The 288,358-nt window shown below is 42.5% G+C and overlaps 1 protein-coding gene and 1 long non-coding RNA gene across 5 annotated transcripts; one reads left to right on the top strand and one right to left on the bottom strand.

The window, feature by feature from the left end:
• Window positions 1-58,261: 58,261 nt before the first annotated feature.
• On the bottom strand, window positions 58,262-235,306 carry GLRA2 (glycine receptor alpha 2). Of its 3 annotated transcripts, XM_056559167.1 has the most exons (10): window positions 234,082-235,306; window positions 226,542-226,675; window positions 215,142-215,209; window positions 195,458-195,681; window positions 179,045-179,127; window positions 175,025-175,162; window positions 167,193-167,407; window positions 119,888-120,037; window positions 102,301-102,414; window positions 58,262-62,935 (listed from the first exon to the last, which is right to left on the bottom strand). In XM_056559167.1, exons 1-10 carry the CDS (start codon window positions 234,147-234,149, stop codon window positions 62,654-62,656), a joined length of 1,476 nt encoding a protein of 491 aa, XP_056415142.1. In that variant the 5' UTR covers window positions 234,150-235,306; the 3' UTR covers window positions 58,262-62,653. The 3 variants fall into 3 exon arrangements, with proteins under 3 accessions (XP_056415142.1, XP_056415140.1, XP_056415141.1); XM_056559165.1 differs by lacking the exon at window positions 102,301-102,414 and having other exon boundaries at window positions 234,082-235,218; XM_056559166.1 differs by lacking the exons at window positions 102,301-102,414; window positions 215,142-215,209 and having other exon boundaries at window positions 234,082-235,225.
• Window positions 110,156-170,575, top strand: LOC130356957 (uncharacterized). 2 transcript variants are annotated; one of them, XR_008889042.1, is made up of 5 exons: window positions 110,156-110,439; window positions 119,765-119,849; window positions 153,968-154,062; window positions 161,631-161,867; window positions 169,934-170,575. It is a non-coding gene; the product is annotated as an uncharacterized LOC130356957 (long non-coding RNA). The 2 variants fall into 2 exon arrangements; XR_008889043.1 differs by lacking the exon at window positions 161,631-161,867.
• Window positions 235,307-288,358: the final 53,052 nt, after the last annotated feature.

The following is a 288,358-nucleotide window of genomic DNA, read 5'->3' as shown; positions in this document are numbered from 1 at the left end:
TTTAAACTACTCACCATAACATGAGGATGTCCTTCTGTACATCTGTGACCTGATCTCCCAACACCATCTCTTACTTAATCTTAGATCCCCTTAAGACCTGTGCTTGTGCTCTTCCCTCATTCTCGCCTCACAACCTTCTTTAGGACTTCTCTTCTGCCTCCCCCATACACTGAAACTCGTTTTCTAAGCCTTTATCATATGTACAGTGCCCTGGAATTGAGGGTGCTTCATATATAAATAATAATACTAAAAGAAGTAGGTTTTAATAAAGAGCACAGTGAACAGGCTTCCACTCAATTGAACTCCATAAATCCAGAGTCCAGAGCTTTCCTTAGGCTGCTTTCACACTATAAAATTATCCGTTTTAAAGATCAGTTTAAATGTTCCGTTATAAAAAACCTAACAATCGTCTGTTAAAGGGCCGTTACAAAATCCCATACGGCCGTTAGAAAATCCCATTATAGTCTATGGGATTTTTACATTATCCGTTTTAACCCGTTCTAGTCAGTTATTCATAACGGACATTATTTTATGACGGAAGATTGTAACGAGAGAAATATTGCATGCACTATTTCTTCCGTTCATTCACCCATCACAAAATAACGTCCGTTATTAATAACGGGTTAAAACGGATAATGGAAAAATAAAGTACTTTTTTTTATAACGGAACATTGAACGGATCTTTAAAACGGATACATTTTATAGTGTGAAAGCAGCCTTATAAGCAGCTGTGTAATTCAGCTAGTGAATGACAAGTTATACAGCAGTTATTCAGAAGATGGGTTAAAGTTGTATTACCAATTGCTTCTCTTACTGACATATTCAGAGATTTCTATGTTTAGCCCCTTGTGTTTTTGCTTTGTGTCTCATCTGTTTCTCGGCTGCAAGTGCTTCGTACTGCATATCCTGTGGACATTGTGCTGTTCTTTGTTCTCAGCCTCAGGGAAAGTGAATTTGAATTGTTATATTTTTTAGGTTGGTGATCTTGCTATTTGTATATTGCTTCTCTCCTTTTCCTGAGGGATCTTGCAGTATTGCTACTTGAAAGAGTGTTTTTTCCCCAAAGTTCCTAATTCAGCCTCAGGAGTGGCTTTATGTTTTTTAAAAACAAGACTTGACAGTATTATTTGAATGCTGATGCGTAGTATATATTTATAGTCTGCGGACAGACAGCTGTTATATATTTAGGGTGCAGCAGAAAAGGGGTTTTCCATTAGTGATGTTTATTACAGGATAAGTGATAACTGTTAGAAATGGGGATTGGGATCCAAAGTCTAAAGATCTTTGGGGGTACATTACAGTGACAAAGATGGATACCAACCTTTGTAGGAGCTATAATGCTTTGTTCATACTGGTTGTCACTCTGGTTTCCTAAAATCATACAGAAGTAACAAATGAATAAGTCCCGGGGATCAAAAGGTGACCCCAGGAATTATAGACCTGTTAGTTTAACCTCCGTTGTATGTAAATTGTTTGAGGGTTTTGTAAGAGATGCTATTTTGGGGTATTTTGATCAAAATAAATGTATGACTCAATATCAGCATGGGATTATGAGGGATTGGTCCTGTCAAACTAACCTGATCAGCTTTTATGAGGAGGTGAGCTCCCGACTGGACCAGGGTGAATCGCTGGATGTCGTATATCTGGATTTTTCCAAAGTATTTGATACGGTGCCACATAAAAGATCGGTACATAAAATGAGAAGGATTGGGCTTGGGAAAATGTGTTAAAGTGGTTAAGTAACTGGCTCAGTGATAGGAAACGGGGTGGTTAGATGACCACGACAAGGAAATAATTCTACCACTGTACAAATCACTAGTCAGACTACACATAGAATACTGTGTACAGTACTGGGCACCAGTGTACAAGAAAGATATAGTGGAGCTGGAGAGGGTTCAAAGACTGGCAACCAGAGTAATACGGAGAATGGGAGGACTACAGTACCCAGAAAGATTATCAGAATTAGGGTTATTTCGTTTAGAAAAAAAGAAGGCTTAGGGGCGACCTAATAACTATGTATAAATATATCAGGGAACCATACAGAGATCTCTCCCATGATCTATTTATACCCAGGACTGTATTCATAACAAGGGGGCATCCTCTACGTCTTTCTATACTGTAAAGCAGTGAGACTATGGAATTTTCTGCCAGAGGAGGTGGTCATGGTTAACTCTGTAAAAATGTGCAAAAGGGATCTTGATGCATTTTTGGAGAGTAATAACATCGCTGGTTATGTATACCAGATTTATAGGGACAGAACGTTGATCCAGAGATTTATTCTGACTGCCATATTTGGAGTTGGGAAGGAATTTTTACCTCTAGTATGAGGGTTTTTTGCCTTCCTCTGCATCAACTCAGTAGGGACTCATTAGAGATATACAGTGGGGCAAAAAAGTATTTAGTCAGCCACCAATTGTGCAAGTTCTCCCACTTAACCCCTTAAGGACTCAGCCCATTTTCACCTTAAGGACCATGCCAATTTTATTTTTGCATTTTTGTTTTTTCCTCCTCGCCTTCTAAAATGCATAACTCTTATATTTCCATTCCCAGACCCATATGAGGGTTTGTTTTTTGCGTGACCAGTTGTACTTTGTAATACCATCACTCGTTTTACCCTAAAATGTATGGTAAACCCCCCCCCCAAAAAAAAAAAAAAATTTGTGTAAGGAAATGTAATCAAAAAGCATAATTTAGCAAATTTGGTGGGTTTTGTTTTCACGTTGTACACTTTGTGGTAAAAATTACATGTTTTCTTTATTCTCTGGGTCAATACGATAAAAATGATACACATGGTTACATACATTTCTATTATTGTACTGCTTGCCCTCTTTTGACCACCTCTAACATTCTTATTTTTCCGTATTTAGGGATGTGTGAGGGCTTTTTTTTTTTTTTCGCCATGATCTGTAGTTTGTTTTGGTACCAACGTTTGTGTATATGTGACTTTTCGATCGTTTTTTATAAAAAAAAAAATTTGCAGTTTGATGTGACAAAAAAGCTGAAAAAAAAAATAAATTTCTTTACGTTTATGCCGTACACTGTAGGGGATCATTAACATTATATTTTTATAGATCGGACATTTACGCACACAATGATACCAAATGTTTTTCATTTTTTACGCTTTTTTGTATTAATATGAGGAAATGGGCTGATTTAAAGGGCAACTGTCATCAAGTCTGGGCCATATAACCTACACACAGCCTCTGTACTGTGTGCAGATTGTGTATTGGGCTGGATTCACATCACATTTTCTCCCATACGGGAGTGCATACGGCAGGGGAGAGCTGAAACCCCGCTCTCCCGTATGTAATTCATTTCAATGAGCCGGCGGAGTGAAACGTTCGGTCCAGTCGGCTCATTTTTGCGCCGTATGTGCTTTTACAACCGGTACAGAGGCTGTGTGTAGGTTATATGGCCCAGATTTGATGACAGTTGCGCTTTAAAATTTTATTGGGGAGGAGCTTTTTCACATTTTTTTTTCAGTTTTTTTTTTAACATTTATTTTACACTGTTTTTAGTCCCCAAAGGGGACTATTTATAGCAATCATTAGATTGCTAATACTTTTCAGTGCTATGCATAGGGCATAGCACTGATCAGTATTATCGGCGATCTTCTGCTCTGGTCTGCTGGAAGACAGATCAGTGCAGAAGACCCCGGGAGACGGACGGAGGCAGGTGAGGGGACCTCCATCCGCCATCTTGGCTGATCTGATCCCCATTGCCTTGGCGATCAGATCAGCCATTATAAGTGCCGCACTGCCGCAGATGCCATGGTCTGTATTGATCACGACACCTGAGGAGTTACTGGCAGACATCAGCACGATCGCTGATGTCCGCCATGTACTGGTGGGTCCGCGACTGCTGACAGCTGCCTGGAATGAAGCGAGAGCAGCTCCTGCGCTCGTGTCACAGCCGCGCCATAAATGTACGGTACTGTGCGCGAAGTGATGCTATGCAACACCGTTAAATTTACGGCGCATGTCCTTAAAGGGGTTAAAAAGATGAGAGGCCTTTAATTTTCATCAAAGGTATACCTCAACTATGAGAGACATAATTAGAAAAAAAAAGTCCATAAAATCACATCTGTCTAATTTTTTAAGAATTTTTAAGAATTTATTAGCAAATTATGGTGGAAAATTAGTATTTGGTAACCTACAAACAAGCAAGATTTCTGTCTCTCACAGACCTGCAACTTCTTTAAGAGTCTTCTCTGTCCTCCACTTGTTGCCTGTATTAATGGCACCTGTTTGAACTTGTTATCAGTATAAAAGACACCTGTCCACAACCTCAAATAGTCACACTCCAAACTCCACTATGGCCAAGACCAAAGAGCTGTCGAAAGAACACTGGAAACAAACTGAATCTGCAATAGGCAAGCAGCTTGGTGTGAAGAAATCAACTGTGGGAGCAATTGTTAGAAAATGGAAGACACTGATAATCTCTCTCAATGTGGGGCTCCATGCAAGATCTCTCCCCGTGATGTCAAAATGATCACAAGAACGGTGAGCAAAAATCCCAGAACCACACGGGGGGCCTAGTGAATGACCTGAAGAGCGCTGGGACCAAAGTAACAAAGGCTACCATCAGTAACACACTACGCTGCCGGGGACTCAAATCATGCAGTGCCTGACGTGTCCCCTCCTCAAGCCAGTACATGTCCGGGCCCGTCTAAAGTTTGCTAGAAAGCATTTGGATGTTCCAGAAGAGTATTGGGAGAATGTCATATGGTCAGATGAAACTAAAGTAGAACTTTTTGGTAAAAACTCAACTCGTCAGGTTTATAGGAGATGGAATGCTGAGTTGCATCCAAAGAACACCATACCTACTGTGAAGCATGGGGGTGGAAACATCATGCTTTGGGGCTGTTTTTCTGCAAAGAGACCAGGACAACTGATCCATGTAAAGGTAAGAATGAATGGGGCCATGGATCATGAGATTTTGAGTTAAAACCTCCTTCCATCAGCAAGGACATTGAAGATTAAACGTGGCTGGGTCTTTGAGCAGGACCAACCCGGTGTGATGCGGGGTCACGGTGTGACCCCGTTTTAACAACGGGCGTAGGGCGTACAGGTACGCCCTACATCCTTAAGAGGTTAAGTAGGAGAACTTGCACAATTGGTGGCTCACTAAATATTTTTTGCCCCACTGTAGGTTGAACTTGGTGGACTCTGGTCCTTTTTCAACCTTATGAACTATGTTACTATGTAGATTTAGACTTCTGGACGACTTTTATAAAAAAAAAAAAAAAATATATATATATATATATATATATATATATATATAATAGAAAAAAATCTGCAGCACTACTCAGCTCAGTCCGTTTAGTGGTGCCAGCGCTCCAACCTGATCAGGGTTCCTCATAATATAGAAAATCCAACAAGCGCAGCACTTGAGTGCTGCGCTTGTTGGATTTTCTATATATATATATATATATATATATAATATATATATATATATATATCAGAAACAGACCTATACTGATAAATTACAAAGAATCAGATGCATTGTGCAACCATCATCCTGTGTATGAACAGAACATGAAATTGCAGTCCTAGAATTTTGTCATTCTTCTGAGACAATACAAAATTGTCTGTAGATTTCTTGTGCATCAGTTTTCCAGAATGCATTGCCTGGAAGACTGCTGACATGACGATTAGCTGACATGGCGGACGGAGGTTCCTCCATGGGTGTGGGAAAAAAAATGTGTCCAAGGGACTAAAATGGTACGCAATCTACTTTTCCCTCGTGAAAATCCACTTGTCCTGGTAGATAAAATAACTTCAACTAAACTAGTATGTAAATAAGGTCTTTATTAGTTTCTGCACTTTACTATTTTCCTCCTTGCCATATAATAACCATAACTATAATATAATTTTTCCATCTACAGACCCATATAAGGGCTTGTTTTTTGTGGGACCAATTGTACTTTGTAATGAAACTGTTACGCCGAGCGCTCCGGGTCCCTGCTCCTCCCCAGGGCGCTCGCGGCGTTCTCCTTTCTGCAGCGCCCCGGTCAGACCCGCTGACCGGGAGCGCTGCACTGACATTCACGATGGGGATGCGATTCGCATAGCGGGACGCGCCCGCTCGCGAATCGCATCCCAAGCCACTTACCCGTCCCGGTCCCCGGCTGTCATGTTCTGGTGCGCGCGGCTCCGCTCTCTAGGGCGCGCGCCAGTTCTCTAAGATTTAAAGGGCCAGTGCACCAGTGATTGGTGCCTGGCCCAATCAGTCTAATTAGCTTCCACCTGCTCCCTGTGTATATAACCTCACTTCCCCTTTCCTTCCTTGCCGGATCTTGTTGCCTTGTGCCAGAGAAAGCGTTTACTGTTGTCCAAAGCCTGTGTTTCCAGACCTTCTGCTATTGCTATTGACTACGAACCTTGCCGCCTGCCCCGACCTTCTGCTACGTCTGACCTTGCCTCTGCCTAGTCCTTCTGTCCCACGCCTTCTCAGCAGTCAGCGAGGTTGAGCCGTTGCCGGTGGATACGACCTGGTTGCTACCACCGCAGCAAGACCATCCCGCTTTGCGGCGGGCTCTGGTGAAAACCAGTAGCAACCTAGAACCGGTCCACCGACACGGTCCACGCCAATCCCTCGCTGACACGGAGGATCCACATCCAGCTAGCCGAATCCTAACAAACCTTTCATTTTTCCATAACTTATGCTCCGTGAGGTGAAATTGAAAAGAAAATGCAAATTTGGGGTATTTCTTTTTTTCGCCATTCACCTTGTGGTCAAACTTAGATACATTCGGTCAGTCTGATAACACCAATACCAAATTTGTTTAGTTTTTTACATGTTCTACTAATTAATTATTTTTTTTTTTTTTACTTTTTTATATATATATTAAAAAAAAAATCCTGACCCCTATAACATTTTTATTTTTTCGTATACTGGGCTGTATGAGGGCTAATTTTTTGGGCCGTTATCTGCTGTTTGTATCGGTACCATTTTGGTATTGACTTTTTGAACACTTTTTACTTCATTTTTTAGGTAAGGGATGCATTGTGTGTTAAGAAAGAGTTTGTGAGGTGAGCTTGATGCTGAGCTTTGCAGACGCTGAGAGGAATAATCACTGACTATTAGCCTCTGAAGGCCCCTCAAATCTACTTCAAACTGAACTGGTCCCTGAAAAATTCAGATTTTGAAATTTTCATAAAAAATTGGAAAATTGCTGGTAAACTTTGAAGCCCTCTAATGTCTTCAAAAAGTAAAAACGTCAACTTTATGATGCATACATAAAGTAGACATATTGTATATGTGAATCAATATATAATTTAGTTGTCATGTCCATGAGCTTCAAAGTTAGAAAAAATGCGAAAATGTTACATTTTTCATGAAATTTTTGAATTTTTCACCAAGAAATGAAGCAAGTATCGGCAAAAATTTGCCACTAACATAAAGTAGAATATGTCACAAAAAACAATCTCTGAATCAAATACAAAAGTAAAAGCATGCCAGAGTTATTAATGCTTAAAGTGACAGTGGTCAGATGTGCAAAAAATGCTCTTGTCCTTGAGGTCAAAATAGGCTTGGTCCTTAAAGGGGTTAAAAGCTGTGGCATGACGTCAATAAAGCACCTGTATTTGGATGTCTGGTTTGCAGCCCAATCTTGTGCAAGCACTTTCTGATGGTTTGTGTAGATACTGTTCGAAGCCCTAGGCCTGGCACGTGGCATCCATTTTTACTTGCAATACAAAATAGATCACTACTCGCCATTCTAATATGCCTCAGCGACCCACTTTCTGTTATTTAAGTTCGTTGTTGGGCTCACAACCACTTGGATATGCAACATTAAGCAGTGATGACATCTTGGCCTAAACCAAGGTCTCGTAGTCCAAGGATACTGGCGCAGATTTATCAAACTGTGTAAGAGAAAAATAGTGATTTTCCCACAGCGACCAATCAAAGCTCAGGTTTCACTTTACCAGAGCTCATTAGCTGAGCTGTGATTGGTCGCTGTGGGAAAATCACTCTATTTTTTCTCTCTCACACAGTTTGATAAATCTGGGTCACTGTCCCTCTCAGTTTGTGAAAAGTGGCAATAAATGTCACGTCAACAAACAGGAAGCATCACATAATCCTACTGTACTCATTTGATCCAATTTCTAAGATTTCATGGGCTGAAAATAATAGTTTTCATTCTGGCTTTTATACCAGTAAAGCCCCTCCTACATGCCAAAGATTGGAGCTAGGTGCTTGAAAATCTGATCATTTGGAGATTTTAGCGGCACCTGCTGCTTCCTCAGTTTGCATAACCTTACGGCTTGTCCTTAATGTTGCAGTTTCAATGTTGAGTGTATTATGTGCATTAAACGAGTTTTGCTCCTCTCTGGGCATTTTTAAAGATGTTTAGGAAAGGGGGTGTGGATAAGTAAAGTCAAAAGATGTTCCTTTTTTTTTTTTTATTTATCCAAAAAATATTTGTGTAAAGCCAAGCAAGAGGGGGCAAGATGTGTAAAAGGTATCGTTCATTCCTTACTGGGATGAATTTGGTTTTGTGATGTGTAAACTTAGCAATAATAATGAATCTTCAGTGTCTGGAATACGTGTACATAATAGATAAGTGAAGTGATTTATTTCTTATCACATTGGTAATAGGGGAAGTTTAGTAAATGCCAGCCATGTCTTTCAGAAATTCTGACCTTTTATGTGTTCCCTATAGCAAAAGCATTTAAGCAGTAGACTGCTATATAGATGGAAAGAAGTCCAGAGGATTGTGCTAACTGCTGTATAGACTAGAATGACCGTATTCCCTCTTTCACAATCTTGTATATGTCCATAAAGGAGAACTGACACGAGAACTATGTATAGCTCCTTCTAATGTGTGTTTTATCCCCAAAACGTGTTATCAAAGATGGAAGTAGCAGACCTTCCATGAGAAGAACCTCTAAGTCTGTGTTCTAGAAGCTTTACGGACATTATAAGAGCTATTCTTCTATAGTTTTACTTGTTCTGATTCTGATTGAGTGCCATAAGACTATATTCTCTTGATAACACTCAGACTTAATGCAGACTAGAAGGTTTTTCTGTTAATTTGTGTTTGAAAAGGGTATAATTTGATATTTTACACGTGCCATATTTTTGTCCACTCATAAGCTAAAGTTTGGCTCAGGGTGGTTACATCTCATTTACTATTCTACACTATGGAAGTTACATCGTTTCACACACAATAGATCTATCTAGTTTGCATTTCACCTACATAATTAAGTGGAGACATATGTCCTCTATTGCTGGTAGTCAGAAGAGTACACCTTGCAAGGGAGATGAACATGGCTGCAGCTATCCTGCAGATACTAGATTTAGGCTGGGTTTCCACAAAGGGTATATATATATATATATATAGTGCATTGCAATTTTCTGGCATCAAAAAGTGGCACAATTTTGTTTATTCTCCAATTTTCGCAAAAAATGTTGACTTTTTATCTTATTACACAGTTCTTGACACTTTTCAGAAAGTGGGTGTGGTTTAGCATAAAAGGGGCATGCCCTCCCACGCCTGCCACATATTCTAAAATGTGCCGTGAAGCTCTTTGTAATTTAGAGGCAGATTAGCTTAAAGGGGTACTCTGCCCCTAGACATCTTATCCCCTATCCGGAGGATAGGGAATAAGATGTCTGATCGTGGTGGTCCCGTTGCTGGGTAGCCCCACGATCTCGGCTGCAGCACCCTGCTGTCATCACTGCACAGAGCAAACTTGCTCTATGTGTAATGACGGCCGATACAGGGGCCGGAGCATTGTGACATCACAGCTCTGCCCCCTCATGACATCACGGCCCGCCCCCTCAATACTAGTCTATGGGGTGTTAAAATTGATCCCAGGACAACTTTAAAGCTTCAGTTACATCACAGAAACGGACACCAAATATCAGACCACACATAAAAGACATTTTAGGTGAACATTGCAGAAGTTAACCAAACCATTGATGACTCACATATGAAGATCCACCAAACGTAGCCCTTAAGATATACTCCATAAACTCCATACATGCCTGTATTCCTTACACATACATTATGATATACAGAAGTTTCAGAATAGAAATCAAATAGGAAGAATTCATTTCTCATTGGAATATCTTCATTATGACTCATCTCTGTAATGAGCTCTCACCACGCTTCACGAAGTCTAGTGACACCAAATACACTTGTGCTTTTTGATCAGGAAATTATCACGATACATGAGGAGACGGAACTCTGAAAAATAGACCCTAATTAGGCTGAATATGTATTTGTACATGTCATTCAAAAGTACATAATGTTCCTATTCTTTTGCTCTCTGCATATAGATTGAAAAAAAATCAAACATTACTGAAACCTGTGCTGATAATCCTACCTATTGGCACATATGAAGGAGATACTTGTATGTAGGAGGGAGAAAAATGTCTAATAAACTCCAGACACATCTTCATTTTTCTATCCAAGACATCCAGGTTAAATAGTCGGTTTTTATGACCCAATTTAAGGGAATGTTCACAGTTAGAGAGGTAGTCCAGTATCAAAAAAATGGATCATGGGGGTCTGACCACCCAGTGCCCCGGCTCTCTGCTTGAATGCAGTGTGTCAACCACGGCCAACACACCCCCCTCCATGCATTTCTATGGGAGATCCGGAGATTACCATACACTGTATCTCTGGCTCTTCCATGCATGGAGGGGGCATGTCGGCCACCACTTTCTATGTTGTCTGACACACCTCCATTCATGAGGACAGTGGGGTGCCGTATGGGAGATCACGGGGGATCTCAGCGGTCGGACCCCCTTTTTTTGATACTACATAACTCCTTTAATACAATGCAAATTGTGGTATGTGTTGGCTACCCAGTAAAGTGGAATGCCAATGTATACTAGAGTTTTTTCCCGCCGGATACATACATTTTAAAGCATGGTCTTTAGCATCTCTTCATACTGAGAACATTTTCTTGCTGAATTCCTCTGTGGATCTTTGAACTTCTGCCGGAAGCAGAAATCATCCGGAATCAGTGTTTATGTCCGCAACAATTTGCACAAAGAAATGCTGTTTGAATTCTCTGTATTGTGAATGGGGCCTAAAAGTGACTATGTTCAGCACATTTGGGACCCGCTGTTCTGGCTCCATAGGCAGCTATGTAAAAGCTCATGGCCCCTGACTGCACTCCTGCTCTTCCGAGACCGGTGTGCACCTGCAGAGCTGTTTTTGCCCAGATATGAGGTATGTCCTTACTCCAAATAAATGAACTTACAAATTTACAGTGACATTTTCTGCTGTTACTACTTGTGAAAATGTAAGATTTGGGGTAACCCCAACATTATAGTGTAAAAATATAATTTTTCCTTTTCACATCCCACTTTAATGAACATTTATCAAACACCTGTGGTGTGTTAAGGCTCACTGTTCCCCTTATTATGTTGAGGGGTGTAGTTTCCAAAATATGCCACCATAGGGGCTTCCTAAAAGCGACATGCGCCCCCCCCCCCCCCCCCCCATTTCAGCAAAATTTGCAAATGTGACTCCATCTCTTCTGAGCATTGAAGTGAGCCCGCAGTGCACTTGACGTCCACACATGGGGTATTTCCACACTCAGAAAAAATGGGGTTACAAGTTTTGGAGGGCATTTTCTCCTATTAACCCTTGTAAAAAATTAAAAATTTGGGGGAAAAACTGCATTTTAGTGAAGAAAAAAATAAAATAATTTACACATCCAAAGTCGTCAAACACCTGTGGGGTGTTAAGGCTCACTGTACCCCTTGTTACATTCCTTGAGGGGTAAAATAATTCAAAAAAACGCAAAGGAGTCATTTAATTAAAGTATAAAATATATGTAATTTTATTGATAAATATTAAAAACATGCAATTCATAAAAGATAGGGGGGAAAACTACAACCACTGGGGGAGGTTGAACAAAAAGGGGCGACACTACCTGCTTGTGCATCAATTCATAACAATAAATAATGTGTATGACAGGTAAACAAGTTTAAAGTGCATAATAGGGGCTTGCAGCAGCTTCCATAAGGTGCATTAACATGAATAAATACCAGCATACATACCAAAGTACAGATGTAAAAGTATAATGGCAAAACCAAGCAGGAGTGACTCCACCCCAACGATCATTTCGGTGATACCTTCGTCCTGGGGAATTTTACCCCTAACATAAAGTAGACTGTGTCACGAAAAAACTGTCTTGGAATCAGAATGAAAAGTAAAGGCATCCCAGAGTTATTAATGCTTAAAGTGACAGTGGTCAGATGTGCAAAACATTGCCGGGTCCTTAAGGTGAAAATGGTCTGGGTCCTTAAGGGGTTAAAGAATTTATTTGCAAATTATGGTGGAAAATAAGTATTTGGTCAATAACAAAAGTTAATCTCAATACTTTGTGATATTCCCATTGTTGGCAATGACAGAGGTCAAACGTTTTCTGTAAGTCTTCACAAGGTTTTCAAACACTGTTGCCGGTATTTTGGCCCATTTCTCCATGTAGATCTCCTCTAGAGCAGTAATGTTTTGGGGCTGTTGCTGGGAAACACGGACTTTCAACTCCCTCCAAAGGTTTTCTATGGGGTTGAGATCTGAATACTGGCTAGGCCACTCCAGAACCTTGAAATGCTTCTTACGAAGCCACTCCTTCATGGCCCGGGCGGTGTGTTTGGGATGATTGTCATGTTGAAAGACTCAGCCACGTTTCATCTTCAATGCCCTTGCTGATGGAAGGAGGTTTTCACTCAAAATCTCACAATACATGGCCCAATTCATTCTTTCCTTTACAATAATGAGTCGTTCTGGTCCCTTTCCAGAAAAAAAACAGCCCCAAAGCATTATGATTCCACTCCCATGTTTCACAGCAGGTATGGTGTTCTTTGGATGCAACTCAGCATTCTTAATCCTCCAAACACGACGAGTTGAGTTTTTACCAAAAAGCTCTACTTTAGTTTCATCTGACCATATTACATTCTCCCAATCCTCTTTTGGATCATCCAAATGCTCTCTAGCAAACTTCAGACGGGCCCGGACATGTACTAGCTTAAAGGGGTTATCCAGGAAAAAACTTTTTTTTATATATATCAACTGGCTCCAGAAAGTTAAACAGATTTGTAAATTACTTCTATTAAAAAATCTCTCAGTACTTATGTGCTTCTGAAGTTAAGGTTGTTCTTTTCTAAGTGCTCTCTGATGACACGTGTCTCGGGAACCACCCAGTTTAGAAGAGGTTTGCTATCGGGATTTGCTTCTAAACTGGGCGTTTCCCGAGACAGGTGTCATCAGAGAGAATTTAGACAGAAAAGAACAACCTTAACTTCAGAAGCTCATAAGTACTGAAAGGATAAATTTTTTTTAATTGAAGTAATTTACAAATCTGTTTAACTTTCTGGAGCCAGTTGATATATAAAAAAAAAAGTTTTTTCCTGGATAACCCCTTTAACCCCTTAAGGACCGGAGGTTTTTCCGTTTTTGCATTTTCGTTTTTTGCTCCTTGCCTTTAAAAAATCATAACTCTTTCAAATTTACACCTAAAAATCCATATGATGGCTTATTTTTTGCGCCACCAATTCTACTTTGTAATGACATCAGTCATTTTGCCCAAAAATCTATGGTGAAGCGGGAAAAAAAATCATTGTGCGACAAAATTGAAAAAAAACGCTGTTTTGTAACTTTTGGGGGCTTCCGTTTCTACGTAGTATATTTTTCGGTAAAAATGACACCTGATATGTATTCTGTAGGTCCATACGATTAAAATGATACCCTACTTATATAGGTTTGATTTTGTCGGACTTCTGGAAAAAATCATAACTACATGCAGGAAAATTAATACGTTTAAAATTGTCATCTTCTGACCCCTATAACTTTTTTATTTTTCCGTGTATGGGGCGGTATGAGGGCTCATTTTTTGCGCCGTGATCTGAAGTTTTTAACGGTACCATTTTTGCATTGATAGGACTTATTGATCACTTTTTATTCATTTTTAAATGATATAAAAAGTGACCAAAAATGCACTATTTTGGACTTTGGAATTTTTTTGCGCGCACGCCATTGACCGAGCGGTTTAATTAATGATATATTTTTATAATTCGGACATTTCCGCACGCGGTGATACCACATATGTTTATTTTTATTTTTATTTACACTGTGTTTTTTTTTTTATTGGAAAAGGGGGGTGATTCAAACTTTTAATAGGGGAGGAGTTAAATGATCTTTATTCACTTTTTTTTTTCACTTTTTTTTTTGCAGTGTTATAGGTCCCATAGGGACCTATAACACTGCACACACTGATCTTCTATGTTGATCACTGGTTTCTCATAAGAAACCAGTGATCAACGATTCTGCCGCATGACTGCTCATGCCTGGATCTCAGGCACTGAGCAGTCATTCGGCGATCGGACAGCGAGGAGGCAGGAAGGGGCCCTCCCGCTGTCCTGTCAGCTGTTCGGGATGCCGCGATTAGCCGCGGCTATCCCGAACAGCTCGACTGAGCTAGCCGGGAACTTTCACTTTCACTTTTAGCCGCGCGGCTCAGCTTTGAGCGCGCGGCTAACGGGTTAATAGCGCGCGGCGCCGCGATCGGCGCTGCGCGCTATTAGAGGCGGGTCCCGGCTTCACTATGACGCCGGGCCCGCCATGATATGACGCGGGGTTACTGTGTAACCCCGCGTTATATCGGAAGAGCAGGACCAAGGACGTACCGGTACGTCCTTGGTCCTTAAGGGGTTAAGCAGGGGGACACATCTGGCACTGCATAATTTGAGTCCCTGGTGGCGTAGTATGTTACTGATGGTAGCCTTTGTTAGTTTGGTCCCAGATCTCTGCAAGTCATTCATGTGTGGTTCTGGGATTTTTGCTCACCGTTCTTGTGATCATTTTGACACCACGGATTGAGATCTTGTGTGGAGCCCCAGATCGAGGGAGATTATCAGTGGTCTTGTATATCTTCCATTTTCAAATAATTGCTCCCACAGTTGATTTCTTCACACCAAGCTGCTTGTCTATTGCAGATTCAGTCTTCGCAGCCTGGTGCAGGTCTACAATTTTGTATCTAGTGTTCTTCGACAGCTCTTTGATCTTGGCCATAGAGGGGTTTGGAGTGTGACTATTTGAGGTTGTGGACAGGTGTCTTTTATACTGATAACAAATTAAAACAGGTGCCATTAATACAGGTAACAAGTGGAGGACAGAGGAAACTCTTAAAGAAGAAGTTACATGTCTGTTAGAGCCAGAAATCTTGCTTGTTTGTAGGTGACCAAATACTTATTTTCCCCCATAATTTGCAAATAAATTCTTTAGAAATCACAGTGTGATTTTATGGATTTTTTTTTCTCATTTTGTTTCTCATAGTTGAGTTATACCTATGATGAAAATTACAGGCCTCTCATCTTTTTAAGTGGGAGAACTTGCCAATTGGTGGCTGACTAAATACTTTTTTGCCCCACTGTATACGATGATAAATTTATTGGAATCTCTGGCACCTCGGCTAACATTTTTCCTGCAAGTTACCTTGCCCAGTGGAAGGTAGACATTAGTTTTGTACAGAGGACAACACTTGAGGCATGGGAAATAAAAATTCAAGTTTCAATGTATGAAAGGAGCTGCCAGGTTACAAAAAAAAAAAGTTTATATTGCTAATAGACCGTCCATCCATCTCTGGTCTCAAAACTTCTGTGTTTCCGGGACTGGGGATGTGACGTCACGCTACTAAACTCCATTCATGTCTATGGGAGGGGGCGTCACACCCCCTCCCATAGACATGAATGGATGGGGCATGTCGTGACATCACGTCTCCAGTCCCAAAAACACAGGTTTCCGAGACTGAAGAAGCAGCCCCTCATAGAATGCGGGTGCCACGTGGAGATCGCGGGCCCCCTGCGATCAGACATCTTATCCCCTATCCTTTGGATAAGGGATAAGATGTATTTGGCCGGAACACCCCTTTAACATGTAAGGTTACAAAGAGGGTCTCTTTCCTCTAGATTCCATTCTATGGAAGCTTTTCTTTCTTACTTTATCTGATTACATATACAGATTCCCATTGCTGATTATACACTGCTCAAAAAAATAAAAAGGGAACACTGAGATAACACATCCTAGATTTGAATGAATGAACTAATCGTATAAAATTCTTTCGTCTTTACATAGTTGAATGTGCTGACAACAAAATCACACAAAAATGATCATTGGAAATCGAATTTATCAACCCATGGAGGTATGGATATGGAGTCACACTCAAAATCAAAGTGGAAAACCACACTACAGGCTGATCCAACTTTGATGTATTGTCCTTATAACAAGTCAAAATGAGGCTCAGTAGTGTGTGTGGCCTCCACGTGCTCATGTGACCTCCCTACAACTCCTGGGCATGCTCCTGATGAGGTGGTGGATGGTCTCCCGAGGGATGTCCTCCCAGACCTGGACTAAAACATCCGACAACTCCTGGACAGTATCTGGTGCAACGTGGCGTTGGTGGATGGAGCGAGACATGATGTCCCAGATGTGCTCAATCGGATTAAGGTCTGGGGAATGGCTGGGCCAGTCCATAGCATCAATGACTTCCTCTTGCAGGAACTGCTGATACACTCCAGCCATATGAGGTCTATCATTGTCTTGCGTTAGGAGGAACCCAGGGCCAACTGCATCAGCATATGGTCTCACAAGGGGTCTGAGGATCTCATCTCGGTACCTAATGGCAGTCAGGCTACCCCTAGCAAGCACATGGAGGGCTATGCGGCCCAAAGAAATGCCACCCCAGACCCTTACTGACCCACCGCCAAACCGGTCATGCTGGAGGATGTTGCAAGCAGCAAAACATTCTCCACAGCGTCTCCAGACTCTGTCATGTCTGTCACATGTGCTCAGTGTGAACCTGCTTTCATCTGTGAAGAGCACAGGGCACCAGTGGCGAATTTGCCAATCTTGGTGTTCTCTAGCAAATGACAAACATCCTGCACGGTGTTGGGCTGTAAGCACAACCCCCACCTGTGGACGTCGGGCCCTCATTCCACCCTCATGGAGTCTGTTTCTGACCGTTTGAGTGGACACATGCACATTTGTGGTCTGCTGGAGGTCATTTTGCAGGGCTCTGGCAGTGCTTCTCCTGCTCTTCCTTGCACAAAGGTGGAGGTAGTGGTACTGCTGCTGGGTTGTTGCCCTCCTACGGCCTCCTCCACGTCTCCTGATGTACTGGCCTGTCTCCTGGTAGCGCCTCTATTATCTGAACACTATGCTAAAAGACACAGCAAACCTTCTTGCCACAGCTCGCATTGATGTGCCATCCTGGATGAGCTGCACTACCTGAGCCTCTTGTGTAGCCATCTCATGCTACCACTAGAATGAAAGTACTGCCAGCATTCAAAAGTGACCAAAACATCAGCCAGGAAGCATTGGAACTGAGAAGTGGTCTGTGATCACCACCTGCAGACTTTATTTGGGGGTGTCTTGCTATTTGCCTATAATTACCCCCTGTTGTCTGTTCCATTTGCACAACAGCATGTGAAATTGATTGTCAATCAATGTTGCTTCCTGATTGGACAGTGTGATTTCACAGAAGTGTGATTGACTTGGAGGTACATTGTGTTGTTTAAGTGTTCCCTTTATTTTTTCTTGAGCAGTGTATATCATTTATTATTTTCAGCTTTTTAAGGCAAGTTTTCTTTTTACATGGTAGCATATTGCACATTTTACATTCCTGACAACCACTCTAGCACATGAAAAATATTTCACAATATTTGGACTTCAGCATAGAAGTTTTATAGCATTTTTCTAACGTGAGCATCTGTTAAATCTATTTCGATATCTTATTTGTCTCATTTATTGATTTTCATGTTGCTATAGTTTTAATCCTATAGGTGACTTATGCCGTAAATCTGTAGAATGTAAGTTTTTTGAAGCCAGGTAACTGCACACCATTTCAGATTTCTTTTGGTAATAAGATGTTATGCAGATTACCTATTATCCCTGTTGCTTTAGGAAGAAAAATGTTATGAGAATTTTTTTTTATAACCAAACTCCCATTTTAGGTATAGCATTTTATATTTCCCTATTGACTTCCAGCTAACATCTGCCGTCTGTGTATATCCCAAATGGGGAATCATCCCACAGAGTATCATTAACTAGTTAACAAACAAGTACGTGTATAAATGTCCTTGTGCCATTAACAATGTATGGCACGGGCTCCCGACTACCGGGTGGCCCTCAGCTGATTCTTGTTGCTGAGGGTCGCCATTAATATCGGACATGTGGTGACCGCTACGGCCGGCTATTAACACTTTAGACCACCACTCTGAGGTAGCCGGAGGGCTTACCTCTCGTTCTTTGGCTGCTGCGGCTCCCACATTGATAGAGCCTGGCTGGACCAGGCTTTATCAATAGAGTGCAGAGCACACAGATCAATGTAGTTCTATGGAACTACATTGATCTATATGAGGAATTTAATGAGTCTAATAAAGTGTAAAAAAAAATTCATAAAAGTAAAAAAAAAAAACACCCATTAACCCCTTCCATATTAAAAGTTTAAATCACCCCCCTTTTCCAAACTCCATATAAAAAGTCAGAATTATGACTTACTGAATTTTTTTTGAGTCCACCATAACAGCCACCAGAGAGAGGGGACCTGGTGGGCTGAAAAAGGTGGATACAGTCCTAGGAGAGAGTCTCTTAGGACTGTATCCACCTTTTACAGCCCACAGGAGCACCTGAAAGCTGAACTAATTTATGCAGGCTAAAGTCAGCAACTTCCAAGCCGAGAAGTTCATGACGAATCAAATCACTGTAACTTCGCTCATCTCTAAAAAGTAATCTTGTTTTACGTGGGCTCCCCAACCCCAGGCGCTGGCGTATGTTGTTATAATTATCTGACCTGGGTACCAAAAAACTCCCTTCTTCCAGTTTGTATCCCTGAGCCACCAGTTTAGAGACCTTGACACCCTGGGAGACAGTTGAAATTTCTTTTCCAATGTGAATTGGGTTTTGTCCCAAGCCGCTAGAGTTTATGCTTGCAGCATTCTCAAATGGAATTGTGCCTATTGGACAGCTGGAATAGTGGATGTCATTGATCCCAACACTGACATAGCTTCCCTTACTGACACAGTCCTTTTTTTCTGGAATTTTGAAATTTTTTCCTGAAGGGAAACTATCTTTTCTTTCGGAAGGGTTGTGGACTTTTTTTTTTTACAGAGTCTATAATCATTCCCAGAAACTTCTTTCTGTGGTTGATCAGGTCAGATTTTTCTAGATTTATGATCCATCCTTGATTTTGTAAACAGCAAATTACTTGATGTTGATGAATTTTTAAGAGATCTGGAGAACTTGCTGAAATCAGGACATCGTCCAGATATGGAATTATAATAATATCTTTTAGTCTTAAGAAGGCAATTACTTCTACCATCAATCTGGGGGCTGATGCAATCCCGAATGGAAGGGCTACAAATTGGAAGGGAAGAATCTCCCCTTTGTGACAAACTGCAATTCTGATATACTTGTGGAAGTCCGCATGAATAGGCATATGGAATTATGTGTCCTTCAAATCCAACGTTATCATAAGAGCCCCTGATTAAATCATTGGGATTGCCATTTTTAGAGATTCCATCTTGATTTGTCTGTACACAATAAACTTGTTTAGAAACTTCAAGTTTATCATAGTACGGAAAGAGCCATTTGGTTTCGGGACTAGCAACAGGGAAGAATAGTGACCCTAGTTCCGACTATGGAACCTGATAAATGGCTTCCAACTGCAGCAGATTGTAAACACCTTCTAACATCCTGTTCTGAAGAAGAAGATAAGCCTAGTTTGAGACTAGAAATCGTGGAGGAGGGAGAGCAGAAAATTCTATCCTGTATCCCGAGTTTATTAAATTCAGGATCCAGGCATTTATAGTAATTTCCTTCCACTGGGGAAGAAAAAACTTTAGTCTCGCTTCTACCGGCCTCCCATCGTCATTGTTTTTTGGGGGGCTGGGAAGGGTTAAGGATAAATTATTTTCCTTTACCCACCTTGGGATAGCTCCATCTCCCAGATTTTCCATTACCTCTATAATTGGAAAACTTTTTTTCCAGATTTGGCCGCCATCCTGACTGTTTCCACTGAAGCATCTGCAAGAAAACCTGCTGCAAGTTTTAACATGGGAACAGATATCGAAAGATCTTCTCTTGGTGTCTTATTTTTATTGTGATTCTCTAATTGAGACAGCCACACATACAAAGCTCTAGCCACACTTGTGGCTGCAATATTAAGATTTAGAATTGCAAATGTGGCCTCCCAAGTTTTGCGCAAGAGCCCATCCATTTTACGATCCATAGGATCTCTTAATTGGGAAGAATCTTCAAATGGTAGAGACATTTTCTTTACTACTTTTGTAACCTGTACGTCTACTTTAGGAATCCCAGACCAGAGTTCCACCTCATTATCATCAAATGGATTTTAAATTCTTTAGGTATAACAAATCTTTTCTCCAGCTCCTGCCATTCATTAACAATAATGTTTTTAATATTTTCATGTATAGGAAAAACAATTATTTTCCTGGGTCTCAATCTACCAAACATTTAATCCTGTATAGTTCCTCCTCATGTAAACCCATAACGCCCCTAACTTCTTTAAAACGTACCTGTCATAGTGCAAAGAAAAAAGTGATATGTTACTCAGTACCTAATCCTGATCATGTACATATATTTTTGATGTGTATAGGACCTATATATCCAGAGCAAATAGCTCACTTACTTTGCTTTTCTTCTCTCTGGAGGGGGTGTGTCTGTCTGTCTGTGTATCTCACAGTGATGACTCATCTGCTCTGAGTTTCGGGAGTAAGCCTGGGCAGTCTGCAAATCACTGCACTGTACTCTGTAACCCTTTTCTACACTCACATCATTCATAGATCATACATACAGTACATACACACATTATTCATACATACAGTACATACACACATATAATACATACACATGCTGCCTCCGGACCCCAACCCCTTCCCCCGCTCCTCCTGACCCCAGATTCGCACAACCCCCAACAACCATCCACCCCACCTGCAGACCCCAAATTGCACCACCCGTTGCTCCTTCACCTCCTCACCAGCGACTGCCATGAAGATGCAGGTGATCAGGCGGAGGCAGCGATGCTCTCGGCCGTTGCTGCAGGCATTAGGAGCCTGCATGCCAGTGTGTGCTGGGGCAGCTTAGGGATCGTGGCTAGAGGGGAAGGGGGGCGGCATGTGACTAGCTTGCATTATGGGGTTTAGAGATCGTGGCTGAGGGGAGCTCCATCTCTTTGACTACTTGAATTACTCTGCACTGCCTGTGTGTCCACGCTCCCTGCTCTCGTTCACAGGCAGTACGTGCCCGCCCATACACTGTAGCTAATACCGCGGTGATCGCCTACACTGGATACCGGAATGCTTTACGGCTGGTATCCAGTATGTTGCAAAATCAAGACTAGTCTGTCTGGATAACAGACAGGCAACACCTAGTGACGGCTATTTTTAGGTTTAGCAACCAAAGCAACATTAACAGAATGATCAGAACTAGTGTTGCTCGCAAATATTCGCAATTCAAATATTATTCGCGAATATCGCATATTCGCGAATTCGCGAATTTCGCAAATATAGCGTTATATATTCGTAATTACGAATATTCATTTTTTTCTTTTTTTTTTTCCTCACAGTACACATCACAGTGATCACCCCTCTCTGCTTCCAGCTTGTGTGATGTAAAGAAGGCTGTAATACTACTGTGTGAGACTGGCGTGCGAAAATTCGCATATGCGAAAATTAGCATATGCAAATTTTCGTATATGCAAATATTCGCATATTCGAATTATTATATGCTAATTTTCACATATGTTAATTTTCGGATACACGAATTTTCGCATATGCGAAAATAAAACGAGCATATAACGAATATGCGAATATTCGCGAATATATGACGAATATTCGTCCATATATTCGCGAATATTCGCGAATTCGAATATGGCCTATGCCGCTCAACACTAATCAGAACTAGCAAAAACTGGAAATATATTAACAGCAGGAGGAGCATTCACAGATGACTGACTGCTTGAAGTAGGATTTAACTTAAAGCCTGCCAAAGATGCTTGTATTTCTTGGCAAATAAGTGATTGCATATCTTCAGAAATACACGGTTTCTCCTCTTGTACTACTTTAGATATACAAAGCTTGCAAAACAGTTTTTTATATGCATACGGTAATTTAGCAGAACACATCACACATTTTTGAACTTTCGTTTTGGAGTTTGGCAAAGGTTCCTTATCTCCCTAAAGAAAAAAAAGAAAAAAAGGAACCGCATATTAGAGGCTAAACTAGAGGAGAAGTCACAGTACCTGTAGAAACTAGCTGCTCCATAGGATTCACCTTGGAGGAAGCCTGCGAGTCCATGGTAGCCACAGCACAATCATAACAACACACTGAATTTCCTACGTTTATTCTAACAGGAATTCAAATTTTGGCGCCCTGTGATGTCACTTCCGCCCCGACGGCACCTCCGCGCAACCCGGAGCTTCTGGACGCCGACACATGCGCCCAGCTTCCCCCGGACCACAATCAGAGCTGCACACAGCAGAAACCGCCGGGGGAAACCAGAGACTGGGAGCCGACAGGAGACCGCAGCCCCCGGCAGATTAGCAGCAGACAGCCCACGCGAGCACGGGCCACCAGGCGGTGGATACATATAACGTACCCTAGTGTGAGGACATATAGCTCCAATGAAGCGCAGTAACCCACGCTACCCTGAGGCAGAGAAGACCACTTCTCCGAGACCAAAGGGGGATAAAGGATTAGGGAGCCCAAAAAGGGGACCACAACCCACCCCAGGGGGGAAAAAAACTTAAAACAAAAAAGAAATTCCCAGAGTCCATCAACAGACCTCTGTCCTGATTAGGTCCAAGGGGACCATTTCTCTGTGTGCTGTCATGGTGGACGAAGAATAAAAAATATGTAAACATAATAGAAATAAACATATGTGGTATCGCCATGTGCGTAAATGTCCAAACTATTATATAATGATAATTAGACCTCACAGTCAATGGCGTATACATAAAAAAATACCAAAGTTCTAAATTGTGTATTTTTGGTCACTTTGTATACACTAAAAAAATGTAACAAAACCAATCAAGAAGTACAATGAAAACCAAAATGGTACCAATAAAAACTACTGATCATGGTGCAAAAAATTAGCCCTCACACATCCCCGCATACGGAAAAATACAATGGAAGGGCTAGAGGGAAAATATGGACATTTCTTAGAATTGGCTAGTCAAAGCCCAGACCCTAATCCAGTTGAGAATCTGTGGCAGGTCTTTAAAAATGCTGGACACCAAAAAAAAAAAAAAAAAAAAGAGTGTATATAACTAGAGGGAATTGGAGCAGAACCCCCTTAAATGCTGACTTCGGTCATGTCATGCTGCACACAGTCCTGTCTTAGTAAGAAAGCAGTCAGAAAAGGTGTGTATGTATGTTTTGTTATGTATGTGTGTGCTATGCAAGTGTGTGAACCAACCCTCTTTACAGAATTCTAGATACACCCCTGATATGGCCAAAAGTTTAAGGACATATGACCATCATACCTACAGGAACTTGTTATACATCCCATTTCAAAACCATATGTATTAGTAAGCAATTAGGCCTTTTGTGGCTTTAACAGCCTTCCATCACCTAGAAAGGCTTTCAGTAAGATTTGGAGTGTGTCTGTGGACATTTTGTGCCCAAAGGTCATTTGTGAGGTTAAACACTGATATGAGGAGGTCTGCTGCTAATTAGTGTTGAGCGGCATAGGCCATATTCGAATTCGCGAATATATGGACGAATATTCGTCATATATTCGCGAATATTCGCATATGCGTAATATGCTCGCTTTATTTTCGCAATTGCGAAAAATTCGCGTATCCGAAAATTATCGTATGCGAAAATTAGCATAGACAAAACTTCGCATATACGAAAATTAGCATATAGAAATGTTCGCATATGCGAAAAATCGCACGCCTGTCTCACACAGTAGTATTATAGCCTTCTTTACACCACACAAGCTGGAAGCAGAGAGGGGTGATCACTGTGATGTGTACTGGGGAAAAAAAAAAAAAAAACGAATATTCGTAATTACGAATATATAGCGCTATATTCGCGAAATTCGCGAATTCGCAAATATGCGATATTCGCGAATAATATTCGAATTGCGAATATTCGAGAGCAACACTACTGCTGATGATGACAAGCTAAAGGGATGGGGATTATATTCAGGAGGCAGCTCTGTATTCATACAGGAGTAGGAACACAAGAGGCAGTGGCCCAGATCTTTGTAGGAAGTCACATATGAGAGGCCTGGATTTACCTTTGTCATGGGCGTGGACAGTAGAATGCAAGGATGTGAGACATCTAGTGGCCAAGACTGAAGAAATTGTTTTTTTTTTGGTGGGGGGCATCAGTTTTGGAAAATAAATTGATTTACAATTATTGTTGAAATAAAAAATGTTTCTGAAACTTGACTAAACTTGGACTATAAGCAATGGAGCTACATTTTTAGTCAGGTAAGTGATGATAGCACACAATTCTCAGAGCGATATTGCCTTCACACCATACTCTAGAATGTGACCCTAATTCACAAAACATAACAGAAATAAATGACTTTGAAAAATTATATAAAAAATGCTCTCTGACTTACACAAAAACAAGACTGCGCACAGCACATCAGAAAAATGAATAGCTTGTGAAATGCAGAAAAATAAGCTGCCTCCTCAAGGATATGTGCTGAATCCTTAAAGGGGTACTCAGTAGTGTTGCTCGCGAATATTCGCAAAGCAAATTTTATTCGCGAATATCGCATATTCGCGAATATTCGCGAATATAGCACTATATATTCGTACTTACGAATATTGTTTTTGTTTTTTTTGTTTTTTTTTCACAGTACACATCAGTGATCATCCCTCTCTCCTTCTAGCTTGTTTGGTTGAAAGAAGGCTCTAATAGTACTGTGTGAAACTGGCGTGCGAATTGTCGCATATGCGAAAATTAGCATATGCCAATTTTCGCATATGCGAAATTTCGGTTACATTAATCTTTATACAAATATTCGCATACACGATTTTTCGCGCATGCGAAAATAAAACGAGGGTATTACGAATATGCGAATATTCGCGAATATATGACGAATATTCGTCCATATATTCGTGAATATTCGCGAATTCGAATATGGCCTATGCTGCTCAACACTAGTACTCAGCCCCTAGACATCTTATCCCCTATCCAAAGGATAGATGCAGCACCCCAGACATCTGGTGCACAGAGCGAACTTCGTTCCCTTCCAGATGACTGGTGATGTGGCCCACCCCTGGGGACCTTCACGATCTCCTTGCTGCACCCAGCGTTCATTTAGAGCGTCGGGTGCAGCGCTGGAGGCTCGTGACGTCATGGTCACATTTTGTTCTTGACGTCATGGCCACGCCTCCACAATGCAAGTCCATGGGAGGGGGGCTCCCATACACTTGCATTGAGGAGGCGTGGCCATGATGTCAAGAGCAAGATGTGGCCGTGACGTCACGAGCCTCCAGCGCTGCACCCGACACTCTAAATGAATGCTGGGTGCAGCAAGGAGATCGTGGGGGTCCCCAGGGGCGGAACCCCTGCGATCAGACATTTTATCCCCTATCCTTTGAATTGGACACTATCCCTGAGCAGCCTGGGATTTGGGAATTTGAAAGAGGAAATCTTTGAATATTACATTTTTTCTTTATCCTAAAGCCAAACTGTACAGTAAAACGAAATAATGGCCAAATGTCCAAAGAGACTAAAAGCATACACATTTGTGATCTGGAACATTTGTTAGTATCAAAATAAATAAGAAATCTAATATTCATGAACAGAAATCAACTCAGAAACATATTCTTGTCTTTATTAATAGATATGTTTTGCCTGTCACAGACAATCTCCTTGAATTTATTAGCTGCATTAAGATCGGTTCTGTCAGATTTTATTAGAGCGCGGTAGGAAATTAAAAATGTACCCTGCTCTTTTAAAACATATTAATGGCATGTCTTGTCTCCTTGGAATATAGAAGCGGCTACATCATTGTGCATTAACATACATTATCAAAAAAAGAGGCCTATCCACTTACATGAAAAAGCAAAGCTGTGGAATACTCCTGTCAACTTACATTAGCAAATAACATTTAAATATGGCCCAAGCAGGCGGAATTAGCAAGGAGACATTAGGTTGCACTGATGGGAACATACACTTGTCAGCCATTTTAGAACTTGGCCCCTTTAACCTCCAATGTAACCCTCTACCAAGAACGTTTCTGTCACAAAGAGTTATCAGACTGCTTCGAGGTGCAGAATATTGCTCTGTTTGTACTGTATTAACAACGCATGTTAAATAACTAACCTGTCAATTTAGTTCTAATCAATGAGGACAAATGATGTTACAAACACTGTAATGCACTCAGTTTCTGCAGTGTTTGGTCACAGGGAAGTGTGCCATTATGCCATTAGCCATGAGGCTAGTGGGTTCAATAATAAAGGAGGGGGGGGGGGTTTATCAAGAAGAGATGGGGATCGACTAAAAAAAAAATTCATAGAGAGACAGAGATGCACATAGAAGCACTAGTAAGTGTATATATTACTCTGCTGCTTGATTGACAGCTTACAATGCTCAGTAATGTCCTCCATGTTGCTGCTGCTTATAGAGATGTAGGGGACCAGAATCTCCTCTTCTGAGTATGTGCAGTATATGTGAACCATCATTGCAAGAGCTATTCTAGAAGTTGATGCTGCAAATTTCAAGCACCTAGCTCCAATCTGTGACATGTAGGAGGGGCTGCGATGTTATAAAAGTCAGTACAGTATGATTTTGTGATTCCTTCGGTTTGGGACTGGCCAGTTATCGCCACTGGCAAAATACTTGAACCTGAGCAACCTTGGTTGATCACTCCAGTAGATCAGCACTGTTCAGCATTGCGTGTTCCAGTGGTTGGGAAACTAGGGGCACCGGCATGATATTACGGCACTAAGACCGCACAGAAATGCGCCATCTCATAGATGGCAATGCATTCCATGCGGACTCATTCTTTGTGCGGACACAGGAAATGGGAATTTCCATGCCGGAAACATCTGGCATGGAAATTCCACCGTGTGCACAGAGCAGCAGAATCTCATTGAATTCAACGGAACTCTGCTTCAGCGGAATCTCAGTGCCGGAATCCGGCATGGAAATTCTGATGTGTGAACATCGCCTTATTACAACAAGAGGCGCTAAGAGGATAATCTCTGCCTGGATGGTTAGTAGTGATCCATTATGTACTGTGAGTAAAAGTTGATGTCCCTTACCAAGCGTAGGGCATGGAACAGTGTCTACACAAACCATCAGAAGGTGCTTCCATGACATTGCTCTATGAGCCTGACATTTAGCTACAGGTGTGTTCCATTGCCCTTATGCCACCACTCTCCTAGTGCAAAGGAGGTTAGAATTGAGGTCAGATAGACAGATACTGATGATTCACACTTTTTTTCAGATGAAATGATAGCTGGAGATTGGTCTGGAGGCCCCATAAGCAATGCCATGAAGAAGCCTTCATGAGAGAATGTCACACTTGTCCTACTTGCGAAAATATGGTGTGGGCTGGAATATTGTACAGTAGCCGGGCCCCTCCAGTCTTTATTCAAGGCTTACTAACAGCTCGCAGTTACACTGGTTTGGTCGTGGAACCAGTGGTATGGCCACTTTTGTCCCAGGAGTTGATTTCTAACACAACATATCCAGGTCAACTATTTAATTCTCTACTATGAGCAGCCTGCGTGGCCAAAAACTGCTACTATGTCCTGCAGTGTCTCTGGACTTGTCTCCCATTGAGAACATCTGGAACGTCATTGGTTGACAATTGCAAATTGAGCTGCCAGCAGCGAATCTTGATGTTTTGCATGCCCAAGTGCATTAAAGGAGTATTCCGGCACGCATTTTTCTTATTTTATCCGATCCGGGCTGCAAAAAAAAGAAAACACACTTTCTCTTACCTGCCAACCCGCCCCAGGAGCTCCGGTACAGGTGTTCGGTCGCCGGGCTGTTTGCGTCCCACTTCCTGTTAGCCCGGAATGTCACACGGAGCTTCAGCCTATCACCAGCCTCAGCGATGTCCCGCCTCGGCTGGTGATAGGCTGAAGCTCCGTGTGACGTGCCGGGCTAACAGGAAGTAAGAAGCAAACAGCCCGGCGACCGAACACCTGTACCGGAGCTCCTGGGGTGCGTTGGCAGGTAAGAGAAAGTTTTTTTTTTTTTTTGCAGCCCGGACCGGATAAAATAAGAAAAGTGTGCTCCGGACTACTCCTTTAAGCATGGCAAAACATTCCTCAGACAACCATTACTAACCTCAATAATAGCATGTGAAGGCATGCAAGTTCATGTATTTTTGTGTGTCGTACTCATACTTGATACTGAATAAATCGAGTTGTTTCAAATATTTTTTTTTTTTTTTTTTTTTTAGCATTTCCATTTTATTAAATGTCTATCAGTCCTGTAATTTCCATAATCCTACAATTTTTCCTTCTGGGTGTTGCAATGTTGAGAAGTGTATTTTGTGTTTATTGTGTGAACATATTTTATATCCTATTACTGAACAGTTTTTTATATGAAGTGATGCTGAGGACTTACAGATGTGGTGGCCACCAACACACAGTGTACTACTCTGTGGTGTGCTATGGCATTGGTGTAGCATGCAATAGAATGTACTTACAGGAGCAGGGACTCCTGTTTCTCTCTAGACTCCCTGCTCTTGTACTTAGTGGGCGATAATGCATGCAATACTGTATGCTAATCTACTTCAGAAAAAAAATGCACCCATGTGACAGTGGTCTGAAGTCCATTGCCTCAGTGTATGTGTTGCAGTAACCTGTTTAGTACCATATACTATATATGCTAGTGTAAGGTATGTCAAAAACAGTCAGCCCCTAAAAATAAACTAATACATATTTACATACATGTCCATCTGTAATAATAGGAAAGTTAAATCCATGGCAATTCCACTAAATCATTATAGAAGAAGAGCGGAGAGGCTCCTGCGGAAAGTTTCACTACAATGACCCGGGCAACTCAAACTAACACCTGTACCCAAGGTGACTGAAAAGGGAGTACTAGACAAAAATAATTTTTGAGGCTCAAGGTCTTTGGATAAGGAACACACTTGTTGGTTAAGATATATGAAATATTTATTAATTAATTACTATCAACTGATAGTCCGGGATCACAGGGCCCTTGTACATCCACGGAATCAGAAGATTCATAAAAGATATAAAATTCATATGTATATTCATAAAAATAAAATTATATATATCTATAGATGTATAAGACCACTGAAAAGGGTAGCAGCTATTTCAAATCGGCACAGTATTGTATGTAAATAATGTCCATCAAAGTGCCAGTGCAGTCCTGAAAATATAAATATATATTTTCAGGACTGCACTGGCACGTTGATGGACATTATCTACATACAAATACTATCCAGAGTGCCGATTTGAAATAGCTGCTACCCTTTTCAGTGGTCTTATACAACTTATTAAAGTGAACAGGAGCTGAACCAAGCTGTAAGTGTTATTGGGGGCATCAGCTGTTAGCTTACTAGTATGAAAAGGTTGTTTTTGCTTTCTTTGTGCCACAGAAGATATTCCTTAGTGTTCTGGCTATACGCACGCTGATGTACTAAACGTTGACTGATGCCACACACCACATTACCAGGAGGATTATTACACTAAACTAATGTGTTGTTGACAGAAGATAAAGGGATTATAGGGGAATTAAAGGACTGTCAGATGTTTACACAGTGGTAAAGCTAGCAAGCAGACATAAAGCACCTTCATGGAACTTTGGGAAAGTCATACATCAAGGCTACTTTTATGCAGCCATACCTTACTATATACATCCAGAAAATAATAATAATAATAACTTAAAGAAGCATTAGGGTTTTTTCCCATTTAATGCACACTCACCACCAATATTACTGCAGTCTCATCTATTTCATCCCAGCTCAGTTGTATACTACAGTAACATGAAGAAAAGGAGACATCATACAGCTTTATCACATATAACATAATACAGTGTGAGTTAGGGGACACAATTCTGTCACTGATCTATCTAACTTGCTGCACTTACAGTAGGATGCAAAGTAACTGCAGCTATGAGACTCCCCCATCTCTGCCTCTACAAAGCCAGGATCATGTTGCTGACAAGAAGTCACATACCAGAAGGCCCATTCAATAACCAGAGATACAAAAGAAATAAGAAAGTCTTTAAGGACAACTGGCATATTTGATCTGATGAAGGGTAGGAGCACTGAAGCGCGTTGTATGCAATTGTGTTATATTCAATTTTATTTAATAAATAAAGAGCCAACTTGGAGAAATTAGTGGCAGTGCCATTCTTTACGATATGTATAACTCTGGCTGTATGTACAAAAACAAACCCCATACATGTGTTTATGGATAAGTGGCCGCTACTGCTCTATGAAAACACCTCCTCAGCACTGCTGTGCTCATACTATTTCCTATAAGTGTATGGTGTGTAAAAGAACAATGGCATGGATTTGTTAAAGTTTAGCATATTTAGTGTGGATACAGGGGGGAATGAGTCAATTACCAGAAACATATTAAATGGACGCCTTTACGCCTGTTGTGACTTATCGCATGTAAAAACATCTAATAACATGCATCTCATTTATTTCCTTTATTGCGTGCAAAAAAATTTGATTGTCTATTATTACACTAATAACATTTGGTAGAAACATTTCAAAGTTCAGGAGGTCCACTCTGCCGATAATTAATTACACCAGTGCAAGAATAACAGGTCGTACCACTACCGCAGATGATGACGTCATCGAGTAAAAGGTTGTATCGGTCAGGGCTCATTACTATTAAGGTCTGGATAGGACTGTGGCATTTTGTAATGAGGCAGCTACTATATATCTGACAAAGTAGTACCTGGGCTCGGGAGAGATGATCCTTTTGACACAAGGAGATTAAGATCCATCTTAATCATTAACAATGTTCTCATGAGAACATTGTGCAAAAAAGGGGGAAATTAAACCGCTGTTCTGTCGATATAGCCGGTATACCTTCTGTGACTTTCCATACTCTTATTCTCTTTGTTCCTGTCTGATATGTTTCCCGCTATAATTTTTTATGGCACAATAAGTGCCTTTCTGCAATATCCACTGCATGTGTTAAATTGTAGAATATTGATTTTTCCAAGTTATCTCTTTGCTAGTAAAATGAAGAATCAAAGAGCATGACATTAAGACAGACTGAAGAGTTGTGGTGCCCGGGGAGTTACATATGGCTAAGTTCTTTCCATTTGCAGATCAGTAACAAAGATTTTTTTTCCCTTGGTGCTTTAAGACCTACCTATGTGGCCCTTCAGTAGTCTCTTCAGTTGTCTACAGGCAGAACAATTTGTCATAAGATAGGACTCATAGTAGGACCTTGTATGGTAAGCAATTCATCCAGGATACCAGATGCAATGTATATGGTCAATTTTAATTTTTTTTTAACCTTTATGTAATGTTTTTTATTTTTTATTCAAAGTTGAGATCCCTGCTCTGCCCGGCAGTGAAAGTCCGGGCAGAGTAGGTTTAAGATGGCGACGGCAGTTACCGGCGGCAGACAGCGGAGGACCAGTGGCAGCAGAATGCAGGCAGCAGAGACAGAGGCAGCAGTAAAGATCTGGTAAGTGATCTTCACTGCTGCCTTGTAGTTTCACAACTTTGGCTATCTGGGCATGCTAAGAGTTGTAGTTTTGCAACATTTGGAGGGTTACAGTTTGGAGACTACTGTATACTACATCTCCAAGCATGAAAAGACTGTCCAGGGATGCTGGAGTTGTAGTTTTGCAACAACTGGAGGCACACTGTCTGTTTTCTAACTCAATGTTTCCCAACGCATTTGCCTCTAGCTGTTGCAAAACTACAACTCCCAGCACAGACCATGCATGCTGGGAGTTGTAGTTTTAAAACAGCTGGAGGTACACTGGTGCGGAAACACTGCGGTATTCTGTTACCTAACTTTGTTTTTCCAAACCAGTATGCCTCCAGCTGTTGCATAACTGCAACTTCCAGTATGCACAGTCTGTCATGTTGGGAGTTGTAGTTTTGCAACGGGTGGGTTGACATTTTTAATTTTTATTGAGGGGGGGCAGTGTAAGGGGGTGTATACGTAGTGTAGTGTTTTTAGGGTACATTCACACAGACGGGTTCACAGCGAGTTTCCTGCTTTAAGTTTGAGCTGCAGCAAATTTTTGGCCGCAGCTCAAACTCCCAGCAGGAAACTCGCTGTGAACCCCTGCCTGTGTGAATGTACCCTAAAAACACTACACTACGTATACACCCCCTTACACTGCCCACCCCTCAATAAAAACGGAGCCTCCAGCTGTTGCAAAATAACTCCCAGTATTGCTGGATGACCATTGACAGCCCATGCATGCTGGGAGTTTTGCAACAGCTGGAGGCATCCTATTTGGGGAACACTGCCATGTCCGTCCCTATGCAGTCAGTGGCTGTCCGGAAGTGCTGGGAGTTGTTGTTTTGCAACAGCTGGAGGCTCCATTTTGGAAACACTGCCGTACGATACGTTTTTCATTTTTATTGTGGGGGATAGTGTAAGGGGGTGTATATGTAGTGTTTTACCCTTTATTATGTGTTAGTGTAGTGTAGTATTTTTAGGGTACATTCGCACTCGTGGGGGTTTACAGTGAGTTTCCAGCAGCTCAAACTTGAAGCAGGAAACTTACTGTAAACCCGCATGTGTGAATGTACCTTCCAGCAAACTTCCAGCTGTTGCAAAACTACAACTCTCAGCATACACTGACAGACCATGCATGCTGGGAGTTGTACTTTTGCAACAGCTGGAGGCACACTGTTGGAAAACCTTCAGTTAGGTTGTTACCTAACTGAGCATGTACTGATCGCCGAAGGGAGATATAGTTATGCAACAGCTGGAGATATGCAACTACAACTCCCAGCATGCCGAGACCGCTGTTGGCTGTTTGGGCATACTTGGAGTTGTAGTTTTGCAAGATCTGAAGGGCCACAGTTTAGAGACCACTGCAGATTTTATTAGTACTATTTTGATTCAGATAAGAATTTTTGGTTGCATTTTATTTATTTTGTTCTGATATACGATGTCACCAAAGTTCAGAAATGTTGGCTTTTTTTGTGTGTTATTGCTAAAACTGACAAGTATTAACAGCAGCATTTCAGCAGTATATACTGCATATGGTCAACTGCAACACAACAACATTGTGTGTTTTACCAAATCCACATGCAAGTGTGTATTAGTAACGTAAGGCTAGGTTCATTACACAGTTTGTGCCTCCGAGGCACGAATACATTGAGACGTATCCAGTCTTAGACAGACACAGGTTACCATTCATTTCAATGGCCAGAGCTTAGTCTGCTAGTGACTACGTTCGGGTCATTTCCTGAGTGTCTTCAAATTTTGGCTCGGACTGAGAAACAAGCCAAAACTCAGATACTTGAATGTAGTCACTAGCTGCCCATTTTCTGGCCACTGAAATGAATGGAGCCTATGCCTGTCTGAGCAAAGATACGTCGGCATGTCATTTTGACTTTTTCCCGATGTATCCATGACTCGGAGGCACAAATTGTGGTGTCCACAAGGCCTAATTGTGTGGCCATTGGCATGATTTCATCCCTATGTGACAACCTCAGCATGAGATTTTGTCTAAAACAGAAATTAATTGATGCTCAATCTGCATAGAACGAATCTGAAGCTAAAAAGCACAAAATTCATTGTATCTTGCTTGACAACCAAGACATACAGAAGCTAGGAGGCTGAGTACTGTAAATATCTTGCTAACAAGATGCAAAACAGAATATATATAGAGATTCTGGTGATTCTTTCCCTTCCGAAAATGTATTTTTACAATATTTTACAGACCTTTACACAACTAGGCTACAGTTTCTTAAGCACAAAATCTCAGAATACCTTGGAGCAGTTTGTTTTCCAACATTACTGCTGACCCAGAGGGACATGCTTGATGCTTCTATAATGAAGTTTAGGTCAGTCCTAAAAGAATCAGTAATGCAGAAATCACCAGGTCTTGACTCCTGACAGGTTGTTCTTTGAGTTATTTCACAAATTTCGAGTTTTATTAGTTAAGGAACACTCTAGATGTTTCATATGGCACAGGATAAATACCCTTTTCAATGTCTGAGGCTACTATAACTTATATACCTAAGAAGGGAAAAGGCAATGTTATTGTCGCACATTATCCTATATCTTGTACGGACCTTTGGGCTAAACTGTTTACAAAGATCTTACAAAGGCTAGTTTTGAGCGAGCTTTCCAAAAGTGCTGCTTGCCAAACTTTCGGAACGTGTTCCGTTCACGGTGAACAAGTTCTGAGAAGCGCAATTTTACCCTTTTGTCACAGTAAACCAGCGAATACACTGGAAGGAGTTAATTAGCGCTGATGAACAGTGCTAATAAACTCGGCTGTATAATGTATGCAGTGAAGATAGTGATACTTACCATCTTGATGCTGGTCCAGGCCACTTCTTGTGAAGCCCTGCCTCTAGCAATCAGAAGGGGCAGAGCTACACAAGAAGAAGCCTGGACCAGCGACAAGATGATACTCTCTTCACTGTATACATGATACAGTCATACAGATGGCTGTATAATTTATACGCCCCTCCCCCCAAGGAGTTAACTGGCACTTAACTCCCTTCTTGCGGGCTGAATTGTACTTGCGGCTGTCAGCTGCGAGCACAGCTCAGCCCCGAACCTGGCAATGTTTGAATGATCAGCAATCCGCAAAACCCTGAAGTTCGAATCAAATCCAGATTCTGGGGGCTTGGCTTGCTTAACTCTAGTCTTTGCCGCATTGTGTGATTTTTTTTTTCCCCCATCTACAACTATGTAAGGCTAAGTTCACTCTACTGTCAGTGGCTCCATGTTGAGCAGTTTCACATGATGCAATATTCTTTTCATCAAAACAACAGACACCATGATAGAAGATGATGGATGATGAATTCCATCTGAGTTTCTTTGGTACTGGAAGCACTGATGCCAGTGTAAACAAATCCTAACATCTACAGTGTATCTTTAATTTTTACTTGCAGTAGTTATATAGTTAATACTGAAAATAGTCAGTATAAGTAAAAAATACTTAAACTAGTCACTATTTGCAAGAAATGTCTCTGACCTCATGGTATGAAGAATAATGTTTATTACAAAACCATGTCATGTATTGCAAAATAGCAATCAAATCAGCCATTATTTATTTAGTACCTTATATATTATAACCTTAATAATGTATTTCTGCATTTTCCATACATTGGGATACATGAAAAACAAAGTGATGAGTATGCTAATGTAAAATAATATCCCGAGCCAAATGGTTGTAATAGCGTTGTGGCCTGGCTGCTAATATACATAAAGCTCTGCTAAAATGACATTGTGAACCAATGGATAATCTTTTATTACAATGCCGGGGGGCTATCATTATTGTGAGAATGGTACACTCTCTTACAATATTTCCACAAGTAATTTATAATAGACTAGATTCATACAGATAATCATATGTCTGCAAAATGATTGTTGTTTCTATAAGGGCCCATGTATAAGGAGCCATGTGTATGACAGTACATGTCTTACTTGCCTATTTCTGAGATGTATGGCCCCATATGTTACTGTACTATGCATGTATGGAGCTATTCTGCACTAGCAGCCATGCTTCTGTAAGAGTATACCACCTTATATACTGCATGCAGAACTGCTTAGAATCTGTCTGAAAAACGTCCATGCTATAAGTGGGTACAATATGACGCTTAAGTGTGAGATCACCGTTTTGTAGCGGTTGTACTGACCTCTGGTGGGGGCATGAGCCCTAGGTCTGGAGACCAGAGACATATTGACATATTGCGCAACTTAACCCTTTTGTCACAGTAAACCAGCGAATCCACTGGAAGGAGTTAATTTGCGCTGCTGAACAGTGCTAATAAACTCGTGGAGGGGGGGGGGATATACATTATACAGCCATCTATATGGCTGTATAATGTATGCAGTGAAGATAGATGATAAGTATCGCTCTTCACTGTATACATTATACAGCCATACAGTTTAAGGGTACGTTCCCACACGGCGTATTTTGCTGCGTATTTGCTGCGTATTTGCTGCGTATTTGGTGCTGCGTATTTTCCTACCCATTGACTTCAACAGAGAAAATAAAATACGCAGCAGCAAATACGCAGCAAATACGCCGTGTGGGAATGTACCCTAAGGGTATATTGACTTATGCACAGAAATTGAAGCTACAGATTTGAAGATGTGTTCAGTCATTCAGTTTACATTGAACTTAGTAGCATAAAATCTGCAGCTTCAAATCCTGTGTAAATTGACCTTAAAGGGGTACTCCACTGCTCAGCGTTTGGAACAAACTGTTCCGAACGCTGGAGCCGGCGCCGGGAGCTTGTGATGTCATAGCCCCGCCCCCTCGAGACATCAAACCCCACCCCCTCAATGCAAGTCTATGCAGTATAAAATACACTGCGTATGCACTATGTGTGACCCTACCCTTAAAGGGGTACTCCGCTGCTCAGCATTTGGAACAAACAGTTCCGAACGCTGTAGTCTGGAGCTCATGACATCATAGCCCCACCCCCCTCATGACATCACGCCCCGCCCTCTCAATGCAAGACCCCCCCATGTAGGCGATCGGCGCAAATCGCAAGTGAATTCACACTTGCGATTTGCGCCGATTCCGGGTCATACGGGTCTATGGTGACCCGGTGACCTGGAATATAAGGGGGATCATGGTTGTCTAAGACACCCACGATCCCCCTGTAGCCATAGGAGTGAGGTGGCAGAGGTGCCACCCCTCCTATCTCTGCTATTGGTGGTCTAGACGCGACCACCAATAGCAGATCGGGGGCGGGGGGTTTACTTTCGTTTTCCCCGTTCTGCCCACCCACAATAGGCGGGGCAGAACGGGGAAACGACGGGGACCGAACGACGAAGATCCACTTACCCGTCGGTGGAAGATGCGGGACGGGATCGGCGGAGGTGATCGGCGCGGGCGGCAATGTCATGCGGCAGAAGAGGACGGCTCCCTGGATCCGACGGAAGCCGGTAAGTTGCCTAGCAACATCCAGTTTGAGACTGTAGCCCTCCAGATGTTGCAAAACTACAACTCCCAGCATGCCCAGACAGCTGCTGGGCATGCTGGGATTTGCAGTTTTGTAACAGCTGGAGGTCTACAGTTTAGAGACCACTGCACAGTGATCTCTATATTGTAGCACTCTAGATCTTGCAAAACTACAACTCCTAGCATGCCCACACAGCAGTTTGCTGTCTGTGCATGCTGGGATTTGTAATTTTGCAACATCTGGAGGTCCACAGTTTGGAGATCACAGTGCAGTGGTCTCTATTTGTAGCCCTCCAGATGTTGCAAATCCCAGCATGCCGAAACAGCTGTCTCGGCATGCTGGGAGTTGTAGTTGCGTACCTCCAGCTGTTGTATAACTACATCTCCCAGCATGCCCTTCGGCGATCAGTACATGCTGGGAGTTGTAGTTTTGCAACAGCTATAGGCACACTGGTTGGAAAATACTGAGTTAGGTAACAGAACCTAACTGAAGGTTTTCCAACCAGTGTGCCTCCAGCTGTTGCAAAACTACAACTCCCAGCATGCACGGTCTGTCAGTACATGCTGGGAGTTGTAGTTTTGAAACAGCTGGAGGTTTGCCCCCCCCATGTGAACGTACAGGGTACATTCACACGGACAGGTTTACAGTCAGGGCTGGACTGGGGATAAAAACCAGCCCTGGAAAAAGTTGCATACCAGCCCCATATTGCGTAATTTTTCAAGCTCATGGCATATCGTAATTATATACTTGTTCATAAAAGGGGAAAGCATTCATTTTAAAACACATACATGAACACGAATATGAACTTTGCACTTCAATAGCTCTATTGTAGACCAGCTTTTCCCAACCAGGGTGCCTCCAGCAGTTGCAAAACTACAAGTCTCAGCATGTCCAGAAAGCTTTTGGTCATGCTGGAAAATGTAGTTTTGCAACAGCTGGAGGCATCCTGGTTGGGAAACACTACAGTAGACCAACTGGGTCTGAACTAAGAATAATCCAAAAATGTTTACTTTAAAGAATAGAAGACAATAATAATAATAATCTCTTACTTTGTATAAGTTACTCAACATACACCAAACCAGCAGTTGATAAATAAACCATAGACCACAGACCAGTATAACCAACAACAGCTCTATACAAGGTTCAAATAATTGTACCACACTATGACTACACATTACCCCCACATAGTAACAGGATAATATTACCATACAAATACTGAATAAACCACTTTACACAGAAGTTAGTGCCTCAGCTCCTCACAGGCTCCACAGACCATATAAGAGATTACATACAGTTACATCAGGTGACGTCTTCTCTGATCGGTGTCAGTCAATTTCCTATTCTTATCCATCCGGCCCAGACCGTCATGACTATTTCTTCCAGCCACAACTCCACAGAACCTGCCAAACAAACATTTCAGACTCTGCACTTTTCCAGCACTTATAGCGCTCAGTATAGTGGGTAGAAAAGTGGGTTGGGGGGAAGAGTAGGTAGCCCCCCCCCTTTAGGCAGTTGGTCACTCAAGGGGGTAGACAGGTCCCTTTACATCGTTTCCCCCATCACACAGGTAAAGCCCACAGTGGGTAGGTAGGGAATCCCCCTATAAGATAGAACACCCCAGTAGATAGATCGATAATGTTCCTAGTAGGTGATGCCTCCAGGTAGGTAATATCCCCAGTAGGTAGTAGTTAATTCCCCCAGTAGGTAGTAGGTAATGCCTCCAGGTAGGTCGTATTTATTGCCCCCAGTAAGCATGTAGTAGGTAATGCCCCCAGTAGGTATGTAGAAGGTAATGCCCCCAGTAGGTAGTGCCCCCAGATAGGTAATGCCCCCAGTAGGTAGATTCATCAGGTAGGTAATGCCCCCCTTAGGTAACGTCCCCAGTTGATAGTGCTTCTCAGGTAGGTAATGCACCTAGTTGGTAGTACCATCAGTAGGAAATTCTTTGTCTGTATTGCACATACGGGGGAGTGGCTACCTCCATGTTGGCCTTGCACCCCACCCACCTCTATCAGGTGTGTATATAAGGTGTCTTGGATGTTCCAGATCCTGCCATGCTTACTGAACTGTTCACACAGAGGCATATTCACAGTGTAGGGTCCGTCCCAAGGAGGCCACCTTATCGCGGTGGGACGGTCCAAGCTATTTGACCGCCGGCGGAGACAATTTTGCGAGCTAAGTGCCTCACTATTTCATAGTTTCACATTTGCATCTATTACACCATAGCTGTATAGCTCTCCATGTTTTAACTGCATTTTCATGTTTCACCTATATCCTTGTGCTGGCAGTGTGCTGCTGCATTGTTCTGTTGCTATGAGATAGATAGATAGATATGAGATAGATAGATAGATAGGTAGATAGGTAGATAGATATGAGATAGATAGATAAATATGAGACACGTAGATAGATATGAGATAGATAGATATGAGATAGATAGATATGAGAGATAGATAAATAGATAGATATGAGATAAATAGATGGATATGAGATAGATAGATAGATATGAGATAGATAGATATGAGATAAATAGATGGATATGAGATAGATAGATATGAGATAGATATGAGATAGATAGATAGATATGAGATAGATAGATAGATATGAGATAAATAGAGAGATATGAGATAGATAGATATGAGATAGATAGATAGGTAGATGGATATGAGATAGATAGATGGATATGAGATAGATAGATGGATATGAGATAGATAGATAGATATGAGATAGATAGATAGATATGAGATAGATATGAGATAGATAGATAAAGTAAATATATGCAGCACACCAATATCCGTGAATCAAACTAGTAGTGTTTTCTTCCATGATGCAGTAGACAATGTCTTGAAAATGGTGATGATGAGAGATCACCAAAACGTTGGTGTGCTGCATATATTTACTTTATTTGAGGAGAACGTGAGCACCGAGGCTCTAAGTGCTTGCACCATCTACAAGTCTGAAGTATTGTCTGGAGGTGCTGCTTTTATTTGGACTACATAGATAGATAGATAGATAGATAGATATGAGAGAGATAGATAGATAGATAGATATGAGAGAGAGAGATAGATAGATAGATATGAGATAGATAGATAGATAGATATGAGATAGATAGATAGATAGATATGAGATAGATAGATAGATATGAGATAGATAGATAGATATGAGAGAGATAGATAAATAGACAGATAGATATGAGATAGATATGAGATAGATAGATATGAGATAGATAGAAAGATATGAGAGAGATGAATAGATACATATGAGATAGATATGAGATAGATACATAGTTTTGTAGTTTTGCAACAGCTGGAGGCACCCTGGTTGAGAAAAAATAAGATGGAGGTAAATAGGCACTAACTCATTGTCTCTTAAAGGAAAAGTCTCATGCTCAAAATCTTTCCCCTTATCCGAAGGATAAGGGATAAGCTTTAGATCGCGAGGGGGGGGGGGGGGGGTCCGACCGCTGGGGCTCCCTGCAATCTCCTGTTTGGAGCCCCCGTGCACTAGCACAGAATAGTATCATGACCTTCGCCTGAAGCGGAGGCCGCCACGCCCCCTCCATATAGTTCTATGGGAGAGCCGTGCTCTTGTGCTAGTTCATGGGGGCTCCAAACAGGTGATCGCAGGGGGCACCAGTGGTTCGACCCCCCGCGATCTAAAACTTCGGATAGGGGAAATGTTTTTGAGCATGAAACTTATCCTTTAATCACGGTGCCTCTAGCTATGGCAAAATTACAACTCCCACCATGTCCACATTGCCAAAGGCATGCTGGGAGGTGTAGTTTTGCAACAGCTGGAGGCACCCTGGTTGAGAAACAATGAGATGGAGGTTTGTAGGCACTCTCTCATTGATTCTTAACCAGGGTGCCTCCAGCTGTGGCAAAACCATGACTCCCAGTATGCCCACATTGTATAGTATGGGCTAGCCAGTTCAGAGGACACAGCACAGACATTGGTATACAGTGACATAATACTGTGGGGCTATATACATTAGCTGTGCTGTACCCACTGCCCTGGCTGCTATCTATATATATACCTCACACAGCTTAGCAGTATATCACTCTTTACCAATGTCTGTGCTGTGCCCTCCGGCTGCCCCATACTGCATATACTACTTTGTATATAGTACAGGCCAGACAGGTTGTAGGGCACAGCACAGACTGACATTTCATCATGCATGCTGCCAGGCCCGGCCACAGTCACTGGGACTTCAGGACGGTCTGACCTCCTACTGACCTGCTGCTTTTTACAATGATGCCGGCTCAGTTACAGGGGGATCCTTACAGGGGGGGAGGCAGAGCCACAGAGGGTGTGAGGCGGTGAGTCAGTGGTCCGTCTGTTGTCTCTCTGAGGTGAGCAGCGGGGGTTCAGGAGGTCAGGGAACTAATCAGCAGCAGTTTCTATGGCAGGCGACCAGCAGGCAGGACGGAACCAGAACTGCTGGATTAAACTTCAATCCCGGCGGTCAGCCAGAGAGTGAGGAGTAATTTGCGCTAGTCGGGGCCCTGAGCGATGCCCCCCACTAACGCGAGGACTGAGGCGGTGGCCTATATGGCCTTATGCTAGAGGCACCTCTGCTGTCAGCTGGCCAGCCTGCTGCAGTCAGCCCAGGAAGCCTCATTACTTCCGGCATGGCCAGCCTTGCAGCCGGCCGTGTGACAACCACTGTCAGGGGCCGGGCCAAGAAGTCTTGTTTCACTTGTGCGGCCGGCTGTTCGGCAGTCAAGGTGACCGGCCCACTGGGGATTTTCCCGGTATCCCGGTAGGCCAGTCCAGCCCTGTTTACAGTAAGTTTCCTGCTTCAAGTATGAGCTGCGGCAAATTTTTCGCCGCAGCGCAAATTTCTAGCAGGAAGCTCACTGTAAACCTGCACCCGTGTGAATATCCCCTAAAAACACTACACTACACTAACACATAATAAAGGGTAAAACACTACATAAACACCCCCTTACACTGTCCCCCCCAATAAAAATGAAAAACGTATTGTACAGCAGTGTTTCCAAAACTGAGCCTCCAGCTGTTGCAAAACAACAACTCCCAGCATTTCCGGACAGCCACTGACTGTCCATGCATGCTGGGAGTTTAGCAACAGCTGGAGACACCCTGTTTGGGAATCACTGGCGTAGAATACCCCTATGTCCACCCCTATGCAATCCCTAATTTAGTCCTTAAATGCGCATGGCGCTCTCTCACTTCAGAGCCCTGTCGTATTTCAAGGAAACAGTTTAGGGCCACATATGGGTTATCTCTGTAGTCAGGAGAAATTGCATTACACATTTTGGGGGGGCTTTTTCTCCTTTTACCCCTTATGAAAAGGAAAAGTTGGGGGCTACACCAGCCTGTCAGTGTAAAAAAATAAAAAAATTTACACTAACATGCTGGTGTTGTCCTTTAAGAGAAAAAAAAGACCCCCAAAATTTGTAACGCAATTTCTCCTGAGTACGGAAAGACCCCATATGTGAGCGTAAAATGCTCTGCGGGCACACAACAAGGCTCAGGAGTGAGAGCGCACCATGTACATTTGAAGCCTAACTTGTTGATTTGCACAGGGGTGGCTGATTTTACAGCGGTTCTGCCATAAACGCAAAAAAAAGAAATACCCACACGTGACCCCATTTTGGAAGCTACACCCCTCACGGAAAGTAACAAGGGGTATAGTGAGCCTGAACAGGTGTTTGACGAATTTTCATTAAAGTTGGATGGAAAAATGAAAAAAAAAAAAAAATTTCACAAAAATGCTGGTGTTACCCAAAATTTTTCATTTTCACAAGGAAAAATAGAAAAAAAAGCCCTCCAAAATTTGTAACCCCATTTTTTCTGAGTAAGAAAATACCCCTTATGTGGATGTAAAGTGCTTTGCGGGCAAATTACAATGCTCAGAAGAGAAGGAGGACCATTGGGATTTTGAAGAGAAAATTTGTCCGGAATTGAAGGCTACGTGTGTTTACAAAGCCCCCATAGAGCCAGAACAATGGAATTTTTCATTTGCACAGCCCACTGTTCCAAAGATCTGTCAAACGCCAGTGGGGTGTAAATACTCACTGCACCCCTTATTAAATTCTGTGAGGGGTGTAGTTTCCAAAATGGGGTCACGTGGGGGGGGTCCACTGTTCTGGCACCACGGGGGGGCTTTGTAAACGCACATGGCCCCCGACTTCTATTCCAACCAAATTCTGTCTTCAACAGCTCAATGGTGCTCCTTCTCTTCTGAGCATTGTAGTGCGCCAGCAGAGCACTTGACATCCACACATTGGGTATTTCCATACTCAGAAGAAATGGGGTTACAAATTTTGAGGGTCATTTTCTCCTATTACCCCTTGTAAAAATATAAAATGTGGCGGAAAACCAGCATTTTAGTGGAAAAAAATAAATAAATAATTTACACATCCAACTTTAACAAAAAGTCATGAAGCACCTGTGGGGTGTTAAGGCTCACTGGACCCCTTGTTACGTGCCTTGAGGGGTGTAGTTTCCTAAATAGTATGCCATGTGGTTTTTTTTTGCTGTTCTGGCACCATAGGGGCTTCCTAAATGCGACATGCCCTCCAAAAACCATTTCAGCAAAATTAGCTTTTCAAAAGCCAAATGTGACTCCTTCTCTTCTGAGCATTGTAGTGCGCCAGCAGAGCACTTGACGTCCACACTTGGGGTATTTCCATACTCAGGAGAGATGGGGTTACACATTTTGGGGGTATTTTGTCCTATTATCCCTTGTAAAAATTTAAAATTTTGGGGAAAACTAGCATTTTAGTGGAAAAAAATTAATAAATAATTTACACATCCAAATTTAACAAAAAGTCGTGAAGCACCTGTAGGGTGTTAAGGCTCACTGGACCCCTTGTTACGTGCCTTGAGGGGTGTAGTTTCCAAAATGGTATGCCATGTGTTTTTTTTTTGCTGTTTTGGCACCATAGGGGCTTCCTAAATGCGACATGCCCCACAAAAACCATTTCAGAAAAACTCACTCTCCAAAATCCCATTGTCGCTCCTTCCCTTCTGAGCCCTCTACTGCGCCCGCCGTACACTTGACATACACATATGAGGTATTTCCTTACTCGAGAGAAATTGGGTTACACATTTTAGGAAGATTTCTCTCCTTTTACCCCTTGTAAAAATTCAAAAACTGGGTCTACAAGAACATGCCAGCGTAAAAAATGAAGATTTTGAATTTTCTCCTTCAATTTGCTGCTATTCCTGTCAAACACCTAAAGGGTTAACAAACCTTTTGAATGTAATTTTGAATACTTTGAGGGGTGCAGTTTTTATAATGGGGTCATTTGTGGGGCATTTCTAATATGAAGGCCCTTCAAATCCACTTCAAAACAGAACTGGTCCCTGAAAAATTTTGATTTTGAAAATGTTGTGAAAAATTGGAAAATTGCTGCTGAACTTTGAAGCCCTCTGATCTCTTCCAAAAGTAAAAACATGTCAATGTTATGATGCAATCATAAAGAAGACATGTTGTATATTTGAATCAATATATAATTTATTTGGAATATTCATTTTCCTTATAAGCAGAGAGCTTCAAAGTTAAAAAAAAAATGCAAAATTTTCAATTTTTTCATCAAATTTTGGAATTTTTCACCAAGAAACGATGCAAGTATAGACAAAATTTTACCACTAACATAAAGTAGAATATGTCACGAAAAAACTATCTCGGAATCAGAATGAAAGGTAAATGCATCCCAGAGTTATTAATGCTTAAAGTGACAGTGGTCAGATGTGCAAAAAATGGGCGGGTCCTACAGTGAAAATTGGCTGGGTCCTTAAGGGGTTAATATACTACTTTTAAAATTCAAACTTTTTGTACAAAAATCTGTATGCTTAAAAATGTCCTTTTCTCACTCCTATAACATTTTTATTTTTCTGCATACAGGGATGTATAAGGGCTCTTTTTGTGCGCCATGATCTGTAGTTTTTATTGGGACTATTTTTGTTTTGATGGTACTTTTTTATCATGTTTTATCCAATATTTTTCTAGTATATGACGTGACCAAAAATCCACATTTCTGGACTGTAATTTTTCTACGCTTTGGCCTTTCACTGTGTAATTTAATTACTGTTATATTTTATTAGTTCAGACATTAGCGCATGCTGCGATACCACATATGTTTTTTTTTTCCAGATTTTTTTTTGAAAAATGTGAAAAGGGAAGTGATGCAAACTTTTATTAGGGAAGGGGTTAAATCACATTTATTACTTTTTTTTTTTTTTAACACTTTTTTTTTAGCCCCCAAAGGAGACTATTACCTGCAATCTTTAGATTGCATACACTGATCAATGCTTCTTCATAGGAGTGCATTGATCAGTGTTACCGGTGCCCTATTGCCTCAGCCTTGCAATAAGGAAACCTCCCGCCGTCCTGTCAGCTCATCAGGATGCTACTGGGTATGAGGCATGCTCAGCTGTTGAGCGTGCCTCATACGGCGGGAGCCCGTAGTGGACATAAATATACATCCATTTGCTGAAAGGGGTTGACCCTATACTGTAAGTCACTGTAACATTACAGTACAGGGACATTACAATACAGTGTTAATATACATATTGATGTCACAGAACAGGACTAATATACAGTGATGTCACAACAGGGTTATTGTACAGCAAACTATACTGGATGGTGCATATGTATGTATATATATTGTATACAAAAAAGAAGGTTGCAGCAGCACTCTTGGTCAAAAAATGGAGGCTCTTAGCGCACTTATTGATCGTAACGTGTCCCCCCATCCACCACATGGAGGTGGCCTTATTACGGATGGGAACCTAACACTCATTTCACTCACCTCTGCTGGGCATATGGCCTCTGTCTGGGTGACATGCTGGATCCACTATCAATTTAAAAACCTCCTTTGAAAAAGGGGAGGGGTGCACGGCTAGAGAGGGTTCCACTCCCCCTAAATTGCACAGCAAAAACAATATATATATATATATATATATATATATATATATTGGCATTAAGGCAGGTTTGAGGGCAATGAAAGGGTATTTTTCCCAGTCCTTTCTCATAGGTGAGCTAGCAGAGATGCTCATCAGGTGCCTAATTAATGAAGCCAGCAGAAATGTGGGAAGTGTAGATATAAGGAAAGGAAACAGAATAGTCTGGGCTCTCCCCAGAAGACAGCAAGGTGGCTGTGGTGGGAGACAGGGGCCCTTGTGAGGAGCACACAGCCAGGGCTATGAGTGACACCCACAACAGTGAAGTGGACAAGACAAGGAGTCTTAGTACACACAGCAAGAGGCTGCAAAACGCTGTGTGTGAACAGTGAGTAAAAGGTTGCAGGAAACTTATGTTTTAACTGGCAGGGAAAAGCCCTCCAGTTGATAGTCAGGGCATGGTGGGTTGCTTAGTTAGTGACTGAGCGGTCTAGGACTTTGTTTGTTCCTGTGTTATGTTTCTTATTTATTCTGCAACCTGTCTAATAAATCTGGTGAGGAGCCAGACTTGCATAAAGAACTGTTGTTTGCCTGCTGAATGAAGTAGAAACGTGTCCTGTGGCTGTGTGAAGGACGATCCCAGAGCTATCCCCAGGATGAAACCCTTACTATACATATATATATTACTGCTATACGGGTGTTTGTAAATATATATATATATATATATATATATATGTATATTTATTTATTTTACATGTACATACTATAGTATGTGGCATTGAGGCAGGTTTGAGGGCAATAAAAGGGTGTTTTCCCAGTCCTTTATCCTAACTGAGCTTGCAGAGATGCTCATCAGGTGCCAAATTAATGAGGTAGCAGAAAGGGGAAGTGTTTAAAAGGAAAGGAAACAGAATAGTTGGGTCTTTCCCTGGGTAACAGCATGTCACTGTAGGGGGTGACATACGGACCCTGTTGAGGAAAGACACAGCGAACTGTGAGCGGTCCAAGAAGTGAAGAAGTGGTGTGAACTGTGAGTAACAGGTTGCAGGGGCACATGTTTTATGCTGGCTGAGGGTAGCTCACCAGTTAGTAGCAAATGGGTGATACAGGCTCAATTGGCCACCAGCAAAGTTCGGGTGATGGTCATACCGGTGACAGAAGAAGACAAAGGCCTGGAGCATCTGCCTTGTCCGCACCTAATGTCCAGAGTACTGCACAGACCAAGATGAAGAACCTGGTGTTGGAAAGGTGTGACATGAATGGAGCTTTTTACAAGGAATTTGTCAAAGGTGACCAAAAGTCTTGTGCTCGGTGGCTGATGAAAGTGCGAATGAAAGAAGGGTGCACCATTGAAGTGGTGTAGATAAAATCTGCTGATGAAGGAAGCCAAGTGCCTCAAAACCTGTTGGACAGAGTTCAAGGAAAAGGAAAGGCAGTTGGACTCAGCCTTTTGAATACAAGTGTTCCTTCCCGGTGGTCTGAGCAGAGGGGGGGGGGGGGGGGATATGTGGCATTGAGGCAGGTTTGAGGGCAATAAAAGTGTGTTTTTCCCAGTCCTTTATCCTAGCTGAGCTTGCAGAGATGCTCATCAGGTGCCAAATTAATTAGGTAGCAGAAAGGGGAAGTGTGTTTAAAAGGAAAGGAAACAGAATAGTTGGGGCTCTCCCTGGGTAACAGCATGTCGCTGTAGGGGGAGACACACGGACCCTGTTGAGGAAAGACACAGCAAACTGTGAGCGGTCCAAGAAGTGAAGAAGTGGTGTGAACTGTGAGTAACAGGTTGCAGGGGCACATGTTTTATGCTGGCTGAGGGTAGCTCACCAGTTAGTAGTCAGGGCATGCTTACATGTGTAGTCAGTGACCAGACGGTCTAGGACTTTGGTTTGTTCCTGAGTTATGTTTTGTTTTACCTGCAACCTGTGTTAATAAAGCTGGCGAGGTGCCAGACTTGTATGCTGAACGGTTGTCTGGCGAGTTGTTGAGAGAAAACGCGTCCCGTGGCAAGTGACCAGGACGGTCCCAGAGCTAATCCCCAAGGAGGAATCCTTACAATTGGTGTCGGATGCAGGCAAACACGTTGCTATGAGCAACCAGTGGTAGAGTTGCAGTGAAGTTGTTGCCAAGAGAAAACAACCGTGCATGTTGCAAGTGGGAACTCTTTTTCTCAGAGAGGAGACAGTGGGACGGGCCCAGCTGTGGAGTACAAGACCAGGACGGTCCCAGAGCTAATCTCTGAGTCGGAATGTCACAAGTACTATAGGCCATACAGACAATTACTGCAGGGCTATACATCAACTGTGCTGTACTCACTGCCCTGGCTGCTACATTGCTACATATATGTGTGTATATATATATATATATATATATATATATATATATATATATATACTTGTGATATATATATATATATATATATATATATATGTAGTCATGGCCGTAAATGTTGGCACCCCTGAAATTTTTCAAGTAAAGGAAGTATTTCTCACAGAAAAGGATTGCAGTAACACATGTTTTGCTATACACATGTTAATTCCCTTTGTGTGTATTGGAATTAAACCAAAAAAGTAGGAAAAAAGCAAATTGGACATAATGTCACACCAAACTCCAAAAATGGGCTGGACAAAATTATTGGCACCCTTTCAAAATTGTGGAAAAATAAGATTGTTTCAAGCATGTGATGCTACTTTAAACTCACCTGGGGCAAGTAACAGGTGTGGGCAATATAAAAATCACACCTGAAAGCAGAAAAAAGGAGAGAAGTTCACTTAGTCTTTGCATTGTGTATCTGTGTGTGCCACACTAAGCATGGACATCAGAAAGAGGAGAAGAGAACTAAAATTGTGGAAACATATCAACAATCTCAAGGTTACAAGTCCATCTCCAGAGACCTAGATTTGCCTTTGTCCACATTATCCAACATTATCAAGAAGTTTGCAACCCATGGCACTGTAGCTAATCTCGCTGGGCGTGGGGACAGAAGAGAAAAATTTATGAAAGGTGTCAACGCAGGATAGTCCGTATGGTGGATAAGCAGCCCAACAAGTTCCAAAGATATTCAGGCTGTCCTGCAGGCTCAGGGAGCATCAGTGTCAGCATGAACTATCCGTCGACATTTAAATGAAATTAAACGCTATGGTAGGAGACCCAGGAGGACCCCACTGCTGACACAGACACACAAAAAAGCAAGACTACATTTTGCCAAAATGAACTTGAGTAAGCCAAAATCCTCCTGGGAAAACATCTTGTGGATAGATAAGACCAAGATAGAGCTTTTTGGTAAAGCACATCATTCTACTGTTTACCCAAAACGGAATGAGGCCTACAAAGAAAAGAACTCAGTACCTACAGTGAAATATGGTGGAGGTTCAATGATGTTTTGGGGTTGTTTTGCTGCCTCTGGCACTGGGTGCCTTGAATGTGTGCAAGGCTTTATGAAATCTGTGTGCAAGGCATCATGAATCCGAGATCTTGGGTCTTCAAGCAGGACAATGACCCCAAACATATAGTGGGGATTAAAAGTTTGTGCACCCCAGGTAAAAATTTGTATTAATGTGCATAAAGAAGCCAAGGAAAGATGGAAAAATCTCCAAAAGGCATCAAATTACAGATTAGACATTCTTATAATATGTCAACAAAAGTTAGATTTTATTTCCATCATTTACACTTTCAAAATAACAGAAAACAAAAAAAATGGCATCTGCAAAAGTTTGGGCACCCTGCAGAATTTATAGCATGCACTGCCCTCTTTGCAAAGCTGAGACCTGCCAGTGTCATGGATTGTTCTCACTCATCATCTGGGAAGACCAGGTGATGTCAATCTCAAAGGTGTTAAATGCCCAGACTCATCTGACCTTGCCCCAACAATCAGCACCATGGGTTCTTCTAAGCAGTTGTCCAGAAATCTGAAACTGAAAATAGTTGACGCTCACAAAGCTGGAGAAGGCTATAAGAAGAAAGCAAAACGTTTTCAGATGTCAATATCCTTTGTTCGGAATGTAATTAAGAAATGGCAGTCATCAGGAACAGTGGAAGTTAAAGCAAGATCTGGAAGACCAAGAAAAACATCAGACAGAACAGCTAACAGGATATTGAGAAAAACTATTCAAAACCCACGTTTGACTGCACAATCCCTCCAGAAAGATCTGGCAGACACTGGAGTTGTGGTACACTATTCCACTATAAAGAGATACTTGTACAAATATGGTCTTCATGTAAGAGTCACCAGAAGAAAACCTCTTCTACGTCCTCACCACAAAAATCAGCGTTTGAACTTTGCAAATGAACATATAGACAAGCCTGATGCATTTTGGAAACAAGTTCTGTGGACCGATGAGGTTAAAATTGAACTTTTTGGCCAGAATGAGCAAAGGAACGTTTGGAGAAGAAGGGGAATAGAATTTAATGAAAAGAACCTCTGTCCAACTGTTAAGCATGGGGGTGGATCAATCATGCTTTGGGGTTGTATTGCAGCCAGTGGCACAGGGAACATCTCACGAGTAGAAGGAAAAATGGAATCAATAAAATGTCAGCATATTTTGGATGCTAACTTGATGCCATCTGTGAAAAAGCGGAAGTTAAATAGAGGATGGCTTCTACAAATGGATAATGATCCTAAACACACCTCGAAATCCACGGGGGATTACATCAAGAAACATAAACTGAAGATTTTGCCATGGCCTTCACAATCTCCTGACCTCAACATAATTGAAAATCTATGGATAGACCTTAAAAGAGCAGTGCGTGACAGACAGCCCAGAAATCTCAAAGAACTGGAAGACTTTTGTAAGGAAGAATGAGCAAAGATACCTCTAACAAGAATGGAAAGACTCTTGGCTGGCTACAAAAAGCATTTACAAGCTGTGATACTTGCCAAAGGGGGCAGTACAAGATATTAACTCTGCAGGGTGCCCAAACTTTTGCAGACGCCATTTTTTTGTTTTCTGTTATTTTGAAAGTGTAAATGATGGAAATAAAATCTAACTTTTTTTGACTAATTTGATGCCTTTTGGAGATGTTTCCATCTTTCCTTGGCTTCTTTATGCACATTAATACAAATTTTTACCTGGGGTGCCACTCACCACTGCTCACCACTGCTCACCACTCTCCACTGCTCACCCCTGCTCACCACGCACCCCTGCTCACCACTCACCCCTGCTCACCACTGCTCACCACTCACCGCTGCTCACCACTCTCTACTTCTCATCACTCCCCACTCACCGCTGCTCACCACTCACCCCTGCTCACCACTCACCGCTGCTCAACACTCTCCACTGCTCACCGCTGCTCACCACTCACCGCTGCTCACCACTCACCGCTGCTCACCACTCACCACTGCTCACCACTCACCACTGCTCACCACTCACCATTGCTCCATCATCATTGCTGCTTGGGTTCCCCTCTCCGGTGATGATGTTCCTGTACACCATACACATTACGCTGTAGTCAGTTGCTGGCCTCAGTATTTGGTTTTACCCTATTTTTTACTTGTTGGTTTTTCAACAAAAGGGCTATAAGAATTATCCTTTATTTTGCTGTAAGATAAATTTCAGGAAAACCTGGTTCCCATGGCGAGATTATGTCCTTCCATCTGGCTCTCCCAAGAGACTACTTTTGCTCTAGTTTATTCCCCCCCCCCCCCCCCCCAGGGATCTTTTCATCTTTGTTTTTCTTTCTTGCTCTCTTATCTTTTATCTATGTTTCGCTCTTTTTTCTTTTTTTTTTCACACTCTTTTTTTTGTTTCCTGGTTAATTAAATGCAGAGTTCCTCCTTACGCTACTTGTCTTTGCTAAAATATAATAAAAACTAATACACTGATCATTAATGGGAACACTTTAAAAACACAATGTAACTCCAAGTCAATCACACTTCTGTGAAATCACACTGTCCACTCAGGAAGCAACACTGAGTGACAAATAATTTCACCTGCTGTTGTGTAAATGGAACAGGCAACAGGTGGAAATTATAGGCAATAAGCAAGACACCGCCAACAAAGGAGTGGTCTGCAGGTGGTGACCACAGACCACTTCTCAGTTACTATGCTTCCTGGCTGAAATTTCCTGGCTGATGAGTCTACAACCCACACAAGTGGCTCAGGTAGTGCAGCTCATCCAGGATGGCACATCAATGCGAGCTGTGGCAAGAAGGTTTGCTGTGTCTGTCAGCGTAGTGTCTAGAGTACGGAGGTGCTTACAGGAGACAGGCCAGTACATCAGAAGACTTGGAGGATGCTGTAGGAGGGCAACAACCAAGCAGCAGGACTGCTACCTCCGCCTTTGTGCAAGGAGGAGCACTGCCAGAGCCCTGCAAAATAACCTCCAGCAGGCCACAAATGTGCATGCGTCCACTCAAACTGTAAGAAACAGACTCCATGAGGGTGGTATGAGGGCACGACGTGCACAGGTAGGGGTTGTGCTTACAGCCCAACACTGTGCAGGACGTTTGGCATTTGCCATAGAACACTAAGATTGGCAAATTCGTCACTAGCACCCTGTGCTCTTCACAGATGAAAGCAGGTTCACACTGAGCACATGTGACAGACATGAGACGCCATGGAGAATGTTCTGCTGCCTGCAACATCCTCCAGCATGACTGGTTTGGTGGTGGGTCAGTAATGGTGTGGGGTGACATTTCTTTGGGGGGCTGCACAGCCCTCCATGTGCTTGCCAGAGGTAGCTTAACTGCCATTAGGTACCGAGATGAGATCCTCAGACAAGGGTGCGGTTGGCTCTGGGTTCCTCCTAATGCAAGACAATGATTGAGCTTATGTGGCTGGAGTGTGTCAGCAGTTCCTGCAAGAGGAAGGCATTGATGCTATGGATTGGCCCGTCCGTTCCCCAGACCTGAATCCGTTTGAGCACATCTGGGACATCATGTCTCGCTCCATCCACCAACACCACGTTGCACCACAGACTGTCCAGGAGTTGGCAGATGCTTTAGTCCAGGTCTGGGAGGACATCCTTCCGGAGACCATCTGCCACCTCATCAGGAGCATACACAGGCATTGTAGGGAGGTCATACGGGCACGTGGAGGCCACACACACTACTGAGCCTTGTTTTGAATTGTTTTAAGGACATTACATCAAAGTTGGATCAGCCTGTAGTGTGGTTTTCCACTTTGATTTTGAGTGTGACTCCATATCCAGACCTCCATGGGTTGATACATTTGATTTCCATTGATCATTTTTGTGTGATTTTGTTGTCAGCAAATTCAACTATGTAAAGTTGAAAGTATTTCATACGATTATTTCATTCATTCAGATCTAGGATGTGTTATCTTAGTGTTTCCTTTATTTTTTTGAGCAGTGTATGTTCGGCCAAGCTTACTGGTTTCATATTACGATTTGTGTTTATTTTTTTCCCCTTAAAATAGAAATGACTCTATTAACTAATTTGTTATATATGTTACGCAGGTATGTAATGACATACACCTTGTTACAAATGTTATAGAAGAAGCAGAATATTTGTATAGAGGAACCAGGATATTTGTATAGATGGAGCAGGATATTCTTGTAGAGCTGTTAATACACTTATGATTGATGAGGCATGTAGTCACTGTAAAGAGAGAGGCAATAAGAAGCCTGAACATTTAACCAATGGTAAGTTGTCGTCTTCCTTCATAGGAGTATTCAGCCTAAAATTTAAATAATTTATCATTTGTAGTAAAAGTTTGCAATAATTTTACATGTTTAATATGGAAGTACTTCACACAGTTCTACCCCTATGTTGATTGCCTTAAGAAGACACAATTCTACAATTTTAGAGCTTCTAGTAGAAGTGTTAAAGTGGGTATCCAGCGGGTGTTGTTTCAAAACGATGGCCATTGTGAGGGGGGTTTAACAAAATACTGACCTCCACCGCTCCCACGGCTGCTGCAGCTCAGGGAGACAATCAAATCAGGGACTGGAGAAGAACAACGGAGTCATCAAGGGAGTGTGGGAGGTAAGTACAAGTTTATTTTGTTATGGGCATAGTTTTGAAAAACCACCAGAGGTGTCAGCAGAGAGCACTGTGGTCAGACAGAAAAAAAATACACAGCTTCCTCTGCAGCATACAGCAGCTGATAAGTACTGAAAGGATTAAGATTTTTATATAGAAGTAATTTACAAATCTGTTTAACTTTCTGGCACCAGCTGATTAAAAAAATGGTTTCCATGGGAGTACCCCTTTAATGTAGGCTGAACCCACTGATTCACGTGGGACTGGATAATTGTCTAATGTGTACGGGAGCCTCTTGACACAAATGCTGGGGGGACAAAAGGATAAGGCTGTTGGATTTCAGCATGCTTTAGAAAAAAAGCTACAGTTTTTTGCCATCTATCCAAAGCACAAGCCACAACCTTTCTTGGAGAATGTCCTTTGGACAGATAAGACAAATATGAAGCTTTTTAGAAAGTCACATCAGCTCTGTGTACACAGATGTTTTGTGGCTGCTTTGCTACATCTAGTACAGGGTGTCTTGAATCTGTAAAGGGTGCAATGAAATATCAAGACTATCAAGGTATTCTGGAGGGAAATGTACTGCCCAGTGATAGGAAGCTCGGTCTCCGTCACAGGTCATGGGTCCTCCAACAGGTTATTGACCCAAAATACACCGAAGAATGGCTAAGAGCAAAACATTGGACTAATGTGAAGTGGCTTCTTTGAGCCCTGATCTAAATCCTATTGAACATCTGTGAAAGGAGCTGACACCTGCAGTCTGGAGAAGACACCATCACACCTGAGACATCTGGAGTAGGATCTTATGAAGAGAGGGCCAAGATACCTGCAGTCTGGAGAAGACACCTTCACACCTGAGACAGCTGGAGCAGGATCTTATGAGGAGTGGGCCAAGATACCTGCAGTCTGGAGAAGACACCTTCACACCTGAGACAGCTGGAGCAGGATCTTATGAGGAGTGGGCCAAGATACCTGCAGTGTGGAGAAGATACCTTCGCACCTGAGACAGCTGGTGCAGGATCTTATGAGTGGGCCAAGATACCTGCAGTCTGGTGAAGACACCTTCACATCTGAGACAGCTGGAGCAGGATCTTATGAGGAGTGGGACAAGATACCTGCAGTGTGGAGAAGACTCCTTCACACCTGAGACAGCTGGTGCAGTATCTTATGAGTGGGCCAAGATACCTGCAGTGTGGAGAAGACCCCTTCACACCTGAGACAGCTGGAGCAGGATCTTATGAGGAGTGGGCCAAGATACTTGCAGTCTGGAGAAGACACCATCACACCTGAGACAGCTGGAGCAGTATCTTATGAGTGGGCCAAGATACCTGCAGTCTGGAGAAGACACCTTCACACCTGAGACAGCTGGAGCAGGATCTTATGAGGAGTGGGCCAAGATACCTGCAGTGTGGAGAAGACTCCTTCACACCTGAGACAGCTGGTGCAGGATCTTATGAGGAGTGGGCCAAGATACCTGCAGTGTGGAGAAGACCCCTTCACACCTGAGACAGCTGGAGCAGGATCTTATGAGGAGTGGGCCAAGATACCTGCAGTCTGGAGAAGACACCATCACACCTGAGACAGCTGGAGTAGGATCTTATGAATAGAGGGCCAAGATACCTGCAGTCTGGAGAAGACACCTTCACACCTGAGACAGCTGGAGCACGATCTTATGAGGAGTGGGCCAAGATACCTGAAGACAAGTGCAGAAGTCTCATTGAGAGTTACAGAGATCGCTGATTGCAACGTCTGCCTCAAAAGGTTGTGTATTGTCCTGTCTTTAACAGAAGGGTACTAACAAATTATGTACACATCTGTATGCTGGCTTATTTTTATACATTATATACATTAACACGCTGTGTAAGGTTAGGTTCACATCTTGTCTTAAAGGGGTCTTTTTGAATTTCCTTTCTGTCTGACCACAGTGCTCTCTGCTGACACCTCTGTCCATGTCAGGAACTGTCCAGAGAAGGAGAGGTTTGCTATGGGGATTTGCTTGTACTCTGGACAGTTCCTGACATGGGCAGAGGTGTTAGCAGAGAACACTGTGGTCAGATAGAAAGGACATTCTAAAATAAAAGAACTTCCTTTGGAACATACAGCAGCTGATAAGTACTGGAAGGGTTAACATTTTTAAATAGAAGTCATTTACAAATTCGTCTTACTTTCTGGCACCAGTTGATTTAAAAAAAACATATATAATAATTTTTAGGGGAGTACACCTTTAAGTGCTGGATAATCCTATTGAGGCTTTGTACATGCTTATTACTGCCACAATGTTACTGCTATTTTGCTAAATTACTGTAAAATTTGAGCAATTTTTACCTCAAGTAGTGCAATTTTTATCCCTATTTCGGAAAATAGCTTTAAATATTTTTGTATAATTAGTGGAAATACCGCAAAGTAAATGCCCTGTGTGAACCCATGCTAAAAGGGGGGTAACATGCTATTTCATTATGTGAGTTTGGTAACATGTTCTCACTTGTGGGAGCCTTTGATGCTGTTGTGGTTTGCAAACTTAAAGGGGTTATCCAGGGAAAAAAAACTTATTTATATATATCAACTTGCTCCAGAAAGTTAAACAGATGTGTAAATTACTTCTATTCAAAAATCGTAGTCCTTTCAGTACTTATAAGCTGCTGAAGTTTAGTTGTTCTTTTCTGTCTAAGTGCTCTCTGATGACACCTGTCTCGGGAACTTTCCATAGTAGAAGCAAATACCCATAGCAAACCTATTCTACTCTGTGTAGTTCCCGAGACAAGCAGAGACATCAGCAGAGAGCACTGTTGCCAGACTGAAAAGAACAACTCAACTTCAGCAGCTGATAATTATTGGAAGGATTAAGGTTTTTTAACAGAAGTAATTTACAAATCTGTTTAACTTTCTGGACCCAGTTGATATATATATATAAAAAGTTTTTCTCCTGGAATACCCCTTTAAGTTTCCAGAGCTAACTTCCCATAGTCCCCTTACACAAAATGGGCAACCCTTTTTGACAGCTTGTTGAAATTTAGCCTGACGTGGGGCAGATGACAAAGACCAATAAAACTTTCTTTTGAAGCCAAAATGCATGAAAATGTGTAACGCCGAGCGCTCCGGGTCCCGCTCCTCCCCCGGAGCGCTCGCGGCGTTCATCTTCTGTTAGAAGCACCCCGGTCAGACTCGCTGACCGGGAGCACTGCTCTGAGTCCCCCGGCGGGGATGCGATCCGCGCGGCGGGACGTGCCTGCCCGCGGGTCGCATCCCGTTCTGCTTACCTGCCCCATCCTCCTTCCGTCCCGTCCCGGCACGCGCGGCCCCACCTCTCTGAAATTTAAAGGGCCAGTGCACCACTAATTGGTGCCTGGCCCAATCAAGTGCAATCACCTCCATTTCCTATATAAACCCACTTCCCCTTCCTGTCCTCGCCGGATCTTGTTGCCTAGTGCCCTGAGAAAGCGTTTCTGTGTTCCCTTGCCTGTGTATCCAGATCTTCTGCCGTTGCCCCTGACTACGAACCTTGCCGCCTGCCCTGACCTTCTGCTACGTCTGACCTCACCTCTGTCTAGTCCTTGTGAACCGTGCCAGTCTCAGCTGCCAGAGAGGTTGAGTCGCCACTGAGAGACACGACCTGGTAGTTACTGCCGCAGCAAGTCCATCCCGCTTTGCGGCGGGCTCTGGTGAACACCAGTAACTACTTAGAACCGATCCCCCAGTACTCTGGCCATCGCCTTTCTGGTCCAGAGGATCCACCTCCAGTGTCCTCACCAGCCGCCAGTCCGGATCCTGACACAATGGTTGACCTACATAGTTACATAGTTAGTACAGTTGAAAAAATACATCTTCATGTCCATCAAGTTCAACCAAAGAAGGTGAAGAGAGGAGGGGGGGGGGGTTATATTTCTGCGTATGCATTAATGTTATTTTGTTCTAAGAATGTATCTAACCCTGTTTTGAAGCTCTCAACTGTTGTTACCAGTTCCTGAGGCAGACTGTTCCATAAATTCATTGTTCTAATGGTAAAGAAGGCTTATCACCCCTGGAGGCTAAACCTTTTTTCTCAAGACGGAGGAAGTGTCCCCTTGTCTTTTGAGAGGTTTTTACCTGGAACGGTTTTGCTCATATTTTTTGTATGGGCAATTTATATACTTATATTAGTTGTTCATATCCCCCCTTAACCGCCTCTTTTCAAGACTAAACACCAGATATGCCCATAAATATTTGTCTTTCGTAGGTGGTTAACATAGCCTAGAAGATGCAAAATTGAATATGGTGAATAAGCATAAATTATAAAAACATGATATAAATGTCTATGTGTATTTATAATGCGAAGGAAAAGTGTAGCATTTGGAGAAACAAAATATAAGCAGGCATTTATCAGATTTTGACCACACTGAGCTTTATTGAAATGGAACAAATATTTTTTTTTTACTTTTTTAGGTAAAATGATTTACAGTCAGTGTAAAATTTTCACTTCATTGTTAAATTGCACATATTTCATAAGTAAAAATACTTTATTTTTTATTTTTTTTGTACATAAAATATGTATCAAGGACCTGAACTTTGTAAGTTGTAAACCAAAGGCTTATAATGTCTGGATACGAAAACCACAGTCAAAGTTTAAAATTCTTAGGTTGATCAGTCGTATGACAGCCATTCTGAGAAAGATAGAAATTGGAGGCCTGTAAACGAATGTGACTAAAGGTCTATCCACTGCAGCGGTACGGATGGCAGTGGGAAAGGTTACTGAGCTACACCATTACAGAAACAAGTGACATAAATAACGCGGTGCTTTGAGATATACACAACTAGATTGATCATAGTTTGGTGGCCCATGTTTTCTGGCAGTATTTCTAATAAACCCTGTATACTAGTGTTTGTTTACCGACACTGCTCCGTTCTGCAAACAGTGCATTAAGTCGTATCATCCCAATCTACATTTCCATTTATTATCCAATGCTTGTTGCTTATTCTGGGGCCTAGCCATAAAAGAATCGGGCCTTAAACTGTATGTAAGTGTAATATACCTGACTCTTCCAGCAAATTGGAAAAACTTTGTGCAATAAACAATCATAGTCATAGAGAACATATGTACTATAAAAACAACCCCCAGGAACCACAGCTTAAACTATTCACAAAGATCTAATCCCCCCTCGGCATGTTACCCCTATCCACAGGGACCCTCCCTGATCTATAGAATGGAGATGAAATGTCCTGTGAAATGAGCGAATAGCACAGTCCTCCATTTATTGGCTTAGGAGTTTCTGTATATTACAGAGCTCCGTACTAGACAATGTTCATTAACCACATAGAGAATTAATGGAGTTCCAGCTACACACTTGCGTTGAGCTGCATTTATGTCAGAATGCAATTCCCCTCCATTCTACAGATCCGAGATTTCAGTGATCGCCCTGTCCCCCTACTATAAGACTATTACCCCTATTCAACCTAAATAGGGATTCCCCTTTAAAGAGGTTGTCTCACCATGACAATCCTTTTTTAGGAATGAAGCCGGACCAGCAAGCAGGAATGCGGCCAGTGATAGATTTAATTTACAGCGGTCACTGCAGGAGAAATGTAGTATTACATGGTGGATATTCAACTAAATGGCTGCAAAGTACAGTAATAAAAGGTTGACCTGGGGTTTTTAGAGTTTGGTGGCTGATATTTATGATTCTCCGCTCTAGCTCGTAGAGGGGGGTGCCCATAATACTACATATAAAAAGGGGTTGTTTAAATAAGAAAGTCCCCATAAAGCTTGTATCCTCGCCATGGGTGAAGTAGTCCTGGACAGTGTCCTTCCCCAAAGGTACCTCAATATTTTGTTGGAGCGGTTATTATGAGCTTGATGGTCATACTCCTCTAAGTACTGGGATGTGTGATAGCATGATCCAGTGGAAGTAAAGGCCTCACTTTTGATTGTGTTTTTGTTCTGGAGTTCTTTCATTTATAAATGTCCCTGTATTTCATTAGTATAAAGGAGATGTAAAAGATCTGGATGGTGGCACCAAAGTCTGACTGAGGGCGAACGATTGTCTTGTTGACCATTAGTGCCCTAGTTTACACTAGATTTATGAAGCCTAATAGCTGATTGTTTGCTGTTCAGTGCAACATTGTAATCTAAGTTCAATATAAGGAAATGAGACTCAGTGTCTGAGAACATAAAAATAACATAAATACATAAAACAGATAAAAATCTTGGAGACCTCCAAATCAATTTTAGGGCATATCCAGTGAAAATGGTTTAAAGTGCCGACCGTTCAGAAAAACCACAGAGCACACAGATGAAATTCCCAATATTACCACATAGTTATAATAAAGTGGTATGTCTTATGGAAATTCCAGCTCACACAAGATATCAAAGTATAAACCTTTCAGATATATATATTTTTATAGAATAGGTTTACAGAAGTAGAAATCATATGAAGACAAAAGAGTAGCTTGGTGCAACACAAGATACCAACACTGTGAAGGAATGTACCGTAGCTCAGTAGATTTTGTTCATATACTGTAAAAAGGCAGCAATTCCCTTAAAAAATTTGGTCCTCACCTCATACAGCATGTAGTCACTGTTTGTTTATCAAGTTTATCAACATGGCGACCTGTATAACCTGTTATTAAATGGGGTGACCATATGGAAGATTTAGAATGAGTCGATTTTAGGTAACTTCTTTGTGGCAGTGCTGGCTACATTGGAACTTAAAAGCTTATCAACATCATTGCACAGATGTAAAGTAAAGCTGGCATCAGACGTAATGTTAAAGGGAACCTATCGCAGTCTAATCTGCAGGCACTAAGTTATAGAGAAGGAGGAGTTGAGCACATTAATATATAGTACTGCTTGAAATGGTGTCTACATCTGATTTTAGGAGTCCAGTGGGCAGGCCTAATCACTGACTGATCATTAAGTTGGGACCACCCACTGACCTCCTCAGCCCAGAGAAGTTATATTAAATCTTTTCTCTTAAAACTATAAATCATTCTGCTCAGCTAATCCTACTCTATAACATGATGCCTGTAGATTGGTCTTCATTTTTATGGTGACGGGTTCTGGTTATCATCAGGCCAATCAAAAGTTCTGATTGGTGGAAAATACACACATATACATAGACCTGATTTTACTATTTCATTTTTTTCCACACCAATCAGAATAAAGATTAAACATTGTTATACAACGCATCTTTAATCTGATTGGTTTGAAATGCAAAGATACATTGTTATGAATGGAACAATTTTCCTATGGTAAAAAGCTCAATTTACAGCAATGTTGTAACATTTTTTTTTTTGTTGTTGCTTTGTATGTTAGGAAATTTTGCAACCAGTGCGAACAATTCCCATTGGGCTGAAAAAATCAGCATAGAAATGAAAATTATCGTTTTAACCCGTAAAAAGTTTTTTTTCTAGGACTTTGGGAAAATTGTGTCCTGACTGGAACCAGCCTAAGGAACAAGATCCTTTACTCATCCCCTAAGGCTGGGTTCACATTTCACAAATATTCATCAAGATCCCTTCAAAAAAGGGGCCCCATTCTTTTCAGTGTCCTGAATGTAGACTTTTAGGGGGAGATTAATCAAAACATGTGCAGAGGAAGTGTTGCCCATAGCAACCAATCAGATCACTTCTTTAATTTTTTTAAAAGGCCTTTTCAAAATGAAAGAAGGGATCTGATTGGTTGCTATGGGTAAATGGTCAACTTTTCCTCTGCACAGATTTTGATAAATCTCCCCCTTAGTTACTATATTCGGGCTGATTTTAGCTGCTTTACAATATTTCAACATGACTCAAAACCACAGCAGACCACTCTTTAGAGTACTGATAAATTAGCATATTAGCTTGTTATTTCTTGGTTCCAGCCTATACACCATTTTCAAAAAATCCCAGAAAACAATTTTAACCACAGGGCAGATTTAAAGGGGTTTCAAGGATTAGGAAAAAAGATTTGGTTTTTCATTCTTGAAACAGAAAGTCGAGGGGCTGTGTCTCATACTGCAGCTCATTCCTCTGAAAGATGATAGAACTGAACTGCAACACCAGAAACAACCCATTGAAAATAGTGGCACTGTTTCTAAAAAATAGTAGGTCCCTTTTACAAATGCTGGACAGCTATTTTATAGGGAACCTGTCACATTAAAAAAACTGTCCGGAAGCCCTGGAGGTTCTCTGGCTAATTCCTCCCGACCACGGGGACGGAAGATCGTGATGTCACGACTCCACCCCCGTGTGACGTGGGAGGAAGGAATTAGCCAGAGAACCTCCAGCGCTTCTGGAAGCAGTTACAGGTGGGTGCTGCTTGCTATATTGCGGGGGTCCCCAGTGGCGGGACCCCGGTGATCTGACATCTTATCCCCTAACCTTTGGATAGGGGATAAGATGTCTAGGGGCGGAGTACCCCTTTAAATTCACATCTAAGGTGTGACTAATGTAGTTCCTGTGAATTTCAGTACATTGATGCAGCTATCTATATGGTTGCTACGTCTTGCAGCCCAGTTCTACTGGACGTACTGGGTGACTAAATAAGCCAAAAATGATTTATTACAAATGCTGGGAAAAGGTAAACCGAAGACAACGTTAAACACTAGAAAGAGAATTATTATGCTCTTTCAGGGTTAATATTCATCTTCTTTGCTCCCCAAAGTCTTTGTTCCTGCTTTCTGTCTTGAAGGAGGAGTACAGTAGGTGGATATAAAACCAGTCTGAATGTCTAGGGGATCTTCCACTACATATTTACAAGCACACTTTGGCATTGAGTTCCCTAGAATAAATAAGTGGCTTTATTTCTTGTGTACATCCTCGTGCCGTATTATTTTATATGTAATCCAGTAAAAGATGTTAAAAATGAGGAAGGCCAGTGGGAAGGCAGCCCGGGATATGGTATCAATCCGTTTTGCTCGATCAACAAACTTCTTTTTGATGGACTCTGCATCCCTTGGCTGAGGAGGAGGAGGGAGGACTGGTGGAGCGGTTTTCACGGTGGTGCCATCTTTCATTTGTAGGCAGTGCCCCATCCCATATCCACTAAAGTTAAAGCGACTCTCCCGGGTCACATCATCTTCCTGAAAGTAGAGAGAGAAGAGGGTGAATTCTTACATTGACCATGCTTACAGTCATTTATGACTTCTTCATAAGGGACACTAAACCTAAAGTCTAGGTAATCTTTACTTTTGTAGAATCTTTATTTTCTGTAATAGTTTGTACATTGTTGGCAGCCATTTCAGACAGAGGAGATGATGATTGTAGTTGCTCAATAAGGTTAGTGACACAAAATATCTGACCCCCTCATGACAACTACTTCAACACACACATCTCAAGTTCTGAGTAGTCAAAGAATATCTGCTGGGGGACATATCAGCAGAACTTGCCCTATAAAATGCTGGCAAAACATCACACCACGCCCCCTCCATTCATGTCTATGGGAGGAAGCGTGACTGCCATCACCCCCCCTCCCATAGACATGAATGGAGGGAGCGTGGTGCTATGTCACTAGGGGACGTGGCCGTGACGTCACATCCTCGTCTTGGAGGCAGTGCCCAGCACGGAATGCTGGGGGCTGCACCAAGATTGCGGGGGTACCCAGCAGTGGGACCCCTGCGATCACACATCTTATCCCCTATCCTTTGAATAGGGGATAAGATGTATAAAGCTGGAACACCCCCTTTAATATCAGCCCTACCAAGTTTCTGCCACCCTAGTCTGCAAATGCCAGAAAAAATTACTTATTATCCAAACTCATGTCATATTCTCATAAACCTTAAAGCAGAGAGAAGGGGCAACTAGTCACAGTTCCTTATCTGTAATCGCTCTAGGTAATGGACAGGCAAGCAGTCTTCTACATCAGAGGTCCCCAACCCAGTCCGCAAGGCCCACCATCAGTCAAGCATTTGAAATTTTCCCTGTTCTATTCCCATGGAGTAACTGAAAAGACCTGGAATGTTGGTGGGCCATGAGGACTGGGTTGGGAACCATTGTCTACATCGTACATTCCTAGCCTGAAAGTGTCCATTGGCCCAGGCATACACAGTAAATCCAGTACTGGCATCATTGGCTTACTGTGCATGTGCAAAAGCATAGCCTTGAACACCTCAGAAATCCTGTGGCTAGTCTCTTACTATCTTTTCTTAATTTTTTTTCCAATTGTTGAAGCTATGCACATACGCAGTAAGCCAATGAAGCTGATGCTATGAGTACTGGATTCACTACACATGCTCAGGCCGTGCCCGAGATTTTAGCCTGCAACAGTATGACATTAAAGCCTGCGTACTTGCCAATCACACATCGAGAGGACATTGTGACTAGCTGTGTCCCCCGCCCCAATGGTTTGTTAAATTACAGAAAGTGCTTAGATAAAAGACATTTTTCTGGCATTTGCAGAAATGGGTGGCAGCCTAAGAAACATGGTAGGAATTATATTAATGAGATGCAATATATGTTCTCGGCAATTTCTGCTGCATATGTATTGCAAATACATAAGATATAGTAGCAGCTTCTTGTATAAAATGTGCGCTTCTCTAATTTATCATATATCTACTTCAGGTTTAGTGCTCCTTAAACTACTATCATATTACATCATGACTACTTTCACTATAAGAATACCTTTAAGTAAAAAAAAAAAATTGTTCAATTACATATGAAACATGCACCATATTTAATAAAGATGTCTAATTTTGAAAAATGAAACTTTATTTTTATATTCCCTATTTCTTATTCAGCACAAAGTAACATCCTCTATGCACAGGATAGGGTATAAGTGTCTAATCACTGAGGGTCCAACCCTGGGACCCCCTATGATCTCCTGCACGGGCCCTGGCTCACAGAAAGAGAACGCCCTCCATTAATTATCTATGTGAGCGTCGAAGAAATCCGATTAAGGAGTTCTGAAGTCCTGAAATCCTCAGTCTAGGACCCACATCTCTTTTTTACCAGGGTAGAGACTGGTTCCGAAGAATGTCATAGGACAGGACCTGTCCAGCATTACATAGTCAACTTACTGAATTTAATAGGTACTGTACAATGCTTCATTTACCCTGTGGCGCTGAAGGGAAATTTATCAGTTAGTGTCAGCTTTCCCCACATATCAATACTGCCCCCTAGAGGTACCAGCAAGGGGAGAACCTGTTATGAGATTATTGTCAAGGCACCTTCTAACAAGAAAAGCAAGTAACTCTTTACCATATTAAGTTTATTTATTTAAACAGCGATCGGACAAGTCTGATATAACATTTATGAAGTGTTCAAATGTCCAGGTTTTTAATTGCAATTATTGAATACAAAGCCAGGAACGGCTCATAAGAAAAAAAGGACAGATATATGGGAAAGACTGAAACTTCTATTTTTAAATCCATTCCTGTTTTTTTTATACAATAATTGCAAATAAAAACCTGAAGGTGTGAACACTGCCAAAAGGCTCTTGCTCCTAAACTTGTTAGATTAAGACTGGGTTCACATGTAGTAGTTTAGTCAGTATTTTCAGGGAAAACAGGCAGAAAAACATTATAATGGAAAGATTTGTACTTTTTTTTCTGTGATTTGGATCCACTCCTGAAAACTGTTTTGTTTTGCCTAAACTTTTGAAGAGGTGCTCTGGGTTTGACTGTGTGCCTTCCTGTACTGACAGGACCTTCCTGCTCAGCCAATCAGGGAGTGAGTTAGGACACTGCTGCAGCCAATGGTTGACTGACTGGACAGTTTTTGTGGAGACAGGACAGCAAACAACTTGGAAGAAACAGACCCCATAGGAGGCCTGGGACCGTCAGAGCACCACCTGCTGGGCACCGGAGAAAGTGGGAATAGAATGTTTTATTCATTTTATACAGCCCCCAGCCTGGTAGCAAATCTTTGTTTTGCCCAGACAACCCCTATAAAAATAGCACTCCAGTTTTTTTTTTTTAGTTTGCTCATATCATGCACACTCACTCTAAGAGTTGAGCAAGCTTTTCAAAAGTTTGGTTCTCCGGCCTCACAAAAGTGTGGTTTGTGGCGAACAAGTTCTACGCGAACGGGCAAAGGTATACCCTCAAAACACATGTATAACACTGTCTAAGAGCTCTAAAACCCTGCATAACACTGTAAGAGCTCTAAAGCCCTGTATAACACTGCTAGGATCACCTACAGTAGGAATGTATTCAAGTAGTTTTAGGCCGGTTCCACACGGCAGAATCCTGGCACTGAGCTCAGCATGAAAATTCTGCATGAATTTATAGCCAATACACTTCAATGGGATTCCTGCAGCACAAATTCTGATCTGTGAAAGGGGCTACGGTGTCCATATTAGGACATCCTCAGGCATCGTATGGGACAGCAGAATCCCATTGAAATGTATTGGCGAAAAATGAATGGAAAATTTTCATTCAGAATTCGGTGTAGAAATGCTGCCATGTGGATGAGGCCTTTAAAGTGGTTTTTAAGGCTTTTTGTAATGTCAAAGTTACAGTGACTTGCGGGAACCTATGATAACTAAAGTTTGTTTAAAAACACACTGCGCTAGCAGATTTTGCATTCTTTTTAACATTAAAATATCCCTTTTTGTTTGCAGATGCCGGTGTTAAAATGCAGACTGAGGTGTCGGAAGATGCAATGGCTTTTCACAAGCGTTTCAAAATGTAACAAAAATTGCAAACTATACTGGGCTACCCTGATGTCATTTCAGTGTTCCTACATCCTCATCCTGAGGCATGGTGCCAAATGCCATGTGTTTCTCATCCTTTGCCCCATAAAAGCATTGTTGCCAGGCTTGGGTCACACAGTTCTACTGTGCGGCGAGCCACATTTCTCCCAAAGTACTGGGCTTGCTCATCTATACTCAGTATCACTAGTCCTGCAACGCCATCTGTTTTATTCCAGCACAGCTGCATCTATACATTTCATTACAGTCATTTGGTCATGTGATCACCGTTTGACTCTCCAAACCAGTGCTTAATGTGATCAGTTATGGGTCATCTGACCTCCTGTCAACTACAGGATGACATAATCACCTACCAGATCCCTCATACTAGCTCCCAGACCCTTACCCTAGCATCTCTATCAGCTTTTTTTTTTATAGGATCAGGATGTATAGTAGTGCACACATTACGTTTTTTGCAGCATTTTCCAAAATTGTGGCAAAAAATTTACGATTTTACCTACATTTTCACAGTGATTTTGTCAAATCAAAGCAAATACAGCCTAAATGCAAAAAAGTGTGAAAGATGTAGTAAGAATTCAACAAGCAAACACAACCTAAAGACTTCAAATAATCCTTGCTAAAACTCAAATTGTCATTATAGGTCAAATCAATTTACCTAATGGCAAAGATTGGCAAACATTATCATTTTTTTTTTGGGGGGGTGGCAGTGGTTATGTGGAACATTAAAAGGTATGCTGTATGCTCCAGTCAGTTGTGTAGTTCTTTCCAGTCTGACCACAGTGCTCTCTGCTGACACCTCTGTCCATGTAAGGAACTGTCCATAGTAGGAGAAAATCCCCATAGCAAACTTCTCCTGCTCTGGACAGTTCCTAACATGGACAGAGGTGTCAGCAGAGAGCATTGTGGTCAGACTGGAAAGAACTTCCAGTACTTATCAGCTGCTTGAAAGAACTAGACAACTTCCTCTGGAGCATACAGCAACCGATAAGTACTGTAAGGATTACGATTTTTAAATAGAAGTAATTTACAAATCTGTTTAACTTTCTGCCACCAGTTAATTTGAAAATATTTGTTTTCTACCGGAGTACCTCTTTAAGGAAACAAGATCACATAATATCTGGCAATAAACCAGGTAAAGCATTCTAATTAAAATGTCAGCAGCAGAAAATCCATCTGATGTATAAGCTCTAGGCTGTCATAATAACTGTCCAATGTCTATGGATGAAACACCTTACGGGGGGAAAAGTTAATTATCATTTTTGTCAGAGATACAATGGATGGATTTATTAATATCTATGCAATTTTCCTTTATCTCATTAAACAACAATGCCGAGAGGCTACAGGAAAAGAGGCTTCTATTCCAAACAACCATTGACTTTCTTCGAGCCATGTTTGAACAGTGGAGGCATGGTATCATAAATATGTTCAGCAAAGGCAGAAATATTAATTTGCACGGGCGGGGAAACATGAGTATCCTATTCTTGTTATAAAACAGCTTACACTACATTGCTTCCCAACTGTTACATTCTCAGCCCATATGTCGCTGCTCTTTTACCATATTTTTTTGCCATCTCGTGCGTAAAGTTAACATATCCATTGGGGTATGTGTGAGTATATACTGTTGGAATTTGTGCAACTACTGTTGGAGTCTATTTGTAATTTCTAAACACTCATGACACTCGTGGCACCGGCTAACCAGTTCTTCCTGACATATTGGTTAGTAGCTGTATTTATATAAAGTATGTGGAAAATAATTTTGCTAATATTTTTTTTGTCTACCTTTGTATATCTTTTAGAATGGCCCATCCTGGTGTGACGCTTGGACTTTACACTTGGTCCCATTTTGTCATGGAAAAGTATAGATCTACTTTTTTTGGGCAAAGGGATTTTTTTTTTATTAAAACTTTATTAACACCTTAAGGACTGAGTCCTTTTTCACCTTAAGGACTGAGCCCTTTTTTTTGCAATTCTGACCACTGTCAGTTTATGCATTAATAACTCTTAGATGCTTTTACCATTTATTCTGATTTTGAGATAGTTTTTTTCATGACATATTCTACTTTAACATAGTGGTTAATTTTCGTCATTACTTGCATCCTTTTCTTGGTGAAAAATCCCAAAATGTAATGAAAATTTTGAAAATTTAGCATTTTTCTAACTTTGAAACTCTCTGCTTGTAAGGAAAATGGATATTCCAAATAAATGTATATTGATTCACAAATGCAATATGTCCACTTTATGTTGGCATCAGAAAGTTGACATATTTTTATTTTTACAAGACATCAGAGGGCTTCAAAGTATAGCAGCAATTTTCAATATTTTCACGAAAATTTCAAAATCTTAATTTTTCAGGGACCAGTTAAATTTGAAGTGGATTTGAGGGGGCCTTTCTGTGAGAAATAGCCCATAAATTACCCCATTATAGAAACTACACCCCTCAAAGTATATAAAATTACATTCAGAAAGTTTGTTTCACAAGAATAGCAGGAGAGAAATCAAAATCTGCATTTTTACACTATCATGTTCTTGTAGCCTAATTTTTTTTTCATTTTCAAATGTGGTATAAGGAGAAGAAGCCCCCAAAATTTTTAGCTCAATTTCTCTCGAGTATGGAAATACCTCATATGTTGACATAAAGTGCTCTGTGGGCTCACAACATGGCTCAAAAGGGAAAGAGCAACTGTGGGGTTTTTAATTTTTTTTTTGCTGTCATAGTTTTTGTGGGCCATGTTGAATTTAGGAAGGCCTCATGGTGCCAGAACAGCAATATAACCCCCATGTGGCATACTATTTTGGAAACTACACCCCTCAAGGAACGTAACAAGGGGTATAGTAAGCCTTAACACCTCACAGGTGTTTGACAACTTTGCTTTGAAGTTGGAGGTGAAAATGGAAAATTAATTTTTTACACTAAAATGATGGTTACCCCAAATTTTTCTTTTCTCAAGGGGTAATAAGAGAAAATGGACACCAAAATTTTAATCCCAATTTCTAACAATTAAGAAAACGCCCCATATGTGGACGTTAAGTGTATTGCTGGCGCACTACAATGCTCAGAAGAGAAGGAGCTAAATTTGGCTTTTTTAAAGAGAATTTAGCTGAAATCGTTTTTGGGGGGGCATGTTGCATTTAGAAAGTCCCCAGGGTGCCAGAACGGCAAAAAAAAAAAAAAAAAAACCCTACATGACATACTATTTTGGAAACTACACCCCTCAAGGAATGTAATAAGGGGTATAGTGAGCCTTAACACCTCACAGGTGTTTGATGACTTTGCGTTGAAGATGGATGTGAAAATGGAAAATTAGATTTGTAACACTAAAATGATTTCATTTTCACATGGTGTAATAGGAGAAAATGGACCCCAAATTTTGAAGCCCAATTTCTCCCGATTAAGAAAATGCCCCATATATGGATGTTAAGTGCTCAGCTGGTACACTACAGGTCTCAGAAGGGAAGGAGCGCCATTGGACTTTTGGAGAGAGAATTTAGCTGAAATTGAAGTCGATAGTTTGTGCATTTACAAACCTCCCATGGTGCCAGAACAGCAGAAACCCCCCACATGTGACGACACCATTTTGGTACTGTCGTTCCCATGAATTCCCTCTTCCTGACCAGCAACAGGTTTTCATGGGAAAAGGCACGGGACTCACCCCGGGTGATAGGAGCATGTAGGGGATGGGGCGTAAGGCCTCTTTGATTCTTCCGGACTGTCCCACAAGCGACTGTGGATCTGGTGGCGAGAGATGTGAAGAAAGGGATACTAGTATAACGTAATCCTACTTATCCACATAAAGGTGGTAACCTTTATCTAGCAATGGGTGCAAAAGGCCCCAAAGATTTTCCGCTAACACCCAGAGTGGGGGGACATTCTGGGGGTACCACTCATTGGGTCTAGCTAAAATTGACGAACTGTTGGGCATACAGGTTAGTCTGGTCAACCATCAGATTGACAAAGTCGTTACTGAAAAAAAAACCTGAAATAGTCCATTTCAGTGAACCCAACGATGTCAATCTTGATTCCTGAGTCGCCGACAAACTCAGAAATCATGGACTTGTGGTCCGCTGGCTAGGTCCAGACAAGTTCGCCGGTACGAGGCACCAGTGAACTTGGCTGGGGGGCTTGACTAGTATGGGGCATAGGGTCAGGAGCAGAGGAGGTTTGCGGCCTCGCACAGCGGTGACTCCGCAGCCTTGGTGGCTCATCATCAGAACTAGATGATGAGGAGGATGAGGAAATAAGGAAGGTGGGGTCTTCCTCGTCCTCTGTGGCGCTTTCAGTGTCGGAGGCATGTAAGGCATATGCCTTCTCCCCTGAAAACGCCCTGCGAGCCATTTCCCTACTCTAATGGGGGGAGGGGGTGAAGTGTATGGATGTGGGGGGAAACTTAATTGGTATGTGTGCTGCGTGTGGTGTGGTGAGAGACTTCCTACCTAACCCGCCCAAAACTACTACCTAAACCCGCCTTAAGAACAAAAATATAAAAATATAAAATAAAACTAAACTAAAAAAAAGAAAAAGAAACTTAAAAAAAAAAGCGTTTACCTAATCAGTGGTGCGCACACTGATTAGTGCTTGGAGGCAGCAGTGGGCGCAGAAGTCAGTGGGGGGTCTGGGCACTCAGCCCAGAACAGTGGCTGGTGACACGTACACAGACCCTCACACAAAAAAAACAGAAAAATAAAATAAAAAAAACTATTAAAACCCCCAAAAAAGCACCCGCCTGAACCAAAAAAAAAAAAAAAACGCTGATCAGTGATAAATCACTGACAGTGGTGGGGCAGGCCTGCTACTGGTGGCACAAACCGCCTATAGGTGCAAAAAATTAAATAGAAAAGATGCTTTAATCCCCGAAAAAGCACCTTAACCACAAAAAAAGCTGATCAGTACTACGGGACTGATCAGCAGCAGGTGAGCGTTAGCTAACGGTAGCAGACCGCTCTTTTATAGCTTAGAGGGCCCGGGCACACGTTTAGCAAAAAAGAAAAAAAAAAAAAAAACGCTGGGGGCAGACCACAGCGACCCTGTAGGGCCAGGGTCACGCAGCTACGGACCCAAGGACATCTACAGATGGTACGCTGTTAAAAAAAAAAAAAAAAAAAAAAAAATATATATATATATATATATAAATATATATATATATATATATATATATATATATATATATTTTTTTTTTACTCCTAACTGTCCCTACCTAATCTAAACTGTCCCTGACTGCTTTCTGTGCCAAGGGGCCACAGAAAGGGGTCAAGGGGGCACTTTCAGGACCCCCCTCGAAGATGTGCCGGGATGCCTGCTGAATTTCCCATGGGTGTACCCCTTAAGGACTCTGAAATGGGGGCATATGGGTACGCCCTCAGTCCTTAAGGGGTTAAACTTTTTACAAGAAGACTTTCTCATGCAATCATTTGATTGCTTATAATATATACTGCACTACCATTGTAGTACAGTGTATTACATCAGTCAGCTTAAATAGGCACTGTCAGATCCAAAAACTTTTCATATGTTGTTACTGATAATAATTAAAGACCTTGTTATATAGTTTTTTGTTTTTTTATATTTAATAAAGAAAATGGTCCTTGTAAAAACACAAAACTAAGGGTCCCCATACCTACTGGTACACTAACCAGTCCTGCAGCAGCATCAGGCTTGTCTATGAGTCATGGACAAGATATGACTCATGGACAAGGCTGCATGAGCAGACACACCAATCACTTCCCACCCCCACAAGGGAGGGCACGACCCCTCCCATCAATCACCTTCCACTACCACAAGGGAGGACACGAGCCCTCCCATCAATCACGTTCCATCACCACAAGGGAGGATACGAGCCCTCCCATCAATCACCTTCCACCACCACAAGGGAGGAACATGCCCCCTTTCCCTGACAGGATTTCTAACACTTTGAGCTAATAAAAAGAGGGCTTTTTTAAAATAATAAATCTAGGTAATTGAGGCATAACAATTAGATGGACAGGGTCAGGATTAGGTCCTGAGTAACATATATATTTATTTTTTTGTGGGATCTGACAGGTATGGTTTAAAGGGGTACTCTGGTGGAAAACTATTTTTTTCATATCCATGTGTCCAGTAAGTTAAACAGATTTGTAAATTACTTCTATTAAAAAATCTTAATTGTTCCAGTACATATCAGCTGCTGTATACTACAGAGAAGTTGAGTTGTTCTTTTCTGTCTGACCACAGTGCTCTTTGCTGACACCTCTGTCTGTGTCAGGAACTGTCCAGAGTAGGAACAAATCCCCATAGTAAACCTCTCCTGCTCCGGACAGTTCCTGGCATGGACATAGGTGTCAGCAGAGAGCACTATGGTCAGACAGAAAAGAACAATTCAACTTCCTCTGCAGTATGCAGCAGCTGATTAGTACTGGAAGGATTAAGATTTTTAAATAGAAGTAATTTACAAATCTGTTTAACTTCCTGGGGCCAGTTGATATGAAAAAAATTGTTTTCCACCAGAGTACCCCTTTAAGGTTTACAGGCATCCTAAAGGGCACTACCTGGTAGGTATAAAAACATAGCCTACCAAAGGCCTGCGTGTGAAAAGAAAACTCATCATGACCTGGCAATCACATCTGTGGGTGCCAGTGGAATGACAGGGAGCTCTCTTTCACTGAAATCACTTTGAAGCTGCAATCGTGACGTGACTGTGGTATCTAAAGGGTTATCAGAGGTTTCTTGGTTTCCGGTCATTAGAGCAGGAGCCTGCCATAAATGCATATTGGCAGCCACTTAGGGTATATAAAAGGTTAGATAATTTCAATGGCAGAAGGGGCATAGTTACCCTTGTGGCTACACATCTTTCGATGTCTTTGTTTTCCCTCAAGTTTGTTTATTTGACTCATCAAAATTCTATTCCCTTCTTTCAATACATAATAACTATATAATCAAGCTAGTTTTCCAGATATAGCTAATAGCAGCTGGATAGTATGAGAGAACACACAAACAAAAATCAACTAACACAATCAACATGAATTCATGAAATCAAAAGCGAATGACCAGGGAGTCAGGAGTTTGTCTGGCGCAGAGAGGAACCATCAGACAGCCAAGTAAAATCAATGGATTTATTGAATGCAACGCGTTTCGCTGCGCTTGCGCAGCTTCATCAGGCATGACAAAGAGAGGCTAGTAACAGGTATATATACCTCCAGAAATTAACCATTAGAGTGCTTTTTGAAAAGAATTGTTACATAAAGTTACATATCTATATGGCAATATATAGACAAGATACATAAATACATATAAGCAAAAATCACAAAAATAGTAATAAGACAGCAATATGGGAGCACAATACAATCCCATAAATATATATATAAATATATATAACATGATTATAATTATCGCATGTGCTGTGAATAAGACACCAAAACACATGCACATGCGATAATTATAATCATGTTATATATATTTATATATATATTTATGGGATTGTATTGTGCTCCCATATTGCTGTCTTATTACTATTTTTGTGATTTTTGCTTATATGTATTTATGTATCTTGTCTATATATTGCCATATAGATATGTAACTTTATGTAACAATTCTTTTCAAAAAGCACTCTAATGGTTAATTTCTGGAGGTATATATACCTGTTACTAGCCTCTCTTTGTCATGCCTGATGAAGCTGCGCAAGCGCAGCGAAACGCGTTGCATTCAATAAATCCATTGATTTTACTTGGCTGTCTGATGGTTCCTCTCTGCGCCAGACAAACTCCTGACTCCCTGGTCATTCGCTTTTGATTTCATATCTATCCAGGAGGGCTGCAGTGGACCTGCTTTCATATCTCTTCTGCTTCTAACCTTGTTGTGTGTGGGCGCACAACCAACTTTGGTAAGCGGCTTGGGAATTACCTTCCCCTACCCCCACCTGCAAGATCTACTGATCCCGCACATGAGGCGCCTTCCTTCCTTTCTCTAGATAACATGAATTCATGGCATTTAGCCAATCGTGGCTCCCACCTTTTTTTTTTTTATCTGCTATTGGTCATAGCCAACTCCTATGTACAATATAATAGGCAAGAAGGAAATGCTACATGGGGCACTGGCTAACCAGGACACTGGATGTTAAAGTGAATGTACTACCTCTATGTAAAACCCAATGATAAAGAATAATCTGTTTTTTTTTTCTGTGTGCATTTAAAAAAAAAAAATTCTGTACATGATTATGGGAGCAGCAATTTTATCTTAGCATCTGTTTACAGTATTTAGAGGTATGCATTAAAGCAGGCAAATGGAGCATAGGGGCTTCTAGTCTGGAGCTAAATCTTATAACTTTTATGGGAGAATGTTGTGGGTATGCTCTGTGACCTGTGTAGAAGTTATTGTGCAGGGAGGGGGAGGCTGAGCTCTGACCATCACCTATTGTGAATAGCCCAGGCTTGTCTTATCTAAATACTAGTGCTGCCTTTAATTTTTATCCTGCTTGTGATGATTAAGAGGAAAGTGCTTAGACATGATCTCTATATAACAGGAAGTTTCAGCTCATTTTAGATTTAGTGCTCAGAAGAAAAATTGCAAGATTTTAGGATTTGTGTTAATATAAAAAGTCAAAGAGAAAAATTTAGAAAATTCCTAGGTAGACTAGGGATGGAGTTTATCCATTTAATGCAGTGTAGAATTGAATTACAACATATAGAATTAGAGTTAGTATGTATAATTGTATAGTTGTATATGTGTAATTGTAAGTGTATAGTATAATATATACACAAGGATCATGTCCTGGGAAAAAAAGTGCGGGAACTCAACCAAGATTTCCACTCAAGGGCTGGTCCTGCAGAAATCCTGCTAATGGGAATGGTGTTCCTGCAGTGGAAAAAGTGCAGCAACTCAGTTCCCTCGCAATCATGCAGGACTTGAGCCCTGTATATGCATATATATATATACATATATATATATATATATATATATATATATATATATATATATATATATCATAAAATGTTGCAGTATCTTGTAATACCTTTTTTATTGGACTAACGACATTTTGTAGAGACAAGCTTTCGGAATTCCTCCCTTTAGCAAGTCCAAAGCAAATCTGCTTTGCTTTGGACTTGCTAAAGGGAGGAATCCCGAAAGCTTGTCTCTACAAAATGCTGTTAGTCCAATAAAAAGCCGAAGCGCCATCGGCTGTCCGGGCATGCTGGGAGTTGTAGTTTTGAAACATCTGGAGGTCCGCAGGTTGAAGACCACTGCCCGGGCCTTCGTCATCATCCAGCCCCCCACCCCCCCCTTTAGTTTTGTACTCACCTTCCCTCGGTGGGACGTCCGGGCCATCTGTGCTGCAGGACCGTCCGGTGGGGAGTGATAGTCGTTCCGGGCTTTCCATCTGTGTGTCGTCATAAAGGCAACGTCATTATTCCGGGGCCGAGCCCGAAGCGCGGAGAAGAGGCACCCCCGGTGAAGATGGACAGCCCGGAACGACTATCCCTCCCCACCGGACGGTCCTGCAGCACAGATGGCCCGGACCAGCTCACCCGAACGTCCCGCCGAGCGGAGGTGAGTACAAAACTAAAGGGGGGAGGGGGGGGGGGGGGCTGGATGATGACGGAGGCCCGGGCAGTGGTCTTCAACCTGCGGACCTCCAGATGTTTCAAAACTACAACTCCCAGCATGTCCGGGCATACTGGGAGTTGTCGTTATGAAACATCTGGAGGTCCGCAGGTTGAAGACCACTGAGGGCGGAGAGTTCACTCGAGTATAAGCCGAGGGGGGTGTTTTCAGCACGAAAAATCGTGCTGAAAAACTCGGCTTATACTCGAGTATATACGGTAAACTATTTGGCATAGATGTGTGGTGTTGGTTTACATTCAGTACTATTAGTGCAAACAGCTGGCTTGGCTTACTTTAAAGCCACTGACAATGTATATAACAATTGCTACAAATGTCACATAGAGAATGCAGCTCCAATGTTATCATTATATTATTATAATAGACGTCATAATTATTAACATAACTTACATATAGGACTATGATAAGCTACATGCTGTTATTATTGGAGGATTGCAGGAAGTTACAATTACTGTACAGAACAAGGCTTCAGCTGTCTCATACTATGTGTTACACAAGGAAGATGCCATCATTCTGATTAATGATGAGATGATTATATGATACGATGCAGTGCGCCTGTATGGGGGGGGGGGGGGGGGGCGTTACATTATGGAATTTATGCCTGAAATATCCTGACATGGTTATATTCTCTATGCAGCTTACTCAGTAGTATATACAGCTACAGATAATGTATAGCACAATTTTCACCCCCTGGACACTTTTGTATGTTGTTTGTGTTATGTTTATTATTTAATAAGTTTGGATTGTATTATTTTATTATTTGCTGTTTTTAATTATGTTTATGACATTGAGATGGTGATGTTTTTAAGACCTGCTGAGCTACTAGAATATTTGACAGAACTGCATATGAAGGTCCCTGAGGTCCACTAAAATCAGTGCTTTTTTTCCTTTTATTGGGCATTGTTTAACCCCTTAAGGACCCAGACATTTTACACCTTAGGACCCGGCCATTTTTTGAACATCTGACCACTGTCACTTTAAACATTAATAACTCTGGAATGCTTTTAGTTATCATTCTGATTCTGAGATTGTTTTTTTCGTGACATTCTACTTCATTTTGGTGGTAAATTTTTGTCGATACTTGCATCCTTTTTTGGTGAAAAATCCCAAAAATTCATAAACATTTTGAAAATTTAGCATTTTTCTAACTTTGAAGCTCTCTGCTTGTAAGGAAAAAGGATATTCCCAATAAATTTTATTTTTCTTCACAAACACAATATGTCCACTTTATGTTGGCATCATAAAATGGACATATTTTTGCTTTTTGAAAAAATTAGAGGGCTTCAAAGTAGAGCAGCAATTTTCAAAAGTGTCATGAAAATTGCTAAATCTGAAGGGACAGATGTTACAGAACTACAACTCCCAGCATGCCTGGGCAGTCTAGGCATGCTGAGAGTTGTAGTTTGGCAACATCTGGATGGCTACCGTTTTGTAACAGTGGTCTCCAAACTGTGACCCTCCAGATGTTGCAAAACTACAACTCCCAGCATGCCCAGACAGCCTTTGGCTCGCTGGGCATACTGGGAGTTGCAGTTTGGCCTTCCTAGTGGTTGCCACAGTAAAGATCACTTTACTTTCACTTTCAATTCCCCCCCCCCCCCCCCCGTCGCTTCCCTACCTGAGCAAGGATCCAGCAGTCTTCAGCGACGATCAGCTCTTCCCAGGCATCTTCCCACGATCCCCTCGACATCCAGGCGTGGCCAGAATGGGGGGCAACCCACTGTCCTGCTCTGCCATTGGTCAGAATCAATTCTGACTAATGGCAGGGGATAGGAGGAGATCGCAGCATTGCGACTTCACTCCTACCCTGCAAGATTATTAGGGCTGTCACTGACAGCTCCGATCATCACAATTTTCCGGGTGATCGGGTCACCAGAGACCCGATCAGCCCAGAATAGGAGAAAATCGCATGTCTGAATTGACATGCAATTTTCTGCAATTGCCGACATGGGGGGCAGAGACCGGAAAACGCCATGATGTACTCATATGTCATGGGTCCATGAAGCCCAGGGTGCGGAGATGTACGCATACGTCATGGGTCCTTAAGGGGTTGAAAAAAACCTTTTTTCTTTTTTTTAAATGAACTGGTGCCAGAAAGTTAAACAGATTTGTAAATGACTTCTATTAAAAAATCTTAATCCTTTTAGTACTTTTTAGCAGCTGTATGCTACAGAGGAAATTCTTTACTTTTTGTATTTCTTTTTTGCGTTGTCCACAGTGCTCTCTGCTGACACCTCTGTCCATGTCAGGAACTGTCCAGAGCAGCATAGGTTTGCTATGGGGATTTTCTCCTGCTCTTTACAGTTCCTGATACGGGCATCAGGTGTCAGCAGAGAGCACTGTGGTCAAGACAAAAAAGAAATTTAAAGAATAAAGATTTTCCTCTATAGCAAACAGCTGCTAAAAAGTACTGAAAGGATTAAGACATTTTAATTTACAATTTAGTCATTTACAAATCTGTTTAATTTTCTGGCACCAGTTCATTAAAAAAAAAAAATAAAGGTTTTCCACCGGAGTACCCCTTTAAAGGGAAACTGCCAGCCAGCTCCCTCGCACTAAACCCAATACACAGGGTTATAGTGCGAGTGAACTGGATTAAAATGTGGTATAATTTACCCGGATCCACTGTCCGCTTACGGAGATTAACCTGTTATAAGCCAGCATTGCTAATCTGATAATGTGCATTGGAGGCAGGACCCAAATATGGCGATACATATTAGCAATGCCATCTAAAAACGGGTCTATCTCTGTAACCGAAAACAAACCAAAAAGATAATGGAGTCACTTAAATATTTAAAAATATATAACTCCAGGACGAAGGTTAGCGTGCGGTCCGGGAGTCATACACTTTATTCTATTTACTGATGTAGTTTGGTCTCTGTAAAGAGTTTTGACACCTTATGCATGTGGCACATTATTCCATTATGTACTTTTATTTACCTATGTTATGATTTGTGCCATCTGCTGCCTATAACGTGCTATGGTATATGTTAGTGCCATCCCTACCCACATACTGTATTACTATCTTGCTTTTGAGCAGGTGTGCCGGTGATATCGCTGTACAATGTTTTTTGATGCTGTTTTTCCTTTTTTATTGTGTCAATTTTTTATGCATACCAATACAATTATGTATTTTTATAAGCATTTAAGTGACTTCGTTATCTTTTTGGTTTGTTTTCAGTTGTGGGAGTTCACAGAGCATTGTGACTGCACATACAGGGGTCGATATCCTTATAAGTACTTTACTATGTACCATTACTATCCCTTTTCATACCCTTGTGGGAGTGTTTTGTCTCTTTGCTTAATATCTCTAGAACCGGCCTGCAGATTTGGGAAAAATGTATCTTATTTTAATCCGATTCACCCGCACTGTAACCCAGTGTGGGGAGAAGCAATTGTCAGTTAACCTTTAAGGGTAGGGTCACATGTAACGGATCCACAGTGTATTTTACACTGCAGATCTGCCAGTGACCCGAACCATAGTGTGCCTCCAGCTGTTGCCAAAGAACAACTCAACTTCAGCAGCTGATAAATATTGGAAGGATTAAGATTTTTTTTATAGAAGTAGTTTACTAATCTGTTTAACTTTCTGGAGCCAGTTGATCTAAAAAAAAGAATACGTTTTTTTTCCCTGGAATTCCCCTTTATAAATGTTGCCGGGACCCGGGCTTCCCGCCCTTGGCTGGCTTGAGTGAAGTGTCTCTCACTAGCAGTGTATAGGGAGAAATGCCTTATGCAAGCCGTCTGGACAGGCAGCAGCCGATGGGACCTGCCCCCGAGGACTAGTTTCCTGGATCCATGCAACATTTTTAATCTATGATTACTCTGAAACAGCCGAGCATTTTAGTGTAATTCACATTGTCCCGACATCGCACTGCCTGCATCAGTTTTATGCTGCCTGCAATTTGGCAGAATAAAACTGGTGTAACAGGTTCTCTTTAAAGAAAACCTGTCATGTTGAGAATACAGTCCAAACTACAGGCAGCATAATAGAGAGCAAGAAGAGCTGAGCAGATTGATATATACCGTATTTTTCGCCGTATAAGACGCACTTTTTCTTCCCCAAAACTGGGGGGAAAAAGTCGGTGCGTCTTATACGGCGAATACACCCCTATCGGGTCGGTCCCTGCGGCCATCAATGGCCGGGACCCGCAGCTAATACAGGACATCACTGATCGCGGTGATGCCCTGTATTAACCCTTCAGACGTGGCGATCAAAACTGACCGCCGCGTCTGAAGGGAAAGTGACACTAACCTGGCTGTTCGGGACCGCCGCGATTTCACAGCGGCGGTCCTGAACAGCCCGACTAAATAGCCGGGTTAGTGCTTACAGGACACCGGGGGGGACCTTACCTGCCTCCTCGGTGTCTTCTCCGTTCAGGGATCCCCTGTATGGCCGGCGCTCTCCTTCCTTGTCATCACGTCGTCGCGTACGTGCGTCGGCGTGTGTAACGACGTGATGGCGGCGACGGAGAGCGAGGATACCCGGCCGGCAGCAGAGACGTTCCAGAGCGACGAGGACACGGCGACAGCGATGGAGCGACATCCGGGGCAGCGGTGATGGGTCCGGAGCGGCGGGGACACGTGAGTATTACCTCCTCTGCAGTGGTCTTCAATCTGCGGACCTCCAGATGTTGCAAAACTACAACTCCCAGCATGCCCGGACAGCCAACGGCTGTCCGGGCATGCTGGGAGTTGTAGTTTTGCAACATCTGGAGGTCCGCAGGTTGAAGACCACTATTGGGTTCAAAATCTTAATTTTTTTAGATTTTGCCCCTAAAAATTGGGTGCGTCTTATACGCCGGTGCGTCCTATAGGGCGAAAAATACGGTAGATAGGAAAGGATTCTGTAGAACTTGTAACCTATTGATCTAAGTGGTCAAGAGGGTAGTCCCTAGCAAACCTATCCTGCCCTGGACAGTTCCTGACATGGACAGAGGTGTCACCAGAGAGCACTGTCGTGAGACAGAAAAGAACTTTACAACTTCTTCTGTAGTATACAGCAGCTTATAAGTACTAAAAGGATTAAGATTTTTTTTAATAGAAGTAGTTTACAAATCTATTTAACTTTCTGGCACCAGTTGATTTAAAAAAAAAAAGTTTTTCACCAGAGTACCCCTTTAATACTCATAAAAGACATCTCTTTTTTCTGCCCCCACAGCTGGTTGCCTGAAATATAAGACTTTAGTGATATACGTAGAATTAATATAGTAAGCTGGCCTTGACTTTCTCATACATACAATACTAGGCATAAGCACTCTTGCATGTATGTAATCTTTGCTTCTACAAGAACAAATGGAAGCAGTCATCTTCCTAGCAGCGGCTCCCACACAGTTCATTTTCTCTTTGATCTCTGCCCTATTCTTTTCCTCTTTTTGTGAATTATACTTTGCCCTTCTCTTGGCAGGCAATCATTTATCCTTTATGGTTACGGAATAAGAACGGCAGGAAAATTGTGAATTAAATTGAACTTCATTTTGCTTCAAACATTTTTGTTAATTTTTTAACCTTAAAGGGGTATTCCAGGAAAATTTTTTTTTATATATATATCAACTGGCTCCAGAAAGTTAAACAGATTTGTAAATTACTTCTATAAAAAAATCTTAATCCTTTCAGTACCTATGAGCTGCTGAAGTTGAGTTGTTCTTATCTGTCTAAGTGCTCTCTGATGACACCTGTCTCGGGGACTGTCCAGAGTAGAAGCAAATCCCCATAGCAAACCTCTTCTACTCTGTGCAGTTCCCGAGACAAGCAGAGATGTCAGTAGAGAGCACTGTTACCAGACAGAAAAGAACAACTCAACTTCAGCAGCTGATAATTATTAGAAAGATTAAAGGGGTATTCCAGGCAAAAACATTTTATCCCCTATCCAAAGGATAGGGTATAAGATGTCTGATCGAGGGGGGCCCGCCACTGGGACCCCCCGCAATCTCCCTGCAGCACCCGCATTCTATGCGGGAGCTGCATCTCCAGTTTCGGAAACCTCCGGGACTGGGGACGTGATATCACGGCACGCCCCCTCCATTCATGTCTATGGGAGGGGGCGTCATGCAGCTCCTGCATAGAATGCTGGTGTTGCAGGGAGATCACAGGGGGTCCCAGTGGCGGGCCCCCTGCGATCAGACATCTTATTATAAAATGTTTTTGCCCGAATACCCCTTTAAGATTTTTTCATTGAAGTAATTTACAAATCAGTTTAAAGGGTAGCTCCCACCATGCCATTTTTTTATTTATTTTTTGCTAATCCGCCCCCCCCCCCCCCGGCTACGGCACTAGCCCGTTCCCTCCTCCCCCCGCCCCGCATATACCGTTCCCTCATTACACTTGCAGTTACTGCAGAGTCCGGCAGCGGGCATGCAGGGAGTGGCCTCCCAGCCAGTGGCCGGGCCAATGCGCTCGCTCCCACCTGTCTGATTGACAGGCAGGGAGCGAGTGCAGCCTAACTGAAAAAGGACTGATTGCCACTCCAAAATCAGTCCTTTTTCAGTGGCCGGTTTATAAATGTAAATCAAACCTTTTTAATGAAAAAAATAAAAAATTTAAGTATATTAGAGATATGTTGTAGTACATAAGTACTACAACATATCAAAAAATAAAGTTGGTGACAGTGCCCATTTAACTTTCTGGAGCCAGTTGATATATAAAAATAACATAATATTATGTGTGTGTTTGTGTGATGTCCCAGTACAGGATATAGTCCCGTACAGTACTTAGGCCCTGTCAAGTTGGGTCCCTCTGTGTCCTAGGGGCCCTCCTGCAGTGTCCCCCCCCCTATAGTAATATATATTGTGCATAGTGTTATGTGTGTTATGGATAAAGGACCTTTAAGGACCTTTGAGTTAGTCACATGATAATTTGTTCACATGATGTGTTTGTTACCCAGAGAGCACCAGCTAACCAGGTAACCTGCAGCTTGACCTATGGGCTTCTGGCTCAGCCCCCCCCCCCCCACCCCCTTTATAAGAGGGGGAGCCAATACGTTCTGTCTCTTTTGCTCTTCTACCACACTTCCTATGGAGGGCACAGTAAAGACCAGACGTCTCAGAGTCAGTGTCCAGAACATCTGGAGACCTCAAGCCCCCCTACAGCCACATGCCAGTAAGTCAAGTCCTCTATGTCTGCTGTCACTACCTACAGTCAAGTCTATTATAGTCAGCGTGGCTGTCCTAAAGTTTGTCAGTCACCACAAGTCCCAGCAAGCTGCGAGGTCCTTCTGTGTTACTGGCCACCTCTCTGGGATCCTGGCATAGCTGTAAAGACTATTTCCATCTGTCTACCTCATCAAAGCTACTGTTAACCCTAACCTGGTCTTGGACTATTATTGCCTTGCCTAACCTTGGGATAGTGGTGCTACCGTTCGGGTGGTTACTGGGAAAACCACGCCCTGGCCTCACTAACATTTAGGGGTTAATAACATCTGCCCCTGGGCTACAACATCTGCCCTATACACCTCATCCCCCCCCCCCCCCCGAGACACTACATATATATATATATATATATATATTTGGTGAAAAACACATTCTAGTATTGTTATTATTTTTTTTTTTTCACATTTACTTTGAGTAAACATTTTGTTGACCCTATAGAGCAGATCAGTAGAATTACAATAAAACAAATTTATAGAACTTTATGGTCTATTCACACATACAGTATTATGTGCAGATTTGATGCGCAGGATTTTCTGCTGCAGATTTCATTGTAAACTGAACAGAGCTTGAAATCCTGCGCATCAAATCTGAGCAGAATACTGTATGTGTGAACAGACCCTTAAGGCTACAATCCCACATAGCGATTACACTGTGTATTTCACTTTGCGCAAAATCTGCTGCACAGTGGGAAATACGCTGTATATTCTCCGTTGAGCATACACACAGGGCTACCTGGAGGCAGCCTTGTCTGTTCAGTGAGGTTTGAAGGCAGGGGTGCACGCTGGCGTGACTTTGACGTGTGGACCCACCTCCAAACCTCACTGAGCACACAGCACTGCTGCCGTGTAGCCATGTGTGTATGCTCAACGCAGAATACGCAGCGCGTTTCCCGCTGCGCTGCTTGAAATATACTGCATAAGCTCTACGTGGGACCATACCCTGAATATGTTTAAAGCGGTACTCTAGGGAACTGAACTTATCAGACACTTATCCCCTATCCATGGTATAAGGTATAAGTGTTTGATCGCAGGGGGTGGGGTGGGAGAATTTCAACTGCCGGATCCCTGGGGATCTACTGTATGGCCCCCAGCTTTGGCAAGCTACAGCCCCCACTTTCCTGGACGAGAGAAAGTGACGGCCCACTTATCAGTCATCAGCCACAGTGATGTCCTGCCTCAGCCTATGATTGGCTGTCCGTGTTGGTTTTTTAAAAACATATGGTGCCAGAAAGTTAAACAGATTTGTAAATTACTTCTATAAAAAATCTTAATCCTTCCAGTACTTATCAGCTGCTGTATACTACAATGGAAATTATTTTCTTTTGTTTTCTGTCTGACCACAGTGCTCTCTGCTTACACCTCTGTCTGTGTCAGGAATTGTCCAGAGTAGGAGCAAATTCCCATAGCAAACCTCTCCTGCTCCAGACAGTTCCTGACACAAACAGAGGTGTCAACAGAGAGCACTGTGGTCAGACAGAAAAGAACTACACAACTTCCTCTGGAGCTTACAGCAGCTGATAAGTGCTGGAAGGATTAAGATTTTTAAATAAAAGTCATTTACAAATCTGTAACGGGGACAGATCAACGGGGACAGATGGCCATGTGAACACACCCTAACTTTCTGGCACCAGTTGTTTTCTATGGAAGTACCGCTTTAACAAATTACATATATATATATATATATATATATATATATATATATATACATACAGTCATGGCCGTAAATGTTGGCACCCCTGAAATGATTCAAGAAAATAAGTATTTCTAACAGAAAAGGATTGCAGTAATATATTTATTGCTATACACATGTTTATTCTCTTTGTGTGTATTAGAACTAAACCAAAAAAGGGACGAAAAAAAGGAAATTGGGCATAATGTCACACCAAACTCCAAAAACGGTCTGGATAAAATTATTGGCACCCTTAACTTAATATTTGGTTGCACGCCCTTTGGAAAAAATAACTAAAATCAGTCGCTTCCTATAACCATCAATAAGCTTCTTACACCTCTCAGCCGGAATGTTGGACCACTCATCCTTTGCAAACTGCTCCAGGTCTCTTATTGGAAGGCGCCTTTTCCCAACAGCAATTTTAAGATCTCTCCACAGGTGTTCAATGGGATTTAGATCTGGACTCATTGCTGCCACTTCAGAACTCTCCAGTGCTTTGTTGCCATCCGTTTCTGGTGTTTGGGGTCATTATCCTGCTGGAAGATCCAAGATCTTGGACACAAACCCAGCTTTCTGACACTGGGCTGTACAGTGCGACCCAAAATCCGTTGTTAATCCTCAGATTTCATGATGACTTGAACACATTCACGGCACCCAGTGCCAGAGGCAGCAAAACAACCTCAAAACATCATTGAACCTCCACCATATTTCACTGTTGGTACTGTGTTCTTTTCTTCGTAGGCCTTATTCCGTTTTCTGTAAACAGTAGAATGATGTGCTTTACCAAAAAGCTCTATCTTGGTCTCATCTGTCCACAAGACATTTTCCGAGAACGATTTTTGCTTACTCAAGTTCATTTTGGCAAAATGTAGTCTTGCTTTTTTTATTTCTCTGTGTCAGCAGTGGGGTCCTCCTGGGTCTCCTGCCATAGCGTTTCATTTAATTTAAATGTCGATGGATAGTTCGCGCTGACACTGATGCTCCCTGAGCCTGCAGGACAGCTTGAGTATCTTTGGAACTTGTTTGGCGCTGCTTATCCACCATACGGATTATCCTGCGTTGACACTTTTCATCAATGTTTCTCTTCCGTCCACGCCCAGGGAGAATAGCTACAGTGCCATGGGTTGAAAACTTCTTGATAATGTTGCGCACTGTGGACAAAGGCAAATCTATATCTCTGGAGATGGGCTTGTAACCTTGAGATTGTTGATATTTTTCCACAATTTTGGTTCTCAAGTTCTCAGACAGTTCTCTTCTCCTCTTTCTGTTGTCCATGCTTAATGTGGCACACACAGACACACAATGCAAATACTAAGTGAACTTCTCTCCTTTTTATCTGCTTTCAGGTGTGATTTGTCCACACCTGTTACTTGCCCCAGGTGAGTTTAAAGGAACATCACATGCTTGAAACAATCTTATTTTTCCACAATTTTGAAAGGGTGGCAATAATTTTGTCCAGACCATTTTTGGAGTTTGGTGACATCATGGCCAATTTGCTTTTTTTCCTCCCTTTTTTGGTTTAGTTCCAATACACACAAAGGGAATAAACATGTGTATAACAAAACATGTGTTACTGCAATCCTTTTCTGTGAGAAATACTTCATTTTCTTGAAAAATTTCAGGGGTGCCAACATTTACGGCCATGATTGTACGTATGTATGTATGTATATATATATATATATATATATATATATATATATATATATGTATATATATATATATATATATATATATATATATATATATATATGAAGGAATTCAATGCAGCACTTCCATATAGTGAAAAAATTTGAGCAACAATGTTTTGACTCTCCAAAGTCTTTTTTAAGCAACAAATACAGACATCTTATATACATCACAAGTGCAAGTGAACATAATTAATGCATCATTAATTACATACAAGATACATTTGTGTCAATACATAATGTATACAAAAGTTCAGAGTGTAAATGAGCTTCATGATATCTAATGTGATTCCAATTGTGCATAACAACAATAAATATTCCTGTGTTTATATTTTCACTAAAAGTGCTGAAGCGATCACACAGTGCTACAATATTATGGTAGTGCTAATAACGTAATTAATCTCTCAGCGTAACATCGAAACGTTGATGCTCACATTTTGATGGAACCTTTTTCACGTTTTTTTTCCCTTAATAGAAGTGCTGCATTGAATTCCTTTTTTTTCTATTTTGGGAATAACCTCATCTCTTCTTTGCTTGCACCCATCTTTCTGTTTTCAAATCTCCATTCTGCCTGGAGTGCTTCTGCCCAGAGTTTTGTATGTATGTATATGTATATATATATATATATATATATATATATATATATATATATATATATATTTATAGTTTCTAAATTTAAAAAAAATGTTTTTTAAAGCATCACAAATAGCAACCATTATCCTTTTCTAGCATTCACTTTCTCATTGTGTCCTGTTTGATCTCATTTTTTCCCCAGCTTTGTATTTTCCTCACTTCGGTCTAGTGTGCAGTGACAGCTCAGTTCCGTAATTGCCAATCTTAACAACTGATCATCAATTAAGCTGATGTGACCATCTGTTGTCTTCATTCAGTTCTGTTACATTGATGTAAAGGTCAAGGAAATGAAGTAGCTATATGAAGCCCTACATGTTGAGGTGAGCCCCACTTGCACTAACCTATACAGAAATTGGTTGCTTCCATATGTGGCACCGTATTGCAGAGAGTAGGAGTATAGTGCAGAGGGGCCATGCACACTCCTTTGCCATGTGTATCAATCCTTAGGCCGGGTTTACACGGCTGAAAATGTGTGGAATGTCCACCCAGAAAAGATGGGGGACATTCTGCACATTTAAATATTCCGGGGTGGGGTAGACGGCAATGCATTTCCAAGCAGAAGCCACAGAAAGAATAGACATGACTATTATTTCTGCAGACAGGGGAATCGGGATTTCCACAGGAATTCTGCAGTATGAACAGTGCAGCAGAACCCCATTGAAATCAATGGAACTCTGCTGCAGTGGAATGTACATGTGGAATTCCACATAGTTATTCCACCGTGTAAACTTATCCTAATATCAGCGCTATCTAAATATAATTAAAAGACTTTACAAAAGCAAGTATTCAGCAGGTAAGTGGGGAAGGCTCTGGGGGTGGGGTGGGGGGGAGTACTCCTATCCTCACAACACAAATACTCTTTGGGGGAGATTTATCAAAATCTGTGTAGAGGAAGAGTGCTGTAGTTACCCATAGTAACCAATCAGATTGCTTCTTTCATTTTTCACATTACTATTTAAAAATAAAAGAAGCAATCTGATTGGCTGCTATGGTCAACTGCACCGCTCTTCCTCTATACAGGTTTTGATAAATCTCCCCTTTTGTTCTAGTGTTCCTCCTCCATGTGTGTCTGTGTTTTCCTACACATTGACAGCAATATATGTGGGGCTTTGGTCCTGGCAGCTACACACATGCCTACGTTAGCAGCTGGGGAAGTAATTCTGATGCTGTTATGGTAGCAGGCCTCATGAAGTCTATGCAATGCATGCTGTAAACAAGAGGACTTCAAGCAGGATAAATGCTGGAACGTTTTGGAGTGCCTGGAACTAAACCCAGGACTGTTTGCAGTCACCATGAGACAAGCTGGTGGGTTGATGGCAAGAGACTAAAGACCTGTGCCCAGCCGAGACAACACAAGCTGGTTGGCTAATGCTTTTCCAGTACAGTAAGCATTTCAATCCTATTGCACAATTTTGTGTCATCGGCAGACAGGTGGTGGACCTCACTACCAAAACTTTTACTATGTCACCTTTAAGCATAAAAAAAAAAAAAAATGACCCAGATCGTAGTAATTCACCACTTGCTCACATCACACAGCATGCCCATAATACTTTTCTACAAGTTGGCAACAGTTTCAAGTACTTACTATAGGTTATGTTTCCACTTGGTTTTTGGCCAACTGAAAAAAACTGCCACTGACTTTTCCCGCACTTTTGCGTTTTTCTTTTTTTTTGTGTGTGCTTTTACCTTTTTTTTTTAATACTGTGTTTTTTTCTCCACTGGCATTTTCTTCTGTTTCTGTGTCCGCCTCTTTTTGTTAACTCTAAGGCTAAGTTTCCACTTGGTTTTTTTTCTGGCAGTTTTTGGAGATCTGCCACTGCATTTTTTGAGCCAAAGTCAGAAGTGGATCCATAAGGGAGGAGAAGTATAAGTTCTTCTATTATATTTCCCATTCCTTTTGAATACATTTCTGGCTTTGGCTCAAAAACTGCAGTGGCAGTTTTCCAAAAACTGCCAGAAAAAAAAAAAATAGGTGGAAACTTAGCCTTAATATAAAAAGAAGGAAAGACAAAAAAAAACACCAGAAAAAAATGCCATAAAATCCATATCACGTTTTTAATGGCGGTTTGTCTCTCGCATAGACTTCTTTGGGATAAAAATGTCAAGAATTCAGTGAAAAAAAAGCTGTATTGCCAACATGCTGCAATCGTACACTGAGCCCACGAGGAGTGAAAAGAACATCAAAGACAAAAACGCTAAGTGAGTATGGCATTTTAAAGATCCCTATTGACTTGCAGTTAACATCTGCCCGCAGTTCTTTTTCCACCCAAAAAACGCAGTGCAGCATTTATTGGCCTTTATAGAAAAAAAAGTGGAAACCCAGCCTAAAGTCACTCTCTGAACTAATGTTTAATTGGATGCGGATGAGCGATTCTTATATAGAACACGTCCTTAGCCTTTTCTGACTTATATGATGCAATGGTGCAGTTTAAATCATGTTAGAGCATAGTCACACAGGGTAGATTTGTTGCAGTCATTTCTACGAACTTTCTACTTATCTGAATGGAGCTTTCAGAAACCAATAGGCAGAATCAGCCCCATTCAGCTGTGTGATGGTGTTTTTCAGTCGCAGAAATTTCAAAAATGGCAATAAATATCTGTGTATAATCATTACTTTCTATATTCTGCATTAGCTTAAAGGGGTAGTCCAGTGGGGAAAAACTTATCCTTATCCTTAGGATAGGGGATAAGTTTGAGATCGCAAGGGGTCCGACCGCTGGGGCCCCCTGCGATCTCTCTGTACGGGGCCCCGGCTCTCGGCCCAGATAGCGGGTGTCGACCCCCGCACGAAGCGGTGGCCGACACGCCCCCTCAATACATCTCTATGGCAGAGCCGGAGATTGCCGAAGGCAGCGCTTCGGCACTGCCATAGAGTTGTATTGAGGGGGCGTGTCGGCCGCCGCCTCGTGCGGAGGTCGACACGCCCCCTTCCCGTGGGCTGTCGGGGCTCTGTACAGGAGATCGCAGGGGGCCCCAGCGGTCGGACCCCCCGCGATCTCAAACTTATCCCCTCAGGATAGGGGATAAGTTGCTCACCACTGAGTCACCACTGGACTACTCCTTTAATAGAATTGAAGGATATTTTGGGGAAGGATTGAAGTCTATCGGAGTTGCCTCTAATCACAAAATAAAATAAAAAAACCCTAATCCACATAATGGACAACTAAAAAGGAACATTGAAACAACATTCAATAATCCTTCTCGCAGATTCATTTCAGTGATATTATTAATATTACATCTTGGGAAGCCTAACATAGAAATGGCGGCAGGGGAAATCATCAGATTTCTAATTATTCCCCGCACTTCTGTTGTTGGACTTTAATATTTATTACAATCTGATGCTTTAAATGTTTTCCCCATGGAGCGGAGGGATTTATTGTTAATCCTGACACTTACTAAACATGTGCACAGTAAAATGCGCTAATACACTGCTCAAAAAAATAAAGGGAACACTTAAACAACACAATGTAACTCCAAGTCAATCACACTTCTGTGATATCACACTGTCCACTCAGGAAGCAACACTGATTGACAATCAATTTCACATGCTGTTGTGCAATTGGAACAGACAACAGGTGGAAATTATAGGCAATTAGCAAGACACCCCCAATAAAGGAGTGGTTCTGCAGGTTGTGACCACAGGCCACTTCTCAGTTCCAGTGCTTCCTGGCTGATGTTTTGGTCACTTTTTAATGCTGGCCGTGCTTTCACTTTAGTGGTAACATGAGACGGAGTCTAAAACCCACACAAGTGGCTCAGGTAGTACAGCTCATCCAGGATGGCACATCAATGCGAGCTGTGGCAAGAAGGTTTGCTGTGTCTGTCAGCATAGTGTCCATAGCATGGAGGCGCTACCAGGAGACAGGCTAGTACATCAGGAGACGTGGAGGAGGCCGTAGGAGGGCAACAACCCAGCAGCAGGACCGCTACCTCCGCCTTTGTGCAAGGAGGAGCACTGCCAGAGCCCTGCAAAATGACCTCCAGCAGGCCACAAATGTGCATGTGTCCACTCAAACGGTCAGAAACAGACTCTATGAGGGTGGTATGAGGACCCGACATCCACAGGTGGGGGTTGTGCTTACAGCCCAACACCGTGCAGGATGTTTTCCATTTGCCAGAGAACACAAAGATTGGAAAATTCACCACTGTCGCCCTGTGCTCTTCACAGATGAAAGCAGGTTCACACTGAGCACATGTGACAGACGTGACAGAGTCTTGAGATGCTGTGGAGAACGTTCTGCTGCCTGCAACATCCTCCAGCATGACCAGTTTGGTGGTGGGTCAGTAATAGCGTGGTGTGGCATTTCTTTGGGGGCCGCACAGCCCTCCATGTGCTTGCCAGAGGTAGCCTGACTGCCATTAGGTACCGAGATGAGATCCTCAGACCCCTTGTGAGACCATGTGCTGGTGCGGTTGGCCTTGGGTTCCTCCTAAAGCAAGACAATGCTAGACCTCATGTGGCTGGAGTGTGTCAGCAATTCCTGCAAGAGGAAGACATTGATGTTATGGACTGGCCCGCCTGTTCCCCAGACCTGAATCCAATTGAGCACATCTGGGACATCATGTCTCGCTCCATCCACCAACGCCACGTTGCACCACAGACTGTCCAGGAGTTGACGGATGCTTTAGTCCAGGTCTGGGAGGACATCCCTCAGGAGACCATCCGTCACCTCACCAGGAGCATGCCCAGGCATTGTAGGGAGGTCATACGGGCACGTGGAGGCCACACACACTACTGAGCCTCATTTTGACTTGTTTTAAAGAAATTACATCGAAGTTGGATCAGCCTGTAGTGTGGTTTCCACTTTGATTTCCATATCCAGACCTCCATGGGTTGATAAATTTGATTTCCGTTGATAATTTTTGTGTGATTTTGTTGTCAGCACATTCAACTAAGTAAAGACAAATGTATTTCATATGATTAGTTCATTCATTCAGATCTAGGATGTGTTATCTTAGTGTTTCCTTTTTTTTTTTTTTTTGAGCAGTGTATATTTCAACTTCGTGTTTTCAAACTGGATAATATTTGGCAACTATGAGAAAACTTTATATGAAACCCGCTGCCAAGGATTGTCTCTCTCCAAATGTACATGACGGCGAACAGGAAAACAATAATTTGCAGTAAAATGAATCTGAGTACATCGTCCAAGAAAATACAAGAGCCAGGAGTGAAAATATGGAGACATCTCCACCTGGCAATAGGCTCATGTAAGCTTGACGTAGACATCACATACTTATCAGCCAAATGATCCTTTTAGCCAACAGTAAAGATGGAAGATTCTCCCAACCATATTCACATTTGGCTCTGCTATGTTAATACTATGTAAATGGGAGAAAAAAGAATGGTTATCACACACAATCACAACTTCTTATCTCAGGGAAAAGGTAAAATCATCAAGACAAAAAAATCCAACCTATCTATGTATCCCTGGTCATACTCGCAAGCAGCAAGGATTGTCTCCATCAAAATGACCTCCAGATCTTAGAAATGACTTTTCAAACCATTTGTAGATTGTCATTCTGTGTAAAGGGTCTATAGACTTTATAAGAACCTTACACTCCCAAAAGGAACCTTCGTTAGGGGGACTCCGTTGAAAACATTTTTTTTTTCAAATCAACTGGTGCCAGAAAGTTAAACAGATTTGTAAATTAAGTATGCAAATTTAACCACACCTCAAGAATATCACCCTACTGGGTACACAATGAATAAAAAATGAGACAGATGGTTTCTGAAAAAATGCAAATTTTAATAAAAAACTGAAATATCAATATAAAATAATAGTTAAAAGATCAGAGCATTAGTAATAATAAACTGTCACTGGGCCCTAATGACAGATAGATGTTGAAGCAACTACCTAAAGAATTCTAGAATAGTCCATGGATATTGCTCCGAATTGGACTGTTAGTCCGGCAAAAAAATAGTAGATGTTTCTGTCACGATGCCGGCTGGCAGGTAGTGGACTGTCACGATGCCGGCTGGCAGGTAGTGGATCCCCTGTGCCAGAGAGGGATGGCGAGGACCGCGCTAGTGGACCGGTTCTAAGCCACTACAGGTTTTCACCAGAGCCCGCCGCAAAGCGGGATGGTCTTGCTGCGGCGGTAGTGACCAGGTCGTATCCACTAGCAACGGCTTACCTCTCTGGCTGCTGAAGATGCTGAAGATAGGCGCGGTACAATGGAGTAGGCAGAAGCAAGGTCGGACGTAGCAGAAGGTCGGGGGCAGGCGGCAAGGATCGTAGTCAGGGGCAACGGCAGGAGGTCAGGAACACGGACTAGGAACAGACTAGGGAACGCTTTCACTAGGCACTAAGGCAACAAGATCCGGCAAGGGAGTGCAAGGGAGGAGACTAGATATAAGGAGGGAACAGGTGGGAACCAATTAAGCTAATTGGGAAGATTGGGCCAGGCACCATTATTGGTGCACTGGCCCTTTAAATCGCAGAGACCCGGCGCGCGCGCGCCCTAGGGAGCGGGGCCGCGCGCGCCGGGACAGGACCGAGGGAGAGCGAGTCAGGTACGGGGACCGGGGTGCGCATCGCGAGCGGGCGCTACCCGCATCGCGAATCGCACCCCGGCTGAAGGCGGGACCGCAGCGCACCCGGTCAGTGGATCTGACCGGGGCGCTGCAACAACGAAGATGAGGCGAGCGCTCCGGGGAGGAACGGGGACCCGGAGCGCTCGGCGTAACAGTACCCCCCCCCTTGGGTCTCCCCCTCTTCTTGGGGCCAAAGAACCTGAGAAAAAAAAACTCAATTTTTCCGTGAAGAAGGAGTGTACAGAGGCAGTGACGGGGTCATTGCGGTCCCAGAGCGGTGCGGCCCATGACAGGGCTTTTCCAGACAGAAGGCAGAACACGAAAGCCACCTTAGACCTTTCAGTAGGAAACTGGTCCGACATCATCTCCAAGTGCTGGGAACATTGCGAAAGAAAGCCACGGCAATACTTAGAGTCCCCATTAAATTTGTCCGGCAAGGACAGGCAGAGGCTAGGAGTGGCCACTCGCTGCGGAGGAGGTGCAGGAGCTGGCAGAGGAGATGATTGCTGAAGAAGTTGCGAATGTTGGTGCAAAATGGTGGACACTTCCGACAGCTGGTGGGTTAGATGGGCGATCTGTCGGGCGATATCAGAGACAACTGGCAGGGGAACCTCAGCGGGATCCATGGCCGGATCTACTGTCACGATGCCGGCTGGCAGGTAGTGGACTGTCACGATGCCGGCTGGCAGGTAGTGGATCCCCTGTGCCAGAGAGGGATGGCGAGGACCGCGCTAGTGGACCGGTTCTAAGCCACTACAGGTTTTCACCAGAGCCCGCCGCAAAGCGGGATGGTCTTGCTGCGGCGGTAGTGACCAGGTCGTATCCACTAGCAACGGCTTACCTCTCTGGCTGCTGAAGATGCTGAAGATAGGCGCGGTACAATGGAGTAGGCAGAAGCAAGGTCGGACGTAGCAGAAGGTCGGGGGCAGGCGGCAAGGATCGTAGTCAGGGGCAACGGCAGGAGGTCAGGAACACGGACTAGGAACAGACTAGGGAACGCTTTCACTAGGCACTAAGGCAACAAGATCCGGCAAGGGAGTGCAAGGGAGGAGACTAGATATAAGGAGGGAACAGGTGGGAACCAATTAAGCTAATTGGGAAGATTGGGCCAGGCACCATTATTGGTGCACTGGCCCTTTAAATCGCAGAGACCCGGCGCGCGCGCGCCCTAGGGAGCGGGGCCGCGCGCGCCGGGACAGGACCGAGGGAGAGCGAGTCAGGTACGGGGACCGGGGTGCGCATCGCGAGCGGGCGCTACCCGCATCGCGAATCGCACCCCGGCTGAAGGCGGGACCGCAGCGCACCCGGTCAGTGGATCTGACCGGGGCGCTGCAACAACGAAGATGAGGCGAGCGCTCCGGGGAGGAACGGGGACCCGGAGCGCTCGGCGTAACAGTTTCAAATGATGGCACAATTGTTAGAGTGGCATTAGATGGATTCGCTCACAGTTTGTATAGAATGAATGGAACAGTCTCACCCTGGCTGCTGGTTCCGCACTGCGGCGGGCCAATGAAAACAAGTGCTGTATTCTCTGCGATGTTCTTGGCGTGAATGTCTTGGCAGTTGGAGGGTTCCGGCAAGGAGCTCCCTCGTAAGCTGTCCATGGTGTCAGCAAACACCGATGTCAGTAACGGACTCACACTAGAAGCAGCAGACTTGTGGTAGGCTCAGTGAGCGAGATCAGTAGTTAGTGCAGCAGGTGGCTTGGGTTGCGAACTTCCGTGCCGGCTAAAGTTCAGATGTTGTTGGTAATTAAGGTAGTGCTTGTATATCGCTCTGTTCAGATGAAACGGCCTAGACGCGTTTCAGGGTGCTCAAATTGACCCCTTCTTCAGTAGGCAAGTGATGTTTTCCAGTGAAGTACCCCTTTAACCTGTTGGGGACGGAGGGCGTACCTGTACGCCCTCAGCCCGCTCCCTGTCTATAACTCGGGGCCACGCCGTGGCCCCATGTCATAGCGGGTCGGGCCCAGCACCTAGCAATGGTCGGGACCCGTGGATAATAGCTATTAACCCTTTAGACACGGCGTTCAAAGTTGAACGCCGCGTCTAAAGTGAAAGTAAACCATTGCAGGTTAGCTCAGGGGGCTGTTTGGGATCACCGCAAAGAAATTGCGGCATCCCAAACAGCTTACAGGACAGCAGGAGGGTCCCTATCTGCCTCCTCACTGTCCGATCACTGAATGACTGCTCAGTGCCTGAGATCCAGGCATGAGCAGTCAAGCGGCAGAATCATTGATCAATGGTTTCCTATGAGAAACCATGAATCAATGTAAAAGATCAGTGTGTGCAGTGATATAGCCCCCTATGGGAGCTATAACATTGCAAAAAAATAAAAATAAAAGTGAAAAAAAAGTTAAAAAGATCATTTAACCCCTTCCCTAATAAAATCCCCTAATAAAATCACACCCCTTTTCCAATTTAAAAAAAAACCTGTGTAAATAAAAATTTAAATAAACATATGTGGTATCGCCGCGTGCGGAAATGTCCAAATTATAAAAATATATAATTAAATAAACCGCATGGTCAAGACGCAAGCGCAAAAAATTCCAAAGTCCAAAATTGCGTATTTTTGGTCCCTTTTTATATAATGAAAAAATGAATAGAAAGTGATCAAAAAGTCTGATCAATACATAAATGGTACCGCAAAAAACTTCAGATCATGGCGCAAAAAATTAGCCCTCATTCCACCCCGAACACGGAAAAAAAAGTTATAGAGGTCAGAAGATGACAATTTTAAACGTATACATTTTCTTGCATGTAGTTATGATTTTTTCCAGAAGTACGACAAAATCAAACCTATATCAGAAGGATATCATTTTAATCATATGGACCTACAGAATGAAGATAAGGTGTAATTTTTACCGAAAAATGTACTGCATAGAAACGGAAGCCCCCAAATTTACAAATGTTTTTTTTTTTTTTCTATTTTGTCGCACAATGATTTTTTTTCCCATTTCGCCGTAGATTTTTTGGTAAAATGACTGATGTCATTACAAAGTATAATTTTTGGCGCAAAAAGTAAGCCATCATATGGATTTTTTGGTGCAAAATTTAAAGGGTTATGATTTTTAAAAGGTATGGAGGAAAAATCGAAAGTGCAAATACGGAAAAACCCTCCGTCCCCAAGGGGTTAAATAAGCATTTCATTTTTTGTTTTTTTTGCTTGTATAGTGCAGCATTACTAGAGAATTATGTAAAGTTTATTTTGTACACCTTTTGCTTCCCTCTTTTTGCAGATGTGGCATGTATGGGATAGGCTCTATTTGGGTATACAAACAGGGCTCTGTGCACTCAGGACAAGCAGGGCTCTGTGCACTGAGGACAAACAAGCAGGGCTCTATACACTGAGGACAAACAAGTAGGGCTCTGCGCACTCAGGACAGGCAAGGCTCTGTAGACTGAGGACAAGCAGGGCTCCGTACACTGAGGACAAGCAGGACTCCCGTACACTGAAGACAAGCATGGCTCTTTACACTGAGCACAAGCAGGGCTCTGTACACTGAGGACAAGCAGGGCTCTGTACACTGAGGACAAGCAGGGCTCTGTACACTGAGGACAAGCAGGGCTCTGTATACTGAGGACAAGCAGGGCTCTGTGCACTGAGGACAAGCAGGGCTCTGTGCACTGAGGACAAGCAGGGCTCTGTGCACTGAGGACAAGCAGGGCTCTGTGCACTGAGGACAAGCAGGCCTCTGTGCATTGAGGACAAACAGGGCTCTGTGCACTCAGGACAAGCAGGGCTCTGTGCACTGAGGACAAGCAGGGCTCTGTGCACTGAGGACAAGCAGGGCTCTGTGCACTGAGGACAAGCAGGCCTCTGTGCATTGAGGACAAACAAGTAGGGCTCTGTGCACTCAGGACAAGTAGGGCTCTGCGCACTGAGGACAAACAGAGCTCTGTACACTGAGGACAGGCAGGGCTCTGTACACTGAGGACAGGCGGGGCTCTGTACACTGAGGACAAGCGGGGCTCTGTACACTGAGGACAAGCGGGGCTCTGTACACTGAGGACAAGCAGGGCTCTGTACACTGAGGACAAGCAAGGCTCTGTACACTCAGGACAAGCAGGGCTCTGTACACTCAGGACAAGCAAGGCTCTGTACACTCAGGACAAGCAGGGCTCTGTGCACTGAGGACAAGCAGGGCTCTGTGCACTGAGGACAAGCAGGGCTCTGTGCACTGAGGACAAGCAGGACTCTGTACACTGAGAACATACAGGACTGTGTGCACTGAGGACAAACAGGACTGTGTGCACTGAGAACATGCAGGACTGTGTGCACTGAGGACAAGCGGGGCTCTGTGACATGCCCCCAACTCAAACAGCAGGATGATTGACAAGGCAGGAGCCTGCACAAAGCCCTGCTGGTTCCACATGATGTGTTTTTAATGTTTATAGTCTTGAAAACATGTTTGAATAAGTTTTTACTCAGAAAAAATACCCTCCTGGCATAAGTATAGGGTGGATAAATGGCTGCCCTGCTCCTCTTATCAATGAATGGCTCAGTATCTCCCATGCAATGCCAATTCCTGTCCCTGCTGCTCTCAAATTGACTATCTGAATAACGAAGTGCATGCTTTGTGGACCAGAAGTCACTATCTTGATATAAGGGTATGGTCCGATGTAGCATTTACACAGCATGAAATCTGCTGCACAGAAGGAAATACGCTGCATATTCTCTGATGAGCATACACACAGGGCTACCCGCAGCAGCCCTTTGTTCACATTGATGTTTGGAGATAGGGCTCTGTGTGTATGCTCATTGGAGAATACGCATCTTATTTTTCAGGCTGAGCATGCACCTGTGGGCTTAGCTACTTAAAGGAGTACTCCGGGATATGAAAACGTATCCCCTATCCTAAGGATAAGGGATACGTTTCAGATTGTGGGGGGTCCAAACGCTGGGGTCCCCCGCAATCTCTCATAGGGGGCCCTCGGGCTCTTTGCCGAAATAAGCCTTTCGACCACCGCATTATGCGGCGGCCGACATGCCCCATCAATACATTTCTATGGCAGAGATGGAGACTGCTGAATGCAGCGCTCTGGCTCTCCCATAGAGATGTATTGAGGGGCGTGTTGGCTGCCGAGTCATGCGGTGGTCGGACATGCCTCCATGCCGCTGACTGCCGGGGCCCTGTACGGGAGATCGCAAGGGGCCTCAGTGGTCAGGCCCCCCCCCCCCCGCGATCTTAAACTTATCCCCATTCCTTAGGATAGGGGATACGTTTTCTTATCCCAGAGTATACCACTAAGTCCAGCTCTGATTGCAGTTGCCAGTGAAAGAACTTAGTTTGAGTAACCAGCATTGTTTTTTCTCTATTATCTGGATATTGTTCTTTGCTTGGCTTTTTAACCTTTCTTCTACTTTTGTGTTTTGGTACTTCGCTACCTCCAGATGCTGACCCAGCTAGTCTGACCCCGATTTCTCTGTGTGTGTTTAGATTTAATTTTGTTAGTTTTGTGTGCCTCCATCTGTTTCCTGACTCTGACAATTTAGTATTTTATTGTTTTGACTCTGTCTGTCTCTGCATGTACATTGGTAGAAGCCGTCCTCGTGGTTGTGGACCCGTTGTTTAGACGAGTACGCAAGTAGGCAGGGACAGAGGGTGTGGGCAAGATTAGGGCTTCACTTTATCCCTGACCAACATGACACTATGTCTGTTTAGAGCAGATTTAATTTTTTTTAAAAAATATTTAAAAATCTGAACATCGCTTGAGAATGCCCTATGTCTGTGCACTTTTGTTTATATGAAGCGGTGAAGTGGAAATCTTGTATTTATCACATGCTCGTCTTTAGATAGATGATAACAATTGTTTTGTTCATAACAGCTGCATATTAAAATCACTGACTCAGCACAAAGGCTTATAAATAAATAAGTGAACACAGATAAAGTTGTGCCTTTGTTCACTTTTAAGGTTGAAATAATGCCAATATTCAAAAATATCCCTCAAACAGTTGGACTGCCGCAATCTTTTTTGGTTACTTCTACAGGAAGAGACAATGTCCCTCCTGCTTGGATGCCTGATAAATGTTGCATATTGTGTATAAATATTACATGAGCAGTAATATGAGAAAATAAAGCCAGAAAATCCATTCTTTGATAAATGTGCTCCATGAAAGCCATCAGATTCTAATTGCTCACCGTGTCTGTGATACGACTACATGGCCCACACTGCTGAGACAATATTCAATAGACTGGAAAGTCAATACTCTATAGGTTGTAAAGAGGAATTGAAATAAAGAAGCAATAGAAATAGAAAGTCTTTACATAAGGTCATGTGCTGGGCAATGTTAAACTTTATTTCCCATGGTACCGTGATGATGATGAATAATGTGGATTTATTATGGTTGAGTAGACTACAGATTTACTTACTTACAAGCGCATACCAACCATAGTCACAGCAAAAACAGCTGTTTCACTACATAGAAGAACAGGAGGTATAGTTCAGGCTAGCTCTATACTGTAGGTGTCCAAACACATTAGATCAATGTTAATAAAAGTGAACAATTTCAACCTAAACAATTGTTCTTCAGGTGACATTTAACAATGAATATATGTCTTAGCTTACCAATGACAAACTGTTGGGCCATGAGTCCCGTTGAATTCAATAGCATTCTGCTTCGCTGTGCCGTGTCAGATGTTTTTGGCTCAGAAATTCCCTTTTCCGTGTCCGCAGAAAGAATGAACCTGTTCTTTCTTTCAGCGGACTCCACATAGAATGGGAAGCTGTCTTAGACAGAGCATTCCTGTGCCATCTTGGAGTTAGCATGTTATGTTGGCGCCCGCATTCCGGGAGTGTGAATATAGCCTTATCGTCAAAAAAAAAAAAAAAAAACTGGTCGTGTTGGAAATTTTTTAGTCACAGATGAAGGATTGTTGGTAAATGAAAATCTTTTATTCGTGATTAATCTTTGGAGAAATAATTTTTGCAGAATGTTCCCAGAATGTTCTTACTTTGCCAAATGTCATTGGCCATGTATGGACCGCCAATATGGACTTAAATGTGTATGGTGGCATCTGTGAAACCATTGTTAATGAGACGATTGTTTGTTCAACCATCAACCTACTTCTACCTAATGTATATCCTTATCTTCCCTCTTTGCCTGATCCTGGCCAGTGCTCCTATTATCAGTAATGACAGAAATATAAGTATATGAGAAAGAAACGGGCAGAGGTTTACCCTTCACACTCTGGTTTATTTTAATCTTGACCTGTTTGCTTTAATAATACTTAAAACGTGGTTAATGTACTGTATATATACAGTATTTAGTATTAATATGTAAAGGGGTTTGTAGTCATTATTGTCCGGTCACAGTACCACACAGCCTAGGGTAGAAGGAATTATATTTTTTTTCCTGTCCTTCCAAAGCTTCTGTAGGTTAGGATCAGATTTTTGATGATTGATTGATGATGTTAAAGGGGTACTCTGCTCCTAGACATCTTATCCCCGCAATCTCAGCTGTGGCACCCCAGACATCCAGTGCACGGAGCGAACTTTGCTCTGTGCCGGCAATGCGGGGTGGAGGCTCATGACATCACAGTCACGCCCCGCTCGTGACATCATGGCCACACCCCATCAATGCAAGTCCATGGGAGGGGGCGCTGCACCCGACGCTCTAAGCGTACACTGGGTGCAGCAGGGAGATTGCGGGGGTCGCCAGCATCGGGACCCCTGCGATCAGACATCTTACATCTTATCCCCTATTTGTCTAAGGGCGGAGTACCCCTTTAAGTTTTCAGGTAATTCAACACCCAGCACCCTCAATTATCCGCTGCTTGAATGGCTACTTAATTCTGTCAATGGCTATCAATTTTCTAAAAGTAAGACTGCCTTTTTGAAGACTATTTGAAAAGCGAATTTTTATTTTTGCTTTGTGCTAATCTAGGTATTCCAAATGGCAACCCCCCCCCCCCCCCCCCCCCCGAAGTAGAGTATTCAAAGGCATTGTAGAGGTTACGTGACATATGTAGGCTTGCCCAGCTCTCTTGTTGGCACTCTAGCCACACTCCTTAGTAAGGGACGTTAATGTTGTGTCCATCCCCTTCATTTTCTTCTTACAGATTACAGTTCCGGCACAGCTCGTCTCCAGCAGCGCACGCATGCCAGAAGAAAATGAAGGGGAGGACACAATATTTGTATGGCTCATCCAGGGGGCTGACAAAAACCATATTGTTCTTTCTGTAAGAAGAACTGGGGCATATATTGGCTATATTATTCTGAAAAGTGTCATTTTACTGTTTATGCCTCTTAAATCAAGGACTGAGCAAAAAATCACAGGCTTTAAATACGCTAAACACATGACCAAATGCCAGTAGTTCCAGAAGACATTGTTTTATCAAATGGAGTGGAAATACTGTATTTAATGTAACTTTTTTTCCCTCTAGATACAGGCGCTGCTCCTAAAAGCTTCTTTACACTAAAGGATCATGTAGCACATCTGTCACATCCTTACTGAGCTGATACAATTGCTTTAAAATGGTTTAACGTGAATGTTGATCTACATAACTCTTTGTCTTAAAACCACTTCTCTTAGTTTTTGTTTTACCCTTAAGCTTGGGTTGCAGATTTGATTCATAGTTCCGTATGCTGAGGAATCTGTACTCCGCAATCCATTCATGCGCCGTACCGACTCCACGCTTTCATTCCCCACAAGGGCAGTCTATCCACAGATTGTCACAACAGATAAAGGCAGCAAAAATGGAAGAACAGCAAAATGATTAAACAAAAACAAATGTTACAAAAACCATGCAAAAATAATAACAGTTAAACAATAGCAATGAGAGATAGCGCACAATGAAATCATAGCAGCAAAATCATAAAGAACAATAATCATATTCAATAACCATGATGTCACTTGCACTGAAACAAGGATTTTCAAAGAAAAAGTCAAATAAAGTATTCTCTAATTCAATGGGATATAAGCTGCCCTAAGCTGATGAACAGAATGAGACTTAAAAGGGTACTCCGCTGTCCGAGCATTCGGAAGTTTTGTTTCAAACATTAGGAGTGGGCAGCGGGGGTCGTGATGTCACTGCTACGACCCTTGTGCCCTCGCACCATGCCCCCTCAATGTAAGTCTATGGGAGGGGGTGTGACGGGCATCATGTCCCCTCCCATAGACTTGCATTGAGGGGAAATGGCGTGACGGCATGAGGGGTGTAGCCGTTACATCACAACCACCGCCGACCGCACTCAGCATTCTAAACCGGGTGCTGCACAGAGATCTCGGTGGTCCCAGCTGCAGGACCCCCATGATCAGACATCCAAAGGATAGGGGCGGAGTACCCCTTTGAATGTGTGATTTGTGTAGACCAGAGGTCCCCAACCCTATCCTCAAGTCCTACTTACAGTCCAAGTTTAATTTTTCCATGTTCTATTCCTATGGAGTAACTGAATATACATTGATGGGTGTTGATGGGTCTTGAGAACTGGGTTGGGGACCACTGATGTAGAGCACCTAGACCTTTCCACATCAGAAACAAAGAAAGAGAATGCATAGAAAAGGTTTCAACCTAATATCTCAATGGAGCTTTTATAACTAATGTTTAGTTGTTGGGCTTCATGCATAGGCACGATGTATTACAGAGCCATAGTTCATGCTGCCTAATGGTGCCTCTGTATAGAACTGTATTCTCTATGCGTACGTGTGAACGTACCATTAAAAACATACTTCAATAATAAGGCAGGCAATTGAATGTTCCATGATTTCTAAAAACTCCATGCAGCAGATGTACAGTAGGCATCCATTAACTTCTATGAGTGCCTTCGTTCCATGGATCTATACCACACACTCTTGTATATGAGGATTTACATATGCCTTAGGATTATCAAAGATGTCAAAAAAACTCTCTCTTTCAGGCTGCAAAAATATAGTAGTTTACATTAAAGAAAAAGGCTACGTGCTGATATTTTTTAGGAAAAAACAAAAGACCTATCTGTCAGAGACTATACATTGGTTCAGAAACTGCACGTTATGAGGGGCTGGGGGTTCATTTAGTAGGATCTATAAGATATTCTACAGTAGATGTGATGTAGGAGTCAAAGTTGACTTAGGTGTGTCATTTTCATAAATAGATGCTAAATTAAGAAATTTTTCATAGAATTTATACTTTTTTGAACTTGACATGACAAACTAAAATAAAAAGAGATCACGAGGCTGTTGTACAGCGGTTTGGTTGTATACAGTGTACTTTGGACTCCATGTTCCCCCTTCTCCCCATATTGTCTTTAAATACTAAGCAGCCATCCTACTACACCAACCAGTTCTCTTTGCACTGCTCAAAACTTCTCAAAAAACAATGATAGTATATTGCAAATTTGTTTTATTTTTACTTTTATTTTAGCGGCTACTTATTAGAAATTGTAATTTTAATATAGTTTTAATTAAAGGGTATATCCAGGAATAGAAAAACAGAGCTTATTTATTTCAAAAAACGCTCCGTCTGTCTGTCTCCAGGTTGGGTTTGGTTCTACAGCTCAGCTCCATTGAAGCGAATGGAGCCAAGTTGTAATACCACACACAACCTGGGGACAGACGTGGAGCTGTTTTTGAAAGCAATTAGTTTGTTTTTGTATTCCTGGATAACCCCTTTAAATTCATGAGTGGCCTTTCTTTACTTAAAGGGGTACTCCGCTGCTCAGCGTTTGGAACAAACTGTTCCGAACGCTGTAGCCGACGCCGGGAGCTCATGACATAATAACCCCGCCCCTTCATGATGTCGTGCCCCGCTCCCTCAATGCAAGTCTATGGGAGGGGGCGTGACAGCCGCCACGCCCCCTCCCATAGACTTGCATTGAGGGAGTGGGGCATGACATCATGAGGGGGCAGGGCTATGACATCACGAGGTCCTGAGGCCGGCTCCAGCATTCAGGAACAGTTTGTTCCAAATGCTGAGCAGCGGCGTACCCCTTTAAAATGGTTTTACATTCATTGTAGTTTTAAAAATATATATAATATATATATATATATATATATATATATATATTTTTTTTTTAAGATGACCTGTGGCCTCTCCTGACACACAGTATAGAGGATCATAAGTCCTACCATGGCCTCAATAACTAGGTGGGGTAAAATCTTCTATTAGGGTGGCCATGCACATAAGATGAATGTTGATCGACCCTGCTGATTTTTTAAGGACCGGATGATCACTTGACATGTAAGGGGGACAATCTGGCAGTCCATTTTTTTGCCCCCTCCTCATTCAGGGCACATTCATGCTTTGCTGAGATGTTCATGCATGAGAATGGGCTTGGGAGGAATGACTGTTTGCCAAACAAGCATGACTGGAAAGGTTTAGGTTACATATTGACAGATGTAACTAAAAATAACAATAACATTAATCTAAAATACACAAAGTCAAATAATAAGACTCACAAAACCATAGACTAAAATGTAAATAGAGAATTGTTTGTCTATCAGATTGTAAACCAGTCTGTAAACCTCTGATCCCCAAGTCAGTACCAGTGATCCCCAACTAGAACACTTTAATTGTTGCAGAACTATAACTTCTAGCATGCCCTGATGGACTATAGCTTGTCCTGTTTATTGGGTATGAGTTGGTGAAATGTAAGCACATAGACATGGAGTGGTGCTGTTTTGGGGAAGAAAGCTCACCCTTATGTCTATTTTTTTTTTTTTTTATCTCTGGACAACATGTATGGGGTATCAGTTTGCAGCTGCAGGATTGTATATAAAGTTTATTTTGTTATGGAGTCATGAGCATGTATATTTCCACAATGGAAGGTGCTGTGCAGGCCGTGTGTTCCCATTGGTGGCTTCATCTCTTCATATTGGTAATGGTCAATGGTAAGGGCTTTTGGTAATGGTTGTCTTTTAGGATTACATTTATTTAGTGAGAGGGTGCTTGCAGTCCTGATGCACCTCACATGCACTCACTGTAATGGCACCACATGGAATAGAGACGATCACACTGAACATTATCTGAGAAAATGATGAAGTGCTGCAGGAAGGAGTTTGCTCTGTTATTTTCTGAACAGTCCTTAGATTATTGTTCTAGGAATAAATTCCAGCCAAACAGCATTCACTAAAGGGAAATGTAACAATTCATGTAATCAAAGTAATATGTATTTCTGCTGTCTTTTGGGCTGGATACACTGGCAAGTAACTTGTTTTTTGTTTTTTTTTCTGGCAGTTTTTGGAGTCCTGCCACTGCAGTTTTTGAGCCAAAGTCAGAAGTGGATCCATAAGGGAGGAGAAGTGTAAGTCCTTCCTTTATATGTTCTATTCGTTTTGAATACACTTCTGGCTTTGGCTCAAAAACTGCAGTGGCAGATCTCCAAAAACTGCCAGAAAAAAAACAAGTGGAAAAAACTTTGCCTTACTTGCCAGTGTATCCATCCCAAAAGACAGCAGAAATACATATTACTTTGATTACATGAATTATAAAAAACCAAGTGGAAACTTAGCCTTTGGGAAATTGTAGACATTTGATCTCATGACCACAGCAGAGCGGAGTAAAGAGGCTTACGAGGGCACAAGGAGTCCACATGGCTCAATACTAATGGTGGTTGAAGGATAGTGGGGGGTTCCAAGTGTGTTGATGTTAATCTGCCTTGATTATTCTCCCATTGCCAACTTTTTACATGTAATGCATCACCCATGTAGCTTAATGCAGAGGTTAATATTGGCATCCATTATCTATGGAAGTCTGGCATGTTTTATATCATGGTCTTATATTCCTAAAATGGTTTAGTAGTTTACATCCAATATTCTTGGTGGTTCTAGATAGTAAAGACTCCCTCAGAGCCTTATGCAAAGCAAGACATGACTTTAGAAAGGGGAACCTGGGATCTTTCCTGTATAGTGCGATACAATAGATTCAAGGGGGTATTCCAGGAATTTATTTTATTTGACTATTTTACAGGGGCTGTGAAGTTAGTGTAGTTCATAATATAGTGTCTGTACCTGTGTGTGATGGTTTTCTCACAATTCTTCTGTGATTTCCACCCCACTATTTATTTTTACCAGCATACAAAATGACTGTCGTCTTGGATTTTTTCCAGCTTGCAATGCGGCCGAGACCTGACTCACTAGTCAGCTGATGACAGGGAGCCTGTGTGCTTCAATGGGTGGAGGGATCAATCTGCAACTAATGCAACAGATGTGGGCATCCTAATGGAAAACCACAGGTCTGCAGCTCATTTATGTTTCAATGGGTGGGGTGGCTGATGTGTGGGAAGGAGGAAAATAGAACTGTGGGATTTGTAGTCAAAAAAAGAAAAATCAAACAGGAAATACAAGTTCACAAAAAGCTAGCCACAGTGTTATGATAATCTCACGACATAGCCATTTAGCCCCAAGACAAGCGCAGATCCTTCCTAAGCATGTCCATTACTGTCTGCCAGGTACATACTAAAATCAACTTATGGTGGATAACCCCTTGAAGCCTAAGTGGTTCTGCTTTAAGAAGAAGGAATTAAGACCAACAGTTCCAATAGGCATAAACTAATATAACACAAAAGTCCTCTCATTATGTTATGGTATATTCCTAGAACACTTAAAGGGGTACTCCTCCCCTTTACATGTTATCCCCTATCCAAAAGATAGGGGATAACATGTCTGATCGCAGGGTGTCCGGCCTTGGGGACTCCCACGAACTCCGGGCCGTTGCTGTGGCATTACGGTCATGAAAGACTGAGGCTTCCGTGATTGCGACGTCATGCCATGCCCCCTTCATTCATGTCTGTGGGAGGGGGCGTGACAGCTAGTACACAGCCAGACATCTGCTCTGTGCATCGGATGACTGGGGTCCCGACGGATAGGGGATAACATGTCTAGCAGCGGAGTACCCCTTTAACAAAAAATCTTAATAGTGAAAAGAAAACGAGTCTCCAAAACCACTCCAAAAATTCAATAAGCATAAATTCTACAGGATATAGTATGGGTATACATTTGAAGCCTAATTCCACAATATAACAAGATAAATTGGCCAATGATTCTTTAAAGTGGCATATATATTGCCTATGAATTAATATAACCCAACCTTCACATACATTGCAGGGAAAATGAATATAGACTAGTAAACAGTTGTTACCCATACAGTAGATTTAGGTGCCGTACCAGAACTCAAAACACATGTTTTCATGATCTATCTGCTATCCATCTGCTGATATGTGGCTGTTTTTATTCTATCAGAGAAATTTATATTTCCAGGATACTAACCCTGTTTCTGTTCTGGCCCTTCAAGTTACTGGCGCATGTGTTTACCCAATCTGGTTATAATGCCACCCACTGCATGGTGTCATCACACCTCATATGTGCCTCTGTCTATATAATGAGGACTTGGGGATAAAGGGGGAGATTTATCAAAACCTGTGCAGAGGAAAACTTGCCCAGTTGCCCATAGCAACCAATCAGCTTGCTTCTTTCATTTTTATGAAGGCCTGTGAAAAATGAAAGAAGCGATCTGATTGGTTGCTATGGGCAACTGGGCAAGTTTTCCTCTGCACAGGTTTCGATAAATCTCCCCCAAAGTGTATAAATTTGATATAACATGACTCGTAACCTAAAGTGCAAATACTATGAAATGCTCATGATGTATTAGCAGTAATTGTAAAAATTCATTTACAAATACATTATATATAAAGTGCATAATCATTTATAAAAAGCTATAAAACACAGCAACAGACAGATAGCAGCTTCCTGAGGAACTCTTTATGTATTCTTTATTAGGAACATAGGTAATTGGGTGGCTACACACTATATCTAAAATCTGTATAGCTTGCTTAGACCGAGGAACTGAGTTGCACTATACCCTAAGTGCCAATGGATAATCGAACATAAAACGGTTTCAGACCTCAAGGGGTAAACAAACCGGTATTTGGTTGATATTAAAATGAATACGTTGAAATGTAGCTGGTTCATCTAAAAAACTGGTTTATTAGGTTCAGGTATGATAAAAATCAGAATGGAAAACTAGTATGTGAGCAGGGCCCTTGCTACAGATCCAGTTATATAGCATATGTAATACAAATTAACAGATAAAATACAGTGTAAAAAAAAACATAAAATCGGATAATAATGATACAGTGTCAGTTTGTGAAAATAAAATACTAAGAAAAAGCAGTTTGACCCTTTGCTTTAAAAGTTCAATAGTGCATTGAGAAAGTAAATGCCATTGGAGTCAGCGGAGCAACGATATATGTGATCGGCCATAGTTGTCTCCAATAGCAACAGTCTGGTATTTTATCTGCCCTGGAAGACTCCAGGATTAGCAGATGTAGATAAGTAACAAGTTCACTTCAGAAGATGTTTCAGAGAGGTAAATACCTTATACAGGGGTCCCTCAACATACGATGGTAATCCGTTCGAAACGGACCGTCGTTTGTTGAAACCATCGCATGTTGAGGGATCCGGGCAATGTAAAATATAGGACAGTGGTCTACAACCTGCGGACCTCCAGATGTTGCAAAACTACAACACCCAGCATGCCCGGACAGCCAACGGCTGTCCGGGCATGCTGGGTGTTGTAGTTTTGCAACATCTGGAGGTCCGCAGGTTGAAGACTACTGTTAGAGGAAGTTACACTCACCTGTCCCCACTGCTCCGGATCGTCACCGCTCATCACCACTGCCCGGGATGTCGCCGTCCATCACTGTCGCCGCATCCCCCGCCTCTGCTTCCCCGGCATCCGCGCGCTCCGTCACCGCCATCACGTCGCTACGCACGCCGCTCCTATTGGATGACGGGACAGCGTGCACAGCGACGTGATGACGTTGATGGAGAGCGCCGACGATGCAGGGGATCCCGAAGAGGACGCGCCGGAGCCTCGAGGACAGGTAAGTGATCGTCATCGGACCACATGGGGCACCGTAAACGGCTATCCGGTGGCAGCTGAAGCAGTCAGCGCTGCCAGATAGCCGTTTATGCGATGGCCCCGACATAAAAAGCATCGTATGTTGATGCTGCCTTCAACATGCGATGGCCTCTGAGAGGCCATCGCATGTTGAAATTATCGTATGTCAGGGCCATCGTAGGTCGGGGGGTCACTGTACATGAATGGATGACTCCGCAGGTTGGCACAGGCTGCTCCTGGCCTATGGGTAAATGTTACCTGGGTAAATGTATCGGCTTGTGCTGGTGAAGGTGTCGCTGTGAGCAGGGTTTGAGCTCGTCCTGTGGGAGGAGGCTGACAGGCTCTACAAGCGATGTGGCACAGATCTGCATCCGGCTTGTACTGGGCAAATGGTGGCCAGACGTGTTTCAGGGAAGTACCCTTATTTCAATGACTTCAAGCCATTGAAAAAGGGGTACTCCCCCCGAAAGGCGTCTGGCCACCATTTGCCCAATACTGCCATCTTATTGCTGCCACAATTTGATGTACAGTTTGCCTTACCTCTCAAGCGCTGCAGTCTCCCTACCAGGAGACCATTGCAGGGTATGGTCACACGCCTGAAATCTCCAACTGCTGCATAAGGAACCCGGCAACAGAGTCTTCACTGACCAGATCCCGGTGCCCGGACACTGACATCAAGCTGGTCGCAGATCCGTGCCACATCGCTTGCGGAGCCTGCCAGCTTCCTCCCACAGGACGAGCTCATACCCTGCTCACAGCGACACCTTCACCAGCACGAGCCGATACATTGGCAACCACAGGTAACATTCACCCAGAGGCCAGGAGCAGCCTGTGCCAACCTGCGGAGTCATCCATTCATGTATAAGGTATTTACCTCTTCGAAACATCTTCTGAAGTGAACTTGTTACTTAACTACATCTGCTAATCCCGGAGTCTTCCAGGGCAGATAAAATACCAGACTGTTGCTATTGGAGACAACTATTGCCGATCACATATATCGTCGCTCCACTGACTCCAATGGCATTTACATTCTCAAGGCACTATTGAACTTTTACAGCAAAGGGGCATACTGCTTTTTCTTAGTATTTTATTTTCCCAAACTGATATTGTATCATTATTATCCGATTTTATGTTTTTTTTACACTGTATTTCATCTGCTAATTTGTATTACATATGCTATATAACTGGATCTGTAGCAAGGGCCCTGCTCAGATACTAGTTTTCCATGCTGATTTTTATTATACCTGAACCTAATAAACCAGTTTTTTAGATTAACCAGCTACATTTCAATGTATTAATATCAACCAAACACCAGTTTGTTTACCCCCTGAGGTCGGAAACCTTTTTATGTTCGTGTATTCTTTATTAATCTCTCTCTCTTTTACTCTCTTTCACATGATCTGCTTTAATTTTTATCCTACAATTGTTTATGCATTTTTTTGTAATGCCATCATATACATATATATATACATATATATATATATATATATATATATATATGTGTGTAGATATTACCATTTCCAATTCAATTTTATTTTGAAGAGTTACAGGTTGGCAATAATCATCTAAACCCAAGGAGAGGCAGTACTTTAGCCATGGTCCCCTAGAGGTTTCCTCCATAGGGCTTTTTCTTCTCCTGAGTGTTAGTGGTGGAAATCTCTTTGTGAGTTGTGGAATTGCTTTAGCACAATTTTGTCTAGATTTGTAGTTTCAAGTTATACATTTATTTTGTTGAATTAAGTGTGTAAAGATGTATAAATAAATATTATGTGGCATATTTTATACACTGTCACAACCTTGGAAGTGGAAAGCCTTAAAGGGGTATTCAAGTGAAAAGCTATTTTTTTTATATCAACTGGTTCCAGAAAGTTAAACAGATTTGTAAATTACTTCTATAAATTTTTTTTTAAATCCTTCCAGTACTTATCAGCTGCTGAAGTTGGGTTGTTCTTTTCTGTCTGACAACAGTGCTCTCTGCTGACACCTCTGTCTTTCTCAAGAACTGCAAATATAGACAAGGAGAAGCGCTCTTAGTGTGATAACGTAATGTAAAAAGGAGATGAAAAAAGCAAAAATGCTCACCGAATATAGTTGTACTACAGCCAAGTACAACTATGGTGTAAACATGGGATAACCCTCAACGGGCGAAGATCGGCAGCCGCTCCTGGCAACACAGGTGAAGCACTCATATGGATCCCTCCAAGGAACAGCACAGGATAAAAGCGGCGCACAAGACTTCAAAGGTAAAGTGATTTATTTACCCGGCATGCAACGCGTTTCGCTGGACAACCAGCTTCATCAGGCAATGCCTGATGAAGCTGGTTGTCCAGCAAAACGCGTTGCATGCCGGGTAAATAAATCACTTTACCTTTGAAGTCTTGTGCGCCGCTTTTATCCTGTGCTGTTCCTTGGAGGGATCCATCTGAGTGTTTCTCAAGAACTGTCCAGAGCAGGAGAGGTTTGCTATGGGGATTTACTCCTGCTCTTGACAGTTCCTGAGACAGACAGAGGTATCAGCAGAGAGCACTGTTGTCAGACAGAAAAGAATAACTCAACTTCAGCAGCTGATAAGTACTGATAGGATTAAGATTTTTTCATCCTGAAATGGGCATGGTGGGTAAGCATAGGAGTGAGGAAAGGTTATTGGTACCCTTAAAGTGTACTGGCTCTGCTAGAATGGCAAGCCAGAGCATGTCACTCCTTTATTTCTATCTAGCCGGGTGCTGTGTCTCTAACAGTTTTCATGAATCACAGTGGCCTAAGGATATGCTCACACTGAGGAATTGGGGCGGAAATCAAGCAGAAATTTTCTGCCTCAAAATATTGTTACTTTTCCATAAGAACTCACAGAGATTTAGCGCGGAATTGAACGGAATTGGTGCGGAATTCGAGCGGAATTCCACACGCGGAAATTAAAATTTCAAGCGGAGGAGGAGAAGAGTATAATATATATTATCCTCTTTTTTTTCATGCTGAAAAAAAAAATTTACATTGATCTCTATGGGAGTAAGACGCTGATTCCGCCTAAAAGAAAGAACATGTTCTTTCTTCAACGGAACAGACTTCCTCTTCAGAATTCTGCTTGAGGAAATTCCTCAATGTGAACTGAGGGACAGAAATTCTGTACAACTCTATGGGGATTTTCACTGCTGAATGAATTGGAGAGGAAAAAGCGAGCAGAATTACTCGTGGAAATTCCTCTCCAATTCCTCAGTGTGAACATACCCTAAGGCTAAGTTTCCACTTGGGTTTTTTTCTGGCAGTTTTTGGATTTCTGCCACTGCAGTTTTTGAGCCAAAGTCAGAAGTGGATCCATAAGGGAGGAGACGTGTAAGTCCTCCCATTATATTTCCCATTCCCTTTGAATACACCTCTGGCTTTGGCTCAAAAACTGCATTGCAGAAATTCAAAAACAGCCAGAAAAAAAACCAAGTGGAAACTTAGCCCAACACTTCACCTGGCTACTGTACTTTTTTTTTTAGTCCAGTGATTTAATGGCTGTGGCCATTTTAGCAAAAAGTGTTTTGTTAATTTATTTTACAGTTTGTGTTTATTTTAGTAGGAGTTGTTTTATAGGAAAGTGAGGGGGTCACAGCTTTTTTTTAATGGTTAATAGCCAGATACTAAAACATATTCTTTTTTTTCCTAGTATGTTGCTATTTTCTGATTGTAAATTATTTTATTTAATTTGTTACACAATATTTTTGGGGCAGCCATACTGCCTGAGCTACTGCTGTGCTCTGTAACAGCATTTAGAGAGATGCTTTACAGCAAGCTCAATGGACATAGGCATAATAGACTGAAGAGGACTCACTGACTTCTATAGAAATGCATTCTAGGAATGCTGTGTGACCTGTGCAGAGGTCACTGTTCAGCAATGAATAGCCTGATCCCTTCTTATATATATCATATACTGCATGTGATGATAATGAAAAGGCTGCAGGAAGTTCTCTCTCCAATACAGAAAGTGTCATCTTATTATTAGGCTTAGTGACCAGAATAAAAATTGCAAGATTTCAGGACTATTTAAAAAAAAAAATAAAATACTGTCTTAAAAACAAGTTTAAAGGGTACCTCTCATCAAAAAAAACTTTTGATATATTATAGATTAATGTATGCAGAATAACTTTACAATTGCATGTTATTAAAAAATATGCTTCTTTCTATTTATTTTTCCACTTTGAAGAAATGACCACTAGGGGTCTCCCTACCAGTCCTGGCAGCAAGCATTTCAGACTCATGCTGGAGTCCTAAACACTACGAGCTGCCAGTCTGCTTTGTTCACAAAGGAGAACACTCAGAGCTGCCAGCCTGCTTTGTTCACAGCCTGTTTGGCTGTGAACAAAGCAGGCTGGCAGCTCTGAGTGTTTAGGACTCCAGCATGAGTCAGAAATGGTTGCTGACAGGACTGATCGGGAAAAATACAATAGAAAGAAGCATATTTTTCATTAACATGCTATTGGAAAGTTATTCAACATTCATTAATCTAAAATATATCAAAAGTTTATTTGATGAGAGGTACCCTTTAACAATTTAAAAATTGTCTAAACAATAGATCGTTTTCAGATTCCTTTCAAATAATTAAATTCTTCCTGCCTGCAGCTGCCATTAGGTGGCTGACTGCATAGGAATTTATGCTGTACAACGCCTATGAGTTTAGTATGTGCTGCCCCCAGTGGTGACAGGAATAATTGTGATCAAACTTCTTTCCTTGTGAATGGCCCAGAGAAGGGTTTCCTGCTACTTAAACCTCCACTGTGTTAAGCACATATTCCCTCCCAGGAGCAATGCTTCAAGGGAAGACTCTCTCAGTAATACATCTGATGCTTATTTGGTATGCCTAAATACAGTAGGAAAAAGAAGGCATACAGAGGTACGAGCACTTTTATGGGTGCCTATATTATGGCTGTGTACAGAGCCGCGTGCATGCGGCATTAAACTAAGTGTTTTATAAATATTCATATTGCGTACCATTTCTGTATCAACTTGGTTTAGAGTGTTGGTTTGATACTACTTAGCAATCTCCATAGCAACGTCTTGCTGTTCCTGCGCCGCTGCTTATGTAGGGGGAAATCATTGTTTAATCTATGTGCACACATTCATCTATTTAATCACTGCCTTTTGTACTCCTGCTTACAACCGCACTGCTCGCGATCACCATTGTTTTGGCGACCCCTGACTGCAGGAGGATACAATCTTTTATGCAATTAACATAATGTAGAATTATGAGACAATAAGTTGACAACGCTTCCAAAAACATGTTATTTATTTGCTGAAATTGAAGAAAGCACAATAAAATATATCATGCGGTACGGGCGCTGTCAGAAATTACAGCGCTAAAGCTGGTTTATTGCACAAAGACATATTTAGAACTCAGAGCATGCACTGGGCTTTCCTGGGGTGATTTAGAAGATTGCTGAGTCCAAGACCTACCAATTCTATTTATAAATTACTTTTCTGTAAAAGAAGTAAATGGATATATGTTGTATTTTCATATAGAGGAGAACAGTTGCATATATATATATATATATATATATATATATATCTACTACTAAGTCTACTGTCTATGAAAGATTTCTGGGGGATACGTTTTAATTTGTAATTTTTAATTTGCCCTTTTTGTTCAATGGATAAAACCATAAAATGGTACTATTACGTAAATGTTTTTTGAGTGCAGGAAGAAGACTGGAAACCCAGATGTAGAGCATAAAACTTTATACAGGTGTTCCCATTGATCAGTTGTTCCTACAAGCCAACAGTGCTAAACACTGAGCCAATGTGCTTCCAAGTGATGGCTACCTACAATCTAGTACAGGAGCCGCTGTCACACTGGATTGTGTAGGTTGAGTGGAGGCAATGAAGGTTGGTTGGATTGATGCTCCCCCATTTATCTGCTTTATTGCTTAGTCGAAATAAAATAAGAAGTATTCTGACAGTCAAATAGCCAACCTCTACCTTTATATGCTGCCATCAGGTCTGCTTTAAAGCTTCTATACCTACAGGATGTGCATGATGACGTCATTGTGCTCTCCCCAGAAAAACTGACATTCCCTGCCTCTAGTGGCCGCAGGTAACATCACTGGAGGTTGGAAGCCCCTGGAGACCCCACGGCTTAAATGAGTTAGGATTCCTGTGGTGGTAATACGCCATAGTAGTCCTAGCATATCCAGTCTTCCCCTCACAGAGTGGTGGATTCTTGGTGCACAACAGTTGGGAACCACTGCTTTGATCAGTCATGGTCTTGTTGCTCTATTAGTCCTCTATTAGGACATGTAAATGTTTTTGTTTTTAATGACAGGGACACTTATAAACTGTGTAATATAGATGGTTATATGATGTAAATGTATTTGACTGATTCTCTAATGTCAGGATATTCTGTCTCCTAAAGTATGTGAGTATAATGGAATAATTTTGGAAAATACTGAAAACAAAAAGCAAGATCTGGGTATTGTTCTAGACCTCATCAGCCTTTGTGTAAACCACAAGAGACTACTAAGCAGGGCTGGCCTCAATGTCAGCTGAGCCACCATGTACTTAAGATCACTATAGCTATGGAAGATTTGGTTTGGGTAAACTAACGGACTTTTACAAGTACTTATTACTAGGGATCGACCGATATCGTTTTTTTAGGGCCGATACCGATAATCGGTGGAGGTTAGGGCCGGTAGCCGATAACTTATACCGATATTCCGGTATAAGTTATCGGCTATTTATCCCCCCACGACACTGCTGCAGATCATTGATTTAAAGCAAGCGCTTTAAATCAATGAACTGCAGTGGCTTTTGCGGTGCCATAGACCACCGCCGCCACCCGCTTCTCTCCCCCTGCCTGTCTGGGGGTCCTGAGTCTTATCACCGCCACCGCCCCCCCACCGCACCGCTCCCCCCCCACCGCCGCACCACTCCGCCCTACCGCCGCACCGCTCCACGCCCCCTACCACCACACCGCGCCGCGTCGCACCCCCCAACGCACCGCCCCGGCCCATTGCCTCCCCCATCCCCGATTTTACAATTACCTGTTCCCGGGGCCCGGGGTCCACTCTACATGTGGCTCCGGTGGCGTCCTCCTGAGCTGTCACTGTGCGCACTGACGGTGATGTCACGTCGCGTCACGTCACTCGTCATTGCGCACAGCATAACGCAGGACGCAGCAGGAGCCAGAAGTAGCGTGGACCCCGAGAACAGGTAATTATAAAACCGGGGATGGGGGAGGCAATGGGGCCGGTGCGGTGGGGGGTGCGACGTGGTGCGGTGGGTCGGGGGGGGGGGGGGCGGTCGCGGTGCGGTGGGGGCGGTGCATGGGGCGGGACATTATCGGTTTATCGGCAAGGTAATTGCCGATACCGATAATGCCCAAAATCGTGATTATCGGCCGATAATATCGGCCAAACCAATAATCGGTCTATCCCTACGTATAACTTATATTTTTCAGGCATAGACCTTTTTTAAATCAGTAACTAAAGATCTATTATTTTTTTCAGTCTGTAGGAAGTCAAGTCCCCTTCTGCTGCTAGTTTATAAATCCAAAATACATTTGATACACCTATCTGTAACTTACTTTACATGCGATCTGTTTGGCATCTCCTGTTGAACTGTCTGTATACCGTAGAAAACTATCCAAAGGATAGGGGATAAGATGTCTGATCGCAGGGGTCCTGCCGCTGGGGACCTCCGCGATCTCCCTGCTGCACCTGGCGTTCTTTTAAAGCATTGGGTGCAGTGCTGGAGGCTTGTGATGTCACATCCACGCCCCCTCAATGCAAGACTATGGGAGGGGGCGTGGTCATTACATCACAAACGGGGCGTGACCATGACATTACGAGCCTCCGCCCCACATCTCCAGTCATCTGTCACAGAGGGAAGTTCACTCTGTGCACCAGATGTATGAAGTGCTGCAGCCAAGATCACGGTGGTCCGCAGCGGCAGGCCGCCCACGATTAGACATCTTATAAGATGTCTAGGGGCGGAGCACCCCTTTAATACAGTCTATTCATTACACCTGACATCTGCACTATTATAATATGTGGATAATTTCATTATACTACTTTGTTTACTACTTATGACTTTGTACACTGATTGCAACATCTAAACAATATCACCAAGAATGGACGCTATAAAATCAGGTAAAAAGCAACAATTATACTATTAACTAACTAACTTAATTAACACAATGAAAGCCGTCTTGGCTCCACAATAGTGATTCCTTTCATCAAAATATAGTCAAATGTTTATGAAACAAATTCAAAATGCACAAGACCAGTCAGTCCAGTAAATATCTTATAAGAACATACACACTTACCCTGATTTACTAAGAGTGGAGTTTTCTTTGTGAGTTTTAATTCCTCACAATTTTTTTCCACGGTATTTACTAATGTTTCCCTACATTTTGCTCTTTTCCCTACATTTTGCTTTTTTTTTTTTACACATGCTCTGATCTGTAGGGTTTTCCTCAGCTCATATCCACCACATTTTCTGTGGAAACCTTAGTAAATAGGTTGTGTTTTTGTGAAAATGTCGTGGACACGCCCCTTTTCCCGTAAAAGGTAAAATGGAGAGTTGGTCGGGTTTTTTTCAATTCTGGCATAGACAGAATTTCTGGCAGAATGCACCAGAATCTGTCCCACAACCCAACAAAACATGTTGGGTTTACAATAGTAAATCAGGGCCGCTATGTAAGGATCTGTTCCCGCTTTGTTTTGTAATCACATTTGGCATATGCACTTTGAAAGTCTATAAAGTGGTATACGAGAGAAGCAGAGGTGTAGCTTGTAGCTTCTGGGACCCAATGCAAAATCTGCAATAGGGCCCCATAGGCCAGTGAAAATACTGGTCTCTTATGGGACAGATGTATTTTAGGGCCCCCTTAGGCACCAGGGCCCCGCTGCGACTGCTACCTCTATAGCCCTCTGGAAGGAAGCATCTATTGGAGGTATAACTGTAGATCGGGAATACCTCTAATAGGAGCAAGAAAGAAATGTGAGCAGAGTTTTAGAGAGTCAGTCTCCTGACTCTCAACTGTTACTATATGTAGATGAAAGAAGTTTTCTCATTTCAGACATTTATTCCATATTGTGACATGGACGATACAATATGACAAATGTATTCAATTTATTGTGCATAGGGCAACTCCTGAGCAGGTATACAAGTTCATACCATGTTTAGTGGTAGATAATCTTAGATCTCATGAACTTGGTCAACATATGGATCCATGTGTACAGGCTTCAATATGGCACCTATGGACTGCCAAAGCCCATACTGCGCCTTCCTGTTCTTTATATTCAATACAGAGACACAGGCATTTTTTAAAATATATTTTTATACAGAATCTTTATAAATTTATTCTAGCATATCATGGAGATATTTTCCTCTTGAAGTTTTTTTCTAGGGCGCTATCCAGTAGTACATAAAGGTGCAGATTTATGATTGTATACGGTATATGCCAGAATTCTAGCAAAATGTGTGCCAAAAACTGGCTTACATGCTTGTGCCAAATTTATAACGGGTTTTGGCCTTTTTTGGACACTATTTTAACTTGCCCAAGCCCTTCATTAGACCCAGCTTATTGGAAAAGATGCCTGGCTTAAATGCATTAAAAAGTGTACCAAACTTTTGGTGCATGATTCTGGTGTAAAGTAAGCCAACTAATAGTTGGTTTAAACTTACCCCAGACTGGAGGGTCAGACATGAGGGTAAGAAGGATTTATTAAATAGCAAGAGCCACTATGATAACTAATTGTGCATTTAAATATGGAGTCTTATGTTTGCATCATTTAAAGGGGTACTCCAATGGCCAGTATTGGGAACATTTAGTTCCAAATGCTGTGTGCACATGCGGTATGGGGTCGGCCACACCCTCTTGTGATGTCACATTACACCGCTTCAATGCAAGTCTATGGGAGGGGGCCACTCCCCCTCCCATAGACTTGCATTGAGGGGCGTGGTGTGAGGTCACGAGGGGGCATGGCGGACCCCCGCATCGTGCGCGCACACAGCATTCGGAACTAAATGTTCACAACACTGGCCAGTGGAGTTGATAGTTTTAGTAAATTCCCCCTAGAGAGTCCATAGAATCATTGTAATATAGAATCATTGGGACTCTATAGCAAAAGGTTCATGCAGGCTTCTAGCAAAGTTTGTCAGCTGCTAAGCAAAACATCAACTTTCTAAGAGATGTTATTTCTGCTTCCACAGATCAAGGATGGATCAGAAAATGACGGTAATAGCTGGAGTACATTCCAATTCAAGACATAAAGTGTGATACAAAATAGAAAACACAGTAAGTATTGTAACATGAGATATATGAAATTTTCCTACCTTGCTTTGTCTTTTCTGCCTCCTGCGTAGTCTCAGAAACTCCTTGTGTTGCCTTGATACAAAATTCACAGCTGCATATTCTAGTAAAGCAGCAAACACAAACAGCAGGCAGACCGCCATCCAGATGTCAATGGCTTTCACATACGATACCTGTCAAAGGTGAAAACAGAAGTCTAAAACTTGTGCTCTCTGTGTTAACGGTGTATGAAACGTTTTCCCCCAAATTACTTGTTTTTCATTTGGGGAATATTATATATATATATATATATATATATATATATATATATCTCCAAAGGATAAATTGGCCAGCACTATTGATCCAAACTATTGTAAAAACCTAGCTTGCAGGTGCAGGCTGCTGGGCTAAATATACAGCAACAGGAGAATACAGCAGCACACCTCTAGCACAAAGATATAGATGAAACATGAGTATATAGATAAAACATGAGTATATAGATGGCGCCAAATAGCGTGGGCCGTCCCACCACCGGGTGGGACGGTCCACGCTATTTGGCGCCAAATTTGCAAGCTAAGTACCTCATATTTTCATAGTTTCATATCTTCATTTATTGCATTACAGCTGTATAGCTTTTCATGTTTTATCTATATACTTATGTTTTATCTATATACTCATGTTTCATCTATATCTTTGTGCTAGCAGTGTGCTGCTGTATTCTCCTGTTGCTGTATATATATATATATATATATATACATATATATATATACATATATATATATATATATATATATATATATATATAGATTCCTCATACAGATAAATGGAGTCCCATGTAACTACATTGATCTGTGTGCTCTGTGATCATTTGGTTGAGCCTGCTTACCCAGGCTCAATTAAATGAAGAGCCACGGACCCTCAGGGATGCGGAGGTAAGCTCTCCGGCTACCTCCACAGTGGGGGCAATCCACTGTGGAGGTAGCCGGAGGGCTCACATCTGCATCCCTGGGGTCGGTGGCTCTTCATTTGATTGATCGCAGAGCACACAGATCAATGTAGTTTTATGGAGCAATCTCTGATGTCCGTCATTACAGACAGATGTCAGAGGCATCTCCCTGTAATGATGCAGACCTGACCCACGGCCCGCATCATGTCTTCATCCGATCCATGACGAACGTGTATGTCATGGTTCGGGAAAGGGTTAAGCCACGGCCACCTAAATTATCGGCGGAAAATTCACTTAGCTTAAAATGCCGAAAGGGACGTTTTCAGATGGTAATTTTAAATAATAATGTATAATAGATTTAAAAGATATATATCTTACATATATAAAATATGTAGAACAAGCAACTATTCATTATAAATGGCTGTGGGTTTCATTGATATACTACTCTGTCCTGAAATGTCTATATCTAAAAGGGGTTGACCTACCAGTAAGACCTACCTCCTTTCTTCAGGTAATTGTATGATTACAAATGGTTTGTCTGCCATGTTGAAAACAGGGTCCTAAATCTCCAATCAGAATGTCACAGCAGTCACATGTGTGCACCACCGCTTCATTCATTGGTTATGGGAGCTGCTGGAGACAGCTAAGCTCTGTACTTGAACTAGGTGGGGGTCTCAGTAGTCAGACCTTGCCGGTGATCGTACACTTATCCCCTATTCATAGGGAGTCTGCACAGCAGCAGATTTTCACTGATTGAGTTATGTTTCTTAGCTGCGCCGTGGTGATGCTGCACAACGTAAAGGGAACAGCATATTTGAGTTTTTTTTTAAGCAATGTCCTTATACAGAAGCAGGTCTGAAGACAACATCACAGTTTTTTCATGTGCCATTAAAACCAGTGAAAAGAGGACTTGCTGTGGGTAAATGCATGCCTGTCAAGCCCCCTCCCTGTCACGAGAGGGCTTGGCTGACCCCCTGCAGCGCACACACAGCGTTCAGAACTAAATGTTCCCAATGCTGGCCAGAGGAGTACCTCTCTAACTTCATTTCTCAAGGACCCCCAATAGGTCATAATTTAAGGATATCCTATACAGAAAATTTAAGTAGTAATTCTTGTTGCACCGACAATAGCTGTATAATTTGTGTGTTAACCCCTTAAGGACAGACCCATTTTTTATCTTAATGACCAGGCTCTTTTTTTTTTATTTGACTTGTGTCTCTTTAAATGGTAATAACTTAAGAACGTTTTATCTGAGTGGAGCGATTCTGATATTGTTTTTTGTGACATATACTTTATATAAGTGGTGCATTTTTGTTGACACATGCAGCAATTTTTGTGAAAAACTCCAAAATATTGTGAAAAACTGGAAAATTTTATGGTGTACACTGTGCGGTAAAGGTGATGTTATATTTATTCTGTGGGTCAGTACGATTATGGCGATACCCATTTTATACAGCTTGCTATGTTCTTTTTCCTTTTCTAAGCAAAATTATTTTTCTGCCATTCATTTTCCAACAGCTGTAACTTTTTTATTTTTCGTCTGACGCCATTGAGTAAGGGCTTATTTTTTGCGGGATGAGCTGTACTTTTCATTAGTATCATTTTTGCGATACTTGTTACCTTTTGATCTCTTTTATTCCGCTATTTGCACCAAAATTTCAAATTTTGCGCTTTTTTTCTTCATACGGGATAATTTACATTATAGTTTTATAATACATGTCATTATGGATGTGGCAATACCTATTATGTATATGATTTGTGTTTTTGATCCTTTTTGGTGATAAAACTTTTATTGGGCTTTTATTGGGAAAGGAGCCTTTTTTTTTTAACACTTCATACTTTGATTTAAGAACTATTTATTTTATTTTTTAAACTTTTTACAGGTTATACTATGCTGCAATACATTTGTACTGCAGCACAGTATGACCCGATCAGCTGCACACAGTACAGTCTGTGTGATCTAGTCTGTGGCTGGATCTCACAGGCTTCCATAGCAGGCAGACAGGACGTCATGATCTGACCTCCTGCTGCCATAGCAACCAACGATGACCCGTGATCGTATCGCGGTGCCGCCGTTGGTGAACAGGGGGAGCGCGGCATCTATGGGTTTAATGCAGCTGCGGCCCCAGCAGCTGCGGCGGAACTTCGGCTGTGATTGACAGCTGGGTCCCACTGCCAATCCCTGCGCTGCCCGCGGCAGTGCAGGAGATCGCTAGGACGTATGCATACATCCCAGCGTGAACGTTTTGGGTGCTGGGACATATTCATACGTCCTATAGCAGGAAGGGGTTAAAGGAGGAAATCTTGGAAACATATGTTGGGTGTACTTGAGGACTGGTGTTGAGATTTACTGCAGTAGGTAGCTGGAGAGACATACCAGGGTAACCTTAAAATGGTACTCTGGAGAGAAAAAAAAGAAATTGACTGCCGCCAGAAAGTTTTGTGAATTACTTCTATTTAAAAATCTTAATCCTTCCAGTACTCAACAGCTGCTGTATGCTCCAGAGGAAGTTGTGTAGTTCTTTCCAGTCTGACCACAGTGCTCTCTGCTGCCACCTCTGTCCCTGTCAGGAACTGTCCAGAGAAGGAGCAAACCTCTCCTGCTCCGGACAGTTCCTGACATGGACAGAGGTGGCAGCAGAGTGCATTGTGGTTAGACTGGAAAGAACTACATAACTTCCTTTGGATCATACAACAGCTGACAAGTGCTGGAAGGGTTAAGATTTTTAATAGAAGTCATTTATAAATCTATATAACTTTCTGGCACCAGTTTATTTGTAAACATTTTTTTACTCCAGAGTACCCCTTTAAAAGTCTGCCATTGCTCATCAGTTCTTATAAGAAACTGATCTTTTCTCTTTAGGCAAAAATAATTATCCCCCATGTGTACATTATGCAAACTCAACTGACTGGCTTCTCCATGAATAAACCACAATTAGAATATAAAAATTAGTGTATTTTATCCTCATTGCTTCCAGCTTCTACTGATTTACAAAAGAAATAAAGAAATTTCAGGTGAACATGTTTGCAGGAATTTTATGATAGTCAATGAAATTCTTCAGTTCTGCTAACAATGGGGACGTGCATCCATTTAAAATCACAAAAATAACACAGGCTGATTTCTATACTAAATCTCAACCAAAAGCTAAGTAAACATGATATTCACTTCAACAAGGTTCTCATTCTATGATCTACAAGAATATTATGTAAACATATAATATGGGGTTCATTCCCATAAGTGGTAAAATAAACAGATTGGATTTATTGAACAATTCTGTACATACAGTGGCACAGTAATCTTGATGGTTACAGTCATTATAATGGTTACACTTACACTAGGTGGCACTGTTGCTTAAACATGTCTGGAATACAACATTGACAGGTGCATAACAATATTTAACCATAAACAATCTTTTTGAATCCCTGTTATCTTCTCAGGAGCTTCACCCAGGCCTATGTTTTTGCACACAGATTTAACCTGGTTTCATATTTTCAACCACATGGCAACCCTGTCTTCCAGTGTTTCAGAAGCTGCTCTCGAGGGCTCTTTCCTCAACATTGCTTGCTATAAAAAATACTGTGCCCAGTAGGCTATACTCTTTTAAAGGTACCAAGAGGCTTCTATTAGGTCTGCCTTAAGATATCTTCATTCTACACTCAACCTATACTGCTTCATTGTTGGCCTATACAAAATACTACATACCGCCCTCCTTCTAGGCACCACTGTAAAAACTCACACTCTGTGCTGTAACACTTTTGCAGGCCCCAATTTGTGAAGCAGCCAAACCAATACCCTTTCACAGAATCGTTCCACATTCAACAGGAGACCCTCTTACAGTTTATGACCACTATCAGTGGGCACATTGTTCACTGGACTCCAGTTCAGTCGCTCTTCAACAGTCTCCAGCCCGGCATCCACCGCCCATAGCAACCAATCAGATCGCTTCTTTCACTTATGAAAAGGCCTCTGAAAAATGAAAGAAGGGATCTGATTGGTTGCTATGGGCAACTATATTGCAACTTTTCCTCTGGACAGGTTTTGATAACTCTCCCCCCAAGTGTTCTGGCCTCAAGCATACTCTAGCTATATAGGCGAAGGCAACTATTCACTAATATCTCTTCTACACGTTCCATTGTTGGTGCCAAATCTCTCCTTCTTAACACATTCTGCAGCTCCTCCCAAAGTGGTGGTTCAGCGCATCACCAGGCGTATCCTCATTCCAACACTAAGTGCTTTCAGGGCTTTTGATGTTACTAGCACACATGTTAAACCCTCTCTGTGAGAAGAGTGTGTGATATGTCTACTGTAGACAACAGTCATCATGTGTTCTAAGAACTACTGGACTTCCTGCCTGGAGTAAAAGCTGAAAGAAACAGGGTATGTGCTCAACAAAGATTACACTTCAGTTCTAAAACTTTAAAGGGGTATTCTGGCCTTAGACATTTCAGGTGTCCCCAGAGGTGTTTACTAGAAAATTATGGTTCTAAATAAAAGGAAACATGAGGAGAAGGTATTTTGAGCCAGGTCCCCTTTTCACTGAGAGCCCTATGACAGTGGCGTGGTCTGCCTTAACCCTTAGAAGACACAGACGATTTTTTTTTGCATTTTCTGTTTTACTCCTTGCAATAATACTTTGTTTTCCATCTACAAGGCTATATGAGGGCTTGTTTTTTGCAAAACTAATTTTACCTTGTAATCACACATTTCATTTTACCAAAAAATACTGAAAAACATAAAAAACATGCAATTTTTGGATTGCGAAGTATTTGAAAGTACTAAAAAAAACTAAATTATATAGTTCGACAAAACAGATAATCCAATAAAACAATACAAATTAGAAAACGAAATGAGGAAACTCTGAATAATATAAACAACCAAAAATGATGAAAGCAAAATCTATCTTATTACAATGTGTATGTTCTTTGGCCAATCAGCTTATTTCTTTTGTGTTTGTGTGGAGTCAGACACGAGGGGGTTGTTTATGTTTTAATAGGAGGCTGAGCAGATCTTGAAACTTTACCAAAAGAATGCCAAATGTGGTTGAAAAATAAAAATGACAAAACGAAAAGTGCGCTTGACGAAAAGAAACTAAACTTAACAAAATATTTTTACAGTTCGAATAACGAAAAGTTCAGAATACCGAATGAGTTAAAAAAAACAACAAAACTAAAAAAATGTGCTTAACAAAACTAAATTTAACAAGCAGAACAAAATTTGTTCATCATGCACACCTATTATCTGTATTCTCACCGAAAAAACACTAAAACTTAGCTTTTAATATATATTAAATTTAAAGGGGAATAAATCCCAAACCATCAAAAACAAAAATGGCACAAAGCCATAGAGAACAAATCCAATCACGATAGTTTGTCTGTGTCAAAAAATACCTACCCCCGATCAGGGTTTATGACAAAGACAAACAGCCAAGTAGATCTATACGACCGGTCCAACAACTACAATCATTAGAGGAAGATTGCACAAAAAATAACAAATTCAATATAGTCACCTGTGCTAAAGGTAGGGTGTGAGGTAAAGGTAAAAAGGGGGAGAGGGGACTATTGGATATTGGCCAAGTTTTGACAATAGGCCACTAGCCTGGTGTCTCCCTAAATTGCCCTCTCTCTAGGCCCAGCCCTAGGCGGAGTGTACGCCCTGATAAGGGCGACCCCATACCGGAACCTAAACCTGTCTCTGTTCCTGTATACCCTACAATGAGAGGTATAGAGGGAGGGGGCTCACTGTCTCACTGGGGTACCCTGAATAGCTAGAGGGATAGGATAGGAGATCCCTACTAGTATACCAATGATTGGAGATATAAAGAAGTATTAGTGGGGGGCTGTATAAGTCCACAACCAGAGGTCTATAACAAGGGAGCCACTAAATGAATCGTCTATATAAGGGGAGCCACTAGATGGATTGACAAGGTATCAGGTGTTTGTATATTACATAAAAGATACAATATATATCAATTACAACGGCCCTGAAAGTAGTGTCAAGTGGTAAATATGACACTCAAAACAAAAGAACTTGTTCCTGCCAAGATAACAAACTCAGAAATATATTGAGTAAATAATGAAACAGATATCAGATGGTAGTATTGACATATATATATGGTTTGCAAAATGACATATATCTCAATGGCAAAATACAACAGTGCCAGGTGGATATCAACCTGTCAATTATAGTGGCTCAACATAATAGATGACTAGACCAACAAAATAATAGATAGATATACTTATCAGACAAATGAGGACCGGTCTCTAACAAGGATGTCACAAAAAGTGTCCCATATTGCACTGATATGGAAAATGTCCCAACGCGTTTCACGCCCCCTGCTCATCAGGGGACGGTCTGGGGGGTGGGTAGAACTGGCAAGACAATCCTTGGATGGTCAGATAGGGAGCAGTACAGATGGTGACACACTGCTGGTGACCATGTGTCTAAATGAAAGTTTCCCGGTTTAAATACAAACAATAGAAACCTCCCCCCTTACTATGATAGCCAACAAGGTACGTTCCCCTGTGAAGGGGCCTATCTTATTGGATGCCGAGGTTCTGCTTAATCCACCTGAACCTCCCCCGTCAGGTAACCGGAACTTACATCAGACGCCAAAAGCATGCGTCTGCTCCGGCTTCAGAAAGACTCAGCGCTACGGGAATACTGCGTACTTCCGGTCCAGGTGGAGGTCACACGACTTGTGTCATGTGCGTGGACCTCCGATGTAAACAAAAGGTCACATGCGCACACTAGCTGCGCGATCTGTGTGTCTCGCTTTTTGTGATGACGCCCAGTGGATATCACATGACAAAGGTCATGAGAATCCACAAATAGAAACAAGGGCACGTGTATACTTTATTGCGGTGGTAACCGCTGCTTTAGAGCCTCAATTAGCTGTCCGATTCACAGACAATCAAACAGCTGAAGGCACAAGTAGATATTCTTAAAGTGATAGTACCCTAAATAAGGTAGATATATAATAATGATGCTGCTTGGACCTTATGATGAATGGGTTAAAACGGGGGGGGGGGGGGGGGATTTTACTTAATATTAATAAGACACATAATCTGATAAAGACAGTAGTGAAGATAATCAGCACCTAAATTGTTTTTCTTGCTCCATAACAAAGAAAGGTAACCAAGCGGACACTTGTTTGAAAATGACCGGACAAAGTAATGTGGGAAAATGACAGATAATCCAAATATAACATAGGCATTATCACCTCAGATGCCTAATGGGTAACAAGAATCACCCATACCAATACTAATTATGGCACTATTATGTGCCAATAAAGAGGCAGACTTAGAACACCAGCTGACGTCGAAAAATGGTTATATTAGGGGAGGGAGTATATGGTCATACTCCGTCCACTGACTCGTCAACCTGTACAGAGACATGGTAGAGATGGAAAACTTTGTCCGGTCATTTTCAAACAAGTGTCCGGTTGGTTACCTTTCTTTGTTATGGAGCAAGAAAAACAATTTAGGTGCTGATTATCTTTCACTACTGTCTTTATCAGATTATGTGTCTAATTAATATTAAGTAAAATTCACCCCCTCCCCCCTCCCTGTTTTAACCCATTCATCATAAGGTCCATGCAGCATCGTTATTATATATATATATATATCTACCTTATTTAGGGTACTATCACTTTAAGAATATCTGCTTGTGCCTTCAGCTGTTTGATTGTCTGTGAATAGGACAGCTGATTGAGGCTCTAAAGCAGCGGTTACCACCGCAATAAAGTATACACGTGCCCTTGTTTATATTTGTGGAGTCATGTGACCTTTGTCATGTGATATCCACTGGGCGTCATCACAAAGAAGCGAGACACACAGATCGCGCAGCTAGTGAGCGCACGTGACCTTTTGTTTACATCGGAGGTCCACGCACATGACACGAGTCATGTGACCTCCACCCGTATCAGTCCAATATGGGACTCTTTTCGTGACATCCTTGTTAGAGACCGGTCCTCATTTGTGGGATAAGTATATCTATCTATTATTTTGTTGGTCTAGTCATCTATTATGTTGAGCCACTATAATTGACAGGTTGATATCCACCTGGCACTGTTGTATTTTGCCATTGAGATATATGTCATTTTGCAAACCATATATATATATATATATATATATATATATATGTCAATACTACCATCTGATATCTGTTTCATTATTTACTCAATATATTTCTGAGTTTGTTATCTTGGCAGGAACAAGTTATTTTGTTTTGAGTGTCATATTTACCACTTGACACTACTTTCAGGGCCGTTGTTATTGATATATATTGTATCTTTTATGTAACGTATAAACACCTGATACCTTGTCAATCCATCTAGTTGCTCCCCTTATATAGACGATTCATTTAGTGGCTCCCTTGTTATATACCTCTGGTTGTGGACTTATACAGCCCCCCACTAATACTTCTTTATATCTCCAATCATTGGTATACTAGTAGGGATCTCCTATCCTATCCCTCTAGCTATTCAGGGTACCCCAGTGAGACAGTGAGCCCCCTCCCTCTATACCTCTCATTGTAGGGTATACAGGAACAGAGACAGGTTTAGGTTCCGGAGCGGGGTCGCCCTTATCAGGGCGTACACTCCGCCTAGGGCTAGGCCTAGAGAGAGGGCGATTTAGGGAGACACCAGGCTAGTGGCCTATTGTCAAAATTTGGCCAATATCCCCTAGTCCCCTCTCCCCCTTTTTACCTTTACCTAACACCCTACCTTTAGCACAGGTGACTATATTGAATTTGTTATTTTTTGTGCAATCTTCCTCTAATGATTGTAGTTGTTGGATCGGTCGTATAGATCTACTTGGCTGTTTGTCTTTGTCATAAACCCTGATCGGGGGTAGGTACTTTTTGACACAGACAAACTATCGTGATTGGATTTGTTCTCTATGGATTTGTGCCATTTTTGTTTTTGATGGTTTGGGATTTATTCCCCTTTTAATTGAATATATATTAAAAGCTACGTTTTAGTGTTTTTTCGGTGATATTATTTTGATTGACACACTAAATAATTTCTGTATGGTGAATTATTATCTGTATTCCCCAGATTGGTATGATTACAACAATAACCCATTTGTATAGTTTCCATCATGTTTTATTACTGTTTAAAAATGATAAACCTGCCATTTTCTGTCTTTTTTTAAAGTTTCTTTCTTTGACACCTTGGGCCTCATTTACTAAGCCGAAACCGACCAGTTTTTGTCTGGTTATTCTGTCTGAGACATGTCTGCGCAAGTCTGTGCCAGTGTGCGACAGTGTGTGCCTGAAAAATCCGACAAACCCAACATTGCACTGTGAAAAGCTTCAAAAGAGGCGTGGTCTGCTGGAAAAGGGGCGTACCTGGCCCAAAAGGGGCGTGGTTTCACAATCTGACCGAAATCCTGTGGGTAAATGGCTGGAAATATCGACCTAGAAAATGCTGGTCAGAAAATGTCCCGACTTTTCCCAATAGTAAATGGAGAGGAATCCTGCAAGTATAAAACAACTTTTCCCACTAGTGAAAACACAAAACTCTTAGTAAATGAGGCCCAGTATGGGTGTAAATTTTTTGCACCATAATCTCTAGTTTTATTGTTACCATTTTGTCTTTGATTGGACTTGTTGATCTTTTTTTTTTTGTGTGAGTTCTGATATGACCAAAAAACTATTCTGGTATTTGGTATTTTTTTACGTTTACACCAAAAAGGGGGCGCTATGAATTATTAGTTTGGGTGGATTTTTTTATTGTTTATAAATATTTTCTCTTTATTTTATACATTTGCAGTCTTCTATAGGCAATAATTCGATTGCATATTTACTTCAAAGTGTTGCTACTGCAATGCAATCTATAGATTTTTCTGTAATCTGTGTATTCTGATAGTACAGCCTGCTTATTGCAGGCTGTATAAACAAATCTGTCACAGCAGGCCTGAGGCCTTTAAAAGGCCTTGGGCTGCTTAGACTTTGAATCTGTCCTACTAAATCCCCCAGCGATCTCTGGGACGGGGCCCTGGCGGGGCCCTGGCTCTCAATTCATTTCTATGAGAGCGCTGATGATGCCCGAGTGCTGTACATGGGTCTTTTCTGTGCTTCAATAGAAATGAATAGGGGATATTTTCATTTTTGCTAGATTCTTCTTTTTAATTCATCAATGTACCAACATTTTCTTTTGAAAGTTCAGCCAAAGAGGTAGGTGTATAGCAAATGTATAAGATATATATAAATATATATATATTTTTTTCAAACACCAGTTTCAATATTATATTGACATTGTCTGATTGAAATACATTGTATAAATTGTTGGCAATATCTGTGCTGTTCTTTCAACAACATTTCGAAAAGGGACCTTAATAGACCTCAATATGCCTTCAATTCCTCCTAAACACTGTCCTGTGCAGGGGCACCAGATGGCCGCATGTAGTAAAAAGCCCCAGGGACTCTGTGTGCCCCTGTACAGGCTCCATGTACATGGCACATGCTGTTTTTTACTAGAACCATATTTATGATTCAGAAATGCAAAAACCTGAACTATTATAGGTTTCCCATAGAAATTCATGAAATTTTTACAGTTCTTCCTTATGTCTCTATACAAATATGACAAATATTATCCTGTTCTATGTCTTAATGAACAACATATGATACCCTGCAGAATATAATAAAGCAGCAAGTGGAGTTGTTGTTATTTTTTTTTTTTCATCCGATTCTGCCATGTGCATTAGGCCTAAAATAAAGTAAAACAATTATTGTAAATATTAATGTACCAGTTTAAAAAAAAAAATTGGATTGGGAAGGAGAGCGTACCAAACTCTCAGCATCATTTGCTGCACTTTTTGCAATCACACAAGTAGAAGTGAAGATAATTAATGTAGGGGTCATTGCTCACCCCAAACCACTCTCCAATCCTGCTTGTACAATCTGCCTTAAATGGTGACCCCCAACTAGGCGACAGTCCCTTTACTCGCTAAGTACACGGGGCATCAGAAAAGTCAAAAGTCAAGTCAGCAACATGTGGGCAAAAAAAGGTTTAATCCAAAACAAACCCAATAGTCAAAACCAAGAAGGGAGTGCAGTACAAAATCAGAAACAATGACAGGACAAGCCAGGGTCAAAGCAAGAGGGTAGAGAAGTATAAAATAAGGAGGCAAAAGCAGGGTCAGGTCACAATCAGAGGCCAGGTCACAGAAGGTCAGGACAGGTAAACAGGTGAGTAATGCTGGTGATGGGTAGAACCCCAATCACAGGCATGGGACTGATACACAGGGCAGTTTAAACTTTCCTCTACTGGGATTTGTGAGTGTCAGTACCGCAGCGGATTGGCCCAGTGCTCTAACCTCCTGATAGGCTGGGCAGGCAGCATTATACAGTTATGCAGATACTTCTTTGTGTCTTTGTATGCTACTTTTTTTCTTCTGTCAACCATATGTTAATATTTATTTAGCTTTGTGAACGTTTTGTTGAGTGTGTTTACCTTATAAACTCTGTTTTAACAAAACTATTGTGTGACACATCTCATCCTAACTAGTTGACGATTTTTTTTTTTTATAATACAACTGAATTTTAACTGGCCTACATTCCGCCTCAGGAGAAACTGTTCTAAAATAACTGAGTTTAGGACAGAAGCAAAGGATATGATGTCACGATTTAGAGAAAGGGGTTATCCCCAGCACATTCTCAATCAAGCATATAGAGACGCAGCATCCAGGCCGAGATCCGAGCTACTCACCCCAAGACCAGGTGCCTCAACTGAACGACAACCAGCTAGGATCATTGCCACTTATGATAAATGTGCAATTCCAATAAGGGAAATTATTAACCGTCACTGGGAAGTTCTCAGAATGGATCCTGACCTCCATGACATAGTGGGAATTACACCAGAGATAACGTACAGACGAGGAAAAAGTCTGGGTGTCTTGTTGGTCCACAGCCATCTGCAAAACCAAAACCCACAGGGACAAACATGGTTGGGGAAACATCAAACCCCACAGGGATGTTTTCAGTGCGGACACTGCCGCGCTTGTCAATACATCTTGAAAACATCACTAGTCCCATCGTCCCCCCCCCCCCACAAGGTTAAACAATTTATTAATTGCTCCACTCCATATGTAATCTATGTAGCAGTATGTACATGCCCTTTGCTCTACGTAGGCAAAACCATCCGTCCCCTCAAAAAGAGAGTTTTAGAACATGTAGGCGACATACGCAATATGCGAGATACATCGGTAGCACTACATATTAACTCAGTACATGGAGGGGCAATGAGTGAAATTAAATTTGTGGGGATAGAGAGAGTGATACCATCAGATAGAAGGGGCAATACGGATAGGCTCCTTCTACAAAAAGAGTGCAGATGGATCTACCTCTTGGACTCTGTTGCACCTAGGGGTCTAAATGAGCAGCTACAATTCTCATGTTTTTTATAATGCGATCTGGCAATAATGTTTGGGGTGATTATCTAGGCAGTCAGGGACGACCTTAGTTGGTCGATGAGGAGTTATCATCACCTCCACCCCTCGACAGGGTATAATAGGACAGTGTAGGAGGTTCCTGTGCGGGACCGCCCTTTTTAGGGCGGCCACCCCGCCTAGGCTTTAGGTCCCCATAATAGGGTTAATTAGGGACAGAGCAGGTTCCCCTGGGCCATGATATATCCCTCCCTCTTATCTAATAGGGAACCCCACCTCCTGCTATTGCCACATCGCATGCACTACATATTTCTATATATCTTTATATATTTTACATTTTTGTACTATTAACACCTGTCTTGGGGCCGGTGGATATTAAGGATCTCCTGGATGCTTGCTTTATCTCTATTTAGAGCTGTCTCCTTGCATGTTCGGGATTACATCCCTGATCAACTAACGAATCCCTACTTAAATACCTAGGACCGGAAATACACACCATTGCCGATCCTATCAGATTTGAGCAACTGATGTGAGAATTATCACTCCATCAGCTTTATAAGTCCCACTATTATAAGGTTGTCCGGCCTCTGTTGAAGAGTCTCTAGTCTATGATACTTACCATTGTGCCATAAAACAATGCCGATATCCTTAAACCGTCACCGTACCAGCATCTGCTAAGTATTAATGACAGCGCGTGTATCTGTTTACTTACTGATACGCACGCCTCCCTTCTGCGTCACGGGGGGCGGGGCGCGCCGCGCTGTATAAAGCAGCACTGCTGGCGGAAGTGACGTCAGACGCCAGCTTTCGCCGCAGTAGGCGAAAGGACCCGGACACCTCCGGTACCCTGTTACAGACAGGGAAGCGTCTACACGCCACACAGACCAGCAAACCGTGAATCCCTCAGTCTGTCTCTGTACAGCACTGAACTTTTCTCCACAGGCATAGATCTCAATATCAGTATTTCTATATCTCTTTTCCACAGGTGAAAATCGGGAACTCTGCTGAGATCTGCTACAGACCATGTGTGACATATTAGTGACCATTAGGGATAGCCTTTCTCCCCCACAGGATTCACGGATATGATCTCATGTCACATTGTGAATTAGCTCAAACTGAGCAACATAGTAGGGAGAGTTATGTGCTTTTTCTTTTGCAGGCTCCCTGATCACTAAAAACTGTGTCACTTATCCTATTAGAGGTCTGGTTCTTAACAGTATATTAGTTCTACATAGGACCATACACTATAAGTCCTAGTATGTCGGTCTCTATACTTGCTATTATTGTTGATACCTCCTGATGACACCTGCTATACACCAGTAGGTAGAAACGCGTTGTGGTATATGAAATTGCTCACCCTGTGGTGTTACTCTTATGCGCACCCTAGGTGAAAGGTCAGACTGGGCTGGCTGGGCCCTGCAGAGCCCAAGGACTGACCAGTATTTATTTTGACCGTATCATTACACATCACTTGTCTTCTAGTATTTTATTAACTTTAACTAATTAAAAGTTAAGTTTTACTGCACATCCTGAGCTTGGCTTTCGCTCATATTTTTCTACATTGAAAATCCCATCTTTTTTATTTCTGCACAGTTGAGCACTGTTGTAGGACTCTATTCTTTTTCTTCCATTATCAACCATAACCCAAAGAAGAGAACGGCTGTGATTTTCCATTTCCAGTCTAATTTCTAACAGCATGTAGTTGTGATAACTCTTTGCCTCCTCGGCAATGGCCATTAAACTATTGTCAACCACTGGGGACTAGAGCGTACATCCCTGTTAGAAAATGCTGATGGTCTTATAACTGGGAACATAATGTAAATGTGTTCATAATTGTATGTCTACGTCTTACCCGTCACGATCATTTCAGTAAGGTTGTGGTAATTTTAATTTATTTCACAGATTGCTTCTTGGACGGTTTGTCATACTTAAATCTCATCCATTGCACACAGTTGATTTCACAGCAAATATCAGACGTGAGATTTTTCTCTAGTGACCCATGGTACTGATTATCTTTAGCAAGAGCCACTGAAATGCGCAGGCAGCCTGGTTTTACAAGGAGACGTTACTTCTTTCCCAGTGCAAACAAAAGAAGTGGTAAAAGCCACCCCTTAGGCCATGTTCACACAGTAGTATTTCAGCCAACACTTGGTTTCAGTATTTATAAGCCAACACTAAAAGTGGGTCCAAAAGTCAAAACAGGTGTAAAAATTTTCACTATAACTTTCTTTATGTAAGGTCAACAGATACTGTGAAAGTTACTTATTGCATGTATTACCCACCAAATGTGCTACAAAAAGAATACAATGCATGATCCATTGTTTTTAAAGGGGTACTCTGCCCCTAAAAATCTTATCCCCTACCTAAAGGATAGCAGCGAGACTCCCGCGATCTCCCGTGATCTCGATGCTGCACCCGGCATTCGTTTAGAGGTGCAGCGCCAGAGGCTCGTTATGTCAGGGCAACGCCCCACTTGTGACTTCATGGCCACGCCCCCTCAATGCAAGTCTATGGTAGGGGGCCTGAAGTGGCTTTGACTTCATAAGCAAGCCGTGACCGTGATGTCACTAGCCTCCACCCCGCATCGCGAGTCATCCGGCACGAAGTTTGCTCTGTGCATCGGATGTCTGGAGTGCCGCAGCTGACATTGCAGTGGTCCCCAGCAGAGGGACCCCGGCGATCAGACATCTTATCCCCTATCCTTTGGATAGGGGATAAGATGACCTGGGCCGAGTACCACTTTAAGGGAAATATGTGCCACACTTTGGAATAGATGACTCGTCACTTTTATAGCCACAGATCCCAGCCCAAAAGTAAGTCTAATGACCTAAACTGGCAGCATCATAGGGATAAGGCCACAAGCAGAGTTCGGACCGGGCACTCAGAGCTGGGATGCACTCGTTGAGTAGGAGTACGGTACTGACCAATACAAACTGGTACAGGTGGTGCTCAGTCCAAAATACAGGGAACGTAATGCAGATGCATAGAAGACAAGCAGACGGCACTCGACATCCAGATAAATGCTTTATTCAGTCCGAAAGAACATTACAGGTGCAGGTGGGTATGGCAGTCTCGGGCGGGGGTAACCGGAACAGACAATTTCGTGTGTATGATGCACTTCCTCTAGCTGGTATCGGTTACCCCCGCCTGAGACTGCCATACCCGCCTGCACCTGTAATGCTTTATCAGACTGAATAAAGCATTAATCTGGATGGTGAATGCCGTCTGCTTATCTTCTCATGTATCTGCATCATAGGGATAAGACTTGTCTGAAACTGGCTTTAGAAAGAGGTCTTGATACCTTCCATACGAAATTACAGGCCCATGGGAAAGCATAGCATAGGTTCAGGAGAATGTTTCTGCCATATGGCATTTGGAATTTGCTCAGTATTTAATAAGGGCTTGTAGTCTACAGTCAATAGAAATGAATAGTCCATCGATTTGCAGAACTGAGACTATTGAAATGGACTATAGAAACATTGATGTGGGATCAATACCGGATGGGGGAGACTTCCACCCTATCATATCCAATTTGTAACAAATTGCAGTATGTGATTAGAATGATTTCCATTTAGCAGATCTAATTTAAAGACTGGCATGACTTCTACATTCCGTTCCAATGCTATTATCCATGCACACGCCATTGTAAGACAAAGTCCTATCTGGGTAATAAAAACCTTTCATTGCACAGTTAAACCATTATTCCTTAGAGCCTTCTAATGACTCAGTGCTAGAAATGTAGGTAAAATACTCCAATATCTGCACCATCAAATATTAGTGTTCAGCATTGCTGATTAATGTGACTCATTACATCCCACACAGCTCTGCGCAAAGAATAACCTTTTATAGAATCCCAATTTATAACATCAGCTGAGATTATTTTTTTTTACTTTTTGTTAAAAAAATTTTAATAAAAAATAAAAGCTTCTTTCAGGAGTCTTTATGCAATTCTTTTTGCTGTGTTGTGCTAAATAGGCTGTGCTGGTGTTGACTTTTCTCTTTACTGAGAAACAAAGGCACCAAGTTAAATGTAACACTCAAGTTTCAGAAGACAGGAATTAGGAACTCCAGTGGATGTGGATCGGCTGGACCTGTGTGGTAGATGACTCGGACCGTACCAGGGAGCGGAGTCTAAGGTGCCGCTGGTTTTCACCAGAGCCCGCCGCAAAGCAGGATGAACTTGCTGCGGCAGGTGGCACCCAGGTCGGTACCCCTGGCATGGCTTGACCACACATGCAGCTGAGGAGATACGAGGCACAGGAGGGATAAGGCAGTTCATAGTCAGGATAGCAGAAGGTCAAGGCAGGCGGCACAGTAGCATAGTCAGGACGTAGCAGGAGGTCAGTAGGCAGGGGGCAGAGAAGCAAGGTCAAGTCACAGAGCAAAGGATCAGATACACGGCAAGACAATACTAAGGTATGCTTTCTCTCAGGCACAAGGCAACAAAGATCTGGCAGGGAAGTGAGGAGGGTGGAGAAATGTATCAATGAGCCACAGGGGAATTACATTAATGAGCACACTGGCCCTTTAAATCTTAAAGCTCCGCCGCGCACACGCACCCTAGGGGGCGGGGACACCGCACGTCGGAGCAGAGAGGCAGAGGTGGGGCAGGAGAAGCACCAGGTGAGTGACGGACTGGGGCTCGCATGTGGGTGCAGCAGCAGGTAACTGGACCATGCGCTCACGGCCAGCTTGTGCAGCCGGAGCGTATAACGTAACATTAAGTATTAATAAACTGGATAGATTGGCACTCTGGGAAACCGTATGAGGGTATGTTCACTCGGCAGATTGTCTGTGCGGAATTACATCGGAATATTCCGCATGGACATTCCACTACAGCAGAGTCCTATTGATTTCAATGGGATTCTGCTGCACTTTGCATATGGCAGAATTTCCATGGCAGATGTTTCTGCCGCTGAAATCCCAATTCCAACTGGTGTCAGTAAGTTAAACAGATTTGTAAATTACTTATAATAAAAAAATCTTAATCCTTCCAGTACTTATCAGCTGCTGTATGATCCACAGGAAGTTCTTTTCTTTTTGAATTTCCTTACTGCCTGACCGCAGTGCTCTCTGCTGACACCTCTGTCCATTTTAGGAAATGTCCAGAGTAGGAGCAAATCCCCATAGCAAACCTATCCTGCACTGGACAGTTCCTGACATGGACAGAGGTGTCAGTAGAGAGCACTGTGGTCAGACAGAAAAGAAATTCAAAAAGAAAATAACTTTTAATAGAAGTAATTTAGAAATCTATTTAACTTTCGGGCACCAGTTGATTAAAAAAATTTTTTTTTCCAGTGGAGTACCCCATTAAAGACTCAGAGCTTGCAGCCCTGTTCAATCCATACATTTAGGGTAAGGTCACACGTGCCAACTTTTCCTAAGTATTTGCTGCTCCATATTTTCCTACCCATTGAAGTCAATTGGTAGCAAAATAGGCAGCTGATTTTGCTTCCTATCGACTTCAATGGGTGGGAAAATACACAACAGCAAATACACAGCAAAATTGGGCACGTGTGACCCTACCCTTAGGAAGAAAGGTGCGCAAGCTTAAGCTGCATGGACACTTTTCAGCTACTATATTTTTTTACTGTATGATTATTATTGTTTAGACTCTATATAAAGAAGAGGGTGGGGGGGCAGTAATCGTGCACAGGGTACATTCACCCATAGTTGTGGCAAGTCAGGCTTCTATGACCGGTCCCAGTAACAATATGCAGTGCCATATGTGGCTATATCACAGTGTATACATATACATATATACACTATATACATGTATACATTTTGCAGAAAGATCCATTGACAATTTAAGTGCCGGCAAAGTGTTAAAGCAATACACAGAAACTATGTTGCATTTCATATTTTAGAATTCCAGTCCAGATATATATTTATAAATGCCATCTTTTACCATCTACCTATTATTCTGTTTCATTTCAAACCTACAGAAGCAAAGCTTGTGAAATCAGTATTCTATACATGTCAGGCCTGATGCTGCTTGTTATATTGTTAAATCCCAGCCTTGCCTTGAAGGGCTATATTTCACACCATAAATGCACCGTGACCTCGTATTTTTCTTCAGTGGCCAGGATATTGTTAGGATTTCTGCCTGCAACATCTACTGACTATGACAGTGACATTCATACAATATTATTTTCTTTACACAGCTTGTCAAAATGTAAAGGGGGCATCACTTGGGGTGATACATATCATCATTGAGGTGTATACAAACACAGACTTGGCTGCTACCAGAGAAGAGTAAAAACTTAAAACCTGACATGAATAGCTGAGGAATTGCTAAAAAATGCTCTTTGCTCATATATTATTGGGATTGATAAAGTCTAAGGGCATATCTTATCTAAAAGGGTATGTTGAAAGGGAACGTGTTAACACTTTATTGCTGCCCAAACAACAAGTCATTGGGTCATTCATGGTGGCATCTGACCACCCTACCAGCCCAGATTGAAAGATCTCTTCCTGTTTGGGTAAATGGAAAAAGCTACGAGGGACAACCCCTATGACTCTTGGTTCAGGCAACATAAGCGATGACAGGTTCTCTTTTATGCCCAAGCTCTGTAGCCACAAAGCAAGCAAAACAGACACCACCGGATTCGGACAGATCCCATTGACTTTTAAGGGGGTCTGCCCGGTTTCCATAAGTTTCTGTACAGGAGTTGAGCAGAGAAAAATAACTGATTGAAGTGTTTTTTTTCTGCACAAATTCTGTGAACGGAGCTCCGACACAGGTATGATCCTAAATGTATGAGACTGTATGTTGTATTGTTGTTCACAGGGGAACCATCAAGTTTATACCTGGGTCTTTTTTAAATCTGAACCTACCATCACAGGCACATCAGCACCCAGACACTACTACCATAGAATGCCCTGGGGTCAAGGACTATGCTTACTGTGCAGGCCCCCAATCACAAAAGTTGCAGAGATCACAGTAGGATATTCAGGGTTCAACCTGACCCTCAAAGCTACCGGAAACTGTAGACTTTGATAGGTGTACTACTACCAAAGCTGGTCCTGCACTACTACTCCTATCCTCCTTGTGGGCACCACAGACACTTCTGTCCATGGCCTGAGCAATACCACACAAGGCCCATGGAAAAGAGTGATGTTATTTTCGGAAGAAAACAACCCCTCTTAATGGAAAACTGACAGCCAGTTCACCCGCACTAAACTCAGATTACAACAAGGTTGATTTTCCTCTATTGCAAAATTGGAAATAAAAATGCCATTTTGTAACTTTTGGGGGCTTCCGATTCTACGCAGTTCACTTTTCAGAAAAAATGACACCATATATTTATTTAGTAGGTCCATACAGTTACAATGATACCCAATTTATATAGGTTTTCTTTGTTTTACTACTTTAAAAAAAAAATATAACTACATGCACCAAAATTAGTATGTTTAATATTGTCATCTTCTGTATGATGGTATGAGGGCTCATTTTTTGCGCTGTGATCTGAAGTTTTTATTGGTACCATGATTGTTTTGATCTGAGGTTTTGATCACTTTTTATAAATTTTTTTAAGGGTATGCAAAGTGATCAAAAATATGAAATTTTGGATTTTGGAATTTGTTTAGGTGTACGCCATTGGCCGTGCGGTTTAATTAACCCTATATTTTTATATTTTTATATTATTTACCCACACGGCGATACCAGCATGTTTATTTTTATCATGTTTATATATTTTTCATATGGAATTTGGGAAAAGGGGGGTGATTTGAACTTTTAATAAGGAAGGGGTTAATGTGTGTGTTTTTAAACTTTTTTTTTTTACACTTTTAGTCCCCTTAGGGGACTTTTAGGAGGAATCATTAGATTCCTTATGCAGATCAATGTGATTCCATAGAACCACATTGATCTGTGTGATCTGAGCCTGATTGATAGAGCCTGGTCCAGCCAGGCTTTATCATTGTCAGAGCTGCAGCCAGCACAGCACAGCCCGGCTACCTCATCAGTGGATCGCCCGCGCGTGATCGCGCTGCGGGGGGGGGGGGGGGGGGGTAATGATCCAACCCACTGGACCACTAGGCAGCAGTTAAAGGTACCTTTAGACGCAACCTAAAGGGTTAATAGCTGGCTGCGGCTATTAACGCCGGACCTCAGCTACAAGAATAAACTGGGGGCTGGCCGGTGTGGCGCGGGCTCGAGTCGGGAGCCCGCACCATACCTGCTTAACAGCACATGGACGAGTATACACATCCATGGTCATTAACAGGTTAAATATTAGCTTTAGGAACCTGCTAAAAACAAATAAATTACATTTAATATTCCAGCTCTTTGAATTGCATTTCATTTATAATCAATGGTACCAAATCAAGGACACTACAAATGGCCACTATAAAAATATTTTACGTACCATCATCTTTTGGCTGTTTTATAATGACCTTACTCACATCTAGGAAACCTGCTAGGCACCACTTCTTGGTAACTTAAAAGAATAGACACGATCTTTCTACACCCTGCTGACTGCCTTTGATTATTCCAAGCTTGACACTGATCCCTCGCAACGTCTTTAATAATAGCATGAAGCTCCAACAATTTACCTCCTGAAGTAAAGCTGCAAGGTAAGTGGCCTACTGTTTCCAGGGTCATGGCCAAAGCGGAGACGGCAGGAAGGTTAGCCTGATCTAGTGTGACAGTAACTAGCCATCTGCATGCAGCTTTACCGCACTAACTTTACAGGAAAGATATATCTTAAGTCGAGGACATAGCTAAAATACACTTTGTGAATTACTACAGATGCTAAACAACTAAGATTAATATTGAAATTAGCTTTTTTTCTTTTTTTTGAAGAAAGAAAAAAGACACAATAACAGATAGTTTGCATTGTACAATATGGGAAACAAAATATGAACAGCTTAGCTATATATATATATATATATATATATATATATATATATATATATATTAGTATATATACTATTAATATTGCCCGCTGCTGAAGAAAGTACCTAAGGGGGTCCTGAAATGTGTCCAGCCATAATATACAACTTGGACCACCATCTGTCTGCTGCCTTTTAATCCACCACAACACCGGAACCTTTGACTAATGTGCCCTCTCAACCAAAGGTATTCGCGCCAAAGCTGCACGAGGATGCCACTATTATCCGTCCTTGCTCTATCTAAGATCTCCACTGCATACTAATAAACCTCAGGCTTCAACTGAGGTCAGCACGACTATCCACTGTGCAGGCTCACACACACAACCGGCCGGAGCGGCGAGCCAACAGTCTATCCAGGCTGTGCTAGTGAATTCGCGCAAACCAAGCAGAGACTCAACTTAGTATAATGTTATTATCAGACAGAAGGCTTATGTAACAAGTCAGATCTTTTTTGCATACATTTTGGTTTTCTATGTATTTATAAGATATAAAAGAATTTAACCCCTTAAAGCGTACCCATCAGATCCAACAAAAAAAATTAAATTATATATCACTCAGTACCTAATCCTGACCATGTACATCTAATTTTTATGTGTCTGGCACCTTCATTTATTTTTTTTTATTACACTTTTAATTTAGCTCACTAGTCTGAATTCCTCCCAAAGGGAGGGGGCGTGGCCTCACTGTGCAGGTCTCCGCCCCCTCCCTCAGTATGCTGTCTGCTCACATCTCCTCTAGCATTAGCAAAGCTACAACTCCCAGCATATCCTCACTGACAGTAGTGGGACACAGGCTGACAGTGGGAGGATTTTTCCTCTAGTTGTGAGCCCTGTGCTCACAGCTGTCATTCAAGGAAGTGTGTCCATGACATAGGTGATGATGCATGGACACAGCAGCATTAGTATGTGTCCAAGCAGGCAGGGGAGCAGTTGTTTGACTGGCCTTTTTCAGTATGAAATACTGAAAATTTTCAAACGAAAGCAATTTCAAAACCTATTGGTTACAACATGTCAAAAGTTTTTGTATCTGACAGTGTCCATTTAAAGACACAGCCCATTTTGTTCTTGAGGACAAAGACAATTTAAATTTTTTTGCGTTTTGTTTTTTTTCCCTCCTCAAATTTTAAGAGCCATAACTCTTTTAATTTTCCATATGACCCATATGACCCATATGAGGGCTTGTTTTTTGTGCAAACAATTGTACTTTGTATATACTTTAATTTTGCCATAAAATGGATGATGAAAAATGAGCATAATTGTGTGGGGGTTGATTTAAAAAGATAAAAGCAATTTGGCTTGGCTTTTACACAGTGCACTTTAAAGTAAAAATTACATTTTTATTTTTATTTTGTAAGTCAATGACATTATAATCATACCCAATTTTTAAACAAACTTAGCATGCTTAGTATGTCTATTCTGACCCATATCACTTTTTTAACTGTATAAGGCCTCATTTTTTGTGCCAGGATCTGTGGTTTCTATTGGTACCATTTTAGTTTTGATGGGACTTTTTGATCACATTTTAAATTTTTTTCTGTTATATTATGTGACCATATATCATAATTTCTGGTGTTTGGTATTTTTTACATTTATGCCACTCCCCAAACGGGATTATAAACATTATACTTTAATAGTTTGGACAATTTTGCATGTGGCACTACCAAATATGTTTATTATTTTTAAATATTCAATACGTTTTTTGTAAAATTGGAAAAGAAGGGTGTTTTTTTTAATTAAAGGAGTGTCTTTTATATGACTTTAAAATTTTTTTTTTATTTTAAATTTTTTAAGTCCCCATAGGGAAAATGATTAGATTGCATTCACTGTATAATTCTATACCTATTGCAAAGCATTGTATAATGTGATCGGCACTCTACTGATACAGCCTGTGGAACACATACCGTATATACTCGAGTATAAGTCGACCCGAATATAAGCCAAGGCCCCGAATTTTACCGCAAAAATCCAGGAAAAGTTATTGACTCGACTATAAGCCTAGGGTGGGAAATACATCCTCCCCCCCATGTAATCATCCAGACCCCCGTCATCATCCCGACCCCGTCATCACCCCCCCTTCATCATCACCGCCATCATCAGTGGTCTTCAACCTGTGGACCTCCAGATGTTGCAAAACTACAGTAGTTTTGCAACAGCTGGAGGCACCCTGGTTGAGAAACACTTCTCTAAGCTAAAGGGAAGGGCAATCCTACAGATTTCCACCACTGGGGTTTTTCTCCTCTCCTAAGTTCTGGAGGTTGTCTGGGCATGCTGGGAGTTGTAGTTTTGCAACAGCTGGAGGCACCTTTGTTGGGAAACGCTGCTTTAACCATGTCTACCACCTGTGTCACCAGTCTCTATTTCCCCCATAGGTGATCTTTATTGTCTGTATATAGTATTAAACATCCGTCCATCACCAGCTCTGTTATAGCGTGCACACAATATGGGGGGGGGGGGAATAAGTTCTAGTGCCTTGTAAATACAACAAAGTCACGTCGACCTTGGTGAATCCCTTCATCAGAAGTCTTCAACCTGCGGACCTCCAGATGTTGCAAAACTACAACTCCCAGCATGCTCGGACAGCCGTCGGCTGTCCGGGCATGCTGGGTGTTGTAGTTTTGAAACCTCTGGAGGTCCGCAGGTTGAAGACCACTGTGGCCTTCATCATCATCTGGGCTTGCTGGGAGTTGTAGTTTTGCAATATCTGGAGGTCCGCAGGTTGAAGACCACTGATGAAGGGATTGACAGGTGGAGAGTTCACTCGAGTATAAGCCGAGGGGGGCGTTTTCAGCACGAAAAATTGTCGGCTTATACTCGAATATATACGGTATCTGATTATGCACATTAGACACACTTTTCTAAATGATGACAGCTAATAACTGGCTTATATTTATACCAATATTTGTTGCAGAATTACTGGTATAAATGCATATATGGCATTATTTTTAGACACTAGACACTTTTAAAAGGAAGAAAAATTTAACTTTGCTGAAAACACATAAGAGGGATTTACTAAAGATCAGCACTTAAGAGAACAGTGTAGTTGACTCTCAATACATTTATAATTCCAGTGTCTGTCCCTGGGCCACAAATAGAAATCTAGGGTAATACAATGACTCAACCTGGTTCTTACCAAAGAGTTAAAGGGGTTATCCAGAAATTTTTTTTTTTTATATATATATATATATATATATATATATATATATATATATCAACTGGCTTCAGAAAGTTAAACAGATTTGTAAATTACTTCTATTAAAAAATCTCAATCCTTTCAGTACTTATGAGCTTCTGAAGTTAAGGTTGTTCTTTTTTGTCTAAGTGATCTCTGATGACACGTGTCTCGGGAAACACCCAGTTTAGAAGCAAATCCCCATAGCAAATATCTTCTAAACTGGGCGTTTCCCGAGACACGTGTCATCAGAGATCAGTTAGACAGAAAAGAACAACCTTAACTTCAGAAGCTCATAAGTACTGAAAGGATTAATATTTTTTAATAGAAGTAATTTACAAATCTGTTTAACTTTCTGGAGCCAGTTGATATATGAAAAAAAGTTTTTTCCTGGAATACCCCTTTAAGTTTTTTGGTGTTTGGCTGAAGCATCACGCGTAACTGTGTGGATGCCTGGTCTTATCAGGGTAATCGGACTTAGAGCTTATCCCATCTGCTGTCTGTGTTCAGACCCCTCTCAGGGGGATAATCATTGCTTGTGTTTGTGTGTATTTGCACTAGCTCTAGTTATACTCCTGGCTTGATTTTTTCTGTGTATTTTTGACCCTTGACTACAGTGACATGACTATTCTCCTGTCTTCTGTAATGGTACTATGTTCTCTATCTGGTAAAGACCTGGCCTGTTAGATTGTTTGTTTGTGCATTCCCTGTCTCTTTTGTCTTAGTTTTTTTTGTCTTAGTTCTGTGCCTGTTAACCAGTGGTATCCTGACCTGTTTTCCTGACTTTTGTATAGTGATCTTTATTGTTTTGGACTTTTGTGTCCCTGCACTTAGTTCAGGGACCGCCGCACAGTTTAGGATCCAACATTTAGGGGGGATACTCAAATAAGCAGGAAAAGTGGCTGTGGGTGAGCTCAGGGCTGCATTTATTGCGGCCCAAAGTGACAGGTAAATTATACCAAATCCACCAGGTCACAGGAAACAATGCCCTTTCCTAATAAGCGCTGTTGAAAAAAAGTGTCCAGCGGCCTAAAAAGAAATGTCACAAAAAATTATCATTTTTTTTTTTGCTCAAAACAAGCATACATAAGTAATAATTGAAATCTTGGGTTAACCCCTTTAACATCTCAAGAAGGGTTCCTATAAAAACAGATACTCGCTGAGATATATGCAACTGTTGTTGTTTATAATAAATCAGCGTGGGAAAGCACTAAATCTTCTAGTAGAACAATTACTGAATAATTACAATAGAATGGTTAAAATACAAAGAACAAATCAATGTCATGGAGATCCCAGTGACATCTGTAAAATGGTTTGCAAATTACCTTTCATCTGAGTCCTTCTACTAACAACATTGCAGAGATGAATTAGGGCAATTTGCATCATTTGCAACAGATGTTTTATATGTTTCTTCATTATTTGAATTCATTGTATGTACTTTGTAGTTCTGCAATTAGTATTATTATGTAGAATTATGTATAATTCTATCCCCTTAGGGGTGAACATTTTTTATACTGAGTAATTCTTTAGATACTTGCAATATTGATCACAACTAATAGTAATTTGATAAATAAAAAACAATATAAACATACTTATAGTTTATATATTTTCTTTTCTTGATTTTATTTGATTTTTTTGATCTTGTCTACAAAGATAATAAATACTCTTATTTATCAAATAGTTATTTTCCCTATACCTTTCTATTGCACTGTTTAACAGTTCAGAATCTCTGCACTCACTGAAAACCTGTGATAATTATCTGATATGAATGTTTTCATAGCTTAAAGGACTATTCTGTGTTATATGGTCTTATCCCCTCTTCAAAAGATAGAGGATAAGTATTATATTGTAGATTTGTGCAACTGTTGGGACCCTCCACAATCTCCAGAATTGTGGTCCTGACTTGTTGCTCCACCACTACATTCATTGTCAATGGAGCTCCGAAAAGAGTAGAGTTTTGTACCTGTGCATAAGATCATTCAAAACTCGTATTTCTTACAGCTCATATGTAGTAGGATCTACAGGCAGCTCGCCAGTTCTCATACTGGAGCAAATTATTGATCCCAGTATTAAAGGGGGGAGAGCATTAGAAGCTTTGTGCATGGGAGAATTTAGCAGATAGATCCATGCACTTCAGGAACTAGCACAGAAAAACTGACAATTATGGATGAAACCTGCACGGGGAAAACTGCTGAAAATACATAATCTGGGTAAAATTTTGGCAAAAAATATTGTAAGTAAATGGAGGAACTGTAAGATGTTTTTTTTTCATGTACCTAAAATTAATAAATGAAATGCTAAGCAAATCATTTTTTAAGGTGTTATCCAGTTATAGAACAACAGAGCAAATTTCCAAAAACAGCACCACACATGTCCTTAGGTTATGTATGTTATTACATCTTGGCTCCATTCACTCCAATGAAACTGAGCTGCAAAACCAAACTGTAGACAAATGTGGTGCAGTTTAGACATATGCCTTTTACTTGCTAATAGATCAGCTATCAGAGCTAGGTAGGCCTGCTAGAAATGTAGAAAGTATTAAAAGTATATGAACACTGGCGCTTGATGGCAGAAGTCCCTATTATTGGTGCTTGTTAAAGGGGTATTCCAGGAAAAAACTTTTTTTATATATATATATATATCAACTGGCTCCAGAAAGTTCAACAGATTTGTAAATTATTTCTATAAAAAAATCTTAATCCTTTCAGTTCCTAAGAGCTTGTGAAGTTAAGGTTGTTCTTTTCTGTCTGAGTCCTCTCTGATGACACGTGTCTCGGGAAACGCCCAGTTTAGAAGTAAATCCCCATAGCAAACCTCTTCTAAACTGAGCGGTTCCCGAGACACGTGTCATCAGAGATTACTTAGACAGAAAAGAACAACCAAAACTTCAGAAGCTCATAAGTACTGAAAGGATTAAGATTTTTTAATAGAAGTAATTTACAAATCTGTTTAACTTTCTGGAGCCAGTTGATATATAAAAAAAAGTTTTTTCCTGGATAACCCCTTTAATTAGATGGAACCCTGATGTCCACCAGCAAGTCAATAAAAGAATACTAATTAGAAGAATTATTAATAGTGCAAAATAGAAGGTAATTTTAAGTGTGTATTGATACACTCGGCTCTTTGTGATGTATCACTAGTTACTAATTGTATCGTGTCAGAGACCGGATGTGTCAAAATGTTATCAGTTCTGCCCACAAGAAGCTCAAATTACTAAATACCGATATATGTGTCTTCCTCACCCAACAGAACTAGTTACATTTTGACACATTCAGTCTTCAATATTTGACACAGTTATAATAATTATTTTGTACAGGAATCTATTCATACTTATTCATGCCTAGCATCAATTAAAGGGATATTCTGGCTTTATACATCTTATCCCCTATCCAAAGGATAGGGCATAAGATGTATAATCGCAGGGGTCCCAATGCTGGGGATCCCTGGGATCTCGGTACAGCTTCCGGCATTTTGTGCCGGGCGCTGCCTCCAACACGGGGATGTGCCGTCATGGCCACACCCATTAGTGATGTCACAGCCGTCACGCCCCCTCCCTCCCATAGACATGAATGGAGGGGCATGGCCATGACATCACGTCCCCTTCTCGGAGGCAGCTCCTGGTACAGAATGCCGGGGGCTGCACCAAGATCTCGGGGGTCCCCAGCGGTGGGGACCCTGTGATCAGACATCTTATCCCCTATCCTTTGGCTAGGGGATAATATGTATAAAGCTGGAATTTTTTTTAAAGATGGTTAGATTCACCCAATAGGCAAAATCTTTAGCAGTTCCATAGAGAACAAAAGGAGCAGCGACACACGTGCACGACTTGCCCATTAATTCATACGAAAGACCCCTTTTCTAGAGATTGTGGAGGGACCCCTTCAAAATCAATAAACTGTGCCAGTTTTTAGTTTTTTTTTTTTTTATTGTAAGATTAAGGTTAACCTAAAGTACTATATTATTACAAACAATTAGCTGTAATTATTTACTCTATCAATCATGAACACAATAAAGGCTGTATGACAACAATCCATACTGAGGCCTAATATTCTTTACCCGGGAGTAGACACCCCACACAGCTTTCATTAAAGGGTTTCCATAAGAAAACTAAGAAAGGAAGACATTTTTTATTGTGGCTTTCTATATTCAACACAAGACTATGCCAGTATTTTCATGGCAAATTCATGTCCGCGGGCCTGTTGGCAGAATGGTAGTTATTATGTGGTGCTTTTTAGAAATCCCACTTCTTTGCATTTCAAAACAGAATCATTTTCTTTGTGAACACACAATGCTCCCAGTGTTTGTGATAGATGCTATAATGCTATATAATGCGTTTCTACCATTACTTTTCAGATGCAGTATAATGAAATTATGCCTTGCTTCTGTATGTGAGGTCCATTACTGTCAATATGCTGCATCTATTAGAGGTTTACTACAATTAGTGGCACCAAGAATATCACACTTACAGATGCTGACTAAAGATTTGTCCCTACAGGAGAGCTTTATTTTTCCCAATGAATATTTACATTACATTGCAGTGTAAAACAGCACCCCTTAACAGAACCGATGGAACTCCGACTGATTTATATGCCATTAAAGGGGTACTCCACCCCTAGACATCTTATCCCCTATCCAAAGGATAGGGGATAAGATGTCTGATCGTGGGGGTCCTGCCGCTGGGGACCCCGCAATATAGCCTGCGGCACCCACCTGTTTCTGGTCCAGAAGCGCTGGAGGGTCTGGGTCCCAACCACGGGAACGGAAGTTCGTGATGTTACCACTCCGCTCCCGTGTGACGTCACGCCCCGTCCCCTCAATGCAAGTCTATGGGAGGGGGCGTGATGGCCGTAAAGAATGATAACTTTTCCCTGGCCAGGAGGCATTTCATTATATACACAGACCGGTGGCCACCACTTTAACTGTATGGAATTAACACACTGATTTAGTCCATATATGTTTGGGTGTTAATATAGTAATGCTGAGGGGTATTATTTAGGCTTAGGGGATGTGAATATGATGCTGAAGGGGCATGACTCAGGCTCACATTTCCCTTTTTTTAAATAAAGTTCTAACTTTTTGTAGAAATGTGTAAATAGTAGAAATCCTCATATTTCAAGGGGTGTGAATATGATGCTGAGAGAGCACAAATCAGGCTCAAGGGGGTCAATATGTGCCCGAGGGAGCATGAATTAGGTTTAGGGGGTCTCATTATGATGATGAAGGGGAACAAATCAAGCTTAAAGGGGTACTCAGGTGAAAAAAAATATTTTCTAATCAACTTGTGCCAGAAAGTTAAACAAATTTGTTAATTACTTCTATTTAAAAATCTTAATCCTGCCAGTATTTATCAGCTGCTGTATGCTCCAAAGGAAGTTGTGTATTTTTTTCCAGTCTGACCACAGTGCTCTCTGCTGACACCTCTGTCCATGAAGAAAGCAGAAAGCACTGTGGTCAGACTGGAATCAACTACACTGTTTCCTCTGGAGCATATAACAGCTGCTAAGTACTAGAAGGATTAAAATGATTAAATAGAAGTAATTTACAAATTTGTTTAACTTTTTCGCACCAGTTGATTTGAAAACATTTGTTTTTCTTAAAAGATGGGGTTTGGTGGTCACTCCAGCTACACCATTTTGCCCCCTGGTATGATTACTAAGTATCTTTCCAATTGTTAATTCTATTTTAGAGCATTGTTTGTACATACTCCAGGCTTTGTTTACACTTTTATACTCGGCTTACAGTGCATTCTAGCACTTTGCACATAGCACTTTACAGTTGGGGTCCTATTTGTTGATAATCCATAGACCCGCTACTCTCCCCTTACAAGTGATTGAGTATTTGTTTACAAACTGGGTCCTTACTGATGGGACTTTCTTGAGTGTTCTCTTTACTTTGATTTGTCCGGAGCCACATATTTTCTGTTATGTAACAGGGCTTGAAATTAAATGTATTGCTTATTGTTAATTTACATAGTTTAAGTGTAGTGTATTATGTATATTTGTCTCAACAAAGATGTATATATGTTTTGATCTACAAATGTTTTTTCCGTTTGTGTTGTATATTCTTATGGGCATAGGATTTATTCGATGGAAATGTTGTTGATGCTGAGAGGGCACAAATCAGGCTTAGGGGGTGTGAATATTATGCGGAGGAGGAATGAATCAGGCTTAGGGGGTGTGAATGTGATGTTTAGAGGACATTAATCAGGCTTAGGGGGTGTGAATATGATGCTGAGGGGGAATGAATTGGGCTTAGGGGGTGTGAATATGATGCTGAGGGGGAATGAATTGGGCTTAGGGTTTGTGAATATGATGCTGAGGGGGAATGAATTGGGCTTAGGGGGTGTGAATATGATGCTGAGGGGGTATGAATTGGGCTTAGGGGGTGTGAATATGATGTGGAGGAGGAATGAATTGGGCTTATGGGGTGTGAATATGATGCTGAGGGGGAATGAATTGGGCTTAGGGATTGTGAATATGATGCTGAGGGGGAATGAATTGGGCTTAGGGGGTGTGAATATGATGCTGAGGGGGTATGAATTGGGCTTAGGGGGTGTGAATATGATGTGGAGGAGGAATGAATTGGGCTTATGGGGTGTGAATATGATGCTGAGGGGGAATGAATTGGGCTTAGGGTTTGTGAATATGATGCTGAGGGGGAATGAATTGGGCTTAGGGGGTGTGAATATGATGCTGAGGGGGTATGAATTGGGCTTAGGGATTGTGAATATGATGCTGAGGGGGTATGAATTGGGCTTAGGGATTGTGAATATGATGCTGAGGGGGAATGAATTGGGCTATGGGGGTGTAAATATTATGCTTAAGGGGCATGAATCAGGTTTAGGGGGTGTGAATATAATGCTGATGGGACATGAATCAGGCTTAGTGGGTGTGAATATGATGCTGAGGGGGCATGAATCAGGATTAGCCCATCTAACTTCTCATAGAAATGCGTAAATAGTAAAAGTCCCCATATCTCAGGAACAGGAATGCATAGTAATAGAATAAAAACAGCTTAGGAATCAGGGCACATGGGATTATAAAATTGTATAAAAACTTTAAAATTACATTTTCTTTTTAACTTTGAAAGTATGGTGCTTTGGTTTAGTTTGGTGATTTCCCTCTTTTACCAGCCTGCTGGTAGTGTGGAGATTCTCAGAGCTGCATTACATAAATGGATAAAACTTTAACCTGGTTGGCTTGAACCACACAATGGTGCATATAGCTCGAACAATAAATGTAACTAAAAAAAAGGGGGTACCAAATGCCTCTAGACTAACACCATAAATGGTACATGATGATATAAATTACAGAAGAATAAAGTCGGACTGTGCTTCACTTTAAATGATGTACAAAATTTAATATACCCCCTTTGGTACCCCCTTTTATTCTTTATAAATTATGTTATATTTGCATTTTTTGGTGTAAATACTTTCCATACAGCACATACCCCAATTTTTTCTATAAATGTAACTACTTCGTAATTCAAATGCATTATGTAAATTTTTTTCAACTATTTTCACTAGTAGCCATTAGGGACTTGTAACTGCATGCGGTTAGCCAATGTGTTTGCATATGTGGGTAGACCATTCTATACCAGTAACAATTTGGCTTTAAATAGAACAATAATAGATCTATATTTCCATGCCTACTACTGAAGATTGTCATGAACAAGGAAAATTGCATGCATTTCTATCACTTAAAGCAATTTGCCATTTCCACTTCCAACATATATATATATGTGTGTGTGTGTGTGTGTGTTTGTACTGTAAATATAGAGTTTAAGAATGTCTCTGCAGTCCAAGAGTACCACAATCAGGAGATGTACCGGAAGTCCCATGCAAGTCTATGGTACTTTGGGTACAGCTCCTGATCTTGTTATTCTTGGGCTAAGTAGATTGCTCGGAAGTTTTTACCCCTTAAGGATACCAGTTTTTATTAGATTTTTGCACTTTCGTTTTTTCCTCTTCACCTTTTAAAAATTAACGCTTTTGGTTTTCCACCTACAGAACCATATGAGGGCAAGTTTTTTGCGCCTTCGATTTTACTTTGTAATGACATCAATGATTTCACCACAATTTCTACAGGGAAACCAGAACAAAAATATTTGTGGGGCAAAATTGAAAAAAATATGCCATTTTGTAGGCTTCTGATTTTGGGGCTTCTGATTCTACACAGAGAACTTTTCTACACAAGTCCCTAATGACACTTTCTCTTTATTCTGTAGTTCCGTATGATTAAAATGATACCCAATTTATATAGGTTTGATGTTTTACTTCTGTTAAAGAATTATAACTTTTTGCATGAAAATTTGTACAATAAAAAATCCCCTCTAACTTTTTTTTATTTTTCCATACATGGGGATGTGTAAGGGCACCTTTTTTTGTGCTGTGATCTGTAGTTTTTATTCGTGCCATTTTTGTTTTGATAGGACTTTTTGATTGCTTTTTATAAAAAATTTTTAGGGTATACAAAGTCACCAAAAATACGCAATTTAGAACTTTGGTATTCTTTTATGTAAACGCCATTGACCGTGTGGTTTAATTAACATTATATTTTTATAGTTAGGACATTTGTGCACGCGATGATGCAACATGTTTATTTTTATTATGTTTACATATTTTTTATATGGAATTTGGGAAAAGGGGGGTGATTTAACCTTTTAATATGTAAGGGGTTAATGGGTGTTTTTTCTTAAACTTTTTTTTTTTGCACTTTATTAGTCCCCTTACGGGACTTTTAGGAGGAACCTCATACAGATCAATATAGCCAGCCAGGCTCTATCAATCACAGAACCGGGACCAGGAAGAGAGGAAAGGTAAGCCCTCCGGTTACCTCGACAGTAGACCCCCCCCCCCCCCCCCCCCCCCGCAATCATGCTGCGGAGGGGAAATCCACCCCACTGGACCACCAGGGGCTGGTTAAAGGTCCCTTTAGATGCAGCGATCTAAAGGGTTAATAGCTGGCCGTGGCCCCTTGTCGGTTATTAATGGCGGCCCTCAGCTACAGGAATAAGCTGAGGGCCACCTGGTATGGATTGAGTCAGGACCCCGCACCATACATTGTTAACGGTTAAATATCCTGCCACTGGACCAACGGTATGGTAAAGCATGATTTAACTGTCTGGCAGGCAGGCGCAGAAAAATAGTGCAGAGGCAGGGAGAAGAGACAGGGCTGGTGGGGTAGAGAAGATTTATTGCAGGCTGAGAGCAGAGTAAGGGGGGAGAGAACACATCAGTCTGGGGGCAGGGAGAGGGCATGGCAGCACCAGCAGGGAGGACAAGCAGCCTATCACTGCTGGGTGGCATGCAGTATGTATACCAGTCAGCTTTCCCTGTCTACTGAAGAGCTCCAATATGGCTGTTTTACCAGACAAATATGCTCTTCATCAGACTGGGAAAGCTGTGTGACAGGCAGTACACAGTGCAGGGATCTCAGTACTCCCCCAGCTTTCCCAGTCTCCTGAAGAGATTATCTGTCTAGTGAAGCAATAGATACATATGATTGTTCCCCAGGCAATGTCAGGTCCTCAAATTCTTTGGGGTTCCGAAGATGATAATTATTATGCACCTTTACTTAACCCAATTAGTGTAAAGTGAGCAGTGATGGCCCCTTCAGTATAGGGACCATCACCCAGTTGGAGGCCACTATTTAGGGCAAATTGTATAAGTAGGTAGGGACAATGGCTTGGGTGAGCATTAGTGTATTCTGTTCCCTACTGCCAGTTGTGACACAGATAAGAAGAAAAGAGCATGTATACTTTTCTGGTTTAAAATCATTTAGGTGATATAATTTTCATCTGTCAGGCCTGGCAACATCCTTGACCACAATACTCCATTCATGGATTTACTATTGAGAAGATGATAATATGGCTGACACTTTTTTTTATTCAGTTTTATAACCAGTCATAAAATGTATAGAAAACCAGCAGACGTTACCATTGTACTCTATGTTAATCTTTGAGAAAACTGTCAAACATCTCATTGAAATAGTTATTCAAGACTGAGAATTAAAAATGGATTCAAACTTATAGGACAAAATAATGACAAAACTAATAGACAAAACAAGTTAAAAACTTTTGTTAGTGTTGTGTCACTTTAAAAATAAATACTTAATTTACTTCAGGTATGATTTAGCTTAGCAATGCATTGGTTGATAGGGGGTTTATGGCTAATCTTCTCCTAAGTCCTAAACAAAGGCTGTATTTTTGTTTTCTTAAGAGCCAACAGTATTGATTTGCAAATCCACTTAATTCGGAATGCTCATTTTTAGCGAACGACTTCAGCTAAGGAAGCTATTAAAAAGTCAACTAAGGTCCAAGTCCCCTGGTGTTCAGAATGTGGGCATACTGTACTTGGACTGTTGACAAACTGCCACTGTTTCTGCAGATTGGGAATGTTATGTAATTATATGCATTTAGTGCTTAATAACTTCTTTATTATTAACAGTTTCTACGTTAAAAACAAAACATAGTGAGGGATTAGGTGTTTTAACTAGTGATGTCCCGAATAGTTCGCCGGCGAATAGTCCCCGGCGAACATAGCTTGTCCGCGTTTGCTGCGGCGGGCGAACATATGCGATGTTCAATCCGCCCCGTATTCATCATCATTGAGTAAACTTTGACCCTGTACCTCACAGTCAGCAGACACCTTCCAGCCAATCAGCAGTAGACCCTCCCTCCCAGACCCTCCCACCTCCTGGACAGCATCCATTTTAGATTCATTCAGAAGCTGCATTCTAAGTGAGAGGAGGGACAGTGTAGCTGCTGCTGATTTAATAGGGAAATCGATAACTAGGCTAGTGTATTCAGTGTCCACTACAGTCCTGAAGGACTCATCTGATCTCTGCTGTAAGGACAGCTCCCCAAAAAGCCCTTTTTATAGCTAGAACATCTGTCTGCATTTTTTCCCCCCTGTGTAATCTAATTGCAGTTGCCGGCCTGCCAGCGTGTGTCAGGCTCACAGCGTATACTGTGCCCACTTGCCCAGTGCCACCACTCATATCTGGTGTCACAATAGCTTGCATTTAAAAAATACAACTTTTTTGACTGTAATATAATAGCAGTCAGTTTCCTTAACACGTGTGCGTTTCAGAGCCTGCCAGGGCACAGTGTCACACCAGGGCAACTCATATCTGGTGTAACAGTAGTGTACATTAAAAAAAAAAACAACACTTTTTTGACTGTAAAATAATATCAGTCAGTTTCCTTCACACATGTGCATTTCAGGGCCTGCCAGGGCACAGTGTTACACCAGTGCAACTCATATCTGGTGTAATAGTAGTGTATATTTCACTGCATAGAACACACTTCCCCTTATATACCAAGAGCCCTCTCCCCCTTTCCCCCAAAAAACAACAGACTCCATTCTCCATTTTAACTGGGCTGGGTAGTGGCCACAGCTCAAATTTATTTTATATAAACTACATAACCATATAAAACTGCATGGCAGTTCACATTTATCATCAGCTTTTACCTCAACATAACCCAGAAACTCTTACCAAGGTGGTGTGCCCTCGGTACCTTTTTCTCCAACTCCTCTCTTACCAGGCCACCGAGGAGCCCGTGTACACCTACACGGTGCTCTGACCACCACTAAGGAGGAAAAGTGCCTGTTCTAGGCCATCCTCAAGGCCGGAGAAAAATATGTCCAGGCCAATATTGTTCAGGTGGACCCCGTCCAGGATCATAAAACGCCTGTTGTCCCCTTCGAGATCCCGGTGGCGAACAACCACACCACCTTTCAAGCGCACAAACCTTGCCATCCGCAAGTTCACCAGCCGGCGAGATCGCTCGATGGCGTTGGCATTGCGGGCCCCCTGCCACAAAACCCTCTCCCGGTTCCTAAAATCGATGCCATATACACGTCCCCTGATAGGAGACGTAACAGGGATTAAACTGATAATAATAGCACTACTTAACACACCACTCCTATCTGGTGGCACATTAGATTGCACGCGCAGTGCCCCAAATTTGAAATAGGAGGACCGACCAAGCATCTTTTTCCATCTCCTGGTTCCTAAAATCGATGCCATATACACGTCCCCTGATAGGGGACATAACAGGGATTAAACTGATAGGAATAGTACTACTTAACACACCTTATAATAACGCAGAGAGAGGCAACACAGAGAGAGGAGTCTGAAGAAGAGGAGTCAGAGGAGGAAGGTGGCTTTGAGGAGGTGGAAGACCAAACACAGTAGGCGTCCCAGGGGGCTTGTTGTCACATTTCGGGGACCCTTGGTGTTGTATGTGGCTGGGTGGAGGAAGAGACCTTCAATTCCATCCGTGAGAACAAGGAACGGGACATGGCTAGCTGGTATCCAACCTTGTGCAAATGGGGAGTTTGCGGTTGTGCAAATGGACTGTTTGCGGTTGTTTGCGGTGCGTTAAAAGGGGAGTTTGGTCCGTCACTGCGAAGCGGGCGTAACCCTTACACTACCTGATCGATACAACACCATACCGGATGTTTTAAACCACGTTATTACAAACAATTTAGGAATGTTAGGTGATTTATGCCCTTTATGGATTAAAACCAGACTCTGCATCAACTATGTAATTTTCCATGGGAGTTTTGCCCTGTATCCCCCTCCGGCACGCCACAGCCCAGGTGTTAGTTCCCTTGAAATAACTTTTCCATCACTATTGTGGCCAGAAAGAGTCCCTGTGGGTTTTAAAATTTGCCTGCCTAGTGAAGTATATGGCGGTTTGCCCGGTTCGCCCATTCACGAACATTTGCGGAAATTTGCGTTCGCCGATCGTGAACGGAAAATTTTATGTTCGCGACATCACTAGTTTTAATGCAACAGCCAATGACAATGCATGACATTGCTGGAGAACAAAGGTGAGAGGGCAAACCTATTTGGGTGAATTATATTGGGTACTATATGGTAGTTCCCATTGAGAACCTACATCAGTAAGCTGAGAATGACAAAAAAGAAAGCATTTCTACGACCTCGTGGGCAATATAGCCAGGTCCCATAGAGGTCTTTTGTAGTCACCCCACCACAGCAGGTCAAATGATGCTTCTTCTGTTTGTTTCTCAGCTGCAACTAAACACCTTTAATATGGTTTTCACCATATCCGTGTAATGCCATCATTATATTAGTAATACAATCTGCAGTTATTTTGTAGGTGAGAATTATCATAAGATGAAAACTATTTATACTGACGGAGTCAATGTTGCTTTTTCAGTTCTTTCAGATGATTCATTGGCACAATTAAAGGGGTACTCTGGTGAAAAAAATTTTTTTTTTTTAAATCAACTGGTGCCACAAAGTTAAACAGATTTGTAAATTACTTCTAATTAAAAATCTTAATCCTTCCAGTATTAGTCAGCTGCTGTATGCCCCACAGGAAGTTGTATTTCTTTCAGGAGTTCTTTTCAGTCTGACACAGTGCTCTCAGCTAACACCTCTGTCCGTATGAGGAATTGTCCAGAGCAGGAGAGGTTTGCTATGGGGATTTGCTTGTACTCTGGACAGTTCCTGACATAGACAGAGGTGTCAGCAGAGAGCATTGTGGTCAGACAGAAAATAATTCCAGAAAGAAATACAACTTCCTCTGGAACATACAGCAGCTGATAAGTACTGGAAGGATTAAGATTTTTAAATAGAAGTAATTTACAAATCTGTTTAACTTTCTGACACCAGTCAATTAAAAAAAATAAATAAAATAAATAAAATAAAATTTCTACTGGAGTACCACTTTAAGTTTTTTTTCCATCATGTTTCCTGATGTCACCATACACAAACCCCATATGCTTATTCAGTTTGATTATTTGTATTATATCAGTTTCCCAAAATACAAAAAAAAATTCTACCGACCCCAGTTTGTATTTTAATATCTTTCTGTCCATTATCTACCATATATCTATATCTAATGCATATAACCTGTCTGTCACTATCTGGATTCTGATGATGCTGAGACAATTTGGAGTATCATTATATTATTACCTATAACTGACATTGGGACAACTAAATCCATCTTTGTGATCTGTACATACACTAATGCTAAATTACTGTTATGTACATAGCCTCAGTGTAGCAGCTCAGATATACTGTACATGTGTGTAATGTTCCACAATGGGTAAAATGTTGGGAAGCGGCTGAACAAGTTGTCTTTATTGCCTATAAAGGGGTACTCAGCCCCAGACATCTTATCCCCTAGGGGATAAGATGTCTGCTCGCTGGGGTCCTGTCGCTGGGGACCCCTCCCCCCCCCAATCTCCCTCCTGCACCCGACATTCGTTTAGAGTGTCGGGTGCAGCATCGGAGGCTCGCTACGGCCGCTCGTGACGTCATGCCCCCTCCCATAGACTTGTGTAATGTCCCAGTACAGAATATAACCCTATTCAGTACTTAGTCCCTGTCAGGTTGAGTCCCTCAGTGTTCTAGGGGCTCTCCTGCAGTATCTCCCCAAATATTGAAGCTAGTGTTACTGTGTATAGTCAGTATAATGTTATTTACTATGTGTATGAAGTATAAAGGACCTTTGGAGGTATCACATTTTATGTTCACATGATGTGTTATGTTACCCAGAGAGCACCAGTTGACCACCTGGCCTGCAGCTTGACCTATGGGTTTCTTGCTCAGCCCCCCCTTTATAAGAGGGGCAGCCATTACAATCTCTCTCTTCTACCACAACTCCTTCTGAGGAACAGCAAAGCACAGACATCACAGATCCTGTGTCCAGTACACCTGGAGGCCATAAAGCCTACACACCAGCCACATTGTCAGTAAGTCCACTCATCTATGTCTGCTGTCTCTACCAAAGTCAAGTCAATTATAGTCAGAGTGGCTGTATTGAAGTCTGACACAAAAGTACTGCAAGTCCCAGCAAGCTGCAAGGCACTTTCTGTGTTTTTGGTCGACTCTTACCTGGTTAACCCTTACCTGGTCTTGGACTATTATTGCCCTGCCTAACCTTGGGACGTTACCGGAAAAACCACTATGGCGTCACGAACATTAGGGGTTAATAACACCTTCCCCTGCGCTATACCATCTGCCCCATTCACCTACACCTTTCATGCCCTGTAGTCACCCCACAACTCGGGGTCACCACACTTGCATTGAGGGGGCTTGGCTGTGATGTTACGAGTGGAGTGTGACTATGAGGTCACAAGCCTCTGCCCCGCAGTCATCGGGCACGGAGCGAAGTTCGCTCTGTGCCCCACATGTCTGGGGTGCCGCAGCCGAGATGGGGGGGGGCATCAGACATCTTATCACCTATCCTTTGGGAAGGAAATAAGATGTCTAGGGGTGGAGTACCCCTTTCACAATGTGTTGCCATTTCATGTGACATTTTGTGTATTTGTTCCCAAGAAGTTAAGCTGTCACTGCCAGGCAACACAAGGGTTACTACCACACACTACATACACGTACTGCAGAGGGCAAAGTTCGTACACGAGTTACACCACAGCACTACCTTCTGGCCAAAATGTATAGTAGTGTTTCTGTGGAGAAAAAGTGAGTAAAATGTTGAAGTTGCACTAGCGAACCCCGTTTTCTAGAATAGTCAAGGAACAAGTCAGGCTATACTCTACTATAGGGTCCAAGAGACGTTCAGAACATAAAAGTACCATTCTAAGTTTAATATTCCTTCACTGATACACCGAAACAGCAACCTTTCCTCTGCATACACTAGTAACCTGGGAGTTACCATCTGAAGTCACCCCAATCTAACTGGGAAACACCCAGAGGATCAGTGACATAACAGTGTAGTACCACAGGTCCAGGCAACTTACCCCTGGTGCACCACAAAAACACAAAGCTACTCTCTTATGCAACATAACATAAAATATCAAGTCACTAGAATTTACAAAAGTTGAAAAAATGAAATTCTTCCTTCTTTTTCACACATTTTTACTGAATGTTATTTGTTTTTACCATGGTTTGTACAATAGAGACAAAATATCCCCATTGTTGCCACAATGCTGGGAAAATCATGGCAAAAACTAAAAAAAACTCAGCAAAAAATGTGATGTGCGAACACAGTCTCAGGGGAGGTATATAATTACTATATCTCCTGATAGCATAGAGATAGCAGCAGCAGTATACAGATCTGGGTGAGGAGGGGTCTGGGAGCTAGCAGTAGGAAATATGGCAGATGACAGACTGGTGATCACATGACTTAGTTACAGTAATGGAACACATCTATACAGCTGCAATGGAATAAAACAAATAGCGCTGTACAACTACTGATGGTAACTGTGCATGATATGGGCATTAAAAAAAAAACACCTGGAGTGCTTCTTTAATGAATATGATAACAATTGCTCCATCTATGTGCTCCCTAGACTTATTATAGTGTTAACCCCTTAATAATGCATAAGAACAACTCACTTGTCATACAAGCGCCTGGTGTCCTCTCTTAACACTGTCTTTCAGGCCTATCTCTGACATGTTCTATCTCCATGTGAAATGCTTGAAGAACACAAACAGCAGAATATCTCGGATTAATATATTAAAAACTAGCTGTATGACTAGCTTGATGGATTAGGGATACAAGTGATGAGATTTGTTTGAAGATATCATCTTATTGGCCCATCACCAATCTGATAAGACCAGTTTCCATGACAACTGACTTTGAGTGAGAAAGGAAATATCTAAAAAAAGATGCGGCAGGTATCCTCTTCTATATACGTTGCCTGTTTTTATTTTTTTTCACCTGTGCAAGTCCTATCCTGGAGTTATTCTTACTGTAAGTCAGATGAGCTTTTGATACATACGTTTTATTGCTGGGCACCCGGGTCATTATCTGTCTAGGATGTTCTATTATTATCTGATAATAAAATGTATATATAAAGGGAGAATAAATGGTAAGAGACATCATTTTCTTGGGGTGCAAATCACCTTCAGCCCTAAAGCGATAAGAACTTTAAAGGGGTACTCTGGTGGAAAAAAAATTTCAACAGGTGCCAGAAAGTTAAACAGATTTGTAAATTACTTCTATTAAAACATCTTAACCCTTCCAGTACTTAAAGGAAAACTGTCAGATATTTTCTCCCGCACTATCCACAGTACTGGTGGATAGTGCAGGAGACGCTGATTAAAACGAGCCCTACCTTACCCGGATCCGCCCGGCCATTTGCCCGCAATTGTAGTTTTGATCTATGTTTATATCTTGCTGTAACTGGCACGAGCGGGGCTTCTGCAGCTAACTGGCACTGACGTCAGTGCTGCTTATGAATATTCATCCTCCCTCCCTCCAGTTAGGAGCGGCAAAGGGAGGAAGAACTGGAGGGAGGGGGGATGAATATTCATAAGCGGCACTGACGACAGGGCAGAAGCCCCGCCCGTGCCAGTTACAGCAAGATATACACATAGAATAAAACCACAATTGCGGGCGAACGGCCAGGCGGATCCGGGTAAGGTAGGGCTCGTTTTAATCAGCATCTCCCGCACTATCCACCAGTACTGTGGATAGTGCGGAAGAAAATATCTGACAGTTATCCTTTAATGGCTGCTGTATTTTACAGAGGAAGTTGTATAGTTATTTTCTGTCTGATGACAGTGCTCTCTGCTGACACCTGTGTCCATATCAGGAACTGTCCAGAGCAGGAGAGGTTTTCTATGGGGATTTGCTCCTGCTCTGGACAGTTCCTGACATGGACAGAGGTGTCAGCAGAGAGCACTGTGGACAGACAGAAAAAGACTATTCAACTTCTTCTGTAGTATTCAGCAGCTGATAAGTACTGGAAGGATTAAGATTTTTTAATAGGAGTAATTTACAAATCTGTTAATCTTACTGGAGAAAGTTGATTTGAAAAAAAAAAATTTGTTTTCCACCCGAGTACCCTTTGAATGTATGGGCAAAACCTAGGCAAAATTATCCTCCATCAGACAGCAGGAAACTTTACAAAGACACCTGTAGTCGGAAACCCTGTAAGTCAATGCCGGACATCTGTAACACCATAGACTTTGAGACTGTCAGGATTCGACAAGCTGGAGGTGGATCCTCTGTGTCAGAGAGGGATTGGCGTGGACCGTGCCGGCGGACCGGTTCTAAGTTGCTACTGGTATTCACCAGAGCCCGCCGCAAAGCAGGATGGTCTTGCAGCGGCGGTAGCAACCAGGTCGTATCCACCGGCAACGGCTCAACCTCTCTGACTGCTGAGATAGGTGCGGTACAAGGGATTAGGCAAGAGCAAGGTCGGACGTAGCAGAAGATCAGGGCAGGCAGCAAGGATCGTAGTCAGGGGCAACGGCAAGAGGTCTGGAACACTGGCTTGGGACATACAAAGAACGCTTTCACTGGCACAATGGCAACAAGATCCGGCAAGGAAGGGAAGGGGAAGTGAGGTTATATAGGGAAGTGCACAGGTGAACACACTAATTAGAACCAGGCGCCAATCAGTGGCGCACTGGCCCTTTAAATCACAGAGAGCCGGTGCGCGAGCGCCCTAGGGAGCGGGGCCGCGCGTGCCGGGACAGAACAGATGGGGAACAAGTCTGGTAAGCGGGCCGGGATGCGAATCGCGAGCGGGCGTGTCCCGCATCGCGAATCGTATCCCGGCTAGAGACATTATCGCAGCGCTCCCGGTCAGCGGGTCTGACCTGGGCGCTGCGAACAGGAAAACGCTGCGAGCGCTCCGGGGAGGAGCGGGGACCCGGAGCGCACGGCGTAACAGAGACTTGTATGCAAACATTTTTATTTTTTAATTTTTGCTCCTTGTCAATAGAGAATAGTGTTTTGATTGGCTGGTTTTTGATCTCCTACAACTTTACCTTTTTGTATAAAGTACATTATGCCTTAAAGAGGTTGTCCAGTCAAGAAAATTTTCATAAACCGCATGGGTGTACGCAGATTCTTGTGAAGGGGGCAGGGATTAAAAAAAATATTCAACCCCACCATGGCCATATATTATCACCATACTGTTACTACATACCAATTTTTCCCTTTGCAGTGCCCATACAGTGGAAGATACCTGCTCTGTACAATGCCAAAAGACTGTGTAAGTGATTACAGTTACAACCAGTGACTCACAGGTGATGTCTTTTCTGATTGGAGTCAGTCACTTTCCCTTTAGTATGTTCATCCAGCCCAGACTGCCAGGACAAATTTTTACAGCCCCAGGTGCCCCACACAGTAAAGTGTGTAGGTATTTGTGTTGGGGTCAGGGGTAGGTAGATCTCCCCAATAGGAAGGTCACTCTAGTAAGTAGACAGTTACCATTGAGTAGGGAGTTTCCCGTAGCTGGTGCTCAAGTAGGTATTTTTCCCAGTATATAGGTGCACCAGTAGGTAGTTTCCCCAGTTTATGGGCCCCCAGTAGGTAGGTTCCCAAGTACATATGCCCCCAGTATATAGGGGCCCCAATATTCCAGCATAAAGGGGGCCTAATGAGAATGCTTCTCAGTATATAGGCACCAAGTAGGAATTTTACCCTGTATATTCAGGCCCCAATAGGTAGTTTCTACATTATATCGTCCAGGGGTCTCAAACTGGCAGCCCTCCAGATGTTGGAAATCTTCAACTCCCAGCATGCCTGGCCATTCCCAGACAGCCATTTGCTGCAGCTAATGGCTGTCGTGAGTTGATGTTTTGCAACATCTGGAGGTCCACCAGTTTGAGACCCTTGATATAGGCCCTCAGAAGGTAGTTTCTGCAGAATATAGCAGCAGGGTAGGTAGAGCACCCTGTATAAAGGTGCCACAGTATGTAATTTCCTCAAGAATATACGTGTCCAAGTATGTAGTTTTCCGAGTATATAGGTACCCTATTACGTAGTCTGCTCAAGACCCTACTTTATAAGAAGACAAAGAAGGAAGCAGCTGGCAGTATCTCTTATTTTGGGATGCTGGTTCTTTGTATAATAGTACATGACATAATTTTTTTTTGCATTGTTCATATTTACTCAACAGGAAGATAGCCACTTTGTCAACATCAGCAAGAATGTGCCCTTAATATGTCATGAATGAGAAAGCTCTTATTTGCTACACTTTAACTGTAAAACCAATAAAATAACTGGAAAGTGACTGCTAAATGGTCATGTTATCAGCCTAGTGATCTGTCCAATGCTACTGAATCATGCCTTATGATAAGCCCTACTGTGCAGTTCTTGGATATCCAACATCCCTGAGCTCATCCAACTTAAAGTGGTTATCTAGAAAAAAAAATGTTTTTTAACAAATTTGCCCAGCCTGTCTGATAAAATAAAAAAGCCTGTACTTACATCCCTTGCTCCCCCCCTCCCCCCCCCCAAGGTTTCCATTATTATTGTGCCCGATCTCTGCCACACTCCCCTTCCCGGAGCTTCAGGCAATACATCACATTGCTGCTCAGCCAATCATTGGCTGAGGCAAGACACTGCTGTGATTAGTGATTGGCTGAGCAGCAATGTGATATATTGTCTTCAGCTCCGGTAAGTGGAGTGTGGAAGAGAACTGGCTCTATAATAACGGAAACCTCGGGGGAGCAGGGGAAGTAAGTACAGGAGCAAGGGAAGTAAGTACAGGCTTTTTAAAAATCTTATTAGACAGCTGTGGCACATTTCCTAATAATTTTTTCTCTTCTTGCTGGGTGATTCCTTTAAAGGGGTACTCCATCTCTAGACATCTTATCAGATAAGATGTCTGATTGCGGGGGATCTCAGCACCCATGATCTCTGTGCAGCACTCACTGTTCATTTAGAATGCTGGGTGCAGGTGGCAAGGGTTGTGATGTCACGCCTATGCCCATTGTGACGCCAGGCCCCCTCAATGCAAGTCTATGGGAGGGGGAGTGACAGACACCACGCCCCCTCCCATAGACTGGCATTGAGGGGGCATGGCATGACATTACATTGGGCGTTGCCGTGATGTCACGACTCCCGCCGCCCGCTCCAAGCATTTGCTCCGAACGCTGGGGCAGCAGAGCACCCCCTTAAAGTTGATTGCAATGATCCAGTAAAAATGATTACTAATACACCCTTTTGCCACCTATATTGTATTCCACATAGCATACATAGTTGTAAATAATCTTGGAAGACCAACCTGCACCCAAAGGGGAGTATTATAACGTGTCCCTATTCTTGATAATCCCTATATAGTGTGTAACAAATTATAACACTTGATTGGCAAGGAGGCGAGAGAGTTCAGTAATAGCTGTCATTCTTGTCATTATTCTCCATGAACATATTAGGAGCCTGTAAGAATCTGCAGCATAATGAAAGCAAATGGGCATTATATTAGCAGCCAGGGAGATAATATCGGAAGCTCTAATTGACCAAACTGCTTATAATTGACTAAACCACTTGTGTCGCTAATAGGCCGATCTAAAAATATTTATACTGTTTTCTCCATTCCATTATAAACTCAACTCACAGTACATTCAATATTACATTTTAACTTTGAAGGCATTTTGCACATCATCCATTCATATGAACAGTAGAATATAAATTTACCCATCAGGAGAAGGACAAGCAGACAATTCCCTCTTAATATATTAAAGAGTAACTCCGGTGGAAACAAGTGGAAAGCAAATGTTTTCAAATCAATTGGTGCCAGAAAGTCAAACAGATTTGTAAATTACTTCTATTAAAAAATCTTAATCCTTCCAGCACTTATTGGCTGCTGTATACTACAGAGAAAATTGTGCAATTCGACAACATTGCTCTCTGCTGTAACCTCTGTCTGCCCCAGGAACTGTCCAGAGCAAGAGAAAATCCCCATAGAAAACCTCTCCTGCTCTGGAGAATTCCTGATATGTACAGAGGTGTCAGCAGAAAGCACTGTGGTCAGACAGAAAATAACTACACAACTTCCTCTGTAGTATATCTGTAGTATACAGCAGCTGATAAGTACTGGAAGGGTTAAGATTTTAAAATAGAAGTAATTTACAAATCTGTTTAATTTTCTGAAACCAGTTGATTTGAAAAAAAAACTTCCACCTGAGTACCCCTTTAATTGTTTGCAGTGGTTGACTACAATGGCACAAGTGCCCGTACAGCTATAGAACATGTACTCTTACCTTTGGAAGGGAAGCTCTTGACCCCGAGCTCTGAGTTGTCATTGTTAGGACGGTTGTAATTCCCAAAGCAACTCTGGCTGGAGCAGCATCCATATTAATCCAGAATGACACCCAGGACAGGATGACAATGAGTAAGCTGGGGATGTACATCTGTATCAAGTAATATCCCATCTGACGCTCCAGGTGAAACTTAACTTCAATGCACGTAAACTTTCCTAAAAATAAATGAAAAATAATTATGTCACAAGATCATCCATCATAAGACGAAGCTCAAAGGCTATATAAAAGTGTCTTACATGTCATTTATTAATACTACACAGGCACATGACACTTTCAGCCTTATGTTAGCATCTCGAAAGCGGGAGCATAACTAACAGGGTAGAAGAGAGTGCTGCTATGGGGCCCAGTATCTAAGGGGGTCCGACACTCAAGAGGTACAATAATGCTAGTGATTCCTATTAAAGTTGAAAGAAGGCACAAAACACATAATGGCACCCTATTCCAAGATTTGTTATTGAACCTCGTAGGGGTTTATTGCGTCTTTGTAGTGTACATTATTACTTTACTGTGACATCGCTATTTGTTCTTTTTTCACTCTGATGTAATGTCACTGTCTGCATAATTCATGAACTCTGACATCACAGTGTGAAGAATAATTATGTGATGCATGATCCAGATCCCACTCTAGATTTTGCTAAATGGCGCCAGGTTCACATGTTACGCCCCTGCTCTAAGGCTATCACTACACGGCACTGGTCAGTTTTACAAGAGAGCACTCATAAAGCTTCCTTTAATTGTAAACAATTTAATCACCAGATTCCCTGCCCTTGTATGTAACTAAGTGTCTGTTTGCAGGGGTCCAAGCAGTCAGACCCCAGACCATCTCAAGAACGACACTCAAATCTTCCTGTGCACAGACTGTGGGGTCAACTACAGACAGTCAACAGTAGGCTGTACCCTTTGGATAGGGGAAAAGTTTACAAATGCTGAAGTACCCCATTGACTCTGGCTGCCACACATTAGCTGGGCATTATTTGTCCGGCCCAGTCAAAGCAAACTGAGAGGCGAGGCATACAATGGACAACTGACTGCTCAGTGAGCACAGGAGTCCATGCTTTTTTACCGATTCATGCTAACTGAATACCAAAAAAAAAAAAATCTTCTGTCGCTCATCTGTCTTGTTAAGATGTTTAAATTGTTATTGTTTGTTTGTTGTGCAAATGGCTTAAAGCTTATACATTTTGCACATAAACCTAATTTGCAATCTGGACTGAACTACTTTGATGGCATCTGCGTGAACTGAGGAGGTATGAAGGCATTATTTCTAAACCAGTTAATATATGAATTTGTAGGTTTGGTAGGTTAGTGATGGTATGTCAATACACTATTCAATTATAGTAGAAGAATAGAAGCTTGCACTCACCGCTCTTGTAGAATATTTCATACGGTAATTCCATTCTGGCAGGAAGACTTCATTGATGTGGGGTGCTCAGAGGCAAACAGCCGTTTTCGCACAATAGGTGTGTGCTTCTTCCGGCCTCTAGAGGCCGGAAGAAGCACACACCTATTGTGCGAAAACGTCTGTTTGCCTCTGAGCACCCCACATCAATGAAGTCTTCCTGCCAGAATGGAATTACCGTATGAAATATTCTACAAGAGCGGTGAGTGCAAGCTTCTTTTCTTCTACTGTATTTTGTAGTTTGTCCAGCTATTTTGAGCTTAGCACCCCGCAGTAGTACTATATTCTAATCTACCGGCTGTTGTCCTGTTAATTTCCAGAAGCGTCTTTCCTATCTACACATATGGAACAGTCTAATTGTGACCCTCTGAATGTGTCTCTGCCTTTGGACACTATTCAATTACATGACCGTGTTCTCGGGTATGCATGCAGTTTATATGTCCTTCCTGTACTTGTGTTGATTTCTCCTGAGTACTCCCATTTGCTTCCACACTGAAGAGACATACTGATAGGGTAATTGACTTCCTATTAAATTGACCCAGGAGTATATGTATGAAAGATAAGGCTATGAGATTACAAGCACCCTTGTCTATGTGACCTATTTTGTTCCGAACGCTTGGAGTGAGCGGTGGGGGTTGTGACATCATGGCCACGCCCCTTGTGATGGCACACCAAGCCCCCTCGATACAAGTCTGTGGGAAGGGGCGTGGCAGCCACCACGCCCCATCCCATAGTCTTGCATTGAGGGGGTGTGGTGTGACATCATGAGGGGGAGTGGTCGTAATGTCACGACCCCCGCCGCCCGCACCCAGTATTCTAAATGAATGCTGTGTAGAGATCGCAGGGGTCCCAGCAGCGGGATTTTTAGGCCATTTCTAAACCATGAAACAGAAGTTTTACAGCTTTTCTTTTTTTTTTTTTTTTTTTTTTTATATTGGATTCAATCGAATCTAATAGTAAAACACTGTTATTGGACACATGTATTAATTTTACAGCAGTTATTTATACATCCATCAAATTGAGTGTACCTCAGACCCTTTTTACTGTAAAAGAGCAAAAACATAGATTTTTTGGGTTATGTCTTTTGGTAAGAAAATGGGGGGCGGGGTGGGGCAGGAGCAGGCATTCCATTTCTATGGGCCACAACATTTCTGTTGATCGCCCTGGAAATGAGACTTCCATGTCCTCTCTTTAATCCTTCCTTTATTGTAGATACAAAGTTTTTACATTGCAATTGTACTCTCTCCACCGCCTATGACCCTCTTGTACTTGAAATCCACAGGATATTTTTTTTCTAACAGTGACAGATGCAAGTATGACACATATGGCTGAATCTGCCACGTTTCATTATGAGATTGAACACAATGACACAACTCATGCAACCAGAATACGTTCATGCTTATCTGGGAAGTTATGGCTGCAGTTAAAATGTATTCATTTGGAAACAGTCAGGATCCTGCCTGCGCATTCATCGGCTCCTCTCAACAAATAAAATCTAATGAACTCCCATCAGTCAGAAGAAAGCTTCAAGGAGTCTCCGGGGAATCATTTTTTTCTTTTTCAAGGAATGATAGTGGTCTCTTTGATTTATTATGGAAACATTTGAAAAAGCAACGCAATACGGGCACAAGTGTATTCCAGATAGATCACACAGCATATGTATGCGCGAATAGTCTCCAATCTGATTTTACAATACACAAGAGAATGTTACTATGACCTTCACTGAACGCAATGAAAGGAAGAGCACTATAACATATGATGCAATGTTCTTATGTGTTATCAACATTTAGCTCCCAACAGATGGTCTATTTGTAGAGGCTATGGACACCTTTTACATAGAGAAATGGTTTTTAACATACAGTATGTTGGTTGTTACCTTGAGTAAAAAATTCTGGCTGCAATCTCCGTTCCATCATTTATTTTAAGCCCCCTTTTTCTCATGTGGGGGTGTTTTTTCCAGTAATACTATACACACTGGATGTGAGGTCTCTATGTCCCGGGTACTGCTGCCTTATCTAGTACAACTATAGTACAACTATCAGTCTTCATTCTCCTACAGTGCATGAGGGATCTGTTCTCTCACACTGTAAGACACTGATGCTGGGGTATGTACTTCCCATCCTCTTAATGGGGACCCGTCAACAATAAGCTCATGGCTAAATAGGGCTGATCATTGCTTTTCCAAGCATACCTATTTTAATCTTCATAGTCCTTTCCAGAGCTTAGATATAAGCCTTTATTTTAATATGTAAATGAGGCTAAAGTGTCCAGGAGGTGTTTTCCAATATGAGCCCAAATAAGTCCAGCCCATATTCTTTTAGTACCACCCGCAGTCCTGCTTGCATCCACCTAATCCATTTGCCTGATGGCAACTAAATAAAGAGGATATAGGTTAGACTTACCTGGACCCTTGCTATGCAGGGGAACACATCCTGGGCACTTTAACCTCCTTTACATATTAACAAAAAGTCATACATCTCCACATTGGTTAGGACAATGGAGATAAAAGCAATATACCATGAATCCTATCTAGTCAGGGGCTTATTTACACCCCTATTTTTTTGCTAACAGTCCAAGTCCAAGCACTGAGTTCTCCTTTCTCTCTGTACACTGTGATAACCCTACCTATCCCCATACATTCCTTCCTATATACAGCCGCTGTGATATATCCCTGTAGATGCTCATGGTTTTAAGATGCAGATTTTTAAAAGTAATGCGGTTTTGACATGAAACATTAAAAGGGTTGTGAATGTTTGTGATTTCACTTTTTTATGCAGATTTTCATAAAAAAAAAAAAAGTCCCATTGAAAAAACATTAATGCAATTTCCATTGAATTCAATGTGTTGTGGATCTCATGCAGAGTCTTGGTCTGGAATCCACTAAAAGAAGTGATAGGGTGAGTAGAGAGAACCAACACCACCAGTAGCAGTATGCTATTGGATCTATGATGTATTTAGCAGGTTAAAATACAGAAGCAAGATAGTTAATTTTCTTTTGCTAGACTGAACTCCACAGACTAGGGCTATGTTCACATGAAGTATTTTGACCTGTTTTTATAACTCAGTGGAAAAACAGCTGGAAATACCCATTTAGTAAAATGTTACAGCTGTAACGTTACAGTCATCAAATTTTTTTTTTAAAGCTTTTTACTGCTGTTTTGGACCATTAAAGAAGTATTTGTCGTAGCAAAATAAATGAAAAAGGTAAAAAAAAAGTGTCTGATAACACATTTCAAAATGTCAAAAAGTGCTTTAAAACCTGACCAAATGTCAGAAAAGAATGACGGAATGGCTAAAATTTTCCATAGGCTAAAAATACAAACCAAAGTTTACCACATCTATTATCACCTCTATCTATACGGTGAACTTAAATACGCATTGTGAGCTCAGCCTAATGCCTGTAAAATTAACATATTTTACTTATTTAGCTATAACTGGTTTGATGTTTTTTTTTATGGGTAGTTTGATTTAAAAAAATGTGTGACTTCAACCTTAAGAGGACGCTAATACAAAGTATATGTATATTTTTTGTAAGTCTACAGCAGTACAAATACTGTAGGGGGTGTATACATATCTCACTATAATTTGGTACGATGAAGGATACCAGAAAAAAAAAACAAAACAGGTTTGTGGGATGGTTGGAAGTGGTCCTCCTACTTGATCTCTTTCCAGTACAATCTTTTTTCTTAAGTTATCTCTTTTTTCTTGTTATCTTAGGTTTAAAGGGGTACAACCGTGGAAAACTTTTTTTTTTAAAATCAACTGGTGCCAGAAAGTTAAACAGATTTGTAAATCACTTCTATTAAAAAATCTTAATCCTTCCAGTACTTTTTAGGGGCTGTATACTAAAGAGAAATTCAAAAAAGAAATGCATTTCCTGTGATGTCCTGACCACAGTGCTCTCTGCTGACCTCTGCTGTCCATTTTAGGAACTGTCCAGCGAAGCATACGTTTGCTATTCCTAAAATGGACAGCAGAGGTCAGCAGAGAGCACTGTGGTCAGGACATCACAGGAAATGCATTTCTTTTTTTTTTATTTCTCTTTAGTATACAGCCCCTAAAAAGTACTGGAAGGATTAAGATTTTTTAATAGAAGTGATTTACAAATCTGTTTAACTTTCTGGCACCAGTCGATTTAAAAAGAAAAAAAAAGTTTTCCACGGTAGTACCCCTTTAACGTTTAGGTTTCTCCCATTTTTGTCTTGCTACTACTGAAGGGGTTAACTTGTTTTTTTTTAACTATATTTAGAGTCTTGTCTGAAAATGTTCTAAATATGTTATAAACTGAATATCAAATTAGGATTATTATAATTTTTTTTTACTTGAATTTCAGCACCATGGACAGTGGAGTGAAAAATAGTGTATAGCAGTGGTCTTCAAACTGTGGCCCTCCAGATGTTGCAAAACCACAATTCCCAGCATGCCCGGACAGCCGTTGGCTGTCCGGGCATGCTGGGAGTTGTAGTTTTGCAACATCTGGAGGGCCACAGTTTGAAGACCGCTGGTGTATAGTGTAGTGGTCTCCAACCTGCGGACCAACAGATGTTTCAAAACTACAACTCCCAGCATGCCTGGACAGCCGTTGGCTGTCCAGGCATGCTGGGAGTTGTAGTTTTGCAACATCTGGAGGTCCGCAGATTGGAGACCACTGGTATAGTGGGTACTTCGCCCATGTACTGTTTAATAACATGCCTCAACGGATGTATGTGGCATATGTCATGCATCATGTTATTTTTCCTATTCCTCTTTTCTACATATGTGCTGCCTAGAATAGCATTGAGACACAGCTACAGTAAGCTAACTAGTTGCCAGAAAATCTGACTGCAATATATCTACCCGGTTTCTATGAGAACAATTAACTCCTCACATTGCTGGGATAGTTTTTATTTCCACACTAGACCACCATGTAATATATCAGGCATAGCTCATGGTGACCCGGCACATAAACATATTGGCCAACATTTAAGAAGGAACATAATGAAAAGGCCTAAGAATGTAAGAACAGGTAATGCACATAGAACACCACACAAACTTTCCCCCTGAGTCCTACCGATTTATATAGGATTATACTGCTGTAGATTCTGCCCAGGACACATTATGGGAGTGTGGGGTAGAGATCTGTTAACCCAGGAGTCAGGTCCTGGGGAAAAAAAGTGAGGGAATTCACCCAAGATTTTCATTCAAGGGCTGGTCATGCAGGACTCTTGTTAATAGGAACAGTGTTCTTGCACTGGAAAAAGTGCAGGAACTCCATTCCCATGCATTCCTGCAGGTCTTGATCCCTGTGTTAACCTATTGGAGCCCCTCAACTGAGGAGCTGCAGACACCCGCAGGTAGTTAATAAAGATAGAAAGCTCTGCTCCTATTAGCTACCTGTAGGTGTCTGTAGCTTTATACCTGGTATGGAGCTGACAAATTCCCTTTAAAAGATCAGGGGCACAAGCAATGGTACATCTTACCCTCCCCCACTCTCCCAAAGAATTATATACATATATATCATATAACATTGTTGCTTATATATTAATAGCACATATTTTCACTATACCATGATCCTCTATACTGCTAGAGAACAGTCCTATAGACTGAACGATATGTAATGATACCACTGCGTAATGCCTAAATAATACCTCCACACACATGACCACTATCACACCCACTTCAGACCGTACAAGTTATTATAGTTGATTATTATGAGAGGGGGAGGACAATGTAAGGGTTATAATATTTATCAAGATCATGACAATTTTTAATTGAAGAGAACCTGTAATTAAATCTACCATGCCTAGATCACTGCCATAGCGCATGTAACTCTCTGAAATGGACATTGCAGCATGAAAGTAATTGGAGCAGTCCCGCTCACCTCCATAGTTATAGATTTGGACCAAAATTAACACTATATTCAGGATTTCTACTTTACAAATTGTACCAGATCTACATCTCCTTAGATAGAAAATCACAAATGTATTCCAAATCCTTTCTAACTCTTAATTATTTGTAACTGTGAATTTATGAAACTATCTACCTCAGGAACTGGTCACAGCAAAAACAACTAAAGGCTTTAAATCAGGCTTAGATAAAAATAACATTAATACCTATGCAGAAATATAGAGTCGCGTCTCCTCGTCTTTGTCTACCCATACTCCTTCCCTTCACCTCCTTGGTTGATGGACATATCTCTTTTTTTATAGCACTAACTATGTATCTATGTGATGAAAAACCTATTTGGTGGTACAGTTTGGGCTCACAATAGTCTCATGGCTGCTGTTCTATGTATCAACACACTGCATACACTTATTATTCACTGTGAATGACCCCTACAGTTAGAAATGACAAAGCCAGGTAGGGAAATGTTGGCAAAGTGTAACAAACAAACCTGTGTTGTAGTGTTTTGTGCAGTATCCAAGTTCATTTTCCTCTTTTAGTATGAACTGCGGCAACGTTAAACCATCAGCAACTTGCACTGGGCTATTACTCAGCCATTCAAATATAAGGTCATTCATTGTGTATCCAACTAGGGTAAACAAAGCACAGATGATTAGATTGGAAATTGAAGGCACATCAATGTCTCACAGAAGAGAAAATCAGACATTTCAACCTCATTTGTGCAGGAAAAAGCTTCTAACATGCGAAACACAATTCTAATTATCCCTCTTCATTGGGAACAGACTCCGAATATCTTACACTATATAATGATGCTCATAAAATAATGACTTTAAAACAGACTAAATAAAAACCTTCATTATGTTCCCATTGCTTTTTGTTGGAAATGTCTACCCGGCTCCGAGGCCTCTTACTAATGAACCTCTTCATTTTGTTAGAGCCGGCTCTTTTTCGCACAACTTGCACATATTAGACTCATCCGTTCTGCGGACTGAACCAATAATGAAGTTTTAGTTACTGGAACTGGCAGGGATAGGTTCCCACCATACAGCTGTATACTGAATCTGCAAGGTGGGCGTTTTGCACATTCACTTGTATTAAAAACCATAGTAAACATTTCAGTATTGCTTAGGCATGGTATGGTATACCAATGTACTGTATTCTAGCCAACAGTATTCCAACGAGATACTTGGCAAAGCCTATGGACACCTTAGAGATATAGGGGGGGGGGGGGGGGGGGGGGTTAGGCTATGTTCAGCAGAATTTCTGCACTGACATTGCAGAGTGAAATATGAATCTATATTAAGTCTTGTCAATCTTGACCAGATGAAGAACTATAGGGAAAGACTATAGGGAAGATGCTGGGAGGTGTACTTTCACAAAATGAAAACGTCTTTAGCGCTTTCCCCTTACTTAGCACTTGGTATATTTGATTATTACAGTAAAAATATTTTTTCTTGACACACTACACTGCGGACATCCATCTTGCCAAATAGGGGACCTGTTGTTAAAAAAAAAAGTCTCACCCCTAGTGTGGTCTTAGCAAAAAGCTTGCAAATCCAAGTTATCATCTATTTACCGATGCTTTTCCTTAAAGGAACACTGTCAGCCTGTTCACCCACACTAAACCTGGGTTATAGTGTGGGTGAACAGGAGTCCAACAAGGGTTCACTTACTCAAATGTGTCGAGTAGGTCCTGAGATATGTCCCTCAGAAGATCCTCTGCTAAATTCAGTGAATCGTGTGCAGGGGCGGGGCTTCACCGGCTCAATTTACATATTTATTGTCTGTGACTCCACATCCTGGTGAAGTGGAGTCATGAAGCCCCGCCCCCTGCACACGATTCACTGAATTGAGCAAAGGATCTTCTGGGGAACATATCTCAGGACCTACTGGATATATTTAAGTAAGTGACCCCTCGTTGGATTCTTGTTTATCCTTTCAGCTGTCCTGACTATTTTAATAAATAATTCTATTTCTTGGGCATTTTTTCCTTAAAACTCTGCATTATAAAGTTCCTCTTGCCATTAGGGCATGTACTAACACAGTCCGACAGTTTCAACACTGAATGGATGTGAACAATGAAACACTCTTTAACAAGCACAAGAATAACATTTATTTATGAATGTATTTATACATTTCCAACAGGAATATCAGAGGAACAGACCAATGTAGAGTTCTAAGAAGAAATGTTCCAGAAAAATATTTCTACAGGGAATGCAAGTATGTACTAAAACAGGCATGTCCCCTTTAATGCCGTCTGCAATGAGTGTGCTCAACGCTCTGAATCTACTACACTGGGCCAGCTGTGGTGACAGTCTAATCCCTCTAATCCTTTTACTTCTACATTCTAGAAATGTTCCAGTAATCGACTTCCTGAAAATATTCTATCTTTCTTTGACAGTAAATAATTTTTCTTTCTTCGGTTTTGATTCACTGTTCAGCGATGATTCCATGTGCGGAGCTGTGCACTTTACTCCGAAGGAGCAGTAATGGTCAGATCATCCATTTTACTGCCCAGAGCAATACTAGGTACTGAGCTGCTGTCCCTGTCGCCTCTTTTCTACATAGGATCACACTCACAATTTCCAAAAACAGACAACTTTCTGTGATTTTTTATGTATTGCAGAGGATCCTTAAAATGTGTTCATTAAGCTTAAAGGGGTACTCCAGCGCTAAGACATCTTATCCCCTATCCAAAGGATAGGGGATAAGATGCCTGATCGCGGGGGGCCCACCGATGGGGACCCCCGTGATCTTCCACGCCGCACCCCGTTAGAATCAGCCCCCAGAGCGTGTCACGTACCCTCCATAGGCTTGCATTGATGGGGTGGAGTGAGACGTCACACGGGGGCGGAGTCGTGGCGTCACTATGCTCCGTCCCTGTGATCGCTAGTTATCAGACCCGGAGCGAGCACGCTCCGGGGGCTGATTCTAATGGGGTGCGGCGTGGAAGATCACGGGGGTCCCCAGCGGTGTGACCCCTGTGATCAGGCATCTTATCCCCTATCCTTTGGATAGGGGATAAGATGTCTTAGCGCCGGAGTACCCCTTTAAATTACTACAAAGCAACAAGATTCAGCAAAGAGCATGGAGATGAGGGATGGGAATGCTGGTTTCTGCAATATATTCATTAAAGGTGCCATTTGGTTCTCTTCCTGGATTTTATCCAGTACAATGACATGTTATATCCAATAGGCCATCTAGTATGGATTTTTACTGGAGAAGGCAGATTAGGTTTGCAGCTCTGGTACTATTGCTTAAAAGTTAATGATTAATCCAGAATTTCTTAATTTGTTCATTAGAGTTCTTGCCTGGTTGCCACGACAACTGTAATTATCTAAATAGATTCAGATACTTGTTTGAACCACTAAATACTTGTTCATATTGCCGACGATATTCTATGTACAAGTGGGAAACCCACAAAATCAATTTCATTAGATCTTAAACACTTGACTGCCTTGACCAATTTTGTACACTTAGGCCTAACCCTGCCGGATAGATGGAGCCTGATATCCCCCTCTATTGCAATTACGGGTAGAGTTGTTTTGGATCCATTTGTATTAAAGTAAATTTGTTACTGACCATTTCTGTTGTCTACTGATCATTTCTGTTGGCTCCTAAAGAATATGTAACATAAGACAGTAGCCAAATACTGACCAAAGTGAAGCCCCTGGCTAATCCAGTGTAATAATCCAGCAAGTGTGGATGGGTGGCTACATACATCATGAATGCCCAACATGTTATTAGTATTAGTTGGCCTTAACGTTGCCAGAATCTTGTGCCAGTGTCCCATCTTAAGCCACACCCTTTTTACAAAAGGCACATTTCTTTTCCAAAGACCACACCCCAAGGCCTAAGGGCGTCTAAAACTTATAATAAATGTGGCACAAGTCATGTAATACAGGTTTTCGGCACAAATTATGCCAGAATTTTGGCTTGTTTGTGATAGTAAATCTGCCATATAATGTTTTTCATGTTGCCCCATAGAAACCACAGTATACATCTACTGTTATGATACGTTGTGCCAAATGATGAGGTTAGCTCTGCTTTGTTGACACGCTAAGCCCTGCTTTATACAGCTGTATGATGATTTCAGACCCTTTTGAGTCTAATAAACCTACAAAATCTCACTAATAAAATACATACTGACCAGTTTGTTAATGTAAATTGCATTAATTCTTAAAAAACAAACAAAAAAAAAACATAAATTAGACAACCCCGAGTCCCATAAAAATATATATATACAATAAAGACAAGTTTAAATACAAAAACCAGGTTGGGGACATGGGTATGATGGACATACAGAGCCCTGTTTGTCGGGGAGGTGAGGAAAAGTAAGGAGGCGTATCAGGCTATGGCACTTAAGCAGCTCAGCCCCACCTCCTTGACATTTGGCTATGAAATAAATAGGCAATTTTATACATTTAGCAACTAGGAAAGGTATATATTGCATTTATACCCTGACCAGTATTCTTCAAGTGCAACTGAACATTGTCCATACAATACTTACAGCTTTCCAACTGCATTGCACATGTTTGTACATCCATTGGAAAATTCTTCAGATCCATAGGACAAGACAATATTAATGTTAATCTGCAGAAATATTTGAAATAAACATATTGTTATTTTAAGTGGAAATGTCTTATGTCATTGCAATTTTATATTTCTTTCATTGATTCTATTAGTCATTAGAAAGAAAAAAAATATTTCATTATTTTTTTTATTAATTGTTATCATTGTATTCATTTTTGTAGCTCTGTTGTGTAACACTGTATAGAGATTATCATGTGTGTGTTCATGCAGAAAAACTTCAACTTCTCTGGTGTTATGTATTGATGATGTATTGTAAGGATATGTCATCGCTCTGGGATCCCCACCAATCATCAATGAGTGACAGCTAATATATACCCTGCAGAGCCACCAAGCTGAGGACCTGCAGCAGGCCCCATTGACTTGAGCAGAGCTGCACTCCGGCTGTCTTCAGAGCTGGGGGACACTGTGCAGGGGGAAAAAATTCAAAGAGGAATGGACTTAGAATTATACTAGCATTGCATCCCCTTCCTTCTCATGATTGGTGAAGGTTCTGGAGTTTAACGATCAAGAAACTATATCCTAGAAATAGGGTATCACTTCACGTCAGGAATATACAAAGTGATTCCAGCTTATAATAAAATACACTAAGTTGTTTAAGAAATTCTACTACAGTTGTTTTAGAAGTTGCTATATTTGCTGCCCATGTGCCCAGTGGCATAAGCTGAAGCTCTTAGACCCAGATGAAAAATTGGTCACAGAACCTCCTTGAGATAGCATTAAAGGAAAACGGTCATCCTGTTCACCCACTAAACCTAATACCCCCGGTTATAGTACGGGTGACCAGAAGACCGATGCGGGGTCTCTGACTAATATACCTACCTGCAGTCTGGCGCCCGGTCCCTCTGAAGATCAGATTCTATTTTCGCAGAATTGCCCGCTGGAGACTGGCCCGCTAGGTGAATTTGAATATTCATGGTCACGTGAGCACTCAGTAGGCACAAGCAACCATGAATATTTAAATTCCCCTGGCGGGCCAGTGTGCAATTCAGTGAAGATAGAAGCTGATCTTTAGAGGTGCTGGACTGAAGGTAGGTATCTTAGTCAGAGACCCCGCACTGGTCTCCTGTTCACCCACACTATAACCCCATATATTGGGTTTAGTGTGTGTATACAGGATGACTGTTTTCCTTTAAAACGTGTCTAGTGAGGAGAGTGGCGATATCTGATACATTGATACACAGCAACTTCCCCATTATTCCAAAACCCAGCCGTGAAACTAAGAGTCCCCATATCTTTTTAAACGAAGGGGTGCCAATGGACATCTTTCAGTTATTGGAATCAGGGAAATTAGAGAAGAGGAGATGGAGGAAAATATTGATGATTAAAAGCTTGATTAAAACATGGAAGCTGTTTAGGAAAGAACTGGAGATAAAGGAATAATGGATGAGGCATTATTGTTGGATAACTTAAACATACAAGAAATGAGTGCATTGGGAAACTTAAGTTCATTCAGGGTTAAGGGATGCTTGAGGATAAAGGATGTATGGGACAAGGGTAAATTCAAGAGTTGGATAGTATTAAAAAAAATAATTTAAATTAAAGGAGGGTGGATGGTTGGAAAATAATAGTATCAAGGGAGCTGTTCTTGAATTCATAAGTAGAGGAGGAAACATACATTCAACATACCCTGATATAATAGTTAAAATAATGACAAGAAAAAAAAAAAAAAAGACATATTTCATATGTGTATAAAACTATGGTTAGGTTGACTAAAAATAAATTAATCCATGAAAGCTTTCAACAATGGCAGGCAGAAATTGAGCCAACAAGGGAAATAAAGTGGGATAATGTATGTAAAAATATTAACATGATATTCCCAAATCTAAACTATAGGATAATGCAATTTAATATTGTGCATATGTTACGCCGAGCGCTCCGGGTCCCCGCTCCTCCCCGGAGCGCTCGCAACATCCTCGCAATCGCAGCGCCCCGGTCAGACCTGCTGACCGGGTGCGCTGCGATACCTCTTCCAGCCGGGATGCGATTCGCGATGCGGGTGGCGCCCGCTTGCGATGCGCACCCCGGCTCCCGTACCTGACTCGCTCTCCGTCGGTCCTGTCCCGGCGCGCGCGGCCCCGCTCCTTAGGGCGCGCGCGCCGGGTCTCTACGATTTAAAGGGCCACTGCGCTGCTGATTGGCGCAGTTGGTTTAATTAGTGTATTCACCTGTGCACTTCCCCATATAACCTCACTTCCCCTCCCCTTCCTTGCCGGATCTTGTTGCCATCGTGCCAGTGAAAGCGTTTCCCAGTGTGTTCCTAGCCTGTGTTCCAGACCTCCTGCCGTTGCCCCTGACTACGATCCTTGCTGCCTGCCCCGACCTTCTGCTACGTCCGACCTTGCTCTTGTCTACTCCCTTGTACCGCGCCTATCTTCAGCAGTCAGAGAGGTTGAGCCGTTGCTAGTGGATACGACCTGGTTGCTACCGCCGCTGCAAGACCATCCCGCTTTGCGGCGGGCTCTGGTGAAAACCAGTAGCAGCTTAGAACCGGTCCACTAGCACGGTCCACGCCAATCCCTCTCTGGCACAGAGGATCCACCTCCTGCCAGCCGAATCGTGACAGTAGATCCGGCCATGGATCCCGCTGAAGTTCCACTGCCAGTTGTCGCCGACCTCACCACGGTGGTCGCCCAGCAGTCGCAACAGATAGCGCAACAAGGCCACCAGCTGTCTCAACTGACCGTGATGCTACAGCAGCTACTACCACAGCTCCAGCAATCATCTCCTCCGCCAGCTCCTGCACCTCCTCCGCAGCGAGTGGCCGCTTCCGGCCTACGACTATCCTTGCTGGATAAATTTGATGGGGACTCTAAGTTTTGCCGTGGCTTTCTTTCACAATGTTCCCTGCACTTGGAGATGATGTCGGACCAGTTTCCTACTGAAAGGTCTAAGGTGGCTTTCGTAGTCAGCCTTCTGTCCGGAAAAGCTCTGTCATGGGCCACACCGCTCTGGGACCGCAATGACCCCATCACTGCCTCTGTACACTCCTTCTTCACGGAGATTCGAAGTGTCTTTGAGGAACCTGCCCGAGCCTCTTCCGCTGAGACTGCCCTGCTGAACCTGGTCCAGGGTAATTCTTCTGTTGGCGAGTACGCCATCCAATTCCGTACTCTTGCTTCCGAATTATCTTGGAATAATGAGGCCCTCTGCGCGACCTTTAAAAAAGGCCTATCCAGCAACATTAAAGATGTTCTGGCCGCACGAGAAATTCCTGCTAACCTGCATGAACTTATTCATCTAGCCACTCGCATTGACATGCGTTTTTCCGAAAGGCGTCAGGAGCTCCGCCAGGATATGGACTTTGTTCGTACGAGGCGTTTTTTCTCCCCGGCTCCTCTCTCCTCTGGTCCTCTGCAATCCGTTCCTGTGCCTCCCGCCGTGGAGGCTATGCAAGTTGACCGGTCTCGCTTGACACCTCAAGAGAGGACACGACGCCGCATGGAGAATCTGTGCCTGTACTGTGCCGGTACCGAACACTTCCTGAAGGATTGTCCTATCCGTCCTCCCCGCCTGGAAAGACGTACGCTGACTCCGCACAAAGGGGAGACAGTTCTTGATGTCTACTCTGCTTCTCCACGCCTTACTGTGCCTGTGCGGATATCTTCCTCCATCTTCTCCTTCTCTACTATGGCCTTCTTGGACTCCGGATCTGCAGGAAATTTTATTTTGGCCTCTCTCATCAACAGGTTCAACATCCCGGTGACCAGTCTCGCCAGACCCCTCTACATCAATTGTGTTAACAATCAAAGATTGGACTGTACCGTGCGTTACCGCAGGGAACCCCTCCTAATGTGCATCGGACCTCATCACGAAAAAATTGAGTTTTTGGTCCTCTCCAATTTCACTTCCGAAATTCTCCTTGGATTACCGTGGCTTCAACGCCATTCCCCAACCCTTGATTGGTCCACAGGAGAAATCAAGAGCTGGGGTACTTCTTGTTTCAAGGACTGTCTTAAACCGGTTCCCAGTACTCCCTGCCGTGACCCTGTGGTTCCCCCTGTAACCGGTCTCCCTAAGGCTTATATGAACTATGCTGACGTATTTTGCAAAAAGCAAGCTGAGACTTTACCTCCTCACAGGCCTTATGACTGTCCTATTGACCTCCTCCCGGGCACTACTCCACCCCGGGGCAGAATTTATCCTCTGTCCGCTCCAGAGACTCTTGCTATGTCTGAATACATCCAGGAAAATTTAAAAAAGGGGTTTATCCGCAAATCCTCCTCTCCTGCCGGAGCTGGATTTTTTTTTGTGTCCAAAAAAGATGGCTCCCTGCGTCCTTGCATTGATTACCGCGGACTTAATAAAATCACGGTAAAGAACCGCTACCCTCTACCTCTTATCTCAGAACTCTTTGATCGCCTTCAAGGTGCCCACATCTTTACCAAACTGGACTTAAGAGGTGCTTATAATCTCATCCGCATCAGGGAGGGGGACGAATGGAAGACTGCATTTAACACCAGAGATGGACACTTTGAGTATCTAGTCATGCCCTTTGGCCTGTGCAACGCCCCTGCCGTCTTCCAAGACTTTGTTAATGAAATTTTTCGTGATCTCTTATATTCCTGTGTTGTTGTGTATCTGGACGATATTCTGATTTTTTCTGCCAACTTAGAAGAACACCGCCAGCATGTCCGCATGGTTCTTCAGAGACTTCGAGACAATCAACTTTATGCCAAAATGGAGAAATGTCTGTTTGAATGTCAATCTCTTCCTTTCCTAGGATACTTGGTCTCTGGCCAGGGATTACAAATGGACCCGGATAAACTCTCTGCCATCTTGGATTGGCCACGCCCCTCCGGACTCCGTGCTATCCAACGTTTTTTGGGGTTCGCCAATTATTACAGACAATTTATTCCACACTTTTCCACCATTGTAGCTCCTATCGTGGCTTTAACCAAGAAAAATGCCAATCCCAAGTCCTGGTCTCCCCAAGCGGAAGACGCATTGAAACGGCTCAAGTCTGCCTTTTCTTCTGCTCCCGTGCTCTCCAGACCTGACCCATCTAAACCCTTCCTATTGGAGGTAGATGCCTCCTCAGTGGGAGCTGGAGCGGTCCTTCTACAAAAAAATTCTTCCGGGCATGCTGTTACTTGTGGTTTTTTTTCTAGGACCTTCTCTCCGGCGGAGAGAAACTACTCCATCGGGGATCGAGAACTACTGGCCATTAAATTGGCACTTGAGGAATGGAGACATCTGCTGGAGGGATCAAAATTTCCAGTTATCATTTACACCGATCACAAGAATCTCTCCTATCTCCAGTCTGCCCAACGGCTGAACCCTCGCCAGGCCAGGTGGTCGTTGTTCTTTGCCCGTTTTAACTTTGAAATTCATTTTCGCCCTGCCGACAAGAACATTAGGGCCGATGCCCTCTCTCGTTCCTCGGATGCCTCGGAAGCAGAGGTCTCTCCGCAACACATCATTCCTCCTGACTGTCTGATCTCCACTTCCCCAGCCTCCATCAGGCAAACTCCTCCAGGGAAGACCTTCGTTTCTCCACGCCAACGTCTCGGGATTCTCAGATGGGGTCACTCCTCCCACCTCGCAGGCCATGGGGGCATCAAAAAGTCCCTGCAACTCATCTCTCGTTTCTATTGGTGGCCGACTCTGGAGACGGATGTTGTTGATTTTGTGCGGGCCTGTACTGTCTGTGCCCGGGATAAGACTCTTCGCCAGAAGCCTGCTGGTCTCCTTCATCCTCTGCCTGTCCCCGAACAGCCTTGGTCACTGATTGGTATGGACTTTATTACTGGCCTACCCCCATCCCGTGGCAACACTGTTGTTTGGGTGGTCGTTGATCGATTTTCCAAGATGGCACATTTTATTCCTCTTCCTGGTCTTCCTTCAGCGCCTCAGTTGGCAAAACTATTTTTTGTACACATTTTTCGTCTTCACGGTTTGCCCACGCAGATCGTCTCGGATAGAGGCGTCCAATTCGTGTCTAAATTCTGGAGGGCCCTCTGTAAACAGCTCAAGATTAAATTAAACTTCTCTTCTTCTTATCATCCCCAATCCAATGGGCAAGTAGAAAGAATTAACCAGGTCCTGGGTGACTATTTACGGCATTTTGTTTCCTCCCGCCAGGATGACTGGGCAGATCTTCTACCATGGGCCGAATTCTCATACAACTTCAGAGTCTCTGAATCTTCTGCTAAGTCCCCATTTTTCGTGGTGTACGGCCGTCACCCTCTTCCCCCCCTCCCTACTCCCTTGCCCTCTGGTTTGCCCGCTGTGGATGAAGTAACTCGTGATCTTTCCACCATATGGAAAGAGACCCAAAATTCTCTTTTACAGGCTTCATCCCGCATGAAAAGGTTTGCCGATAAGAAAAGAAGAACCCCCCCCATTTTTGCTCCCGGAGACAAGGTATGGCTCTCCGCTAAATATGTCCGCTTTCGTGTCCCCAGTTACAAACTGGGACCACGCTATCTTGGTCCTTTCAAAGTCTTGTGCCAGATTAATCCTGTCTCTTACAAACTCCTTCTTCCTCCTTCTCTTCGTATTCCCAATGCCTTCCATGTCTCTCTCCTTAAACCACTCATCATCAACCGTTTCTCTCCCAAACTTGTTTCTCCCACTCCTGTTTCCGGTTCCTCTGACATCTTCTCCGTAAAGGAGATACTGGCCTCCAAGACGGTCAGAGGAAAAAGATTTTTTTTGGTAGATTGTGAGGGCTGTGGTCCTGAAGAGAGATCCTGGGAACCTGAGGACAACATCCTAGACAAAAGTCTGGTCCTCAGGTTCTCAGGCTCTAAGAAGAGGGGGAGACCCAAGGGGGGGGTACTGTTACGCCGAGCGCTCCGGGTCCCCGCTCCTTCCCGGAGCGCTCGCAACATCCTCGCAATCGCAGCGCCCCGGTCAGACCTGCTGACCGGGTGCGCTGCGATACCTCTTCCAGCTGGGATGCGATTCGCGATGCGGGTGGCGCCCGCTCGCGATGCGCACCCCGGCTCCCGTACCTGACTCGCTCTCCGTCGGTCCTGTCCCGGCGCGCGCGGCCCCGCTCCTTAGGGCGCGCGCGCGCCGGGTCTCTACGATTTAAAGGGCCACTGCGCCGCTGATTGGCGCAGTTGGTTTAATTAGTGTATTCACCTGTGCACTTCCCCATATAACCTCACTTCCCCTCCCCTTCCTTGCCGGATCTTGTTGCCATCGTGCCAGTGAAAGCGTTTCCCAGTGTGTTCCTAGCCTGTGTTCCAGACCTCCTGCTGTTGCCCCTGACTACAATCCTTGCTGCCTGCCCCGACCTTCTGCTACGTCCGACCTTGCTCTTGTCTACTCCCTTGTACCGCGCCTATCTTCAGCAGTCAGAGAGGTTGAGCCGTTGCTAGTGGATACGACCTGGTTGCTACCGCCGCTGCAAGACCATCCCGCTTTGCGGCGGGCTCTGGTGAAAACCAGTAGCAGCTTAGAACCGGTCCACTAGCACGGTCCACGCCAATCCCTCTCTGGCACAGAGGATCCACCTCCTGCCAGCCGAATCGTGACAGCATAGACTTTACTACACACCCTATTTTTTTTTGTGTGAAAAGGATAGGTATAAGAAGAGAAAGTAATTGTAATAGATGTAACACTGAGAAGGCAGGTCAGTTACATATTTTTTGGAATTGTCCTGAGATTGTTAGTTATTGGAGAGAAGTATACGGTAGAATCGAGGAGATAACCAGTATACGTATGAAGTTCTGCCCTGTGGTGGCAATTTTGGGAGATGATTCAAGTATAACAGCAGGTAAAAAAAAAAAAAAGCTGTTTTAAGAATGCTGTTCTATGCCCGTTTGATGATTGTCAAAAAGTGGATATCCCCGAAAAGTCCTAATTGCATTAAATGGTATAATAATATGAGGAGAGGGAGAGAAAAGAGTTTTTTTTTTTTTTTTTTGTTCCCATCCTCCCCGAATCTTTAGGGCATTGTATGAATAAATGTGAAATATGAGAGGGCAGGGAGCTCGGAAGACCGGATGTAAGGATTTGTAAATTTGAAGTGGTAGTTTTTAAGATATTTTGGGTTAAAATATTGAAAGATAATAAGTAAACGGTGAGGGGGAACATTTCAGGTGGGTGAATAAGGAAAGGAGGGGATTAAGTGGTGTTTCCTGACCTCCGGACTCCCTGACCTTTGATTGATTGATTGATTTGATGTACGTGGGAGGGGAGGAAGGGGGTGGGATAGTGTGGGTGGGGGTGGGTAGGGCAGGTTTTATACAGTAACACAAATGAGGCTTTTGAATCTGTGGATTGTTTTTTTGGAATGTGTATAAACAGCAATAATAAAAAGAAAAAAAAAAGTATACACAACAAAAGACCCACAATATAGCATCAGCAGAGAAAGATCCTGCATTCTCTCTGTATTCTCTGGACCAGGCGGCTAACTAAACAGGGGATCCACACAGTGTATAACACCGAACATTGTAACTAACATAGGAGCACTGCATACTAAAGACTCAACAACAATTGTATCTGTTTGTATTATATTGTAATTGTCATTATACACCCCTGCTGCTGGAATAATGCTACTTATTGGATACTTCTTGAAAATAGCGCTGCTGGAGTAAGGATTTGAGATGAGCGAATTATTGAAAATCCGATTCGGCTGATTCCCCAATTTTCTGAAAAAAATTGGATCGGTCCGAATTTATTTGCTGCCAATCTCTATTACAATTGGCTATTTCTGGCCTACAGAGAGCCTCAATATGGGTGTAGAACACTTTGCCTTGCTGTAACACGCATAGAGTGTCTTCTGGGTTAGTGAAATAATAGTGCTATTCAGTATGACATGCAGATTAGAGGCGTTGCTATTAGAATCACTGTCGCAGAGCGGCACAATGACAGAGCCTGGAGGTGGCATCAGTATGAGGAGACCATATAATGGCTGAATGACACAGCCTGGAGGTGGCGGAATCATGAGGAGACCATGTAGTGCCTGAATGGCACAGCCTGGAGTTGGCGTTAGCAAGAGGAGAACATATAGTGGCTGAATGACAAAGCCTGGAGGAGGCGGAATCATGAGGAGACCATATAGTGGCTGAATGACAATGCCTGGAGGTGGCGGAATCATGAGGAGACCATATAGTGCTTGAATAGCACAGCCTGGAGTCGCAGCAGCAAGAGGAGACCATATAGACCATATAGTCACTGAATGGCAATAAAAACCTCTGTCATTAGTCCCGGCAAAAAGTCCTAAAAACGGTTGGAACAAACTGTTCCGAACGCTGGAGCTGGCTCCAGGAGCGTGTGATGTCATAGCCCCGCCCCCTCATGACATCATATCCTGCCCCCTCAATGCAATTCCAAACACTGAGTAGCGGACTACCCCTTTTAGTGGTTACATTAAAGGTTACGTTTTAAAGCACCTTCCCTTAAGTTTTAAAGCACCTTCCCCCAACACTCTATAGAGGAGAATTATTCTACGTGAGGCTACCCGGTAACTAAATCTTTAGTTTTTTTCCTATATGATTTAAAGGGGTAGTCCACTGCCCCAGCGTTCAAAACATTTTCATCTGAAAGCTGGGTTCGGGCTGCGAGGGTCGTGACGTCAGGGCCACGGCCCTTGTCACGTCTTGCCCCCTCAGTGCAAGTCTATGGGAGGGGGTGTCCCATATTGTGGCAGACTTACATTAAAGGGGTTTGGCATGCCGTCACAACCCACACAGCCCACACCCAGCATTCAGAACAAAATGTTCCGAACGCTGGGGCAGTGAAATACCCCTTTAAGTGGGGTGAAAAGGGAGTGTATATGCTGAATTTGGGTATTTATGGAAAATCCAATATTTCATTTCTATTCTGGCTTAGTCTTCCCTTGCTGCCTGTACGCCTTGTGCTTCAATGCTTAAGGATTAGTCTGAATAGTTATCATGTGCTTTATGTAATACTAGACTTTGGAACCACTTCTTTACGAGCAAAATCAATGTACAGTACGGTACTAAAAAAAACGGATGACTCACTGTAACACGATCTTCTGTAGGATCTAGCACTAAGGATTTGGAGTGATTAATGTGTTTCTGAATTTATGCTAAGTAGTATACATAATTTATAGACTTATACATTTAAATGGTGCATGCTCACACGCTTCCCTATTAAGGGAACAGCTGTGTGAGATGATACGGGACACACGTACTACAGACATGCTCTATTACAAGATAAACTAATGAATCAGTAAATTGATGACACAACATTACGGATACTGAGATACCAACAATCCCTACTGCAATAAGAGCCTGGCTCTTCTACAAACATACATGTATTTGGTGACGTTGTTTGACCTTTCAGGTTGTCATATGGAGTCCACAGCTTGACCAATCGTCTATGGTGCCATCACCATTATCCCATTGACTTAACCCCTTGGGGACGGAGGGTTTTTCAGTTTTTGCACTTTCGTTTTTTCCTCCTTACCTTTAAAAAATCATAACCCTTTCAATTTTGCACCTAAAAATCCACATGATGGCTTATTTTTTGTGCCACCAATTCTACTTTGTAATGACATCAGTCATTTACCCAAAATTTACGGCAAAACTGATAAAAAAAATCATTGTGTGACAAAATTGAAGAATAAACGTAATTTTGTAACTTTTGGGGCTTCTGTTTCTACGCAGTACATTGTTCGGTAAAAATTACACCTTATCTTTATTCTGTATGTCCATATGATTAAAATGATACCCTACTTATATAGGTTTGATTTTGTCGTACTTCTGGAATAAATCATAACTACATGCAGGAAAATGTATACGTTTAAAATTGTCAACTTCTGACCCCTATAACTTTTTTATTTTTCCGCGTACAGGGCGGTATTTTTTGCGCCGTGATCTGAAGTTTTTAGCGGTATAATTTTTGTATTAAATGAACTTTTTGATTGCTTTTTATTCATTTTTTTCATGATATAAAAAGTAACCAAAAATACTCTATTTTGGACCATGCGGTTTAATTAATGATATATTTTTATAATTCAGAAATTTCCGCATGCGGCGATATCACATATGTTTATTTTTATCTACACAGTTTTTTTTATGGGAAAAGGGGGTGATTCAAACTTTTATTAGAAAAGGGGTTAATTGATCCTTATTAACTTTTTTTCCCACTTTTTTTTGCAATGTTATAGCTCCCATAGGAGCAATGTTTTTTGCAATGTTATAGCTCCAAATCAATTTTACATTGATCAATGGTTTCTCATAGGAAACCATTGATCAATGATTCTCCCGCTTGACTGCTCATGCCTGGATCTCAGGAACTGAGCAGTCATTTGACAAACAGACACCAGCTGTTCTACAGCTGTCCTACAGCTGTTCGGGATGTCATAATCCCGAACAGCCCCCTGAGTTAACCAGTATTAGTTTACTTTCACTTTAGACGCGGCGTTCAACTTTAAACACCACGTCTAAAGGGTTCATAGCGCGCGCTATTAGCCATTGGTCCCGGCCGTTGTTAGAGGCCAGGCCTGACCCGCTAAGACCCGGGGCCAGGGCAAGGCCCCCGCGTTACAGAAAGGGAGTGGGTTAAGGGCGTACAGGTACGCCCTCCGTCCCCAACAGGTTAAAGGGAACATCAGTACCTAACCTTACATAAGGGCCATAAGGAAACAGCAAAAGAGAAATTCACGTGCCTCTTGTGAAGTAAGTAAAGTCCAGTTGACACAATGGCCAAGTGATATCACACATACCGGCTGACATTGTGCTAAGAGCACAACGCCTCTATGCTAGTATATCAGTATAATGTCTTGTCCTGCAGCTTGTGATCCTCCTGAAACTGAGCTATGCTTGTCCAGCTGAAGTAAAGGATTTGAACAAAAAATTTGATTTTATAAGAGCTGGTCCACGATAAGGTATAAACTTCGGTCCTTAATCCATTTAGAATTAAGAAAGGTTTACCAAAACACAAATCTATGTGTTTCCGGACCCTTGTCAGGAAAGTGCACTTTACTAAAGCATAAACACGTATGTCTGTGCTTTAGTAAACCTTTTTTAATCCCAAATTGATTAAAATCTGAAGTTTATAGCTTATCCTGGACCAGCTCTTATAGGATCCAATTTTTAGTTTTTACTTCAGTTCCCTGTCTCTCATCGAAGTCAATTGGATGTGGTAATCAACACTGTTTCCAAGCCAAATACCACAAGGTGATAAGCCATACAAAAATGTCTTTACACTATAGACAGCTGTTGGACAACAAAAATGTGGATGCTCTCCCAATCCCCATACACTTTTAGCTATACATTGAGTATGCATGTGATCTGAAAAAATGTTTCTTGTACCTAAATCTATATTCCATGCCAAAAACCTGGTATGGCAACTTATCTCTGCTGAGAGTAAAATGATCATGCAGACTGAAATCCAACTGCCAAATCCTTATGTCTGCCAATATCAGAATCAGGAAATAGAAAAAAGAAAAAAAGGACCACACAGGGCGCCTAGTGCATTATCCTAGGGTGCGAGAGAAAATGAAGTGCTGGTATTGAGCTCACCTTGAGCGCAATAATATGCGCATATCACCCTGATGGTTGGGGTATCAGAGAATAGGATGATGCCGGGAGTGCAGCACTTCCGTCAGGATGTGGATCCAGATGGACGTCTGTCCACAGAAGGTGCAAGGTTGAGTAAAAAGAAAAGATCCCTCTTAGGCGCTGCTTCTCCCAACAAATTTCTCTTAGACGTAAGAAGATGAAAGTTAGGTCTTTTTTATTTATACCAATCGGTATAAGTAAAAAAGACCTAACTTTCATCTACTTATCTCTAAGAGAAATTTGTTGGGAGAAGTAGCGCCTAAGAGGGATCTTTTCTTTTTACTCAACCTTGCAATATCAGAATCAGGAAATTGCATGCACATTTAATGGTTTGCAGGTCCCGCTGGAATGGTTGGGTTCAGCCAATATTAATGTATAATAAAATTCTAAAATAAGCAAGAATTCAGTTCTATGCCCTAGACCTGTACCCTGGCGAACACAAATTAGCTTCTTGTTATTCTCTCTGGTATGCTACACACCAACAGCCATGGCCCCACCTATGGTCCTGGGGAATTTATTCAGTAGGCATTTATACAGAAGATACATTCGGACTATGGAAATTATTGAGTTTTTTAATAGTTCGAAAAAGTCACTGGGATTCACAGTAACTGGAGACTAGAGTGTATCTTGAAAAAAATATATTTTATTGGCTAATAGCAAGACCACAAAAACATATTTGTTATATGGTTTTGATCAGTTCGTAGGCTGGTATTGGCAAAGTTGCCCATAAAGACACCAATTAGTTTTAAAGAATTATTCATGTTTGGATATTAGTTTCACAGACGATAAAATTCAGATAAGTACATATCTCATGAGGATATTTTAACTGTGTCTGATACACATTCTAACTCACACACAATTCCCAATACCAATTTACCCAAACATCCTTTTTCCATAAGCCCACTGTTTATTGGCATGAATGCTTATTATTAATACTGTTGGTCAAAATATCTGCTCATCCCTGACCATCTTGAATCTGCTTGCTTAACCTATTGACTCGTGACTTGTTTCTTGTACCAAAATCTATATTCTGTGCCAGAAGGAGAAATTACATTTCCTTTAATTATATCATTAAAGATTGTAGCTACAAGCAATCTATCTCCAAAATATGATCTCATGCTATATAAGAAGAAAAAGGCCATATAGGATCAATGTCTGTATAGATGGAGAACAGTAAAACCATTTATAAGATATGTTTTTAACTGTCCACTGTGTCATTAAAGCAGTGGATATATTTGCTTTTAGAAACGTCTCTTTAATGCACGATGAGAGGGCAAGGTTGCTTTTCAGTGTTACCACGGTGCAAGTTGAAGGAGCACTCAAAGCCAAACTCCTACACTTTGTTATCCTGAATGCATGGCCTTAGGGGGTGGTGCATGACACAGGGACTAAAGGACACTAAAGAGAGAAGGTATCCCATCCCAAAAGGTAATAACAAAGGAAATCAATGTTCTCAGGAATGTTTCTTCAAGTGGGTTGTCTCATTAGAAACATTGGTGACAAATGGCTAGAAAGTGCTTTCAATGTCTGATCTCACAGATAAACATGGGCAAACCGAACCGACAGAAACTGAGCTCAGTCAGAACTTTGCTTAAAGTTAGTATTTTTCTAAAAAGCTCTAACTTAGGGGGGGATGTAAAGCCACTAAAAAAGCCTATGCACATATCTTCAGCAACCATTATTGATACAGCAGGTGTCAGATGAAGATCTCTGTGAGGGACACTAAGCGGTTAACAACACAGATAGGAGTAGGACCACATATATATAATAATTGTAGTAAAGCAGCAGTGGGTATTCAGAATCTGTTCTGTCAGTTCAGTTATTGTGAATCCATGAAGAAAGGGTTTAGAGCTTTCTAAGTTGCCAATCCTATTCTACGCCCTAAAATGGGAATCATTTTTCCAAGCTTCTAAAGAGAAACTGTGTCTTCAATTCGCAGTCGCAAAACCTGCTGTTACTCCCAAAAAGAGATAATTTTGGACCACTCGGGTAAAGCCAGCCAGTAGGCATCTGTCTCCAAAAAGGAATATTTTTCGGCCACTAATTTTAAAAGCATGAAAAATCTTCTAGTGCAGTGTGTTTTTATCTATCTATCCTATCTATCTAACCACTGGGTACCATCCGTTTACTCATATCCCTACATGTTTGCATAACTTTGAAATTAACTTTGCCTTAAAAAAAAGGTCAAAGGTCGGTAGATACACACCTAAGTTACCTAACAGTGTTATACAGGGCTTTTAGGACTCTTAAACAGTGCCATATACACATTGTTGGGCTATTGGTGATGTACAGGTTCAGAACCAGAACTTTTTGCCAGTTTGTCAAAGCAGCAGAACTCTGCTACTTTGTCTCCTGTTTTCTCCACTCTGCTTTCTTCAGCTTTGTTATACATCCTCAGTCTCTTTGATGATATACCCAATTTTACCTTTACTATGAAATCATCAATAGGGGAATTCAAGAAATACAAAATGAAAATAAAAAGCCATACTCACCTGCTCCGATCCTTTGCAGCTGTTGTTCAGTTGGCTTTCAGTCCCCAATGCTTCCAATCGACCAATCACGGGCTGAGATCGGACACCACTGCTGTCAATGATTAGCTGAGTGGATATTTACTTTAGAAATGTCAAAAGAAGTGGGGTGAAGCCAAGAATAGTTGGGATTGGGATTGGAATAGACGTTGTGGGTAATCAAGGCAGGTAAGTATGGCTTTGTTTTTTAATTTTGAAAGTCAATTATAAAATATTTTGTATGCTTCGAATACCCCTTTAATGATTCCATAATAAAGCTAAAATGAAGTGTCTTATTAGAGAGACTGGTGAAATCTAGGAAAGCTGAAGAAAGCAGAGTGGAACCAGCAGTAGTCATTTCAGCAGTTCAGTAAGTTTGGTATAAATATAGAACTACTGACAGTAAATTTACATTTGATAGTCATGCAATTTGTCATTGTTTTCATAGCTTAATAAGATTAAACACACACTGGCTTTTATTTTATGCATTAATGGTATATATATATATTTTTGAGGAACAAAATGAATTTGTATATTCCTGAGTAGAAGACAAGCCCACAGGAATATATAAACAATAAAGAATTTAAGTATAACTAAAAATAAGATCGGAATCAGAATCTATTCTCCTCCACTGTTCAATCACTCATCAGGCAGCACACATTCCTTTACAAAGAGGGAACTTGCGTGCAGCCTGTCAAACCATTACATGGGATAGAATGGTATCTCTTCCTTAAGTGACACTAAATGCCATTTCGCTGAGAAATTGAAGTCAGTTGGTGCCGCTGTGAAATGAACTGGGTAATGCGTTTGACATTTTCTCAAGTTAGAAATTTTTAAAACTTATGCAAAATGGTGTTCAGAGCTGGATTTAGGAGTGCAGCAACGAGCTGTCAGGCATTAGATACGGAACAGTGACTTAAAATGTATTACATAAACAGGAAAACAAACGCTGAAATGACCTTAGGAAAATTGTGAACATGTACAAGTAAAGGTGGGTGTGAGTCTACAATAGGCAGGTAAGTAGATAGATGGATAGATTAAATAGATAGATAGAAAAGATGGACATATAGATAGATAGATAGATATGAGAGAGAGATATAGATGATAGATAGATAAATAGATAGAAAGATATGAGATAGATAGAAAGATATGAGATAGATAGATAGATAGATAGATAGATAGATAGATAGATATGAGAGATGGATAGATGATAGATATTATTCTTGTGATCCAAATATGGAAAAAATATATCACTCTTCTGGATTTTATAACCTAAGTTGAGACAACTATTTGTCCAGTCATAACTTCTTCACTACACGGATAAGCACATTACATTACCTTATACTGTATAATACGTTTCCATTTTTAAAAATCCTCAGTAGCTTGTTGTCCGTTGTGACATCATGGAAGTTTGCCCCCTTTTCATTAGCAAAAAACAAATCAGGCTTCCAAATAGAATCCAACATGGAGGGATCCAAGTCCAAAGAATCATCGGGGTATTCACTATAGGAGAGTCTTGGGTCGTTCCATTGCTGTCTCAAAAATATATTCACTCGGTAGTCCTATGAAAGCAGAGAATTAAGAGTTAATATTCTAGTATATCTGGGTTCAAGAGGCAGACTGACATCTTAGTGTATTTCCTAGCAGAGGGTCCTGCATTGTATTACAATTTCTATGCAGGTGCCTCTGGAAGTAAAATACATGTAAGAAAACGTGCAAACTGTGAGATACTCTTTCAGGAATACCATCTAAAAAATAGTATGGTCCACAAAACAAATGTTATGAATTTTCTTTTAAAATGTCATATGATAGTTGTTTTGTATTTTCACAAATGCACTGTAGTATTTAATATTGTAGAATAAATATTGAATAATATTATACAAGATTATATTCTCATTTTAAATCTTTTTTTTTTTAGGAAATTATTGTAGGTTAAAGTGTACCTATCATTAACAAAAACTTTGTTATATTTGTAATATACATTGATAAAAAAAAAAATTTGGTACATTTTTGGGTGAGAAAAATGCTGTCCCTACAGCTATTGTCTGTGTGTCTCTGTGAGGAGACCAAATACAGGAAGTGAGGACAGGACAAGCAGAGCTCCGTGTAGGCTCCTGGCTTGTCAATCATCCTGATGGGTGATCTGGGAACATGTCACAGAGCCTCAGTGCACAGAGCCCTGCTTGTCCTTAGTGCACAGAGCCCTGCTTGTCCTCAGTGTACAGAGCCCTGCTTGTCCTCAGTGTACAGAACCCTGCTTCTCCTCAGTTTACAGAGCCCTGCTTGTCCTCAGTGCACAGAGCCTTGCTTGTCCTCAGTGTACAGAGCCCTGCTTATCCTCAGTGCACAGAGCCCTGCTTGTCCTCAATGCACAGAGCCCTGCTTGTCCTCAGTGTACAAAGCCCTGCTTGTCCTCAGTGTACAGAACCCTGCTTCTCCTCAGTTTACAGAGCCTTGCTTGTCCTCAGTGTACAGAGCCCTGCTTGTCCTCAGTGTACAGATCCCTGCTTGTCCTCAGTGTACAGAACCCTGCTTCTCCTCAGTTTATGGAGCCATGCTTCTCCTCAGTGTACAGAGCCCTGCTTCTCCTCAGTGTACAGAGCCCTGCTTGTCCTCAGTGTACAGAGCCCTGCTTATCCTCAGTGCACAGGGCCCTGCTTGTCCTCAGTGCAGAGCCCTGGTTATCCTAAGTGCACATAACCCTCCTTCTCCTCAGTGCACAGAGCCCTGCTTGTCCTCAGTGTACAGAACGCTGCTTGTTCTCAGTGTACAGAGCCATGCTTGTTCTCAGTGTACAGAGCCCTGCTTGTCCTCAGTGTACAGAGCCCTGCTTGTCCTCAGTGTAAAGAGCCCTGCTTGTTCTCAGTGTACAGAGCCCTGCTTGTCCTCAGTGTACAGAACCCTGCTTCTCCTCAGTTTACAGAGCCCTGCTTGTCCTCAGTGCACAGAGCTTTGCTTGTCCTCAGAGTACAGAGCACTGCTTATCCTCAGTGCACAGAGCCCTGCTTGTCCTTAGTGCACAGAGCTCTGCTTGTCCTCAGTGTACAAAGCCCTGCTTGTCCTCAGTGTACAGAACCCTGCTTCTCCTCAGTTTACAGAGCCCTGCTTGTCCTCATTGTACAGAGCCCTGCTTGTCCTCAGTGTACAGAGCCCTGCTTGTCCTCAGTGTACAGAACCCTGTTTCTTCTCAGTTTACGGAGCCATGCTTGTCCTCAGTGTACAGAGCCCTGCTTGTCCTCAGTGCACAGAGCCCTGCTTGTCCTCAGTGCAGAGCCCTGCTTATCCTAAGAGCACAGAACCCTCCTTCTCCTCAGTGCACAGAGCCCTGCTTGTCCTCAGTGCACAGAACGCTGCTTGTTCTCAGTGTACAGAGCCCTGCTTGTCCTCAGTGTACAGAGCCCTGCTTGTCGTCAGTGCGCAGAGCTCCGCTTGTCCTCAGTGTACAGAGCCCTGCTTGTCCTCAGTGTACAGAGCCCTGCTTGTCCTCAGTGTACAGAGCCCTGCTTGTCCTCAGTGCACATAGCCTTGCTTGTCCACAGTGTACAGAACTCTGCTTGTCCTAATTTTATAGAGCCCTCCTTGTCCTCAATGCACAGAGCCCTGCTTGCTCTCAGTGTACAGAGCCCTGCTTGTCCCCAATGCACAGAGCCCTGCTCGTCCTCAGTGTACAGAACCTTGCTTGTCCTCAGTGTACAGAGCCCTGCTTGTCCTCAGTGCACAGAGCCCTGCTTGTCCACCTACACTGCCTGTATTTGGACTCCTCACAGAGACACACAGGCAATAGCTATAGGGACAAAAATATACAGAATTTTTAAACAATATATATAAAAATATACATATAATGGTATTATGTACATTGATTGGTTGCTTTGGGCAACTTGTCAAGTTTTCCTTAGCACAGGTCTTAATGAATTCCCCCCATAGTTACATAGCTTGTAAAGTTGAAATAAGGTGGAGGTGAGAGGGACTAATAGTATGATAGCCCCTCCCACCTTTACCTTCTTGTACTTTGGGATATATATGTTTCAATATGTTCCATTCCACTGAATGCTCTAGGTACTCCCTGTTTTTAAAAGACGTGTATATATATATATATATATATATATATATATATAAAATCATATTTCATATATATCTCTGTGCTAGCAGTGTGGTGCTGTAACTTCTCGCTCGTGTTTGTAGTTAAGTCTCAGAGGTGTGCACCTGTATGCCGGGTCCATGCAATAGTTGTGTATCAGTATGTGCTGGCCAATTTCTACCTTTTTTGTATTGCATGTATGCGGGGGAGTGGCTCCCTCCATGTTGGTTCGTGTATCCCACCCTTTTTATAAGGTGCTGGATGTTTCAGACCTTGCAAGCCTGGGAACTGAATGCTCAAAGCCATATTCATGGTGTAGGGTCCGTCCCAATGAAGTTACCTTATCGTGGTGGGATGGAACATGCTATTTGGCCAAATGGTAAGCTAAGAACCTCAATTTTTCTATATAGCAATATAGCATATCATATTTCATATATATCTTTGTGCTAGAGGTGTGCTGCTGTAATTCTCTTGCTTGTGTTTGTAGTTTAGCCTCAGCAGCGTGCACCTGTATGCCAGGTCCATGCCATAGTTGTGTATCAGTATGTGCTGGCAAATAGACAAATCGAAGTATCAAGCAGTCACGATTTTATTCATACAGGTGACAGCCAAGGGCACACATACTGTACAGAAAGACCTTGGGGCCCCTGGTTATCCATTGAAATTATTTTCATGAATAGTAAAAACTGGTACAGAGTACGTCTCGCTATAACACATATGCTAATAGAAAACCAGGGTAGGGAATAAGTCTAACAATAACACTAAGTATAATTGTTATGAGTTTACAGGTATAACTAAATGTAGCTTATATGTTTATTTCTGTATCTAAGCCAGTGTTTCAGTGTGCCTCCTGCTATTGCGAAACTACAACTCCCAGCATGCCCGGACAGCCTTTGCTTACACCTATGAGCACTTTCCTCTCTACTGCTAATGTCAAGGATGGGTGCGGATGAGGCCTTAAAATGTGAGTGACTGCTGCTGTGTACCGCTGAGTGCCGGCACAAGGAATACACACCAGACAGAATGTTGGTATCATATCTCCTTCTCAGCATACTGATCAAGGAGCTGCCCCAAGGAGTTCTGTTTATTACACGGAAGTACATTGTTTTTACATTTGACAAAAAAGGGAGGTTAGTTATGACGTCAAAATCATCATGTTACATTTTGAGTGGTTATTTGAGCTTTATCTCTGTATATATTAGCATATTTAAACATATCTTTCTTTCTTGGCCAAAGTTCACTTATCCGGCTCTTTCACTCTGAGACTGGAAGAACCCAGATCTTTGTCCTTCCATACAATCTGTATCTTCTTCAAATGTTTTGTCTTCTGAAGTCTCATCTTGGGTCTCCTAGCGTCATTCCAAGGTCTTCATCTTAGTTGCAAGCAAATAGCAAGCTGGATATATAGGTTAAGAGTAGGTAACAAATATATTTTTTCAGCATTAGAAATGGCACATAAATATTTAAGTATTAATATATTTATATAAATATAAAATTAATATATATTGATCTGCAGTCAGAATCATTTTAATTAACTTGTCAATTCCCTGGTACAATAAAAAAAAAAAAAAAAAAAAAAACGATATCAGATATTAGTGTGTTTATCTATCTGATAACAGTACATTGATATGTCTGAAAGGACTATATTGATATTTCAGATATTAGTGTATTTATCTTATTAATAGTACATTTTAATATACATATTCTTTCTAAATAATTCCTGATAAAGTAAAAAATCTCCAAAAGCGGCAGAGCTGTATACTTTAACACTTATAGAACCCTCTATAATCTAGGAAGCAAAGGAAGGGAGAACTTGTCTGTCACATATTTGCAGCTTCATGTAAACATTTTCTTTTCCTTATCAGAATCACATAGCAGAGTGTACCAGATCAGAGTCGAGTGCATTTCATAATAATAATAATTAATTAGAACTCTAACTGAAGTGAAAAAGTGAAGTTGCATGATTATACAAAAGTACACACAATTTGTGGTCCATTTATTTTAAATTAAAGGTATATTCTCCAGTATATGATAATGGGGAACACTTTACCTTTTCTTCATTTTGGTTGAGTCAATTTCCTGTTGACTCACGGAAATGAATGAGGGGGGTGGTTCATAAAGAGCCGCTCGTCTCAAACCAGTGAAGCCTCCCATACCCATTTTTTCTTTTTCCCACCTGAACCTGAGACTATTAGGCAAGTATATTGTAGGTGTATATTGTATATTGTTGTGTACACTTAAAGGGGTACTCCCGTGGAAAACTTTTTTTTTTTTTTTTTTTATCAACTGGTGCCAGAAAGTTAAACAGATTTGTAAATCACTTCTATTAAAAAATCTTAATCCTTCCAGTGCTTTTTAGGGGCTGTATGCTAAAGAGAAATCCAAAAAAGAAATGCATTTCCACTGATGTCATGACCACAGTGCTCTCTGCTGACCTCTGCTGTCCATTTCAGGAACTGTCCAGAGCAGGAGAAAATCCCCATAGCAAACAAATGCTGCTCTGGACAGTTCCTAAAATGGACAGCAGAGGTCAGCAGAGAGCACTGTGGTCATGACATCAGAGGAAATGCATTTCTTTTTTTGATTTCTCTATAGTATACAGCCCCTAAAAAGTACTGGAAGGATTAAGATTTTATTAATAGAAGTGATTTACAAATCTGTTTAACTTTCTGGCACCAGTTGATTTAAAAAAAAATATATGTTTTTCACGGGGGTACCCCTTTAACAAATATATTTTTTAGGGGGGAATTGACAAGTTGATTAAGATGATTCTGACTGCCGATCAATATATATTAATACTTATATATTTAGATGACATTTCTAATGCTGAAAAATATATTTGTTACCTACTCTTAACCTATATATCCAGCTTGCTATTTGCTTGCAACTAAGATGAAGAACTTGGAATGATGCCAGGAGACCTAAGATGGGATGTCAGAAGACAAAATATGTGAAGAAGATACAGATTGTATGGAAGGACAAAGATCTGGGTTTTTCCAGTCTCAGTCTCAGGCCAAGAAAGAAAGAAATGCTTAAATATGCTAATATATACAGAGATAAAGCTCAAATAACCAATCAAAATGTAACATGATGATTTTGACTCATAACTAACCTCCATTTTTTGACAAATGTAAAAAACAATGTACTTCCATGTAATAAACAGAACTCCTTGGGGAAGCTCCTTGGTCAGTATGCTGAGAAGGAGATATTATACCAACATTGTGTCTGGTGTGTATTGTGCCAGCACTCAGCGGTATACAGCAGCAGTCACTCACATTTTAAGTCCTCATCCGCACCCATCCTTGACACTAATACCGCTCCCTATACACCCCTGAGCACTTTCCTTTCTACTGCTAATACCTCTCCCTATACACCCCATAAGCACTTTCCTCTCTACTGCTAATACCTCTCCGAATACAACCATGAGCACTTCTCTCTCTACTGCTAATACTTCTCCATATGCATCCATGAACACTTCCCTCTATTGCTTACACCTCTCCCCATACACCTTTGAGTACTTCCCTCTCTACTGCTAATACCTCTCTATATACACCCATGAACACTTCTCTCTACTGATAATACCTCTCCCTATACACACATGAGCACCTCTCCCTATAAACCCATAAGCACTTTCCTCTCTTCTGCTAATACCTCTCCCCATACACGCATGAGCATTTTCCCTTTCTACTGCTAATACCTCTCCCTATACACCCAAGCATTCTTCTAGCATTTCCTGCTGCTTCATTACATTATCTGCCTAGATAAGAACATATCCTGCACTGTTTTCCTATCCAGCCCCAAAATTGTATCACACTGTAGAAAAAGCCTCATATTATAGATCAGTTTTTGCTTAAAAAAACCTCATCTGTATGGAACTCATTTGTGAACCAAGCCTAAGCTGTCCAGAAAAAAAATGATAATGAAAAACAATTAGGGGTAGTCTGGACAGTCTGGATACTTTTTTGGACCCCAATGGATTATTTTAGATATATAGAATTTTATTTGAAGAAGTACCGTATTTATCGGCGTAGAACACGCACTTTTTAGGCTAAAATTTTTAACCTGAAGCCTATACGCCGATAAGCCGCTGCAGTTGAATGATTTAAAGCGGGCGCTTTAAATCAATGAAATGCAGTGGCTTTGCAGGTGCAGAGACCGCCAGCGCTGCCGGCTTCTCTGCCCCTGCCTGTCCTGGGGTCTAGAGCCCTGCTGCCGGCCCTTCTCTCCCCCTGGCTATCGGCGCTGCTGCCCGTTCTCTCCCCCTGACTATCGGTGCCGGCGCCCTATTGCCGGCGTCGATAGCCAGGGGGAGAGAAGCGGCGTCGGCAATGGGGCAGCGGCGCCGACAGACAGGGGCCTCTGGTGTGCATCCCCTGCGTCGTTGCTATGCGCTGCACAGCGCAATGACGTCACTCGTCATTGCAGTGCATAGCAACGACGCATGGGACGCACACCGGAGGCCTGAAGCAGCGCGGACCCGACCCCGGCAACAGGTAATTATGCAACCGGGGATGGGGGAGGCAACTGCTGCCCTATTGCCGGCGCCGCTTCTCTCCTCCTGGCTATCGGCGCCCGCACTGATAGTCAGGGGGAGAGAACGGGCAGCGGCGCCAATAGCCAGGGGGAGAGAAGAGCCGGCAGCAGGGCTCTAGACCCCAGGAAAGGCAGGGGGAGAGAAGCGGGCAGCGACGGCCTCTCTCCCCCTGCCTTTCCTGGGGGTGTATCAGGGTATACGCATGCACACACACGCACCCTCATTTTACCAAGGTATTTATTTTGCAATACATGTAAGGTGCTTGTCTAATCAGATATTTGAAAATGTTAAATGGAGATATATCTATGTTTCAATACAGCACGAGGCTAATGCACTTTGCATTCATATGTTTTCTATTACATAATATTTAGCTTTTTTTGTATACTTTGGGTATTGCCCTGATACGGCTGGTTGTCATGATTTCAGTTGTCGTCAGTCAATAAATATAGATTAAGGCAATTAGAAAGTAAACCTTAATATATTTCTGTATGTCATATTATAATTATCATGTCATAGACAAGGTATGTCATGGAGCAGATACAGCTGAGAGCAGTGACTGTCATTGTATAATAAGTCAATGTTCACTATTAATTCAATACCTCTGGCTATATATAGGCAAACAAATTGGGGCTCTGTCATAGATTCCTATTCTATAGACATGAGTTTATGAACACTCTGCTTTATCTCAGAACAACTGCTAGATGGAAGGAATGTCAGATATTTAACAAAGCTTCTGCAATATGTAGGAAATAATTGAGTCTTAAACCTCCACTATGTATGTATGTACATTATGCATATATATATATATATATATATATATATATATTTATATATATATATATATATATATATATATATATCATTACAAATGAGATCCAAAATAAAGCATGTCCAACTCATGTCCAACCCATGTCCAATTACATCCAAGATAATCTCCAGAAAGGGTTCATCAGAAAGTCCTCTTCCCCTGCCAGAGCCGGATTTTTCTTTGTGGAAAAAAAAAGACGGGTTTTTGCGACCTTGCATTGACTACCGAGGCTTGAATAAAATTACTGTGAAGAACCGCTACCCACTTCCTTTAATCTCTGAGTTATTTAATCGTCTGGGGGGTGCCAGGATCTTCTCCAAACTAGACCTAGACCGTATGCGGTTTCCCGACCGCAGGCAAAAACGTGGTCGACCACGTTTTTGCCTGCGGTCGGGAAACCGCATACGGCCGAAAACGAAGCCGACCGGAGGCTGCGGTTCACTCCGGTCGGCTCATAGACTTGCATTAAATACGGTTCCCGAATACGGCTGAGTGCGGGCGCCGCGATTAAGCCCCGCACCTCTCCTCCAAACCGTATACGGGAACCGTATTTAAGAAAACGTGGTGTGAACCCAGCCTTACTATTCATGCTCAGTATGGAGTGAGATAGTACAGCCCAGCCTAGGGAGATAACACACAGTTTTAGAGGTATTACACCTAGATAACAAGTTACTGTAATGTGGTCCTATGTGGCAGTTTATGCATACAGCGATGCATGATACTATTTATATGTATTGAATTGGCATATAATAATAGCAATGTTCATTTGCCATATATTTGTACTGCTTAGAATAACACTTGATCCTAGTCTTTCCCTTCTTTATTTTGGATCTCACTTGTAATGTCTCATATATATATATATATATATATATATATATATATATATATATATATGTTAATTGTGATATTAAATAAAGATTGTAAATGTCATATATATATATATATATATATATATATATATATATATTATATGTATATAAATATATATATCGTAGAGGATTGACATTCAATTTTCATTGTCCTTGGTGGGATTTTTTTTGTTGATAACAAATTAGAAATTATATTTATATGGTGGTTAACAAGTGTCTGTCCAGTGGGACTATTAGTGGCAACTTTACAAAATATATATTTTGGCCATATTCACGAATATGACCTCATGGTTGGCAATTTGAAAGCTTAGGCCTCCTGCACACAGTAAAGCCTATGGGGGATATTTATCATTGTTGGGGGCCATTTATCATGGTATTTAGAGCCTTTCTTTGCTTACTTTCGGCGCATAAAAAGGCGCACATTTTTATTTCTCCCCTGAAACTTTTTTTGTGTGACTTTTTACCCTGTTGCGACATTTAAAAATATGCTTTTCACAGACAGTTTTGTAAGCCAAGTCTGTGCTGGTGTAGCTTTTGTGCTTTGGCGAATGTTAGACGTTTTAAGCAACATTTATTAACCAAAAAATTCTGCCAGGACAAAGAGAAAGGCGCTGAATCTGGCATATAATGGATTGGGAAAAATGGTGTGGTAACGTTTAAAGGGGGAAGAGGCAACTTCATATGATCATACTAGAGTACTCATTGACACTTTTGCATTTTCATGCAATTCTTATAGATATAAAAATCATATTAAAGATCAGCATTGTGAGCGGTATCATTTCACATTTGTCTAGTGGACCATAGCATTGACATAAACAAATGCTCAATTTTATTATGTTAAGACAGACAACATGATGTTGTGTAAGGGTAGGGTAACACATGCCCTATTTTGCTGCGTATTTGCCTACTCGTTGACTTCAATGGGTAGGAAAATATGCAGCAGCCAATACGCAGCAAAATATTAACTGGTGCCAGAAAGTTAAACAGATTTGTAAAATACATGGGCCTTTTCTTTCCTGGCAGCCTCCCAGTCTGACTGGGAGAGCATGGTAAGTGAGCTGTAACATCCTGTTCCCACTGGTGTGGTGCTGTGCGGTGTCCGTTGCTGCAGTGGCACCGTGTCTGCGGGGAGGTGCGACCCATGGACTGGTTTGAGTGGCGTTGGGGCCGCTCTGCCAGTGGGTCGTTCCCCCTGTGGGCACTGGTGTCGCGGCGGTGGTGGTCCCGCCCAGTGCTACGCCATTTTATGCTAGGGACATTAGGGACCCACTCTAAATAGGTGGCCTTGACGTGGCAACCTGTAAGTTTTTGAAATTATGCTGAGAAGCAATCAGATCATTGTGCAAGATTGTAGATGTGCACCATGTCTGTTTTCTACCTGAATTCAGATTTGTAAAATACTTATAATTAAAAAATCTTAATCCTTTCAGTAGTTATCAGCTAGTGTATTCCAGAGGAAGTTGTGTAGTTCCTTCCAGTGCTCTCTGTTGACACCTGTCCTTGTCAAAGACTGTCCAGAGCAGGAGCAAATCCCCATAGCAAACCTCACCTGCTCTGGACAGTTCCTGACACAGACAGAGGTGGCAGCAGAGAACACCGTGGTCAGTCCGGAAAGAACTACACAACTTCCTATGGAGACAGCAGTTGAAGTACTGGAAGGACTCAGATTCTTAAATAGAAGTCATTTACAAATCTGTATAACTTTTTTGGCACCAGTTGATTTGAAAACATTTGTTCCCCTTTACTCATACCCCTTTAAGAGAACAGAAATCTGACTTTTACAAATAAAAACAATCATTTGCACCCATTTCTATAAAATCCTGAAGAGTATCATTGTGTTAGTGCGCATAAATCTTGGTTAGCACGAAATAGCATTTCCAAATCCCACAGTCATTAATTTTTATATGAACAAATTATGCATTGCCGTTTTAGGAACGATGGTGTTGCGATGAGCTGATGGGTTTTTAAATGGCCTCCATATGCCGTATGGTATGCAGATTATTGAAGAATAGATGCTGTTATCCTAGTAATGCCAAAACAGTTCAATCAAATCACTCTATCCCTTTCCCATTCCTAAGCTTGGAGAGTGCAGGCTTCATTGAACCCTGATATAGAGCGAGGATTTCTCTCATTGTCTGCTCCTTCCAATTCCTTGCTACGTCCATATGGAATCACCGTCTTGTTATGACTTACTGTTTGGAAATGCAAAACATGTATTTCATAACATTAAAAAAATTTCCCGAAATTGAGTTAATAGCTGTGAATTCAATTAGGGCCGTGCATGACGCGTATGTATTATTTTGCTACTAGATGCATAAGTTACTTTACTTAGCTTACAGTATAGTGTATGATAGCTTGTTTATTCAATTCCCAAAAGTATATTTGCATATTACTCTCAAATGCAAATAACAGCAAGGAATGTGCCTGATTTTATGATCTATCTCAGTGTTTTGCAACCAGTGTGTCTCCAGCTTTTGCAAAACTACAGCACCCAATATGCCCAGACAGCCTTCGGCTGTCTGGGCATGTTGCGAGTTGTAGTTTTGCAACAGCTGGAGGCACGCTGGTTGCAAAACACTGACCTACCTAAATTCATATATCTCTATTTACTATCGGACCCAGTAGTCACATTACTATCACAGTGTTTCCATTCACAGCAGTGCTCCAGGCCCAGGGGGGAGCACAAGTTGACTAGAAAGGGGGCTTGAGCATCTGTCCTTTTTACATTACTCCTAAAAGTGCCCTAGGCAGTGCTGGGCAGTCTGGCATTATTATGTGGACATTTATATAAATAACTATGAGAAGTGCCCTTTTTTTCAGTTAAGCCCCTGTCCCCCAAAATGTTTGTGCATGTCCCTGTCCAGGCCATTTGGTTCACAAAAATTAGGCCACACCGCAGTTCCCTGCACAGCCAGGTGGCCCGGGGTGAAACTGTCTAGGAACGAAAAAATGAAAAGGGTGGCATGCTTTATCTTCTTCATTCTCACAATTGGTGGGGATTTCAAAGCTTGGACCCTCACTGATCATAAAGAGGTGCCATATCCTAGCATTTAAGATGGTGAATACCCCATTAACTTTGAAAAGGGGGATTATTATGTTACATGTTAAACAAAAATCTATGGTCAGGGAATGGCTGGCAAACTTTATCCTTGGGGGCAAGCATACAGCACTGGCCCACTGGTTCAACCCAACTTCCCATATAAAACACTCCGTACCTGGCAACAGCACTAAAAGGGTATATAAAAAACACACACATAAATAGTTAAAGGAGATGTCCGGGGACTTTTCCTATTCCATCATGTCCAGGCTGCAAAAGAAGCAAAAATAAACTTTCACTTACCTTCTTACGTTCCCCCGGAGCACCGCAACACCTGATTGGTTGGCCGAGCTGTCTACTACCTACTTCCCTTAGCCTGGTACGTCACACGGCGCTTCAGCCTATCACCGGCCGCAGCGATGTCCCGCCTCAGCTGGTGATAGGCTGAAGCGCCGTGTGACGTATCGGGCTTAGGGAAGTATGAAGTAGACAGCCCGCCTGACTGATCAGCTGTTGCGGAGCTCTGGGGGAACGTAGGAAGGTAAGTGAAAGTTTATTTTTCCTTTTATTGCAGCCCGGGCAGGATAGAATAGGGAAAGTCCGCACCAGACATCTCCTTTAACATACGTAAGACAATATTGCATGCATTAAACCGTATACATCTATATACCGTATTTATCGGGGTATACCACGCACCGGCCTATAACATGCACCCTCATTTTACCAAGGATATTTGGGTAAAAAAAGTTTTTTACCCAAATATCCTTGGTAAAATGAGGGTGCGTGTGTGTGCATGCGTATACCCCGATACACCCCCAGGAAAGGCAGGGGGAGAGAGGCCGTTGCTGCCCGCTTCTCTCCCCCTGCCTTTCCTGGGGTCTAGAGCCCTGCTGCCACCGCTTCTCTCCCCCTGGCTATCGGTGCCGCTGCCCGTTCTCTCCCCCTGACTACCGGTGCCGGCGCCCCATTGCCGGCGCCGATAGCCAGGGGGAGAGAAGCGGTGCCGGCAATGGGGCAGCGGCGCCGATAGCCAGGGGGAGAGAAGGGGCAGCGGCACCGATTACCAGGGGGAGAGAGGGGCCGGCAGTAGGGCTCTAGACCCCAGGACAGGCAGGGGCAGAGAAGCCATCAGCGCTGGCGGTCTCTGTACCTGCAAAGCTGCTGCAGTTCATTGATTTAAAGCACCCGCTTTAAATAATTGAACTGCAGCGGCTTATCGGCGTATAACACGCAGGTAGACTTTGGGCTAAAAATTTTAGCCTAAAAAGTGCGGGTTATACGCCGAGAAATACGGTATGTTGTAGCTACCAAATAATACCAGTATATAAGGAGCCAATATAATGACCATGTATATAACCAACATATTGTTACTGACTAAATCCTGTATACCAAAGCCAATATTACCAAAAAAGGCAGTATACAAGGAGGAATAGTATCAACATTTATGTTACCATCATACTGTTACTGGTCAAATTCTGTAGACTCTGACCAATATTACAAATGATACCATTATACCAGTAGGAATATACATATTACCATCATACTGATCAAATCATGTATACTGAGACCAATATTATCAGTACCACAGAATAAAAGGTGGAATATTGTCATCATACTGTTACTGACAAAATCCTGTATACTGAGACCAATATTACAAATGCCAATAGTATACAAGGAGGAATGTTATTACCAAACATATTACCATCATACTGTTACTGATCAAATCTTGTATATTCAGAACAATATTACCAATAATACCTGTATAAAAGGAGGAATATTATCACCATTTATATTACCATCATACTGTTACTGACCTAATCCTGTATACTGAGATCGAAATTATCAATAATACCAGTATACAAGGAGGAATATTATTAACATAAATATTGCCATTATACTGTGACTGACCAACTCCTGTATACTGAGACCAATATAACTAATAATACCAGTACACAAGGAGGAGTGTATCAACATATGTATTACCATTATACTGTAAATGACCAAATCCTGTATACAGAGACCAATTTTACCAATTAAATCAGCATACAAATAATAACATCACACCATCACTTCTACCATTACCACCACATTAAGACTAATACAGCTATCCTGCACTATAACACAGTTCCTACCTATCATTACCACATGGATGTTATCACCAGAAGGAAATCAAAAATAGACCGATAAATAAAACAAATCCTGATATGGTATTTTAGACCCCAAATCCCAAGTAACACTCACGTGATTAATCTCCCAGAAGTCCCACTGATTTTAAGCCTTAGTAATTCTTTATTAGATGTTATATTTCTATGTTATTAAAATGCATATATAACAAATAAGATATAATACTATTTAATAAACTCTGAAATGTTATCATAGATCAACCAGATTTGTATGACTGCTGAAAACCAGAAGGTATAACTGGCCAGTGTGACCTCACTTCAAGTAAGAAGCCGGGCTTTTCTACTTTTCTAAAAATTTAGGTTTATATTTCAAAATACATTTTTACCTTCTTTAATGCCTGAACAGTCAACCTATACGTCCAGTCACTTTTTTGTGATATTGCATATGTGGTGGTTGAACAGCTCTAACTTTTTATGTGCTGGGATCCCCAGATACATATTTTTTCCCAAAAAAAATAAATTGCCGTGGATAGTGTTTTTTTTTTTTTTTTTTTGTTTAGATGTTATTACATGTAAATAGCTTTGTGCTAAAATAAAAAAAATAAAAAAAGTTTTTCCGCCATTCCGCCACTATTCCATATTGACAATGTGAAATTTTTTTTTTTTTGCAAATTTCCCCTGGACATAAGTATTCAAATCCTTCTCTATGACACATAAAATTTAGTTCTAGAGGCCTCCCATTTCACTTGAGATGTTTCTACACCTTGTGAATGAACATGATTAAGAAATACACACCCCTGTCTATATAAGGTCTCACAACTGACAATATATCAGCTTAAAACAAGCCATGAGGGGGAAGAACCATCTGTAGAGCTCCAAGACAGGATTGTGTAGATGCACAAATCTAGAGAAGGGCACTAAAAATTTCTGCTACACCGAAAGTTCCCAAGAGCCCAATGGCCTCCAAAAGAAGTTTGGAACAGCCAGGACTCTTCTTGTAGCTGGCTGTTCCACCACATAAAAAAAATCAGGGGAGAAGGGCCTTGGTAGGAGAGGTGACCATCAACCCAAAAGGGACTCCCGTTGAGCTCCAAACATGGTAGAAACTTCCAGAAGGTCATTCATCACAGCAGCACTCTGGGCTTAGTGTCAGAGGGGCCAGCAAGAAGCCTCTCCTCAGTACACATGAAAGCCCATGTAGAGTTTGCAACAAAAAAAAAACACCTAAAGGATTCTCAGACGTTGTGAAACAGGATTCTCTGGTCTGATGAAACCATTTTCTGGCCTCAATTTTAAGAGTCATGTCTAAAGAAAGCCCAAAAACTGCACAGCACCTGCCCTATACCACCCCTACAGAGAAGCATGGTGGTGGGAACATCATGATTTGGATATATTTGTCATAGCCTGATGACAAGCTGCTCATTTCTAATCCAGCACTCCTACAGGGAAAATGTAGTATTACATTTATCCATTTAGATGATGGTAATATGTAAATTGGAATAAGTAAAATCATTGTTGATCAACTTTGTATGTATAAATGATCCTTCTATAACCCTGAATGTGATAATGTTCCCATTAATGAAAGGTAACAGTGTGTTATAATGTCCTCAGTGTGTGAGGTTCCAGCTCTTGTGTGTGTCTTCCTATCTCTACAGCGACACATTAGCTGTGCAATTAGACTGTCTGTCACCCTGCAAAGTCCCATGTCTCTAGCAGGAAATGTGCTGACAAACCTGTAATCTCACTCAGCACTTGGCTATATTTTATGCATGGTGTTGACAATTTAAGTTAGCAATCTCAAATGTTTGAACTTGTTGTATATTGTGGCCCGATCACATTTATCATATTTTCTCCAGTGGTTGAAAATCTTTTGAGACTCTTAGCATCATGGACTTTTAAAGGATCACTTGACCTTGAATGAATAGAAACAAGAGAAATTTGCCTGATAAGGTTTTTTTTATTCCTAAAACAGTCTTAAAGAAATCTTGCCAGGATCTCAGGGGCTACTATGCTTTTATCACTTCCATTGTGGTCTTTTAGATGTCTGAAGGAGTGGGCTTAGCAAGGGGGTTAGGCTTAATATTATTGGTCACCTATACTGAAGACAATGGGGCTGGCTCCTGTTCCAACCAGCTGTCTAACAGCCAAACAGGATTATTGAAAAGAGGAGAAAGGAATGGGTGATTTCCTGGGACAATGTAGATCAACTCTTTATATTACAGTGTGACATTAAAACATATCTGTCATGTCCTCCTAAAACAGATATGTATTAGAAGGGTATTCCGGCTTTATACATCTTATTCCCTATCACCAAGATTGCGGTGGTCCCCAGCAGTGGGACCCCTGCGATCATACATCTTATGCCCTATGCTTTGGATAGGGGATAAGATGTATAAAGCCGGAATACCCCTTCAATGCCACACTGTAATAGAGCCCATAAGCGGTATACTGCAGTACCGTTCTCCTTTTGACAGCAGGGAGTGAGCCCTGTATCTCATAAGTGACACATTATAGATACTCTATTACAGTACTTGTTTTTATATTTTTCTTTAGGTGTGGTTACTTGTATAAAAATGGAATAAAAGTTATATTTTAGGGGTAGGAATAAGAGGGTTGTTTTTAACCCCAGCCTACGGCCCTGGGGTTTGGTGATTTCTAGCTTGAGGGCCCCTTACTTGCTCTTTTGGGTATTGTTATTTTTGACATGTAGCAGAGACATGTCAAATGTGTTGGTCATTTGAGGTCTGAAGATTCATATCTAGATCTAGGTCGGTGGGGCTCTAAACATCCAAATTGATCAAAACCTTGGACATGTCTCTCAGACCCTGTTCTACTCCTGACTTTTTCTTACACACAAAGTTAAGAGCAAATATTGACACTAACACTTCCATGTAAGTAAGACCTAACAGTACTTTATGGTCTTGTCCGGGTTACATATGTGTTATAGAGCATTTCATTTTCGTGTCATTTTAATATTATTTGAATACCAAGCCATTAGAATTAAATCTTGGTCAATAGCCAAATGTTTTTCTTATGTATATCTTCTATAATGTTCTTAATTATCTTTAAAAAAAAAAAAGGCATGATATACTTAATTCTTTAATCATATAACATCCTGTATATGTCATATGTAATTTCAGAAGGTTCTAGAGCTGTCACTCTGTCACGCTGCCAAATCCTTTTGTCATCCCCTGGACGGAGCAGTGGCAAAACATGTGTCCGGGTTTGTACGGTGTGGTCTGATACATAGACTGTAGGAGAAGTTTTACCTTTTTTTTTAAACTAAACCGATCCCTACAAAATGTACAAACTAAAGAGAAAGAGCAGTATACATTTGGAATTATGTAAAAAACAACAAAAAAAACAAACAAACAGTAGTTCAGCTTTAGCCATCTGACTCCACTTTAAAAGTTATATGAGGGTGAGGTGTTTGTCTATGAAACAGCAGAGAATGCGAACTAGGAACTAATGTGAAAATCTCAGCAGTGAGGGAGCATAAAATGAAGTGCACAATAGTGTGTGGAGGAGGGTGGATCCTAGAATGTATGAACCCGCTCGGAGGCATGTCCTGTGGTCACATGAGTAGAGAAATTGATGTGACAAACTGAGTGGCTGCCCACAGTCTAGGCTTACTAACAGCACAAAATCAGTGCCTGTCTGAGTGCCAACCCTGACCCTTAGTGTTAGGGTTTTAAGGCAGGGATTAGGGTTATTGTTTACTACCAACACAATTAGTACTTACCTGAATGCCAACAATACCCTGGCACCTCAGGGCTAGGGCTAAAAAGGTGACTTTGGGTTAGCAGAAAGAATTAGACTGTTAGGGTGTTTGGTTAGTAACCCTCATCCTAACCCTAACCGTTACTACTGAGGGTTAGGGTTGAGGCTGAGGAAGGTGCTGAATTTGTGGTACTAGTAAGGCCATACTGTGAGAAGCTAGTGGCTTTGTTGTGTCAATGTCCCTGTTCATCTGACTTTGTGACATAAGTGTGTGCCTCACAGCCCATACGTTCTAGGCTCTACCATTGAGGAGCATAGCCTAGAAGAGATGTCAGTAATGTATGATGGGAATTGTAGTGTGCTATCCATATTAGCTGCTGTTGAAGCCACGTCTACTCTTGCAGCCCTTAAATGGAGCACATAGGAAGCAGCATTTGACAAAAAAAAGGTAATTATACAGGTTCAGGGTGTAGGATTTGTGTTATGTTGCTGCGCTGTGTGTGTAATGTCCCTTCAGCCTTTACTCAAGTTCTTACTTTAAACTCTAGAATATCCCATTAAAGGGGTACTCCGCCCCAAGCATTCTTATCCACTCCCATGGGCTTGCATTGAGGGGGCGGAGCATGATGTCACACGGCACGGAGCCGTGATGTCATGATACTCTGGCCCCATGCTGCATGAAAGATTGCGGGGGTCCCCAGCTGCTGGACCCCACGATCAGGCATCTAATCCCCAGCATTTTATCCCCAGCATTCACAGCATTTCTATAAATCCAACTCTAAATAATTTGGAAATGGATAATATATATATATATATATATATATATATATATATATATACTTTAACACGGAACAACATACAAGTTATATCTAATTCTATGTTATTTAATGTCCTACCTAAAATATAGTGAAACTCTTTGAGAAGGCCACCAAAAAAAAAAGGAGAGAGGCAAGAAGTACATTTCTGTAAAAATCTGGTCTTGATCAGTAGTGATTTTCTCTATTTCAATTTTTTGAATAATATTTTGTAACTTTATATAATTTTAAGTATAATAAAAGTTTAACCATGATGACCATAGTTTTAATGTTTGCAGATATTCCCCTAACAATATATCTATTAGTATCCTTCATATCAATATGTCTATTAATAAAAAAAAAAAAAATCACATGCACAATGCCATAAATGTGTTTTTACTTGTCATAAAAATAACAGTAAAACACTATTTTTTTTTTTTCTAAATAGGGGATAACCTTTTTCGGTTATGAGCATATATTTTGCATTCAGTCATAACACCATTATAGAATCGGGATGCATCTAAATTTTTTGCTGAATTTATTCAGATCTCTCAGCATGTGCAAGTGCATTTTTTTTCTCATATGGAGGCAATAATGACCATTGACTTGTACATTTCAGGATATACAGTAAAATGAAATGAGAGGATTAAATATAGGGTAATGCAAGCATTGTAAGCGTGTGCAGTATGCAGTTAATCTCATTGAACAACATCCTGCAAAGATGGAGACATGTTACCTCTTTATCTGATTGCTCTTCAGGATCTAAGGGATTTTGCTTTTGGCTAAAACGAAAAATTTCATTTGAAAAGCAATCGAAGAATTTTTTTGTACATTTTTTTGTATCGATACATGCTCTTCTAATGTTTGGTTATCAATGTTAGACTGGGCCGTCATGAATACAGTAGTGGGAAATCCTTTTCCTTTTGTTTAATTTGTATATATTATAATTTCATACAAAATGTATAATTAAATTGTTTAACATTTTTTAAATTTTTTATTTGACTACAGTGACATGTCCATCTTCTTGACAGGGTAGCTTCAATGATCAGTACCACTCACCATTGTGGTTTCTGCTATTGAACCAAAGCTGTTGATAAATATGTTGCAGGTAACATTTACAGGAGGACCTGTAAGTTAAAACGATAGATAGAAGAAAAAAATGACAGTTTTTGTTCATGAAGCACTCTTATAGACATCTGGCCTTGGGCCAGTGCAGTCAACACTTACCATGGTGGTCTCTGTGACGGATCCAAAACTGTTTATAAAAATATTGCAAGTAATGTTTACTGGAGGACCTGTGGAATGCAATAAGAATGTTGCAATACATATGAAAGCAAAAAAAAAAAAAAGAGGAATGACTGATCTGTACAAGCTAGTACAGATGCGGAGGTAACCAAGAGGAAGGAAAGCATATTTCCCAAGAACACAAGAAAACAAGCGGGTCTGTAAACTTTATGGATGTGCGCATTTTAAATGAAACATAAAAATGTCGTCTTTCGTTTTCGAAACATGTGGTCGGAAGAGGACACGAAATGAGATAATGTGGAGCACGATGCTGATAATGTGTGGTAATGGGAAGGTAAAAGCTTTAACCATCAAACAAGCGCCTGAGCTTTCAAAGTGCCGCGCCATTACATTCTAGTAGGGGAATTTGATCAGAGAGACTGTGGAATCTACAAGCTTTGTATAATAGCACAAACAGTAATGGAAAGAGCTGGAGACATTTGTAAATGTACTTATTGCAAAAAAAGAAAATCGAATGATACAGACACTAAGTCGATGACACACACACTGAATATCAATTTGTATGGCCAGGCTGCTAATGGGTCTTTTTACCACAGGAGAATCAATGTGTTAGATAACATGTTTTCTAAATTACTAAGTGCAGAAAAGTTTTCAACAAAAATACATATACTCATGCATGGAATGTACAAATATAACATTGATCATTTGGAGGTATTATAGCATAGACCGCCTTAAAGGGGTACTCCACCCCTAGACATCTTATCCCCTATGGATAAGATGACTGATTGCGGGGGTCCTGCCACTGGGGAGCCCCGCGATCTTGGCTGTGGCTTCGCAGACATCTGGTGCACAGAGCAAACTTCGCTCCGTGCTGGATGACTGCCAATGCAAGGCGGAGGCTCATGATGTCATGGTCACACCCTGCTTGTGACATCACGGTCATGCCCCCTCAATGCAAGTCTATGGGAGGGGGGTGACAGCCACCACGCCCCGACCATAGACTTGCATTGAGGGGGCGTGGCTGTGACATCACAAATAGGGCACGGCTTTGACATCACGAGCCTCTGGCGCTGCACCCGATGCTCTAAACGAACGCCGGGTGCAGCAGGGAGATCACGGGGATCCCCAGAGGCGGGACCAACGCGATCAGACATCTTATCCCCTATCCTCTGGATAGGGGATAAGATGTCAAGGGGTGGAGTCCCCTTTAATAACCATCTTTTATTGCTGAAATAAATCTAAAAGGAAATTAAAGGGAGTATGGCTGTAGACACAAAACCAAAGGAATTATTGAATTGGAACCAATTGATGTTGATGCATTTTTAGACCATCCTAACCAGATATAAGCTAATAAAGCATGGTACAGTGGGGATGGGGTTACCTCAATTTTTGTCCCTAATACACCGATATTCTTTTATCCTGTAAAATTATTTTTTTAAAATATGCAAATTCAGGTGTTTGGCACACTGAGGGCATTTCTATACCCTTTTTATATATTTAATTTATATATTTATTAAATATAATTTTAATATATAATATATATAATTAATATAATTTTACAAAATAAAATAGCACATTAGGGACAAATAATAAAGGAAACTTTATCCTCTCTCTACTGTGCCCTATTAGCCCATATAGGCAGGTCGGGATGGTTTAACCTGCTCTTAGTTTCCCCTTATTAAAATTTTTTATTTTGCTTAATTTTTTTGTAGATTGGGTCAACAAAAAGGATGGTTGTGAGAGTAAACATACCCTTTAGGTAAATGTGCAATTTCCTCACTTAAATAATACATTTTACAAAATATAGGTGAATAATAGGATTTAGGGTGTTTTGTAAGGAAGTGAAATATTTTTTTGTTCTCAGTCTTAAAGGGATACTTCAGGGAACTAGGCTTGTCAGACACTTATCCCCATATCCATGAGAGTCCAACCACTGGAGCCCCCTGCGATCTCCTGTACTAAAGATGATGGGGGGGTTAACCGGGCTGATCCCCGGTAATCACTTATCTCATAGCTGGGGGATTATTTTGTCTCAGGACCCATCTGTACTTCATGATCTCATCCTATCATACCTTAACATAATATGTTTCTGTTCACTCTGATTTTTTGCCATTTTCTCAGAGTTTCTAGGTTTTTTAGTTGTCTTAGTCATTATTTTTGCTGTCAAAATACTGTAAAATCTATCAAAACTTGATTATAAGCCAGTGGGGTTCTTCAAGATACATTGGTATAATATCTAGGATCGTTGTCATGGCTATGTTAAAGACAAAAGGGATGATGGAATTTTGTGGTTTTGTTTTTAAGAACCAGCAGACTCATCATTCATGCATACACAGCTGAACGTCAACATGCCAGCGGTAAAGAATCACAAGGTTCATAGTGTTCTGCAGAAAAGTTGAGCTGAGCATCCAACACATTTACAGATACAGGCATCATAATCTCTTCTACCTGTGTTCAATGTGTATACCTAACACTGCCCAGGGTGTAACAGTTATACTTAGGTCTTAGTGTTTCAGGAGGCCCGAATACCCCTCCACCACTCAAGAACACAGCACTATTAGAAATAGCGCATGGTAAGTAGTTGGCCCTGTTACCAGTTTTATATATGAGCTTTAAACGGGTTATCCGGCCAAAGAGCAGCACCTGCATTCTATGTCCTCTTGTGATGTCACGCCACGCCCCTCCATTCATGTCTATGGAAATCGCGGAGGGTCCCAGCAGCAGGCCCCAACAATCAGACACCTTATCCCCTATCCTTTGGATAGGGGATAAGATATCTTTGGCCAGATAAGTTTTTTTTGTTCTCCATATTACCACAAATGGAAGAGAAGCCTGTGGAATTTCATTGATTTTAAGGGCCATAAGACATTTTGACTTTTAGAACTGGCACAAGATGAAAAGGAAGGGGTCATTTATAAATCATTTTACTCATATATGGAATTATATCGGCTTAGGTTAAGTAATTTTACTATTTTTAGAAATTGTTTGGACAATATTTTATTTAAACAGATTAGTAAATTATTACTTTCATTTATTATGAAAATGTATAATGTTACTACTACCATATCCTACCAACCAACAAATGGGCTTTAGGTAAATCAAAAAGAAGAACCAATGTCTCTGTGTATCACAGATTACCAAAGTCACAACATATAACCACAGAGACAGTAATTATGCAAAAAAAGTGTATAGCCTTTATTAGAGTGATTATTAAAAACACATAAAATGGAACAGGTACAGACAGGTAAAAAATAGGCGGCTCAAAAAAGTGGTATGAAGCTGAGTAGCAGTATGAATAACAATTAATTGGACAGATACCTGAATTGATATATACAAAAAACCTGCTGTAGAGTCATAAAAAAATGACCAATATATAGACAGGTCTACCCACAAAGCTGTACATTAGTATAAATATCTAAGCTAATCACATAACTAAAGGGTTACCCATATGGGAATGCAAATCCACATAACAGATAAGGTGCAGTGTTACCAATACAATAAATGGGGTACTATCTAGTAGTGCACATAGAATGTTCCCTGAAGAAGCTCTATGTGAAACGGCGTTGGGGTGGCGGTCTCAGTGGTAAGGGTTTTCCTGTCTTTCCACGCGGATGGTGTGAGGTGTTATACCTACCTGTATTGTGGGCTATTGTTTGTGGTGGCCGATACCTGCCAATACATTGGCAGTAGTTATGTGCACTACTAGATAGTACCCCATTTATTGTATTGGTAACACTGCACCTTATCTGTTATGTGGATTTGCATTCCCATATGGGTAACCCTTTAGTTATGTGATTAGCTTACATATTTATACTGGTGTACAGCTTTGTGGGTAGACCTGTCTATATATTGGTCATTTTTATATGACTCTACAGCAGGTTTTTTGTATATATCCATTCAGGTATCTGTCCAATTAATTGTTATTCATACTGCTACTCAGCTTCATACCACTTTTTTGAGCCGCCTATTTTTACCTGTCTGTACCTGTTCCATTTTATGTGTTTTTAATAATCACTCTAATAAAGGCTATACACTTTTTTTTGCATAATCACTGTCTCTGTGGTTATATGTTGTGACTTTACTACCATATCCTTTAAGCTGGTCACCTGAAAGCCCAGTCTGTTCACCACCATAAAGATCAACAGCCGCCATCATTCAAAATGAGTCCACCATAATTGGCCTAAAACTTCCACATCACTCTTTTACTGGAACATTAATGCTGTGGAAATGAATAAGCCCAGATCAATTTTATGTAAATTTACTTATTCTTCAATCTATATCAAGACCTCAAATGCAAAACTCGAACATAAAAGTCAGGCTATTAATAAAAAAAAAAAAAAAAAAAAAAAGGCACTGCGCCCCTAAGGGTCATCCTACACCACTTCCTTGGTTAAGCAAACTCTAGTAGCCTTGTGTCATGTCTGGGTAGAGAGTAGTGCTACCTGGATCTAGGTCCAACCACTGTCCATCCTACATGACAGCCCCCAATTGGGCAATGGTCCCTACACAGTTCTAAGTGCTGGGGCATCAAGAGGTATTAAACAGTCCGGGTCAATAACAACAGTACCAACTCAGAAAAGTACATGGGAACAAGCCAGAGGATCTGAAGCAAAGTACAGAATTTCAGGTAAAACAAAGTCAGTATAGGCAAGAAGTCAAACCTAGAGAGCAGCTGAAAAGTCAGCAGACAGAAGAAAGGTCAGGACACTGGTCAGGACACAGGCATAGGTTAGGTCACAGGAGGTCAGAACAGGTAAGGAATGTAAGGAAATTACAGGGATAAGGAACACTGGTGATGGGACAAACTATACACACAAGCATAGGATAGCAGCATTAGGGAGTTTAAATATTCCACCTCTTGGAAGGGTGATTGCCAGGTCCAAAGAATATTGGTCTGGCACTCACATTTGGCCATTGGCCAAGGCACTACCGGAACCAGCGCTGGAGCCCAGATGAGGTATGTATGTAACACCCTAAGTGAAGGAGTTCCCTTCTTTAGGCTTGGAAGGCTAATGCAGAATTCATCATGATGTTTTTAAAAATTTATATGAACTACAAAGAAGCAACTACAGATAAGAAGCAGTGTACTGCCTCGTAGACAAGATAAAGACTGGTGTGTAAAACACAGTTCGATAGTAAATCTGTCCCTTTAGTGCTGTTTGTAAATTAAGAGCTCATTTTTATTGATATATTTAAGGTTTTTAAGGATTTTCCACAATGAATAGTGGAGGCCTCCTCAGGTCCTTAAGCTGTGGAAGCACCAAAGCAGTTGCCCCATTTTTTCCCCTATAATCTGGTCATGGGTACAGAGAGTCTACTTGTTCTATAGATAACCCTAATTATATGTAATACAATGCAGCAGTACATGTCATATGCTAATGCTTTTGAAAATTGTTTCACAAGGGATTATTACAAGCAGCAAACTAACAATATCATAGAACAAGTGTCACAGCTATTTCAGTGCCGTGCCCTACATAGATGACACTATGGCTTCTCACCTACGGGCAAAAATGACCTTTTACTCAAAGAAACCTGGATAACAGAGGCTTCTATATTTTGAAGAAGTTGGCATACTGCTTCCATTTTACTCCTCTCGTTTGGATCTAAGAAGCAATAAAATGTGTTTGTAATCTTTGATGTCTAGCTAATTACAAACAAACATAGAAATCTCAGCTTGAAATATGTTATGTATCGCTTGTTTAGTGCAAAACGAATCTGCTGGAGCAACACACTGGGAGATGAAAGGACATGTTTAACACTGATACTCAATGCATTACGGAATCACTCTTTTGAGATAATCTATCATTAAAATGATATTGAAGCTATTTGCATTAAAACAAAGCTTAAAACTGGGAAGACTGTAGCTCGGTCTAATCTAGCAGCTCTCTTCATTTACCATTACTCATGTATTAGAAAGCTCATTTGCACTATTACCGTCCAGATCACTGAAACGGTTAATTATTTTTAAGTGGATGTCTATAAGGAGGAAGAAAGTCAATGATCATTGGCGAACATGGCTACGGTTGGAATTAGACAAATAAGAATCCCAGTAATTGTAGCTAATTTGATGTACTAAGGGAGGATTTCTTGTTTATTTTATTTTCTGCAACTCAAAATTCAAAATTAAAATAAGGTATTAATTGATGTTAAGGGAGAGAAATAGAGAGAGAGAAGGCTAAGGCTAAAGGTCTTCATTTACTTTAGGCCTCTATCACCATTGATCTAGTGCCATTAACAAGGCCAAAACTTCAGCCTATAACTATGATCATATGTGGTACATCTATGTTTCCCTATCTGTTAGAGTAAAATTTATATAAGATGTATAATGTATATGTGTTGTGATGTGAAGGAAATGTGATATTTAGAATTAAAGGGGTACTCTGGGTAAACTAAACCTTAAAGGGGTACTCCGGTGAAAACCTTTTTTCTTTTAAATCAACTGGTGCCAGAAATTTAAACCTATTTGTAAATTACTTCTATTAAAAAATCTTAATCCTTCCTGTACTTATTAGCTGCTGAATACTACAGAGGAAATTCTTTTCTTTTTGGAATTCTCTCTGATGACATCACGAGCACAGTGCTCTTTGCTGACGTCATTATAATAATAACTCTTTATTTATTTATTGTTGTCCTTATTGGGATTTGAACCCAAGGCCCCAGCACTGCAAGGCAGCGGTGCTAACCACTGAGCCACCATGCTGCCCTTAGCATATATCTGCTATGTCAGCAGAGAGCACTGTGGTTGTGATGTCATCAGTGTTCCAAAAAGAAAGGAATTTCCTCTGTAGCATTCAGCAGCTAATAGGTACTGGAAGGATTAAGATTTTTTAATTGAAGTAATTTACAAATATGGTTAACTTTCTGGCACCAGTTGATTTAAATGAAAAAAGGTTTTCACCGGAGTACCCCTTTAAGCTCATTCTTTCCCTCTAATGGACCTATTTAATTGATTGCCTAAATATTTTTCTTTACCTATATGGAGCCGTTTCTCCCTTTTGGTGGTCACTTACATGCAGGAAGTGAGGGAAAGGTGTCATCTAGCCATCCAAGTCTCTCTGAGAGCAGCTTGACCCTCCTGAGATACAGAGACTATGTGGATTCTGTCTTGTCCATGGAGCCTGGCTTTAGCCAGCGTCTCATATCTTCCTCCCAGCTCCTCCGCACACCACAGAAAACAAGCATAAATCAGTGTGTGCCGTAGTGTTCAGTGAGCATGAAGACTCATCTAATCCCATCATATGTGATACTGCGGCCTCAGCCTATCACACACTGGAGCTCTCTGCTATTCAGAGCAGGAAGGGAACTGCAAGGAGCTGGGCAGAGAGCTGGAAAGAGAAATTGGAATCGGGATCACAAGTCAATTATAATAGGGAGTTGTAGTATCCTTTCGACAAGGGGACAGAAGCAAGGAAAAGAATATAAAGCAGCCAGAGAAGACCACAGGGGCCATGTGAGGAGTGCATATCAGACTGCATTGTAGATTGGATGTACATGCATATAAACACATGCAAAGAATCTAATAAAAGGGAGAACTAAAAAAATATTTGTAATGCTCTTGTGCTACTGGAGGACCCATACATAACAGAACACCAGTAAAAGCACCCAATAAATGTTCATCAACAGCCATTCAGACAGTTGCAGTGTACGTTACTGGAGTGATGGCCAAGAATGTGTGCTGTCACTGCATGCAATTAAGGGAAGTTGACCTGTAATCTTTTGATAGGTGGGGTAGAACCCCCCCCCACCCCCCCGCCACAAATTAGCTAGTTATCACTTATCCCATGGACATTTTATCTTACGATAACCACCATCTAGTATTATTATTATTATTATTATTAGTAATAAAATGCACATATTCTTGTAAAGTCACCCTCTGTACTAATGTACTTTTTGGTGGCTCCTTCTTTAGTTCTTGTAAACCAGGCAAAGTGTCCAAATTGATACATGACAGTGATGCTTGTTGTACATACATGATGTCAACACCGCAACCACCAGCTGCCACTATCATATGTTGAGAATGGCACACCATCACTAAACTGAGAAAGGCATGCCCGAGAACCAACTGAATGGAAGCACAGGGTAATTGAAAAGTATGTGTCAGTATATATTTAACCACATGCATGTCACATTGGGGGCCTTTAAAAGGTTAGAAAAAATCCTTTATTAATTTTATATTAATGGTAATATACATCATCAACAGATGGAGCACCATACAATGAGTGTATACTTTGAAGGGGTTGCCCTACATTAAAACATTAAATATCCCTGTTCCAACCTTTTCAGTTCTAGTCATTTAAACAGATGTTCCTGTGTTCAGATAATGCCGTCACATTCTTATTACAGTGCCCCCTAGTGTATCCTTGATTCCCTTGTAAAGCCTCCATTTAATGTGTCTAGTTTTGGTGAGAATCCACTTCTTGTGCACCTATTATTATTATTGGTTGCCTTCACAAAAATAGGTATCTATTCACCAACTTTGTACAACTTTGTACAACGATATCCAAGCTGTAGGAGTGAACTACTGGGCATGTGTGACCATACCCCTACCATAGAACCTTAACATTTTAAATGATCTATAAAACAGTCCAGAAATGCGCAAAAGTAATTACTAAAGAGGGCTTAACAGAAAATGCTAAATAAATAAATAAATCCCTTAACGCATTAGCAGCTCAAAAGTGATATCATGTTCCTAAGTCAGTCTTTACATATTCAGCAATAGGTAAAATACTCTTAGATCTCTTGCGAATCTTCTATGTTTAATAATCTGAAAACAAATATGGTCAAATATGTCAAGTATCAAACACCTCACTTTGTCTTCTCATAAAGTCATATATGTTACATAAAAAGTTAAACCTGTCTCCATGTAGCAGTCTCTCCGACAGCCAATACAGCCGCAACGCTTGGCAGTAGGAAACACGTTATTTTACAACGTGACAGATGCCCTCGCACAAGAATCATGTAATGTACTGTATGGTAATAATTGCAGGTAATTGCTATATGACATTGAGGAATTCTTCTTCAGAACAGATATAGGCTTTTTTGTGTTCACCAGATATCCATTATTCATGATCAATGTTATTCCGGTTGACGTAATGGATTGATGGAATGGATTGGAACAATGTCTATCACATGATGGACTGATAGCTGGAAGACACATGAGAAGACGGACATTATAATGCAGGCATGATTCAAGATGATCTTGAAGGGGATATGCATTAAAAAACAGTATATCAGTAAAAATGGAAACCGTTTTACTCATTTCACAATTTCAAATTTTACAACAATTTTCTTTGCTAAGGGATGTAAGATGTTGTATGCAATTGTCCGATTTCATATGATCAATAGCTGTGTAATTTACCAATGGAAATTATGTTGCCTTTATGTAGGTAAAACACACATAGTATAAAGGTCAGGATTTTGTAACTTGTTTTCTGGTGTTTTGTCTCTACTTTCTTTTCTAGGTTTAGCATTCCTCTGGATGACTCTTGTCTCGAGTCTTTCTCAGGATCCTGTTCAGCTTGAGACAACGGCTGATCACAGGGGTGGTGGCACATATAGCATGACCACACACACGTCATCAGGGGGCCAGTTTGTCAGGGAAGACAAGCCCCTTGGGATCAGCTGTTGTCTCGAGCCAAATAGGATCCTGGGAATCCTGACACCAGAGGAATGCTGAACCTTGGGGGGACCATGGAAACACAAAGTTTTCTATACCATGTGGGGCAGATTGTTTCCTGTTTACACTTATAAATTAATAAATGAAGCATTCAGCCTTATTTTATGTAGAAATAAGTGGGTCAAGCTTTAGAGTTTACTGATGCATCATGCTATTTGGGGTACTTGGAAAAATACAAATAAATGTACTCCAGTGGGTTCTTATTTGTGCTTTTTATGTTTTTGGTCACAGTAGCATTTATTTTAATAGAAAAGTATGGGCCTCCTATAGATCTCAACTTTAGGCAAACCTACTCCAAAAACTAGAACTGCCCACATGACTTGTGTTTCTGTTTTAAGTAACATTTTCAATTTGTCATACATGAAAAATGTTCTCTTCTATGTTAAAAATCAAATTGTTACCTAGCTTTTTACCTAGCAGAAAGAGTTAGGAGAATTTCCATCTGGACATTTATGGCGAATCCACAAGATATGCCATAAATGACTGACTGATATAGGTCCCACCATCTCAGAATCAATGATCCCCTGGCTTTCTCTGGCCATCTTCATGTGGCAGCCAGAGTTGGATATGAAGCCAAAAATAGCTAAAACACTTTTCACTGATGTTTATGTAACTTGCCAGGGGGCCCTTGATCTAAAGATAGGTGTTTTCTAATCCTGGACAACCCCTTTGAAGGTGTCCAGAATTTTAGTTAGTTTTTAGAGGCTTTTATTTCATTGGCCTCAATTGTAAATTTTATTTTGTAAATTTTAATTGTGAATTGAACTTTTGAAGTGGAAAGTATTTAGAACATCTTCAAATCTCTTAGCTAAGAAAAAAAAACATTATTAAAGTGAGATTAACAAGCGCTAATATGTCTATTCTTTATCAAATCTATTCTTTATAGAGCCCAAGTACACAACAGTGACTCTTCATATGTTTTTCCTTGCATACTGACACTGAAGGCAGTGTATTATGCTTTATATCTTACAATAGAAGAGAAAGAATTTAGTGTCATTAAAGGGGTACTCCGCCCCTAGACATGTTATCCCCTATCCAAAGGATAGGGGATAAGATGTCTGATCGTGGGGGTCCCGCCGCTGGGGAACCTCGTGATCTCCCTACTGCACCTGGCATTCCTTTTGAGCGTCGAGTGCAGTGTCGGAGGCCCGTGACATCACGGCCACGCCCACTCATGACGTCACGAGCCTTGTGGGGGTCCCCAGCGGCGGGACCCCCACGATCAGACATCTTATGCCCTATCCTTTGGATAGGGGATAAGATCAATAGTCACTATGTATTGCACTTACATTACCTGGCACTGCTAAGTTCTTTAATAGACACATCTGATTGTTGGCCGTCCAAGGTGGATCGGTCATTTAAATATAATAAAATAGAATTAAGGAAAAACAACATATAATTGTCACCTGTATGTGTTTCTTACACATAATTCAATCTACAATATGTAATTTTATAGTATTGCACAATGGGGCTCATATACAAATCTGGTGCCATTACTATTACAGAGTAATGAAAATGGTTACAAACAGTTCTCTTACCTTTAAAATTTGGTCTAATTCTTGCATCATATCCAGATGTTCTTCCCATGAGTTTGTCCAGAAAATCAGAAGGGGACATGCTCTGGGGTGGAGATTTTCCAGACTTGGAGTCATGTTCTTTACAATAAGCTGACCTAAAGAAATAATCGAGTTCACCATTAATATGATCACTGATCAGAATACATTTCATGGGTTTCATTAGTAGAAAAATAGAATAATCAAAATTATGTTATATAGGGGCATTCTTAATGGGGTACTCCACCCCTAGACATCTTATCCCGTATCCAAAGGATAGGGGCTAAGATGTCTGATCACGGGGGTCCCGCCACTGGGGACCCCCACGATCTCCCTGCTGCACCCAGCGTTCTTTTAGAGCGTCGGGTGCAGCACTGGATGCTCGTGATGTCACGGCCATGATCTGCTCGTGACGTCACGCCCCCTCCCATAGACTTGCATTGATGGGGTGTGACCGTGGCGTCACCAGTGTGGCGTGGCCGTGACATCAAGAGCCTCCGCCCCACATTGCCAGTCATCCAACACAGAGCAAAGATCGCTCTGTGCACTGGATGTCGGGGTTACCGCAGCCGAGATCGCAGGGGTCCCCAATGGTGGGACCCCCACGATCAGACATCTTATCCCTTATCCTTTAGATAGGGAATAAGATGTCTAGGGGCAGAGTACCCCTTTAAGCACACAGCACATCCCCAACGAGTTTACCTGAAATTCTGCTTGCGGTTTTTCCCCTGTGGGATTCCGCAAGTAGAATTTCTACTGCAGAAAATCCGCAAGCGGATTATTATTGAAGTCAAAAACACTTGCTGATTTTCTGCTTGCAGAATGCGCTATATGCGATTTTACTCTAAAGAGGTTTCCCCAACATTAGAGGTGATAGGGCATTACCCTGCTTGTTAGTGGTCCAGAATCCCCAGAATGAAGATGCTGCAAGCTGAAAGGGGGCCTACAGATAAAAAAATATATAAATATAAAAATATTTATATCTAAATGTGCTCTGGATGGGCTGAGGGGGAGGGGATAAATACATTTTTACTCTACTGCCACCATCCCCTGCCTGTACCATTTTCCCGGGGCAATCCCCTCTGATCAGATCTTCCTGTTCTCTGTCCCGATACATCGGATAAACCCACTTGGCATTTCCTATGTGCTGGGACAGAGAACGGAAACTTTAAGCAATGAGGATGGCACCATTGGAGACGGTAAGGTCAGGGGATCAGTTGTAGGTAAGTACATACATGTGTATTTATTTTCTCCCCCCACTCTAAGCACTTTTTAATATAAAAATACTTATCCAGAGAACCATCTAAAGGAAATCTATTAGCTACAATTCAGGTTCCAAACTACTGACACTGTTAAATAACTGTTAGGACATGGAGACACATGGTACCTTTCATATATATCTGTCTGCCCCTTCATTCTCAATACTGGACCAATAAAATGCTTTTATTTTCTGGTTCAAAGTGTAAAAGGAGCGTTCCCACCCTGAAGTGCGCAGGTGTGAAACTATGCTTAATTGGAGAATTGGAAACAGGGCTAGGTTTCCAGAGAAGGGGGGGAGGGGCATGAGGCGTTTTTGCCCTCAGCCCTTCAGGTGCTTGAGAACGCCTCTTTGACTCTTTGCACTAGAGAATAAAAGCATTTTCTTTATTATGAAAGCACAGACAGATATATGACAGGTACCATGTGTCCCCTTGTGCTAACAGCTATCTAACAGTGTCATCAGTTTAGAACATGAATTGCAGCCAACATATTCTTAGGATATTGTAATAGAAGGGCAAAGAAGACTCGGAAACTCACCATTTCATGCAGAAATCAAGTTCCTTTAATCCAGGAGGTAAGACGGGTAACACGTAACAGCAAGGGGGGGGAAGGAGGGGAGGCAGGGGGTGCGGGTAGGACTGCGCGGTTTCGTGCCGGGCTGGCACTTCTTCAAGCTACATGCATGTAGCTTGAAGAAGTGCAAGCCCGGCATGAAACGGCGCAGTCCTACCCACACCCCCTGCCTCCCCTCCCTTGCTGTTACGTGTTACCCGTCTTACCCCCTGGATTAAAGGAACTTGATTTCTGCATGAAATGGTGAGTTGCCGAGTCTTCTTTGCTCTTCTATTACAATTGCCTGTATTTCTATGCTCGTGGCACCACCTGATTCTGCACCTGTGATGGCCGGTAGCAAAGCCTGCACTCTTCCACTAAGTGCTTGTTCACACACAGTAGTGCCAGACGCTGCATCTCATACAGTTATATTCTTAGGATAATAGGGATCCGGGACCACTATCAACCATGGAATTTTGGTATCCCATCCACTTACTGTTTAGGGAATTACATTGTGTTGAAGTTCCAAAACCAGCAGGTAAATGAGACCTGCGCTGTGCAAGGATTCTGCTAAGGAGGATTCTGCCACTGCATTATTAATATTGGCCCAGTTAGGGCACATCCGGCATAAGGACATGACTTCATTGTTATCCTTAGTCAAAGTCCTTGGCAATGGTGGGGTTTCCAATGGTAAGATCCCCATGCAGTCAGCTAGTTTTCCCTATTCTGTGAATAAAATATGTTTTGATCTTGAAATAACACTGGAAACATGACTTTCATATGCTTACATATCCACACATATAAAGATGATGATTAGAGATGAGTGAATTTCTGAAAAATTCGATTCGGACGATTCGCCGAATTTTCAGAAAAAACGACTATTTCTGGCCTACAGAGAGCCTCAATAGGGGTGTAGAACACTTTGCCTTGCCATAACATGCTGTAATAGGGTATGTGCTGGGTTAGTGAAATAATACTGTTATTCAGTATGACATGCATATAAGAGACGTCGCTATTAGAGTCGCAGAGCGGCACAATGACAGAGCCTGGAGGTGACATCAGTATGAGGAGACCATATAGTGGCTGAATGACACAGTGTGGAGGTGGCGGCAGCATGAGGAGACCAAACAGTGGCTGAATGACCCAGCCTGGAGGTGGCAACAGCCTGACGAGACCATAGGGCCTCACAATTGAAAAGATTAAAGATATTTTTTTAACATTTAAATTGAAGATTTCAAATAGATGAACCTAAAAAGTTTTATTTAATGTGCCAGCAGCATGAGGAGACCACATGGCAGTACAGTGACACAGCCTGTAGTTGGCGGCAGCATGAGAAGACCATATAGTGGCTGAATGACACAGCCTGGAGTTGGCGGCAGCATGAGGGGACCATATAGTGGCTGAATGACAGCCTGGAGTTGGCGGCAGCATGAGGAGACCAAATAGTTGCAGAATGAGACAGCCTGGAGGTGGCAGCAGCATTAGGAGAACATATGGTGGCAGAATGAGACAGCCTGAAGCTAGCAACAGCATGAGGAGAACATATGGTGGCAGAATGAGACAGCCTGGAGCTGGCATCAGCATGAGGAGAACATATGGTGGCAGTAAGAGACAGCCTGGAGGTGGCATCAGCAGCATCAGGAGTCCTGAAACTGACCCGGTAACATAGTGGGGCGGTGGGTGGCAATACCAGTACCCGGTGACAAAGGTGGGTGAAAAAAGGAGAACTTGGCATTAGATGTGTGGCATCAGGCATGTGGCAGGATCAGAATTGTAGCTGAGGCAGGTAGGCAAAAGAAAACGGTCTCTATTGTAAAAGTGTTAGTGTGTAGTGTTGCTCGCGAATATTCGCAATTCGAATATTATTCGCGAATATCGCATATTCGCGAATTCGCGAATTTCGCGAATATAGCGCTATATATTCGTAATTACGAATATTCGTTTTTTTTCTCTGCCTGACATTCTTAGTGCATATATGAGGGGAGTACAATGAGCTCCACTACGCTTAAAACAGTATTTGTCCACAACATCAGCAGGTGTGTACTTTTGGCTGGCTTTTCCCAGTATCTAGGCCCTTAAGACTTTAACAGGAACAAAATGGTACACCACTTAGATGTACATATGTGGTATGCACTTATGAGGGGAGGACAATGCGCTCCAGTACACTTAAAGCAGTATTTGTCTACAACACCAGCAGATGTGTACTTTTGCCTGGCCTTTCACAGTATCTAGGCCCTTAAGATTTTAACAGGAACAATGTAGTACACCCCTTAGATGTATGTATGTGGTATGCACTCATGAGGCGAGGACTTTGCATTCTACTACGCTTAAAACAGTATTTGTCTACAACACCAGCAGGTGTGTACTTTTGCCTGGCCTTTCACAGTATCTAGGCCCTTAAGACTGTAACAGGAACAACGTAGTACACCACTTAGATGTACTTATGTGGTATGCACTCATGAGGGGAGGACAATGCGCTCCACTATGCTTAAAACAGTATTTGTCTACAACACCAGCAGGTGTGTACTTTTGCCTGGCCTTTCACAGTATCTAGGCCCTTAAGACTTTAACAGGAACAAAATGATACACCACTTACATGTACACACAGGTTACACTTAATAGAGGGCAAAATGCTTTTAGTGCTCTGCTCACCCTATCTGACTGGCTGCTATTAGCTTTTCAGTTGTTGTACACACTAGTGCTGCAGCACACAGTCACTGTGTACTACACCCAAAATTGCACTTTCTCTCTTAAACTCACTCCCTTCCCTATCAGTGCTTCTAGGCTGGATTTGGACTTGAGGTGAATCCCTGCTGTAAAAAAGCTTTTCTGTGCAACACACTGCTCTCTGTCCCTCTCTGCAATAGAACGCTGATGTGACTGGGAGGTGAATCGCTGCTGTAAAAATGCTTTTCTGTGCAACACACAGCGCTGTCTGTCCCTCTCTCTCTCTCTCTCTCTCTCTCTCTCTCTCTGTAATAGAATGCTGATGTGACTGGCTGCAAGATGGCTGCCGATTATATAGGGCTGTGACATCACAGGGGTGACTGGTCGCTGATAGGCTGCATGCTGCATTTGATTCAGGGTCATCCCGCCGACCATTGTTCCTGCCTTCCCAGGATTCCTTGCCCCATGTCCTCACATGTGGATCCGCCATTTTAGATGACCACTGGAGCCTGGACCGCACTAAATGAAGCTTAATGAAGCGATTCGCGTGATCGAATCACGGCGATATTCGCATTTGTTACGAACTTCGTAATTAATTGTAATGAACACTTGGCGAATCTACGGTACCTATTCAGCCAGGAATCACCAGATGAGTAGTGAGCACATCAGACTTATCAATCAGATATCTGGAAACAATGGGTGTTGACCCCTACGGAATCTAGATTGGGGGTCATATTGGTTGTCACCTAGTTTTCCTAGAAACCTATGATATTATAGATGAAGACAATATTTCATAGTAATTCTGCTCTATCTATTAAAGTTAAGCTACTGTCTGAGCGCTGTGTATTTTCCTGATAATCTCATAGTAAGATCAGATGGTAGACATTTTTATTTACATGGTGTTTTCATTATATCCTGTAGCTTCCATTTATCTTAGATCTGTAATGCAGTTGACCTATATTTGTTGTCACAGCAGCTCCAGTGTATTTCGCCAAGGTAAGGATAACTCTATGTGGCATGTGAACAGCCTCCGATGTGTACCGCGAGGCCTGTACAACCACCTGGAAACAATGGGAGGAATAATCCCGCTTCATTAGCAATGTTGATACTGTAATGAGTGATGTCACATCACTATCAACAATGGCTGCCCCTTTACTGTCTCACGCTTCTCTCCATATTATCCTATATCCCGTCCAGAGATACGTAAAAAGGTCACCTCATCTGTCCAAACAATTTACAGATAACAGATGAAACAAGTTTTGGCGGATGAAGGAATACATTTAACTGGGATTCTGCTGAGCAAATGAACACAGACTACATGTGGACCATACTGTATAGCCTGGCTACTGTATAACTAAAATATGACATATATTTGTAATCAGATATAGTAACATAATTTATAACATATAATATCCTCATAATTCTTCTCTATAATTAAATGAATGTCACTCTCATAAAACACATTCCAATAAATCATCCCCAAGCTTGTTACATACAAACATCTGATGACCTTTCCAGATATTGAATATGTATGAAAAATGGCATAACATGAACGCTACGCCAGAATATTCTCATTATTAAGCTAAAATAGCCATGGGCTACATACTACACATGTAGCCTCAACAGGCAATTTAAAAATGACGATGTACAGGACTGTATGGAGATATTTGCAGATGTAGCAGAGCTGAGTGTGTCATGTAACATAACTCAATGTGATGTGGTGACGTGTTATTTGTGGTTTCCTATAGTTTGAAGATACAGTGACGTAAAAGATGCCACAGATGGAGAGACCGAGAGATGGATAGATAGATATAGATAGATAGAAAGACAGCTAAAGTATAGATCAGTGTTTCCCAATCAGTGTGCCTCCAGGTGTTGCACAACTATAACTCCCAGCATGCCCAGACAGCCTTCGGCTGTCCGGGCATGCTCGGAGTTGTAGTTTGGCTACATCTAGAGGCACACTGATTGGAAAGATAGATAGATATAAGATAGATGGATAGATAGATATGAGATAGATAAATAGATAGATATGAGATAGCTTGATAGATAGATAGATAGACAGATTTGAGATAGATAAATAGATAGATAGATTTGAGATAGATAAATAGATAGATATCAGATAGATATATATGAGATAGATAAATAGATAGATATATTTGAGATAGATAAATAGATAGATAGATATGAGATAAATAGATAGATAGATATGAGATAGATAGATAAATAGAAAGATATGAGATAGATATGAGTTAGATAAATAGATAGATAGATAGATAGATAGATAGATATAGATAGATAGATAGATATGAGATATATATGAGATAGATAGGTAGATATGAGATAGATATGAGATAGATAGATAGATATGAGATAGATAGATATGAGATAGATAGATAGATAGATATGAGATAAATAGATAGATATGAGATAGATAGATAGATAGATAGATATGAGATAGATAAATAGATAGATATGAGATAGATAGATAGATAGATATGAGATAGATAAATAGATAGATAGATATGAGATAAATAGATAGATATGAGATAGATAGATAGATATGAGATAGATAAATAGATAGATAGATAGATAGATAGACCGCTGATAGATTTTGATAGATAGTCAGGTAGACAAACAGAGAGAGAGATAGTAAATAGATGATTGATAGATAGATAGATAGATAGAAAAGATAATGGAAATGTGCATAGATAGACAGATACTGTAGGTAAATAGATAATGGATATGTGCATTATATATAATTTATATACACACATGAATGCTTTGCATTTGAAGGTAGTAGTCTGTCTGGATGCCATGACTCCATTGGTGGCTCTGTAGATTGTGAGGCACTACCAATGCTCATTCCTATGGATACCCAGCCAGCATCCAGTGCCCTTATTAACTTCTGCCATAGAGGATTACGAACCCAATATTACATATAGTAAAGAATGACCAATCAGCTAGGTAACAGACATGTAGCATGTACTTGTGTAATAAAACAGTGCTGCTCTATATTAGGGACAGTATCATTTCTATAGCCTACCTGAAGTTATTGATCTCAAAGAATAATGCAAGGAATGCTGTCACAATGTTCACCAACCGCCGGTTCATTCCTCCTGATTTATTTTAATGTAAAAAATACTCCAGAAATGACCCCAGACGAAGAAGGATAAAAAAAAAAAAATGCCTTTCGTAGAAAAAAGAAAAAAAAAAAAAAAGAAGAAGAAGAAGAGCTCCTATTGTCTAGATCCTAAACCCGTCATGAATGATTTTTCCTCGGAGATCTGCATGGTTACAGGCTAAGGGGGGGAAAGACAGCCAGCTCCGGTCTGGAAGCATTGTCAGGTTAAGCCCAGGCTCATTATTTGGCAGCAGTAGAATACAAGATGCGAGACGACGGGCTTCCTTCTCTCTCTCTCTCTCTTTCTCTCTCTCTCCGGTTTTTCCAAACAGGGAAATGTTACCTCATAAACATAGCGTAAAAGTGGAATCCCCCGCAATGGCTTGTTGCCCCGGTTGGAAACGACTGTGATCTATTTGGCACAGACGTTGTAATTATATCAACAGCTCCGATAGGGAGAGTCCGATATTGACGGTAGCATCCATAGATGTGAAGAGCAAGGGGGGGGGGGGGAGGAGAGGGGGGGATTCCTAGCCGTGAACTTTTTTTGGCATAAAACGGGGCCAATTTTTTGAGTATTAGGAGCAGTTAATAGCTCCGACAAATGAGAGCGACTGTAATGAGAGTGTCAGATGGTAACGTTCTCCTGTCCGCCGTGTTGTCTGGGCTCCTTACTGGCAGCAGATACTTCTCCCTGTGTTGCTGCTGACACTGAGGCTGATGTAGAAGAAGAAGAAGACGAAGAGGAGGAGGAGGAGGCTTATGGGGGAATGAACACAAGCTTTTAGTACTGCAACTATGGACTGTGCTGATGTGGGTGGGAAGAGGCAGCTGACTGCATTCCCCCCTTACAAAAAGAGCAAGCCCATTCCTCCTTCACCGTCTGGGAGATGGAAAACGTAGCAGTCCACACTGTGTGGATGTAATATCCTAATTCGCATGAATATTTGAGAAAGAGGGGATAGATACGGCCTCGAAATCCTGCATTAGAAGAATCACCAGCTCCTTCAGAGTCTGACACCAAGTTACAGAATAGGCCGTTAGTACTTGCCTTCAAGTGAGTGTCCTTCTGTGCCTCTCCAGATAAGGAACGCGTTACCATTGCGCCGCGTGTACGTAACATATCGGTATGTAGGTGAAGCTAAAATATGGCATATTTAAATTCGGAAAAGGCTTATTGCAATGCGTAAATTTGCATGGGATTATCCTCCACACGTTGGAACGGCGGATGTTTGCGGGGATGTCTGTATGCGTGACTCACGTCTCTCCTCTATTACGTGAAATGGTGAAAAGAAAGACAAAAATAACTTTTCTCAGTTATAGTACAAGGCAGTGAGGAAAAAAACAAAATAAATAATAATAATAATTTAATTATAAATAAATACATTTAAAATTCCTGACAGAAGATAGACATATCCAGGATTGGAAAACCAGCACCGCACCTGTCCTCAGGTTGTGTGTGGTATTGCAGCTCAGTGTAATTGAAGTGAATGAAGCCAAGTTGTAATACTACACAAAACCTAAGGACATGAGTGGTGTATAAATTAGGTTTGTTGTTCTATTTTGGGTAACCTCTTTAGGTCCTTGTACTGTATGTAACATGAAAGGTAAGAAGATTTTACTAGGAGATGTGGTCTGGTGAAAAGGGCACCTTGACTGAAGGCTAGTGTTTCTCAACCTGGGTGCCTTCAGCTGTTGCAAAACTACACCTCCCAGCATGCCTGGACAGCCGTTGGCTGTCCGGGCATGCTGGGAGGTGTAGTTTTGCAACAGCTGGAGGCGTTCTAGTTTTGAAACACTGCTCTAAGCAGTACGTACTATAGAAACAGACCATGTAGTGGCTATGGAGATGGGGCTCAAATGTAATTGGTCCCATTCTTTTTGCTACAAGTTGGTAAACACACAGACTCCTCTATCCTGGGAATAGCTTGCAAGCAAAGGAAATGGGGTATTGTCCTAAGGAAAATGGAAATCAAGGGGAAACAATCAGCAGACCTCTCTGTTTTGGGGGACAATTTTAGATGCCATGATAGGAAGTATATTTTGATCTTTGCTTTGGGGGTACTTTTTCTTTCATGTATGCCCATGCCTTGACTGTAATGTATTAGATACTGTAATGTCTTTAAAGGGGATATCCACCATAAGGTGATTTTAGTCCATACCTGCCAGACAGTAATGGACATGATTAGGAAGGATCTCTGCTCAGGGCTGGTGCAAGGATTTTTGCCACCCTAGGTGAAAGCTAATTTTGCCGCTTCCTTGGCCCCATCCATTGGCTCCACCCTTTGACACGCCCCACCTTACTACTGGGGTGACACAATGTAACAAACTTCCTCCTTATCTAACCACCTTACTACTGGGGTGACACATTGTAACAAATTTCCTCCTTATCTAACCACCTCACTACTGGGGTGACACATTGTAACAAACTTCCTCCTTATCTAACCACCTTACTACTGGGGTGACACATTGTAACAAACTTCCTTTTTATGTAATTACCTTACTACTGGGGTGACACACTCTAACAAACCTCCTCCTCATGTAATCACCTACCACTGGGGAGACACATTGTAACAAACCCCCTCGTCACGCGACCATGCTGCTGGCTGGGCTGGTGCTTCGGATGAGCGGCTGATGCTTCAGATGCTGGCTGGTTACTAACTTTCTTGCAGGGGCAGAGCGGTGCACCCATCAAGAGGGAGCTCTAGCCGGCTGCCTATTTTGCCTATAGGCAGAACCTGCCCTGCCTGTGCTCGCCTTGGAGATAAATGGCTGTGTTGTGAGTCCACCATAAAGCCGTGGCTATCTTTTTGTGAACTGGCTTTTTACTGTTGGAGTTTGTTCCCATAGTTCCTTGTTTGTAAGTGTGAGGTCACTTTCTTCCCTCCCACACATCAGCCACCCCATCCATTGAAACACAAATGAACTGTGTTCCATTCAAAACACCAGTGTTTTCTGACCAGGGTGTCTCCAGCTGTTGCAAAAGCAGAATGATCTTCCTCCCACCCAGCGGTCGCTCCACCCATTAAAGCAGACAGGCTCCCTCTGATCACCTGACTAGTTATGTAATGTCTCAAGCCGCACTGCAACCTGGGAAATCATTTTGCATGCTGTTAAAAATTTACCTTGGGGCAAAACTCACATAAGAATTGCGATACCACCATAAAACACAGGTACAGACACTATATTATGAACTAAACTAACTTTATAGCCCCTGTAGCATAGTCAAATAAAAATAAAAATAAATCCTGGCATACCCCTTTAATATGATATTAAAATCAGTAGGATGTGTTAAAATGCTCATACAAAACCACAGAATGAGCAACAGAGCATGGAGATATTCATTATGCTGATAGCCATATTGCTAACCTAATGCTCTTGGGATTCCCAAATGACAGGGAGATTCCAGCAAGAATTAGGGGAATAAATCATCGCCTCCATCACTTCATGAATCCACTGCTGGAGTAAGCAGAACTACCTATTATTCACATGAGAAATAGGGACGTATACAGTATGTACGCTCAATTTCACATGCACAGAATTGGTCGTAATATATTGAAGTCATAAGTGGTCTTAGGTGCAACATATCCATCAAATTGAGGAAAATACTTACATGAGATATAATATCCTGAAGGCCTTTATGTACATGTGCCTTTGTAACACAATGGGCCTCATTTACTAAGAGCAGAGTATAGTTTTCTTTGTGGGGTTTTTTTTCCAGACAATTTTTGACCATGTTTACTAATGTGCTTTTCCCTATGTTTTGCTTTTTTTTTTTTTCTCTTTTACCCATGATCTGAGCTGTCTGGTTTTCCAGAGCTCAAATCCACCACGTTGTATGTAAGAACAATAGTAAATGTCAGGTATATGCCCCTTTTTTAGAGGCATTCCCCTTTTCCCAGCAACCATGCCCCCTTTTCCAGGTTAGTAGATGTTTTTTTTTTTTTGTACATTCTGGCGCACAACACATGCCACACATAAACCCTACAAAATTTACTCAGAAAAGCCATAGTCAATAAGGCCCAATGTCTTTCTTTACTTGTGCACCTCACCTTATACCAATAAGTATATAAAAGTATATGTCAGTTGCTCCATTCACATCTCTTTAGGGTCAATGGACTACATCCCTCTGTCTGGAGAAGAAAAGGTTTAGTCTAAAGGGGCGACACGCCTTCTTTACCGTGAGGACTGTGAATTTATGGAACGATCTACCTCAGGAACTGGTCACAGCAGGAACAATTAACAGCTTTAAAACAGGGTTAGATACATTCCTGGAACAAAATAACATTAATGCTTATGCAGAATTATAAAACTACATCCCTTTCCCTTATCCCCTTACACCCTTCACTTCAATTCCCTGGTTGGACTTGATGGACGTATGTCTTTTTTCAACCATACTAACTATGTAACTATGTAACATACAAAGGGTTTTCTGCTTACCAGCATGCTCTTTATGAGCCACATGGCAAGCCGCTCTTATAGGGTATGATCACATGTCGGAATTTCTGTAGTTCTGAAAAAATTCTGTTAGAATTTCTCAAAACAGAGAATTGCACAGAAATTCAAGCCCAATTGATTTCCCTTTGATTCCATTGCGGAATTCCACAAAATATAAGACTGATCTTATATTTCTGTGGAATGCAGAGGGTGGAATTTCCACCATGCAAATTTCGCTGTCTGAATGGGACAGCAGAATCCCATTCAAGTTAATAGGCATTAAATTATGGCGGACTTTCAGTGCCGAATCCCGTGGAATTTCGGCACTGAAATTCCACTGTGTGAACATAGCCTTAGGGGGGCTAATTTGCTAGTGTATGCTGGCCTTCCATCATTTACATGGTCATGCCATGTATCACAACACTCAAATGTCTAGCCAAATCGGGCTTCCTCCAACAAAAACAGCTGACCGTGCTTGAAGTACACCATCCAATGCCACTGACTCTCACAATAAAATAAAAAAAACTATATTTTACAGGATCCCCTTAGTACCAGAGATAAAAGAATGTTCCCAAAATCGATTTGAGTTGTAGTTTTGCAACAGCTGGAGGTCCATTGTTCACTTAACCAGTAAAGCATATCATGTCGGCTGATGACTGGGAAGGTATAACACAATTCCTGCAGTGAATATACATACATTTGTTCAGAATTGAGCTCTGATACCTTCTGACATTATGATACATTGAACATTGTGCGTTAGGTATTGGCCAGGTGGATGGTTGCCAGAACTCACACAAAGCCGAATGTCTGAAGCATAGACAGTAGATGTATTCAAGCATTCTTTATTTAAATATTTAACATCTCCATAAAGCTGGATTTCATTATTTGGTCACATCTAGAAGGACTATTCCAATATTTGTAGAACTACAACAATCGTCTGGTTCATCACCAGAGGTAAAAGTACAACTTTACTTACCGTATATACTCGAGTATAAGCCGAGTTTTTCAGCACGATTTTTCGTGCTGAAAACACCCCCCTCGGCTTATACTCGAGTGAACTCCCCCACCCGCAGTGGTCTTCAACCTGCGGACCTCCAGAGGTTTCAAAACTACAACTCCCAGCAAGCCCGGGCAGCCATCGGCTGTCCGGGCTTGCTGGGAGTTGTAGTTTTGAAACCTCCGGAGGTCCGCAGGTTGAAGACCACTGCGGCCTTCAACATCATCCAGCCCCCTCTCACCCCCTTTAGTTCTGAGTACTCACCTCCGCTCGGCGCTGGTCCGGTCCTGCAGGGCTGTCCGGAGAGGAGGTGGTCCGGTGGGATAGTGGTTCCGGGCTGCTATCTTCACCGGGGAGGCCTCTTCTAAGCGCTTCGGGCCCGGCCTCAGAATAGTCACGTTGCCGTGACAACGACGCAGAGGTGCGTTCATTGCCAACGTACTTCTGCGTCATTGTCAAGGCAACGCCTCTATTCCGGGCCGGAAGCGTGGAGAAGAGGCGCCCCCGGTGAAGATAGCAGCCCGGACCACCTCCTCTCCGGACAGCCCTGCAGGACCGGACCAGCGCCGAGCGGAGGTGAGTACTCAGAACTAAAGGGGGAGGGGGGGCTGGATGATGTTGAAGGCCGCAGTGGTCTTCAACCTGCGGACCTCCGGAGGTTTCAAAACTACAACTCCCAGCAAGCCCGGACAGCCGATGGCTGCCCGGGCTTGCTGGGAGTTGTAGTTTTGAAACCTCTGGAGGTCCGCAGGTTGAAGACCACTGAGGGCGAATGATGAGAAGAGGATGATGAAGGGGGGGTGTGGGGATGATGAAGGGGGGGGGTGTGGGATGATTACAAGGGGATGATGAAGGGGGGATGTGTGGGATGATAAGGGGATGATGAAGGGGGGATGTGCGGGATGATAAGGGGATGATGAAGGGGGGATGTGCGGGATGATAAGGGGATGATGAAGGGGGGATGTGTGGGATGATGACAAGGGGATGATGAAGGGGGGATGTGTGGGATGATAAGGGGATGATGAAGGGGGGATGTGTGGGATGATGACAAGGGGATGATGAAGGGGGGATGTGTGGGATGATAAGGGGATGATGAAAGGGGGATGTGTGGGATGATGACAAGGGGATGATGAAGGGGGGATGTGTGGGATGATAAGGGGATGATGAAGGGGGGATGTGTGGGATGATAAGGGGATGATGAAGGGGGGATGTGTGGGATGATAAGGGGATGATGAAGGGGGGATGTGTGGGATGATGACAAGGGGATGATGATGAGGATGTTAATGACGGGTCTGGATGATGACAGGGGGGGATGAGGTATTTCCCACCCTAGGCTTATACTCGAGTCAATAACTTTTCCTGGGATTTTGGGTTGAAATTAGGGGTCTCGGCTTATACTCGGGTCGGCTTATACTCGAGTATATACGGTATGTCAAATATTTTGAAAAATAAATAATTTTAATTTGTATATGTTATCTTTGCAAGGCTGAAATACACATTCCTATGTTAGCATTAAAGGAGATCTGTAGTGCTATGAACTTTATCCCCTATCCGAAGGTTAGGGCATAAGTTTTAGATTTCAGGGGGTCCGAGCGCTGAGGCCCCCCGCGATCTCCTCTATGGGGCCATGGCAATGTACAGGAAAGGGGGCGTTCAGTCCCTGCATGACGAGGCAGCCGGCACGTCCCTCCATGAATCCCATAGAGATACATGGAGGGGTGTGCCGGCTACCGCGTCATGCGGGGATGGAATGCCCGCTTTCCTGTACATTTCCGCAGCCCCGTACAGGAGATCGCGGGGGGCCCCAGCGCTCGGACCCCCTGCAATCTAAAACTTCAGAGTACTACAGATCTCCTTTAAAGGAGTACTCCGGCAAAAATTAACTAATTTCCTATCCATAGGATAAGTGGGGGGCTGGGGCTCCAGGATTGGACCATGGTTCTCTTAGTGAGGAGCATGTGTTGTCTACCGGTAGACACGTGCTCTATTCATTTCTATAGGAGAGCCGATGAACCCCAAGTGCTGTACTCTGGTCTTTTCGACGCTCCCATAGAATTGGATTGAGCACCAGGTTCCATCCCAGTGATGGCGGTGGGCCCCAGCGGTCGGACCCCACCAATCAGCTACTTCTCCACTATCCTGTGGATAGGGGATAAGTTAATTATTGCAAGAGATCTCATTTAATGTATAATATAATGGTCTACGATTAGAACTTCATCTGATATCAATATAGCAGTGAAGCAAATTGTTTTACTCATCATATTTGTCATGTTTTAGGTAACTAGGTCAGTCATCTGTTATTTTGTTGTTCCTTCCACACAAAAATAAAATCCCTAATTATGTTTGTTTTCTCTTAAATTATCAGGCAGAGTGTTGTTGCATCACTCTGCCTGATCATACAGTGGAATATGAAAAACAAAAGAAGGACAATGCGCCCGTCTCTGTGCCGTTACTCCCAACGAACAGGGGGTGCTCACAAAAAAAGAGAATGTGCTCACCTGGTAATGTTATGCTGAGAGCATAACATCTATAGCTGCTTCAGGAGCCCAACTGGTGTGGGTCAATGGTCACGGTGTGCTGCCTGGATCCTCCCGTCTGGCAGGATGGTCTACGTGGAGCATTCAGTAAGGAGAAGAAACGATCCTATAGCGGCAGAAATGGATGTCACAAGCCGATGGTAAGTAAAGGCATACTTTATTTTCAACAAAAAACGGGACTACGCGTTACGAAGGGACACGCTCCCCTCTTCCTCAGGTCTGCCTGATCATAGAGAGATCAGGCAGCCGCACAGTGCTCTCTATCTCCTCTCTTCAGGGGGAAAACAGGAAGATGAACCCCTCAGTGTTCAGTCTCCTGTTACAGTCAGGACATTGGTGGAGCTTAGAGTTGTGAGAAACTACTCAGACGTTTGTTTTTGTCATGTATATGTGTGTGTTGTTGTATTGCACTGTACAAATGTTGTCTTATCTTGACAAGTCAACAAGCCGCTGAACTCATGGTCGTCTGAAATCAGCTACAGATATGGAGGTTAGCTAGATCCAGAAAAGGCCTGGTTCTAGCTGGAAGCTATGCTTGGTGATTCTACTGCACTGCACCACCATGCTGTAGGAAGACATAGATGAGATGTGATAAAAAAAAGACCAAATTTGGAAAGTGTGCAATGTCAGACATAGCGCTGTTGGCTTGTGAGTTACAGATTGGCATAAATCTGTTGACCTGGAGGAGCATGCTTATCCTCATGTACTAAATGAAGTGGGGGCTTAAAGAGGACCTGTAGCTAACCCTCCAGAAATTGAGGTTTTATTGTAATTAAATATCTTAGGGTGTCCTGTCAAACACAATTTTTACAGTTTCTTAAAGGGGTACTCCGCTGCTCAGCATCTGGAACAAACTGTTGCAAACGCTGGAGTCGGTGCCGGGAGCTTGTGACATCATAGCCCCGCCCCTCATGAGGGGCGGGGCTATGAGGTCACAAGCTCCCGGCGCCGGCTCCCGGCGCCGGCTCCAGCGTTCGGAACGGTTTGTTCCAAACGATGTGCAGCGGAGTACCCTTTTAATATGCCCTTCCAGTCAAATGGGTGTGAATTTAGTTTAAATAAAGTGAGAGACCAGATGATAGGCGGTATTATACAGTCAGGGAATGAGAATGTTGTGCACTGAGGAACATGTAAGCCTAATACACACCCCCTGAGTGTATATTTCTGCCCATCACCTGATTCACTTATTAAGTCCCCATCCATCTGACTGAATTATTGTCACGATGCCGGCTGGCAGGTAGTGGATCCTCTGTGCCAGAGAGGGATTGGCGAGGACCGCGCTAGTGGACCGGTTCTAAGTCACTACTGGTTTTCACCAGAGCCCGCCGCAAAGCGGGATGGTCTTGCTGCGGCGGTAGTGACCAGGTCGTATCCACTAGCAACGGGTCACCTCTCTGACTGCTGATGATAGGCGAGGTACAAGGGAGTAGACAGAAGCAAGGTCGGACGTAGCAGAAGGTCGGGGGCAGGCGGCAAGGTTCGTAGTCAGGGTGGATAGCAGAAGTTCTGGTACACAGGCTTTAGACACACAATACGCTTTCACTAGGCACAAGGGCAACAAGATCCGGCAAGGGAGTGCATGGGAGGAGGTTAGATATAGTCAGGGACCAGGTGGAAGCCAATTAAGCAAATTGGGCCAGGCACCAATCATTGGTGCACTGGCCCTTTAAGTCTCAGGGAGCTGGCGCGCGCGCGCCCTAGAGAGCGGAGCCGCGCGCGCCAGCACATGACAGCAGGGGACGGGAACGGGTAAGTGACCTGGGATGCGATTCGCGAGCGGGCGCGTCCCGCTGTGCGAATCGCGTCCCCAACGGCCATGACAGTGCAGCGCTCCCGGTCAGCGGGACTGACCGGGGAGCTGCAGGGAGAAAGACGCCGTGAGCGCTCCGGGGAGGAGCGGGGACCCGGAGCGCTAGGCGTAACAATTATCAGAAAAACTATAAATCCACATATCTGAGGAACAAGAGGGCATAGTAAGCAACTGTAAAAAGATGTGTGATCAGGGCACCCTAAGATATTTAATGATAACACAATCTAATTTTTTTAACAGCCGTTAAAGAGGCTGTGATTTGGAGGATGGGAGATGTGACATGCTACTGTGAACAGCTTTAAAAAAAAAAAAAAAAAAAAAAGTTGTCTGCGAAAGAGATTAAAAAGTCCAATCTCAACAAAATAGTACAATTAAAAACTACAGATCATGGCACAAAGAAATTAGCTATCAAGCAGCCCCATAGACTTAAAAATGAAAAGGTATAGTGGTCAGAACACTTATTTAAAAAAAAAAAAAAAAAAAAAAAAAAGGAAAGTTTAGAAGTCATTATTTTAACACTACACATAGTTTTTGGTCTACCCTGACATAAACTCTGCCAGTCTAAATGAGGAAACTACATCCGAGATGATCTGGGCCACCTGGATGGAATAAATTAGAGTAGGAAGAAATCCAACATATCATTCTTCCTCTTTGTAATTCTGTTCACCATCCCATGTTTTTTCTTCCTCTGCCATCCTGCCCTTGTTTTATGTTTTCTACTTCTTTTATTCTCCTCTTTTCTCCTTTCCTAATTGTAACTTCACTGGCTATTTGCAAAACTTTAGACTTGGGCTTCAGAAACAAGATATAAACTCAATTTGATGTCTGGATTAGAGATGATGGATTGGATGATGATGATGTTGATGATGATGATAATGATAGATGAATGTTAATGATGTATGGCAGCCAAGAATGAAACAGAATATGTAAAAAACAAAAAAAAACACACAGAAAATCGGGGCTCTAACTATCCCTAATCTTTTCCTAGGTCATCCCCTAAACTAAATTGATTTGCAAAAATAGATACGAGTGCCCGGCACTGGAACCTGTGAGCAATCACTTGTAGATATCGGGATGTCTGTACTGTAATGGATGGTGGTGCAGGACGCTGTAGACACAGGTGCGTACAATATGCACAAAAACAAACGGCAGCACAGCACTCACCCTTACAAAAAAGGACGTGGTTTATTCGGGGTCCATGCAGTACAGTGGGACGGGGGGGGAGGTGAAGGAAAGAGGGCTCACCTGAGCCCAGAAAACGACAGCACCGTTTCGCAGTGAAACCGATTGGTCACGCCTTGGGCAAGGCGTGACCAAGCGGTTTTACTGCGAAACGGTGGTGTCGTTTTCTGGGCTCAGGTGAGCCCTCTTTCCTTCACCTCCCCCCGTCTCACTGTACTGCATGGACCCCGAATAAACCACTTCCTTTTTTGGAAGGGTGAGTGCTGTGCTGCCGTTTGTCTTTCTGCATACTAAACTAAATTGACACAGCAATTTAACCTCACTGCTCCAGTAATATCAGTAACTCTAAACTAAGCCAAAATAAATAACCAGAATGCACCATGCTTAAAAACACACAACTAAGGCACAACTAACAAGAACAAGGAAAAACACACTAGATAAGACTTAATGACTTTCAAATAGCATCGAGATACCACAGACGGTGAAAAAACAGACAGGAAACGAAGACAAGAACATGCAGCTAAACTGAACCAACGCTTGGACAGGCTAAAGCAACACTTTCTCCATATTCTTTACTTATTGCACAGACACAGGGCCTTTTAAAGGTTAACCAATAAAATTCTGCCCAAACAATTCAGGCCTGTGCAATGAAGGATTGCCTGATCCATTACTCTGGAATCAGACTATGAAACAGTTGCCTAGCAACTGCCTCAGACAACTTAATATATTGACTTCTCTTATCTCAGGTATTCCACATAACACTCCCCCCATAGCTATATGTTGTTAATTTATACCATGATTCTTGGAAGAGTAAGATTTTTGGACAAAAAAAAATATATATATATTTTGTAATTTATATTCATTTTTATATATTCTTATTATTTTGGATATGAAATGTCATAATAAAGTATATGATGCTCATAAGGATTTGCTATTTTGTACCATTTTCATAAAAATGTATATAGAAAGGATTAAAATATAACTTTATCTGCCCCCACTAGTGATGCAGTTGTTGTAAAATCTTTCTTGGTTCCTAGAGACTCCCACTGGAACAGCTGTCCTTTTTCATGCGCAGTGACTTTAGTATATGGATTCTTTATGGTGACTGCATGCCCTGGGTATTTGCCTATTACACATGCTAGAATGCCAATAAGAGACAAATGCATTATGTCCCATTTTCATTGTTTCTAAAATAAAGTAGGTCAGTATATGATTGACAGGGCTTTATCAGCAGGAAATACTAGCAGAATGCTTGGATGTATAGGGAGAGGTATAAGCAGTAGAAAGAGAGAAGTGCTCATGCCGCTGTACAGAACACTGGTGAGACCTCACTTGGAGTATTGTGTGCAGTACTGGAGACCGTATCTCCAGAAGGATATAGATACTCTAGAGAGAGTTCAGAGAAGAGCTACTAAACTAGTACATGGATTGCAGAATAAAACTTCAGGAGAAAGTGTAGGGTTGTGGGTTCTTGTGTCAACTGGATTTTGCACAGTAACTTTCAGTAGCATTTAATGTGAATAGAAGCATGTGTCGTGGGAAATTGTTAGGTTTCAGCTTTACCGCTGGTGAAGTTATTGCCTGTACGTTAAAGTGTCCCTGTCATTTTGAAAAACCTTTGACGGCACTTAAATGGACTTTGACAGAGGTCAAACGTTTTCTGTAAGTCTTCACAAGGTTTTCACACTGTTGCTGGTATTTTGGCCCATTCCTCCATGCAGATCTCCTCTAGAGCAGTGATGTTTTGGGGCTGTCGCTGGGCCAAACAGACTTTCAACTCCCTCCAAAGGTTTTCTATGGGGTTGAGATCTGGAGACTGGCTAGGCCACTCCAGAACCTTGAAATGCTTCTTACCAAGCCACTCCTTCATTGCCCGGGTGGTGTGTTTGGGATCATTGTCATGCTGAAAGACGCAGCCACATTTCTTCTTCAATGCCCTTGATGATGGAAGGAGGTTTTCACTCAAAATCTCACGATACATGGCCCCATATATTCTTTCCGTTACATGGATCAGTCGTCCTGGTCCCTTAGCAAAACAATTGCCCCAAAGCATGATGTTTCCACTCCCATGCTTCACAGTAGGTATGGTGTTCTTTGGATGCAACTCAGCATTCTTTCTCCTCCAAACACGACGAGTTGAGTTTTTACCCAAAAATTCGACTTTGGTTTCATCTGACCATCTGACATTCTCTTCTGGACATTCTCTTCTGGATCATCCAAATGCTCTCTAGTAAACTCCAAATGGGCCCGGACATGTACTGGCTTAAGCAGGGGGACACATCTGGCACTGCATGATTTGAGTCCCTGGCGGTGTAGTGTGTTACTGATGGTAGCCTTTGTTACTTTGGTCTCAGCTCTCTGCAGGTCATTCATTAGATCCCCCTGTGTGGTTCTGGGATTTTTGCTCACCGTTCTTGTGATCATTTTGACACCACGGGGTGAGATCTTGTGTGTAGCCCCAGATCGTGGGAGATTATCAGTGGTCTTGTATGTCTTCCAATTTCTAATAATTGCTTCCACAGTTGATTTCTTCACACCAAGCTGCTTGCCTATCGCAGATTTGGTCTTCCCAGCTTGGCACAGGTCTACAATTTTGTTTCTGGTGTCCTTCGACAGCTCTTTGGTCTTGGCAATAGTCGAGTTTGGAGTTAGACTGTTTGAGGTTGCGAACAGGTGTCTTTTATACTGATAACAAGTTCAAACAGGTGCCATTAATACAGGTAACAAGTGGAGGACAGAGGAGACTCTTAAGGAAGAAGTTGCAGGTCTGTTAGAGACAGAAATCTTGCTTGTTTGTAGGTGACCAAATACTTATTTTCCACCATAATTTGCAAATAAATTCTTTAAAAATCAGCGATGTGATGCTTTTTCTCATTATGTCTCTCATACCTATGATGAAAATTACAGGCCTCTCACATCTTTTTAAGTGGGAGAACTTGCACAATTGGTGGCTTTTTTGCCCCACTGTATCTGCATACAAAATACTATGTAAATTAGGGAATAAAGCCCACAGGGTGTTCCCCTGGGCTGCAAAAGCCGATCACAGTTCCACCCCTTTACTCTAAACTATTGCCCCCAGGCCCACCAGTATACGCCCACATTCTTTGTATTAACAGACAGGGGCCTGTACTTTCAGCTCAGTCCACCCCTGTAAATGTTTCACCAGTGCTTATAACTTTGTTTACGGACCTGCACACTGATATACTCTTCTCACAGTGGCCTCAAACTGTAATCTGCGCTTGCTTGCTTTGCCCAGGTCATCACTAGATGCCGTCAGCAAACTTGCTCTGCACATGTGCTTTCCTTCCTGCTTCTCCTAGCTGCCTCTAGTGATGATCTACACTGAGCAAAGAGAGCAAATACAGATCACAATTTGAGGCTGCCAGCAAAAGAGAAGATAAGTGCGCATGTGCTGCCGGTAAGGTCACAAGCACTTGCCCAAAGTTTACAGGGATGGGCCTGAATGAAGGACGTATTGTACATATAGGCATCCCTTCGATGTCTTAACATCATGTAACACATGACAATCTGGCGCCATGTCATCGGGCCTCACATGACACAGACATGCATGCCGCCAGATTGTCATGTGTTACATGGCATGCGTTGTGCACATTGGCATCATCTGTGTGATGCAATGACGCCATGAGTTGTTCATGTAATGATAAATAATAGACCATAAAAGATAATAACCACAAAAATTTCACATATTGGTATTACCAGAAGAAAACAACTAGTTCCCCAGTCACACAGCCAGTTTTCAATGGGCAATATTAGTGCATGAATGCACAAGAGTTCAAAGTTTCATTGGCTAAGATTTACTATAGCAAATCTACCAGAATTTTGGTGTGGTCTTGCCAAATGAATTACTGCCAAATTCAACTTTTTGTCCAATTTTTCCCCTCTCCCGACAAAGAGGGAGTGGTTTCACAGGGAATGGATGTGGCTTGAGAAACACCAAAATTTGCACTGAATTCTAGTTTACACTCTGGCACATGTTAAAGCAAAAAATAGTTGGTGTGAACTCACACTTGCAGTCTTCCGATTCACCAGATTCATCAGTTTAAGAAACTTTAATGAATCTGGCAGATTTGAAGTCTGTTCTCAAGATCCTTTTGTTGATATTGTCTCTTTCCTTGAGGTCTTTTTGTAATGTCGGCTTCTTGTTATTTTTGTCCATGTGGTGTTGGGGTGATCACAGTGTCCTTTAAAGCTCTTGTACTCTCTTAATTGTGCTTTACGGAAGACTACTTTTGGATATCATTATTGTTCTCTGTGAGACCGCCTCGATGTGGATTTTCCTTATGCTGTGGCTGATTCTCATTTTGGCTGTTTTCATCTTGTTTTGTTGTTTGCTCACTTATTGCTAGTGGTTTTCTCTGGACCGACACCTTCCTCCTCCTGCATAGGGAGATTTATCTGTACTCTACCCTTTTATGGATATTACGTGTTTGCCCCCTGAAAGTTTATTCGACCATCCTCTTTGTCATTTTATATGCCATCCTGCTGTACCATGTGACTTGTTTTCCATACTTGCCCTTTGGAAAACACAATAAAATATGTTTTAAAAAACATATAGATATGTTGTTTAAAGGGGAATTCCAGGATATTTTTTTATTTGACTATGCCACAGGGGCTGTAAAGTTAGTGTAGTTCATAATATAGTGTCTGTACCTGTGAGTGACTGTGATCTCACAATTCTTATGTGATTATCACTCCAATAATTATTTTAACAGCATGCAAAATTACTCATGTCTCGGGAATTCCGAGGTTGCAGTGCGTCGAGACCTGACATCACTAGTCAGGTGATCAGAGGAAGCCTGTCCTACTTAAATTTTGCAACAGCTGTAGGCCTCCTGGTTAGAAAACACTGTGTTTCAATGGGTGGGGTCCCGGCTGATGTGTGGGAGGAAGAAAAGTGATTTCAAACTTTCAAGCATGGGACTGTTGGTTGTGTACATTAGAGAATGAAATCCAACAGGAAATACCCAGTTCTGGCAGGGAAGTACGAAAATCACCTAATGATGGATAACCCCTTTAAGGTTGACTGAATCGTTGAAAGATATGATGTTGCTTAAACTGTTTATGTTTTCTTTCTTTCAAGGTGCTTTGATATCATTCAACCGTGGCCTGTAGAATTGATTCCCTCCTGTTAAAGTCAGGGTCATTCTCATGTTTTAGAGCCTGTTCTATCAGTTCATTAAGTCTTTTTGAGGTTTCTACTAGAGTAATCTTTTCCTCTTCTTACAGTAGCATCATCAATCTGAGGGAACTATCAGTCAATTCATTTCCCCACCTTGTCTGGTGTTCGTGTTCATGATCTAGGGGCTGGAGCAATGGTAATTCTCAAACCTTTAGGAACAATTCCTGCCTGGATATAACTCTCTAAAGAGTTATATCCAGGCAGGATTGTCTCTGTATGCCCTATATAAATCACAAATAATATTTTCTAGGCTAGATATTTTCACATTTTCTGAAAGACCACATTCCGAGAAAGCTTTCTTAGCATCACTCAATAATTTTTCTGTGTCAATTGGTCCCATGAGAAAGCTAGCTATCACACAGACCCATAAAGCAAGTTCACAGCAGATGACAGCTGATCTCAAATACGTGGGATGCCTTCACTCAATGATCACTGTTACTCACGTTCCAGTTTACTAAAAAAAATAACCTTTATTTATTCAACATTAAAAAACATTTTACCCAAGGTGGTATTGTGGTGTCCCGGTACCGCATCCTGTATATAGGTCCCCATAGCCAGAGTCCCTTGGACGTCGGGGTCCTTTTTGTCTAGTCTGCCCCTTGCCACCTCTCATCTAGATAGTCATTAAACTAATGGTTTATTCAGGATTTATGTAAATATAATAGTACTAATGTATATAATTAGTTAATTACCTGTACGGAGCGTAGCAGGACCTGCGGGTCACGTGATCAGGTAAACTCTATGGTTTTTGCTTAAGGATCTTTGGAGGTCCCTGTGACGTATTGCACCCATCATTCTTTGTGACGGTGAGTGACAGATATTCAGACCAATCAGAACAACCCCGCCCCTGCCCATATAAGGGACTGGCGGCCATTGTTAGCCCTCTTTCCTCGTGGGCTGTTGACAGGGAAGGATCTGCGCTGCTGTCATCAGTGAATTTAGGCCCTAGCCTTGGGGCGACGGCTGATCTCTTCTTAACCTTGAGTGTATCAGTCCCTAAGAAATCTGCAAGATCACTGGACCTTATCTATCCCCTAAATCCAGACGAATCTTCAAAATTAACATTAAATTCAGAGACTTATAATGCAATTCAAGGTCCGCAACAACTGTCAGTCACTGAACTATATAGAGACTGTTTGAATGAGACTGTTATTGTGCATTGGATGTACCGCAAGCCTTTAAGTAAAGTTACACAAGTTCAAGTTCAACTATCTCGTGGACCTTCAGTTATTATTCATATGCACCTGTCGTTACTGGGAAGGGCGGCGATAGGCCGGAGAATAACCTCAGCATGCTAGCCCTCAGCCTGGCGTCACGAACTATAGGGTTAATCTTAACCCCTGATATACTGAAGAAATACCCTGACTACATTACCCCTACCCCAGAGGCCTACCACAAAGCCTTTTTGGCATCGCACAAACAGGATTAGGGCGTATGCCTACTACAGTCGCCACTAGTGAAAGTGTACTCCCCCCCAGAAAACAAACTTTATTCCTGTACTGTGATTTATACTCTGGAGTAAGGGATTGCGCACACTGTGCTGTGTGGAGGAAGTGCGCATGTAAAGTATGGGGGGGCGAACAGTACAGCGGAGCTACAAGCTGTGAAAGGAAGAACTGAAGTTAACGCGGGGCCTCCCTGCGCACGTGATCCAGAGACCCCACCCAGCGAAGCCCTCGGTGCTGCGGCGGCCATTTTGTTGGAGTCTAGTGCCGGAAACAAACAAAGAGAGACAGTTCACGTGGGAAAAGGCGCAGAGTACGACAACGGGTTGGAAGCTGTAAGGAGCGGGAACAGTACGGGACTCTGAGACACCAGATTGCCGAATTGAAGTCCTATATAGAGTCACTTCAGCTGCCGATCAACGCACTCAAATTTCAATTAAAGGCTATTGAGTTTCAAGTCAACGCTCTCAAATTTGAAATCTACGCTCTCAAGTTCCAGATTAGAGAACAACTGCGTATCTCCTTCAAGATCTATTTAAAGGGCCAGCATACCAAATACAGAGATGTTAGAACCTGCAGCCCCACAGTCCCCATCTGACCAGCAAGGGGGCAATGCTCCAGTGGCCCCACCAATGGGGTCTCCACCCCAAGTCAGAAGGGTGTTGCCGCCTTCACCAACACTTTCTACCTCACAAAGACGTGCTCTACCTGTGATTCAAGCAAGACCTCCATCACAGGTGGAGCAGGACCCAGCAAGTCCACCTTCAGTCTCTCCCTATGTGTTGGGAGCCCCTGTTACTGCACCTGTCTTCTTGGGGAATCCTGTGCTTCCCACCTACAATGGTGACCCTTTTACATTGAGAGACTTTAAAGAAAAGTTCTACAGCCTCTTTGGATTTTATGCATTACCCCCTCATCAACAGATACAGCTGCTTCTGGGACAGCTCCAGGGACCCGCCTTAGAGGAACTTCACACCTGGTCAGCGGCTGATAAATTCACAGTGGGACAGATTTTTGAAGGACTTTCTCAAGTGTTTGAATCTCATTCTCCCTCGGAGGTACGCCTCCGACTCTATGAACGGTGCCAGAAGCCAGGTGAGACTCTCCCAGTATATGCAGTAGCTTTACAGAGCGCATTAGAGTACTGATGGGCCATTTTTAGAAGGGGCACTGAACAAATGGGACAAGGCCCAACTTAGGATGCTGGTTGTGCAAAATCCCAACATGGCTTTCCCAGCTTTTAAGAGACTAGCGGTTAAAGTGATAGAATCAGGACCTCAGACAGAGGAGGCTAGTGTTCCCGCTACAGAATCTCCGGGGCCCTCGCCCCAGCCACCTGTCCCTTCTCAGTCTGCTCCGCCAACACCTTCTTCTAGCCCTTGGACAGCTGACCTACAAGACATTAAACAGGACATTGAGCAGTTAGCCAAGGCCTTTAAAGAAATGGCGGTACAGCCAAATCCTTCTAGATCTGCAACCCTGCCACCTAAGAGACCTGACCCCCGCCCTGCTGGTCCACCTAATACCCCTCCTGTGAGACCACCTGGAAGTCAGAGACCTGTCTGTAGTTATTGTAACAAGAATGGACACTGGAAGAGCCAATGTTGGGGTTTAAACGGGCATCCCCTGGGGTCGAGGACCGCACCCCTGGAGTAGCAGCTGAAGGTCCAGAATCAATCAGCGACAAGAAAGGACTGTCTATGTATGTAGCTTCTTGTCCTTATGTACAGGTGATAGTTGAAGGTATCCAGTTACAAGCTCTGATAGATACGGGGCCTCAGGTGTCCACTATTCCGCAGGGGTTTTTCTATAAGTATTGGGGCCCAGAAAGGTTGTGTGAACCTCAGGAAGCGGAGTTTAGAGTAATTGCGGGAAACGGGAAACCAGTACCCAGGCATGGCTACTGGGAGCCCACAGTGCAGGTGTGAAAGCATGTGTTGAAAAGGCAGGGTGTGATTGTCAGCAATGTTAGGGATGAAGGATTAGCTGATTTCATCTTAGGCATGAATATTATGAGGCACTGTTTTGATGATATTGTCTGTGCACTGCATGCATCTCTCCCTCACTTGTCACCCCCAGGCCGGCGAGCTGCCCAACACCACCTCAAAACCCTCCAAGCAGAACAGAAGTTCGAGAATCATCAAGGAGCGATCTGTCAAGTAAGGATTCAAGATATACGAGCCGTTAGTCTACAGCCACAGATGGAGATTGTTATTTGGTGTCGTGCCCGACCCGGGGTGAAAAATTGAGATTATCAAGTGCTCTTGGAATCCATCCTACTGGAAGATTGCCCCTTGGTGCGAGCTGCTAGAAGCCTGGTAACAGTACGTAAGTACGTAATGGGAAAGTTCCGGTGAGACTTATTAATCTCTCTCAAGTTGCCGTCCGGCTACCCAAGTATACCCCGGTGGCTACCCTGCACCATTTAGAGGTCAGATATGTGGTCTCGAAGTCACAAGTGGTTCAACGAGGACCTGACCAGAATCCTGCAGAACCTTGGTGGAGCCAACTACAAATAGGAGGCGAAGATACCCCCAAGGAACAGGTGGAAGGAGTCATTCAGGTAGCTAAGAAATATCAAGAAGCTTTCAGCAAGTTCCCTACAGACTTTGGCAGGACCACCATGATCAAACATAGGATTCTCACTGGGGACAATCCACCCATTAAGGAGAGACATCGCCCCGTGGCTCCTGGGATGTATCAGACCATAAAGAAGATGCTCGTGGAGATGAAAGAAGCTGATGTCATTGAGCTGCACCTTTGGTCCTGGTAAAGAAAAAAGATGGAACTATACGCTTCTGCGTGGACTACCGGAAGTTGAACGGCATAACTTATAAGGATGCCTATCCTCTCCCTGTATTGAAGAATCCTTGACTGCATTGGGGTCTGCCGCCTACTTTTCCACACTGGATCTGACGAGCGGTTACTGGCAGGTGCCAATGGCAGAAGAAGACCGAGAGAAGACCACACTTGTGACCCCCATGGGTCTCTTCGAGTTCAAAGGTATGCCCTTTGTACTGAGCAATGCACCGGCTACTTTCCAACGCTTAATGGAGCGATGTTTGGGGCATCTGAACTTCCAGAGTGTTCTCTTGTATTTAGATGACGTCATCGTCTATTCCCGGACATATCAGGAACACCTGGATCACCTGAAAGAAGTTTCCCAAGTCTTTATCCAACATGGACTGTAGGTTAAACCTTCCAAATGTCACTTGCTAAAGCCACAAGTACACTATTTGGGACATGTCGTCAGTACTCAAGGAGTCCAACCTGATCCAGACAAAGTGAGTGCTGTGAAAGAGTGGCCTACACCCAGGACGGTACGGGATGTCCGAAGTTTCCTGGGATTTGCTGGTTATTACCGATGCTTCATCCCCCATTTTGCTCAAATTGCTGGACCCTTAACCGAATTACTGAGAGGGACTGCCCGGGACAATTATAATGGGAGGCTCCCCATACAGTGGGCTGAAGAACAAGAAGATGCCTTTGGAGCCCTGAAGTACCTCCTCACGGAACCCCCCATTTTGGCTCATTTGAACACTGCTAAGTTGGGAGCTCTCGAACAGCGCTGGGCCTCTCGGTTGGCTAACTATGATTTCAACATTAAGTACCGCAGCAGAAAAACCAATGTCAATGCGGATGTACTTTCTCGTATGGCCCAAGGAGAAGCGCCTCCTGCTGAAGATGTGTGGGAAGATGTGGAAATGCCTCCCTTCTACCGAAGGTTCGTGAGCCAGAGTGCTCTAACTGCCCAGGCGGGTGACGGACCTGAATCTCCCAAAGACCCTGAAGATTTGTCTACATGGAAGACACTTCAGGATGAAAGCCGTGTTATCGGGGACCTCCTAGACTATTGCCTCCACAAGAAAGTGCCCGGGTGCACAAGCCCCAAGGGGACTTTGAATTGAAGCGACTGTGGCGGCAGAGGAATTGCCTGTTCCTGCACAAGGGGTTGGTCTACCGAAATTCCCTGGACCCAGTCTCCGGAGACAGCATACACCAGATTGTGGTTCCCAGAAGAGATGCAGCCATGGTCCTGAATGCCTATCATGATCAATCCGGACACTTCGGGGTCCATAAGACAGATGTCACCGTCAGAAGGAGATTTTACTGGATTGGGATGGGGGGAGACATCGAGAAATGGTGTGCCGAATGCTCTGTGTGCAATGTGATCAAGAATCCCCGAAGGGACGCAAGAGCCCCTTTACATCCCATCTGTACGGAGAGGCCGAACCAGATTGTTGCCTTGGATTATGTGAAGCTGGCCCCCACTCGATCTGGCTATTGTCATGCTCTAACCATGGTGGATCATTATTCCAAGTGGGTGGTTGTGATCCCTGTCAAGGATCTTACCGCCAAGACTGCTGCTCAGCTCTTGTATCGTCACTGGATCCAACCTCAGGGGTGTCCCGAATCGGTCCTCATGGATCGGGGAACCGCCTTTGAAGCCCAGTTGTTCCAAGAACTTTGCCGGTTGCATTACTGCAAGAAGCTCCGGGTGACGGGCTACCATCCCCAAGGGAATGGGCTCTGTGAGGGGATCAATCAAGTGTTCATTCAAATACTAAGAGTTGCCTCTGTCTCAAAGCACGAAGAGTGGCCTCAGCTGTTGCCTGAACTCCTAGAAATTTACAACAACACTGTCCACTGCTCTATGGGGTATACGCCTTTTTTCCTGATGGGCCGACACGGCCAATTGCCAAAGGATCGGACCTTCGGGCTGCAGGCGCCTTTCAACAATTCCCCTCAGGTTTCCCAAGGTTGGGTGTCAGAGCATCAACGAAGAATTGAGGAAGCCAAAGACATTGTCAAAAAGAAAATGGGTGAAGTTCATGAGCGCCAGCAGAAGGATCATAATCGACATGCTTCGGCTCAGCCCTTGCAGCTTGGAGATAAAGTGTGGCTCCGAAAATTCCTTAGGACCCATAAATTGGACTCATTGTGGGAAACGGAACCATACACCATTACTGCAGTCCCTTATCCCGAAACGGACGTGTACGAGGTACAGAAGGACGGGTTTGAGCCACAGGTAGTCCACAGAAATAGGATAAAAGTGTGCCTGAAAGAAGATATGCTTGGCCCACCTCCTTCTGCTCCTCCTGCTGCTTCTGCTCCACCTCCAACAAGGCCAGTGAGAGAATACGTGCCGGGAGAAGGGATCCATCCCACTATGGACGTTCCTTTGTTCCCATCTCAGCAGCCTACCATGTATTATGGTATACCGTTTCCAGCTCCATCCAGCCAGCCGCCACTGGTTTCTCCACCCAGACATCTGCCAGCAGCCGTTCCACCTAGCCAGTTGCCAATAGCTGTTGCTCCCTGTCAACCATCATTGGTTGCTACACCAAACATCAGTCCTGTTCATGTGACTGCTCCAAGTTTTGATGCACCAACTCCACCTGTCTTCAGAGAACCTCCCAGTCCAACCGACGATAATGCTGCTGTTTCCAGCCCTCCAGCTGGTCCCTCGGGGACTGAATCTCTTGAAGAATCCCCAAGTGAAGGAACTCCTGACGACTTGGAGGTGGTGTTGCGGCAGTCTCAAAGGAATACCCAGGGCAAACTACTCATAAGGTACCAAGACTCAAAATTAGTACCTGCACACATAGTACCTTTGATAACCCACTTCAATGCTCTGCCTATAACTTTTCAGTACTCTAGATTACTGACTTAAATGTACTACCTCAAGTTTCTGTAGTACATACACCCAAAAAAAAAAAATCTCACTTAAGAAAACACTTAAGGGATTGTAGCCTATTGAAATTCAATTCCTGCCACTGTTAGGTACACTTCTTCTCCTTCTTTGCGTGTGTGAGATGCTCTACCTGGCCATTAGGTGTTCTTGCAAATATAGAATTAAAAACGTAATCCTTAAAGTAACCTAGGTAGGTTATGTGAAGTGCTCTAGGGGTAAGTAGCGTGTAGCTGATAGACCCTAGCAGCCAACCTTACTGTGACCTAGCTTCCGGCTAGCCGTGTACTAATGTCACGATGCCGGCTGGCAGGTAGTGGATCCTCTGTGCCAGAGAGGGATTGGCGTGGACCGTGCTAGTGGATCGGTTCTAAGCCACTACTGGTTTTCACCAGAGCCCGCCGCAAAGCGGGATGGTCTTGCTGCGGCGGTAGTGACCAGGTCGTATCCACTAGCAACGGCTCAACCTCTCTGGCTGCTGAAGATAGGCGCGGTACAAGGGAGTAGACAGAAGCAAGGTCGGACGTAGCAGAAGGTCGGGGCAGGCAGCAAGGATCGTAGTCAGGGGCAACGGCAGGAGGTCTGGAACACAGGCTAGGAACACACAAGGAAACGCTTTCACTGGCACAATGGCAACAAGATCCGGCAAGGAAGTGCAGGGGAAGTGAGGTGATATAGGGAAGTGCACAGGTGAAGACACTAATTGGAATCACTGCGCCAATCAGCGGCGCAGTGGCCCTTTAAATCGCAAAGACCCGGCGCGCGCGCGCCCTAGGGAGCGGGGCCGCGCGCGCCGGGACAGGACCGAGGGAGAGCGAGTCAGGTACGGGAGCCGGGGTGCGCATCGCGAGCGGGCGCTACCCGCATCGCGAATCGCACCCCGGCTGGAAGCGGAATCGCAGCGCCCCGGGTCAGTGGATCTGACCGGAGCGCTGCAGCGGGAAGAGTGTAGCGAGCGCTCCGGGGAGGAGCGGGGACCCGGAGCGCTCAGCGTAACAGTACCCCCCCCCTTGGGTCTCCCCCTCTTCTTAGAGCCTGAGAACCTGAGGAGCAGACTTTTGTCTAGGATGTTGTCCTCAGGTTCCCAGGATCTCTCTTCAGGACCACAACCCTCCCAGTCCACTAAAAAAAAAGTTTTCCCTCTGACCTTTTTAGAAGCTAAGATCTCTTTGACAGAAAAGATGTCCGAGGAGCCGGAAACAGGAGTGGGAGGAACAGATTTGGGAGAAAAACGGTTGAGGATGAGTGGTTTAAGAAGAGAGACGTGAAAGGCATTAGGGATACGAAGAGAAGGAGGAAGAAGAAGTTTGTAAGAGACAGGATTAATTTGACACAAAATTTTGAAAGGACCAAGATAGCGTGGTCCCAACTTGTAGCTAGGGACACGGAAGCGGACATATTTAGCGGAGAGCCATACCTTGTCTCCAGGGGAAAAAACGGGAGGAGCTCTTCTTTTCTTATCCGCGAACTTCTTCATGCGTGATGAAGCCTGTAAGAGAGAATTTTGGGTCTCTCTCCATATGGTGGAAAGGTCACGAGAAATTTCATCCACAGCGGGCAGACCAGAGGGCAAGGGGGTAGGGAGGGGGGGAAGAGGGTGACGGCCGTACACCACGAAAAATGGGGATTTGGAGGAAGATTCAGAGACTCTGAAGTTGTACGAGAATTCGGCCCATGGAAGGAGATCTGCCCAGTCATCCTGGCGGGAGGAAACAAAATGTCGCAAATAATCACCCAAGACCTGGTTAATTCTTTCTACTTGTCCATTGGACTGGGGATGATATGCAGAAGAAAAATTTAATTTAATCTTGAGTTGTTTACAGAGAGCCCTCCAGAATTTAGACACGAATTGGACGCCTCTATCCGAGACGATCTGTGTCGGCAACCCGTGAAGACGAAAAATGTGTACAAAAAATTGTTTAGCCAACTGAGGCGCTGAAGGAAGACCAGGAAGAGGGATGAAATGTGCCATTTTGGAGAATCGATCAACGACCACCCAAATAACAGTGTTGCCACGGGAAGGGGGTAAATCAGTAATAAAATCCATACCAATCAGAGACCAAGGCTGTTCGGGGACAGGCAGGGGATGAAGAAAACCAGCGGGCTTCTGGCGAGGAGTCTTATCCCGGGCACAGATAGTGCAGGCTCGCACAAAGTCCACAACATCCGTCTCCAGAGTCGGCCACCAATAGAAGCGGGAGATGAGTTGCACAGATTTCTTGATGCCCACATGACCTGCGAGATGGGAGGAGTGACCCCATTTGAGGATTCCGAGGCGTTGGCGTGGAGAAACAAAGGTCTTTCCTGGAGGAGTTTGTCTGATGGAGGCAGGAGAAGTGGAGATCAGGCAGTCAGGTGGAATGATGTGTTGCGGAGAGAGTTCAACTTCTGAGGCATCCGAGGAACGAGAGAGAGCATCGGCCCTAATGTTCTTATCGGCAGGACGAAAGTGAATCTCAAAATTAAATCGGGCAAAGAACAGAGACCACCGGGCCTGGCGAGGATTCAGCCGTTGGGCAGACTGGAGGTATGAGAGGTTCTTGTGGTCGGTGTAAATAATAACTGGAAATCTTGATCCCTCCAGCAGATGCCTCCATTCCTCAAGTGCTAATTTAATGGCTAGAAGCTCTCGATCCCCGATGGAGTAGTTCCTCTCCGCCGGAGAGAAGGTCCTAGAAAAAAAACCACAAGTGACAGCATGCCCGGAAGAATTTTTTTGTAGAAGAACAGCTCCAGCTCCCACTGAGGAGGCATCAACCTCCAATAGGAAGGGTTTGGAAGGGTCAGGTCTGGAGAGCACGGGAGCCGAAGAAAAGGCAGACTTGAGTCGTTTAAAGGCGTCTTCCGCTTGAGGAGGCCAAGACTTGGGATCGGCATTTTTTTTGGTTAAAGCCACGATAGGAGCCACAACGGTAGAAAAATGTGGAATAAATTGCCTGTAATAATTGGCGAACCCCAAAAAGCGTTGGATAGCACGGAGTCCAGAGGGGCGTGGCCAATCTAAGACGGCAGAGAGTTTGTCTGGATCCATTTGTAGTCCCTGGCCAGAGACCAAATATCCTAGAAAAGGAAGAGATTGGCATTCAAACAGACATTTCTCAATTTTGGCATAGAGTTGATTGTCACGAAGTCTCTGAAGAACCATACGGACATGCTGGCGGTGTTCTTCTAGATTGGCAGAAAAAATTAGGATATCGTCCAGATATACAACAACACAGGAGTATAACAGATCACGAAAAATTTCATTAACAAAGTCTTGGAAGACAGCAGGGGCGTTGCACAGGCCAAAGGGCATGACCAGATACTCAAAGTGTCCATCCCTGGTGTTAAATGCCGTTTTCCACTCATCCCCCTCTCTGATGCGGATGAGGTTATAGGCGCCTCTTAAGTCCAATTTAGTAAAGATGCGGGCACCTTGGAGGCGATCAAAGAGTTCAGAGATGAGGGGTAGGGGGTAGCGGTTCTTAACCGTGATTTTATTAAGACCGCGGTAGTCAATGCAAGGACGTAGGGAGCCATCTTTTTTGGACACAAAGAAAAATCCGGCTCCGGCAGGAGAGGAGGATTTACGGATAAAGCCCTTTTTTAAATTTTCCTGGACGTATTCCGACATGGCAAGAGTCTCTGGGGCAGAGAGAGGATAAATTCTGCCCCGGGGTGGAGTAGTGCCCGGGAGGAGGTCGATAGGACAATCATAAGGCCTGTGAGGAGGTAGAGTCTCAGCTTGTTTTTTGCAGAAAACATCCGCGAAGTCCATATAGGCCTTAGGGAGACCGGTTACTGGAGGAACCACAGAGTCACGGCAAGGGTTACTGGGAACCGGTTTTAGACAGTCCTTGGAACACGAGGGCCCCCAACTCTTGATCTCCCCAGTGGACCAATCCAGGGTTGGGGAATGAAGTTGAAGCCAGGGAAGTCCAAGGAGAATTTCCGAGGTGCAATTGGGGAGGACCAAAAGTTCAATCCTCTCGTGATGAGATCCGATGCTCATAAGAAGGGGCTCCGTGCGGAAACGTATGGTACAGTCCAATCTTTCATTGTTTACACAATTGATGTAAAGGGGTCTGGCGAGACTGGTCACTGGGATGTTGAACCTGTTGACGAGAGAGGCCAAAATAAAATTTCCTGCAGATCCAGAGTCCAAGAAGGCCACAGTAGAGAAGGAGAAGGCAGAGGCAGACATCCGCACAGGCACAGTAAGACGTGGAGAAGCAGAGTAGACATCAAGGACTGTGTCACCTTTGTGCGGAGTCAGCGTACGTCTTTCCAGGCGGGGAGGACGGATAGGACAATCCCTCAGGAAGTGTTCGGTACTAGCACAGTACAGGCAGAGGTTCTCCATGCGGCGTCGTGTCCTCTCTTGAGGTGTCAGGCGAGACCGGTCGACCTGCATAGCCTCCACGGCGGGAGGCACAGGAACGGATTGCAGAGGACCAGAGGAGAGAGGAGCCGAGGAGAAGAAACGCCTCGTGCGAACAGAGTCCATATCTTGGCGGAGCTCCTGACGCCTTTCGGAAAAACGCATGTCAATGCGAGTGGCTAGGTGAATAAGTTCATGTAGATTAGCAGGAATTTCTCGTGCGGCCAGAACATCTTTAATGTTGCTGGATAGGCCTTTTTTAAAGGTCGCGCAGAGGGCCTCATTATTCCAGGATAATTCTGAAGCAAGAGTACGGAATTGTACGGCATACTCGCCAACGGAAGAATTACCCTGGACCAGGTTCAACAGGGCAGTCTCAGCAGAAGAGGCTCGGGCAGGTTCCTCAAAGACACTTCGGATTTCCGAGAAGAAGGAGTGTACAGAGGCAGTGACGGGGTCATTGCGGTCCCAGAGCGGTGTGGCCCAAGACAGGGCTTTTCCAGAGAGAAGGCTGACTACGAAAGCCACCTTAGACCTTTCAGTGGGAAACAGGTCCGACATCATCTCCAGATGCAGGGAACATTGGGAAAGAAAGCCACGGCAAAACTTAGAGTCCCCATCAAATTTATCCGGCAAGGATAGGCGTAGACCAGGAGCGGCCACTCGCTGCGGAGGAGGTGCAGGAGCTGGCGGAGGAGATGACTGCTGAAGCTGTGGTAGTAACTGCTGTAGCATAACGGTCAGTTGAGACAGCTGTTGGCCTTGTTGCGCTATCTGTTGTGACTGCTGGGCGACCACCGTGGTAAGGTCAGCGACAACTGGCAGAGGAACTTCAGCGGGATCCATGGCCGGATCTACTGTCACGATGCCGGCTGGCAGGTAGTGGATCCTCTGTGCCAGAGAGGGATTGGCGTGGACCGTGCTAGTGGATCGGTTCTAAGCCACTACTGGTTTTCACCAGAGCCCGCCGCAAAGCGGGATGGTCTTGCTGCGGCGGTAGTGACCAGGTCGTATCCACTAGCAACGGCTCAACCTCTCTGGCTGCTGAAGATAGGCGCGGTACAAGGGAGTAGACAGAAGCAAGGTCGGACGTAGCAGAAGGTCGGGGCAGGCAGCAAGGATCGTAGTCAGGGGCAACGGCAGGAGGTCTGGAACACAGGCTAGGAACACACAAGGAAACGCTTTCACTGGCACAATGGCAACAAGATCCGGCAAGGAAGTGCAGGGGAAGTGAGGTGATATAGGGAAGTGCACAGGTGAAGACACTAATTGGAATCACTGCGCCAATCAGCGGCGCAGTGGCCCTTTAAATCGCAAAGACCCGGCGCGCGCGCGCCCTAGGGAGCGGGGCCGCGCGCGCCGGGACAGGACCGAGGGAGAGCGAGTCAGGTACGGGAGCCGGGGTGCGCATCGCGAGCGGGCGCTACCCGCATCGCGAATCGCACCCCGGCTGGAAGCGGAATCGCAGCGCCCCGGGTCAGTGGATCTGACCGGAGCGCTGCAGCGGGAAGAGTGTAGCGAGCGCTCCGGGGAGGAGCGGGGACCCGGAGCGCTCAGCGTAACAACTAACAGGTAACTCATTGTTGGCAAAAAGAATAAAATGTGAGATAATAAACAGATCTATATTTACAATTGAACACTCACGTGGTCACTAATACCCTATTTTTCCCAATCCATTAACTAAGTATTAAAACGTAACTTTTATTCTTATTGCCTATAAGTGAATTTAAAACTCAACGTGCGATCACTATGTGACTATATAATGATCCCTACTGCATGTGCCTACATGCTATTATGATGCCTTGATGCTTGCGGCTGCAGTCCGCTATTAGGCAATCTTAATATTGAAGGACCGCACTGTTGCTTGTTTAAAACCAAATACACATCTCCCCCCCCCCCCCCAACATTTCACCACCCACCGGTTGGTTTCTCAAGGGTTTAGGACAAATGGCGTGTGTGACAGCCAAATCGGGGGTTTTATAACCTCCCATAGATGATGTCACCAGACAGGATATTGCTGTGTTTGTACATTTTACGAAATGCCATTGGTGATTCAGTGATTGATATGTGTTTCCACCAATAAAAAATCGCTCACCACAAACTCATCAGATGTTTAAATTTACTCATTAATTGTATTGACAGCTCCTCTAGACAATCATGCTGCGCCCAGTCGCAGCTCTGTCCTCCATTAGCTGTATGAATCGCTTCCGCTCCTGCGCACTCTCCATACGCCGGAGCTCCATCCAACGCGCATGTCCGTTCCCGATAGCACATGTGTATTGTTTACATGCGCTCTCATTGGTTCTCATCCTCTCCGACGTTCTAACTCGTCATTGGTTCACTCTCCTTCTTACTTCATTGGTCCAGCGCTCACCTGCACAGAAAGAGCTGCGCCAACTGTTTGGTTTTCACATGTATTCTTCATGGTGGTTACTATTCATTGTTCTTTAGATGTAACAGGTAAGTATTTATAAATTCTACCATCTTATATTTATTATGATACTTCATCCCTTTCACATAATGTAGATAGAGATGAGTTTATATCACAGCAAAAATTGTCTAGTGCACCTCTATTATTTTGGATTCCATTATATTGTTATGGCTCAATCTTTAAAAGGCATTGTTTTGATTTACTATATCTATTCATTTTACTGCAGGTTATAAGAAGGCCGTAAATGTGAATCCCTCATTTAGACCATGGGGATTCTTTGATTTTAATCGGTGAATCCACCTTGCTTCCTCTTTTAATAATTTCTGATTCAAATTTCCACATCTCGGTCCCAATTTACAATGCATAATGCCCCAAAATTGCAACTTAAGGGAATCTTCCCTATGATTCTCTCTCATGTGTCTAGAAACAGGTGTATCTGCACTTATGTTTATAGTGCTGATATGTTTAGAGATACGTCTTCTCAGTTCTTGATAAGTCTTCCCAATATAAATTTTGGGGCACGGGCATTTGGCTGCATATATAACACGAGTAGTCCGACAGTTTATAAAATCATTGATTTTGTATATTTGATTATCCACAGGATTTGTGAATTCCTTCATGCGTGGCATATATCTGCAGAATCCACATCGCCCACACGGATGTGAGCCTTTCACTGATGACTGCAACCATGTACTTTGAGGAGTCTCTTGATACAGACTTCTCACTATCTGTTCTCTGATGTTACGTCCTCTCCAGTAAGTTATTGATGGATTAGGTGAAATAACATGCTTAAGATCCTCATCTGCTATTAGAATCGGCCAAAATCTCCTTAATATTCCCTGTATTTTGGAATTGTTCTGATCAAATGTGCCAATACCTCTTGGCAGCAACTTCTGACGGAAAATTCCCTGCGAATGCTGCAATATCTCTTGGATTACGAAAAAGGTGCTTTTCAAAAAATTAGTCAGCAATTACAAGGTCAAATCACCGATATTCAAATATTTCGGACAAATCCGGAATTTAATCAAGCTGAACAAACTTCAAACTTGAAAGCTCCCATGGTAGATGATGTCCTGTGGAGACACAGCAGGGGGGAGGGGAGGGGCTGTGTACGTCCTCGCTCTCCCCTTGCTGTGTCTGCCTGTGTAATGCAGAGCTGCGTCCTCCATGGTGTGAGGTGAGGTTTCCGAACCCGCGCAGTGACAGGAGTAGATGCGGCCTCACTGCACCAATCCCCGGCAGGGTAAGTGAACTTGCGGGCAGTTGTGGAGGTGATAAGAAGGGGGGGGGGTTACGGGGGGTGATGAGAGGTGCACGGGGGTGTTATAGGGCCATGAGAGGTGCAGGGGGGTTATGGGGGTGATGAGAGGTGCAGGGGGGTGTTATGGGGGCGATGAGAGGTGCAGGGAGGGTTATGGGGGTGAAGAGAGGTGCAGGGGGGGGTGATATGGATGATGAGAGGTGCAGGGGGGGTGATGGGGATGATAAGAGGTGCAGGGGGTGATGGGGATGATGAGAGGTGCAGGGGGGTGTTATGGGGGTGATGAGAGGTTCAGGGGGGGGTGTTATGGGGGCGATGAGAGGTGCAGGGGGGTGTTATGGGGCCATGAGAGGTACAGGGGGGTTATGGGGGTGATGAGAGGTGCAGGGGGGTGTTATGGGGGTGATGAGAGGTGCAGGGGGGTGGTGGGGATGATGAGAGGTGCAGGGGGGTGATGGGGATGATGAGAGGTGCAGGGGGGTGATGGGGATGATGAGAGGTGCAGGGGGATGATGAGAGGTGCAGGGGGGTGATGGGGATGATGAGAGGTGCAGGGGGGGGTGATGGGGATGATGAGAGGTGCAGGGGGGGTGATGGGGATGATGAGAGGTGCAGGGGGGGTGATGAGGATGATGAGAGGTGCAGGGGGGTGATGGGGATGATGAGAGGTGCAGGGGGGAGGGTGATGAGGATGATGAGAGGTGCAGGGGGTGATGGGGATGATGAGAGGTGCAGGGGGGGTGATGGGGATGATGAGAGGTGCAGGGGGGTGATGGGGATGATGAGAGGTGCAGGGGGTGATGGGGATGATGAGAGGTGCAGGGGGGGTGATGGGGATGATGAGAGGTGCAGGGGGGGGTGATGGGGATGATGAGAGGTGCAGGGAGGGGTGATGGGGATGATGAGAGGTGCAGGGAGGGGTGATGGGGATGATGAGAGGTGCAGGGAGGGGTGATGGGGATGATGAGAGGTGCAGGGGGGGTGATGGGGATGATGAGAGGTGCAGGGAGGGTGATGGGGATGATGAGAGATGCAGGGGGGTGATGGGGATGATGAGAGGTGCAGGGGGGGTAATGAAAGGTGCAGAGGGGGTTATGGGGGTGATGAGGAGAGGGGGGGTTATAGTAGAGAAGAGGAAGGGTTTGGCGGGGGATTTGTGGGTGATGAGGACACAGAGGATAAGAGGGGGTGTATATGTATATATGATGTGTATGCATGCATGTCAGAATTATATTCAGGGTACAGTCTGTGGCAGTATTATATTCAGGGGGTACAGTGTGTGGCAGGATTATATTTAGTGGGTGTGTGGCAGTATTATATTCAGAGTACAGTGTGTGGCAGGATTATATTTAGTGGGTACAGTGTGTGGCAGGATTATATTCAAGGTACAGTGTATGGCAGCATTCTATTCATGGTACAGTGTATAGCAGTATTATATTCAGGGTACAGTGTGTGGCAGTAATATATTCAGGGTACAGTGTTTGGCAGTATTCTATTCATGGTACAGTGTATAGCAGGATCATATTTAGTGGGTACAGTGTGTTGCAGCATTATATTCAGGGTACAGTGTGTGGCAGTATTATATTCAGTGGGTACAGTGTATTGTAGTATTATATTCAGGGTACAGTGTGGGGCAGTATTATATTTAGTGGGTACAGTGTATAGAAGTATTATGTTCAGGGTACAGTGTGTGGCAGTATTATATTCAGGGTACAGTGTGTGACAGTATTATATTCAGTGTACAGTGTGTGGCAGGGTTATTTTTAGTGGGTACAGTGTGTTGCAGTATTATATTCAGGGTACAGTGTGGGGCAGTATTATATTTAGTGGGTGCAGTGTATAGCAGTATTATATTCAGGGTACAGTGTATAGCAGTATTATATTCAGGGTACAGTGTATAGCAGGATTGTATTCAGGGTACAGTGTATAGCAGTATTATATTCAGTGTACAGTGTGTAGCAGGATTATTTTTAGTGGGTACAGTGTGTGGCAGTATTATATTCAGGGTACAGTGTGGGGCAGTATTATATTTAGCGGGTACAGTGTGGGGCAGCATTATATTCAGTGTACAGTGTGTGGCAGGGTTATTTTTAGTGGGTACAGTGTGTTGCAGTATTATATTCAGGGTACAGTGTGGGGCAGTATTATATTTAGTGGGTGCAGTGTATAGCAGTATTATATTCAGGGTATAGTGTATAGCAGTATTATATTCAGGGTACAGTGTATAGCAGGATTGTATTCAGGGTACAGTGTATAGCAGTATTATATTCAGTGTACAGTGTGTGGCAGGATTATTTTTAGTGGGTACAGTGTGTGGCAGTATTATATTCAGGGTACAGTGTGGGGCAGTATTATATTTAGCGGGTACAGTGTATAGAAGTATTATATTCAGGGTACAGTGTATAGCAGTATTATATTCAGGGTACAGTGTGTGGCAGTATTGTATTCAGGGTACAGTGTACAGCAGTATTATATTCAGGGTACAGTGTGGGGTAGTATTTTATTTAGGGTACACTTTCTGGCAAGGTTATAATGATTACTGTCTTCATGCAGAGGATGAGGATCTGCTGACAAAGTGAGGAGCCAACGATGTCTGGATGTCAGACTCGGCAGAGAAGATGGAGCTGGAGGAAGACCTGGTCTCTGGACCAGATGAAGAAGAAAAGATAACAGAGAAGATATCACAAGTCAGAAGACGTCACTCAGGTCACTGATATCATTTTGTATTCTCTTGACTGACCCATCAGAACTGTAGTCACTTGTAAGTTCTGCAGAGATGATGGGTAAAACTGTGTTCAATCTGTGTCTCTCCAGCTGTTACAAAACTACAACTCCCATTGCCAGAGGCTCTCCAGACATGATTGGAGTTTTAGCTTTCCAACAGCTGGAGCACCCACTTCAACCGAGATTATCAGTGGGGGTCTCAGCAGTAAACCAATGCTTGGACCACCAGCAATCTATAACTTATGCTTAAAATAATATTGGGGGCAGGGGGCGCCACAAGGTTAGCTTGCACAGGGCACCAGAACACCTAAGGCCGGCCCTGCCCGGGAATCGGGGGAAGTAAGTGGACTTCGTCTTCTATATACACTATATACAGCTATCTATAAATAGCTGTATATAGTGTATACCGCCCAAAGGGTTAACTCTTTCCTTGCTGGGCTTGCACATAGCGCACAGCTCAGCAAGGGGTTAAGTGAGCCAGCAATGTGTATACTGTATACGCATTGCAGGCTCACTGTAAGTTCTTGCTGGGCAGTAGATTTACAATGTATACCTACGGCTCAGCGTCAGCTGTTCTCTCGGCTCTGTAGCCCTGAGAACAGCTTATCCCGACATTCACTTAAGGACGATCGCAGCGGGTGTCAGGAGGAGTGACATCCACTGGGATCTGTCCCTTACTGCAGGTACTAATACTCCCAACATGGAGCACACTCTGCTCCATGCTGGGAGCTGTAGTACCTGCATTAATAAACATATTGCAGCGAGTGTAACTTCTGACACCCACTGCGATCTGTCTATTAATGCAGGTACTACAGCTCCCAGCATGGAGCAGAGTGTACTCCATGTTGGGAGTAGTAATACTTGTAGTAAAGGAAAGATCACTTCGGGTATCACTCCTGACACACGCTGTGTTCCTCTTGTATAATGTATGGATGTGGTGGCCGCTCTCCTATGGTCCCCTACACGGCCGTATATATACACATATTCCTATTTCTCACAGAGAGCTGTGATTGGCTGAAACCATCTGGCCAATCACAGCTCTGCGAGAAATATGAATATGTGTATATATACGTGAGTGCAGGGGACCATAGAAGAGCAGCCGCCGCATCTATACATTATACAAGAGGATCGCAAGGGACCCCGGCGATCTGTCAATTAGTACAGGTAACTACTACTCCCATCATGGAACAGTGTGTTCCATGCTGGGAGTAGTAGTACTACCTAAAAAATAACAAAAAATAAAAAAGTGAAAAACACACACTACATTTTTATTATTGTCGGCTACATTTTTAGTGCTTTACCCGCTCACATAAATTGATCCCTGTTAAAAAATGTATAAACATTTCATAATAAAAAAGATACATTTCGTTAGATACAATTTTTTCCATCACTGCTGTATCTTTTTTTATAATTTTTTTGTTTTAAGAATGAATTCTTTACGTTCGTTTATGGATAACGAATGCATACGTTATTTACCGCATGCATTCGGTAAATAACGAATGCATTCGTTATTTTGCTATTCGTAGTATCGTGACTATTCGGGAATGTTCAACATATGTTTTCGTGCATTCGGATCGGTCCGAATGCCCGAAAACGGTAAAATTCGGTAAATTAGACATTCGTGACGAACCGAATTGCACATGTCTAATTGAAACCTACCTGCTGCAATCTCCATACCAATCATTATTGTGACCCTTTCCTAAACACAGGACCATCAATGTGTAGTGCACATCAATGAGATATACACACAAGTTAAAAAAGGTCAAGAAAGTCCCAACACATTTCCTCCCCAGAAATAATCAGGGTTTATTAGGGTACAAAAAGAAAATATATAAATAGCCTGGTGGAGAACATGATCCAGAGCCCCTTCAGTTCTAGAATTTGACACTTCTCCCAGATAATTGTAGCATTGCTAATGAGTGTGGCCACAGGTAGATTTAAAGGGGTACTCCGGTGCTTAGACATCTTATCCCCTATCCAAAGGATAGGGGATAAGATGCCTGATTGCGGGAGTCCCGCCGCTGGGGACACCCGGGATCTTGCACGCGGCACCCCGTTTGTAATCAGTCCCGGAGTGTATTCGCTCCGTGTCTGATTACCGGCGACCACAGGGCGGGCGGCGTGTGACATCACGCACCCACCCCCGTGTGATGTCACGCTCCGCCCCTCAATGCAAGCCTATGGGAGGGGGTGCGATAGCTATCACGCCCCCTCCCATAGGCTTGCATTGAGGAGCGGAGCGTGATGTCACACAGGGGCGGAGGCGTGACGTCACACGCCACCGGCCGTGTGGTCGCTGGTAATCAGACCCGGAGCGAACACGCTGATTACAAACGGGGTGCCGCGTGCAAGATCCCGGGGTCCCCAGCAGCGGGACTCCCGCGATCAGGCATCTTATCTCCTATCCTTTGGATAGGGGATAAGATGTCTAAGCAACGGAGTACCCCTTTAAATCTTCCCAATTCCTGATGTCCTTATATGAAGGACATACCTGAGCCCGCATACCATGCCAAGGTTTCTCAAGTGATGCGGGACCTAACCTAAACCTGCCTGTGCATGATAAGCAAGAAAACAGGGGCAAATGCGCAATTACAAAAGCTTTTGGTCCCACTTACAGACTGCTTCCAGTGTCAACTCCAGTGTGTGGTCACACAAGCAATGGGAGGGAGGAAGCAGGCTATAAGCCCCACCTAAGTAGGCTGATGAGTTGCCGGCCTCACAGGTGCATCTAAATGCTACCTATACATGATAATAAAGGCGCATTGGTATATTATTAAAAAACAAACACAACAAGAACGTGGTCTCAAATGTCAGGAAGTGCTCGAGCCCAAATGCTGGTGTGCATTTATAGGGAATAGCAAGTCCTGCACTTGTGGTCCGTTGCTATGGGCAATCCCCAGCAAAAAATGCATACAATGGAGGATGTCTGCAACCAACCACAAGGACCAACATATATCATCCGTACCCGATGAATGGGTGTGTGGATGTGAACATAGAGAAGTACAGAAACACAACATAACATAAATGCACTGGTGTGGTGGATGTAACAATGACATTAGCTAACCCTCAAAACTGATGTAAAATTGAGACATTAGCCAGTATATCCTTATATGAAGGACATACCTGAGTGAGTGTGACCACACACTGGAGTTGACACTGGAAGCAGTCTGTAAGTCGGACCAAAAGCTTTTGTAATTGCGCATTTGCCCCTGTTTTCTTGCTTATCATGCACAGGCAGGTTTAGGTTAGGTCCCGCATCACTTGAGAAACCTTGGCGTGGTATGCGGGCTCAGGTATGTCCTTCATATAAGGATATACTGGCAGGACTTGCTATTCCCTATAAATGCACACCAGCATTTGGGCTCGAACACTTCCTGACATTTGAGACCACGTTCTTGTTGTGTTTGCAATTCCTGATGTCATCTCATACTTTTAACTGTTACAGGTAGTGTAGATTTGCATACGCCCCTTATTCAACAGCCAATCACCCACCTGTTAAAAGTATCTGCACTGTCACATGTGTGCCCTGTATGTCATTAATTGTTGTGTGATCATGTGCTCTAAAGGCATGTCTCTGATGCCTTAATGCCATGTAACATGTGTACTTCCAAGCCATGTGACGCCCTATTACGTGTTCCTTCATCAGGAAGTGACACAATGACCTGACAGGCCTATTGGACAAATATCTTCCAACTGGTGGCTTCTACCGAATGAGGGGAATTGTATACCTAATGGGGACATCTACCTAATGGGGGATTATGTACCCCCTGTAGGCTTCTATCTAATTGGGGATGGGGGGGATTATCTACCCACTGTGAGCTTTTACCTAATGTGAGGAATTATCTACTTCATGAAGGAATCTACCCAATAAAGTGGAGGGATATTATCTACTTACTAGGGACATCTATCTTATGTGGGGAAATACTTACCTTCTGGGGGCATCCTGCTAATCGGGAAAAATTATCTAACAACAGGGGGCATCTACCTAATGGGGGAAAATTACTTTGGGGAACATTTCCTACCACTGGAAACATCTACCTTTTTGGGAAGAATTACCTCCCCACTGGGGACTTACAGTACCTACCTGCCTTCACTGAATCCCCCTGTCCATTCTTACTAACCAATTTACCTACTATACTCATACAATACAGGGCACCAAGGAAGGCATTATTTGAGGCAAAACATAAGATATTTGCCTGGAAGATATTGCAGAGATAGGTCATGGTTGAAAGAAGACTTCTTGGTAGTATGATCCAGATAAATAAGAAAAGGAAAGAGAATGACACCAAGATGTCACCTGTAAGTCACTGGGTGTAACTGCACTGTAATCACTTATATGCTCTGCGGTACCTGTGTAGAGCTGGAATGACCACTATATGGTCACTGTATGGGCGATATTGGTCTGTGCATAGTGGTTTTATTCAGTAACAGTATGGTGGTCTTATCCGGTCACTATGTAATGGTAATACTGTAGTACTGGTTAGAGTGTGAAGCAATTCATTGTCACTGGTATAGTGGTGTTACTGGTAAAATTCCTCTGTGTAGTGTGGCTTTAATTTCATAACTTAATGATGGAATAATTTTACAGCTGTTGTAGTAAAATGTCATTCTGGTGTATAAACATTATTTTATGTTTTAAAACCCCAACCCTTAAGAAAAGGGGGGGGGGGGGGGGGCAGGACATAAACTAATGCATCATCACTTTATTACATCCATGGGCCAGGTTGGGTTGCAACACTTTGCCTTTCCCTGGGTGCTGCCAACCCTACACCACTGCTGATGCTTAACCAATGGAAGAATGCTGGGGTCCTAAGAGTCGAACCACCAACAATCATACACTTATCCACCATCTACGGATTGGTAGTGTTTTTTTTTTTTTTGTACAACCCCTTTAAGTGTGTATGAACTCTGCAGCCATGTTAGTTGAAAGTCAGTAAAATTTAGAATTCCTCACACATACAATGTTTTGTTTTGTTGTTTTTTTTTTTGCTTGTTTTTTTCTAGTCTATTTTTTGTGTCCTTGTCTTTTTCTCAGGGGCACTAAGGATAGGGAAAAGATTGGGACTGTGCTGAAAAAGTGCGGAACCTAAAATGTTTACCTTGCAGATTCTGCAGAGATGAGTCATGGTTGGAAGAAGTCTTCATGGAAGTCTGAGCCAGATAGAGAAGAAAAGAAAAGAGAATGACACCAAAACTCACAGGCTGTAACTGCACTGTAATCACTTATGTGCTCTCCAGTGTCTGTATATAGCAGGAATGATGTATAGAGCAGGGATGTCCACTATGTATGGTCACTGTACAGGGGGATATTGACCTGTGTACACTGTTTTCTATTCAGTATCAGTATCAGTATGACGGTATCAGTTAACTATGGGGGGAAGATTTATCAAAACCTGTGTAGAGGAAGAGCGGTGCAGCTGCCGATAGCAACCAATAAGATTGCTTCTTTTATTTTCCAGAGGTCTTTTTAAAAATGAAAGAAGCAATCTGACTGGTTGTTATGGGCAACTGGTCAACTTTTCCTCTGCACTAGTTTTGATAAATCTTGATATGTATTGATAATATACTGGTTGAGGTGTGGCACAATTTTTTGTTCCCCTATGGGCACCAGTGTCGCTACGGGGTTGGACGTCACTCATCTTTATGTTATAGGACACAACAAATGTCAGAAAAACACAGGATAAAGATGTCATAAATTTGACATTTGTCAAAAATGCAACAAAGACAAGTTTAAAAACTATGAAATATGCATAAAACTGCTTCAGTTGCCGGACACAACAAAAAGCTGTGGATTAGGATTTTATGTGAATGATAGGGTTAGGTTTACATTTTACTGCTTTATAGGATATCCAATAATAGTGTCTATAAAATGTCCAAATAGACAAAGCACCAGCCATAATTCCCATATAGTTACAGCATAGTGCCAACAGAATAGTACCACTTTTCACCTCCCAGTGACATGAACAAAAACTGCATGCTAACCAGGCTCTATAGAGTAGACATACAAAGAAGAATCACTGTCTGTAAATGTATAGATAACAGGCGAAACAAGTGAAGTACAATATATCTGTAATAAGCCACTTAAATAATGCATTCTTATTATATACTGTTGCGTACATTATGACCATGTTGCACTCTATTGTGGCATGAGTAAAAAATGCAAACATATTTTCCATTTGCTTTCTTTCAATGTTCGGGTGGCTGAATAGCGGAGCACATATGGCTTTGAAATGATGAATCCAGGTTTCAGAAAGAACATTGATTAAATGAGACCACCAGCTCTTACTAAGACTAAATTCTAGAACAGTCGCTGAAATGTGCTCAGACCCAGCAGGTGAGATAACGCCATATGTGAGCAATCAGAGATGAATGGGGTATTAGGAAACCAGGCATTATTATGGAAATGTGAGGCTGTCAAGGAACAATGCCTTCCCTGATCAATACAGAAATGGAGCACACCAGTCACTTTATTATAAAGCACTATCCTAAGAGACACAATGGGGCTGATAATATAGAAAGAAGTGTTCAGCCAGGTCCAAACTTGATGCAAAGAGGTACGTCACCCCACTGCTGAAATCACCAATAAGAAACGCATGTAATATATAAAAAATATAAAACATACTAAAAATATTCTCTTCTTTGGAAAAATTTAGGACATTTTAAAAGGAATGATTGAACCACTTGTTTTTTTTTTTGGCAATAGGTACCGTAGTATTGAGGCATGTGATGTTGAATGGGAACCGAATAAATGACTTTTATTTCTTTTGAGCTTTGAGTTTTAAGGTAAACAAGTCTCACCGCCTCATGCAGAAGGAAGAAACCAAAGATGGTCAGTAAAGCTGTGTAACTCCCATTAACTTTAAGGCTAAGTTTCCACTTTTTGGATATCTGCCACTGCAGCTTTTGAGCCAAAGTCAGAAGGGGATCCATAAGGGAGGAGAAGTGTAAGTCCTTCCTTTATATGTCCTATTCCTTTTGTATACACGTCTGGCTTTGGCTCAAAAACAGCAGTGGCAGATCTCCAAAAACTGCAAGAAAAAAAAACAAGCGGAAACTTAGCCTAAAGGGGGTTAAGCAAATGACGTAGCCCTATGCGTTACTGTTTACATAACTCTGGAAGGTTGGAAACAAACAATTGACGAAATGGGACAACCACTTTAAGATGCGGCAATTTAGGGTAAAGAGGGTGTAAAGAGGGTGCTCATATTACTTTTCATAAAATTTTATGGCAGCAGAAAGCCTCTCTCAGGTAAGACAGAAGTGAGCCTGTTATCATAGAAACTTATGTGACTGAGAAAGGCCTTAAAATGTAATGATCAGTAATATAAGCTCTCCCTCTTCCCCCCCCCCCCCTCTCCGTTCGCTTTCAGATAGTGTGACCTGATGTCACAGCAACAAGGGAGAGAGCATAGCTGGTAATGAAGATCTGTGCACTATGGCTAATAACATCATACTAATAAGTTGCTTTTTTATATATACTTTGTGTCATCATACACAGGTTTTTTTCTTTTACCAGAAAACCCCTCTTAGGTTGGGTTCACACTACGTTTTGTACTTACGGTTCCCGTATACGGCTGGGAGGAGGGGGCGGGGCTTAATCGCGGCACCCGCACTCAGCCGTATAGGGGAACCATATTTAATGCATGTCTATGAGCCGTGGTCGACCGCGTTTTTGCCTACGGTCGGGAAACTGTGTACTGCCGAAAACGCAGCTGACCGGACGCTGCGGTTCACTCTGGTCAGCTCATAGACATGCATTAAATACGGTTCCCCTATACAGCCGAGTGCGGGCGCCACGATTAAGTCCCGCCCCCTCCTCCCAGCCGTATACGGGAACCGTAAGTACAAAACGTAGTGTGAACCCAGCCTTAAAGAGGTATTCCAGCTCTTAAAACCATATCCCCTAACAACACTTCTTAAAAGCAACCCCACATATGCATGGCCTCAGGATGCTTTATTGTTGGCATGACACAGGATTTATGGCAATGTTCTTCTTAACTTCCAGATGTCCCAAACAGTCTGACTCATCAAAGAAACATCAAAGAAAATTACTTTATCCTAGTCCTCCACTGTTTATCGCAGTCCATTCCCTGTACTTTTTGCTAAATTTTGGTCTGTTTGTGATGCTTTTGGAAAGAAGTGGATTATTTGCTGTCCTTTTTGACACCAGGCCAGCTTTGTAGAGAATTCGCCTCACTGCGTATGCAGATTCCCTGACACCTGCCTGCTGCCATTCCTGCACAAGCTCTGCACTGGTGTTCAACTGATCTTATAGCTGAACCCTTTTTAGTATAGGGTCCTGGCACTTGCTGGACTTTTGGGTACCCAGAAGCCTTCTTCACAGCAAATGAACCTCTATCCTTAAAGTTCTTTATGATCCAATAAATGATCGATTTAAAGGGTACCTTTCATCAAAAAAACTTTTTATATATTATAGATTAATGTATGCAGAATAACTTTCCAATAGCATGTTATTAAAAAAATATGCTTCTTTCTATTTCATTTTCCACTTTGAAAAAATGACCACTAGGGGTCTCCCTACCAGTTCTTTTTTATAGATTTCAGACTCATGCAGGAGTCCTAAATCTCAGACTGCAGCCGGGACACAGACAAGCGCAACATTGCTCCCTGGCAGTGAGCAGTGCTGAGTTTGTCTGTGTCCCGGCTGCAGTCTGAGACTTAGGACTCCAGCATGAGTCTGAAATCTATAAAAAAAGGACTGGTATGGAGACCCCTAGTGGTCATTTTTTCAAAGTGGAAAATTAAATAGAAAGAAGCATATTTTTTAATAACATGCTATTGGAAAGTTATTCTGCATACATTAATGTATAATATATCAAAAGTTTTTTTTGATGAAAGGTACCCTTTAAGGGCTGTCTAACAAGCATAAATGTCTTTGCCTATAAACAGAGACACAACTTGTAGCTTCTTAGCCCTGATGTAAAATCTGCAACAGGTCCCCAGTGCCAATTATTATACTGGTTTCTTATGGGGCAGATGTGGTTTTGGGCCCCCTCTGGCACCAGGGCCCCTGCCTGTAATGGCATTTTAATGCAAAGCAAGGATGACTACAAGTGTTTCCTTGGAGTTAACAATGGTTAACAAGAAGACAATGATTGCAAGCATTTCCCCTTTTTTAAACAACCAGTCTGCTCCTATAATTCAATCTGTATGACAGAATATCAGCCGCCTTGTCTTTGATAACAATTTCTCCTGAGCTAAGAGTCATTTTGTTCCCTTTTTCCCCCCTTTTTAAATCCTTTTTATTATCAATTAAGGATAAATACAAACATCATAATTCACGAAAAGAACATTACATTACTTTAAATTAACCCCCCCCCCCCCTCCCCCCACCCCTACCACCCACCACCAGAAGGGGAGAAGAAAAAAAAAGAATAATTTTTAAGAGTCATTTTGTGGCAGAGAGCGCAGTCAGGTACTGATAGCTGAAGAGGCCGTCAAGGGCCCCCTGTCCCATATGAGGAGATTAGTATTATAAATAATGTTTGATAGTTTGGGGGCCTTGTTGCAGATTTTGCACTGGGGCCCAGGAACTTCAATACTTTTCTGGACTTGCCTAACCTGTCTGTTTTTTGGCTCATTGATTCCAGTTAGGCCCGTCTTAAGGCACTAGATACATTTTATTGTTTTTTTGTTTAGTAATGAGCAGCCTTCAATGTAGACTTTTACATTGACCTATAAAATTAGTTTTACTATAACATAGAATGCATTTAATATGTACAAGTGTAGACCAGGACATAAGGTAAATAAATAGAAGAGATGAATAGGTCTTTAAGAATGTCTATCTGTATTGTAAATTTACAGCATAGTTGTTTCTGTGCCTCCCAGACTAAATCAATAATCAATTCTTATTGCTAGTGAATTATGCATTTCCTATACAAAGAGAGGTCTGACGGGCTTCTCTTCACAATGTAGGACAGCAATGTGTTATAGCTTGTCAATAAAGTTAGGATCTGGCTGACACAAAAATAGTAGAAAATAAAAAAAAGTTAATGTTTCTGTAATATAAAAAAAAAGAAAAAAAGACATCAGCAATGCAGGTTTGCAACCTTAGTGCTCCGTTATTCTGACCGCTCCATATGTTTATCTGGACAATGTACTTTATAAGACAAGTTGTCATTCTGGGCAGGGACTAAAGCCGTCCCAAACTTACTCACACCCCCTGTCCCTGCCTTTTGGGGTGCCCATTTCCTTAATAGGGTGGCCCCAACCATGGTTCTGGTTCCTATGTTACTAAGGTGAAGGGTGTAGCGAAGTCAAAGTAACAAAGTAACAGTGTATGGAAGCCAGGGAAAAGGTCAGGACACAAAAGGCTTAACCAACAACAGTGCAACAAAAATACAGACAGGGTAAACATATAGGGGGAGATCTATCAAAACCTGTGCAAAGGAAAAGTTGCCCATAGCAACCAATAAGATTGCTACGTTCATTTTGCGCCTTGTTAAAAATAAAAGAAGCGATCTGATTGGTTGCTATGGGCAACGTGGCAACTTTTCCTTTTTTCTGTTTTCAGTAGTGTTATAGAGTCACATTGTGAACTATGAACAGTACCTACTTATCATGTCACACATGGCTGTCCTCAGACAAAAGCACAAGAATACATGTTGGGAAATATTCATATATTTTTTTATTGTAGTTTAGACAAACCAATCTAAAGCATTCATCTTACCATGAAAAAAGGAAATCTTGTGTTGTACGTATTGGAGACTTGTCACCTTAATGCACCATAACACACATATGGGAGATGAAAGGCTTCATCATCGGAGACACAGAGGCACTTTAAGCTTTCAGTTTTGAAGCGGTCTTATCCCCAAGGACATAACATGACCCCTATTTATCATGTCAGGGCTCACCCCTGGGCTCTATCTCTGTGAATATCTGTCTATATGGGGCCTCATTTTCTCATAACTGAGTGGATGCAATAAAATAAATTCCCTAAAACATCCTCTAACTGTTCAGTGCTATACTAAGCAATGGAATTATATATAAGAAGCTTTCGAAAGTGATCTATAAATATCTACATCAAATGCAGAAAAAGAGTAAGGCCGACATAATGTTACAATTATTTTAGTTATTTAACATAGTATTATGGACTGTTTCAAAATGGCAATAAGTCTGCATATATATATATTGTCAGGCGTCGCGCCACGGTCAGACATGCTGGCCGCAGACGCACTCCTCCTCTACTGCCTGGCCCGGTCCGCTCTGCGATTCGCATCCCACTATGCGATCGCACCCAGGCCTCTGCTTGTTACCTGTCTCCTCTGTTCTTTCTGCTTGCCAGCGCGTGCATCTCTGCCTCCTAGGGCACGCATGCTGGTTCTGTGAAATTTAGAAGTACACACTTAATTGGTTCTTGCTGCTCCATGACCCTATAAGTACGCACTTAATTGGTTCTTGCTGCTCCATGACCCTAGAAGTATAAGCACTTCCTTTTGACTCTTGGCGGATCTTTGGGCCATTTCAGCCTTAGAGAAAGCATTCACTTTGTGTCTTGCCTTGCCGTGTATCTGACCCCATTGCTACGTATCCTGGCCTTGCTTCTGTGCAGTTTGCCTTCTGACCTCTTGCTACGTGACCTGACCTAGCTACAGTTCCACCAGCCCTGACCTCCTGCCTGTCCTGACTTTGTGTAGCCTCATCCTACCTGTGCCACATTACACTTCTGCTTTTGTGGACTCTGGTTCAGCAGGGAACTTAATGGATACCTCTCTGGTCCATAAATATCAACTCCCAGTCTCACAGCTCGCTAAGCCTTTGTACATCTCTACTATCAAGGGGGAGTGCCTGAATTCCGCAGTGAAGTATATCACTGAACCTCTGAAGATGCAAGTGGGTGCTATGCACAAGGAGTGGATCAAGTTCTATGTGCTTCCTCACTGTTCTTCCTGTAGATCCAGGATCTGGGCTTCCAAATGAACAACGCGCACACATCTCGCACAGCAATATGCACCCTCAAACTGCTGTTCAAGGATTGCATACATTGTGCAAGATGTACACTGGACTGCATTTTCCAACATGGAGGCCATCTACTTATGGGGATTTCACAAATGAACATAAAAAAAAAAAAAAAAAACTGTAAGTTTAAAGTCCCTACAGTGTAAGGAAAGTAACACTTACAGGGATCTCTAACTCCTGAATTCAAACTCCTGGATTTTAAAACTCCCTTAGATCAGCCTCTCTTTGAATCAGCAACTCACAGACCAGAGCAAGCTCAGAACTCAGAGTCACAGAGAAACACGTCAACACCTGTGACCAATTAACCCTCCCCCTAGAGGCAGAGTAGAGAAAAAAAATCGGTAATCCCACTATGTGCAAATGTGACTACTCACAAAAATATGAACTTGCACTATATGCAGTCACTCCAACTCCACAGATTCACTCCGCACAGCAGATATATCCTGGCTTTTTCTTAGATCAATCTCTCTTTGAATCAGCAACTCACAGACCAGAGCAAGCTGTGGTGTAACACATTAACCTTAGAAAATCACCCAAATAGTTTTTGTTTTGATGTACTACTTTTTTTTCACCATATTCTGACCCTAAAACCTTTTTTTTTTTATCTATATAACTGTTTGAGGACTCATTTTTTGTGCAGAGATGTACTTTTATTTGTACTCTTTTAGATTTTAGATAGCACAGTTTGATCACTTTTTATGTCCTATTCCTTTTGAATACATTTCTGGCTTTGGCTCAAAAACTGCAGTGGCAGTATTTCAAAAATTTAGGATATGGGCTCAGCTGCTGAGTCTGCTTCATACACCTGGACCTGACACACATATATATATATATATATATATATATATATATACAAACAATATACAGATCAAAAGTCAGGAGAGAGTTAGAGGGGTTATCTGATGGCAAATAAAAAAAGGCTAGAAACATATCTAAACAAAATTATTACAAAAAAGTTCGTCCAACCGCTGGGGCCCACCACAATCTCCTGTACGGGGCCCTGACAGCCCACGGGAAGGGGGCGTGTGGACCTCCACACGAAGCGGCGGCTTACACGCCCCCTCAATACAACTCTATGGCAGAGCTGGAGCGCTGCCTTCGGCAATCTCCGGCTCTGCCATAGCACAGTATTTAGGGGGTGTGTTGGCCACCGCTTCATGTGGTGGTCCACACGCGCTATCTGGCCAGTGAGTCGGGGCCATGTACAGAGAGATCGGGGAGAGGTCGGACCCCCGCGATCTGAAACTTATCCCCTATCTTTAGGATAGGGATAAGTTTTTTACCACTGGACTACCCCTTTAATGGTAGAATCACATGTGCCATATTTTGCTGCTGTGTATTTTCCTTCCCATTAAAGTCAATGGGTACCAAAATAAACAGCTGATTTTGCTACTCGTTGAATTCAATAGGTAGGAAAATGCACAGCAGCAAATACACAGCAAAATATGGCACACGTGACCCTACCATAAAAAAATTCTACTTGTAAGGGGCAGGCAATATTACTCTTTTTAGGCCACTTGTGGTCACGTGATGAGTGACATGCCATCACACATGGGTGAGGGAGGTAGTCCTCATGGTGCTATGACATGTGACGCAGTGATAAGGAAGCAAGGAACTTCCTGACAAGTCCTTTATAGAATACCTTTAAAGAAAAACGGTCACCAGTTCCGATACACCGGGTTATAGTGCGGGTGAACAGGAGACTGATGCGGGGTCTCGGACTGCTATACCTACCTGCAGTCCGGAGCCCCGATCCTCCAAAGGTGCCCCTCTTCCAGTGCCGACTTGCGCTTTGAGGTGGGCCCACCGGCTAGATTTAAATATTCATAAGCACTGGTCACGTTAAATCCAGCCGGCGGGTCCACCTCAAAGCACAAGTCAGCGCTGGAAGAGGGGCACCTTTGGGGGATCGGGGCTCCGGACTGCAGGTAGGTATAGCAGTCCGAGACCCCTCATCCATCTCCTGATCACCCACACTATAACCCGGTGTATCAGGTTATAGTGGGGGGGAACTTTGTGACCGTTCTCCTTTAATCATGCTCCTGGTGTGGCAAGATAAGTCCAAACATATCAGGGTTGTTTCTAATCCTGTGACTTACTTTCAGACTGTTACAATCTGGAGATGGAGTTGCCACAAGTCCCATACAAGTCTACAGGACCTCTGGCAACTCGATTTCCAGATCGCAAGAAACCTCAAGCCTTCCAGTACTTATCAGCTGCTGGATGCCCTAGAAGAAGCAATGTAGTCTTTCTAGTGAGACATGATGCTCTCTGCTGCCATCTCTGTCCATAACCGGAACTGTCCAGAGCATGAGAAACTCCCCATAGCAAACCTCTCTTGCACTAAACAATTCCAGAAACAGACAGATGTGGCAGCAGAGAGCTCTGTGTATGACAGGAATAGCTACATGATTCCTGAAGGCACAGAGCAGCTGATAAGTACTGTAAGGCCACCTGAAATTGATGCTGATTTTGCACTGAACTTACTAAGGAAATAAGCATTGGAAATCAAAGTCCCATTGACTAATGGGACTTTGCTTGCGGATTCCACCAAAGCTATGCACATGTTCATTCATTCAGTGGAATTCAGATCCGCGTTGGAAGTTCTGCCGCAGAACTTCTGTAGTGTGCACTGAGAAGTACAATCCCATTGCGATTAATCCAAGTGGAATATCTGTAGTGTGCATGGGCCCTTAGATAAAGTCATTAGAATTATTTCACGCAGATTTCATAGTAATATTTTTTAGAGCTGGTTTTGCAAAAATATTACAGCATGAAATAATGGGCTTTATATTGAACCGGTAAGTTACTATCTAACTGTAGAATTGGTAGTACTATAAGTGATAAGAGTCACAAGTGTAATCTGGGCTCTTGACCCTAGTGAGTGAATGTTTATTAAAGTCAGTGGTTGCTTTGTCTTCCTTATTGTAAGTACATAAAAAAGACAAATGACAGAAGGCCGGAATGTATTTTTAAACCTGTAGAAAATACAGTATTTCAGGGACTAGAACAACAGCCGCTAGCAGCCAGTGACCTGTATATTATGAGGGTCATCCATCTAGATAGAATGAAGAGAGGACTGAAAGATTTACAAGGTCATACATAAATAATATGTACAGCAAACACTTGGTTATTTTGCAATTGTGAGGTAAAATAAAAATAAAAATTCTTCAATTTTTTTTTCACAGCAGAACTAAATAGATACATTTTTGTTATGTTTTACTACTTTAAAAAAGTATCACCATATTTTCTCTGTATACCGTAATTTTTTACTCTACTCCATCTATGAAGCTGTATAAAATATTAAATTCTGATGAAGGGGGAAACCCCAAAAATGTTGCCATACTACACAGTGCGGAATAAATAAAAAAATAAAAATTTTACTATTTTGAACCCACCAACTGGAGTTCAGACTCTTGTACTGCACATTATTATTAGTGGATTGGAGTTTGGCCACTTGTCAGTGGGTCCATTAACAATTTAGCCCTTTTTTTAAAAATTTTATCTTTGTCGCTTTATAAGAGTCATAAGGCCGGGTTCACACTACAGAATTTCCAACCAGAATTCTGTTTTGAAATTCTGTTTGGAAATTCCCATGCAGCAGAGTCCCGTTGCTGGCAATAGGATGCTGCTGCACAGCACACACTGCAGGCTCGAAAAATTCCACCATAACGAACTTTCAACATTCAGTGTTCTGGCGTATTTCTGCTCTAAGCACAAAGAAAATCCCCAAAGGTAACTGACCCAACACTAGAATAGCAAAATACCAAATAACAAATGCGTTTATATGGATCAAAAATGTAAACTTTATAACAAGAATTAGATACACAATTCAAAAACATTAGATGGTAAAATCAATTAAAAGCACAATATAAGAGATTCCAAAAATAGTAGTCCAGTGGACAAGAACCGAATGGTGGTGGCTAGGACCAATGGATATAAGCACATCATAATTACATCAATTACTGATCTCTATGTAAAAGCACCAGGAAAATGTAAATAACAAACTGGTATACAGTACAAGTGCATAAAAAAGCCCCTGAATGTGGAGCCAAAGAACAATAAAGTGCAATAATAGTACTATGCAGCACTAAGCTCAAACTGAGTTACCAAGGGTTGGTGCATAGGTTATAAGGTGCTAAATTTGGGCAAAAAGTGCATAACATGGTGAAAAGGAGACTTAGAATACAATATTAACTGCTGCACATAAAACAGAGAGCATATATCAGCATAATAACCAACATATTATACAACCTGGTGTGTAGGACCTAGCCAGCCACCGAACCCCACTTTTCGCTGGAGGCTTCAACTGGGGTGTGAATACAATATTCCTCAACAATAAACACAATGTAAAACCATAAAAAATATATACATGTTACAACTTAAATGTAAAAACCATAAGATGTAAATGGTATACATATAAAAAATGCTAAAGTGGGAAGCCTATCAGGCTGAATTTGTGGGAGGGGCTTTGGCTATTTAACATTCATCGGCCCCTCCCTCTGGGCGTATGCTGGGTTGGCGAAATTGCGGGGTTCTTTCGTTTCGTACGCTGGGTCAGGTGTGTGGTGGTGCAGGTAAGTGCCGGGTGACCGGCAGGTTTCTTTTACTGGGGCCCTGGTCTGTTGCTATTGCTCCCCTCGTTTGGCGGGCAGGCTCCGGCACCCAGCGTGTTATGTAGGCGGCGGTCCGCCGGTGCAGCGTGCCCGGGCTGGCCGCAGTGAACACGGCCTCTGGGTCCAGCGGCAGCTGGCGGCATGGCAGGCGCGGGGAAACGCGACCCACGTGGGTCTCCCTGTGCCGGCGTCTCACGTGTAACACGGGGCTCTGAACGGGCGGAGTCACAGCATGCCAGTGAGCCGGCGGTATAGCTCCACGGATGGCCAGCAGGTGGCGCTGGAAAAAAATATAAAAAATGTGTGTGAGGAAATGTGTTAGGCTTACAGAGTGTATTGGTACCATGCAGTAATAAGGGGCTGGCTCATGGTGCACCGGTGTCAGGCCACAGTTCCTGTCACATGCACTGTCGCAGACAAGGGGCAGCTTGTAAAGTTAATAATACGATAATCCATATTACTGTGGCTTCGGTTTAGGGGGGGTGGTCATGCATATCGGGGTACCGGGTCAGAGGCTTGGGGTAGTCAAGTAATTAGTGGGGTTGGGGTAGTTTCAGGCATAGGGGGGGGGGGGCTAGGGGGTGCCAGCATGTATGGGTCAGAGGTGGTAGGTGGCGTGTAAACCATATGGTTAGAACACTGTTAGTTTCTCTTGCAGATTAGGTGGGCTGTATCCAGTTAGGTGGTCGTTACGTTCCTGGTCATTGCAAACTTGGCTACGGTCAGTACCAACCGTACGGCGGTTGTTCATGTTATTTATTCACGTTTCATGGTGGTCATCACTTTCGCTAGCAGACGCTAGTTCACGTCATTTCAGTCAAATGCTTAATACTCCTGTTACATTAGTTAATGTTACGCACTGCTGCTGTTACACATAGGCCCTGAATCACTGTATATCTGACTCGACATGTCAGATAGGGTTCAAGGCGTCATTGCTACTGTCACGCATACAGAGCATTTCGTTTACACGGGTAGTGGTCACTGCGATCTTGACTCTTCTTCAAGGGTGACCACTTGCCTGCGGTGGTTGCTGACATGTCTTCAGAGCCATCGCTAGTTAGTTAGAAACGGTGCACACTGTAATCTTGACTCGCAGTCAGGAGGTGTTCACGGTTTAATTATTCATGACTATACGCGTCATGCACACGTTCTCGGTCAGACACACGGTCAGGCCTCGTTTCAAACTATTCAGGTGGTACTCTGGGTCGCACTGGCACTACGGTCAGCACTCTTGGGTTCGGCCACATTGCAAGGGCAGTCTGCAGCTGTAAGCTAACATTAAGTATGTATTCAGTTGTTTGCAGGGTTACAGTCGATTTGCTGTTCGTTTCAGGCATCTTACTGTTGTGTTACAGTGGTGGTAAGGTCAGTCAGTACTCAGCAAGGGGGGTAAACATTTCTCATATCTGGTGACTCACGATTACCGTTTTTTTCCCCGGCACCCGTTACGGCCCGGACAGGTCATGTCTCACGTGTCAGACATAGAGGACCCGATGTCCATCCCTGATACACCAGCTAGAAGCTCCGTGCGAGGGACGCCCTCCTCTGCAGCTTTCAGGGCTTGGACGATCCCCAAGTTGATGGAGGAGTTGCGCAAGAGGGCAATTCCATTTCCAGCAACCGCCCGAAAAGCAGAGTTGTACAAACTCCTCATGGCGGATCAGGGGGCTGGCGACAGTCAGGAGGGGACCTCGGGCCAGTCCACCCTCTCTGAACTGCATGCAATGATGACTTCCATGTTGGGCAGGCTGGATTCTCTGGGGAGAAGGGGCATTCAGGGGCCCCCAGCTCCAGCAGCATTGCAGGCTCCAACGCCTACACAGATGTCTGCCCCTGTTCCGGTAGGCAACCCAGGTAGGCGCTCTGGGCCACCAAGGGTGTCACCAGTCCATTTTGTCCCAGCGGCCCTGAGAAAGGACATACTGGAAAGTAAGGACATCAATTTGGCGGCCCTGTTGCTATCTGCCTTCGACGTTGAGGACACTAGAACGGTAGCGTGCGCTGACTTATCTGTTGTCCTTAAGAGTAAGGACACCAGGCTGAAACGGAAGCTAAATATCCACGAGTTTGTGATTGCCTTCAGCAAATACAGGGAGGTGATATGCTCAGCCAGGCCGGAGCGCAGAGAGGAGCTCGACCTGTATTTGCTGAGGGTTACTGAATACGCATACAAATACGGTGGTACCCATTTCTACGATTATCATAGAAGTTTCTCAGCCATGGCAGCGGCGGCCTTCAGCCAAGATGGGTACCTCACGGACTGGAGCATCGAAGATTCACAGATGTTCTGCAGCCACTTCGCAAATCTCAAATTCCCCGCATGTGCCGCCTGTCAATCAATCACGCATACTACGGCGTGGTGTGTAGGGCTGGCTCAACAGGGCGAGCAGGGCGCCACCAGACCGTCCACTTCCACGGACAGTTTCAGCAGGTCCGCACCTGGGCCGCAGTTGGGCCGTCCAGTACACTATCTCGGAGGCTCACAAATTTGTAACAACTATAACATGTCTTCGTGCAACTTCAGCAATTGCTGGTTATTACACGTCTGCTTCTACTGCTTCAGGGCACATCCGGGCTCTGCATGTAGGCAGAAAGGGCCAGCATGACTAGGCGGGGTACGTACCCCAGTCCTGGCCGCTCTGCTCGCGGATCACCCGGACCCAGATTGGGTCCAATGGTTGATCAATAGTTTCGATAGAGGCTTCCACGCCGGCATGGTCACACTGCCGCAGGCCACATTTGAATGCGACAATCTGCTGTCTGCCGTAAACGATCCCGCTGTGGTCACTGAATTAATAAATGCTGAGCTAATGAAAGGTTATATGATTGGCCCCTTGTTAGTTTCTCCATTCAGGTCTTGGAGGGTCAGTCCGGTAGGGGTGGTAACAGGCAAGTTCAATGGGAAAAAGAGACTGATATTTGTCTTGTCGGCTCCTCATGGGTCACTTGTCCCCAGTATCAACTCTCTCATTCCATCCGAGGAGTTTAGCATGCATTATTCTTCCATAGACCAGGCTATTCAGGTCATCTTGGCGCTCGGCCCAGGGACTTGGATGGCGAAGGCGGATATCACTGATGCCTTCAAGTTGCTGCCATTGCACAGGGACCAGTGGCAATGGTTTGGGCTCAAATGGCAGGGGGCATATTATTTTGCTTCCAAGTTGACTTTCGGATGCAAGAGCAGCCCGTGGCTGTTTGACCAACTGGCCCAGGCATTGCACTGGCTGCTGGTTAATGTCTCTGGATGCAGCCAGGTCATCCATTATCTGGATGACTTTCTTCTGCTCAGTCGCCCGAGGGAAGAGCCGGACCAGTTGGTCAGATTGCTGAAACTGTTCACTGATATTGGGGTGCCAGTGTCTCCCAAGAAAACGGTCGGTCCAACTAAGTGTCTCACCTTTCTGGGAGTAATCCTAGATTCAGTCGCAATGCAAGTCAGCTTGCCCACTGACAAACTCAACCGTATCAGAGACACTATCCACAAGTACACGGTCTCCCAGGTCACGACCAAGGGCGAGTTGCAGAGCT

The sequence above is a fragment of the Hyla sarda genome, chromosome 2 (assembly GCF_029499605.1).
Source record: "Hyla sarda isolate aHylSar1 chromosome 2, aHylSar1.hap1, whole genome shotgun sequence".
Taxonomy (NCBI): domain Eukaryota; kingdom Metazoa; phylum Chordata; class Amphibia; order Anura; family Hylidae; genus Hyla; species Hyla sarda.
The sequence above is the reverse complement of the archived record's forward strand: the minus strand, read 5'-3'. Positions and strand labels throughout refer to the sequence as shown.

Bases quoted from the DNA above. Each gene is read 5' to 3' on its own strand.
- GLRA2 (XM_056559167.1), bottom strand. From the start codon at position 234,149: ATGAACCGGCGGTTGGTGAACATTGTGACAGCATTCCTTGCATTATTC. The intron at 195,682-215,141 runs GTGAGTGGTACT...CTGCTTTCATAG, and splicing joins CAATAGCAGAAACCACAATG to GACTACCGAGTGAATATATT. The intron at 167,408-175,024 runs GTTTGTTTGTTA...ATTTATTTTTAG, and splicing joins CACAAAACACTACAACACAG to GAAAGTTTACGTGCATTGAA.